Source organism: Jaculus jaculus, chromosome 5 (genome assembly GCF_020740685.1).
Source record: "Jaculus jaculus isolate mJacJac1 chromosome 5, mJacJac1.mat.Y.cur, whole genome shotgun sequence".
In the NCBI taxonomy this organism is placed as follows: Eukaryota; Metazoa; Chordata; class Mammalia; order Rodentia; family Dipodidae; genus Jaculus; species Jaculus jaculus.
Window position 1 is genome coordinate 60,595,520 of NC_059106.1, and position 267,449 is coordinate 60,862,968.

At 44.6% G+C, this 267,449-nt stretch overlaps 8 protein-coding genes, 1 non-coding gene and 1 pseudogene across 17 annotated transcripts in view; 6 read left to right on the top strand and 4 right to left on the bottom strand.

Moving 5' to 3' along the window:
* LOC123460811 (transmembrane protein 70, mitochondrial-like) overlaps positions 1 to 1,158 on the bottom strand; it is a 1,571-nt gene extending 413 nt beyond the window's left edge. Inside the window, exons 1-2 of the mRNA XM_045150364.1 lie at positions 935 to 1,158; positions 1 to 728 (exon numbers count right to left, since the gene is read on the bottom strand). The exon at positions 1 to 728 is cut by the window's left edge and continues 413 nt beyond it. Coding sequence (XP_045006299.1) covers positions 168 to 728; positions 935 to 1,084 — 711 coding nt within the window. The 5' untranslated portion in view covers positions 1,085 to 1,158 and the 3' untranslated portion in view covers positions 1 to 167. The remainder of the gene's footprint in view (positions 729 to 934) is intronic.
* Positions 1,159 to 11,996: 10,838 nt separating this feature from the next.
* On the top strand, positions 11,997 to 38,314 carry Themis2 (thymocyte selection associated family member 2). 3 transcript variants are annotated; one of them, XM_045150424.1, is made up of 6 exons: positions 11,997 to 12,099; positions 18,472 to 18,612; positions 20,665 to 21,075; positions 28,084 to 29,174; positions 35,646 to 35,796; positions 37,638 to 38,314. In XM_045150424.1, the coding sequence occupies exons 1-6, from the start codon at positions 12,006 to 12,008 to the stop codon at positions 37,775 to 37,777; spliced, it is 2,028 nt and encodes a 675-aa protein (XP_045006359.1). In that variant the 5' UTR covers positions 11,997 to 12,005; the 3' UTR covers positions 37,778 to 38,314. The 3 variants fall into 3 exon arrangements, with proteins under 3 accessions (XP_045006359.1, XP_045006360.1, XP_045006361.1); XM_045150425.1 differs by having other exon boundaries at positions 35,670 to 35,796; XM_045150426.1 differs by lacking the exon at positions 28,084 to 29,174.
* A 3,517-nt stretch (positions 38,315 to 41,831) lies between these two features.
* Positions 41,832 to 58,087, bottom strand: Rpa2 (replication protein A2). Of its 2 annotated transcripts, none has more exons than XM_004671244.3 (9): positions 57,939 to 58,087; positions 57,650 to 57,756; positions 54,130 to 54,231; positions 53,835 to 53,948; positions 49,169 to 49,243; positions 48,171 to 48,287; positions 43,346 to 43,450; positions 43,088 to 43,182; positions 41,832 to 42,129 (listed from the first exon to the last, which is right to left on the bottom strand). In XM_004671244.3, the coding sequence occupies exons 1-9, from the start codon at positions 57,946 to 57,948 to the stop codon at positions 42,045 to 42,047; spliced, it is 810 nt and encodes a 269-aa protein (XP_004671301.3). In that variant the 5' UTR covers positions 57,949 to 58,087; the 3' UTR covers positions 41,832 to 42,044. The 2 variants fall into 2 exon arrangements, with proteins under 2 accessions (XP_004671301.3, XP_045006122.1); XM_045150187.1 differs by having other exon boundaries at positions 57,972 to 58,059.
* Positions 58,088 to 67,369: 9,282 nt separating this feature from the next.
* Positions 67,370 to 103,918, top strand: Smpdl3b (sphingomyelin phosphodiesterase acid like 3B). The gene is made up of 8 exons (XM_004671271.2): positions 67,370 to 67,505; positions 81,094 to 81,307; positions 87,237 to 87,334; positions 98,000 to 98,143; positions 98,868 to 99,040; positions 100,866 to 101,046; positions 101,131 to 101,264; positions 103,523 to 103,918. The coding sequence occupies exons 1-8, from the start codon at positions 67,448 to 67,450 to the stop codon at positions 103,916 to 103,918; spliced, it is 1,398 nt and encodes a 465-aa protein (XP_004671328.2). The 5' UTR covers positions 67,370 to 67,447.
* Positions 95,539 to 96,088, bottom strand: LOC105944961 (annotated as a pseudogene).
* Positions 103,919 to 106,623: 2,705 nt separating the features above from the next.
* Positions 106,624 to 114,865, top strand: Xkr8 (XK related 8). Its single transcript, XM_004671272.2, has 3 exons — positions 106,624 to 106,916; positions 110,607 to 110,803; positions 113,494 to 114,865. Exons 1-3 carry the CDS (start codon positions 106,624 to 106,626, stop codon positions 114,201 to 114,203), a joined length of 1,200 nt encoding a protein of 399 aa, XP_004671329.1. The 3' UTR covers positions 114,204 to 114,865.
* Positions 114,866 to 121,782: 6,917 nt separating this feature from the next.
* Eya3 (EYA transcriptional coactivator and phosphatase 3) lies at positions 121,783 to 228,065 on the bottom strand. 6 transcript variants are annotated; one of them, XM_045150214.1, is made up of 18 exons: positions 227,949 to 228,065; positions 200,429 to 200,525; positions 190,954 to 190,997; positions 181,005 to 181,084; positions 170,634 to 170,700; positions 166,116 to 166,252; positions 158,542 to 158,679; positions 151,584 to 151,666; positions 149,931 to 150,114; positions 147,486 to 147,622; positions 143,362 to 143,445; positions 140,948 to 141,037; positions 136,317 to 136,375; positions 133,977 to 134,137; positions 130,804 to 130,918; positions 127,242 to 127,363; positions 124,983 to 125,083; positions 121,783 to 121,990 (listed from the first exon to the last, which is right to left on the bottom strand). In XM_045150214.1, exons 2-18 carry the CDS (start codon positions 200,459 to 200,461, stop codon positions 121,910 to 121,912), a joined length of 1,716 nt encoding a protein of 571 aa, XP_045006149.1. In that variant the 5' UTR covers positions 200,462 to 200,525; positions 227,949 to 228,065; the 3' UTR covers positions 121,783 to 121,909. The 6 variants fall into 6 exon arrangements, with proteins under 6 accessions (XP_045006149.1, XP_045006148.1, XP_004671303.1 ...); XM_045150213.1 differs by having other exon boundaries at positions 147,486 to 147,625; XM_004671246.2 differs by lacking the exon at positions 158,542 to 158,679.
* On the top strand, positions 171,667 to 171,773 carry LOC123461110. Its single transcript, XR_006637428.1, has one exon. It is a non-coding gene; the product is annotated as a U6 spliceosomal RNA (small nuclear RNA).
* LOC123460905 (non-histone chromosomal protein HMG-17-like) lies at positions 172,356 to 178,023 on the top strand. The gene is made up of 2 exons (XM_045151137.1): positions 172,356 to 172,376; positions 177,778 to 178,023. The coding sequence occupies exons 1-2, from the start codon at positions 172,356 to 172,358 to the stop codon at positions 178,021 to 178,023; spliced, it is 267 nt and encodes an 88-aa protein (XP_045007072.1).
* On the top strand, positions 192,931 to 194,162 carry LOC123460797 (heterogeneous nuclear ribonucleoprotein A3-like). The gene has a single exon (XM_045150218.1). It carries the CDS (start codon positions 192,931 to 192,933, stop codon positions 194,065 to 194,067), a length of 1,137 nt encoding a protein of 378 aa, XP_045006153.1. The 3' UTR covers positions 194,068 to 194,162.
* Positions 228,066 to 267,449: the final 39,384 nt, after the last annotated feature.

Consider the following 267,449-nt stretch of genomic DNA (forward strand, 5'->3'; position numbering starts at 1 on the left):
GGTAGGAGGATCTCTATGAGTTGGAGGCCACCCTGAGACTACATTGTGAGTTCCAAGTCAGCCTGGGCTAGTGTGAAACCTTACCTCGAAAACAAAAAAAGACCTAGTAAAAGCAATCTTCTTATATACTGAAATGTACATCACATTTAAGCACAAAGGTAAGAACATCACTTCTCCTCATGCTGCTTCTTTTCACTGTCTTCTTCTACATCAAAAGTGAACGGTTTGTCATAACCCATTAGATGGTCATAGTCTTCAGGATTTCGAAAGAGCACTGGATTAACCAACAGTGATTTTGTTTTAGCATAAAATGTGGTAAACATATGTGGGCCATCAGGAATCTTCACGTCGTTCTGGTGAAACACAGTACTGGTTTCTGAGAGCACAACATTGTAAGTAATGGCTTTGTACATGTCAGTTGTGGGCTCATGGTACAACCGAATAACGTATCCTTTTGTGAGAAAGTGAAGCAGTGTGGGGGTGATCACTGTGAAGCTTCCTAGGATGCCATAAAATAAAATTTGCAAAGGCAAGCTTCCAAATGAAACATTAGTTTGGGAAAAAACATATGGTAAAAAGGTAAGGCTGATCACACTTGTAGAATAAGAAAAGCATTTCACACCAAATACTGCCCGGGCCAGATTCCCAGTATAAATCAGCCTTCCATCTTCTGATTTGTCAAGTTGTGTATGTAAGCTTCGAACACATCCTTCCCAACAAATAGGTATCTCTAGACCTGGAACCGCCTGGGCTACGAGCCGCCCCGGCGACTTTCTCCCGTCCCAGGCTGTTAACTCCAGGCCGGGCTGCCGGTCCCCGAGGCCAGGCCTGCTACTCCCGCGAACCCGTTCCTCGAGCTGACAAGTAGGACCCGGGGGTCGCCGAGAGATACGCCCGCACCCATCACCCGGCCAGGGGCTCTCCGAGGGCCCACCTGCGCTCGCTCGGGACGCCGAAGGACGGCCGCAGCCCGCGAGCCCGCCGCCCGGGGAACCCGGAGCGCGGCGGCCGCCCACAGCCCGGTCCTCTTCCCTCCAGGACACAGTGCCGCCGTCCACGGGCGGCCTAAGGCCAGCAGCAGCATCTCAGCGGGAAGACGTGGCGACACATAGAGCGCAGCAGGGGTCAAGGGCGGCAAGACCCCGCTCGGCACCACCTCGGGCCCCAACTCATACATTTTTATGAGAGCTTGTAAACTTGGTTTTCCAGCAACCTGGCTGGAGGAGATGCCACTGTTGGTGGATCCTGGGGTCCAGACCTAAAGCGTCATTGGGGGTGGATATGATTTCCAGCCCAAAGTTATGCAGAGCAGTCTGAGCTCTGCCTGGGTCCTGCTGCCGACTGCCAGCTCCCCGATGTTTGCTGTTGGGTTCCTTTGTGCTTGCTTGTGGTGCTGGCGGTTTGACTGTGTCTCTCTGCTTGGGTCTGTGGGAGGGAGCCAGCTTCTTCCACCACTGCTGGATCTGTCAGCTTCAAATAAACTCTTCCTCCCCTAAACAGTGTCTGTTTAGAAGTTCAGCCCCGCAATGTGGAGCTGACTATGGCAAACATGTTTAATCAAACTTACCAAATAGCTAAGAAAAACAACTTAGAGGAGGAAATATTTATTCTAGCTCATGGTTTCAGAGGTGTTTGTCCATGGTTGACTGACTTCATTGTTTTGGCTCTGTGTTGAAGTTGAGCGTTATGATGGGGAAATTGGACTTCTGAGAAACAGTTTTGGATTTCTGATCTTGCTGAAAAGTATAAAGTGGTGCATGCATGTGGAGTTCTTCTGCAGTGGCTGGAAGCCCTGGCATGCCTTTCTCTCTTCCTCTCTTCTATCTCTCTCTAGTCCGCCTCAGCGCAGGTTACTGTTCCCTGAAAGCTTATCGCTGGGGAACCAAAGTTTCTTTCCTCAATTCAATTTAATTTGCAGATGTAACTCCAGGTCCGAAGAACCGAGCTCCATGAGTAGAAGTGGCAAGCTCTCCTCCAGTGCCAACCTAGGCGACACCCTCCGAGACGCAGGTCAGGGAGGCCCTTGGACAGGTCTTCCCGCCATCCTGCTTTGGGCCGGTGCACCGCCGCGGCGCGCGGGCTCGGGGCTCCGGGCTCGGCCCCTCCGAAAGGGAAATTTTGCTCCAGGCTGCACAGGTCTCAGCCGCTTTGTGGCCGTGGGACTTCCACACTCAGCTTACCTACTCCAGACAAGATTTTCTCACGGTTGTGGGGAACTAAATGTGTTGGGGGGTTCCCCTCTCCAGGACTTAAGCTTCTCACCATCTTCATGTGTGGGAAGATTCAAGCTGGTGTGGTGCCTAGGCCTAGAACAGTTAAGGCAGACCCAGCTGGAAGAGGCAGAAGACACTGGAGCAAACATGCTGCTAGAGTAAGACCCTACCTCGAAAAACCAAAAACAAACAAACAAAAAGTCAAAAAGAAGAAGGAGGAGGCCAGGCGTGGTGGCGCAGGCCTTTAATCCCAGCACTTGGGAGGCAGAGGTAGGAGGATGGCTGTGAGTTCGAGGCCACCCTGAGACTCCATAGTGAATTCCAGGTCAGCCTGGGCTAGAGTGAAACCCTACCTCGAAAAACCAAAAAAAAAAAAAAAAAAGAAGAAGAAGGAGGAGGAGGAGGAGTGTGGGGGTAGGGTGAGCTGGGGAAATGGCTCAGTGGTTAAATGCTCTTACTTCCAAATCTGCCTGTCCAGGTTCACTTTCCCAGTGTACTCACATAAAGCCAGATGCGCAAAGTGTAAGAAACCCCTGGCACACCCGTACACCCTCCTCCTACCCCTGTCTCTCCCTCCATCAAATCCCAAGTAGGCCATGGTGGTGGAGGCGGACATGCTACTGCAAAAGGGTACCCCTTTTTTGTTGGGGGTAGTGGTCAGGGAGCTCAGTTTGCTTGAATGTGTGATGCTGAGGATGAAAAGGTTTGCCTAGCAAGAGGTGGTGTGAATCCCAGCAGAGAAGGAAATGCATATGCAAATAAGCTGTGGCTAGAGAAGGGGCCTCCTTTGCCTTGTCGTTTTTTTAAAAAAAAATATTTAATTTATTTATTTGAGAGAGAGAAGAGACAGATAGAGGATGGCGGCACTAGGGTCTCTAGCCACTGCAAACAAACTCCATGGTGGCACACCTTGGTCATCTGGCTTTTGCCTGCCAAGCCAAGAGACCCAGGTTTGATTTCCCAGGACCCGTGTAAGCCATGTACACAAGGTGGCACATGTGTCTGGAGTTCCTTTGCAGTGGCTAGAGGTCCTGGTGCACCCATTCTCTCTCTCTCTCTGCCTCTTTCTATCTCAAATAAATAAACAAAAATTTAAAGAAATCTTTTCTTTTGGTTTTGTAATAGATTTATTTTTAAAGGGCAAAACATTTAGACAATTTAAATAGAAGTCCAGCTGGGCATAGTGGCACATGCCTTTAGTCCCAGCATTTGGGAGGCAGAGGTAGGAGGATCGCTATGAGTTCAAGGCCACCCTGAGACTACACAGTGAATTCTAGGTCAGCCTGGGCTAGAGTGAGACCCTACCTCGAAACCCCTCCCCCCAAAAAAAGAAAGATGCAGATAGAAAATGGGCCCACTAGGATCTGTAGCCACTGCAAACTCCAGATGCATATGCCACCTTGTGCATCTTGCTTTAAGTGAGTCCTGGGGAATTGAACCTGGGTGTTTTGGCTTTGCAGGCAAGCTCCTTAACCGCTAAGCCATTTCTCCAGCCCAAGAGGTATTATTTATTTATTTATTTACCAGAAAGGGTCCGCTGCTAAGGGAACAAGAGCACCAGCTGCCACCCTGAAACTCAGAAGTTTTTGTGGTATTAGAATAATTTCCCAGCCTTCTCCCAGAACTGGCCTCACTTCCAGCCTCTGCTCTCTGGCTCTAGCAGCCTGCAGGAGTTTGGTCTCCTCACCACAATGGGTAGAGTTGTGGCTTCCTTCAAGTCTAATTTAGGGAACTACAGGGTCAAGAAACCCTCCTGGGTGGTGGGGGGTGTAGCTCAGAGGCAGCCTACCATGGGCAAGGTCCAGGTCCTGGATTCCATCTAGAGACCACCAAAAGGGGAAGAAACAAATTCAGAAGTCCTTTGCTCTCATTTCTACTTCATTAGGCCCCAAGACACAGGTTTTACTTTGTGTTCCGGCTCTGCCACTCCCCAGTCCAGGCCTGTCCCCAGGCCACAGCAGTTCCTGCTGGGCTCTCCCAATCCTGGCTCCTGAGACCTAGGTTAGTACTGGTGATGATTGGTTTGTCAACTTCATAGGATCTAGACTTGCCTATGAGATAAGTCTCTGGCCACGTCTGTGAGGGAGTTTATAGATTTGCTTAACTGAGGTGGAAAGATTCCCCCCTAACTGCCCAAAGGAAGGACCATCTGACCTAACCATTTCATTTCTGGACCAGGACTGGGTACAAAATGACACATTTCATTTAGCGGCCATGTCTCTTTAGCCTTCTTTGGCACTATTTAATCCTTCTTTATCTCTCATTTCCTTGACTTTATTATTATTGTTTTTGTTTTTTCAAGGTACGGTCTTTCTCGAGCCCAGGCTGACATGGAATTGATTATGTAGTCTCAGAGTGGCCTGGAACTCACAGCGATCCTTCTACCTCTGCCTCCCAAGTGCTGGGATTAAAGGCGTGTGCTACCACACCCATCCCCGTTCCATTTCTGGGTAGACACCTACAAGACTTAAGAGTCTCAAGCCTTAACTATTAAACCTTCTCTCCAGCTCTTCTTATTTTTAAAAATATTACTGTTATTTTTTTTTCTTTTCCTTTTTTTCAGTTTTTGCTCTTATTTTTTAATGCTTTAATTTTTATTTATTTATTTGAGACAGAGAGAGAGGCAGATATAGAGAGAATGATCATACCAGGGCCTCCAGCTGCAAATGAACTCCAGACTCATGTACCACCTTGTGCATATGTCTTACGTGGGTCCTGGGGAATCAAACCTGGGTCCTTAGGCTTTTCAGGAAAGCTCCTTAACCATGAAACCATCTCCCCAGCTCTTTGTTCTTATTTTGAGCCCAGCTGTTTACATGGGTTTTGAACACTTGAACTTGGTTGGTAGCAGGCTCCCTCAGGTCCTCCTGCTTGTGCAGAAGTGCACTTACCACTGAGCTATCTCTCTACCCTTTTCACCTTTCTGAGCTTTCGACTCCTCATCTATAAAATGGGGACGTGGGACTGTGGTGATGGCTCAGTGGTTAAAGGTGCTTGTTTTCAAAGCCTAACGACCCCAGTGGAGAGATGGCTTACCAGTTAAGGCACTTGCCTGCAAAGCCTAACAACTCTAGTTTGATTCCCCAGTACACACGGAAAGCCAGATGAACAAAGTGGTCACACATCTGGAGTTTGTTTACATCAGCTAGAGGCCCTGGTGCAACCATTCTCTCCCTCTCTCTCTCTCTCTCTCTCTCTCCTGGGTGTGGTGGCACATACCTTTAATCCCAGCATTCTGGAGGCAGAGGGAGGAGGATTGCTGTGAGTTTGAGGCCACCCTGAGACTACATAGTGAATTCCAGGTCAGCCTAGGCTAGAGTGAGACCCTACCTTGAAAAAAAACATAAAAAAGGCGGGCATGGTGGCACATGACTAAGTCCCAGCACTCGGGAGGAAGAAGGAGGATCACTGTGAGTTCGAGGCTACCCTGAGAATACATAGTGAATTCCAGGTCAGCCTGGGCTAGAGCAAGACTGTACCTCAAAAAAAAAAAAATAAATAAATAAATAAATAAAAAAATAAAATAAGGAAGAAGGGAGGGAAGTAGGAAGAAAAATTCATTCCGGGGCTGGAGAAATGGCTTAGCAGTTAAGTGCTTGCCTATGAAGCCTAAGGACCGTGGTTCGAGGCTTGATTCCCCAGGACCCACATTAGCCATATGCACAAGGGGACGCATGCGTCTGGAGTTTGTTTGTAGTGTCTGGAGGCCCCAACAGACCCATTCTCTCTCTCTCTACCTGCCTCTTTCTCTCTCTGTCTGTTTGTTAAAAAAAAGAAATTCATTCTGAACATGTTATCTCACTTTATCTTGTAAGCATCTTCCCCCTGGATTAGGACATGCAGTTGTTCAGGCCCCGGTAGTGGATGTAGCAAAATTAGCAGATAAGCATACTGTACTGAGCGTATTGAAGCCTTTTTTTTTTTTTTTTTTTGCTATTACTTCTATATTTATCTGTAACTATTTGCTTTATACTTCCTTAGCAAGTAAGTGGCTCCAGGTAAGGTGACTAGGGTGCATCTACCTGTGCTCCCCGCATCCCTCACATATGGTCACAGCAAGATAAAGCAGCACTGATGAAGACTGGCTGATGGACAGATACACACCGCTTCCTTGGGATGCATTCCTGAAGTAGGATGTTTGTGTCACTTGCTTTTACAGCCCATAGGCATGATTGAATAGTCTGAGCAGAAGGATGGGTGGAAAAGGCATTTCTGTTTCTCCAATGCCAACAGATGTGATTCATAGAGCACTTGTGCTTAGATGACCTGAACAGATGTTCTCTCTCAGTCCTTTCTATACAGGGGAAGGGCATTTTAGTTGAACCTGGATCCTTAGGCTTTGCAGGCAAGTACATTAACTGCTAAGCCATCTCTCCAGCCCGGCTTCCATCCTTTTTGTTTTGTTTTGCTTTGCTTTTTCAAGGTAGGGTCTCACTGTAGCTCAGGCTGACCTGGAATTCACTATGTAGTCTCAGGATGGCCTCGAACTCATGGTGTTCCTCCTACCAAGTGCTAGGATTAAAGGGGTATGCCACCATGCCTGGCTTCCATTCTTTTTTGACAGGACCTCACATATCCCAGGTTGGCCTCAAACTCACTGTGTAACCAAGGATTATCTTAAATTACTGACTAGCACCACTCAGAAGGCTGAGGTAGAAAGATCACCATGAGTTCAAGTCCCACCTGTGTTACATAGTGAATCCCAGGTCAGCCTAGGCCAGAGTGATATCCTGCCTCAAAAAGCAAGACGGGGGCTGGAGAGGTGACTTAGCAGTTAAGACACTTGCCTGTTAAGCCTAAGAATTTGTGTTCAAATCTCCAGGTCCCATGTAAGCCAGACACAGTGATACAAGTAAGCAATGTCACACATGCACACAAGGGGGCACACATGTATGGAGTTCATTTGCCGTGGCTGAAGGCCCTGGCACACCCATTCTCTCTCTCTCGTGCTCTGCACCTTTCTTTCTCTGTAGCTCTCAAATAAATAAATTAAAATTAAAAAATAAATAAAAAGGGCTGAGCCAGGTGTGGTGGCACACACCTTTAATCCCAGCACTCAGGAGGCAGAGGTAGGAAGATTGCCATGAGTTTGAGGCCACCCTGAGACTACATAGTGAATTCCAAGTCAGTCTGGACTACAGTGAGACACTAACTCAAAAAAAAAAAAAAAAAAAAAAAGGTGGCACATGCATCTGGAGTTCATTTGCAGTGGCTAGAGGCCCTGGCACACCCATTTTTTTTTTCTCTCTCTCTCTCTCTGTATGTCTCAAATAAATAAATAAACTTTCCTTTAAAAAAAAAAAAAACTCAGTCCAGGTGTGGTGGCACATGCCTTTAATCCCAGCACTCAGGAGGCAAAGGTAGAAGGATCACCATAAATTCAAGGCCACCCTGAGACTACATAATGAATTCCAGGTCAGTGTGAGCTAGTGTGAAACCCTAGCTCGAAAAACAAAAAACAAAAAGCCAGGAGTGGTAGTCCACGCCTTTAATCCCAGCAGTCAGGAGGCATAGTCCAGCCTGAACTACATGGTAATCTAATAATAATAATAACAACATGGCGGGCTGGAGAGATGGCTTAGCGGTTAAGCACTTGCCTGTGAAGCCTAAGGACCTCGGTTCGAGGCTCGATTCTCCAGGACCCATGTTAGCCAGATGCACAAGGGGGCGCACGCATCTGGAGTTCATTTACAGTGGCTGGAAGCCCTGGCGTGCCCATTCTCATTCCCTCTCTCTCTGCCTCTTTCTCTCTGTCACTCTCAAATAAATAAATAAAAATGAACAAAAAATTATAAATAAAAATAATAACATGGGGCTGGAGAAATGGCTCAGCAGTAAAGGCAGTTTGTCTACAAAGCCTAGTGGATTTGATTCTTCAGTGCACACATAAAGCCAGATGCACAAATTTGCACATGCATCTGAAGTTTGTTTGCAGTAGCTAGAGGCAGTGAGACCATGCCCATTCTCTCTCTCTCTCTCTCTGCTTGCAGATAAATAAATAAATTTCATTTAAAATAAAAATAATAATGTGAATAAGTGAAATATGAGTACTTGAGTTTGGGTCCGCAGTATCTGTGTAAAATGGTAGGCACAGTGGTGCACACCTGTACTCCCAATGTTGCACATGTGCACAAGGGATTGTGTGTGCAGGAAGTGCGATTGCAATGCATGGAGGCCCTAGCACACCAATTCTCTCCCTCCCTCCCCTCACCTCTCTCTAGCATAAAAATATATACTAAAAAAAGCCAGGTGTGGTAGCACACACTTTTAATCCCAGCATTCGGGAGGCAGAGGTAGGAGGATCATCATGAGTTTAAGGCCACCCTGAGGCAACATAGTGAACTCCAGGTCAGCCTTGGCTAGAGTGAAACAAAACTCATATATATATATATATGTATGTATGTATGTATATATATATATGGTATACACACACACACACACACACACACGCATATATATATTTTTGGGGGGGGGGGTTGAGGTCTCACTGTCACTCAGGCTTACCTGGAATTAATTTTAAAGGGCTGGCTGGATGGCTTAGCAGTTAAAGTGTTTGCCTGCAAAACCAAAGGGCCCAGGTTAGATTCCCCAGAACCCACATAAGCCAGATGTACAAAGGTGAGGCAAGCTCAAGGTCACACATGCCCACTAGGTGGCACAAGCATCTGGAGTTTGATTATAGTGGCTGAGGACCTAGCACATCAATTCTCTCTTTCTCTCTCTTGCTCTCATTCTCTCTAAAATAATAATGACAAATTTAAAAAGAAAAGGGGGGGCTGGAGAGATGGCTTAGCGGTTAAGCGCTTGCCTGTGAAGCCTAAGGACCCCGGTTCGAGGCTCGGTTCCCCAGGTCCCACGTTAGCCAGATGCACAAGGGGGCGCACGCGTCTGGAGTTCGTTTGCAGAGGCTGGAGGCCCTGGCGCGCCCATTCTCTCTCTCTCCCTCTATCTGTCTTTCTCTCTGTGTCTGTCGCTCTCAAATAAATAAATTAATTTAAAAAAAATTAAAAAAAAGAAAAGGCTGATCTGGCTGGGTATGATGACACATGCCTTTAATTCCAGCCCTTGAGAGGCAGAGGTAGGACGATTGCCTTAAGTTCAAGGCCATCCTGAAACTACATCATGAATTACAGGTCAGCCTGAGCTAAAGTGATACTCTACCTTGAAAAACAACAACAACAACAAAAAAAAAGGCCAGTCTATTGGGCTTGACTCAAAAAAAAAAAACACAAAACAAAACAAAAACAAGTAAGGTGGGCTAGAGAGATGGCTTAGTGGTTAAGTCATTTGCTTGCGAAGTCTAAAGACCCAGGTTCAATTCCCCAACACCCATGTAAGCCAGATGCACAAGGGTGGCACATGTGCCTGGAGTTTGTTTGCAGTGGCTAGATGCCCTGGTGCATCCATTCCCTCTCTGTATCTGCCTCTTTCTCTCTCAAAATAAATGAATAAAATAAATAAATAAATCAAATATTAAACAAATTTCTTTAAAAAGTAAGGTGAATTGGGTGTGGTGGTACACACCTTTCGTCCCAGAATTTTGGGAGGCAGAAGTAAGAGGATTGCTGTGAGTTCAAGGCCAGCCTTGGACTTCAGAGTGAGTTCTGGGTCAGCCAGTGCTAGAGTGAGATCCTACCTAGGGGGGAAAAAAAAAAAAAGCCAAACTAACCTGGCCAGTGGCACACCTTTAATTCCAGCACCCAGGAGGCTAAGATAGGAGGATCACTGTGAGTATGAGGTCAGCCTGAGACTACATAGTGAATTCCAGGTTAGCTTGGATAGTGAGACCCTACCTTTAAATCCAAAAAATAGGGCAGGAGACATGGCTTAACACTTAAGCTGCTTGCCTGTAAAACCTAAGGACTTAGGTTTGATTCCTTTGGACCCACATAAGCCACATGCGCAAGGTGGTGCATGCCTATATAGTTCATTTGCAATTGCTGGAGGTCCTGGTGCGCCCATTCTTTCTCTTTCTTTCTCCCTTCCTTCCTTCCTTCCTTCCTTCCTTCCTTCCTTCCTTCCTTCCTTCCTTCCTTCCTTCTTTCTTTCTTTCTTTCTTTCTTCCTTTCTTTCTTTCTTTCTTCTTTATTCTTTTTAACCTAGGTAGTGTCTCCCTCTAGCCCAGGCTGACCTGGAATTCACTCTGGAGTCTCAGGGTGGCCTCGAACTCATGGAGATTCTCCTACTTCTGCCACCCCAGTTCTGGGATTAAAAGCATGTGCCACCATGCCCAGCCCTCTCTCTGCCTCGTTCTCTCTCTCTCCAATATAAGTTTAAAATTTTTTTTCCAAATTTTTATTAACAACTTCCATGATTATAAAAAATACTCCATGGTGGGCTGGAGAGATGACTTAGCGGTTAAGCGCTTGCCTGTGAAGCCTAAGGACCCCGGTTCGAGGCTCGGTTCCCCAGGTCCCACGTTAGCCAGATGCACAAGGGGGCGCACGCGTCTGGAGTTCGTTTGCAGAGGCTGGAAGCCCTGGCGCGCCCATTCTCTCTCTCTCCCTCTATCTGTCTTTCTCTCTGTGTCTGTCGCTCTCAAATAAATAAATGAATAAATAAATAATTTTAAAAAATACCCCATGGTAATGCCCTCCCCCCCCATTTACCCTTCGAAACTCCATTCTCCATCATATCTCCTCTCCATCTCAATCAGTCTCTCTTTTAATTTTGATGTCATGATCTTTTCCTCCTCTTATGATGGTCTTGTGCAGGTAGTGCCAGACACTGTGAGGACATGGATTTCCAGGAAAAAAAAAATATTTAAACATATTTACCATCTCAACTACTGCACTGTTTCGTCATGTTAAAAATACATGCACACTGTTGGGCAACAGCTACAGAACAGTTTCACATTGCAAAATCGAAACTCTTCTCCATCAAACAATTCTCCAGTCCCTTCTCCTTCTAGCCTCTTCTCATTTTTACTCCAGTTTTTGTCTTCAGACTTGGAGCAATCGAGGTTCGGCATATGAGTGGAATCATATGCAGCTATCCTTCCTGACAGCGTGCCGCTTCTAGATACCTCCGCATTGTAGCATGGATTGTTCTCTTTCGCCAACATTGTTTCCCCCGGATGTGCGCTCTACATCTTCTTCACCCTTTTCTCCACCCTTGAACTTCTCTTTCTTTTGGGTGTTGTGAACACTGTGTGAAAGTATTGCTTCCGATTCTATTTCCAATTCTATTTCTACTTAGATACAGACTTGCTGGGTTATATGGTCATTTGTTTTTCTTTTTGGGGGATAAAGCCTTACTATGTAACTCAAGATGACTTTGAATTTACAGTCCTGCCTCAGCCTCTGGAGTGCTGGGATTACAAGTATGTGATACCACCATATCTGGCTCAACAAGTTGCTTTTTTTTTTTTTAATTTTTCTTTTCGTTGAAGTAGGGTCTGACTCTAGCTCAGGTTGACATGGAATTCACTATGTCGTCTGAGGGTGGCCTCGAACTCATGGTAGTCCTCCTAGTGCGGGGATTAAGGGCGTGAGCCACCACATCCCGATCTAAATAACTTTTTTTTTAAACAACAGCAAAAATCTTACTGCTATTAAGTCCCGATCTGCTCTGAAAGTCGTATTACCAAGGTAAAGAAAGATACCGAGCGCTCATTTTAGCGACGAGGAAACAAACCAAGAAAAAGGGACGTTTCGGGTCTCGCCGGGGGCGGTGGGGGCGTGGCCGCGGGGGCGTGTCCCTCGGTGGGCGCGGCCTCGGGCTGCGGCGCGGCGGGGCTGCCCGGCTGACCCCCAGCGCCCGCGGACCCGCCGCCGGCTCCGAGCCGCCGCCATGGAGTCGGTGCCGCTGCAGGACTTCGCGAGAGCGCTGGACCCCGCCTCCCTCCCGCGCGTGCTGCGGGTCTGCTCCGGAGTCTACCAGGAGGGTGAGCGGCTGGGTTATCTGGGGGAGACTGAGGCAGGAGGATTGCCGTGAGCTCAAGGGCAGCCTGGACTGTATTAGTGAGGTCCAGGCCAGCCTGAGCTACAGAGTGGGTGAAGGAGGAAACGAGGAAGCTGCAAACGGGTTGGAATGACCCCTGGGTTTTTGCTTCCCTGGAAGTGGGGATCGCTTTTGCCCCGTGCCCGGTAATCAGAAATCAGTGAGTTCAGCACAGAAAGTCGGTGGAACTGAGCCAAGGCCAACCTGAACAAGACAGAGGAGACCCTGTCTTGATGATGATGATGATGATGAATGAAGAAGATGGAGTGTTGTCCACTGTTCTAGGGAGGTGGAATTAGAACATTCACCGTCCTTGTTCTTTTTCCTTTTCTTCCTTCTTCCTTTTTTTTTCAAGGTAGGGTCTCACTCTAGCTCAGGTTGACTTGGAATTCACTCTGTAGTCTCAGGGTGGCCTTGAACTCTCAGTGATCCTCCTACCTCTGCCTCCAGAGTGCTGGGATTAAAAGTGTGCGCCACCACTCCTGGCTTTCCTTTTTCTTTTCTTTTTCTTTTTCTTTTTTTTTTAAATTAATTTATTTATTTAAAATATTTTATTTTTCTTATTTATGGGAGAGAGAGAGATGAGGTAGAGAGAAAGAGGGAAGGAGAGGGAGAGAATGGGTGCACCAGAGCCTCCAACCGCTGCAAATTCCAGATATATTTACCATCTTCTGCATCTGACTTTACTTGGGTACTGGGGAATCAAACCCGGGTCATTAAGCTTTGCCCGCAAGTGTCTTAACCGCTGAGTCATCTCTCAAGACACTTTTTCTTTCTTTCTTTTTCTTCTTTTTCTTTTTCTTCCTGAGGCAGGGTGCTGCTCTAGCCTAGGTTGACCTCAAACTTTCCACAGTCTTCCTACCTCAGCCTCCTGAGTGCTATAGATGCCTGGCTGGATTCTTTTCCTCCCTCCCATTCTTCCTTCTTTCCTCCCCCTCCTTCCCTCTTCCTTCCTTTTCCCTTTCTTTCTTTCTTTCTTTCTTTCTTTCTTTCTTTCTTTCTTTTCTTTCTTTTTTTTGGTTTTCCAAGGTAGGGTCTCACTGTAGCTCACGCTGACCTGCAATTTGCTGTGTAGTCTCAGGGTGGTCTTGAATTTATGGTGATCCTCCTACCTCTGCCTCTCGAGTGGTGGGATTAAAGGTGTGCGCCACCATGACTTACTTACTTACTTCCTTCCTTACTTACTTCCTTCCTTCCTTCCTTCCTTCCTTCCTTTCTCTTTCTCTATCTCCCTCTCTCTCTCCTTCCTTACAGGATTTCATTATGTAGTCCTGGCTGACCTCTGTCCCCTGAGTGTTAGGGTTGCAGGAGGTTACTACCCTGCCTCGCTTGTTGTTTCTTCTTTTTCTTTTTCCTTAAAAAAAAAAAAGGCTGGAGGGATGACTTAGCGGTTAAAGTGTTTGGCTATAAAGCCAAAGGACCCAGGTTCGATTCTTCAGGACCCACGTTAGTCACATGCACAGGGGCGCATGTATCTGGAGTTGCTTTGCACTGGCTGGAGGCCCCGGGCGTGCCCGTTCTCTCTCTCTCTCTCTCTCTTTCTCTCTCCCTCCCTCTTTCTCTGCCAAATAAATAGAATAAAATACTTTTTTTTTCAAGGTGGAGTCTCACTCTAGCACAGGCTGATCGGGAACTCACTTTGTAGTTCCAGGCTAGCCTTGAATCACTTCAGTCCTCCAGCTACTTCTGCCTTCTAAGTGCTGGAATTAAAGGGGTGTGCCAGCATACCCAGCAAAAATAGTTATTCACTTATGAGAGAGAGAAAAAGTATGGCTACACCAGAGTCTGCTACTAGTGCAAGGAACTCCAGACACATGAAACACTTGTGCGTCTTGCCTTCGTGTGAGTACTGCAGACCAGCAGGCTTTGCAGGCAAGTGCCTTGAACCACTGAGCAATTGATCCACTGGTGGCCACGAAAGACTGTGACGTGGATGGAGAGGAGAGCCCTGACTTATCCTCCCTGGTTGTGGGTGACCGGCTGGAGGTGTTGGGACCTGACCAGGTATGTGGGACCCAGGAACAGGACATAGATGTCTTGATATGTCAGCGACTGAGTGAGCAGGCTGGGGAGGAAGAGGAGGATGCATATGAGTCGGTGGAGGACCAAAAACAGATTCTGTTGCCCTTCTACCCTTCTGGTGGTTTCGTGGAGGAGGTGAAGGATGGCCGGTGCTATAGTCTCTCAGATCTGATTGACCAGTTCTCACTGCCCTGTGAGGTCAAAGTGGTGGCTAAGGACACTCACTATCCTATGGACCCTCTGGTCTCCTTCCGGAGCCTGCGGCTGGAGGAGAAGATCACAGAACCCTTCCTGGTGGTGAGCCTGGACTCCCAGCCGGGGATGTGCTTTGAGATCCCTCCTCGGTGGCTGGACCTGACTGTGATGGAAGCTGAGGGGCAGCCAGGCCAACTGACTGGGCCTCTTCCCATGGTCACAGTGGAGGAGTTGTCAGATGCCTTCTATTATAGCCTTCGGAAGCTACCAGCCTTTGAGAGCCAAGCCTTCCCCTCCCCTCCCACTGGGGAATCATGTCAAGATCTTGATCTAGAGATAATGGTAGACCATTAAGCTAATAGAATCAGCCACACCATCCTGTCCCTGCCCTCCCACTGCTCCCTACACTGCCGTCCTTCCTTCTTCCCTCCTTGGCCCTCTGCTAGACAGTGAGTAGCATCTGGACTGATCACGGCTTCAGTTCTCAGATTCAATGCCTCTTCCTCCAGGAAGCTTTCCCTGATCTTTGCCTCTTGCCCACACCTGTATGTCTCCTCCTCCTGGTTCCCAGCAGAGATGTCACAGCAGGGACACAGTCATTGGTGACTGCCCAAAAGAGTAAGGGGCCAGGGACTGACAGGGAGAGCATTGGATGGGAGCTCAGGCTGCTCTGTGAGGAGAGAAGTGCTGTGGGTGCCCAATGAGAGAGGGAACCAAGATGCTAGCGAGCTGGGTACAGTCACCTCCCTAAGAGAGCACAATTTTCATGAGCACCCTGTCCCGTGCTGCTCCCTGGAGTGGGGAGCTGACTCTGACATAGCAGCTGTCCGCACAGTGTCCTGGGGGTTGACTGGATCCAAACCAAGGAGGACCACACAGGGGCCACCACCTCACAGCGGGTTTTTCCAGGTCAGTGTGGGAATTTGGTGGGTCTGAGTTCAAGTTATGACTACCTCTGGTGGCTTCCTGTAGGTAGGATCTTGGGATCTATTTACTCTTTCCATAGCCCAGGCCCAACCCCCTTTGACCCTCTCATTCTCCCTCGACTGACTGCCTGTGGCACAATATCTCTGTTTCCTCATTTTGCCTGACCTGATGGGTGAGACATGATAGAAATTGGGGTGATGTGGCTAGAGGACATGACAAGGTAAGGGTTTACAAGTAGGGTGGAGGACAGATGGCCACACCAATAGAGGCAGGTGAAGAGCAGGGTGCCCCAGAGTGTCTGACCCCATGGCTAGGAGTGCCAGTTTTAGAGGCACACACCCTGGACTTTTCCACCCCCTGATTGTTTTATTTTTTCAAGGTAGGGTCTCACTCTAGTCCAGGATGATCTGGAATTCACCATGTAGTCTCAGGGTGGCTTTTTGAACTAATGGTGCTCCTCCTACCTCTGCTGGGATGAAAGGTGTGCACCATCACAACTGGCTCCTGATTTTTTTTTCTCTCTCTTTTTTAGTTTTTCGAGGTAAGGCCTTACTCTGGCCCAGGCTGACCTGGAATTCATTATGTAGTCTCAGGGTGGCCTTGAACTCATGGTGATTCTCCTACCTCTGCCTCCCAAGTGTTGGAATTAAAGGCATGCGCCACCACTCCTAGCTCTGGCTCCTGATTTTTAAAATAATATTATTTATTTATTTGTGAGCAGAGAAAGACAGCATGGATGCACCAGGGCCTCTTGCTGCTGCAAATGAACTCCAGACACATACACCACTTTGTGCATCTGGCTTTTATATAAGTACTGGGGAATCAAACCCAAGATGGCAGACTTTGCAAGCAAGGGCCTTTAACCACTGAGCCATTTCCCCTCCTCTCCCCTCACACTCCTTTTTGTGTTTGGTTTTGTTTTTCGAGATAGGGTCTCACTGTAGCCCAGGCTGACCTGGAATTCACTATGTAGTCTCAGGGTGGCCTCAAACTCCTGGCGATCCTCCTACCTTTGTCTCCCCAGTGCTAGGATTGAAGGCGTGTGGCACCACACCCAGCCGCTCACTCCCCTTTTATGAGACAGGGTCTCACTGTAGCCCAGGCTGACCTGGACCTCACTCTGTAGCCCAAGTTGGCCTTGAACTCATGGTGGTCCTCCTGACTGCTGGGATTATAGTCATGAGTCACTATTACCTTCTGTTGAGGACGGAACCCAGAGCCTTGCCCATGCTAGGCAAGCACTCTACCACGGAGGCAACATTCCCCTGTCCTTTTTCACTTTATTTTGAGTCAGGATCTTGCTACACAGCCCAGGCTGGCCTAAAACTCAAGATCCTCCTGCCTCAGTCACCCGAATACATTACAAGTGGGTGCCTCCCTGAGGATGTATCATTTTTAGGAAATATAACCGGCAAAGCGGCATTATTTAGTATAGAGGAACTTCCCCCCACTGAAGGGGGGGGGGCAAATGTCTTCAGGGCAGCGAAGCATGAGTGACACTTAGCACAGGGCTGGGTATATATAACCCTACAGGTGAGACTTTCCCACGCACACTGACGCTATAGACACACCGTGTGCGTGTCCTGGGGGATTAGAGTGAGGCGGTCTTCAGTGTTTCAGGGTGGATGTGAGCATCTCCACTGGGGCTGTTCTGGGGAGGAGATAGTGTCAGGTAGCCTCAAGCCTCTGTCGCCTGCAGCCTCATAGCTTCTCCACCAGCTGGATGGAGAGCCTGTGCCTGCTGCCTTGAGATCTTTTTTTTTTTAGTTGACAACTTCTATACTTAACAGACAATAAACCATGATATTTCCCTCCCCTCCCTCGCTTTCCCCTTCACAATTCTATTCGCCATCATATCCCCCCCCTCTCAATTAGTCAGTCTTTTAATTTGATGTCATCATCTTTTACTCCTATTATGAGGGTCTTGCGAAGGTATTGCTAAGCACTGCGAGGTCGTGGATATGGAGGTTAATTTCTGTCTGGACAGTTGCATTGTAAGGAGTGGTGCCCTTCTTTGGCTCGTACATTCTTTCCATCACCTCTTCTGCAATGGACCCTGAGCTTTTTATTTTTTTAAGAGAAAGAGAGAGAGAAAGACGGAGAATGGGAGAGCCAGGGGCTTTCAGCCCCTGTGAATGAACTCCAGACGCATGCGTCCCCTTGTGGGCATGGGTGGTACTGCACGCTTGCATCACGGGTATGGCAATACTTGAGATCTGGAGGATTGGAACAGGAGTTCTTAGGCTTCGCAAGCAAGCACCTTCGCAGCTAAGCCGTCTCTCCAGCCTGGTTAGATCTTCCTTTAGCATCTTCCAGGTTCTCCCATGGCTGCAGCACTTTGAGCCAGATGAGTGGACCCCTGAGATTCAGGGTGGTGCCCTGGCAGCCTCCATGTCCTCCTTTAAAGCAAGTCATCTGGGGCTGGGAAAATAGCTAAATAGCGAAGGGGGTAAAGGCATTTGCTTACAAAGCCAGTTGGCCTGGGTTTAATTCCTCAGCCACCCACGTAAAGATGGATGGGCAATCACTGCAAGATACCCTGGCGTGCCTACACACCTACATCCACATATACACACATGCAAATAAATAAAACAATAACAAAAAAAATGCATCGCAAGGAGAAAGCTAGTATTAGGAGAGCTGAGTGCCTGCTAACTGTGTGATCTGCAGAGAGTTACTGACATGCTCTGAGCTGATTTCAGAGCTGTCAGGAAGGGAGTGGGGTTCACTGGATTATGTACTATGGGAACACCCCCTCAGAGCCTGGGCCCTGTGCCCGCTGTACATGGGCTGAAATGCACCAGCGCATGTGTGGGCTCAGTGTAGGAGGGGCACAGCGGGACAAGGGAAAGAGAAAGGCATCATGGGGGACATCTCCTGCTCAGAGGAAGCACAGACAGCTTGCACTGCCTGAGGATGGCAGAAGAGCCAGCTGCCTTCCAGTAAGGAAAGGCAGGGAAGAAGGCCGGAGATGCAGCTCAGAAGTAGAGGCCTTGCCTAGCATGCTTGAAGCCCTGGGTTCAATCTCCAGGACTGAGAAACACAGGCAAAGGAGCCTAGGCAGCGGGAAAAGCCAAGCAGAGCTTGTGAGAAACAGGTCATAGGCCACTTAGTGTTTGACCTTCCTGTTTAAAAAAAGAAAAGAAAAGAAACTTTGTCCATGTCTGCACAGGCTCCATCTATGAGCTCTCTGGGAAGGAATGCTGCCTCTCCACAGGAGACTTGATCAAGGTCACCCAGGTTCATCTCCTGAAGGTGGTCTGTGAGAACCCAAAGACAGGTCAGACCTTGGAGATCTCCCCCAACTTCCCAGGTAAGCTGTATGTCTCGGTGTGCTCTAGCACCCTCCAGCGTGTCCGTGGGTCGCTTGGGAGTGGGCTTGCCATCCCAAACATCACTCCTACCCCTCTGGCTTTGCACATGAGGGTGTCACAACTACCACAATGTGGCCTGAAGGCCAAGGGTGCCTTAAGTGTGGTCTAAGAATGCCCTGGGCTTGGTGTGGCCATGCTTTCTCCCTGCCACCTTCTAATCACATCTGCCTCCACTCCAGGTCTTTGCCCAGGGCCCAGTGTCTGTGCTGGCTCACACATCTGCCCATCAGACATCTCCTGACAGATCCATGTGTGCCAGGCTCTGTGGGGAGCTGGTCGTGTGGACTCGGGATGAGCCAGGGCCCTTCTGGAATGGCAGTGAGAGGATGGCGAGAGTCCAGAAGTAGGCATTTGGTTTAGAGAGGGCCCCAGGATTAGAGAGGTGCCTCGGCAGTGCAGGGGGGTTCATGCCCATGCTGGAGGTGTCAGAGGTTGATGTTGGGTGTCCTCCGTCACTCTCTACCTTGCTTTTGTTTCTCCCAGGTAGGGTCTTACTCTAGCCCAAGCTGACCTGAAACACATTCTGTAGTTCCAGACTGGCCTCCAAGTCACAGGGATCCTCTTACCTCCGCCTCTCTTTCCTTCCCCTCTCCTTCCCTCTTCCTTCCTTTTCTCTATCTATCTATCTATTTATCTTTCTTTCTTTCTTTTTTTTTTTTTTTTTTTTGGTTTTCCAAGGTAGCGTCTCACTGTAGCTCAAGCTGACCTGGAATTTATTATGTAGTCTCAGGGTGGTCTCCAACTCATGGCAATCCTCCTACCTCTGCCTCCCAAGTTGTGGGATTAAAGGCGTGCACCACCATACCCGGAAATATATTTTTTAAAATTTATTTGCAAGAAGAGAGAGTGAAAGAGAAAGATTGGGGCATGCCAGGGCCTGTAGCCACTGGAAAAGAACTCCAGAGGTGTGTACCACTTTGTGCATCTGGCTTTACATGTGTATTAGGGACTTGAACCCACTCTATGAAGCTTTCCAAGCAAGTGCTTTTAACCACTGAGCAATCTCTCCAGCCCCTAAAGATCTTTTTAAATTAATTAAGTATTTGCATATACACGTGTGCACATGTGTTGAGACCTCTTGGCACTGCAAACATAATGCCAGACACTTGTGCCACTTTCTGGGTCTGGCTTTACTTGGGTGGCTAGGGAATTGACCCCAGGTCAGCATAATTTGCAAGCAAGAGTCTTTAACAACTAAGCCATCTCCTCAGCCTCCAGGCTAGTCTTTTTTTTTTTTTTGTTTTGTTTTGTTTTGTTTTGTTTTTTGAGGTAGCATCTCACTCTAGCTCAGGCTGACCTGGAATTCACTATGTAGTCTCAGGGTGGCCTCGAACTCATGGTGATCCTCCTACCTCTGCCTCCTGAGTGCTGGGATTAAAGACGTGCGCCACCATGCCCGGCCAGACTAGTACTTTTGTAGCATGTCTCCCTCAGTCCAGGTTTTAAATATTTCCTTAATTAGATTTGGGCTGTGGATTTAGAGCAGGAAATCATTGCTTCTGGAAGTGGGCTGTTCGGGTCAGTTAGTGGCAGAAGGATGCCTGGGGCCTCAGGAGTGGCTGGAGAGTGGTTGGGCGGGGCTGGCAGACAAGATGAGGTGGTGGGTAGTCAGAGGGCACTCGAGCTTCTGGAGTTCTAGTTTGGAAGAGAGGGACAAAAGTGCTATCTCGGGATGGAGACCATAGATTTTGGATGTGTGGCATTGGAGTTGTGGAGAAGCATCTGGAAGGAAGGAGATACCCACAAAGTTTGAGGCAGATAGGCATCAGGAGGTAGGAAAACATGGGGAGTCATTTGTGTCCTTGCTGGATGATATGTCCTTATTCCATTCTCTGTGACTCCAATGATGACATCCTGTGTGCCACTCTTGTCAGTGACATTGTCCATTCACACAGTCATTTACACCTGTCCCAGAGGTGGGGATCCTGGCCGGCTTGATGGCAGGACCAGAGTAAAGATCTTATTCTTCCGTGCTTTGCTGAACCCCTAAGGTCTCTTCAGACCCTTCAGAAGCAACCAGAGCTACACGACCCTGGAGGACCTCATCGCCGGTGTAACCCAGAGCTCTGCACAGCTGCCCATTTGTTTCACGTCGGCCCACAGAATTGTCACAAAAGCCAGGGCGGTGCCTGAGGACCAGACCCTCATGCTTGAGGCTGTGGAAATGCACCTTGGGATCCCTTGTGCACGCTGTGTCCAGGGCTTGGGAACCCAGGAGGTCGTCTACTACGTGCCTCTGTCTCAGAAGGGGCTTTTCTGGAAACGGGAGTCTAGTCCTCCCCAAACCCTGCTCCAGGTCTTGAAGGACCCATCTGTAAAAGACCTTGTGTTCACCTGCCCCAGCCTTCCCTGGCACTTCGTCATCCTGCGGCCTCAGTATGAGATCCATGCCATCATGCACAGTGAGTCACCTGGGCAGGTGGGAGAGGGTTGCTGGAAACTTCCCTGATGAGTGACAGCCCCAGCTCTGTGGATAATCCAGGGCTCCAGGGGGCTTACCTAGCATATATGATGTCAGGTGCTCAATTAAGTGAGAGATGTGGTGTAAAGGAAGATAGAAAAATGAAATAAACATGCATGAGGTTCCTGGCACTTTATATGACTGGCAAAAATTGAGTTCCGAGATTGATAGCAGCTGGTACAAAGAGACATACTACTGAGACATAAAATCTTATTTTTAAATATTTTTCAAATTTATTTATTTATTTTTTTGAGAGAGATATAGAGAGAGACAGAGAGAGCTGGATGTGGTGGTGCATTTGGGAGGCAGAGGTAGGAGGATTCCTGTGAGTTCAAGGCTAGCCTGAGACAACATAGTGAATTCCAGGTTAGCCTGGGCTAGAGCGAGACCCTATCTCGAAAGAGAAAGAGAGAGAATGGGCATGCCAGGGCCTGTAGCCACTGCAAATGAACTATAGACATGCAACACCTTGAGCATCTGGCTATATGTGGATGCTGGAGAATCGAATCTGGGTCCTTAGGTTTTGCAGGCATGCACCTTAACCATTAAGCCATCTGTCCAGCCCAAGAGACATAAAACCTTGATTGGTAGTGCAATAGAACTTAGTTTTCCTGAAGGTCTCTCCTTGAGGGCTGGAGATGTCACTCAACAACAAGAAGTCTGCCTGAAGGCCTCTCTTTGGACGCCGTCCCCTTGCACCTCCAGCTGCGTCATGGGGGTGCTCCGTGGACAGGCCTGTGCCGGCATGGGCAGCTCGGTGTGATTAGCAGATGGAACCTGGCCAGACTCACCTACCAGAGGCCAAGTCTGGACGGAGGTAGAACAGTGGGAGCAGGTCTCTTCCCTGGAGCACAGGAATGCTGAGACCTAGTTTCTGTTCCTCGGTAGCTACCTGCAGAGCAGGTAGTCCGGGTTGCTGGCAGATTGTGGAGCCAAGTTCAAGTTTTTGAGGTAGGGACTTACTAAGTAGTCCAGGCTGGCCTTGAATTTGTAATCCTCCTGCCTCAGCCTCACTGCTAGAATTATAAGAACACAGCATCACATTCTGTTTATTTCCCCTTTTACTTTTTTTTTTTTTTTTTTTTTTTTTGAGGTAGAGTCTCACTAGTCCAAGCTGACCTGGAATTTACTATGTAGTCTCAGGGTGGCCTTGAACTCATGGTGATCCTCCTAACTATACCTCCCCAGTGGGATTAAAGGCATGCACTACCAAGCTTAGTTTACTCTCTCTCTCTTTTTTTTTTTTTTTTTAATTTTAGGGAAAGAGAGAGAGAGACAGAGAGAAGAGAGAAAGAAAATTGGCACAGGAGGGACTCAGCCACCGAAATCAAACTACAGGTGCTTGCGCCACCTAGTGGGCATGTGCTACCTTGCGCTTGCCTCACCTTTGTGCATCTGGTTAATATGGGCTTTAACCATTAAGCCATCTCTCCAGCCTTACTTTTTTTTTTTTTTTTTTAATTAAAGAAGGTAGTTAGCAAGGTGTGGTGGTGCGTGCTTTTAATCCTAGCACTTAGGAGGCTGAAATAGAAGGATTTCTGAGAGTAGCCATCCTGGGCTACAGAATGAGTTTCAGGTCAGCCTTGTTTAGAGTGAGACCTTGCCACACAAAAGAATATATATAAGGGCTGGAGAGATGGCTTAGTGGTGAAAGCACTTGTCTGCGAAGCTTAAGGACCCAGGTTCCACTCCCCAGAACCCATGTAAGCCAGACGCACTAGGTGCCACATGAGCACAAGGTTGCATGGGTGCACAAGGCGGTGCCTGTGACTGGAGCTCGACAGCAGTGGCTAAGGCCCTGGTGCACCAGTTCTCTCTCTCTTGTAAAAACAAAACAAAAAATAAATCAAACAACAAACCAAACAAAAGAAGGTAGTGGGACTAGGAAGGTGCTCAGTGGTTAAAGGTAATTACTTGCAAAGTGTGCCTGGCACAGGTTCAATTCCCAAGCCACCCATGTAAACTGGATGCAAAAAATTGCGTGGGGTGCGGTGGGGTGGGCTTGGGAGGCAGAGATGTAAGATCACTGTGAGTTTGAAGTCAGCCTGATACAACAAAGTGAATTCCAGGTCAGCCTGGGCTACAGTGAGACACTATCTCCAAAAACTTATAAAAAGGCATGTGTGTCTGCTTGGTTACAGCAGCAGGAAGCCCTGGTATGCACCTCCACCCATGTAGATAAATTGTGGGGAAAAAAAGAAGAAGAAGAAGCGGCTGGAGAGATGGCTTAGTAGTTAAAAGGTGTTTGCCTTTGCCTGTGAAGACTAAGGACCTTGGTTCAATTCCCCAGATCCCACATAAGCCAGATGCATATGATGGCACAGGTGTCTGGAGTTCATTTGCACTGTGTAGAGGCACTGGCATGCACTCTCTTTCCTTCTCTCTCTCTCTCTCAATCTCTCTCTCTGTATCTAATAAATAAATAAAAATCAATTTTTTTAAGAAAAGAAGTGCTAGGGTTTGAACTCAGAACCTTGTACATGCTAGGCAAATGCTTCAAAACTGTATGTCACCCCCAGTTTTTGTTTTTTTCCACTATACACACAGACAAGTGACTCCTTCACTTTACCACTTAACCACAGTGTTCACTTGGTAATTGAATTTTCTTGATTTTCTCATGAATTCTTTTCATTTATCCAAAGCAGGTCCCACACCAGGTTGACAGCATTACCACTGACCATATATCTTTCTTTCTTTCCTTTTCCTTTTTCTTTTTATTTTATTATATATATATATGATTTTCTAGGTAGGGTCTCACTCTAGCCCAGGCTGACCTGGAATTCACTGTCTAATATCAGGGCGGCCTCGAACTCACAGAGATCCTCCTACCTTTGCCTCCTGAGTCCTGGGATTAAAGGTGTGTGCCACCATGTCTGGCTTATTTTCCTTTTATTTCATCTATTTAATTATTTGGTTTTTCGAAGTAGGGTCATGCTCTAGCCCAGGCTGACCTGGGATTCACTGTATTCTCAAGGTGGCCTCAAACACACGGCAGTCCTCTTACCTCTGCCTTCCAAGTGCTGGGATTAAAGGCATACACCACCATGCCCAGCTTCCTTTTTTTTTTTTTTTTTTTGGTTTTTCGAGGTAGGGTCTCAGTCTACCTCAGACTGACCTGGAATTCACTATGGAGTCTCAGCATGGCCTCGAACTCACAGTAATCCTTCTACCTGTGCCTCCTGAGTGCTAGGATTAAAGGTGTGTGCCACCATGCCCAGCTCCAGTTTCCTTTTTATTTTATTTTTTTAAGAAGTTTTTTAATATTGCATTCATTTATTTGAGAAAGAGAGAAAGACAGAGACAGAGAGAATGGGCATGCCAGGGCCTCCAACCACTGCAAACGAACTCCAGATACATGTGCCACCTTGTATATCTGGCTTATGTAAGTCCTGGGGAATTGAACCTGAGCCCTTTGGCTTTGCAGCCAAGCACCTTAACCACTAAGCCATCTCTCCAGCCCTTATTATTATTTTGAAACAGGGTATCTCTCAGGTTGGCCTTGAAATCGAAATGTAGCTCAAGCAGGCCTTGAACTTACAATCTTTCTCTTTTAAATATGCACACCAAAGTCACCACTCATGGCATGATAGGATTGTTTTTTTGTGTTTGTGTAAGTGTGTGTTTTCTTATTTGAAGGAAGATCAATCTGCACTCTCCTCTTGAAAACAAAACCTTGCTGAGAGCCTTTAATCCCAGCACTCAGAGGGAGAGGTAGGAGAATCTATGTTAGCTCAAGGCCAGCCAGGGAATACAGAGTGAGTTCTAGGTAGGTCTGGACTACCGTGACACCCTACCTCGAAAAAGAAAAGAAAGAAAGAAAGGCCCCAGGGTTAGAGAGATGGCTCAGGGGTTAAGGCACTTGCCTTCAAAGCCTAGTGATCTGGGTTTGATTCCCTGGTATGTAAAGCTAGATACACAAAGTGGTGTATACATCTGTAGTTCATTTGTAGTGGCTGGAGGCCCTACTGAACCCATTTTCTCTCTCTCTCTCTCTTCTCTATGTCTCTCTCCCTCTCTGCCTACAAATAAATAATTTTTTAACTTCCTATTTAATTATTTGACAGAGAAAAAGGGAGAAAGTGTGAGAGAATGGATGCGGCAGGGCCCCCCCGCCTCTGCAAACAAACTCCAGACGCGCATGCTCCCTTGTGCATCTGGCTAACGTGGGTCCTGGGGAATCAAATCTGGGTCCTTTGGCTTTGCAGGCAAAGGCCTTAACCACTAAGCTGTCCCTCCAGCCCAATAAATGATTTGTTTTTAAAGGACCAGGTGTGGTAGTGCATACCTTTAATCCAGCATTTGGGAGGTAAGAGGATCATTATGAGTTTGAGGTCACTGAGAATACATAGTGAATTACAGGTTATGCAGGGCTAAAGTGAAACCCTACCTTGAAAAAGAAAAAAAGAAAAGGCAAACTTCTGGACAAGTGTTGTGTTTTTGCTTTTTTTTTTCTTTCTAAACACAGCACATACATATGCATTTTATCTACTGGGGTTCATACCATCTCTTACTCTCTTTGTGAGGTGGGGTCTCACTGTAGCCCAGGCTGACTTTTTTCATCCTTGCAGTTTAAATTTAAGCATCAGGGCTGCGGAAATGGCTTAGTGGTTAAGGTGTTTGCCTGTGAAGCCTAAGGACCACAGTTTGATTCCCCAGGACCCACATAAGCCAGATGCACAAGGGGGCGCGGCGCATGCGTCTGGTGTTAATTTGCAGTGGCTGGAGGCCCTGGCCCGCCGATTCTCTCTTTCTCTCAATCTACCTCTTTCTCTCTCTCTCTCAAATAAATAAATAAATATTTATAAATTTAAGCATCAGACCCTCAAGTTGACTACCCTGACCTTCCAGAGTGTACCCCTTACTCCGTCCTTGTGTAGTACGTGGCCCCTCCACCACTGCCTGTTCAGATAGCATGTTACTTGTATGTGTAATATGTCTTGTGAGTGTGTGCTCTTGTTTGTGAGACAGGGTCCCATATTACTCAGGCTAGCCTCAGACTTGCTATGTAGCTGAGGCCAGCCTTGAACGCACAGTTTTGGGATCACACACGGACACCACCCTACCCTGATTCAGTGATCCAATGGAGGAGAGTTGCTGAGGGAGGATGCAGATGAAAGCAGATAAGACCTGAGTTAGTATTGAATCTGGTGTGATGGGTTTATGAGGGTACACTACAATATTCAATTTTATGAATGTTTAAAAATAATTCTTAGTGGGCTGGAGAGATGCCTTAGCAGCTAAGGCCAAAGGTTAAAGCCAAAGGACCTAGGTTCAATTCCCAGGACCCATGTAATCCAGATACCCAAGGTAGCACATGCATCTGGAGTTCATTTGCAGCAGCTGGAGGCCTTGGCGTGCCCATTCTCTATCTTCCTCCACCTCTCTCTCTGTTTATTTCTCTCAGTCTCAAATAAATAAATAAAATAACAGCTGAAGAGATGGCTTAGCCATTAAGTCGCTTGCCTGCAAAGCCACAGGACCCAGGTTTGACTCCCCAGGACGTACATAAGCCAGATGCACAAGGGGGCACACGCACCTGGAGTTTGTTTGCAGTGGCTGGAGGCCTGGCACACCCATTCTTTCTCTCTACCTGCACATTTCTGTATCTCTCTCTCGAAGAAAGAAAGAAATAATAATAAATTCAATTTAAAAAATAAATAAGGGCTGGAGAGATGGCTTAGCGGTTAAGCGCTTGCCTGTGAAGCCTAAGGACCCCGGTTCGAGGCTCGGTTCCCCAGGTCCCACATTAGCCAGATGCACAAGGGGGCGCACGTGTCTGGAGTTCGTTTGCAGAGGCTGGAAGCCCTGGCGTGCCCATTCTCTCTCTCTCCTTCTATCTGTCTTTCTCTCTGTGTCTGTCGCTCTCAAATAAATAAATAAATAAAAATAAAAATAAATAAATAAATAAATAAAATATTTTTTTAACTATTGGAAAAAAATTATTGGGTCAGGTGTGGTGGCACATGCCTTTAATCCCAGAATTTGAGAGGCTGTCTCTCAAATTCTGGGATTAAAGGCATGTGCCACCACACCTGGTTAATAATTTATTAAAAAAAATTTTTTTTAGCCGGGTGTGGTGGCACATGCCTTTAATCACAGCACTGGGCTGGTGTGTGTGTGGGGGGGTAGAGGTAGGAGAATAGCCATGAGTTCAAGGCCACCCTGTGATTACATAGTGAATTCCAGGTCAGCCTGGGCTAGAGTGAGACCCTACCTCAAAAACACAGCAAAAACAAACAAAAAAAAAAGAACTCTGTAGTCCCGGGCTGGCCTCATACTCATGGGGATCCTCCTACCTCAGCCTCCCAAGTGTGGGGGTTAAAGATGTGTACCACCACATCCAGCTAAAGTTTTTTCATCTTTTCTGATATTTATTTTTATTTATTTATTTGAGTGAGAGAAATAGGTGGGGGAGAGAGAGAGAATGGGTGCGCCAGGACCTCCAGCCATTGGAAACAAACTCCAGATGCATGCACCCCCTTGTGCATATGGCTTACGTGGGTCCTGGGGAATTTAACTTGGGTCCTTTGGCTTTGCAGGCAGGTGCCTAAACCTCTAAGCCATCGCTCCAGCCCTAATTTTTTTTTAAATTTATCATTTATTTGCAAGGAGAGAGAGAGAGAATAGGAATGAGAATAGGTGTACCAGGGCGTCTTGCTTTTGCAAATGAACTCCAGCTGCATGCACCACTTTGTATATCTGGCTTTATGTGGGTACTGGGGAATCAACCCTGGCCCTCAGGCTTTCAAGCAAGTGCCTTTAACCACTGAGCCATCTCTCCAGCCCTGAAAATAATAATTTTTAAAAAAGAGGTTGAAAGAAAATTGGGCGAAGAATGTAGTACACTAGGAAACTGTTAGTAGAAAAGATGAAAATAGGAAGGAGGCCAGCATGTGCCAATCACTGCTCTGGTGTGTGCTGTGCCCCTGAGCTGACCTTCCCCCCACAGTGCGTAGGACCATCGTTAAGATCCCCTCTGCCCTGGAGGTTGATGTGGAGGATGTCACCGTCTCCTCTCAGCATGTCCACTTCATCAAACCGCTGCTGCTTAGTGATATCCTAGCCCAAGGAGGCCCCTTTCCCTTCTCCACGGAGATCCTGGAGGTTCCAGAGGGCCCACCCATCTTTCTCAGCCAGTGGGTGGCCTCCCTGCACAAAGGCCAGAGGCTCTGCATCTATGGCCTGGCCTCACCAACCTGGCGAGTCCTAGCCTCAAGCAAGGGCCAAAAGGTACCCAGACATTTCATGATCTCTGGGGCTTACCAGGGAAAGCTACGTCGGCGGCCGAGAGAGTTCTCCACTATCTATGACCTCCTGGGTGCTTTTCAGCCAGGCCAGCGCCTCCGAGTGGTGGCCACGAAAGACTGTGACGTGGATGGAGAGGAGAGCCCTGACTTATCCTCCCTGGTTGTGGGTGACCGGCTGGAGGTGTTGGGACCTGGCCAGGCATATGGGACCCAGGAACAGGACATAGATGTCTTGATATGTCAGCGACTGAGTGAGCAGGCTGGGGAGGAAGAGGAGGATGTATATGAGTCGGTGGAGGACCAAAAACAGATTCTGTTGCCCTTCTACCTTTCTGGTGGTTTCGTGGAGGAGGTGAAGGATGGCCGGTGCTATAGTCTCTCAGATCTGATTGACCAGTTCTCACTGCCCTGTGAGGTCAAAGTGGTGGCTAAGGACACTCACTATCCTATGGACCCTCTGGTCTCCTTCCGGAGCCTGCGGCTGGAGGAGAAGATCACAGAACCCTTCCTGGTGGTGAGCCTGGACTCCCAGCCGGGGATGTGCTTTGAGATCCCTCCTCGGTGGCTGGACCTGACTGTGATGGAAGCTGTGGGGCAGCCAGGCCAACTGACTGGGCCTCTTCCCATGGTCACAGTGGAGGAGTTGTCAGATGCCTTCTATTATAGCCTTCGGAAGCTACCAGCCTTTGAGAGCCAAGCCCCTCCGCCCAGGCCCCCAAAGAGCCAGCGTCTGAGCCAGCACCTCAGCGAGCAGAAGCAGAAAAGAAAGGACAGCCAGAAGGAAGGCATCAAGGTACTATTATAATCTAAGTGGGCAGAGAGGGGTTACCTGTTGGGTCTTTCTGTTATTTCTTTCTCTCTCTCTTTATTTCTTTCTTTTTTATTTTGTTTTTTTTTTTTGAGGTAGGGCCTCCCTCTAGCCCAGGCTGGTATGGAATTCACTTTGTAGTCTCAGGCTGTCTTCAAACTCATGGCGATCCTCCTACCTCTGCCTCCTAAGTGCTGGCATTAAAGGCATGCGCCACCATACCTGGTGGGTCCTTCAATTTCTATTTCTTCCTTCCTTCTCCTTCTCTTTCTTTTACTTTTCCTCCTCTTTCATTCCTGTTATCTTCCTCCTCTTCCTCCACCCTTCCTCCTTCTTCTATACATGGCATTGTGTGGCTCAGACTGGCCTTGAACTTGCTGTGTAGGCTGAGATTGACAGGGAGACAATGGTTAGTCCTAAAAGGTTGCGTATGTTAGGATTACAGCTGTGCCCCAGCATACCCGGTTTATGCAGTGCTGAGGATGGAAGCCAGCGCTTCACACATGCCAGGCAAGCACTGTGCCAACTGAACTATGTCTCTAGCTCTCCACCGTTTCTTTGCCTATCACGTTTCCCCTAATTTGTCTAGAACTTGCAGTTTATAAAGTCTCACCTTTTGCATCCATTACTCCATTCACCCCTCACAATTTGTGTGGATTATCCATATATTTAAAAAATATGTATTTACTTAATAGAGAAAGAGCTAGAGAAGGAGGGAGGGCATGCCAGAGCCTGTAGCCACCACAAACAAACTCCAGACACATGTGCCACCTTGTGTATCCGCCTTTACCTGGGTGCTAGGGAACTGAACCTGGCTCCATAGGCTTCATAGGCAAGCGCCTTAGCTGCTAAGCCATCTATCTCTCCAGCCCTGATTATCCATATTTTATACTTTGAGAAAATGAGGATGGAGACCCTGAGGTGCACCCGACATCCCAGGTCATGAGTGGGAGGCCTGGACTCCAGCATAAACCTTGGCTCCGGGTTCAGATGTGTTTCCTCTCTCTGTCACCCTGCCGTCATTCTCAAGTGGGGGAGCCTCATGAGTTCCTCAGTGAACCTCTTTTAGTGGCTTTTGCACCCTTCCTCGACAGCTGTCAAGATGGCTTCCCAGATCCTTCCCTGGTTACCTCTGGGCTCCATGTGCTGAAACCTTTCAGCGGCTCCACATGGCACCGGGGTCCTTCATGATTGGACTCCAGTCTGGCCCTCCTTGGACATCTCTGCTTACCCCTCTGTGATCCCTGATGCAGCCACAGAGGATGCCAGGGCTGCAGCTTGGCACTGCACAGACTGGGCCTCTTGCTAGTACTGTTCCTCCTCCAGGCTTGGGGGACAAGGTGACAGACCCCTGAGATTAAGTGGCCTTGTTCCCCTCTGTCATCTCACTGCTATGTCTATAGCCTGGGGGAATGTCACTTTCAGTTGATTGTACTGCATTCTCTGGCTAAAAAGAGTTGGGGGCTGGGGAGATGACTCAAAGGACAAAGTGCTTGCCACTCAAGCTGGAGCACCCGTGTCCCATCCCCGGAGCGCAGGCCATGGCGGGGCTGTGATCCCAGCATGCTGACAGTGAGGTGGCAGGGAGACATGATCATGAACACACAGAACAAAATAATAAGCAACACTAAAAATATAAACAATGAAGCCGGGCGTGGTGGCGCATGACTTTAATCTCAGCACTTGGGAGGCAGAGGTAGGAGGACTGCTGAGAGTTCGAGGACATCCTGAGACTACATAGTGAATTCCAGGTCAGCCTGAGCTAGAATGAGACCCTACCTCGACAAAAACAACAACCCAATAATAACAACAACAACACACGCACACGCGCGCGCGCGCACACACACACATAGAGCGAGAGAGAGAGAGAGAGAGAAAGGGAGAGAGAGAGTTGTGTGGGGGCAGGGACTCCACCTGCTGCAAGCCAAAGGGGATCACAGTTGTGGCGGGGACGCATTCAAACTGCTTTACCTTCCAGTTACCCTCAGTGATAGAAAGCTTGCCCAGCACGCACAAGGCCCTGGGTTCAATCGCCACTAATACAAAGAAAAGGAAAGAGGGTGGGTTCTAAGCCCAGATGAAAGTTTCTGGGAAGTAGAGGGCATGAGGTTGGTCAGGAGCATCTTAGAACTGGCCAGGGTGGGGTGGAGTGGCACATACATGTTGAGGGATGCGCCCGCAATGCCCGCCTGGTGTTCGCTGCTTCCTGTGGCCTCGCTACTCCATGGCTGGCCCCTTAAATCTGCACAGTCCTACTGTCCTGTTCTCACAACACACACTGAGGGGAGGCATCCTTATTCTTTTCAGTGTTTCTCTCTCTCTCTCTTTCTCTTTGAGGTAGGGTTTTGCTTTTTGAGGTAGGCTGACTTGGAATTCACTATGTAGTTTCAGGGTGGACTTGAGCTCATGGCGATCCACCTACCTCTGCCCCCCAAGTGCTGGTATTAAAGGCATGAGCCACCATGCCTTGCCTGTTCTCTTTTTATGTACTTATTGTTATTAATTTTTTTATTTTTGAGAGAGAGAGAGAAGTGGAGAGAGAGGGAGAGAATGGGCACACCAGGGTCTTCAGCCGCTACTAACAAACTCCAGGTGTGTGCGCCCCCTTGTGGCGCATGTGTGACATTATGTGCTTGCATCACTGCGTCTGGCTATAAGGGACCTGGAGATTTGAACATGAGTTCTTAGGCTTCACAGCCAAGGGCCTTAACAGCTAAGCCATTTCTCCAGTGCTCTATTTTCTTTTTCTTTATTTATTTGAGAGTTACAGACAGAGAATGAGGCAGTGAGAGAGAATGGGCGTGCAAGGGCTTGCGCCCCTTGTGCATCTGGCTAACGTGGGTCCTGGGGAATCGAGCCTCAAACCAGGGTCCTTAGGCTTCACAGGCAAGCGCTTAAGGGCTAAGCCATCTCTCCAGCCCTCTTTTTTCTTTTATTTTAGAGAGAGAGAGAGAGAGAGAGAGAGAGAGAGAGAGAATTGGCATACCAAGGCCTCAGCCACTGGTATCGAACTCCAGATGCTTGTGCCAACTATTGGGCATGTGAGACCTTGTACTTGCCTCACCTTTGTGTGTCTAGCTTACGTGGGATCTGGAGAATCAAGCATGGATCTGTAGGCTTTGCAGGCAAGCACCTTAACTGCTAAGCCATTTCTCCAGCCCAGCCATCTTTTTTTTTTGATTATTTTTTTATTTTGAGGTAGGGTCTCACTCTAGCTCAGGCTGACCTGGAATTAACTATGTAGTCTCAGTCTGGCCTTGAACTCAAGGCGATCCTCCTACCTCTGCCTCCTGAGTGCTGGGATTAAAGACATGCTCCACCACAGCCAGCCATCTTTTTTTTTTTAATTGTATGTATTTATTTGAGAGAGAAAGATAGAGATAATGGGTGCACCATACCTCCAGCCACTGCAAATGAACTCCAGGTGCATGCACCACCTTGTGCATCTGGCTTATGTGGGTACTGGGGAATCAAACCTGGGCCCTTAGGCTTCACAGGCAAGCTCCTTAACTGCTTAGCCATTTCTCAAGCCCTGTTATTCTCTTTTTGACTTAGAAGACAGACACAGAGAGCCAATTCACCTGAGCTCACAAAGCTAAGAGGTGACTAGGTTATTTGATAACAGATATAACAGGATAGCCTGTGTGCTTGACAGCTACCCAAACTGTTTGTTTTTTATTTTCCAAGGTAGCTCAGGCTGTTCTAGCCCAGGCTGACTTGGAATTCACTATGTAGTCTTGAGCTGGCCTTGAACTCAAAACAATCCTCCTATTTCTGCCTGTCAAATGCTGGGATTAAAGGCATGTACCACCATGTCTGGCCTAAACTATTTTCTAACAAGAATAATGTTTGGGGACCTCAGGAGGCTTATATGTAGTACTGTATGGGTAATTGTATGGCAACAGAGGTTAAAAAGATGAGTCCTGGGCTGGAGACATGGCTTAGCAATTAAGGTGCTTGCCTGCAAAGCCAGAGGACACAGGTTCAACTCCTCAGGAATGACATAAGTCAGATGCATAAGGTGGCACATGCATCTGGAGTTTGTTTGCAGAAGCTGGAGGCCCTAACATGTCCAATTCTCTCTCTATCTGCCTCTTTCTCTTTCTCCTTCTCTCAAATAAATAAAAAATATTTTTAAAAAGATGAGTCCTAAATGGTCTCAGCTTCACAGGGGACTCATGTTCATGACATAGGGGTGGTATAGTAATTTTCTAGCAGTCCAGGGCCCCTGTGACAGTGCTGAAAAGAACACAACACAAATAAATAAAATTTTAAGCCAGGTGTGGTGGCGCATGCCTTTAATCCCAGCACTCGGGAGGCAGAGGTAGGAGGATCGCTGACAGTTTGAGGCCACCCTGAGATTCCATGATGAATTCCACGATAGCCTGGGCTAGAGTGAGACCCTGCCTCAAAAAAAAAAAAAAAAAAGTTAAATGGGCTGCTGAGATGGTTTAGTGCCTGCAAAGCTAAAGGACCCATGTAAGCCAGATACATAAGATGGCACATGTGTCTGGAGGTTGTTTGCAATGGCTGGAGACCCTGGCATGCCCTTTCTTTCTCTTTTTCTCAAATAAATAAAAATAAGAACACAGCACAGAGAATTGAGAGTCCTGTCTCCCTCTTGGCTCCACATGGTGTGGTTGGGCTCAGTCCTTGTCCTGGCTCTCCAGCAGTGCCCTTTTCCTCTCTGGGCATCAGAGTCTGCACCACTGGCCAGGAGAGTGGTACCATGTGCTCTCTAAAGCACGGTGTGGGGGAGACGGCTGGTTTCAGAGATCACAGATATTGTTCTGGAGTCCAAATCTCGGTCTAGCAGTGAATGCCTGTTCCTGCCAGGGTGGTGACAAAGCTCTCTCTCTCTTTTCATTGGTAAAATGGGAATGGTTGGTGACCAGAGCAGCTCCCTAGAGGTCATCAGAGCAGACATCATGGCAGGTGGTGGGAGTTCAGCAAATCTGCTTCCTTCTGGGACCCCTCTCACCTGGAGCTCCATTCTGAGGCTTTGCCATTCCTTTCTTGACATGTCTCCCCTTTGGTCCCCCTGCCCCATCAGCAAAATTGAAACAACAATCACTGAGCCCAGACAGAGAACATACATGGTCACCCTGTCCCCAGTCCCCAGCCTTACCTTCATTTCCTACTGACCCTTTTCTCCCCTGACAAAGACTGTTCATGTGCTTGAATCAAAACCACATGCAGGGCCGGAGAGATGGCTTAGCAGTGAAGGCACTTGCCTGTGAAGCCTAAAGACTCATGTTCAATTCTCCAGGTCCCACGTAAGCCAGACGTACAAGGCGATGCAAGCGGGCAAGGTTATATAGGCGCACAAGTTGGCACAAGCGTCTGGAGTTCGATTACAGTGGCTGGAGGCCTTGGCATGCCAATTGTCTCTCTCTCCTCTCTATCTCTCGCACATTAAAAAAAGCCAGTCTGTTGGGCTTGCCTCAAAAACAAAACAAAACACATGGAGTGCCGGACATGGTGGCACATGCCTTTAATCCCAGCACTTGGGAGGCAGAGGTAGGAGGATTGCCATGAGTTCAAGGCCACCCTGAGACTACAGAGTGAATTCCAGGTCAGCCTGGGCTAGAGTGAGAGCCTACCTCAAAAATCAAAAACAAAACAAAACAAACAAAAAACCCCACATAGTTGGGGAAGCGGGGAAGATGGTTCAGTAGTTAAAGGCGTTTACTTGAAAATCTTTCAGGCCCTGGGTTCAATTCTTCAGCCATTCACAATAAACTGGAATGGGATTTTTTTTTTTTTTTTTTTTTTTTTTTAGCAGCAAGAGACCTTGATATATCCCTCTCCCACAAATAAATAGATAAAACTGAAGGAAAAAAAAAAAAAAAGCACCTGGGCTGGGGGGCCAGGACTTGCTAGGGAGATGGGTCAGAGGTTAAAGTTGTTTGCTTTCAAAGCCTGCAGCCTGGGTGTCAATTCCCAAGCACTCATGTAAAGCACACCTTCTCCTTTCATAAGCAAACTCACCTGGGGTCCCAAAAACCTCTCATTGAAAGGTAGAAAGAGAAGTGACTGTTGCAGTCAGGTTCGCATTGCTGTTAGAAATCACCCAACCAAGAGCAGCTTATGGGAAAAAGAGGTTTATTTTGGCTTACAGGCTCGAGGGGAAGCTCCACAATGGCAGGGAAAATGATGGCATGAGCAGAGGGTGGACATCACCCCCAGTCCACATAAGGTGGGTAACAGGAACAGGAGAGCGTGCCAAACACTGGCATGGGGACACTGGCTATAACACCCATAAGCCCGCCCCCAACAATACACTGTGTCCAGGAGACATTAATTCCCAAATCTGCTGGGAAGCCAGCATTCAACACCTAAATTTATGGGGGGCATCTGAATCAAACCACCACAGTGACATTGTAGGTGAATTGCGCGGCATGACGTCTATCGCTGTTTCTTGGGACAATGGCGTGTGCTTTTCCTCCCACTCAGTCATCTCAGTTCTTGGGATCACAGGATTCCCCACTACTGCCCAGACCCAAGGCAGAGACTTTGCCCGGCTTCTCCAAGGACAAATCAGATCTATACAGCAAGATTCCCACCCACAAGAGCCTCCAGTCCAGTCCTCAAACTCAGACTCCAGGTGAGTTCCTTCAGCCCATGCCCTGTGTTCTTCTCCCTTTCCACCTGCTCTTCTGTGGACCCCATCTCCACGCGGGCCCTGCCTGGGGGCCTGCTGTGCTCCCCAGTTGAGGGACAAGCCTGGTAAGGAGTAAGTCAGGTAAAAAGGTTCCTTGTTTCTTCTCACATGAGCTCCAAACCCCGCGAAGCCCTTCCCTACTCAGGTGAGGAAACTGAAAAGGGGAAGGAACTTGCCTAATGATATCCTGTTTTGTTTCTTTTTTCCCCCAAGGTAGCTCTATGTAGTCTCAGGGTGGCCTTGAACTCATGGTGATCCTCCTACCTCTGCCTCCCCAGTGCTGGGATTACAGGCATGCACTACCATGCCTGTTTTATGTGTGTGTGTGTGTGTGTGTGTGTGTTTTTTCTTTTAATTTTTAAGGTAGGGTCTCACTTTAGCCCAGGCTGACCTGGAATTCACTATGGAGTCTCAGGGTGGCCTCAAACTCATGGAAATCCTCCTACCTCTGCCTCCCGAGTGCTGAGATTAAGCCACCACGCCCGGCTAAAAAATATTTATTTTATTTTTAAAAAAATTAACTTCAGGACTGAGGAAATGACTTAGTGGTTAAGCATTTGCCTGAAAAACCTAAGGACCCTGGTTTGATTCCCCAGGACCCATGTAAGTCAGATGCACAAGGGTGGCATATGCATCTGGAGTTTGCTTGTAGTGGCTAGAGGACCTGGAGTGCCCATTTTTCTCTCTCTGCCTCTTTCTCTTTCTCCCTCTCTCAAATAATAAATAAATAAAATATTTAAAAATTTTTATTTCAGAGAGAGAGAAAGAGGGAGACAAAGAATTGGCCTGCCAAGGCCTCAGCCACTGCAATTGAACTATAGATGCTTGCGCCACCTAGTGGGCATGTGCAACCTTGCGCTTGCCTCACCTTTGTGCATCTGGCTAATGCAGCAGGATCTGGAGATGGGTCCTCAGGCTTCACAGGCAAGTGCCTTAACTGCTAAGCCATCTCTCCAGCCCTATTTTTATTTTTTTGAGGCAAGCCCAACAGACTGGCCTTTTTTTTTTTTTTTAATGCAAGTGAGGGAGAGAATTGATGCCTCAGGGCCTCCAGCCACTGCGATTGAACTCAAATGCGTGTGTGCATGTGCAACCTTGCACGCTTGCATCACTGTGTGTCTGGCTTATGTGGGACCTGGGAACTTGAACATGGGTCTTTAGGCTTCACAGGCAAGCACCTTAACCATGAAACCCTCTCTCCATCCCTGTTCTGTTTTTTGTTTGAGAAAGAGAGAGTATGGGAGCACCTGGGCCTCCTGCAACTGCAAACAAACTTGAGATTCATGTGCCACTTAGTGCATCTGGCTTTGTGTGGGTACTGAGAGATTACTGAGCCATCTCTCTGACAAATATTTTTCTTTTTTCAAGGTAGGGTCTCACTCTTGCCCAGGTAGGGTCTCGCTCTTGCCCAGGCTGACCTGGAATTCGCTATAGTCTCAGGGTGACCTTCAACTCATGGTGATCCACCTACCTCTGCCTTCCTGGTGCTGGATTAAAGGTGTGCGCCACCACACCTGGCTTATTTTTTTATTTTTATTTATTTATTTGAGAGAGGGGAAGAGGGAGAGAGAGGGAGAGAAAATGAGTGTGTCAGGGATCCAAGCCACTGCAAACGAACTTCACACACATGTACCACATTGTGCATCTGGCTTCTGTGGGTACTGGGGAATCTAATCCAGGCCCTTTGGCTTTGCAGGCAAGTGCCTTAACTGCTAAGCCATCTCTCCAACCCTCTGACAAAGATTCTTAATGACCTGGACTTTCTTTTCCCTCTTCAATGCTAGGGATGGAACTCAGGACATCAAGTGTGCTGGGCAAATGCTGTACCACTGAGCCGTACCTTCTGCCTGACCCAGATCCTTTTGCAGATATGGATGAACATGACTATGAACAAATAGTCGAGCACTTCCGGAATACCATCTAGGCGCTGAGGAACCGTGCTTCACAGCTGATGCTTGTTAGGGGCATGGGACTCCAGCCAACTCTCACAAGCCTCTGGAAGACCTAGGCCAGTCTCACAGAAAGGAGACTCAGATGGGGATGGGACTGAAATGGGATGGGTGCTTGTTACTCTCCTTGAGTTCTGGGTTCCTGCAACTGGGGGCTGGCTTGTTTGGGGCCAGCAGGTTCTAGGTGGCTCCCTTTGCCTGAGTCTTATTATCCAGAGAAGCCATCTGGGTTCTGAATCAGTTGTACCACTGATAAGTGTAGAGTCAAGAGGCTACCAACTTTAGTGTTGAGTGCCTCTTGGAAAAGGGGACTCAATCCATCCTGATCACACTCCAGGACGCCCTGTTTGCTACCCCTTTGCCCACCCTCCCACTCCTGCAGCCCATGGAGAGAAGACTGGATCCTTCTCATTTTGGTAGCTAAGTGCTTAGTTAAACAAATGAAGAGATAGCGGTTAAATGCTTGCCCGTGAAGCCCAAAGACCCCGTTTCAAGGCTCATATTCCCCAGGACCCGTGTACGCCAGATGCACAAGGTGGCATATGCACCTGGAGTCTGTTTGCAGTGGCTGGAGACCCTGGCAAACCCATTCTCTATCTGCCTCTTTCTCTGTTTGTCACTCTCAAATAAACAAAAAAAATTTAAAAAAAAATGAATGTGCCCATTTGGCTTCAAGCACAGAATCTTAGCTGGGCATGGTGGGTACTCCAAAGGCTGAGATAGGAAGATTGTTGTGAGTTAAAGGCCAGTCTGGGGCTACAGAGTAAGACCCTATATGGAAACAAACAAAAGGAACATAATTTTTAGGTAGGGTCTTGGCCATCAACTGCTACAGTGAACCAGGGAGAACTGATAGAGGACCCAGAACTGGCCAACTTCATCAGGTGGTGCTTAGTGTTTCAAAAGCTATGATTGTCCAAGCTTTTTTTTTTTTTTTTTTTTTTTTTTTTTTTTTTTTTGAGGTAGGGTCTCACTCTAGCCCAGGCTGACCTGGAATCCACAATGTAGTCTCAGGGTGGCCTCAAACTCTCAGTGATCCTCCTGCCTCTGCTTCCTGAGGGCTGGTCAGATGCAGAATAACACATGCTTTTGTAGTTTGGAGTTTGTTTGCACTGGGAAGAGGCCCTGGTGTACCCGTAGTTTCATTTTCTGTGTCTCAAATATTTTTTTTTCTTTTTTTAAGTTCTGGGTTAGGGAGATAGCTTAGGGGTTTAAAGGCATTTACCTGTAAAGCCTGCAAGCCCAGTTTCAATTCCCCAATGCCCATGTAAAGCAAAACACACAAAATGGTGCATGTTATATGTCTAGAGTCCATTTGCACTGAAAAGAAGAGCCCCTGGATTACCCAAACTCTCTCTCTCTGTCTCTCAAATAAGTAAAAAATATTAAGTTTGGGGGGCTGGAGAGATGCCTTTGTGGTTAGGTGCTTGCCTGCAAAGCCTGATTGGGTTAGAGTCCCCAGTACCCAGATAAAGTCACATGACAAAGTAGCATGTGTGTCAAGGTCATTTGCAGTGGCAGAAGATCCTGGCTTGTCCATACTCACTCGCTCTCTCAGGTAAGTTAATAAATATATTTAAAATATTTAAAAGAAAAAAAAAAGGCATGATGGCATAGCCTTTAATCCCAACAGTGGGGAAGATCATCGTGAGTTCCAGGCCAGCCTGAGACTACATTGTGAATTCCAGGTCAGCCTGGGCTAGAGCAAGAACCAGTCTCAGGAAGAAAAAAAAGGGGTGTGTGTGGCTAAAAAGATAGCTTAGTGGTTAAGGCAAGCTTGCCTGTGAAGCCCAAAGACCCATGTTCTACTCTCCAGGTCCACTGTAAGTCAGAGGCACAAGGTGATGCAAGTCCGCAAGGTTGGACATGCACATAAGATGGCAAATGCACCTGGAATTTGATTGCAGAGGCTGGAGGACCTGGTGTACCAACTCTCTTTTTAAAAAAAGAAAAAAAAGGAAAAAGGAAGAGTGAAGACTCCAAAGGCAAAGGCCTGGCGGGGTAGGATCCCAGCTTGGTACTTAACAGCTGTTCACAATAAGCAAGTCATCTTACCTAAGCTTGTTTTTCTTTGACTGACAGAGAAAGAGGGAGAGAGAATGAATGGGCACGTCAGGGCCTCCAGCCACTGCAAACTCCAGATGCGTGCGCCCCCTTCTGCATCTGGCTAACGTGGGTCCTGGGGAATCAAACCTGGACCCTTTGGCTTTGCAGGCAAAGGCCTTCGCCATTAAGCCATCCCTCCAACCTTGTTTTTGTTGCTCTTTTGAGGTAGAGCCACATTCTAGTTCAGGTGACCTGGAATTCACTATGTAGTCTCAGACTCTTGGCCATCCTCTTAACTTCTGCCTCCCAAGTGCTGGGATTAAAGGCATGCACCACCACACAAGGCTAGCTTGTTTCTTGACCCCTAAAATAAATGTATTTCCCATGATTAGGTGGTGAGATCTTTGTAAACCATATAATACCTGTGCCTGGAACACAGTTAAACATTCAAGAAATGCTACTATCACAGGCTGGAGAGATGGCTTAGCCATTAAGGCATTTGCCTGCAAAGCCAAAGGACCTTGGTTTTATTCCCCAGGACCCATGTAAGCCAGCTGCACAAGGTGGTGCATGCATCTGGAGTTTGTTTGCAGTGGTGGGAAGCCCTGGCATGCCCATTCTCTCTCAAATAAATGCTAATATCAGTTAGGCATGGTGGTCATACCTTTAATCCAGCACAAGATGAACATATCTTTTTTTCCCCCTCTACGTATGGTCTCACACTGGCCCAAGCTGGCCTGGAACTCATTCTGTAGTCCCAGGCTAGTCTTGAACTCAGTGATCCTACCCCAGCCTCCTGAAAGCTGGGATGCAAGGTGTATGCAACCATACCTCGCAGACAATGGCTGTACCAGGGCTTCCAGCCAGTGCAAACAAATTCCAGATCCATGTGCTGTGACTTGGCCTTACATGGATACAGGGAACTGAACTCTAGTTGTTAGGCTTTGCAGGCAAGCACCTTAACTGCTGAGCCATCTCTCCAGTCTCCACTTTTTTGTTGTTGTGGTTGTTTCATTTTTCGAGGTAGGGTCTCACTCTAGCTCAGGTTGATCTGGAAATCACTGTGTAGTCTCAGGGTGGCCTTGAACTCATGGTGATCCTTCTACATGTGCCTGAGTGCTGGGATTAAAGGCATGTACCACCAAGCCCAGCTTGCACTTCTTGTTTCTTTAAAAAAATATTTCATTTATTTATTTGCAAAGAGACTGGGCTTGTCAGAGCCTCCAACCACTGCAAACAAACTCCAGATCCATGTACTACCTTGTGCATCTGGATTTACGTGGTTACTGGGGAATTAAACCCCAACTGTTAGTCTTTGCAAGCAAGCACCGTAACTGCTGAGTTCTCTCTCCACCCTGCACTTACTCAGTCTTCATAACACTCATCAACGAGGATATGGGTGTTCTGAGTTGACACACCCTGATCAAGATCCAAACTGAAAAGTGTAGGACCAAATCCAGTGCTACAGTGCTTCAGCTTAGGGAAAAACGAGACCATTTCTAGAAGCTTCAGTAATAAGAGAACTGTTTTATTAAACATATGAACACATTTATTTACACAAGATGCTGTTACATTTCCTCTCCAATGACCCGAGGCCACCACTCCAGAACATCACTTTCACAGGAACCCGCTTTCAGCTTCAGGCAAGAAGGGGAAGGAAGTGTGATTTGGAAAGCTATGCCACACACCCAGAGTGGGAAGCAACAACAGCTGGTACTGTGCCCACACGCCCTAGTGGTCTTGTTCATCTTCTCAGCAGGAGCCCTTCCATGAGCAGACACTCCAAGCATAAGGTGGTACTGCCCTCGCTCAATGCTATCCACCCTGTACTAACTAACCTACTGGAACTCCTGGAAGAAATCCCACTCTGGTTTACAACCCCTTGTCAACTGCCCCCTTTCCTTTAGAACGTTTAAGCCACACACACACACACACGAGAGAGAGAGAGAGAGAGAGAGAGAGAGAGAGAGAGAGAGAGAGAGAGAGAGAGGGAGGAGGGAGGGAGGGAGGGAGGGAGGGAGGGAGAGGGAGGAGAGGGAGAGGAGAGGGAAGAGCAATAAGTTTCAAAAGGACATCAATTGTGATCTCCTATAGATGTAACCTTTCTAGAAGTCATGTGGCCAAACACATAGCCAGAGATAGCAGATTATGAAAACAGGTCCAGCTGAAGCATCTTGGGTAGCCAGTGAGATCCAATTACTCCGCATCTGTGGATTTAAAGTGATCATCATCCACAGTAGAATAAATGTGACCCTCGTTGCTCAGAAAATCCACTGCTTGCCTAGAAATTAAAAAAAAAAAAAAATCCAAATAAGTGCCCTTGAATATGGTTTGTTATACAAACATTACTAATTTTTGCACTTTAAAAAAAATATTTTTGGGCCTTTAATCCCAGCACTCAGGAGTCAGAGGTAGAAGGATCACCATGAGTTCATGGTCACCCTGAGACTACATAGCAAATTCCAGGTCAGCCTAGGCTAGAATGAGACCCTACCTCAAAAAATCAAAAAGAAGAAGAAAAAAAAAAGAAAAAAAAAAAAAAAAGAAAGAAAGAAAAATTGGGGCCCTGGCGTGCCCATTCTGTCTCTTGCTCTCAAATAAATAAATAAATAAATATTTTTAACATGTATTTATTTGAGAGAGAAAGTGGGCACTCCAGGACCTCCAAGTGCATGCACCACTTTGTATATCTGGCTTTACATGGCTAGTGGGGAATTCAACCTTGATCACCAGGCTCTGCAAGTGCCTTTGACTGCTGAGCCATCTCTAGTCCTTCCCCCCACCCCCCGCCCCAAGGTAGAGGCTCCCTCTAGGCCAGGCTGATCTGGAATTCATTGTGTAGTCTCAGGGTGGTCTCGAACCCACATTGATCCTCCTACCTCTGCCTCCCGAGTGCTGGGATGAAAAATGTGCACCACCACACCTGGCTTCCCCTAAAGATTTTTTTTTTTTAATGAGAGAGAGAATTGGAGTGCCAAGGCCTTAGCCACTGCTAACGAACTCCAGATGCATGCCCATCTTGTGCACCTGGCTTATGCAGGTTCTGGTAAGTCAAATCTGGGTCCTTAGGCTTGGCAGGCAAGCGCCTTAACCACTATGCCATCTCTTCAGCCCTTGGCAGAGGTTCTTACCTGGTGAGCCGGGGTTCTAACTCTCAGCCTTACGATTTTAGCATACTTTTAATTACCAGGAACCATGGACAGGTGAAATGGCTAGGCTGCAGAAAAGCAAACACTCACTTGATTGTAGCTATAGGCATGTGCTGGAGCTGGCTCCTGAGATCCTGAAAATTCAGTCCTTCGGGTCTTGGGCAAGCCTTTATCAAATTCAGCACCTGTCCATTCAAATTAGAAAGATCTCATCAACTGCCTTTGTAAACCTGCATTCTTTTTATAAGCAAGGGAGCTGGGCACCAGGGAAGCCTTAGATCATTGAGGAAGTCACAAAACATAGGACCGTCTTCATGACACATTTCTGGAGCCATTCAGTCAATTTACCTGGTTTTGGGTCACAGTAAGGCCATTTGCTGGTATGAAGTTATTCCCAAAGTTTCCTGTTTCATTCATTCCTGAGTTGCCGATAGATGCTCTGCTTGCTGAAGGCTGAATTAAGAAACAAGTTCACAGCATTAGAAAATTCACAAGTTAGACCTAGTCTCTGCTATTTCAAGTAACCTAATAAGCAGCTAACAGTTTAAGCAAAGGTTTCCTTGAAACAACTGCTGACATGGGAAGGGAAAGTTGTTACCTCATGAGACTTTCTGGGGAAGGCAAAATTACTAATTCTAGAGCACACAGTATCAAAGAAGGAAGATGGCCTGCCATTCTGTGTAGTGGGAAAGGATCCGCAGGTAAAGCAGTTCAAGAAAAATACCCAGAGACCTACTACAATGCTTTCCTTGAGACTCAATCACTCAAGCCTTCACTGAATGTCATCTGGGCATGAAGCACTATGAACAAAGGATGCAGCCCTGAGGGTAGCACACGGAAGGAGTGCTTGCCTTGAATGTGCAAGGTTCTAACCTCAATCACCAGCAATCAAAAAAGGAAAAAAGGGGGCTGGAGAGATGGCTTAGCAGTTAAGCGCTTGCCTGTGAAGCCTAAGGACCCTGGGTCGAGGCTCGGTTCCCCAGATCCCACGTTAGCCAGATGCACAAGGGGGCACACGCGTCTGGAGTTCGTTTGCAGAGGCTGGAAGCCCAGGCACGCCCATTCTCTCTCTCCCTCTATCTGTCTTTCTGTGTCTGTCGCTCTCAAATAAATAAATAAATAAATTTAAAAAAAAAAAAGGAAAAAAGGGAAGGAGGACAAGATTCTACCATCCTTTCAGTTACTCTTCTCTCTGTCCACCACCATTTGTATTCTCCCAAATACACCTCTTCAACTTTCTCTACCAAAATCACCAGTGATTACCCAAGTCTTCAGAATAATGGTTTTCTGAAAAGTTGTGAAAGTAATATGAAGGAATAGTTTCATTAGTTTAGCAAAAACAGCCTATTTAGCCGGGCATGGTGACACACGCCTTTAATACCAGCACTAGGGAGGCAGAGGTAGGAGAATCATGAGTTCAAGGCCACCCTGAGACTACATAGTGAATTCCAGGTCAGCCTGAACTACAGTGAGACCATACTTTGAAGAAAAAAAAAATTCACTTTCCACCCCACACCTGCTCGCTCTTTAATATTCCACCTCAACTAGCAAACCCACGTCATCTTTGAGTCTCTGTTCTTTCACCTTCCAAACTATTAATTCAAGGTCATCTGCTCATCAACTTGGTCCTCCCCTCTCCAGTCTCCCATCTGGTATCTTAGTCTCCATCCAATTGTCCAAACTCCAGTCAACCCTTTCCATTGCTACAAGTCATAAGCTCCTATGAGCATGTCAAGCAGCTCCCCCTGCCTGTGGAAACACAAAACAAGCAAACATTAGGAATCCAAGACTTGTTCTTTCACTGAACTACATCCTTAGCCTGTTATTGTTCGGTTTTACTAGAGGTCCCAGATGGCCTGTAAGTTGAGGTCCTCCTACCTCAGCCTCCTGAGTGCTGGGATCATAGACAAAAGTGTATGTGAAGTGTGGTACATCACCAATACTGAGTTGTTTGTTTGTTTGTTTTGAGGTAGTCTTGCTCTAGCCCAGGCTGACCTGAATTCACTATGTAGTCTCAGGGTGGCCTTGAACTCATGATTCTCCTACCTCTACCTTCCTAGTGCTGGGATTAAAGGCATGTGCCACCATGTCAGGCTATACTTTTTTTTTCCTGGTTTTTCTTTTATTTTTATTTTATTAATTAATTTATTTTTTAAGTTTTATTTATTTATTTGCAAGTGACAGAGAGAGAGAGAGAAAGAGGCAGTTAGACAGAGAGAGAATGGGCACACCAGGGCCTCCAGCCACTGCAAATGAACTCCACATGCATGCGCCCCCTTGTGCATCTGGCTAACATGGGTCCTGGGGAATTGAGCCTCAAACCGGGGTCCTTAGGCTTCACAGGCAAGCGCTTAAACGCTAAGCCATCTCTCCAGCTTGTTATTTTTATTTTTGGTTTTTTGAGGTAGGGTCTCACTCTAGTTGAGGCTGACCTGGAATTCACTATGTAGTCTCAGGGTGGCCTCGAACTCTCGGCGATCCTCCTACGTCTGCCTCCCTAGTGCTGGGATTAAAGGAGTGCGCCACCATGCCCAGCTTTTTCCTGGTTTTTCAAGGTAGTGTCTCATTCTAGCCCAGGCTGACCTGGAATCAGTATGTAGTCTCAGGCTGGCCTCCAACTCATGGAGATCCTCCTACCTCTGCCTCCCAAGTGCTGGGTTAACCCCAGCCTTTAACAGGCATGTGCCACCACACCTGGCTATACTTAGTTTTGATCACACCTTCTCAACATTTTACTCTCCAGCCACACTTGGCCATCCTGCCATCTTCAAACATGCCCCAGAATGGAACATGACAGGTCCTGTCTGGAATATTCTTCCCTTCACCTGCCTGGTAAACATTTTCCTCATCTTGCAAAGTCCAAAGTATTTGCCATGCTCTGTAAAGTCTACTTACGATGTTATCCATTAGTCCTTTTTCCCTTGGCTTCAGCCTTTGGCCCATTGTCAAATGTATGACGAACTGCAGTTTGCTACACTAGATCCTGCCTGGACATGCTTCCTATAGACATACTGACAGGTGAGGTCTTTGCTCAGGATTGTTAGTCTATGTACTCTGAGAAGAAAGCAAAAATCTATCCATCTTGGGATTCTTCGAACAATCCTGGAGCCAGACGTGGTGGCACACACCTTTAATCCCAGCACGTGGGAAGCAGAGATAGGAGAAGTACTGTGAGTTTGAGACCACCCTGAGACTGCACAGTAAAATTCCAGGTCAGCCTGGACTACAGTGAGAAGATAGCTTGAAAAAACAACAAACAAACAAACAAAAACAAAACAAACCAAAGCAACAATCCTGGAGCTTGTCCTAGGCTTCAGTTATCCAAGGTGAGAGGAACTCATAATTTTCAGAGAAATGTGTTTCTTCTCGAATAAAATAAAATGGCAGGGGCCAGATTGATGGCTTAGTGGTTAAGGCACTTGCCTGCAAAGCCTAAGGACCTAGGTTTGACTCTCCTTCCCCCAGAACCCACATAAGCAGCATGCACTCAGGTGGCACACATGTCTGGAGTTCGTTTGAGTGCTAAAGCCTTGGTGAGCAAATTCTCTCTCCTTAGTTAAAAAAAAAAAAAAAAAGAGTTAATAGGATGGTATTGTATATACATAAATAGAATAGATTAATGGGGGTGAAAAGGCCCAACGTGAGGTAAAGGGAAGAGATTGAGTAAAGGAAAGGTGGAGGGAAGGCTAATCAAAATCTAAAAGGATATAAATAAATCACATGGAAGCCTACTTTTTTGGACAATGGAACACTCAGGAGCCATAGATTGTTGCTAGAAAATTTTCAGTGCCAGGGATGGGATACCTTTCAGTAGGTTGTTGGCTAGGGAGGTCCCTGATGCCACCAAAACATTACAGGCCATTGCCGAGGCCCTTGGTTTCCCACCAGGAATAGATGCTAAGACCCTATTGCTGAAGACACTACATACTTGGGCTGTAAGGCCACTGAGAAACCCTGCTAGAACTGAGCTGATAACCTCCTCCATGTAGACCAGCTGACAGAAAGCTGGAAGAAGCCACTCTGGATGCAGTTCAATGAAAGAAAGAGAAATCACCAGTGAAGATATTCAACAGTGGACACTGCAAATCTTATATTTGGCCAGCCAGGCCAAATGAGCCAACAAGTGCAATAGTGGCATGTGTGTCATGGTGAAAACCAACTGCCATCTAATTGGACTGGAGGCCTGCTCCATGGGAGGGAATACATCCCTGATACTGAAAACTTAAAACAGGGGTAGTCATGAGCCTTAGAGGTGTAACATCTGCTGCTGTCTGGCTAAATGTATATACTATGCTTATCAAACTGTCCAGTAAGCACTTCTCTTAATGTTCATACCCTTATATTAATGCTACTCTCACTTTTGGTAGAGAATCTTCTCTTTTCACATGGCAGTGACCTGGGGATGACTCAGAAGGCATCATGGTGCTGGAAAGAAGTGACAGGAGTGCTCAGCACTGCAATATCTCTATCACACCTTCCAAGACTCAGGGTCTATTGTGGAAGAGGTGGCAGAAAGAATGTAAGAGCCAAAGGAAGGGCAGGACTCCTTACAACGTGCTCCCCCAGACACAAAATGGCCTGGATAGCCATGACCACACAGTGCCTGACACTACCTACACAAGACCATCATAAGAGGAGGAAAAGATGATGACATCAAAATAAAAGAGAGACTGACTGAGTGGGGAAGGGGATATGATGGAGAATGGGGTTTCAAACGCAAAGCAGGGGGAGGGAGGGCATTACCATGGGATTTAAAAAAATATTTTATTTTTATTTATTTGACAGAGAGAGAATGGGCATGCCAGGGCCTCTAGGCACTGCAAACAAACTCCAGATGTGTGCACCCTCTTGACCATCTAGCTAATGTGGGTCCTGGGGAGACGAAGCTGGGTCCTTTGGCTTTGTAGGCAAATGCCTTAACCGCTAAGCCATCCCTCCAGCCCTCCATGGGACATTTTTTATAATCATGGAAGTTGTTGGTGAAAAAAATTTGAAAAGAAAAAGAAAGGTAAAATACAATGGCAAAGCTCAAAGAGAAAATGTCTTGAGAACCTGAATGATGCTTTTCTTCTGGGTCAACATTCCAACTGCCAATGAAATCGGAGTGCAAGCACAAAAGCAGTCTATGCTTCTACGCTCTTCCACGGGGACAACATGGAGCGCTGCTGCTCACCTGGCTGTGGGATTTGCTCAGCATCATGTGTGCATTGACTACTTCCAGAATATGTGCGGTGAACTCATTCATGTCTTCCAGGGGAATAATCTTAAAGGCTACCAGGCTCTTTTTGTTCTAGTAAAGAAGCAAATATACATAAAGGATGAGAACATTTAAGTCAGTCTCAGGTCAAAGCACCATGGCTCTTTCCTTGGCTGTAATATAAGGAAAATGTCTATTACATACTTACATGTTTTGTTTGCACATATATGTGTGCCAGGGCCTATTGCTACTGCCAACACACACCAGATGCCTGTACTACATTTTGAGCGTTCCCCCGCCCCCGAGGTAGGGTCTTACTCTTTAGCCCAGGCTGACCTGGAATTCACTATGTAGTCTCAGGGTGGCCTTGAACTCACAGTGATTCACCTACCACTGCCTCCCAAGTGCTGAGATTGAGGGCATGCACCACCTCACTGGGCTTTTCAGTTGTTTTTGTTGGTTATACTACATTTTGAGTCTGGATTCTGTGGTGACTAGAGAATTGAACATGGGCCAGCAGGCTTTGCTAAACCATCTTCCCAGCCCCTTATTTTTGGGGTTAAAGTCGGAAGTAATCTAAATACAGCCAACAATGAAGAATAAACAAAACTATCTCAGATGTTCATGATTTGCCCAGTTTCAGAACCAAGCAGTCTAGTCTCTGACCAAGTCCATTGTTCTTCCTTCGACATCTACTTTATGCTGCAGCAGGTAACTACAGGCACTCTATTTTTTCTCTACATTCTGCTACTTTTTTTTTTATGTTATAAAATATTTAAGGGACAGTAGGAGAGAGAGGAAAAAAAAATCAGGAAAGCTCCCCACCTTCCTAGCTTGGGAGGGGTCCTGAGCAGTTCATCCTATCTTTACTCTTGGTGAAGACAACACAGGCTTACTTATCAAGGATAATTAATATGAATCTAGTGACTGCTTTGTAAAAACACAATGACGCTGCCTTTTCCTTTGGACTTTACCTGGAAAGACCGTAGGTGTCCAGCCACTTTCACATATGTTTCTGGAGGAACCACAGTGTTTTCTCCACTGGCGTCCTAACAGATAAAAATATAAGCACATCACTAAGGTATATTTTTCTTTTCTTTTTTTCTTTTTTTGAGACAGGTTCTATGTAACCTAGGATGGCCTTGAGCTCAGCACATAGATAAGGATGACCTTGAAATTCTTTTTTTTTTAAGTATTTTATTTTTATTTATTTATTTGACAGAGAAAGAGGGAGAGAGAGGGAGAGACTCAGTGCACCAGGGCCTCCAGCCACTGCAAATGAACTCCAGATGCATGCACCCCTTGTGCATCTGGCTAACATGGGTCCTGGGGAATCAAAGCCGGGTCCTTTGGCCTTGCAGGCAAATGCTTTAACCACTAAGCCATCCCTCCAGCCCTTTTATTATTTTTTTTGATGGGAAGGGGGGATGGACACAACAGGGCCTCCAGCCACTGCAAACAAACTCCAGACACATGCGCCCTTTGTGTATCTGGGTAACATAGGATGGGTCCTGGGGAATTGAATGTAGGTCCTTTGTCTTTGCAGGCAATTGCCTTAACCGTTAAGCCATTTTACCTGCCCAACCTTAAAATTCTGATCTTCCTGCTTCTACCTCCAAAACACTGAGATGATAGCCCTTCATTAGTTTTTTTTTTTTTTCAAGGTAGGATTTTACTCTTCACTTTATAGTCTCAGGGTGGCCTTGAACTCATGGCGATCTTCCTACCTCTGCCTCCCAGCTCCATCACTAGCTTTTTAATTTGTTAACTTATTTTAAAAAGGTTATGCTCTATTGTTTATAATCATGGAAGTTGTCTATTTAAAAAAAAGCTGACACTGAGCTGGGCATGGTGGCGCACGCCTTCAATCCCAGCACTAGGCAGGCAAGAGGTAGGAGGATCATGAGTTCAAAATCACCCTGAGACTACTTAGTGAATTCCAGGTCAGCCTGAACTAGAGTGAAACCCTACCTCAAAATATATATTAATAAATAAAAATACACTTCTTCCCACCCTATGGCTCTCTCAATCCGTTCCCCCTGGCCCCCGTAGTGTTTTTTAAACCTTGGTAGGTGTGTTTGAAGTCTGATTTAGTACTAAGTACTCTGTATCCTTTGGATTTCTGCTGTGATGAGTTCTGAGTGACCAATGTGTCAACATCTCCCTTGAGCTGGTTGTCAGGATAATTGCCACATTCTCTGCAATGTCTCCTGGGCTCTGGCCAGTGTGGCAGAGGTGATAAGTCTCGTGGTAGTCAGCTACGTTTTCTTGTCATATTGATGCATTTTGAATCTCCCAGCATCCTCTGTCACCTTCATTTTTGGGGGGAGAAGGGTGTACTATGCAGTATTTTGCCCCTCCCCCTACCAGTTCCTTTGCCATAGTTCCTATTCTACCATCTTAACAAGAAGTCCATCGTTAGGCTTTTTCTTTTCTTTTTTTTTTTTGGTGAACAGAGAGATAGTAGAGAAACAGAATAGGCACACCAGGGTCTACAGCCAATGCAAACAGACTCCAGATGCACGCACCACTTTGTGCATCTGCCTTTATTTAGGTACTGGGGAATTGAACTTGGGTTGTTAAGCACTGGAGACAAGCACCTTAACCACTGAGCAATCTTTCCAGCCCCCATCATTAGGTTTTAATGATGCTGGTGATAGATTCTCTAAATGATGTGCACCAAGACAAATTATTAAGTCAAGGAGCTAACATGTGGTGTTAACTAGTTTGTCCAGCCTATTAACCAGGTCAGCCTGAGCTAGAGTGAGACCCTGCCTCAAAAAAAAAAAAAAAATATATATATATATATGTGTGTGTGTGTGTGTGTGTATGTATGTGTATATATATACATATATATATATATATATTTATTTATTTAGGACTGGGCATTTGTACGTATATACATACATATACATATATATATATATATATATATATATATATATATATATATATATATATATATATATATATATGTATATGTATAGGACTGGGCATTGGTGGTGTACGCCTTTAATCCCAGCACTTGGGAGACAGAGATAGGAGAATCTCCATGAGTTCAAGGCTACCCTGAGACTACATACTGAATTTCAGGTTAGCCTGGACTAGAGTGAGACCCGACCTCGAAAAATGAAAAACAAAATCATATATTTATATTTATATTTATTTGGGGCTGGAGAGATGGCTTAAGGTACTTGCCTGTGAAGTCTAAGGACCCAGGCTCAATTTCCCAGTACTCAGATAAAGCCAGATGCACAAGGTGGTGCCATGCATCTGGTGTCTGACTGCAGTGGCTGGAGGTCCTGGCACACCCATTCTGTCTGTCTTTCTTCTATCACGCTCTGTGAACAAATATGATATGTTTGCTTGTTTTGTTTTTCAAGGTAGGTCTCACTCTAGTCCAGGCTGACCTGGAATTCACTATGGAGTCTCAGGGTGGCTTTGAACTCACAGTGATCTTCTTACCTCTGCCTCCTGAGTGCCGGGATTAAAGGTGTGTGCCACCATGCCCAAATAAAAATATTTTTAAAAAATTCTTTGTATGTCGAATGGCATATAAGCACCTAAATAAAAGTTCTATGTCACTAGTCATCAGGGAAATGCGGATTAAAACTACATTGAGATTCCATTTCACTCCTGTCAGATTGGCCACCATCATGAAAACAAATGTTCATAAATGTTGATGGGGATGTGGAAAAAGAGGAACCCTTCTACACTGCTGGTGGGAATGCAATCTGGTCCAGCCATTGTGGAAATCAGTGTGGAGGTTCCTAAAACAGCTAAAGATTGATCTACCATATGACCCAGCTATAGCACTCCTAGGCATATATCCTAAGGACTCATCTCATTTCCTTAGAAGTACGTGCTCAACCATGTTTATTGCTGCTCAATTTATAATAGCTGGGAAATGGAACCAGCCTAGATGTCCCTCAACTGATGAGTGGATAATGAAGATGTGGCATATTTATACAATGGAGTTCTACTCAGCAGTAAAGAAAAATGAAGTTATGAAATTTGCAGAAAAATGGATGGATCTGGAAAGGATAATACTAAGTGAGGTAACCCAGGCCCAGAAAGCCAAGTGCCACATGTTCTCCCTCATATGTGGATCCTAGCTACAGATGATTAGGCTTCTGCATGAGAAGGAAAATACTTAGTAGCAGAGGCCAGTAAGTTAAAAAGGAGATATAAAGGGAAGAGAAAGGAAGGGAGGAGGGTACTTAATAGGTTGGTATTGTATATATGTAAGTAGAATGATTGAGATGGGGAGGTAATATGATGGAGAATGGAATTTCAAAGGGGAAAGTGCAGGGGGGGTTATTACCATGGGATATTTTTTATAATCATGGAAAATGTTAATAAAAATTGTGAAAAGATAAAAAATTAAATTAAATTAAATTTAAAAAAAAAACAAAAAAAATTATTTGTATGTGTGTGCAAGTGTGCCAGGGTTTCTTGCTGCTGCAAACTAAATCCAGGCCCATGTACTACTTTGTGCATCTGGCTTTCTGTGGGTTCTGTGGAATCAAACCCAGGCTGACAGGTTTTGGAAGCAAACATCTTTAGCCACTAAGCCATCTCCCCAGCCCTTAAAAATCACTTCTTATAGGCCAGAGAGATGGCTCAGTGGTTAAGGTGCATGCATGCAAAGCCTGAAGACCAGAGTTCTATTCCCCAGTACCCACATGTATCTGTAGTTCACTTGCAGTGGCTGGAGGCCCTGGTGTGCCCATTCTCTCTCTCTGCTTCTTTCTCTCTTACACTGTCTCTCAAATGAATGAATAAATACTTTTGGGGGCTGGAGAGATGGCTTAGCAGTTAAGGCACCTGCCTGCATAGCCAAAGGACCCAGGTTCAATTCCCCAGGACCCACATAAGCTAGATGTATAAGGTGGCACATGTGTCTGGTGTTCGTTTGCAGTAGTTGAAGGCCCTAGCATGTCCTTCTCTCTCCTCTATCTGCCTCTTTCTCTCAAATAAATATATAGATTTTTTTTTAAATTTTTTTTTGTTGTTGTTCATTTTTATTTAAGAGTGACAGACAGAGAGAGAAAGAGGCAATGAGAGAGAAAGAATGGGCGCGCCAGGGCCTCTAGCCACTGCAAATGAACTCCAGATGCGTGCGCCCCCTTGTGCATCTGGCTAACGTGAGTCCTGGGGAATCGAGCCTCGAACCGGGGTCCTTAGGCTTCACAGGCAAGTGCTTAACCACTAAGCCATCTCTCCAGCCCAATATATAGATTTTTAAATTCACTTTTTGGCTGGGTTTGGTGGCACATGCCTTTAATCCCAGCACTTGGGAGGCACAGGTAGGAGGATTGCCATGAGTTTGAGGTCAACCTAGGCTACCGCAAGACCCTACCTCAGGAAAAAAAAAAAAAAAAAAAAAAAAAAAAAAAAAAAAAAAAAAAAACCACAAAAAACAAAACAAAAAAAGCCCCACTTTTTGTAAAATCAGAAAATTTAAAAAAAGAAGTATCTCATTTGTTTATTTATAAGGAGAGAGAAATTACCTGTTTAAGGGTTTTTGCCTTTTGGTATTTTTGTGGATTATTTTTATAGTAAGAAAAGTTAAAGCTAAAAGAGCTTAACATCCCCAAAGTTCCCTCATCTCACACTGATCCAAAAACTGTCACTTACATCTGTATCAACCCACTGGCGAACATCCATTGGTGCAGCTGTCATGTCATCTATTTTATAAACAATATTAGTAGGAGCCTTCTCAGCATGTCTGATTATTCCCACAATAATGACCTAGGTGAAGGAAAAGAGAAAAAAGTGAAGAGTGCATCTGTGCGCACGTGTGTGCATGTGTTATTGGCCTGGGCTAGAGACCCTACCATGAAAAACAAAGCAACAAACAAAAAAGAAAAAAAGCAAAGCAAGTCTTATTTCTTCTTATTATTAATTGGCTCCTCTCTGAAGCCTTACATACCTGTGAGATCTCAACATTTCCAATTTTGAACACTTCATCAACCAGAGTAGCAGAAAGCAGCTGAGATATGGTACAGGGTACGATGTGCTGGGCTCGGGCTCTCTGAAAAGGAAAAGTATGCATAAATTCAACTTACAGAGTGACTACCACTCATAAATGCTTTCAAGTTTTGTTTTTTTTCTTTTCGAGGTAGGGTCTCACTCGAGCCCAGGCTGACCTGTAATTCACTATGTAGTCAGTCTCACAGCAATCCTCCTACCTCTGCCACCCAAGTGCTAGGATTAAAGACGTGCACTACCACACCTGGCTGCTTTCAAGTTTTAAACAGTTTTATTTACTTATTTGAGACAGAGAGGCAGACAGAAAGCAAGCATAGGTGCACCTGCTGCTGTAAACAAACTCCAGATGTACATGCCACCTTGTGCATCTGGCTTTACATGGGTACTAGGGACTCAAACTCAGTCCATAGGCTTTGCAAGCAAGAGCCTTTAACTGCTCAGGCATCTCTCCAGCCCCTTACTTGCAAGGTTCCCCCAGCTCTGAGGTAGGGTCTCACTTTAGCCCAGGCTGGCCTTGAACACATCTTAATCCTCCTACTTCTAAAGGCATGTATCACCATGCCTGGCAACTTTCAAGTTTTAAACAAAAACCAATCTATGCATATGGAATATAGTCAATACACATCACTAGTCCTCTGATAAGTAGTCCATATGATTGAAGTAATGTGTATGGGTGTGCACACGCCACGGCACATTTGTGGTCAGTGAACACTCTCATACTGTCAGTCCTTGCCTTCTACCCTGGTTAAGGCAGGGCCTCTCTTGCTGTTTGCCACTGTGAACACCACAGTAGCTGGCTATGAGCTTTTGGTTTCCCTGACTTTGCTTCTCACAGCTGTACGTGCACTAAGATCACAGGTGGCACCATTCCACAAGTTCTATGGGTCCCGACTCTGGTGGTCAGGCTTGCACAGCAAAAGCTTCTAACCACGAAGCCACCTCCTTAGCTCATGAATGAGGTATTGTTTCAGCTGGGAGCAGTGGTTCACACTCGTAATCACAACATGTGGAAGAAGGCAGAGGCAGGCAGATTTCTGTGAGTCTGAGGCCAGTCTGGTAATGGCTTCAAAGTCATCTTAGCCCCCCCCCCATATATATATATATATATATATATATATATATTTATATTTATATTTTATGGGAGAGAGAGACATGTTGTGCCATGGTCTCTAGCCACTGCCATTAAACTCCAGATGCTTGCCCTACCTTGTGCACACCCGTCACCTTGTGCATCTGACTTATGTGGGTCCTTAGGCTTCGCAAGAAAGCACCTTAACCACTAAGCCATCTCTCCAGCCCTTCAATATATTTTTACTTGAGAGAGAGAGAGAGAGAGGGAGGGAGGAAGGGAGTGAGGGACTGACAGAGAGAGGGAGGGGAGAAGAGAATTGGCATTCCAGGCCTCCACTGCTACAAATGAATTTCAGACACATGTGCCATTTTATGCATGTGGTTTACAGGGGTAATGGGGAATCATCCTTTGGTTTCACAGCATGTATCTTAACCATTAAGCCATCTCTTTAGCTCAGTTTTTTTTTTTTTTTTTAGATTTTTAATTTATTTATTTGAGAGTGACAGACCGACAGAGAGAAAGAGGCTGACAGAGAGAGAATGGGCGTGCCAGGGCCTCCAGCCACTGCAAACGAATTCCAGACGTGTGCGCCCCCTTGTGCATCTGGCTTCACAGGCAAGCGCTTAACCGCTAAGCCATCTCTCCAGCCCCTCAGTTTTGTTTTTTGAGACAGTGTCTCATGTAGTCCAGAATAGCCTAAAACTCTCAATCGTCCTGTCTCTCCACCTCTTAAATGCTGGGATTAAAGGTATACTCTATGTGTGCACCAAGATATGTAGCTTGAAAAGTTGTCTTAATATATAGCCCAGACTTGGAATTCTGACATAAAAATTCTAATAACCAAAGCTAAGTGTGATGGTTCAGTTCTGTTCCTCTACAGAACCCTGACTAATACACCAGGGTGGTGACTTATGTCTTTAATCCCACCACTCACATGGCTGAGGTAAGAGGATTGCTGTTAATTCAAGGAGCCTGGGCTGTAGATTTAGTTCCACAACAGCCTGGGCTAGAGTGAAAGCCTACCTCTCAAAACAGCAACAATCACAAAAAATAATTCTAATAACTAGAATAGAGAGAGTTAAATTTGAAAAGATGAGAATTAGTAATCCATTTCTCATTCTCTTTCTTCTTCAAAAAACAAAATAAGAGGATTAAACTTCTTGAGGCACACTGGGGTAAACAAAACAAACAAAAAGAAACACCATGAAGGGCTAGAGAGATGGCTCAGCAGTTAAAGGCACTTGTTTGCAAAGCCTTATGGCTTGGATTCAATTCTCCAGTACCCACATAAAGCTAGATGCACAAAGTGGCACATGCATCTGGAGTTAATTTACAGGGGCAGGAGGCCCTGACATGTCCATACTCACTTACTGTCTACCTACCTCTCTCACATACATACATACATACATACATACATACATATATATATATATATATGTTTAAATCCATAAAACGAGGCCAGGCATGGCAGTGTATGCCTTTAATCACAGCACTCAGGAGTCAAAAGTTACGAGGAATGCCATGACTTCAAGGCCATCCTGAGACTTCAAAGTGAATTCCAGGTCAGCCTGGGCTAGAACTGAGACCCTACCTTGGAAAAAAAAAAACAAAAAAACACCCATAGAACAAAACTTACTGGAAAGGGTTTTGGACCTATTTTGGATCTCCTCAGCATCCCATGTACACTATCTGCTTCCATTTCCTTAAAAGCTATGAGCTCCTAAATATACACAAGTCCACAACACCTCTGTCTTCCAAGTGCTGGGATTACAGGTGTACGCCACCACACCTGGCTCACCCTCTATTTTGGAGACAGGGTCTCTCACTGGACTTAGAATTCATAAACCTGCTAGAACAGGCAGCCAGCAAGACCTAGGGAATCTGCTTGTCTCCACTTCCTTAGCGCTGGGATTACAAATGTGTGACACCATGCCCAACATTTTTGTGTGGGTACTGAGGGATCAGAACTCGTGTGCTCAGACTTGCATGGCAAACACACTGAGCCATCTCCTCAGCCTCCAGGAGAGATGACATTAAGGGGGGGGATGTTGGGGATGAGGATGTAGCTTGGTTCTTGGTTGTCCAGCATGGATTCCCAGCACCCCCTAAGCCTGATGTGGTGCTAGACTTGTAAAAGCAGAAGGAACAGTAGTTCAAGGCCAGCCTGTGTAATACATAAGATCCCGTCTAACCCCCCGCTCAAAAAAAAAAAAAAAGCGCAAGAAAAGAAAACTTCATTATATGAGACAAAGAAAATAACTTGACTTTTCTCATCAGTTCATATTTAAGATCCTTCCTTCCCTGCAGAAACGTTCTCTCTCATGGACGAGGCAAAAGCTTCAAGATGGGATGAATCGAGTCAAAGCAAAGCAACACTGGTTCAACCTACCGATTTCTTTTCGGCCTGAGAAGCGGTCGGCGATCCGAAGCCCCCTGGGGTCTGCGTGTAGCCGCCGGCTCCCCCAAAGCTGGAGGTGCTATAGCTTTCAAATCCGCCTGTTTGGAGCAAGGACGACACAGTCTTATAGAGCCTCTGGAAAAATCCACAGGCTCCTCGGGACGTCGTGCCCAGCACACACTGCCCGCAGCTCCCCAGGCTTGCCCACCACTTTCCCCGACCCGAGGGGCGCCCCCCGCCCCGGACCCTCCGTCTCCAACCCCCGCATCCCCATCATTACTATTCCACATCTTGGTGGCGGCTCGCCCCACACCTCACGACAGGTAGCCGCGCCAAGGTGGCGGCGGACTCCCTGCTTTTCTCTGGCGCCACAACCTCCTTCCCGCCAGTCAGCGCCCAGGACGCTTATCCCTCCAGCCAATCAGCGCTCACGAATCCTACGCTTTTTCCTGTCTCTCGGACCGTGCCTCTGCAAACGAGCGCCGCCCCAAGTGGGGACGGGAAGTCCCTGCGGCCATCTTTCCTGAGGGCAAAACACACCGCCGGAGTGGAGGAAAGGAAACGCGAAGTGCTGATTGGATAGTATTTCGAGAAAACAACCAATCAGAACGAGCAACACTTCCGAAGGCCGCGTGCTCCCACACGCCTCCCCCCACGGCAAGGAAGAGAATGCAACGTCACTTCCCTTGTTGGTAGTCCTCCGATTCCCGCCAAACTTGGGTATCTGTGAAGCGCTGCGGTAGAATTCCTGCCGGCGCCCCGTCGTCACGCGGGGTTTGCACACCCCAGGGACTCAGCACTACCTCGCAACATCGCGTACTTGTTTTCCCTAGGAATGAAAAAAAATCTTGTCGTTCCACCTGATTGTTGCCTTTAAAAACACCCAAAGAAGGGCTGGAGCGGTTAAGGCATTTGCCTGCAAAGCCAAAGGACTCAGGTTCGAGTCCCCAGGACCCATGTTAGCCAGATGAACAAGAGGCGCACTCATCTGGAGTTCGTTCGCAGCGGCCGGAAGCCCTAGCGCGCCCATTCGCTCTCTCCCCCTTCCCTCTTTCTCTGTCGAATAAATAAATAAAAATAAAATGTATATAGCCCAGCGTGGTGGCGCATACCTTTAATTCCAGCACTGGGAGGCAGAGGTAGGAGGATCGCTGTGAGTTCGAGGCCACCCTGAGACTCCATAGTGAATTCCAATCAGCCTGGGCTAGAGAGATACCCTACCTTGAAAAGCCAAAAAAATGAAAAAAAAATTTTTTTTTAAATCTTAAAAAATTCAGAATGTATTGTGACATTCCAGAGTATCTAATTTATTTTCCTTTTATTTTAATAAAGAAGAGATTTGTATCTTGTAAAAAAAAAAATCTTAAAAAAAAAAACACTCCAAGAAGCTGGGTGTGATGGTGCACGCCTTTAATCCCAGCACTCAGGAGGTAAGAGGATCACCATGAGTTCGAGGTCACCCTGAGACTACAGAGTGAATTCTAGGTCAGCCTAAGCTAGAGTGAGACCCTACCTTGAAAAAAAAAAAAAAAGAGAGAGAGAATGGTTGTATTAGGGCCTCTAGCCAAACACATCTGCTACTATATGCATCTGGCTTTACTTGGGTAGTGGGGAATCTAATCCAGGTCATTTGCAGATAAGCACCTTAACCATGAACCATCTCTCCAGTCCTAGATCCTCATCTCTCTCTCTCTCTCTCTCTCTCTCTCCTTTTTTTTTTTTTTTTTTTTTGAGGTAAAGTTTTACACTAGTCCAGGCTGACCTGGAATTCACTATGTAGTCATCTCAGGGTGGCCTTGAACTCACAGTGATTGAAGGAATGTGCTATCACATCTACCCTCTCATCTTTTTGTTTGTTTGTTTGTTTTTCAAGGTAGGCTTTGCTCTAGCCCAGGATGACCTAGCCTAGGTTAACCTGGAATTCACTCTGTAGTCTCATGGGGGCTCAAACTCACAGTGGTCCTCCTACCTCTGCCTCTCAAGTGCTGGGATTTAAGGCATGTGCCACCATGCCCAACATAAATATAAATATTTAAAGTAAGTGAACGGGGCTGGAGAGATGGCTCAGCGGTTAAGCGCTTGCCCGTGAAGCCTAAGTTCCAGGGTCAGTTCCCCAGAACCCATGTTAGCCAGATCCACAAGGGGGCTCATGCGTCTGGAGTTCGTTTGCAGTGGCTGGAGGCCCTGGCACGCCCATTCTCCCTCCCTCCCTCCCTCCCTCCCTCCCTCCCTCCCTCTCTCTCTCTCTCTCTCTCTCTCTCTCTCTCTCCCTCTCTCCCTCTTTCTCCCTGTCTGTTGCTCTCAAATAAATAAATAAAATTATAAAAAAAAAGAAAAAAATAAAGTGAACAAAAAAGTCTGCCAGGGGCTGGAGGGATAATTTAGCAGTTAAGACACTTGCCTACAAAGCCTAAGGACCCAGGCTCAATTCCCCAGTACCCACATAAGCTAGCTGCACAAGGTGACACATGCCTGGATCCATCCTCTTTCTTTCTATCTGCCTGTTTCTCTCTCTATCTTTCTCTCAAATAAATAAATGAAATATTTTAAAAAGGGAAAGCCAGGCATGGTGGAGCTTAACTGCTAAACCATCTCTCCAGCCCAGGATCTTTTTTATTTATTTATTTTAATTTTTATTAACATTTTCCATGATTATAAAAACATATCCCATGGTAATCCCCTCCCTCCCCCCCACACTTTCCCCTTTGAAATTCCATTCTCCATCATATTACCTCCCCATCTCAATCATTCTACTTACATATATACAATATCAACCTATTAAGTACTCTCCTCCCTTCCTTTCTCTTCCCTTTATATCTCCTTTTTAACTTATTGGCCTCTGCTACTAAGTATTTTCCTTCTCACGCAGAAGCCCAGTCATCTGTAGCTAGGATCCACATATGAGAGAGAACATGTGGCGCTTGGCTTTCTGGGCCTGGGTTACCTCACTTAGTATAATCCTTTCCAGATCCATTCATTTTTCTGCAAATTTCATAACTTCATTTTTCTTTACCGCTGAGTAGAACCCCATTGTATAAATGTGCCACATCTTCATTACAGGATCTTTTTTTTTCTAAAAAATATTTTATTTAGGCCAGGTGCACGCCTTTAATCCCAGCACTTGGAAGGCAGAGGTAGGAGGATCGCCATGAGTTCAAGGCCACCCTGGGACTACATAGTGAATTCCAGGTCAGCCTGAGCTAGAGCGAGACCCTACCTTGAGGGGGGGGAAAGGAGTGGTAGGTGGAGAAGTTTGTGCATGAGGCAAAAGAAGGGAAGGATGTAGGAACCCCCATGATTATCTACATCTCTACAGCCCTGCAGGAGGATCTTGAGTTTGATGCACAAGGTGGCGCAAGTGTCTGGAGTTCGCAGTGGCTAAAGGCTCTGGCACGACCATTTTTCTGCCTCTCTGCCTCTTCCTGTCTCTCTCTCAAACAAATGAGTAAATAAAATATTTTTTTTAAAAGTTCAAGGTCCTGCAGGATGTGGTGGTGCACGTCTTTAATCCCAGCACTTGGGAGGCAGAGGTAGGAGGATCCCTGTGAGTTTGAGGCCAGTATGGGTTTACAGAGTAAGTTCCAGGTCAGCCTGAGCTAGAGCAAGTCCTTACCTCAAAAACCCAAAAAAGAAGGCTGGAGGGATGGCTTAGCAGTTAAGGCGCAAGCCTGCAAAGCCAAAGAACCCAGGTTCAATTCCCCAGGACCCACGTAAGCCAGATGCAGAAGGTGGTGCATGCTTCTGGAGTTTGTTTGCAGTGGCTGGAGGTCCTGGGGCGGGCGCCCATGCTCTATCTCTACCACTTTCTCTCTCTAATAAATTAATTAATTAAATTAATTTTTAAAAAAGAGAAAGTACAAGGTCCTTAGAATGGCATCCAAACTGGGAACATCACAGTTACAACTTTACCTTTAGCTGTGTGAATCTACAGTCTATTCCTCTCACTAAGAAGTAAACTGACTTGCTCATCACTGTTACCCAGCACCTGGCAGTGTCTGGCCCACACAGGCTGTTTAATAAATATCTGTTAAATGGATGAGTGAGTGCAAAGGTCCTCTGCTTTAGTGCCCAGGCTACATATCAGCACCATAGATTCTATCTTGTGTGAAGGGTCAGAGGTCGGTGTGATGTTGGATAGCTTCTATACACACGCACACACACACACACACACACACACACACACACAATTTGAGAGCAGGTGGGCAGATACAGAGAGAGTGGGTGCCCCAGGGCCTCCAGACACTGCAGATGAACTCCGGATGCATGTGCCACCTTGTGGTATCTGGCTTATGTGGTCCTGGGTAATTGAACCTGGGTTCTTTGGCTTTGTAGGCAAGCACCTTAACCACTAATTGGCCGTGTTCTTGAATTATTTTCCACTTTATTTCGTATTTTATTTATTTAGTCTAGTTTTTAAAAATGTTTTTATATTTTTGGTTTTTTGAGGTAGGGTCTCACTCTAGCCCAGGCTGACCTAGAATTCACTAGGTAGTCTCAGGGTGGTCTTGAACTCATGGTGATCCTCCTACCTCTGCTTCATGAGTGCTGGGATTAAAGGTGTGTGCTACCATTCCTGGCTTGTTTTTTTTTTTATGAATTAATTAATTTATTTATTTATTTTTGGTTTTCTGAGATAAGATCTCTCTCTAGCTCAGGCTGACCTGGAATTCACTATATAGTCTCAGGGTGGTCTTGAACTCAAGGCAATCCTCCTACCTTTGCCTCCCAAGTGCTGGGATTAAAGGTGTGCATCACCACACCTGGTTTACCTTATTTTTTGAGACAAAAATCTCATAGAACCCGAAGCTCACGGGGTTCAATTATGGTATCTGCCAGCAAGTCCCAAGGATCCTCCATCTCCATATCCTGGTGCGGAGATTACAGGCTTGCTCCTGTGCCCAACATTTTACATGGGTGCTGGGGACTGGAACTCATGACTTCACGCATGTGTGGACAGCACTTTACCAACCGAACATTTTTCCAGTCCCATAAATCCTATGCTTTTGTTTTTGTTGTTGTTTGTTTGTTTTTTGAGGTAGGGTCGCGCTGTAGCCTAGGCTGACCTGGAATTCACTATGTAGTCTCAGGCTGGTCTCGAACTCATGGTCATCCTCCTATCTTGGCCTCCTGAGTGCTGGGATTAAAGGCGTGTGCCACCATGCCTGACACTAGATTCTATCTTTTCACTATTCTTCACCCTCTTAGTCTAGGTGCTCGGTGTAGCTGAACCCTACTTCTATCACAACTACAATCTGGCTTCCCAGAAGTTGCAAGGCCAGGAATGGACAAAGGTCACCGGCGCTTGAGGGCTGCCCCCACCCACTCCCACAAGGGCTTTGCCACCACGTGTTTCTTTCACATGTACTGCTGAGGTTGTAGAACAGAACGTGCTGTGAGGAAAGTGAGTGTTGAGAGTGCTTGCTTCTTACCAGCTGCGTTCCCCTGTAGGGTGTGTGTGCGCGTGCGCACGTGTCCCCGTGTATGGGATTTGTGCAGATGTGCATGCCCCATGCACACATGTGTGGAGATCAGTGATCATCCTGTCTCTGCCCCCTTCAGTGCTGGGGTTGCAGGAGGGCATGGTCACGCTTAGCTTTTGATGTGGATGCTGGGACTCAAACTCTGGTCCTAATGCTTGTGCAGCACAGCTCTTACCTGCTGAACCATCTCCCAGACAATTCTTGGTTTGTTTTTGTTTATTTTTTTAATATTTTATTCAGGTTGAGAGCAAGAGAACGTGGGGAGGGAGGATGGAGGATGGGACATTCCAGGGCCCCCAGCTGCTCCAAATAAACTCCAGATGCATGCGCCACCTTGCACATCTGGTTTATGTGGGTAGTGGGAAATTGAACCTGGGTCCTTTGCCTTTGCAGGCAAGCACCTTAAGTGCTAAACCATTTCTCCAGCCCTGCTTTTTTTTTTTTGCGGGGGGGGGGGTAGGGTCTCGCTCTAGCCTTGGCTGACCTGGAAGTCACCATGTAGTCTCAGGGTGGCCTCGAACTCACAGCTGTCCTTCTGTCTTTGCCTCCTGAGTGCTAGGATTAAACGTGTACTCCACCATGTCTGGCCTTATTTCTTTTTAACATTTTTTTTTTTTATTGGGCTGGAGAGATAGCTTAGTGGTGAAGGCACTTGCCTGCTAAGCCTAAGGACCCAGGTTCAGTTCCCCAGCACCCAGGTAAGCCAGCTGCATAAGGTGGCACATAGTATTAATTTAATATTTTATTTTTATTGTATTTATATATTTATTTATTTGACAGAGAGAGAGAGAGAATTGGCATGTCAGGGCCATCTTTCCAGCCCTATTTATTTATTTGATTATTTTTATTTATTTATTTGAAAGTGACAGAGAGAGAAAGAGGCAGAGAGAGAGAGAGAGAGAGAGAGAGAGAGAGAGAGGGGGGGGGGGAGAGAATGGGCGTACCAGGGCCTCCAGCCACTGCAAAGGAACTCCAGACGCATGCGCCCCCTTGTGCATCTGGCTAACGTGGGTCCTGGGGATTCGAGCCTCAAACCGGGGTCCTTGGGCTTCATAGGCAAGCGCTTAACCGCTAAGCCATCTCTCCAGCCCAACTATTTATTTATTTGAGAAAGAGGGAAAAAAGGAAGAGGCAGGGAGAGAGAGAGAGAATGGGCACACCAGGGCCACTAGCCACTGCAAGTGAACTCTAGCTATATGTACCACCTTGTGCATCTGACTTATGTGGATACTGGGGAATCCAATGTGGGTCCTTAGGCTTCCCAGGCAAGCACTTAACCTGTGAGCCATCTCTCCAGCCTCTGCCGCTAATTTTCTTCATGGCCCCTCACAGCTCTCAGCTCACACATCTGAACACAGCCTGGCTGCTTTCCCAGCCTTGGTTCTCCAGTCCAGTCAGGGCAGTTCTCTAGAACGCTGCAGCACTTCTAGGTCACCATGTCACTCCTTCTGCCTAGGCCACCGCTCCTTCTGCTTTCCTCTTCTGCTAACTCCTTGTTCATGCAGTTGGGGCTGGTTGGGGATAGGGGTGTCGCTTAGTGGTGTGGGGGTTGTCTAGCAGGGGTGAGGGCTTGGTTTCACCCCAGCACAAAACAGACAACAACAGCAAAAGAACCCTCACTCATACACACAAAGCCAACCATTAATAGGAAAAGCACTACAAAGTGTTACCTCCTCCAGGAAGCCTCTCATCTTCCTCAGTCTGAGTCAAGACCCTCCTTGGATTTCTTAAGTTACATGAAATGCTGAGTGGTGATCTGCTCCCGACTCTGAGGGAAGATGCTTGATCTCATTATCTCCCTGCTGTCTGGCTCCTGGAAGTTCCCAACACAATAAATAACTCTCTAGGCTTCGATTCTTTTTCTCTTTATCTATCTATCTTTTTTTTTTAACTTTCATTTTTTGAGACAAGTTCTTATGTAGCCCATAAGGAGTTGGCCTTCAACTCCCTATACAGCTAAGGATAACCTTGAACTCCTGATCCTCCTATTGAGTGTTGGGATTACAGGCTTGCTCCACCATGCCCAGTTTAAGTTTTGGTCTTTTTCCCCCCCTTCTAATTTATTTACTTGAGAGCGTGCGAGAAACAGGAAGAGATAGAAAAAATGGGCATGCCAGGGCCTTCAGCCACTGAAACAAACTCCAGACACATGTGCCACCTGTGCATCTGGTTTATCTGGCTTATGAGGGTCTTGGGGAATAGAACCAGGTCCTTTGGCTTTGCAGGCAATCCCACCCCCAACCTTTAAGCCATCTTTCCAGCCCTAAGATTTTTTTTAATTTAATTTTTTTTATTGACAACTTCCATAATTGTAGACAATAACCCACAGTAAGTCTCTCTTTTTTTGTTTTTTCAAGGTAGAGTCTCACTCTAGCCCAGGCTGACCTGGAATTCACTATGTAGTCTCAGGTTGGCCTCAAACTCATGGCGATCCTTCTACCTCTGCCTCCTGAGTGCCAGGATTAAAGGTATGTGCTACTATGCCCAGCTCCCTTTCTTGACTTTTATTTATTTCTTTATTAGAGAAAGAGAGAGAGAATGGGCATGCCAGGGCCTCCAACCACTGCAAATGAACTCCAGTTGTATGTGCCACAATGTGAATCTGGCCTACATATGACCTGGAGAATCAAACCTGGGTCCTTAGGCTTTGCAGGCAAGAGTGTCAACCACTAAGGCATCTCTCCAGCCCTAAATAAAATATTTTTTAAAAATTTAAAAAACAACTTCTTGGGCTGGAGAGAGGGCTTAGCAGTTAAGGTATTTGCCTGTGAAGCCAAAGGACCCAGGTTTGATTCCTCAGGACCCACATAAGTCAGATGCACAAGGTGGCGCATGTGTCTGGAGTTTGTTTATAGTGGCTGAAGGCCCTGGCCACTCTCACTCTCTATCTGCCTCTTTCTATCTCTCAAATAAATAAAATAAATAACTATTTTAAAATATTTTCTTTATTTATTCATTTGAGACAGAGTGTGATAAAGAAAGCAGAAGAGAGGGAGGGAGAGAGAATGGGTGTGCTAGGTCCTCTTGCCACTGAAAGAATACCAGACGGCTGGGCGTGGTGGCACATGCCTTTAATCCTGCCCCGGCCAGTGGGGAGTCAAACAAGGACCCAGGGGGAAGTTAACCTGAATGGGAGAAGGCAAACAGACACAAGAAGGAGACCAAGCTAGGTGTTTGTCAAGGCCTCGAGATTTTATTTTTACATGTAGGTTTATATAAGGTTGTAGGGGGAAGGGGACGTAATCAGGCCAAAGATCACAGAGTTATTGGTTAAGCCGCAATGCCTTTGTTTCTTCATCAGCTACTGGCAGCATGGGGGAGTATTCACCCAAGCGTACGATTTCTTTGTTTCTGGTAGTTGAATATTAGACGAGGAAGTAGAAACTTAACTTGCTATATGGCGGTTTCTGTTAACATGGCCGAGGTTTGGTTCATAGCTCCCAACAAATCCTGGCACTCGAGAGGCAGAGGTAGGAGGATCACCATGAGTTCAAGGCCACCCTGAGAATACATAGTGAATTCCAGGTCAGCCTGGGTTACAGTGAGACCTTACCTCGAAACAAAACCAAAGGGATAAAAAAAAATGCAGACGCATGTGCCACCTTGTGCATTTGGCTTTATGTGGGTACTGGGGAATCAAATTCAGGTCCTAAAGATTTGCAGACCCACCAGGCCTGGTGGCGCACACCTTTAATCCCAGCGCTTGGAAGGCAGAAGTAGGAGGATCACTGTGAGTTCGAGGCCACCCTGAGACTATATAGTGAATTCCAGGTCAGCTTGAGCTAGAGTGAGGCCCTACTTCAACTCCCTCAACCCCCCAAAATTTGTAGACCCATGTCTTAACCACTGAGCCATCACTCCAGCTCTTAAAAACTTTTTTTTTTATGCCCTTAAGAGCTTTTGATAGGCATTCATTGAGGCATTCATTCTGGGATGAAGCAATGGGGAGGCAGATGGAATTTGCCTAAGGTTTGGTGAGTTTCCTGGAGAATCTAGTTGGTTGGTTAGATTGAAATTTCTTCAATTTGGCTGGATTATTTGAAAGTAAATTGCAGATGGTATCATTCTGCCCATACTACTTGCTATACCTGTCTCTAAAAGATCAACACTCCAGCACACAGCCCCCGACACGACAGGTGAAGTTTCCAGGGAAGTTTGCCAACACCTCCCTCTCAGTCTAACTGGTGCATCTCCTTGGCCCAGCCCAGCTCACACCCTGCTGGGCAAAGAAGGAAAAGCCAGGAGCCAAGAGGTCTGGAAGACCTGAATCTCAGGTCAGCCCAGACAGGAAGTCAGCTGCGGTGCTGAGATGAGGCTGCTGCCGTGGCTGCTCCTGGCCCTGGGAGGAGTCGGGGAAGCTGAACCAGGTATGGCCCGGCAGAAATGCCTGTCACCTCTTTATTTTGAACTATGAACCGGGGCGGGGGAGGATCTGGGTGGCTGGAAGTTGCTCACAGAAAGATGAAATTGATGGAGGATTTTGGAGTTCAGAATTTATGAACCCCAAGTTTTAGTTACCTGTAATAGAGGACTTAAGAAGGATAAATTATGAATTATTAAGTCTAGTTGGGGGAAATCACAAATTATGGGGTTTATTTAACAGAGACTGGGGTTCAGGACGGGAGGCTAAACATTTGGATGGTAGGAAACACACTGTCATGTGGAAGCACTGTGTAGTTTATAAAGTTCGTTTAAGAGAAATTGAGGTCTTTAGAAAACGGCTGGAACAGAGTTGTAAGTACATGGAAAGTAGAACTTAGATGTGTATGTAGAGAGACTCAGAAACCACGTGCTTCCCTGAAGAGGGAAAGTATCAGAGAAATTCAGAGAGCACCCACGCGGTAGATTGAGATCAGAGAAAAATCATACATGTAATTAAAGTGAGAAGTTACCTCAAACTATAAAGCAGAGGAAAGTGCAGAAGTTTCCCCAGTTAAGAAACAGTGAGAGAGAAGCCACACTCACATGTGTCCTGATCAAAGAGGAGAGGGTCTCTCTCTGACACACACACACACACACACACACACACACACACACACACACACGCTGAGGGTCCTATCCAGAGAAGAGAGGGAGGGGCTGTAAGTCCTCAGCTTTGTAGCATCAGATTCAGGTATGTAAGGGGAAGACCTGATGGGCTGGTAAATTTGGAGGATGAACCTGAGGGTCAGCCCAGCTGGGTCAGCCCACCCAGGATGTGCGGTAGGCTGTGGGCAGTAGGGGGCACCGTGGATCAGTCTCAATGAGACATTTTGCCAAATGTTTCTAGTGCCAGGGTGAATAAGCTGACATCTCCTGGTTCTCCTTGAGCCTCAATCCCTGAGATTGCCTAAAAAAACTAGCTATTGGGCTGGAGAGATGGCTTAGCAGTTAGGTGTTTGCCTGCAAAACCAAAGGACCTTGGTTTGATTCCCCAGGACCAGATGCACAAGGGGGCACATGCGTCTGGAGTTTGTTTGGAGTGGCTGGAAATCCTGGTGACCCATTCTCTCTCTCCCTCTCTCTTACTCTTTCACACTCTCTCAAAGAGAAAAAAAAAAAAAATTTTTTTTTAAAAAAGCTAGCTTTCAGGCTGAAGAGATGGCTTAGCAATTAAGGCGTTTGCCTGCAAAGCCAAAGGCCCAGGTTCAACTCCCTAGGACTTATGTAAGCCAGATGCACATGTACATGACTGGAGTTCATTTGCAGCAGCTGCCTCTTTCTCTCTCTCTCCCTCTCTTTCTCAAAAAAAATAAAAATAAACATTGAAAAAGCTAGCTTTCTCTTATCCTCCTTCAAACATGTGATAAAACAGCAAGGCAGGGAGGTAAGTGTGGAGAGAGTTCACCAGGCAGCATCAATGGTACTGTCTGGAAATGTAGCCCAATTAGCTTTTTTTTCTTTTTAGGTAGGGTTTTACTGTAAGCCCAGGCTGACCTGGGATTCACTATGCAGTCTCAGGGTGGCCTCTAACTCACAGTGATCCACCTACCTCTGCCTAACCTCTGCTGGTATGAAACGTGTGCGCTACCAAGTCGGGCTCCATGTTTGTTTGTTTTTTTAAATTTATTTGCAAGGACAGAGAGAAAAAATGGGAGAGAATGAGCACACCAGGGCCTCTAGCCATTGCAAATGAACTCCAGATGTATGTGCCACTTAGTCCATCTGGCTTTCATGGGTACTGGGTCCTTAGAGTTTGTAGGCAAGCGCCTTGACCACTAAGCCATCTCTTCAGCTCTAACCTTTTCGTTTATTTGTTGCTGTTTTGTCTTCGAGCAGGATCTTTTTTAAAAAATATTTTTATTGCTGGATGTGGTGGCGCACGCCTTTAATCCCAGCACTTGGGAGGCAGAGATAGGAGGATTGCCGTGAGTTCAAGGCCACCCTGCGAATGCATTATGAATTCCAGGTCAGCCTGAGCTGGAGTGAGACCCTACCTTGAAAAACCAATATGTATATGTATATGTATATGTATATGTATATGTATATGTATATGTATATGTATATGTATATGTTTGCATGTCAGCCTGGCATTATAGATGCTTGCCACTAAGAGAGTCAGGTAGCTTTGTTAGTTATGGTGACGGGGCCCCTGAAAGTATCCTTGCAGTCTCCATTTTGCTAGAGATCAAGGTATGAGCTGACTTCTTATCTCTTCTCTAGAAGTGTTTTCTATAAACAACCTGGGCCCCTCCTGGAAGGGAGGTCTTCTTTCCTAGGGTTTAATCCTAACATTGTGGTTGGTCAAGTTCAGCCCCCAGAGCTTGTCCTCACGGCTAGCCTCTTCCTGAGACAGCCTCTAGCCCAGACCAATCAGCTGTTTCTTTGGCTCACCAGTAGCTTCTACCGCCATGAGTTTATAAATACCACGTAGACCTTGTAGGCAAGTGCCTTAACTACTGACCCATCTCTCCAGCATTTCAAGACAACAGAGCAAAGGTGAAAACAATTAAGTACTCATAAGTACTTATTATGTGCTAGGCAATGCTAACATACCTTCATAATGACCTGACTTATGAAGTATTTTCATGCACATTTTATACAAAGAAACCGAATTTTAGAGAAATAACTAGCCCATGGTCGCACAACAATTGGGTCTAGATGTGAGTCCAGGCTGTCCAATTGCACAGTTTATAGCATAAAGAAAATAGCAAGAATGATTAGGCTATTTTTGAGGTTTTATGTATTTATGAGAGAGAGGCAGAGAGAGACAGAGAGAGACAGAGAGAATGGTCTCACCAGGGCCTTCAACTGCTGCAAATGAACTCCAGATGTGTGCGCCCCCTTGTGCATATATGACACCTGTGTGCTTGTGTCATTGTGTGTCTAGCTAATTTGGGACCTGGAGATTTGAACATGAGTCTCTTAGGCTTTTCAGGCAAGCACCTTAACTGCTAGGCCATCTCTCCAGCCCTTTTTTTTTTTTTTTTAGGTAGCATCTTTCTATAGTCCAGGCTGACTTGGAATTCACTATGTAGTCTCAGGTTGGTCTTGAACTTGCAGTGATCCTCCTACCTCTGCCTCCCAAGTGCTGGGATTAAAGGCATGTGCCATCATGCCTGGCCTTTTTCTTTTCTTTTTAAAAGATTTTATTTTTATTTATTTGTTAGAAATAGAGAGAAGGAGAGAGATAGAGTGAGAATGAGTGTGCCAGGGCCTCTAGCCACTGCAAACACACTCCAGATGCATGTGCCACCATGTGCATCTGTCTTACATGGGACCTGGAGAATAGAACCTGGGTCCTTAGGCTTCACAGACATGAGCCTTAAATGCTAAGCCAACTCTCTAGCCCCCTTTTCTTTTTCTTTCTTTCTTTCTTTCTTTCTTTCTTTTTTTTTTTTTTAAAGATAAGACTGTCAGTTACTAGTTTAGGTTATTTATTTATTTATTTGCAAAGAGAAAAAGAGAGAGAATGAGAATGAATGGGTGTGCCAGGTTGTCTAGCCACTGTAAACAAGCTCCAGATGCATATACCACCTTGTGTATCTGGCTTTACATGGCTACTGGGGATTCAAACCCAGGTTGTTAGGCTTTGTAGGCAAGTGTCTTAATCCCAGAGCCATTTCTCCAGCCCACATCTGACTTCTTTTTCTTTTTAATTTAATTTTATTTAAAAAAATTTTTTTTGTTCATTTTTATTTATTTATTTGAGAGTGACAGAGAGAGAAAGAGGCAGATAGAGAGAGAGAGAGAGAGAGAGAGGGAGAATAGGCACGCCAGGGCCTCCAGCCACTGCAAATGAACTCCAGATGCGTGTGCCCCCTTGTGCATCTGGCTAACGTAGGTCCTGGGGAATTGAGCCTTGAACCGGGGTCCTTGGGCATCACAGGCAAGTGCTTAACCGCTAAGCCTTCTCTCCAGCCCCACATCTGACTTTTTTTTTTTAATATATATTTTTTTTTGTTCGTTTTTTATTTAGTTATTTGAGAGTGACAGACATAGAGAGAAAGACAGATAGAGGGAGAGAGAGAATGGGCGCACCAGGGATTCCAGCCTCTGTAAACGAACTCCAGATGCGTGCGCCCCCTTGTGCATCTGGCTAACGTGGGACCTGGGGAACCAAGCCTCGAACCGGGGTCCTTAGGCTTCACAGGCAAGCGCTTAACCGCTAAGCCATCTCTCCAGCCCCCACATCTGACTTTTTATGTGGGTTCTAGGGAGCCAAATTTCAGTATTAATGCTTATATGGAAAGCATTTGATCCACAGATCCGTCTCCATAGACCCTCCCCCCTTTTTAAATTTTTTTGTTCATTTTTATTTATTTGGGAGTGACAGAGAGAGAGAGAGAAAGAGGCAGAGAGAGAGAGCGAGAATGGGCACGCCAGGGCTTCCAGCCACTGCAAACGAACTCCAGATGCATGCGCCCCTTTGTGCATCTGGCTAACGTGGGTCCTGGGAAATGGAGCCTCGAACCGGGGTCCTTACGCTTCACAGGCAAGTGCTTAACTGCTAAGCCATCTCTCCAGGCCCCTCCCCCATTTTTAAAAAGTATTTTTAAATTGGATGTGGTGGTGCACGCCTTTAATCCCAGCACTCAGGAGGCAGAGGTAGGAGGATAGCCATGAGTTCGAGGCCACCCTGAGACTACTATATAGTCAGCCTGAGTTAGGGTGAGACCTTACCTCAAAAAACAAAAACAGACAAACAAACAAACAAAAAAAATATATTTATTTGATAGAAAGAAAGGCAGAGAGGGAGAGAATGGGCACAGCAGGGCCTCCAGCTACTGCAAACGAACTCCAGATGCATGTGCCCCCTTGTGCATCTGGAGAATTGAACGGGGATCCTTTGGCTTTGCAGGCAACCTCCTTAACTACTAAGCCATCTCTCCAGCCCCTCACCACCTTTTTTTTTTTTTTTGAGGTAGGGTCTCACTCTAGCTCAGGCTGACCTGGAATTCACTCTGTATTCTCAGGGTGGCCTTGAACTCACAGCGATCCTCCTACCTCTGCCTCCCGAGTGCTGGGATTAAAGGCGTGAGGCATGTGCCACCACACCCGCCCCCCCCTTTTTTTTTATAAACACAGAATATTGCAATGTTTCCCAGTCTTGCTTTGAACTCCTGTGCTCAAGTGATCTTCCTGCCCAGCCTCCTGAGTAGTTGGGACTGTTGGCATGTGCCACCATACCTGGCTTTATTTGATTTTGGTAGCCTTAGCAGCATGGGTACTGTTACTATCATTTTCATTCTACAGATAAGAAAAATGACACTCCTGAGGAACGCAACACCTGTCCAAGGTCCCACAGCTAGGGAGCATTGCAGGACAAAGTCTGTGCTCAGCTTCCGTAAGCTTTAGACCGTCCCATGTTTCCTCCTGAAATGGTGCTTTTCTTAATTGGGGGAGGGATATCTTTTGTGTCCAAACGATCTACAATGTATAATTTAAAAAATTATTTATAAGCAAAGAGAAAGAGAGAGAATGGGCACACCAGAGTCTTAAGCCACTGCAAACAAACTCCAGATACATGTGCCACTTTGTGCATCTGGCTTTATGTGGGTACTGGGGAATCGAACCCAGGTTGTAAGGCTTTGCAGGCAAGTGTCTTAACCACTGAACTTTCATATATTTTTGAAATGCATTATTAATTTACATGGCTTAGTTTCTTTCTTACACTTTTGAAGTCAATGCACTTATTTTTTTCTAGGTCCCAGACATTTTCTTGGGCTCTGCAAAGCTGCTAGACTTTGTGTGTGTCATCACTAATAGATGTTCACTAATGGGGATCCCTAAGGACCAAGAGATTCTTTTGTCTTTCCTGGGGATATGATCAGAGCTGTGCTCTCCAGATAAACACTAGAGAGCTTGCTGTGCCCACAGGCCCAACCAGGGTAGGACCCAATCAGCCTTCACTTTGTTCTGTTTAAAATGTCCTGCTGGTCCTATGTCGCTGTCTGCAGAGGACAGCAGCTGAGGAGACATGGTATTGGTCAGGGCAAGATGCAGCCCCTTCTCCCACCTACTTCTCTGCAATGAGAGAAGGACCGATAGGCCTGGCCATTTTGAAGACCAAATATGGCCAGGTGTTGTCGGGTACTTATTTAATCCCAACATTCAGGAGGCAGAGGTAGGAGGATTACCCTGAGTTCGAGACCAGCCTGGGACTACATAGTGAATTCTAGGTCAGCCTAGGCTAGAGTGAGACCCTAACTTGCAAAGCCAAAAAAAAAAAAAAAAAAAGACCAAACATGGAGTAACTGTTGCTTGCTGCTTCCCACTTGCTGTGCACTGATGCTGTGTTATCTCACATTATCACATGTGCTCCTCTCAAGGGCCCTGTGAGATCTGGAGAGGAAAGTTCCCCTTGTCTACACAGCCTCTGAGTGGTAGAGCTGGAAAACCCACCCACACCCGGGCCCTGTAGTGGACCCTGAGTTTATTTATGCCCTCAATGATTAATTAATAATGATTCATGAATCAATAGCTAGGAGAGGCTTATTTTGTGCGTGCACAAGTGAGTGAACGTGCAGGTGTGCATGTCTTGGCACCAGTGTGGAGGTCAGAGGACAACTTTGAGTGGTGGTCTTTGCCTTCTCTCTTGTTTGGGGTAGGGTCTTGTCTTGTTTACTGCTGCATCGGCTAGGCTGGCTGGCCCACAGGCTTCCAGGAGTTCTCCTGTCTCCCCCTCCCTTCTTGCCATAGGGGACTGGATGGAGGGATGTTTGCACCACAGCGTCTGACTACGCAGGTTCTGAGGGTTCAAACTCAGGTCCTCAGGCTTGCACTGCAGGCTCTTTACCCACAGAGCCATCTCTCCAGTCCTCCCATTTTTTATTATTTATTTTATATTTTATTTATTATGTTAGAGAGAAAGAGAGAAGTGGGTGTGCCAGGGCCTCTAGCCACTGCAAACAAACTCTAGACACATGTGCCACCATTTGCATCTGCCTTACATAAAATCTGGGGAATCAAACCTGGGTCCTTAGCCTTCACAGGCAAGCGCCTTAACTGCTAAGCCATCTCTCCAGCCTCGCTTGAATTTTTTGTATTTCATTATTTCATTTTTGTTTTTTTGAGGTAGGGTCTCACTCTAGCTCAGGCTGATCTGGAATTCCATATGTAGTCTCAGATGGCCTCAAACTCACAGCAATCCTCCTACCTCTGACTCCCAAGTACTGGGATTAAAGGCGTGTGCCATCATGCCTGGCTTAAAAAAATTTTTTTTTTTTTTTTTTTTTGAGGTAGTTACTCACTCTAGCCCAGGCTGACCTGGAACTCACTCTGTAGCCCCAGACTGGCCTCAAAATCATAGTGATTCTCCCACCTCAGCCCCCTGAGTGCTGGGACTAAAGGCATGCACTACCAAGCCCAGCTTTTAAGAATATTTTCGGGCTGGAGAGATGGCTTAGTGGTTATATGCTTACTGTGGTGCCTAAGGACCCCAGTTTGAGGCTCAATTCCCCCGGTCCCACGTAAGCCAGATGCACAAGGGGGTTCATGCATTTGGAGTTCGTTTGCAATGGCTAGAGGCCCAGGCATGCCCATTCTCTATCTATCTGCCTCTTTCTCTCTCTGTCTATTGCTCTCAAATAAATAAATAAACAAAAAGAAAACTTAAAAATATTTTCACTTGTTTATGAAAGACAGAGACAGCGAGAATGGGCATATCAGGACCTCTTGCTCTTACAAGCTCCAGGCACGTGTGCCACTTTATGTATGTGGTTTTACATGGGTACTGGAGAATCTGGGTCAGCAGGCTTTTTTTTTTTTTTTTTTTTCCCTAGGTCGGGTCTCACTCTGGTCCAGGCTGACCTGGAATTAACTTTGTCATCTCAGGGTGGCCTTGAACTCATGGCAATCCTCCTACCTCTGCCTCCTGAGTGCTGGGATTAAAGGCGTGCACCACCACATCTGGCTATCAGCAGGCTTTTAACCATGGCACTATCTCCCCAGCCCTTTCTTTCATTTCCTAAGACAAGTTCTCATGTAGCCCAAGCTGGCCTTGAACTCCTGATCCCCTTCCTCCACTTTCCAAGCACTGGGAATACAGGCATGTACCAGTCTTTTTTTTTTTTTTTTTTTTTTTTTTTTTTTTTGAAGCAGTGTCTCATGTAGTTCAGGCTGGCTTCAAATTTGCTGTGTTGCCAAGGATGCCAGGACTATAGGCAAGTATACCAGGCCTGGCTATCCTATTCTCTTGTGAATAACATATGAATATCATAATAGCCCTTTCCTGGGATTCAAATGAACTGTCTTAATAACATGGTTTCTGTGGTTCAGAGCCAGAGATGTCTGGCTTTGTACCTCAGGGTCCTCATCTGTCAAGCGAGCCTAAAATCCTCATTTCAGCCGGCTGTGGCACACCTGTGGCTCCAGCTACTTGAGAGGCTCAGGTGGGAGGATTTTTTGAACCTAAGAGTATAAAACTAGTCTGGATGCCATAATAAGGCTTAGAAAAAGGCCGTCGTGGGAGGGCTAGTAGTGGCAAATCACTTGCTTAGCATGTATAGGACCTTGGGTTCAGTCTCCAGCGCCACACACAGAAAAGGGCACTGGGGCTGGAGAGAGGATTCAGTGGTTAAGGTACTTACCTGCAAAGCCTAACAACCCATGTTCATTTCCTCACTGCCCATGTAAGGCCAGAAGTACAAAGTGGTGCATGTGTCTAGAGTTTGTTTGTAGCAGCTAGAGGCCCTGGCATGCCATTCTCTGTCTGTTTCTCTCTGCTTGCAAATAAACAAACAAATAAATAAAAAGAGATAAGCCAGCTGTGGTGGCACACACCTTTAATGTTAGCACTCAGGAGGCAGAGGTAGGAGGATTGCTATAAGTTTGAGGCTACCCTGAGACTACATTGTAAATTCAAGGTCAGCATGGGCTAGAGGGAGACCCTGCCTCTAAAAACAAGACAAAACAACAAACAAACAAACAAACAAGCTTGGATTGGAGAGATGGCTCAGAGGTTCAAGTGTTTGCCTGCAAAGCCTAAGGACACAGGTTCAATTCCCTAGTACGTAAAACCAGATGCATAAAGAGGTGCATGGGTCTGGAGTTCATTTGCAGAGGCTAGCATCACTGGCATGCCCATGCTCTGTCTCTGCTTGCAAATAAATAAATGTATATAAATTTTATATATATATATATTTTATATATATATATAAAATGAGAGAGAGAGAGAGACCCTACCTCAAAAAACCACAAGAAGAAAAGAAGCTGAGTGGTGGTGTATGTCTTTTTTTTTCCCCCTGAGGTAAGGTTTCACTCTAGTCCAGGCTTACCTGGAGTTCACTATGTAGTCTCAAGGTGGTCTCAAACTGACAATGATCCTCTTACCTCTGCCTCCCAAGTGCCGGGATTAAGAGGCATGCACCACCATGCTGGGCGGTACATGCCTTTTAATCCCAGCATTTGGGAGGCTGAGGTAGGAAGATTGCTGTGAGTTAGAGTCCAGCCTGGAACTAGAAAGTGAGTTCCAAGTTAGCCTGGGCTAGAGTGAAACCCTATCTCAAAAAAAAAAAAAAAAAAAAAACCAGGCTGGAGAGATGGCTTAGCAGTTAACGCACTTGCCTGTGAAGCCTAAGGAACCAGGTTTAATTCCCCAGATCCCATGTAAACCAGATGCACAAGGGGGCACAAGTGTCTGGAGTTCATTTACAGCAGCTAAAGGTCCTGGCATGCCCATTCTCTCTTTCACTATCTACCTATTCCTCTCTCTCTCAAATAAAATAAAATAAAATAAAACAGAATAAAAAATATTTAAAACAAACAGGAGCCAGGCATGGTGGCACATGCCTTTAATCCCAGCACTCGGGAGGATTGGTAGGAGGATCATTGTGAGTTCGAGGCCACCCTGAGATTACATAGTGAATTCCAGGTCAGCCTGAGCTAGAGTGAGAACCTACCTCAAAAAACAAAACAAAACAAAACACCCAACAACAAAACAGTACTCACAAAACAGCAGCAAGGATGAAATGAAATGAGTATGAAGGGCCAGGAGCCTTGATTCTATGAGTCCTTCCTATTGTTTTCACTTTTTTAATTGACAACTTCCATAATTATAGACAATAAATCATGATAATTCTCTCCCCCACCCACTTTCTCCTTCACAACTCCACTATCCATCATATCCTTTCACCCCTTAATTAGTCTCTCTTTTATTTTGATGTCATCATCAACTCGGCTCCAGCAAGATTTCTCAGGGTCCTTGCAGCCCATCAGCAAGAGGCTGGTACCATCTATTTCTGGTGGGAAACCAAGAGCCTTGGCAATATCCTATAATGATTTTTTTCTGTTGTTTTGTTTTCCTTTTTATAAGTTTATTTATTTGAGAGTGAGAGAGAGAGGGAGAGAGAGGGGCATGCCAAGGCCCCCAGCCACTGCAAACGAACTCCAGACACATGTTCCCCCTTTGTGCATTTGGCTTTATATGGAATTGAATCTGGGTCCTTGGGCTTCACAGGCAAGTGCCTTAACCACTGAGCCATGTCTCCAGCCCCCATTACTTTTTTCTTTCGGATTTTCAAGGTAGGGTTTCACTGTAGCTCAGGCTGACCTGGAATTCACTATGCAGTCTCAGGGTGACCTTGAACTCACCATGATCCTCCTGCCTCTGCCTGTCAAGTGCTGGGATTAAGGTATGCGCCACCACGCCCGGCTGAGTCCTTCTTATTCTAATTGCCCTCCCTATGCTGGATTTATATTTGTATGTTTCCCCATTCCAGCATGAGACAGGTGCCTAGAACACACGGAGGATCCCGGTAGGCTGGTGTCGCACACTGGGAAGAGAGTTGAGGCGCAGGCAGCAAGAGCATTCCCGTGCGGATGTGCCTAAGCTAAGCCCACGAAACGCCAAGGAGGCAGTAGCAAGGGAAGCAGGTGGCCTTTGGGTTGAGGGCTGGGTGAGGAGGAGAGAGCAGCCATGTGAAGGCCTGGGAAGCTTGGGCGAGGCCATGGGGCAAACCAGGAAGAGGTCCTGGGAGGAGAATGAACTTATCAGGCTGAGTGGCAAGGCAAGTCACTGAGACTCACACCACCTCCATAAAGAGACTGGCACCGAAGGAGAGAGTGTCCCCTGCTTGGACATAGGTTCCTCTCTTAGGTTCTTTCCATAATCTAGGCCTTCAGGAACACACACACACACACACACACATACCCAGAAGTAGTTTCAGTTTTACTAGACACCCACATGAGCCTCATCACCAGCCAGGACTTTCTGGAGTGGAGCAATGCTTTCTGTGTTTGATGCCACAGCAGCCAAGCTCCTGGTGCCTGGGGTTAGCTGAGAAAGAGCCTTCAGAGGAAGCGAGGGGATTGCACCAAACAGAAGATCCCCATCCTGCGTCACCCTGGCCAGCCTGGCCTGAGGCTTGGACACAGGTGTGGCTCACCCACTGCAGATGCTCAGGACCTCAGAGAGCCCACCAGCCCCGTCCACCTGCTGATTAGAATAGGGCATACAGTCCCTTTACTCTAGACTTTTTTTTTTTTTTCTGAGGTAGGGTCTTGCTCTAGCTCAGGCTGACCTGGAATTCACTATGTAGTCTCAGGGTGGCCTCGAATATATACTGATCCTTCTACCTCTGCCTCCCGAGTGCAGGGATTAAAGATGTGCACCACCATACCCTGTGGAATAATTTCAATATATTGGGGTTTGCAATCTATGAAAAAAGTTAAGCACCTCTCCCATTATAAACAAAGATTCAATTTGGTGGAAAAAAAAAAAAAGCAATGTATAACTTTCAACTAAAAGACACATTTAAGGCTTGGAGGGATGACTTAGAGGCTAAGGTGCTTGCCGGTAAAGCCAAAGGACCCAGGTTCAATTCCCTACTACCCATGAAAAGCTAGATGCACAAGGTGGCACATGTGTCTGGAGTTCATTTGCAGTGGTGAGAAACCCTGGCATGCCCATTCTCTCTCTCTCTCTTTTTGGTTGTTTGAGGTAGGGTCTCACTCTAGTCCAGGCTGACCTGAAATTCACTATGGAGTCTCAGGGTGTCATCGAACTCACAGTGATCCTCCTACCTCTGCCTCCCGAGTGCTGGGATTAAAGGTATGCATCACTACGTCTGGCTCTTTCTCTCAAATAAATAAAATAAAAATCATGCTGGGCATGTTGGTGCACCCTTTTAATCCCAGCACTCGGGAGGCAGAGGTAGTTGGATCACTGTGAGTTTGAGGCCACCCTGATAGTGAATTCCAGGTCAGCCTGGGCTAGACAGCGAGACCGTACCTCGAAAAACAAAAATTATAAAAGACCCATCTAAAACAACAAGGTACTGTTGGGCTTATTCTCTTAGTACTTACACCTTCCATCAGATGATTTGAGCCCTAGGATCCCTGCCAGTAGCCACTTGACCTCTGAACGTTATTTTCCTCATTTCTAAATTAGGCATAAGAATCCAAAAGTACCAGGGCTGTGGGGAGGATGACTACCGTGCGCATGGGAGGGGTAATAATCTGCTTATCGTCATTTACGTCTTCGTGTAAGCAAGCTTCAGATTCTCTCCTGAGACCAGGTTTAGGTTAGGAGAGTTGGGCCAGTGCTCAAGTGCTTCTGGGAGAAAAAAAAAAAAAAATCCAGGATTGAGAATCAAGGGCTGATCCAGAGCTGCATCCACGTCCCAGGCTCAGCCTCCTGTGGGGGAAGGATGTTGACTGTTGACTCTAAGACCCAGAAACAGGAGGGGGAGTGACAACCGTGGTACAGGATGAAGCAATCCCATCCTCATGCTCTCTTACTCAGAAACACAGGATTTAGGGTTGAGGCAATAAGCGGTTGTTGAGAGCCAGGTGTTGTGGTTCCAGCATTCCGGAGGTTGAGGCCAGAGGATCTTGAGGTCAAAGCCAGCCTGGCATACATAACAAGATTCTGTCCCCCCAAAAGAGAAACTGCTCGTGCCAGGCTCTGTGCTGGGCACATGCGATGAACCCGGTCCACCTCGCCTGCTTCTCCGGCTTCCTCTTTCTGTTTCGCTGGCTTCCCGTGGCTTGGGGCTGAGTCCAGGTTCTCGTCAACCGTTCTAGCACAAGCTGCTCCCCAAACCCAGGGTCACTGGCAAGCACACGGCAAGAGAAACTTGACCCAATCTGAAATTGTGTTCCTGGCCTGGAGAGATGGCTTGGCAGTTAAAGGCACTTGCTTGCAAAGTCTGACAGCCTGGGTTTGATTCCCCAGTGCCCCTATAAAGCCAGATGCACAAAGTGGTGCGCATGTCTGGAGTTGGTTTGCAGTGGCTCCAGAGCCTGGGTACGTAACCACTTCTCACCTTTGTTGGCAATGCCCTGTTCAGCACCTTGAGGGCCATGTTGCCCCATTCTTTGTGTTGCTGCTGTGGATGCTGGGGTGGGCGGTGGCCGTATCACAAGGTCTCAGCTTGAGGGCGGAGCAAGTCTCTGCTCTGCTCAGTGCCCTCCAGAGGAAAGCCAGGCCATGGCATGGCTTGAACCCCAGTACCCACAGGAGTCTTGAGTTCACCTGGACAGCCCCCTCCCTGTCCATCGCTCACCATGAGGAGAAGGTCTCTTTTCCTGCAGGAAAGTTCTGGCACATCTCTGACCTGCACCTTGACCCCAACTACACGGTATCCAAAGACCCCCTCCAGGTGTGCCCATCAGCTGGCTCCCAGCTGGTGCCCAATGCAGGCCGGTGGGGTGACTACCTCTGCGATTCTCCTTGGGCTCTCATCAACTCCTCCATCCATGCCATGAAGGAGATCGAGCCGAAGCCAGACTTCATTCTCTGGACAGGGTAAGAGCATTCATGTGCCACATGCCCATAGAGTCCTTTATTTATGTCATCTCCTGTAATCCTCATTTCAGCCTGATATCCAGGATTTACAACTTACCCAGGTGACTCTGACTGATTCTCAGACTGCCCTCAACTTTTTGTCTCCCAACCTTGGTACAATGAGGCTTGATATGTGCACGAGGCATGGCTGGACACCCAGAAAACTCCCAGGCTGAAGTTGGGGATGTACACCGGGCCACTCCCCGTAGGGTTTAGAGATCCAGACACAGAGAGGTGAGATGAGACCAGAACTAAAATGGTCCTGCTGTTGGCCACCACCAGCTGTCCGGTGACCCTGGAGAATGCTCACTGGTCAGTGTGCAGGATTGGGGAGGACTCCCAATAGGAAATGATGAACCAGGGAGCTGGTGAGGAAGACAGGAAGGCGCATGATAGAGATTGGGAGCAAGATAGCTTTTTTTTTTTTTTTTTGTCTGGAAGGTAGCCAGTTAGGGACTGGCCCACGGAAACAAGGATGCCACCTTGCCTGCTCTGGCGAGAGTAGGACCTGCATCTGATCCAGTCTTACATGAGATGGTTACAAGCCTCAACTCCAGTTTTTCCTTAACTTTTCCGCGAATTAGCCCCTGTGGGCTGGTCCTTCCTGAGTCAGCCTCCTGAGCCCACCGGCCAATCATGTCTCTTGCTTATACACCTGAGCCTGGTGATGAGTCGCATCCTAATTGGATGTTTGAGTCATAGGAATGAGCCTGAGCCGCGGGTTAGAACTATTGGCTCCTTGGTTTTTCGAGTAGGGTCTCACTCTAGCCCAGGCTGACCTGGAATTCGCTATGTAATCTCAGGGTGGCCTCGAATTTACGGTGACCCACGTACCTCTGCCTCCCAAGTGCTGGGATTAAAGGCGTGCGCCACCACGCCCGGCTTTCTCCTGCTCTTTTAAATCCTATGAGAGGGAGATTCTGTGTGTGTGTGTATGTGTGTTTGTGTATGTGTGTGTGACCCTTTCCCAGAGGCTTCTTTCCCAGAGAGAATCCTTCCTATGTGAGGGAGATGCTCTTCATCGTCCCTCCTCTTCCCATCCAGGCTGGAAAGGGGGAGAACTTCTTTGGGCTTGGGCTTTCCTGCTTTGCTTTCCCTCTTAACTCTCCCTAAAATAAATCTCATAATTCATAATTTTCCTTTCTGAGTCCCTGTTTTCAATTCTTTGATACTTTAGACAAGGACCCAAAGTTGGGGTTCACAGGTCTGGGGTTCTCCTTTTCATGGGGATCTAATCCCTCCTAGGACTCCTCCTGGCATTGCTCCCTCTGACAGTCCGAGTAGATACTTCTAGAAGACAGGATGAAAACCACAGTGCTCCTTGCTGTCCCTCACTATGATGTGAGAGTGGCTCTTGGACAGACTGTGTGGTTGGCAAGAGGGAGGGGGAGACACACGCACACACGCACACACGCACACACACACACACACGCACACGCACAGAGAGGGTGGATGTACCAGGCCTCTTACCACATGTATCACTGGGCCTTCAGGCTTTGCAAGCCAGCGCTTTTAACTGCTGAGCTATCTCTCTAGCTATAAATATGCTTTCTATCAGACAGAATTAGATGCTCTGGAAGAACATAGGAAGAAAGAAAGATAGATAGATAGATGTTCCTGTGCTATCCTCAGGAAGTCAAGGCCAAATAGCACCTCTTGGTACTCTAATGAGGGTGTCAGAGATATGGTAGGATGTAATGGATTGAGCATTGGCTCCAGGGCAAGGCTGACTACATTTTTTTTTTTTTTGAGGTAGGGTCTCACTCTATCCCAGGCTGACCTGGAATTCATTATGGAGTCTCAGGGTAACCTCGAACTCACAAAGATCCTCCTACCTCTGCCTCCCGAGTGCTGGGATTAAAGGCGTGTGCCACCATGCCCGGCATTCTTCTTTCTTTTTTCAAGGTAAAGTCTTCCTTTAGCTCAGGCTGACCTGGAATTCACTCTGTAGTTCCAGGCTGGCCTCAAACTCATGGCAATCCTCCTACCTCTGCCTCCCAAATGCTGGGATTAAAGGCATGCGCCACTACACCCAGCATGCCTTCAAAAAAAATTTATTTATTTATTTATTTGAGAGAGAGAGACAGAGGAAGAGGCAGAGAGAAAGGGAGAATGGGTGTGCCAGGGTCTCCAGCCACTGCAAATGAACTCCAAATGCATGAACCCCCTTGTGCATCTGGTTTACATGGGTCCTGGGGAATTGAACTAGGGTCCTTAGTCTTCGCAGGCAAACACCTTAACCACTAAGCCCAGCCCCCCCTTTTTTTTTTTCATGGTAGAGTCTTGCTCTAGCTCAGGCTGACCTGGAATTCACTATGTAGTCTCATGGTGGCCTCAAACTCACAGCGATCCTCCTGCCCCTGCCTCCCGAGAGCTGTGATTAAAGGCATAAGCCACCACCCCTGCCCAGCTGTATCTTGGTTTCTTTATCTGTCAAATGTGCCTAACAATAGAGCCTATGTTTGTAGTATTATGAGGAAGAAGCTAGCTAATCTGTCTATTATATTAGCTTAGTTTTGTTGCTACAACAAAATACCTGAGGTAGAGTACTTCGTAGACAAAAGTTTATTTTATTTAGTTCACGGTTCTGGAGTTTCAAGAGAATGGTGCTAGGACTGGAGAGATGGCTTAGCAGTTAAGGTGCTTGCCAGCAAAGCCTAAAGTCTCATGCTTGACTCTAGGTCCCGTGTAAGCCAGACGCAGTGACACAAGCGTGCAAGGTCACACCTGTGCACAAGGGGGCACACTCGTCAGGAGTTTGATTGCAATGGCTGGAGACCCTAGCTTGCCAATTCTCTCTCTCTCACTCACATTAAAAAATAAATAAATAAAATAAAAGGCCAGCTGGGTGTGGTGGTTCATGCCTTTAATCCCAGCACTTGGGAGGCAGAGGTAGGAGGATCACTGTGAGTGCGAGGCCACCCTGCGATGACATAGTGAGTTCCAGGTCAGTGTGAACAAAGAGCATGGTGCTAGCATTTGCTTAGCTCCAGTGCGGGTCTTCTGGTTACATCATGACATGGCAGATGACATGGGCAAGTGTTGGCAAGGGGTAAGAGAGCAGTCACATGGCAAGACTCAAAGGGCCAAGGTCATTCTCTCTTTTTTTTTTTTTTAAATTTATTTATTTATTTATTTATTTGAGAGCGACAGACACACAGAGAAAGACAGATAGAGGGAGAGAGAGAGAATGGGCGCGCCAGGGCTTCCAGCCTCTGCAAACGAACTCCAGACGCGTGCGCCCCCTTGTGGTGCATCTGGCTAACGTGGGACCTGGGGAACCGAGCCTCGAACCGGGGTCCTTAGGCTTCACAGGCAATCGCTTAACCGCTAAGCCATCTCTCCAGCCCTCATTCTCTTTTTTGTTGTTGTTATTTATTTTGGTTTTTTGAGGGAGGGTCTCACTTATCTCAGGCTGACTTGAAATTTACTATGTAGTCTCAGGATGGCCTCGAACTCACAGCGATCCTCCTACCTCTGCCTCCCAAGTGCTGGGATTAAAGGCATGTGTGCTCCACCACATCCAGCTATTAATAATCACTATTAAGCTGATTATCTCAGTGGTTAAAGGCACTGTCTTACAAAGCCTGGCAGCCTGGGTTTGAGTTCCCCAGTACCCATGTAAAGCCAGATGCACAAAGTGGCTCATGGGTGTGGAGTTCATTTGCAGCACCAAAAGGCCCTGGCATGCCCATTATCTGTCTTGTAAAAATAAATAGCCAGGCATTGTGGAGCACGCCTTTAATCCCAGCATTCAGGAGGCAGAGGTAGGAGGATTGGTGTGAGTTCGAGGCCACCCTGAGACTCCATAGTGAATTCCAAGTCAGCCTGGGCTAGAGTGAAACCCTACCTCGAAAAACAAAACAAAAAAAATGAAATAAATATTTAATAAATAAATATTTTAATATTTATTTATTTAAGAGAAGAGAGAGAAGGAGACAGAGTTTTAGATAGAATGGGTATTCCAGGGCTTCTAGCCACTGCAAATGAACTCCAGATGCATGTGCCTCTTTGTGCATCTGGCTTATGTGGAATTGATCCTGGGTCCTTAGGCTTTGAAGGTAAGCACTTTATCCACTAAGCCATCTCTCCAGCACAATAAATATTTTAAGCTGGTTAACTTCCTGAGGCAGCAGATTTCTCCCTCAGTCTGGTCTAGCAGAAGCCTTAGTATTTTTTTGTTTGTTTGCTTTTTCGAGGTAGGTTCTCACTCTAGCCCAGGCTGACCTGGGATTCAAGGGTGGCCTTGAACTCAAGGCAATCTTCCTACCTCTGCCTCCTGAGAGCTGAGATTAAAGGCATGTGTCACCACATCCGGGCTAGGCCTCAGTATTTTGATGGCCTTGGACTCTATCCATCCCCCAAGCCCTACCTAGTACCCTTCTCCTTCCCGTGTTCCCTTACATTGCTGAGACTTTCAGGTGAGCCCAAGAATTTAGTTTAGTGGAAGACAAAGTGGCCCTGTGGCAGGCCCTGGGTGTGACCTAGAGATGATCCAGTCTCCTTAGAACCATCAAGGAAAGAAAGTGAGTGGAATTCAGAAGTGGCCTCTCAACCCTCAACTCCCTGGAGAGTTACAGATGGGACTGGCACTCTAGAGCTTCCTTCCCTGAATAATATCCACACAAGCTGCTGCCATGATGTGATTCAGTCAAGAGGGCCCCCACCAGAGCCCACACCGTGCTACTTGGACTTCCAGCCTCCAAAACTATGAGCTAAATACAATTTGCGAAGTAAATAAATTACTAAAATTAAAAAAAGCTGGGCCTGATGGAATAAGTCTGTTAGCCCAGCACTTGGGAGGTGGAGGCAGAAGGATGATAAATTCAAGATTATCCTCTGCTACATAATGAATTTGAGGTCAGCCTGGACTACATGAGACCCTGTCTCAAAAAAATCAAAACAATAACAAAATAATAATGACAATCTAATAACTGCTATTATTATGTTTTATATACGTATACTTTTTTCTCCTTTATTAAAATCTCACAAATACTCTATGAGTAGGTAACTGTTATTCCGTATTTTATTTTATGTTTTTTGGTTTTGGTTTTTTTTTTAATTTTTTATTTATTTTATTTGAGAGCGAGAGACACAGAGAGAAAGACAGATAGAGGGAGAGAGAGAGAATGGGCGCGCCAGGGCTTCCAGCCTCTGCAAACAAACTCCAGATGTGAGCGCCCCCTTGTGCATCTGGTTAACATGTGACCTGGGGAACCGAGCCTCGAACCGGGGTCCTTAGGCTTCACAGGCAAGCGCTTAACCGCTAAGCCATCTCTCCAGCCCAGTTTTTTTGTTTTTTGAAGTAGGGTCCTACTCTAGCTCAGGCTGACCTGGAATTCACTATGTAGTCTAAGGGTGGCCTTAAACTCACAGTGATCCTTCTACTGCTGCATCCCGAGTGCTGGGATAAAGGCATGTGCCACCACGCCTGGCTCTTATTACATATTTTAATATTTTAATATTTTATTTTTATTTATTTATTTATTAAAGAGAGAGAGGCAGAGAGAGAGAGACAATGGGCATGCCAGGGCCTCTAGCCACTGTAAAGGAACTCCAGATACATGCACTACCTTGTGGATCTGGCTTACATGTGTTCTGGGGAATTGCACTTAGGTCCTTAGTTTTTTCAGGCAAGTGCCTTAACTGCTAGGCCATCTCTCCAACCCTATTCCATCTAGATGAGCTAGTGGAAGCTCAGAGAGGCTAGTAACCAGCCCAGGCTCCACAGCAGGCACGTGGTAAAGCCTGGGTCTGAATGGTGTCCTGTCTGCATTGTAGCCTGTCTGTCATGTGAAGCTTTCAGCTTCTCACTGCAGAGCTGTCCCTTCCTCTTCTCATGGCCCTTCTTGGGGTTGCCTGCCCTAACTGGCTCCCTGGTGTTTTACAGTGATGACACACCCCACGTGCCCAACGAGAGGCTTGGGGAAGCAGCCGTGCTGGAAATTGTGGAACGCCTGACCAACCTCATCAGAGAGGTCTTTCCAGGTAAGATCCTCCATGGGATTCCCAGGGTGTTCTCTGAGCAGCAGCAGCGGTAGGAGTAGCAATAAGTACTGGCATCAAGACCTTCGTCCATCCACAACAGTGGCTGCCACCGAGATTCAGGGTGCTTTCAAGCAACTCTTTTTTTTTTTTTTTTTTTTTAACTTCATTTTTCTTTACCGCTGAGTAGAACTCCATTGTATAAATGTGCCACATCTTCATTATCCACTCATCAGTTGAGGGACTGATGTCTTCTTTTTATTTATTTATTTATTTATTTATTTATTTATTTATTTAAGAGCGACAGACACAGAGAGAAAGACAGATAGAGGGAGAGAGAGAGAATGGGCGCGCCAGGGCTTCCAGCCTCTGCAAACGAACTCCAGATGCGTGCGCCCCCTTGTGCATCTGGCTAACGTGGGACCTGGGGAACCGAGCCTCGAACCGTGGTCCTTAGGCTTCACAGGCAAGCGCTTAACCGCTAAGCCATCTCTCCAGCCCTTCAAGCAACTCTTTCTTAAAATTATTTACTTGTTTTTATTTATTTATTTATTTAATTTATGAATGAGAGAATTGGCATGCCAGGGCCTCTAGCCACTGCAATTGAACACCGGAGGGTTGCATGACCTTGTGCTTATGTGGGTTCTGGGGAGCCGAACCTGGGTCCTTAGGCTTCGCAGGCAAGTACCTTAACCACTAAACCATCTCTCCAGTCCTCAGCAATTCTTTCTTAGTTTCCTGACCACCTTCCAGAGATAGGCCAGGTCACTGGCCTGTGGGTACACAGGTGACCACTAATGGAAATGCCTGCCATTCCTTGTGTCTCCTTCTCTCCGTCTAACAGCAGACTCACAACTTTCCAAGGTGTCTTCAGGTATACACTCCTGTCCCTGAGTAAGCCCTACGTGGTCTCATGCCTGGCCCTTGTTCCATGCCTTGGCTCTGGAATTGGCATCTGCTGTCTTCAAACTATCTTGCTGCCAGGGCCCCAGGGAGATGCTGTTTCCCAGCCAAGGTATTACCTTCTTTTTTTTCTTTTTGGTTTTTTAAGGTAAGGTACCACTCTAGCCCAGGCTGACTATCTATTCTCAGGATCAGGATGGCCTCGAACTCTCAGCGATCCTCCTACCTCTGCCTCCCGAGTGCTGGGATTAAAGGCGTGCGCTGCCACCACCAGGCCTGCTTTTTTTCTTTTTTTTAATAAACTATTACTTATTTATATATTTAAGAGAGAAAGAGGCGGATAGCGAGTGAGAATGGGCATGCCAGGGCCTCTCTGCTACAAAGGAACTCCAGACACATACACCCCCTTGTCATCTGGCTTTATGTGGGTACTGGGGAATTGAACCTCGGTCCTTAGGCTTCACAGGAAAGTGCCTTAACCATTAAGCCATCTCTCCAGCCTGGTACTGCTTTTTGGTATTTCCAAGGCCTTTGGAGCCTGGTAGAGTGGGCAGGGACAAGGAGTGAATAAGGAACAGCCCCCAAGAGACACAACAAGGAGAAGAGGGTTTGTGTGCCTCAGCCGGTGGCTGTTAACCTTGTTTTCATCGGGCCGTGCCAAATGCAGGGTCTTGGGGGGCTTCATCAAGCCCGCAGGCTGTCAGTTGGGCTGAGAAAGTTGCTCAGCGACTACCAGTGCCCACAGAGCCTCTTCTTCAGTTCGGGAACAGCTGAAGGTCATAGTCATGGTTCCCAAGGACCCAGTTGTAGAACAGACATTAAAAAAAAAAAAAAGAATCATGATAATGAGAATAAGTTACAGTAGCAATAACTGTACAGTAATAACTGAGTTCCAGCCAGGCCCGGCTCTATGACTTGTTCACGCTCTGCGCATTCATTGTCATAACAATGGCAGAGTGACAAGCTGTCACCAGCTCAGCTGTCCTCATGAGGACTGTGGGTCTTGGTGTCCAGTCAGCCGGTCAAGGCCACATGGCAAGTGTGGGACCCGTGTCTTGGTCTGAGTTCTGCTCTTAGTCACACTCCTGCCGCCTCTTCCCCTCAGCATGAACCACCTTATGCCAAGAGATGCCTGGTGCCTACACCTACCTAACTCAGCCCATGCTTCCCACCCAGGAAGGATGGTGTTTCTCTGTCTCCCAGCAGACGTCACTCCTTCAGGTCAAGCTGGGTCATTTTCACCACACCCAGCAATAGGCATTGTCACCACTCCCAATGTACACTGCCGGCTCCACACCTGTCACTTCCTGGGGAAGGATTCAGACAGAGCCCAGCCTAAGTCTTTCTTCCTCCTCTGCTTCCCATGGGGCTTCTGGAACAAAAGTGAAATAATGGATGAGAAAATGCTCTATTCACTAAGATTTAAAAGGTATGTAGAGCCAGGCGTAGTGGCACATGCCTTTAATTCCAGCACTTAGGAGGCAGAGATAGGAGGATCACTGTGAGTTCGAGGCCACCCTGAGACTATATAGTGAATTCCAGGTCAGCCTGGGCTAGAGTGAGACACTAGCTTGGAAAACCAAAAAAAAAAAAAAAAAAAAAGTATGTGGAAAATTAATTTTTTTTTTCGAGGTAGGGTCTCACACTAGCTCAGGCTGACGTGGAATTCACTATGCAGTCTCAGGGTGGCCTCAAACTCACAACAATCCTCTACCTCTGCTTCCCAAGTGCTGGGATTAAAGGCATGCACCATCACACCCAGCTTGTTTTTGATTTTTTTTGAGGTAGGGTCTTGTTCTAGCCCAGGCTGCCCTGGAATTCACTATGTAGTCTCAGGCTGGCCTCGAACTCACAGAAAGCCTCCTACCTCTGTCTCCTGAATGCTGAGATTAAAGTGTGTGCCATCATGCCCAGCCCTCTTTACTTTTTTTTTTTAAATATTTTTTTTGTTCATTTTTTATTTATTTATTTGAGAGCGACAGACACAGGGAGAAAGACAGATAGAGGGAGAGAGATAGAATGGGCGCGCCAGGGCTTCCAGCCTCTGCAAACGAACTCCAGACGCGTGCGCCCCCTTGTGCATCTGGCTAACATGGGATCTGGGGAACCGAGCCTCGAACCAGGGTCCTTAGGCTTCATAGGCAAGCGCTTAACCGCTAAGCCATCTCTCCAGCCCCCTCTTTACTTTTTATCTTGAGATAGAGTCTCAAGGTTGGCCCAGGTTGGCCTTGAACTCATTTTGTAGTCCAGGCAGACCTTGAACTTGCAATCCTTCTGCTTCAATCTCAGAATAGCTGGAATTATAGGCCTCTAGCACCAGGCTTCTTAATGGCTGCTGGCATTGGCTTTAGGGAGGAGACTTTCTTCCCTCCAGGCAGTTACAGGAAAGTATGGGCGATCTCCTACTTTGGGATCTTGTAGGTTTTATAGGACAAAGGGTTTCTTTCCCAACTGAGAAGCAGAGGCTGCAATGTACTACACTGGCTCAAGGCCATGCTGTTGCATTAAGCAGGTTCATAAATAGTGAGGTCCTGCTCTGAACACAAAATGACTTCCTTTTCCCTTCTTGCTTAAAAAGAAAAAAAAAAAAAAAAATGAGAGCTGGGTGTGGTGGCCCATGCCTTTATCCCAGTAGTGGAGAGGCAGAGGTAGGGGAATCCCTGTGAGTTCCAGGCCACCTTCAGACTACATACTAAATTCCAGGTTATCCTTGGCTAGAGTGAGACCCTACTTAATTTTTTTTTTTTTTTTAAAGGTTTGGGCTGGAGAGATGGCTTAGCTGTTAAGGTGCTTGCCTGAGAAACCTAAGGACCCAGGGTTGATTCTCCAGTGCCCATGTAAGCCAGATGCACAAGGTGACACATGTATCTGGAGTTCATTTGCAATGGCTACAGGCCCTAACATGCCTATTCTCTCTCTCTCAAAGAAACAATTAAAAAATTAAAAAAATAAAAAATTTAAAAATTTAAAAAAAGATTTATTTGCACATGTATGTGTGTGCATGCACACATGTGTGCCAGGGTCTCCCACCACTGCAAATGAGTGCCAGATGCCAGGGCCACTTTGTGCATCTGGCTTTATAAGGGGACCCAGCTGGCAGAACTTGTAAGCAAGCACCTTCAAACACTTTTCTTTTATTAGACAAAGTCTGTGTAGCCCAGACTGTTCTCAAACTTATGTAGCTGAGGATGACTTTGAACTTCTGATCCTCTTGCCTCCACCTCCAGTGTTCTGGGATTATAAGCATTAGCCACTATCAATTGTTTATGTGGTTCTGGGGATCAAACCCAGGGCTTCGTGTAGTCTAGGCAAAGAACTCAACGAACTGAGCTAAGTCCCTAGCCCTCTTTTCAGTTTTCTTTTTAATTTTTTTATTTATTTGAGAGCGACAGACACAGAGAAAGACAGATAGAGGGAGAGAGAGAATGGGCGCGCCAGGGCTTCCAGCCTCTGCAAACGAACTCCAGACGCGTGCGCCCCCTTGTGCATCTGGCTAACGTGGGACCTGGGGAACCGAGCCTCGAACTGGGGTCCTTAGGCTTCACAGGCAAGCGCTTAACCGCTAAGCCATCTCTCCAGCCCTCAGTTTTCTTTTCTCATCCCTCCCTTCTTTCTTCTCTCCCCCTCTGCCCTCTCCTCATCACTCTTTTTTCTTTCTCCCTGTCTTTTCTTCCCTCCCTCCCTTGCTCTCTTCTTCCTTCCCTCTTTCCCTCCCTCCTCCCTCTTTCTTTTCTTTCCTTCCTCTCTTCTTCCCTCCTCAACTCTTTCTTTGTTTCCTTGTTACTGTGTGGTAAGGGGGTGAGGGCCTTCCCAGAACAGAGAAAACAGCTGAGTGTCTGATGAATGGGAACAGCCTTGAAACCTGGTGTGAGGTGATAAAGGGGAACAAGAGAAAAGGGAAGGGTGTTAGCAGCAGCTGGTCAGTGTCCTCCTTCCCCTGCCTCTTCTGCTGACCTTCCTGCCCAGAGATAACCAACCACATGCTCATCATTTCTTTTTTTTAAAATTTTTTATTTATTTATTTGAGAGCGACAGACACAGAGAGAAAGACAGATAGAGGGAGAGAGTGAATGGGCGCGCCAGGGCCTCCAGCCTCTGCAAACGAACTCCAGACGCGTGCGCCCCCTTGTGCATCTAGCTAACGTGGGACCTGGGGAACCGAGCCTCGAACCGGGGTCCTTAGGCTTCACAGGCAAGCGCTTAACCGCTAAGCCATCTCTCCAGCCCATGCTCATCATTTCTGTGTGAGACCCTACTTTGAAAAACAAAACAAAACAACAACAAAAAAGTGGTTTTTTTTCTTTTTTTTTTTTTTGTGGTAGGGTCTCCCTGGAATTCACTATGTAGTCTCAGGGTGGCCTCAAACTCACAGTGATCCTCCTACGTCTGCCTCCCGAGTGCTGGGATTAAAGGCGTGCACCACCACACCCGACTTGTCTTTCTTTCTACAAGATGGGCTTTTGTTCATTGTTAAATAGTTATTTATTTATTGAATGACACTGGAGAATCCAGATGTTTTATTAAATGCATAAAAGTAGTCTTCATGGGCTGGAGAGATGGCTTAGTGGTTAAGCACTTGCCTGTGAAGCCTAAGGACCCCGGTTCGAGGCTCGGTTCCCCAGGTCCCATGTTAGCCAGATGCACAAGGGGGCGCACGTGTCTGGAGTTCGTTTGCAGAGGCTGGAAGCCCTGGTGCGCCCATTCTCTCTCTCTCCCTCTATCTGTCTTTCTCTCTCAAATTAAAAAAAAAAAAAAAATTATAAAAAAAAAGTAGTCTTCATTTGGTAAGGTCAAAATCAAAGATATGTGAATATATAATCCATACACTTACAAGGTATATCTGCCCCAAAACTGTGATGTAGATTGTATCTACAATCTACATCACATTCAGTGTCTGTACATTAGCATATTACTCACTGCAAAGTAAACAAAAATATGCTTTTATTATTTCAGTGACGTACATATATAATATAGATTCAAAACAAAGGCAACATTTTTTATTTATTTATTTTTTTAGTTTTTCAAGGTAGGGTCTCATCTAGCTCAGGCTGACCTGGAATTCATTATGTAGTCTCAGGGTATCCTTGAACTCACAGCAATCCTCCTACCTACCTCTGCCTCCCAAGTGCTGGGATTAAAGGCGTGTGCTACCACACCCAGCTTTACATTTATATTCTTTTTTTTGTTTGTTTGTTTTCTGAGGTAGAGTCTCACTCTAGCCCAGGCTGACCTGAAATTCACTATGTAGTCTCAGGGTGGCCTCGAACTCATGGCGATCCTCCTACCTCTGCCTCCCAAGTGCTGGGATTAAAGGCGTGCGCCACCACGCCCGGTTATATTCTTTATTTTTTTTAAAGATGACAGAATTGGTCACCTTTTTAAAAAATATTTTATTATTTATTTATTTTATTTACTTGAGAGAAAGACAGAGAGACAGAGAGAGAAAGAGAGAGAGAGAGAGAGAGAGAGAGAATGAGTGTGCCAGGGCCTCCAGCCACTGCAAATGAACTCCAGACACATGCACCACCTTATGCATCTGGCTTGCGTGGGTCCTGGGGAATTGAACCGAGGTCCTTTGGCTTTGCAGGCAAATTCCTTAAGCAATCTCTCCAGCCCTACATTTATATTCTTAAACATAGGGTCAAAATCAAGTGACTTGTGCAAACATAATTGATTTATAAAAGAAGGAAAGACTCTTTCAAGGAAAGTATTTAAACCTTTAAACAAGCCAGTTCTTAGCACTCAACTTAAAGCTTTCTCTACCATTAGCCTGATATGTAATCAGAGGTAGTAATTCCAGCTTACTGAAAATGTAACATGGATTATAAAAGACATACATTCCAGTCATGCCCCTTTATAAGTTCTGTACTGTTCACCCATAATAGGGATTGGAGACCAGTCAGACATTAAATACTGAAATAGGAGAGCATACTAATATATATGACTTGAAACAATGAAATCTCTATTTCCCTCATAGGATAAGCTTCTGCATATAGTATCAGGGGAAAATTCTAGAAAGCTAATAGTATGCTGCCTCTTTTGTGAAATTACTTACTAACTTTTCACCAATCTCTATCATTACCTATGAAGTGGATAGTGGTACATTTTAAAAAATATATTTTTTAATCCCAGCACTCGGGAGGCAGAGGTAGGAGGATCGCTGAGAGTTCGAGCCCACCCTGAGACTACAGAGTGAATTTCAGGTCAGCCTGAGCCAGAGTGAGACCCTACCTTGAAAAACCAAAAAAAAAAAAAAAAAAAAAAAAAAAAAAATATATATATATATATATATATATATATATATATATATTTATTTATTTGAGAGAGAGAAAGAAGGATTGAGAGAGAGAGAGAATAGGTGTTCCAGGGCCTCCAGCCACTGCAAACGAACTCCAGACACATGCACCTTCCCCCCTTGTACATCTGGCTTACGTGGGTCCTGGAGAATCGAACTGGGATCCTTTGGCTTTGCAGGCAAATGCCTTAACCACAAAGCCATCTCTCCAGCCCGATAGTGGTACATTTTATTCTACTTTAAAAGAACAGAAACTGCATCTCACTGTGTGGTAATTAAGCATAAACACAGAAGCACCTTCAAGTGTGTGACATCTCCACTACCTCTGCCAAACATTAGGAAAGGATGGAATCCCACCTTGAACCCAGAATCTACATAAGCACCAACACCAGAAAGCAGCGAGTCATGTCTGGAACAATCTATCTGCTCCCCTGGCATGTTAGGCACTCGTGTTTTCTGCTTATATCCTTTCCCACTACGTTCTTCAACAGGCTCATCCTCTCTCTTCCTGTGAGATCTATGATGAGAAGACCAGCAGTTTCTTTTAAGCAGGGAGAAGGCAATTAACAAAAACCAGTGTTGCACTGCAGAAAAGCCATGTCAGAGTACATGGTGAGAAACTGAAACTGTGAAATCTGCACTCAAGAAGCTAAAACATTCATATTAATTTTGAACTAGAGATGAAAATATATAAAAACCACACAAGAGCTGGGATGTGGTGGCGCACGCCTTTAATCTCAGCACTTGGGAGGCAGAGGTAGGAGGATCACTGAGAGTTTGAGGCCGCCCTGAGACTACATAGTGAATTCTAGGTTAGTCTGAGCTAGAGTGAGACCCTACCTCGAAAAAAAAAAAACAAAAAAACAAGTGACAATGTGATGTTTCCACTACTTAGAAAGACAAATTTCTTGGGTAACTGAAACGAAGATAGAGAGACACAGCAACCCTGGAATGAGGAGCTCAGGCCACGCGCAGTGGCATAAGGCACTCTCTCAACCTCACCGTCCACTTACATAACTAAACCCAGAGAGTGGGACAGGGAAAGAAGACACGCAAATACAATTTCTCGTGTCCTTTTGGCTGGTTTAACTGTCAACCGCTTTATTCCTCCTCTTGCTGCTGCTCCCTTCCCAGCTCTTCTTTTTGCCTTTCTGCTGCAGTTTGAATGCACTAGTTTTCAACTTCGAATTCTTCTCACGAGGCATCCGAAGCTCCTTTCTTATGTCCGCCAGCTTGGCGTGACAGTGCTCAGCTTCCGAGAACGAAGCACTGATGCCCAACGTAGAATGGCATTCTTTCAATGTGGAAATCTCTTGCTCCCGTGTTATCTAGTAACATAACTTGGTCCTGTGTAAATTCCCGCAGGGCTTGTTTGTGCAGATCTGGCAAGTAGTGGGAAGGCAGGCCCTCTGCCAGCCGCTCCGCAGCTCCGCCCCTGCAGCCGGGTCCTCTTCACCTGGAGAAGCGTCACTCAAACCCGTCCTCGGCTCACCGGCCTTCAGGCTGCCTGGTGGCCCTGTCGGGACCCCTTCGAGGGGCAGTGGTACTAGAACACTCATGTCCCCTGCACTGGGCATGGCAGCAGTTGTTCGGACCTGTTAAATATTCAGTAAGCCCTTACTACATGCCAGATACAGCCTAAAATGGTAGCAGAAATAAACTGGAAGTGTTGGAGCGCGTCTGTAATCCCAGCACTCTGGTGGAGGAAGGAGGACATGGAGTTCAAGGTTAACCTGGGCTACATAGTGAGACCCTGTCTGAAAAGAACAAACCAGGTGCTAAAGAGATGGCTCAGGGGTTAGAGGCACTTGCTAGCCAAGTCTGAGAGCCTGGGTTTGATTCCCCAGTATAGATGTCAAGCCACATGTACAAAATGGTTCATGTGTCTGGAGTTCATTTGCAATGACAAGAGGTCCTGGCATTCCTATTCACTCCCTCTTTGCTTGAAAATTCTTTTTTTTCTTTTTTTGTTTTTTTGAGGTAGGGTTTCACTGTAGCCCAGGATGATCTGGAATTCACTATGTAGTCATAGGGTGGCCTTAAGCTCATGGCAATCCTGCCTCTTCCTCCCAAGTACTAGGATTAAAGGTATGCACCACCATGCCCAGCAGAAAATAAAAATATTGGGTTGGAGAGATGGCTTAGGGGTTGAGACACTTGCCTACAAAGCCAAGAACCAAGGTTTGATTCCCCAGGAACCATGTAAGCCAGATGCATAAGATGCCATATGTGTCTGGAGTTCATTTGCAGTAGCTGGAAGCCTTGGTGTGCCCATTCTCTCTCTCCTTCTGTTTATTTCTCTCTCAACTTAATAAAATAAAATTATTTTATTTTATTTATTTATTAGAGAGAGAGAGAGAATGGGCATGCCAGGGCCTCTAGCCACTGCAAATGAACTCCAGACACATGTGCCACCTTGTGCATCTGGCTTATGTGGGTCCTGGAGAATCAAACCTGGATCCTTAGGCTTTGCAGACAAATGCCTTAAACACTAAGCCATCTCTCCAGCCCAAAATAAAATAAAAAAACTTTTTTTTTTTTGGTTTTTCGAGGTAGGGTCTCACTCTGGTCCAGGCTGACCTGGAATTAACTCTGTAGTCTCAGGATGGCCTTGAACTCATGGCGATCCTCCTACCTCTGCCTCCCAAGTGCTGGGATTAAAGGTGTGCGCCACCATGCCTGGCAATAAAAATATTTTTAAATGAATAAATAAAAATGCCAGAGATCTGGGCATGGTGGCTCACACCTTTAATTCTAGCACTTAGGAGGCAGAAAGAGGTAGAAGGATCGCCAAGAGTTCAAGGCCACCCTGAGGCTACATAGTAAATTGTGAATTCCAGGACAGTCCTTGCTAGAGTGAGACCCTACCTTGAAAAACCAAAACCAAAAACAAAAACAAAAAAAGAAAAAAGAAAAAGAAAAAAGAGAGAGAGAAGAGAGAAATCACAGATTAAAAGAAAAGATCATGTGTTTTGATCGTGTGTTGGTCCGTAGGTGGTGGCAGTTTGGGAAAGTTGTGAGGCCTTGCTGGAGGACTCGTGTTGATGGGAGAGGCCTTTTAGGTAATACAGCCCAGCTCCAAGCCCAGTACCCTCAGACTCCTTCCTTCTTGCTGCTGTGGAGCTGTGACCCAGGCCTTCTGCTCAGGCCTGTCCTGCTTTTCCTTCCATGATGAATCTTCCCCTTGAGACTGTAAGCTGGAATAAATCTTTTCTCCCATAAGCTGTGTCTGGTGGGGTGTTTTGTCCTAGCACAGGGAAGGTTAGTGCTGCTACACCAGCCCTGAGGAAAGTTCAGTAAGATTCTATCAGCTGTGGCTTTCTGCCTATCTTTATATTTCCTCATCTGCATTATCACTCTTTCCTATTAGCTCTGATGGCCAGTGGCTGAGTGACAATGACCAGTTCCACCAAGTGTTTTTTTTTTTAAAAAAAATTTTTTTTGTATTTTTTTTTTTCTTTTCCTCCCAGACACTAAAGTCTATGCTGCTTTGGGAAACCATGACTTTCATCCTAAAAACCAGTTCCCAGCAGGAAGCAACCATATCTACAAGCAGGTAGCAGGGCTGTGGAGACCCTGGCTGAGTGACGAGTCTTTCGCTCTCTTCAAAGAAGGTATTTGTGCCACTTGCGACTATAAGGAACATTTACACTGTGCCAGGCAGGGTCTGATCTAATTTGTTTTCTGAGGTAGGGTCTCACTCTAGTCCAGGCTGACCTGGAATTCACTATGTAGTCTCAAGGTGGCCTCAAACTCATAGCAATCCTCCTACCTTGGCCTCCTGAGTGCTGTGATTAAAGGCATGTGCCACCAACCATGCCTGCCTGGCAGTCCTTTTTTTTTTTTTTTTTTTTTTTTAGGCATAGACTCATTGTAGCCCAGGATGACCTGGAACTCACAGAGATCCTCTTACCTCAGTGTCCTGAGTGTTGGGATTAAAGGTGTGTGCCCACCATGCTCTGCCTAAATTCTGATTTTCACCTCCATTTTACAGATCAGGAGACAGGCTAAGGTCACACATCTTGACAAAGACAGATTTGAGATCCGCATGTAGGACAGACTCCAGATCCTGTGTACTCAGCACCAGCGCACTACTGATGAGGACACATTAGTATTTAGTGAGCATTTGCTGTGTGCCAGGCACGTCCTTGGCACAGTCCTAAAATCTAGACACCCCAGGAAGGAGCAGAGAACTTCAGATCAAGCTGGCTTGGGCCTGGGCACTACCAGCAGCATGGGCTGCAGGGTTCCTTCTTCTGGAGGGTTATCCTGTGTGTCGCAGGTGGTTTAGCAATGTCTCTGACCCCCTTCAGTCTGTTCCTGGCTGTGACGTCCTAGGTGCCTTCTATTCTGAGAAGCTGCCGGGCTCGAGCAGGGCGGGGCGAGTTGTGGTCCTCAACACCAACCTGTACTACAGCAGCAATGAGCAGACGGCTGGCATGGCTGACCCTGGCCAGCAGTTCCAGTGGCTGGAAGATGTGCTGAGCAATGCCTCCCGAGCTGGGGAGATGGTAAGGGCTCCTCTACTTCCTGAAATGTCCCTTACGGGGCACAGACTTCACCCACCCACCCACCCACCAGATGCTCGTGTTCATTGAGAGCGTCCTTCAGCAGCCCGCCATAAAGAGGGGCTTTTTGGGCTATGGAAATGACTTGGGGTATAAAGCGTTTGTCACTTGAGCCTGAGTACCAGAGCTCAGCTTCCCAGATCCCATGTAGAAAGTTGGAAGTTGAGCTGGGTGTGATGGTGTACAACTTTACGCCCAGCAATGGGGAGGCAGAGGTAGGAGAATCACTGTGAGTTCAAGACCAGCCCTGAGACTACATAGTGAATTCCAAATCAGCCTGGGCTAGAGTAAGACTCTATCTAAAAAAAAAAAAAAAAAAAGGTGTGGGGAGTGCTGGAGAGATGGCTTAGTGATTAAAGCACTTGCCTGCAAAGCCTAATGACCTGGGTTTGATTCCCTAGTACCCATGTAAAACCAGATGTAGAAAGTGGCACATGCATCTGAACTTCATTTGCAGTGGCTGGAGACCCTGGTGTGCCCATTCTCTCTCTCTCTCTCGCTCTGTGCTTGTATATAGATAGATAGATAGATAGATAGATAGATAGATAGATAGATAGATAGATAGATAGAGATATAGATGAAAGCTGTAATAGGCTTTAACTTTTTTTTTGCTTATTTATTTATTTTTTATTTTATTTGAGAGTGACAGACAGAGAGAGAAAAAGGCAGATAGCAAGAGAGAGAATGGGCACACCAGGGCCTCCAGCCACTGCAGATGAACTCCAGATGCATGTACCCCCTTGTGCATCTGGCTAACATGGGTCCTGGGAAATCAAGCCTCGAACTGGGGTCATTAGGCTTCACAGGCAAGCGCTTAGCCGCTGAGCCATCTCTCCAGCCCTGTAACAGGCTTTTATATTTCCAGCATGCTGACTCCAAGTTGGGATGCAGAGAGAAAATTTCCTGGACGCTTGTGCAAAACCCAGCAGAGAACAACTGGAGATTTGAGACTCCAGGAACACTGTCTCAAATGAGGTGGAAAGATTGTCCTCTGACCTTCACACATGTGCCATGGCTCCCACACACCCACACTCACACTCACATGTGAACATGTAGATGAACACCCACATACCACAAAGGGCTTCTTCCAGTCACAACAGCGCTGTGAGCTGAGGTCCTGGGGCCCATTGCGTGTGAGAACCACAAGCAGCTGTGATGGTTCTGTCATCCAAGAAGTGATGGCGAGTGGGGAGTGGTCAGCCTGGAACTACTGAGTGAGTTCTAGGTCAGCCTGAGCTAGAGTGAGACTCTACCTTGAAAGAATAAATAAATAAGACATTAAAAACAGTGTTCAAAGCCAGGTGTGGTGGCACACACCTTTAATACCAGTACCAGGGAGGCAGAGGTAGGAGGATCACTGTGAGTTTGAGGCCACCCTGAGTCCACATAGTGAATTCTAGGTCAGCTTGGACTAAAGTGAACCAACCCCCCCCCCCCAAAAAAAATAATAGTGTTCAGGTACTGTTAGACATGTGACATGGAGAACACAGGCATGAACACACACAACCACCCAACATATGCCACACAGCCATGCTGGAAAGCCTCATGACCACCTAGCTTCTTACACACCTGTGCAGGAATGGCCCAAGCTCTCTGAGAACAGAGGACCACGCTGTGGCTTCATGGAGGAGGAGCTATGAAGCACAGTCCGGAGGAAGGAGATGCACTTAAACCTGTCTGCCTGCCCTTGAGGACACAGGCAGCTTTTGAGAGGTGGGAATGAGGGCTGGAGGGGATGTCTCTGAGCCCCAACACTGCTTTCTTGCAGGTGTATGTTATTGGCCACGTGCCCCCAGGGTTCTTTGAGAAGGCGCGGAACAAGGCGTGGTTCCGAGAGGGCTTCAACCAGGAGTACCTGAAAGTGGTTCAGAAGCATCACGGAGTCATAGCTGGGCAGTTCTTTGGGCACCACCACACGGACAGCTTCCGGATGTTCTATGATGATGCAGGTAATTAACCGGGAGGGCAACTGGCAGCCCACCAGCCTCCTCCTCTCCGTCACCCCTTTCAGTCTACTGTCTCTCTCCCAAAAGGTGCTCCCATAAGCGTCATGTTCCTCACACCTGGAGTCACCCCCTGGAAGACCACATTACCAGAGGTGGTCAATGGGGCCAACAATCCGGGCATCCGGGTATTTGAATACGACCAAGCCACGCTGAGCCTGCAGGTCAGGAGCCTGGATCTGCTGGGGTTGGGGAGAGGGGACCTTCCATAGTCTTCAGCTGACATGCAACTTCTGACCACTGAGCCTTAATAAGGTCAAGTTCAGAACCCCAGAGTTACCTGCCACCAAGTCAGGTCAATTATTTTTCCCCAGTCTCACTTTATTTAAAAAAAAGATACTTTAGCTAGGCATAGTGATGCATGCCTTTAATCCCAGTACTTGGGAGGCTGAGGTAGGAGGATTGCCACAAGTTCTAGGCCACCCTAAGACTACATAGTGAATTCCAGGTGAGCCTGAGCTAGAATGAAACCCTAGCTCAAAAAACCAAAAAAAAAAAAAAAAAAAAAAAAAAAAAAAAAAAGACACACACACACACACACACACACGTATGAGAAAGAGAAAGAGAAAGAGGCAGATAGAGAATGGGCACGCCAGGGCTCCACTCACTGCAGATGAACTCCAGATGAATAGATGAATGTACCACCTTGTGCATCTGGCTTTACATGATTACTTAGCTTTGCAGGCAAGGGCCTTAACTTCTGAGCCATCTCTCCAGCCTTCTAGTCTCCCTTTGCCTTGGATCATTGCTACCACCTCCTACCTGGTCTCCCTTCCTCCAGCCTTGCTCCTACTATACCCATCAGCTGCACACTCAGAAGGAATTAATCTTTCTTTATTTTTTTAAATTGTGAATTATTAAGTTTTATTTAGGGGAAAATCACGAATTGTGGAGTTTATTTAAGGGAGGCCTTACAAGTGAGCTTAGGGTAAAGCTTCAAGTTTGTGGAAAGCTCATTAAGAGAAACTGTGGGGCTTTTAAAGAGAGACTAAGCTGGGTGAGCTGGCACACACCTTTAATCCCAGCACCTGGGAGGCAGAGGTGGGAGGATCTCTGTGAGTTCAGGTAGCCTGAGACTACAGAGTGAGTTCCAGGTCAGCCTGGGCTATAGTGCTTGGAAACAACATCAACAAAACACAAATAAAGGGGCTGGAGAGATGGCTTCATAGTTAAGATGGTTGCCTACACAGCCAAAGGATCCTGGTTCAATTCTCTAGGACCCAGGAAAGCCAGATGCACAAGGGGGCTCATGCATCTGGTGTTCGTCTGCAGTGGCTAGAGGCCCTGGTACGCCCATTCTCTCTCTCTCTCACTTTCTACCTCTTCCTTTCATAAATAAATAAATAAAATATATTTCAAAACACAAGTAAAGAGAGACTAGAGAAAAGCTGCAAGCACATGGAGGATAGAATTTAGGAGTGTGTAAAAAGATTTAGAAGGAACACACATGGCATCTGCCGTCTGCTTTCCTGTGGAGGGATGTTAAGAGGGCATACAGTGAGGCTCAAGGAGGAATAAGAGGGAAACTATCAAAGCAGAGACCAAGAAATTCAAAGAATAAATGAGTAATGAAGAGAGTTATACTCATGGCTACCCTGAGTTTAAAGAAATTACACAGGGAGCAGACCTAGAGTTAGTGAGAGCACCCCAGTGGTAGATCTGGGGTGTAAGAAAAATACACACATAGTAGATTCAGAGACCAGAGGAAAATCATGCATGTAATCGAAGTGAGAAGTTACCCCAAAACTGTAAAGCAGAGGCAAGCAGAAAAGTTCTCCCAGACCAAGAAACTGTATTATGCTCTTTCTCCCTCCCCACCCCAACCCAGCCCTGGGTGAGGGGGAAGCCTAGTATCCTAGTGGCCCGATTGAGGAGAGAGAAGAATAAATTTTTCTAATACACTGCTTTAATCTTGTCTCCCTAGTGCTAACAGACCTTCAAGGTCTCCCCAGAGCCCTCACCTCACATATCAACTGAGTGACCAACTCCTCACCTCCTAGGATGTGCTGTGCTTGCTGAAATGACAAAGAAATACTCATTCATTTGCTATGTCGTGTGCCAGGCCCTATTTTAAACTTGGGAGATAGGTAAGGGAAGGAAACCAGCTCACTGTTGCCCTGGACCTAGTTCATGGCACTCCTCCTACCTATGCCTCACAAGTGCTGGTATTAAAGGTGGATGCCACCACGCCCAGTCCCACTTTAAAAAAAAATTATTTATATTTGTTTTTCGAGGTAGCGTCTTGCTCTAGCCCAGGCTGATCTGGAATTCACTCTGTAGTTCAGGGTGGCCTTGGACTTCCTGCCATCCTACCTCTGCCTCAACAAGTGCTGGGATTAAAAACATGCAAGGTGCAGGACTCTGTGAGTGGACTTAAGACATCTTGCTCATGGCTCGCCCACCTGTGTGTCCCCCGTTCCAGGACATGGTGACCTATTTCTTGAACCTGAGCCAGGCCAATGCTCAGGACAGCCCACACTGGAGGCTGGAGTACCGCCTGACCGAGGCCTACCAGGTGCGGGATGCGGGCGCCGGCTCCATGCACACGGCCCTGAGCCGCATCGCCAGCGACCGGGACACACTTCAGCGCTATTACATCTACAACTCGGCGGGCTACGACGACAGAGCCTGCGACGAGAGCTGCCGCGCGGAGCACGTGTGCGCCATGCGGCGGGTGGCCTTCGAGGCGTACGCGGCCTGCCTGCGGGGCCGGGGCACCGCGCTGGCGCCGCCGCCGCTCCCGCTGCTGCTCCCGCTGCTGCTGCTGCTGCTGCTGCTGGCCGCCGCGCTGAGCTCGCTGGCCGCGGTGGCGCCCTGACTCTGGGCTCCCGCTTCTCTCCTGGGGAGCTTCGCCACCGCCTCCACCCATCCAAGGACAGCGCACGGCGGTGGGACACGGGGGTCAGCTAACAGAGCCCCGGAAGCGCCTGTCTCACGAGTTTCATGCTCGACCTGCAGAAACAAGGCCCGTGCTCCACCTTACCCCAAGCCGTGATTCTCTTCATTTAATACCTAAGCCTGACTCACTGGTGCTTGGGTCACCGTGGTGAAATGCGCCGCCGGGGAAGACGGCCCCTTTGGTTTGGGGTAGTAAGTATGTGTGCATGCGTGCGTGCGTGCGTGCGAGCGTGCGTGAGTGTGCCAGCGCGCATGCGCTATGTGTCTGTTTATTTGAGGGCAGGGTCTGACCAGGAACTCATGGCTTTGAATTCACAGCAAACCTCCTGCTTTAGCCTCTTGAATGCTGGGATTCAAGCCACTATGCCTGGCTAAAATGCCCCCCCCACACTTCTTTTCATTTTTAAAAAATTTACTTATTTTTATTAACAACATCTATAATTGCAGACAATATCCCATGGTAATTCCCTCCCTCCCCCCAATATCCCCTTTGAAACTCCACTCTCCATCGTATCCCCTCCCCCTCTCAATCAGTCTCTTTTTTATTTTGATGTCATCATCTTTCCCTCCTCTTATGATGGTCTTGTGTAGGTAGTGTCAGACACTGTGAGGTCGTGGATATCCAGGCCATTTTGTGTCTGGAAGAGCATGTTGTAAGGAGTCCTACCCTTCCTTTGGTTCTTACATTCTTTCCACCATCTCTTCCGCAATGGACCCTGAGCCTTGGAAGGTGTGATTGAGATATTTCAGTGCTGAATACTCCTCTGTCACTTTTTAGCACCATGGTGCCTTCTGAGTCATACCAAGGTCACTGCCATCTGAAAAGAGAAGGTTCTCTACCAAAAGTGAGAGTAGCATTAATATATGGGTATGAACATTAAGAGAAGTGCATACTGTGCAGTTTGGTGAGCATAGTATATACATTTAGCCAGACACCAGCAGAAGTTACACCCCTAGGGCTCATGATTGCCCCTGTTGTAGGTTTTCAGTATCAGGGATGCATTCCCTCCCATAGAGTGGGCCTATATTCTAATTAGAGAGAGGTTGTTTTCCCCCATAACAGACATGTTACTATTGCACCCTAAAATGTGCCCTTTTGTATAAGAGAGAGAGAGAGAATTGGCCCACCGGGGCCTCAGCCACTGTAATTGAACTCCAGATGCCTGTGCTATCTTGCATGCATGTGGGACCTTGTGTTTGACTCATCTTTGTGCATCTGGCTCATGTGGGACCTGGAGAGTTGAACATGAGTCCTTAGACTTCGCAGACAAGTACCTTAATCGCTAAGCCATCTCTTCAGTCCTAAAATGGGTCTTTTTGATTCTGTGCTCTTGGTCAGTTCTCTTTTTAATTTTTATATTTATTTATTTATTTATTTTTGGCTTTTCAAGGTATGGTCTCACTCTAGCCCCAGCTGACCTGGAATTCACTATGGAGTCTCAGGCTGACTTTCAACATCACAGCAATCCTCCTCCCTCTGCCTCCCAAGTGCTGTGATTTAAAGGTGTGTGCCACCACCCCTGGCTCTTTTTAAAAAAATATTTTAAAAATTTTTATTTACTTATTTGAGAGAGTGAGAGAGAAAGAGGCAAACAGAGAGAGAGAGAATGGGCGCGCCAGGTCTTCCAGCCACTGCCAATGAACTCCGGACGCATGTGCCACCTTGTGCATCTGGCTTATGTGGGTCCTGGGGAATCTAACAGAGGTCCTTTGGCTTTGTAGGCAAACACCTTAACCACTAATTCATCTCTCCAGCTCTAAAAATATTTTTTTAATGCTTGGTGTGGTAGTCACACCTTTACTCCTAGCACTCAGGAGGCAGAGGTAGGAGGGTTATGATGAGTATATGGCCAGTTTGAGACTACATGGTGAATTCAAGGTCAGCCTGGGCTAGAGCAAAGCCACAATTGTTTTTTTTTTTTTTCTGTTTTGTTTATGAGGAGAGAGAAAGTATGGCTGCACCAGGGCCTCCTGCTGCAAACAAACTCCAGACCCATGCGCCACTTTGTACAACTGGCTTTCCATGGGTACTGGGGAATCAAACCCAAGTCGCCAGGCTTTGTAAGCAAGCCCCTTTAACTGCTGAGCCATCGTCTCCCTGCCCCTTGCTTGGTTTTCTAACCACGCATCTGCGCAGGATCCCAGTGGCGGCCTAGGCTCCAGTCTTTGGGCCATCCTCGCCTCTCTGAGCCCCCGGGGGCTTCAAATGCTAAACTGCGTAACTAAGCCGAGAGATTGCCTAAGGGAAGGGCATCCATCAGTCTTTGGGCAGGGGCTGGGGATGCCGAGACCAAGGTCCAGGGGCGGGGTGGGGGGAGGCAGCTGGGGATGCCAAGGCCAGGGTTCAGGGGCTGGGGATACCCCGACCCGGTGCCAGGGCCCAGTGACCAAGGGAGCGGGCTGGGGCAGGGCCCACGGCGGGGGCTGGGGGAACGGTGTGTGCGCGAACCTCGCTCCTCCCCCGACGGGGCAGGAGGGGGAAGTCCCGCCCAGCCGACGGGGGCCGGTCCCGAGGACAGCTCCCGCCTTCTTCCTGCCGGGGCGACCCCGGGCTCGAGGGCGGGTCGCGGGCGCCGAGGGGACGGAGGCGGGCAGGCGGGCGCTCGGCGGGCAGGCGGGCGGGTCATGCCCGGGTCGCTCCGCGCCGTTCTCCTGCGGGACCTGATCCTGGGAGCGTTGGGCACGGCGGTCTTCCTGGTGGACCTGGGCGCCGACCTGTGGGCCGCCGGCCAGTACGCGCTGGGCGGCCGCTCCGAGTGGGCCGCGCTGGTGCTGGCACTGCTGGGCCTGGCCTCGGCCGCGCTGCAGGGCTTCAGCTGGCTGTGGCTGCGCGCCGACCCCGAGGGCCTGCACCGCTCGCTGCCCTCGGGCCGCTGCCTGGCGCTGCTGCACCTGCTGCAGCTGGGCTACCTGTACAGGTGAGCGTCCCGCCCTGGGGTATGGCTTCTGGCGGCTGGCACCCACTCAGAGGGTGTGGGCTCCCCTGGGAAAGAAGACTTAGCCCCGGGCACACCTTACCCACAGGTGAGTGCCCAGCCTTTTGAGGAAAGAGAATCCTGGCTGACAACCCTCGCCTTGGGCACAGGTGAAAACATAGAGGCCCAGGGAACAAAGACAGAATAGGGGCATTGTGGGCACTGGAGTCAGACTTCTCCCAGATCCGAGTCTGGTTTAGCCACCTGTGGCCACCTTTCTGTGTCTCCCTGATTCTGTTTGCTCTTGTGTAAAAAAGGGGCAGTCGTGTAGAGAGAGGCCTAGAGTGAGTGACAGTAAGAAAGTGCCTGGCATAGTGCTGGCCACTAGATTGTTCAACATGGGCCCTGGGCAAGTGACTGAGCTGTCTGGGTCTCAGTTTACTCATCATCGAAATTAGTGGCTCCTCGTGTTCTGTTAAGAGAATTGTAAATTGTCCTGACACAATAAACCAAGCATTCAGTAACTGTCAGCTGGTTTCATGACTACCTGGGCCACCCGCCGGTGCCCGTGGCTCTTACCCCCAGCACAGTCGGTGCTTATCTTCTCACTCAGTTCTGTTCTTCTGCTTACCTTTGCTTCTGATCCTTAGACTAAGCAAGAGGGCAGAGATAGGGTCTGACTCATCCATGTCCTTGGAGCCAGCTCGGGCTGGGTCTTGGAAAATATGTGTGCCCTTTTTTTCTGAACTGGCGTGGTCTTGTAGAGATGAGGAACACTGAAACCAAGGGGTCAGGGTCACACAATGAAGCCTGTCGTATTATTGTGTCGTCTAGTTGGGATAGGGTGGCTGAAGCCAGAAGAGCTCTTCCCAGATCGTGCCTTGACAAAGCTTCCTAAGGGTCTAGCCGTGCGGAGGGGCTCTGAATGATGCTGTTTTGCCTGAGGGCCTGTAGGGACATCAGTAAAAGCCAGATGGGGTGTGAAGGGCACAGTTACTACAGGCATGCCTCCCTGGGCCCTTCCTTTATGTTTCTGCTGAAGCTTGGGTTTGAAAACAGGGTCCTTATTCCTTCCTGTGACAAGAGCTGAGGCAGAGGTCCCTGATGGGACATTGCAGGACCAGAGGCAGAAGTTTCTGTGTGCCAGAGTGTCCCAACAGGATGCTGCCTATCTATTCCTTAGTGGGTTACCAGTGCCACCCAGGGTAGTGGCAGTCAACATCTGTTGAATGAATGTGAGATCAGCACTGGGTGGGAAAATGCCCCCCACACCAACCAGTCCTGCTCGTGGGTCTCTGTGTCTGTTTTGCCGGTTCCAGAAGCTGCGCTATTGCCCCTCTGTCTGGACCAAGCCCACTCCTTTTCTCCCTGAACTTTTTTTTTTTTTTCCCCTGAGGTAGGGTCTCACTCTGGCCCAGGCTAACCTGGAATTCACTATGGAGTCCCAGGGTGGCCTTGAACTCATGGCGATCCTCCTACCTCTGTCTCCCAAATGCTGGGATTAAAGACATGTGTCATCACGCCCTGCCTGTTTTTTTTTTTTAATGTTTTAATTTTATTTATTTGAGAGAGGAAGTGGCAGATAGGGAAAATGGGCACACCAGGGAGACCCCTGTTTTTGCCCTTAACCCTCTGACCTTTCCTCCTATCCATGGCCAGCTTGCTCTTCCCAGAGCATAGTCTGATTTTGGCTTGAAGAAGGCTGATGTAGTAAGTGGTAGAGTGATTGCCTAGTGTGTGGAAGGCCCTGGCTTCAGTCCCCAGCACCACAAAATGAAATAAAATGCACATGGCCTTGACTTTTCTGTTCAGAGTTCTCTCTCTTTTTTTTTGTCCCTAGGATCTTAGCAGATCTTTTTTTTTTTTTTCTTTGAGGCAAGCCCAACAGACTGGCCTTTTGCTTTATGTAAGAGAGCAAGAGTGTGTGTGTGAGAGAGAATTGGTGTGCCAGGGCCTCCAGCCACTGAAATCAAACTCCAGACACGTGCATCACCTTGTGCACATGTGTGAACTTGCATGCTTGCATCACTTGGCGCATCTGCCTTCCATGGGACCTAGAGAGTCGAATATGAGTCCTTAGGTTTCATAGGCCAGTGCCTTAACTACTAAGCCAGCTCTCCAGCCCTCTTTTAAAAAATATTTTAGCCGGGCATGGTGGCGCATGCCTTTAATCCCAGCACTCGGGAGGCAGAGGTAGGAGGATCACTGTGAGTTCTAGGCCACCCTGAGATTCCATAGCGAATTCCAGGTCAGCCTGGGGCTAGAGTGAGATCCTACCTCGAAAAACAAAAAAACAACAACAACAAAAAAATTTTATTTATTTGATGTGTGTGTATGTGTGTGTGTAGAGGCAGATATATATAGAGAGGTGTGCCAGGGCCTCTAGCCACTGCAATGAATTCCAAATGCATGTGCCACTTTGTGTAGCTGGCTTAAGTGGCATTTAAGGGTCATGCTATAATTGGAGCCTGGCCAGGTATGGTGATTGCATGTCTTTAATACCAGAACTCACTCAGGAGACAGAATTTTGAGTAGTGACTGCCAGGTCAGCCTGGGCTTGAGTGAGATGCTACCTCTAAAAAACAACAATAACAAGCTGGGCATGGCGGTACACGCCTTTAATCCCAGCACTTGGGAGGCAGAGGTAGGAGGATCACCATGAGTTCGAGGCCACCCTGAGACAACATAGTGAATCCAAGGTCAGCCTGAGCTAGAGTGAGACCTTACTTTGAAAAAAGAAAAAAAAGTTAGAATTATGGCAGTGATGAGCAGGCGGTGACCTCAATGGTTAGCTCCTGGGGCTGAGCCATTCCTGCTTCTGCCTAGCTTCCTGCCTCTTGGCCTGGGGTTGCAGAGGAGACACAGTAATTTATTTTAATTTTGTTTAAATTTCATTTAATTTTTATTTATTTATTGAGAGAGAAGGCAGAAAAGAGAGAATGGGCATGCCATGGCCTCCAGCTACTGCAAATGAACTCCAGGTGCATGTGCCACCGTGTGCACTGGCTTACATGGTTTCTGGGGAATTGAACCTGGGTCCTTAGGCTTCACCTCAGTTGCTAAGCAATCTCTCCAGCTCTGTTTTTTCAAAAATATTTTATTTATCTATTTGAGAAAGAGGGAGAGAGTGAGAATGAGAGAATGGGTGCACCAGAGCCTCCGGCCACTGCAAACAAACTCCAGATGCGTGAGCCTCCATGTGCATCTGGCTTACATAGTTTCTGGAGAATAGAAACAGGATCCTTTGGCTTTGTAGGCAAACGCCTTAACCGCTAAGCCATCTCTCCAACCTTCCAGCCCTATTTTAATTTTTAAAATGTTACCAGTAAAAGTTAATTTACACATTTAATAAAATAAAAAGTTATGGGCTGGAGAGATAGATGGCTTAGCGGTTAAGGTGCTTGCTTGCGAAGCCTAAGGATTCATGTTCAACTCTCCAGGTCCCACATAAGCATGATGCACAGCAAGGTCACACATGCGCACAAGGGGGTGCAGGTGTCTGGAGTTGATTGCAGTGGCTGGAGGCTGTGGTGTGCCAGTTCTCTCTCTCACACACACACTCACACACACACACACACACACACACATGAAAGTTAGCATTTGAGCCTGTGTTCCTGTACCCAGTGGGTAGGAGATGCGGGAATTCATAGAACACTGACCTGGCCTAAATGGGTGCTGGTGTGTACTACCCAGGTGCCTGCAAGGGCTGCAGCAGGGGCTATCAGTATGGAAGCAAGAGGTGCCGTCAGAGTTCGACCTGGCCTATGCCAGTTTCCTCTCCCTGGACATCAGCATGCTGCGGCTCTTCGAGACCTTCTTGGAGACGACGCCGCAGCTCACACTGGTGCTGGCCATCGCACTGCAGAGTGGCCGGGCTGAGTATTACCAATGTGAGTGCTGGGCCCGTGGCCGCTCCTTATGCTGCTTAGCAAAGCTTCCCTGCAATGTCAGCAGTGCTTTACTCTTTCATAAAGGCTGCTGAGAAGACAGAAGAGTGAGTTTTAGGCCGTGGGATCTGCATTCAAACTTAAAGTCATTCTTACACTGTTCAAATTTAGAAAAGTAACTTAGCCTGAATATCAGTTTGTTCTCATCTGAAAAAATATTTTTTTGTTTTTAAGATTAATTTTGTTTTGAAAGAGAGAAAGAGCGAGAGTGAGCGAGAGAGAGAGAGGCAGGGAGGGAGGGAGAGGAAGAGGATGGGTGTGCCAGGGCCTCCAGTTGCTGCAGAAGAATTCCATATGTATGCAGCACCTTGTGCATCTGGTTTATGTGGGTCCTGAGGAATTGAATCTGGGTCCTAGGCTTTGCAGGCAAGCACCTTAACTGCTAAGCCATCTCTTCAGCCTTGGTTTGTGTGTGTTTTTTCAAGGTAGGGTCTTGCTGTAGCTCAGGCTGATATGGAATTCACTAAAGTCACAGGGTGGCCTGAAACTCACAGCAATTCACCTGCCTGGGTTACCTCACTAATTATAATCCTTTCCAGATCCATCCATTTTCCTAACATTTCATAATTGCATTTTTCTTTACCGTAGAGTAGAACTCCATTATATAAAGGTGCCCCATCTTCATTATCCACTCATCAGTTGAGGGACACGTGGGCTGGTTCCATTTTCTAGCTATTGTGAATAGAGCGGCAGGTGTGGTGGCGCACGCCTTTAATCCCAGCACTCGGGAGGCAGAGGTAGGAGGATTGCCGTGAGTTCAAGGCCACCCAGAGAATACATAGCAAACATTTTTTATGTCCCTGGTACTGAGCTGCCAGGGAACCCCAAGTGAACAGAATCTTTCTACCCTTCAGGAGCTCAGAGATCAGGAAATGGGCAATCACTGTGATAATGAGGTGGGTTGCCCCAGCCAGTGGGGAGTCGAACAAAGAAGCGAGGTGAAAATTAACCTGGATGAAACAAGGCAAACAGACACAAGAAGGAGACCATGCTAGATGTTTGCCACGGCCTTGAGAGTTTATTCTTACATGTAGGCTTATATAGAGTTGTAGGGGGAAGGGGACGTGGCCAGGGCAAGGAGTTGTCAGGAAGCCTGGAGGGGATGTAATTAGGTGTTCATCTAATCTTGCCTCACTGGCTTAACATCCTGACTGCACCAGGCTTCACATCCCGACCATAAACTGGCCTTTAGCAAAAAATAAGATTCTGTAAGCAGCCTGCTGACCGGTTCTAGAAGTACCTAACAGAAAGCTGGATGGACCAGCTTTCTGAGTAATGAGTCAGTTTATGAGCAGGCCCAGGCCAAATAGAGAGGCTTTTGCTCTATGGCTTCCAACAGTGGGTGGGGTTTTACATTGGACATTGACTCACCAGAGAGGTCAGATGGGTGGCTCAGGGGATAGTCAAGGGGAGTAGGCCTGAGATGAGAGGGCAGTGGCCACAGATCTGATGCCAGGCTGATAGTGGGCTCTTGGCACACAGTAGGGTTGGTTCCCAGTAACAATTGTTGAAGGAATGAGGTGGAAGAGGCAGGGGCAGTTTAGAGGCATTCCCATGCCACCTCCATCCTGCCTTGGAGGTTCTGCTGTTCGCAGTCCAGACCTGGCAGTGTGGAGTAGGATAGGACCTCCATCATGAGCTTCAGGACCTTGGAAAGTTAGGACCTTGGGCCAGACTGCACAGGAAGGAGAGTGAGGAGGCCTTCTGCCTACATGGCATCCTTCCCAATCCTGAGGGCAGCTGTAGCTGGAGGGCTGCTGCCACTTTGTCAGAGATCCTGCCCTCTTTCTGACACAGGAGCTCATTTTCAAATGAGCTTGGGCTTTTCTGGGGAAGGAGGATTATAGGGCCCTAAAAGATGCTAAGGCCCTGGGGTACCAAATGTTGAGTGACTATAAGTTACACACCATCTTATCCTTGAAAGACGTCACAAGATAGATAGCACTTGAAAGTAAAGCATTGTGGGAACTGAAAGATGGCTCAGAGTTTAAAGTGCTTGCTTGCAAAGCCTGACTGCCTGGGCTTATTCCCCAGTAAAACCCAGGTCACAAAGTGGCACATGTGTCTGGAGTTTGTTCGCAGTGGCAAGCGGCAGGTGGCCAGAGGCCCTGGTGTCCATTTTTTTTTTTTTTTTGGTTTTCCAAGGTAGGGTCTCACGCTAGCTCAGGCTGACTGAATTCACTATGTACTCTCTGGGTGGCCTTGAATTCATGGCGATCCTTCTACCTCTGCCTCCTGAGTGCTGGGATTAAAGACGTGTGCCACCACACCTGGCACATGTCCATTCTTTCTGTTTACACACGTCTGGAGTTCCTTTGCAGTGTGTCTGGAGGCCCTGGTGTGTCCATTCGCTCCCTCTCTCTGCCTCTTTCTCTCTTTCAAATAAATAAATATATGTATTTTTTAAAAAGTATAGCTTTGTGGTAAAGGGCAGACTTCATATTTGCACCCAAGCTCCGTGTATGGGCCTATGAATGAAGTGAATGTTCTCTCCTTTCACTTTTCTTTGGACAAATAGTGGGGGGTTTTCAAAGACCTACCTCACCTCAGGGTTATTAGGAGGGTTCCTTGTGGCTTAGGGGGGTTCCAGGCAGGCTGCCTACAAGGCTCACTGTTGTTCTTGCTCTTGCTAGGGGTTGGCATCTGTACCTCCTTCGTGGGCATCTCATGGGCGCTATTGGACTACCACCGGGCCTTGCGCTCCTGCCTTCCCTCCAAGCCCATCCTGGGCCCCGGCTCCTCCGCCATCTACTTCCTGTGGAACCTGCTGCTGCTGTGGCCCCGAGTCCTGGCTGTGGCCCTGTTCTCGGCCCTCTTCCCCCACTACGTGGCCCTGCACTTCTTTGGCTTGTGGCTGGTGCTGCTACTCTGGGTCTGGCTTCAGGGCACAGACTTCATGCCAGACCCCTGCTCCGAGTGGCTGTACCGGGTGACAGTGGCCACCATCCTCTATTTCTCCTGGTTCAATGTGTCTGAAGGCCACACCCGGGGTCGGGCCATCATCCACGTAGCGTTTCTTCTGAGTGACAGTGTTCTGCTGGTGACCACCTGGGTGATGTATGGTACCTGGCTGCCCTGTGGGACTGCACTGCCCATGTGGCTGGCCGCAGGAGGCATCTGCTTCTTCCTGGGTGTGGCTTTGCGGCTCATCTACTACCGCTGGCTGCACCCTAGCTGCAGCTGGGAGCCTGACCGCGTGGACGGGGTCCAGAGTCTTCTTCCGTCAGAACACTCTCAGCTGCCTCACAACAGGCGCATGACTCAGTTGGCTCGGAATTTTTTCCCTATGACCAAAGGGAAAGCTGCTTTGGCCGAGAAAGGGGATGTGAACGGGGTGTTTTGATGCAGGGTCATCACAGTAAGGAAGAGAAGATGGATCCTGGACAGTCATGGGACAATTATGGGACAAAATATTTTGGGAGGAAGGAAGAGAATTCCTTTTCATTCCCTAGCTAGTAGAGCTGCTGGCCTTAAAATTTCTCATTGTTGGTATTGTCGCCTCTAGTCACCTTCTGGCTTCCCAGTTCTGATCTAGAAGACCTGATGTGTGTGTGTGTGTGGGGGGGGTGTTGTCTTCTAGAATTGTTTTTCCAACCTGTTTATTCAACAAATGTTACTGAGCACTTTATGTACCAAGAACATTGTTCTAACGGTGGAAGCAGCTTGCCACACTGGCTTCTTCCCAGTCATTTCAATCAGTCTCGGGCAGTATCTCAAAGCCTGGGGCTTAGGGCTGCCCAACTCTAGGCAGGCTTTGCCAGTCTCTCCATTGTCTTGGCTCAGCCTCTGCAGAGTCTTCCAGGTCATCTCTAAACCAAGTGTCTTGTGGTCCTGGGCCACATACAGCCCGTTGAGTATTTCTCATTCTAGCCAGTGTACTTCCTACCTCAGAGTCTATGTGAGAGAAGCAAAATGTATGCCTATGTCAATGCAAGTGAAGACACGTGGTGCTTTTGTTTAACAGTATTATTTAGATTATTATTAAAACTTTGTGAAATCTTCCAACCTAGTCTCTGTCATTAAAAGAATCTACTAATCCTTTCTAGAGAGGAAGCAAGGACATGAATTCCCCTGAAATTGGTAAAGGCCCCTGGGACAGAGATGTAGGCTGACTTAGGTGCAACTTGGAGTATGTGCTGTGTGCATGTTCATATGGAGTATGTGCTGTGTGCATGTTACATGTGTGAATGCTTATGTGTAATCCAGAGGTTGATGTCAGTTACTCATACTTGCATGGCAAGCACTTTACACCCAGAACCATCTCCCCAATGCTAGATGTGACTTTTTTTTGATAAGTTTTTTTTTTTTTTTTTTTTTGAAGTAGGGTCTCACGCTAGCCCAGGCTGACTTGGAATTCACTATGTAATCTCAGACTGGCCTCAAACTCAGAGATCCTCCTACCTCTGCTCTCAAGTGCCGAGATTAAAAGTGTATTACCACACCTGGCTTTTTGTAAAGGTTTTAATTTAATTACTAGTACAGAGAACGAGAGAAAGAATGGGCTGCAAACTTCAGATGCATGTGCCACTTTGTGCATCTGGCTTTACATGGTTACTGGGGACTTGAACCTGGGGCAGCAGGCCTTGCAAGCAAGTGCCTTTAACCACTGAGCCATCTTTCTAACCCTGGCTGACCTGGAATTCACTATGTAGTCTCAGGCTGGCTCCCGAGTGCTGGGATTAAAAGTGTGCACCACCACACCTGGCCTGACCTCTTGTTTTCCATGGTCCTGGAGCTGGAGAGCCAGTTGATAATTGAATGGGGCTGCTCATTCAGCTGGCAGTAGAACACACATCTGGGCAGACCAGTGCATTCTTGGGCTGAACAGATGATTTAGTGGTTAAGGTATCTACCTGCAAGGCCTAATGACCCATGTTCAGTTCTCCAGTATCCACATAAAGCCAGATGCACAAAGTAGTGCATGCATCTGGACTTTGTTTGCAATGTGGCTGGAGGCCCTGGAGTACCCATTTTGCCTCTCCTCTCTATCTCACTGCTAGCAAATGAATAAACTTAAAAAATAAAAAAAAAAAAAGCTAGTGAGGCTGGGTGTGGTGACACATGCCTTTAATTTCTGCACTTGGGAGGCAGAGGTAGAATTGCCATGAGTTCAAGGTCACCCGGAGACTACATAGTGAATTCCAGGTCAGCCTGGGCTAGAGAGTGAGACCCTACCTGGAAAAACAAAAACAAAAACAAAACCCAAGAAAGCTAGTGTATCCTCTTGCCCCCAGATCTGCTGCTGGGCCTGCAGAGAACAGCTACAAGCATCTTTAGGACTAGGAATTAAGTAGGATAGGCCAGGTGTTGGCATTCTGCTGGGAGTTCTTTGTGGGTAAGTGGTGAGGTGACTCCTGGGATGATCGGTCTGTGGTTTGATGAAAGAAACTAAAAACTAAAAACAACAACAACAAAAGAAATACGGATCGTCTTAGTCATGTTAGGGTGAGATGGAGATGTTTACTCTTGGTTTGGAGATCAACATCTCAAACCTATACTTGTGACTAAGGAAACAGCCAACTAACCAGCATGCTTCAGCTGCACTGTGTGTGGCTCAAAATCTACACCTAACACCAAAAAGACCCAACAGGGCTAGAGGCTAAGGTGCCTGCCTGAGAAGCCTAAAGACCTATGTTCTGCTTTCCAGATCCCACATAAGCAGATGCCAAAGGCCGCGCACTAGGTGGCACAGCCGTCTGGAGTTCATTGTAGTGGCTGGAGGCCCTGGTGTGTCAATACTCTCTTATTTAAAATAAAAAAAAAGTGGCCTGGCGGGATGGCTTCGCGGTTAAGGCACTTGCCTGCAAAGCCAAGTGACCCAGGTTCGATTCCCCAGGACCCACATAAGCCAGACGCACAAGGTGGTACATGCATCTGGAGTTCCTTTGCAGTGGCTGGAGGCCCTGGACCAACCATTGTCTGTCTGTCTCTCTCTCTCTTCTCAAATAAATAAATAAAAATATAAAAAAAAAAAGTACAGGGGCTGGACAGATGGCTTCGTGGTTAAGGTGCTTGCCTGCAAAGCCTAAGCACTCAGGTGTGGTTCTCCAGGTCTCATGTAAGATGCACAAGGTGGCACATGCATCTAGAGTTTGTTTGCAGTGGCTAGAGGCTCTGACACACTCATTGTCTTCTGTCTCTTAAGAAAAAAAAAAAAAAAAAGACCCAATTACTAGAATACTAGAATACAAGGCAGCCTTCTATTTTCTAGCGGAAACGTACATCTTATGACACTTGCAAACTAGACTCAATTCTAATTTCCTTCTTTGGAATAAGTGAGGGGCTGGAGTGATGGCTTAGCGGTTAAGGCACTTGCTTTGCTTGCAAAGTCTGAAGACCCATGACTCTCCAGGTTGCCCACCTAAGCTAGATGCACACGGTGATGCGAGTACGCAAGGTCGCACATGCGTACAAGGTGGTGCACGCAGCTTGTGTTCCATTACAATGGCTGGAGGCCCTCACATGCCAATTCTCTCCCACTCCCTCCCTCTCATCACACACACACACACACACACACACACACACACACACACACACACACACAGCCAGTCTGTTGGGCTTGCCTCAAAAAAAAAAAGGATTCTTTACTGTTTCCCAGACTAGTAGTGGGTGGGGGTGGGGTGTGGGAGACCAACCCTGGTCTGGAGATGAATACTTGATGTAACATTACACCAAGAGAAATACAAGGGCTCCAAAGTGGTGTGTTAGTTCACACTCAGCACAGTTAGGTGCTTGCTTCTCTCACCAAATCACTTTACACCTAGAAAACATTATTTTTGTAATATTCTTATTTTTGGAAGCTCTTGATGCACCAAAATGGGTGCAGCAGGGTCTCTAGCCATTGCAAATGAAATCCTAACACATGAGCCACATTGTGCATCTAGCTGTATGTGGGCACTCGGGACCTGAGCCTGGGCTGGCAGGCTTTTCAAGCAAGTGCCTTTAGCCACTGGACTGTCTTCCCAGCCTCTAAAATACATTTTAGAAACAATTCATGGGTTAATGCTTCTTTGCAAATTATATGAAACTATTTCCCATGTATATTTACTTATACAAAATGGTCTTCATTTTTAAAACATTTTGAGAGAAAGAGGCAGATAGAGAATGGGTGTGCCAGGGCATCCAGCCACTGCAAACAAACTCCAGACATATATACCACCTTATGCATCTGACTTATATGGGTCCTGGGGAATCGAACCTGGGCCCCTGTGCTTCACAGGCAAGTGCCTTATCACTAAGCCGTCACTCCAGGCTGTTTTGTTTTTTGTTAAAATAATGATGCACTTTAGCTGAGCAACTGGGTTAACCCTATTCAGAAGACAAAGGATCATGGTATATTGTCTGTATTTGGAAGATGTATATATATATATTTTTTTGGTAGAGTCTCATTCTAGCCTAGGCTGATCTGGAATTAACTATGTAGTCTCAGGGTGGCCTCGAACTCACGGTGATCCTCCTACCTCTGCCTCCCAAGTGCTAGGATTGAAGGCGTGTGCCACCACGCCCAGCTAATAAAAAAGTTTTTAAAAAACAAGACACAGGCGGGCTGGAGAGATGGCTTAGTTTGTGTTGCTTGCAAAGCCTAAGGGCCCATGTAAGCCAGATGCACATCTGAAATTCGTTTGCAATGCCTGGAGGCCCTGGCACGCCCATTCTCTCCCTCTCTGTTTCTCCCCTTGCAAATAAATAAAATATTAAAGACACAGGAGAACTCTGTATAGAAAATAAAAACTTTATTTTTTTTCAAGTTTATAAGAGAGTTCCCATTACATATAACATTATGGTCAAGGATTCTACAGCCACGAATGCCCGCAGTCACATAAATATATACCTAACCCAGCTAATGACTTTTCTTGCTAAGGAGGCATTTGGAATCCAGAGGGGGAGTAGTGTTCCAAGAAGAAGTCGTTCATAGCAGAATGGCTCACATTGGAGTCAGAGCACTAGGAGCCCACCAGGGAGCTGGGCTTGTCAGAGCTGACTCAGAGTGCAGGAAGGGCAAGAGGTCCTTGGCTGGGTTGGGACACAAGTAGATTTAGAATTTTTTTTACCTCTTCTTTGAGGACCTCAGAATTCTAATTTGCTTCTACAGTATGTGAGGAGTTCTAGGTTCTTGATGAAGGAATCCAAGGTAGTAATGAGAAGCCTGCTTATGAGGGGCAGGAGGGAGGCCTCAAGCACCTACTCTGCACTCTTCCAGGATGGAGCCAGGAGCATCTGCAAGCTCCACATGCTTGCCTGTAGCTGGAGTTTGGCAATCACATTCTACTTGGAGCCAAGGTGAGTTTGTGCCAACTATGAACAAACTTGGCAAGCCTCTGGGGACACTAGCTTTGACCTCCCCAATTTGCAGATAAGACAGAAACACCTCCAAATCAAACAAAAGCCTAAACAGGCATCTAAATCTGGAGCAGGTGTCCTCTCTCCTGGACACCACCAGCTGCCCTGGGGCACTGGACAGGGTGATGCTAAGGCACGGTCAGTTTTACATTCGAAAGTCAATCACCTCCTACCCTAAGACATTCTTCCCGTTCCAGAGCCACCCCTAGGCCCTGCTAACATGTCTAGACACCCTGTAGAACAGAGGGTCCAGCAGGGAAAGGACTCCATCTGGCTAATTTCAATGGCACTCTTTCCAGCAAGGATAGCCTCTCAAATTTCCTTTTGCCCCAGCTTTCAACAGCCCTTGACACTGTTGACTCATTTCCAGGCTGTTGTGGGAGGGGAGAGAAGACAACCCAAAAAGCAGTGTTCCCTGGGCAACTCCTGAAAGAGACAACGGCCTGCCTGCTTCCTATCTGCCTTCTCAAAGGAGCACAGGCTGTTCTGCTCAGTATGGCCTCATCTCTCTTGGCCAAGTCAAAGTTCCTTTTGCAAAGAGCCAAACTGGACACTCAGTGCAAGAGGAAAAAGGCCATGGAAAGGGGAATCCAAGTTATATTTTAGAATAAAGAGCCTCCCTCAAAGGGTTTGTGTGTGTGTGCACAGAGAGGCATGTGTCACCACATCATAAGCCTGAAGCACAATACCAATGGGAGATCTTTGTCCATGGCAAGAAACCAATAGCTATATGGGCAACAGGGGCAGGATTGGAGGCATGAAAGTACAAGCCAGCACAGATGAGGAAGGTCTAACCCAGACTCTACTACCCTTCTCCCACCTGCACCTGGGAGGAAACAAGGCCAAAGATGCACACCAACCTCAGTTTCTCTGCAAACCCTTCCTCCACTGCATGTCATGAATTTCTGAAAGACTGTGCCTGCCCCTCTGCTGCTACCCAGGTGGTCTGGCACTGGAAGGAATCTTGCCTTTGTGTGCTGCATCATCTGGGGACAAGTGGTTACACCTGGGATTGACCAAGGACCTCCTACTCAGGACCCAAGGCTGCACTTCATCTGCTCTAGAGAAGTTCAACCTACTTAATCAGGTGCCCAGGGTGGTTGGTCCTGGAGGGATGGGGTACCCAACTAGGCTAGAAGGCTGGGATGTGGGCCCGGGTATCCACTGACCTCCCCAGGAAGCAGGCTGGGAAGTACTCCTGCATTTAGCTTGGGATGAGATGTTCAGGCACCAGAGTCAGGAAAGTCTTTCTGATTTTCCACTTCAGCATGGAATGAAAAAGTGGGGAGTTCCATGGAGATCTGGATTCTAAGTACAGCTACCTGCTCCTCATTTACAGACTGAGGCAGAGGCCTGGGTAAATATGTTGGGACACCATGTGGCTCAAGGGCCTCCACAAAGGAATCTGTTATAAACCTGCTCTTGGACTTTCTGACTTTTGAGTCCAGTGGGCAGCCAGGGTTGCATTAAGATGGGTGTGTATAGAGGGCAGGAAGGGCCAGAGCCCACCATCTGATGGCTAAGTAGGAAGAGGCCACAGTGTGAGCATCTGGTGGGCATGGGTGCTTCTCTGTAAGAGCAGGTAGTATCTTCTTACCTCAAATGCCAAAGCAGCTGAAAGTTCTCAGAAGCCCAAGTCCCTTCTCTCCAGTTTGGAGACTAGCCCTCCTAGGACAGAGGCTCTGAATTCGAGTCAAGTTAAAGGCTTAGCTTTACTGCCTACGGGAAGCATTTTCCGGTTTGTGCCATTTGGTTACAGGGGAAGTGGGACTGGCAAGGGGACTGAGGCTTCCAACATGGGAGATGCCAGTCTAAAGCTGAATGGTGTCCAGGGACCCACAGATAGACAGGACATCCTCAGGAGAGACCACCGAAGCAGCTAGAGACGCTACTGTCACAGAGAGGTATTTTAGATATTTCAATTACTATTTCCACGGAAACTTTATACACCCTTTTCTTCATAGAAAAAGGAGAGGGAAACTTGCTTCAGAGACCAGATCCTTACCTATAAAAATAACACCCATTCACTGGAAAGAGGTTCTACAGCTAAGATGGAAGAGCTGTTCTCAGGAGAGAGACTGCTGTACTTCCCCTGACATGAGTTCAAACAGTTCTCAGTCTGGGCATGGGCCAAGACTGCATCTGTGCCCAAGACCTTCCTTTCCTTCTTCACTTTGGGAACAAAACATGAAGAAAGAAAGCACTGCAGCTCAGTGTCTGCTGTTCTCGCCAGCGCCGCCACGGCCTGCATCTGCACAGCAGTGCACACGGGCTGCGGCTCTCTTGGCAACACTTGCAGTTGTCAGTTCTGATTGTATTCTCGCCAGCAGTCCATAGGGGAAGAGAGACAGGAGAGACCAAGAGAGAGAGGGAGAGAGAGGAAGGGAGGGGGAGAGAGAAAGAGAGAGAGAAACACAGAAGAAAAAACCCAGAGACAAACGAGAGAGAGAGAGAGAGAGAGAGAGAGAGAGAGAGAGAGAGAGAGAGAGAGAAGAAGAAGAAGAAGAAGAAGAAGAAGAAGAAGAAGGAGGAGGAGGAGGAGGAGGAGGAGGAGGAGGAGGAGGAGGAGGGGGGGGGGGAGGGAGGGAGGGAGGGAGGGAGAGGGAGAGAGGGAGGGAGGGAGAGGGAGAGGGAGAGAGGGAGAGAGTGTTCTGTTGGTTCTGGCCTCTGGCTCCTTGAGTTCACAAGGAAGGCTCCACTTTCCAGTTTTTAGAGAAAGTCCAGCTCCAAGGCCTGGTGAAGGGACACAAGGTCTCCGTGGTTTGTGATCCTCCAGAAGGGCATGTTGTGCTGAAAGAGAAGGACGACAGCTGGTTAGCCTAGCTTGGGGGAAGTTTATGTCTACTCTCACCTCTTCCTCCACAGGTGTCTTCCTGAGGCACTTGGCAACTGTCTCCCCCTGTCCACTAACTGAGCTGTCAAAAGGATGAAGGAAGTAGTATGCACAAGGACTCTGTACAACACAGATTAAGAGATGTACTGGTTCCAGCTATTATTCAAGATCTCCAAGATGAAATAAAATAGTCCATATAAGATATTACTATTGCTAAGCATTGTAGTACATGCCTGTAATCCTAGTACTTGCAAGGGTGAGGCTGTGGCAAGAGGATTACGAATTTGAGGTCTGCTTGGGCAACATAGCAAGACCATGTCACAAACAAACAAAACAGCAAGAAAAAAACCAAACTAGTATTAATATGATTATACTGTCTTTTAGATGGTAAATTTCCCATAAACTTTAGAGCTACCAGTCCCAAATCTTGCCAGTGTACAAAATGTACAGATCTGGGAAATAAAAACTCTTGTTATATTATATAGTCAGAATCATGCCAAGAATTCCATGTGCTGTTCTGAAGGTACAATGTGGAGGGTTAATGAAGTCAAGTACTGGAAACCATGTTCTATGATGCAGAAGACAACTAGCTTCACTTCAGACTGCTTATAACTTACTCAGAGTGATGAGGTTCTAGAATCAAAGTTCTGGTGATTAACACCAATGAAAAAAAGTAAAAGGTCCCTGAACTGCCATATTAAGTGGCAAATGAAACAGTAATGAGATAATCATGCCAATCAATTGCCAAGCTCATAGCTCATTAGTAGGTGCTAAGGTTTCTATGAACTGGGTGAAGAAAATAAGGGTAGCCCTGGTTGACAATCATCACCTCTACATTGAAGAGGAGGAGGAGAAAAAGAAGTGGAGAATTTCCGAAGATATACTTAGGAAATGAGAAAATTGAAAAAGATTAAGTAACTTGTCACACACCTAATAATGTCTCTGAACTGACTGTACCATTTTTGTTTAGTTTTTATTTTTTCGAGGTAGGGTCTCAGTCTAGCTGAGGATGACTTGGAATTCACTATGTAATCTCAGATGGGCCTTGAACTCACGGTGATCCTGCTACTGTACCTCCTGAGTGCTAGGATTAAAGGTGTGTTCTATCATGCCTGCCCTGTATCTTGTGTGTGTTTAAATATTTTTTTTATTTTTATTTATTTGAGTGATATATAGAGAGAAAGAGACAGAGAGACAGAGAGAGAGAGAGAGAGAGAGAGAGAGAGAGAGAGAGCGGGAGAGAGAGAGAGGAGGGGGCAGGGAGGGAGAGAGAGAAATGATTTGGGCATGCCAGGGCCTCCAGCCACTGCAAATGAACTCCAGACACATGCACAACCATGTGCATCTGGCTTACATGGGTACTGGGGAACCAAATCTGGGTCTTTAGGCTTTGCAGGTAAATTCCTTAACCACTAAACCATCTCTCCAGCCCTGTATCTTGTTTAAGAGACAGTCTTTATATATTGCTCAGGCTAGTCCCAAGTAATCTCTTTTCAATCTCCTACCCAGGTCTTTGGTGTACGCTACTATACCTGGTTGAACCTGCCTGCTTTCAGATTCCACAACCCGAACTCTTTCATCTATTGATTCCTATATTAAGAAAGGAAGACCTGGAGTTGGGATCTGGATGGCATTACTGTTAGAATAAACTTTCCATGGCTCAAAAGCAAAATGTGTGCATTTTAATTTAATTTATTTTGTTGTTAAATTTGAAGCTTGAAAATTAGAATGATTGACCTTCTTTTTGTAGTCAAATCTGATGAAGACAGGGACCATCTCAGGTTTAATGAGGGTGGGGAAGGACATCCCTATAACAGAGCTAGAAACTTGCAAGATATTTTCAGTGACAGGAAGGAGGGAAAATGACTCTCTTTCCATAAAGAAAAATGGGAAAGGACTGGAGAGATAGCTTAGAGGCTAAGGCGTTTGCCTGCAAAGCCAAAGGATCCTGGTTCGATTTCCCAGGACCCATATAAGCCAGATGCACAAGGTGGTGCATGCATCTGGAGTTTGTTTGCAGTGGCTGGAGGCCCTGGTGAGCCCATTCTCTCCTTCTTCCCCTCTCTCGCTCTTTCTCTGTCTCAAATAAATAAATGGATAAAATATATTTTTAAAAAATGGGGAAGGAAAAGAAGCACTACTAATGCACAAAAGGTTGTAAAGAGGGGGCTAAAGAGGTGGCTCAGTGGTTAAAGGTGCTTCCTTGCAAAGTCTGATGTTCTGGGTTCATTTCCCTAGCACCCATGTAAAGCCAGACAAAAAACTTGCAGTAACAAGAGAACCTGACATGTGCACGTGAATAAATAAAATTTTTAAAAAGATTGCAGGGCTGGAGAGATGGCTTAGCAGTTAAGGCACTTGCCTGTGAAGCCTAAGGACCCAAGTTCAATTCCCCAGTACCCATCTAAGCCATCTAAGATGCATAAGGTGGTACATGTGTTTGCAGTTTATTTACAGTGGCTGGAGGCTGTGGTGCACTCATTCTCTCTCTGCCTCTTTCTCAATAAATTTTTTAAAAAACCGTAGAGCTAGGCATGGTGGCACATGCCTTTAATCCTAGCACTTGGGAGGCAGAGGTGGGAGGATCACCATGAGTTCAAGACCACCCTGAGATTACATAGTGAATTCTAAGTCAGCCTGGGCTAGAGCAAGACCCTACCTTGAAAAACAACAAAAACAAAACAAACAACAACAAAAAGATTCTATAGATTTTTCAGTTTCCCTTTTATTTCCTGTCCATTCATCTCTCTTTCCCGTTCCTTTTTCAGGATCTTATGGATCTCAGGCTGACCTTGAATTCACTATGTTGAATAGAATCTTTGCTATGTAGTTAAAGCTGGCCCTGAACTCAAGCTCCTCCTTCCTCAGGGTGTGCACCTTTACTCTGGCTCTGTCACCATTTTTCTAACACTTGACACATAAACTGATGTCTTTTCTTTCCACAGTTACCTGTTTGGCTGCAATTTCTTCATCTCGTCCATCTCCAATCACTACATATGTGACTTTCTTTCCAAACCTGGACACTATTCTTTCAAAGCAGCTCTCCTTACCTGCAGAAAGAAAAGGACTTCCTGTTAGGACACTCGTCTCACCTTTTTTTTCCCAATACCAAAGATGGGGGCTGCTGGTCAATTCATTAGTTGGATGAGCTTATGATGCCAGGGCTCAGTACAATGATTAGCACAGAAAAGCTAACTCAGACGTGTGAGGCTCACCATGGGTGTTCTGGGGTCTTATGTGCAAGTACAGCAGAAGTTGCTAAGTCTGCGTCATCTACTACCCGACATCTTGCATATAAAACAGTTAACCTATGAAAAATGATTATGGGGAGAGGGGCATGGTGGTGCACGCCTTTAATCCCAGCACTCAGGAGGCAGAGGTAGGAGGATCATTGTGAATTCAAGGACACCTGGGACCACAGAGAAAGTTCCAGGTCAGCCTAGGTTAGAGTGAGAACCTACCTTAAAAAAATAAAAAAGTGGGCTGGAGAGATGGCTTAGCAGTTAAGCGCTTGCCTGTGAAGCCTAAGGACCCCAGTTCAAGGCTCGGTTCCCCAGGTCCCACGTTAGCCAGATGCACAAGGGGGCGCACGCATCTGGAGTTCGTTTGCAGTGGCTGGAAGCCCTGGCGCGCCCATTCTATCTCTCTCCCTCTATCTGTCTTTCTCCCTGTGTCTGTTGCTCTCAAATAAATAAATAAAAAATGAACAAAAAAAAATATTTAAAAAATAAAATAAAATAATAAAAAAGTAAAAAAAGAGAGAGAACTAAAAAACAGTAAGTTAATTAAAAAATATTAAACTTCAGACTCAGCTGTCAAATCTTAACATTTCATAGCTGCTTTAGATAAAAAGACAGTAAAGGGCCGGAGAGATTGCTTAGTGGTTAAGGCACTTCTCTGCAAAACCAAAGGACCCAAGTTCAATTCCCCAGATGTACAAGGTGATGCAAACATCTGGAGTTCATTTACGGTGTCTAGAAGCCCTGGCATGCCCATCCTCTCTCTCTCTCTCTCAAAAAAAAAACACCTAAAAAAAACCAAACAAACAGATTTACTTGAAATTTCCTGTATATCGTAAAAATGTGAAGATTTTAACTATATATTACATTTTCTATGTTTAACACTTTTCATAGAAATGCATCATTTTGCCTCCGTTTTTCTTTTCTTTCTTTTTAAAAAATATTTGCGTGGAAAGAGAAAATGGGTACAACAGGGCTACTGGCAATATGTGAGTACTGGGGAATTGAACCTGGGTTATTAGGCTTCGCAGGTAAGCACCTTAACCACTGAGCAATCTCTCTAGCCCATAGATTTTTATTTTCTTTCTTTTTTTGGGGAGAGCTGGGGAAAAAGAGTGAGAATGGGCGCGCCAGGGCCTCCAGCCACTGCAAACGAACTCCAGACACGTGCGCCCCCTTGTGCATCTGGCTAACATGGGTCCTGGGGAATCGAGCCTCAAACTGGGGTCCGTAAGCTTCACAGGCCAGCACTTAACTGCTAAGCCATCTCTCCAGCCCTAAGTGCCATATTTTAAAAAAATATTTTATTCAGGCTGGATAGGTGTAAAGAATTTTAACAATTTAAGGCTGGAGAGATGGCTTAGTGGTTAAGGAGTGTGCCTGTAATGCCTAAGGACCCAGGTTTCATTCTCCAGGACCTATGTAAGTCAGATGCACAAGGGGCACATGCACCTGGAGTTCGTTTGCAGGGGTTATAGGCTGTGGTATGCCCATTCTCTTTCTCTTTCTCTTTCTCTTCTCTCTTTGCTTGCAAATAAATAAATAAATAAATAAAAATAAATTATAAAAGATATTTTAACAATTTTATTATTTTATCAATATTAGTATATTATGTAATAAAATTATTAGTTCTATAATACAGGTTTTAGCTCTTGACTTTTTTCAAGTGTTTTTTGTCTCACACTATATATTCTGTGAAAAAGAAACTGGAAATCAAGCAAAAAGATTTTAAGGGGTTTGGAGAGATGGCATAGTGGTTAAGGTGCTTGCCTGCAAAACCTAACAACCTGAGTTCAAGTCCACAATACCCACATAAAGCTAGATGCACAATTAATCACATGCCTCATCAGAACACTGTTGGCTGGCTGGATAATACATATAAATCATCCAAAAGAACCGGCAAATAATATTATTTTTGAGTAGAAAGTTTTACTGTAAGGAAAGTGAGGAGAAAGAGTAGACACCATACCAATTTTGGTAGCACTATAGATGTTTTCAATAGGAAATATTTCTCCTAGTCCATACAGGAGAACCTTGGCCAGAGCCGGAACCAGTTGGGTGGTAGTAATTAGAACATTCACACAGTTCTTCCTAGAAAAGAAAAGAAAAATGTGAACTAAAGGAACCTGGGTGCAATAATTCAAATGGGTCAACTCTTTAAAACTTAACTTCTAAGAGCATGGTGATCCTGTTCAATGCCAATGCTCAATTATTGCTCTTAATACTTTAGGATTTATTTTCTATATTATATTATATTATATTATATTATATTATATTATATTATATTATATTATATTATATTACATTACATTACATTACATTACATTACATTATATTAATTATTTTTGTGTGTGTGTGCTGTGCAGTGGACACAGAGCAGTAACTTATTTTGCGCTTTTTTCCCCTTCTGAACATTGTAGCTTTCTGCGACTTGTTGGAAAATACCTCTAACTCATGAAATCACTGAGCCCACATTTCAGAAAATAAGTAACAGACAGCCCTTGGTCAGTGTTCTATTTAATAAAAATGCAATTCAGCCCATAAATGAGACATGATTTAAATTCTTGCTTTTCTTCACACAACAGCTACCCAAATTAAAGAATACACATTAGGGGCTAGAGGGATGACTTAGTGGTTAATATGCTTGCCTGCAAAGCCAAAGGACCCAGGTTTGATTTTCCAGAACCCATATAAGACAGATGCACAAGGTGGCACATGAGTCTGGAGTTTGTTGCTAACCAATTCTTTTACTGTCTTTCCACCCTCAGGGCCAGAAGGTACTTGGAAGTCTGGCTTTAAGCAAAAGGGTACTAGACATCTATGCGGCATTTATTTCCCAGTTTAGGCTTTAAGCCAAACCTTTTCATCTCTTTAATCTATCTTCCCTCCCACTCCTTCCTGGCCCCCTTCCCCTTTTCTTCCCGAGGTAAAGTTTCACAGTAGCCCAGGCTGACCTGGAACTCACTATGTACTCTCAGGGTGGGCTTGAACTCATGGCAATCCTCCTACCTCAGTCTCCTGAGTGCTGGAATTAAAGGCATGCACCACCACGCCTGGGCCCCTCCTCCTTTCTGTTATGTAGCTTAAGTCTGGCTTTGGACTTCTCCTCCTACCTCCACAAAGTGCTAGGATTAAAGGCATGTACTATCATTCTGGTTCTACACACTTTTTCTTTTCTTTTAATGTGTGTGTACGATATGGGATATGTGTTCATGTAAGTGAGTGCAGGCACATACAACGCACCACTGTGCATGTGAAGGTCAGAGGACAACTTGCACATGTCAGTCCATCCCTTGCACCTTTGATTGAAGGAGGGTCTGTCATTCAATACTCTATTTACCAGGCTACCTGATCCACTAGCCTTTGGTAGATTCTTTTGTCTTTGTTTCCCTTCTCATTGTAGGTGCTCTGGGATTAGATACCTGCCAGGGTCCAGCTTTTACATGGCTTCTTGGCATGTGAACTTAGGTACACACACATGTTTACGAGGCAAGTATCTCATCGACTGAACCATCTTCCAAGTACCTCATTCCCTTTCCTTTAAAAAAAATTATTTTGTTTTTTCAAGGTAGGGCTTCACTCTAGCCCAGGCTGATCACTATGATTCACTATGTAGTCTCAAGGTGGCCTCAAACTCATGACAATCCTCCTACCTCTGCCTTCCCAGTGCTGGGATTAAAGGCATGGCTTATTTATTTATTTGAGAGAAAGAGAGTGAGAGAAAGAGGCAGACAGAAAAGAGAAAATGGGCATGCCAAGGCCTCTAGCCACTGCCAACTAACTCCAGATGTGTGTAATACCTTGTACATCTGGCTTTATGTGGGTACTAAGGAAATGAACTTGGGTCTTTAGGTTTTGCAGGCAAGCACCTGAAATTCTGAGCCATCTCTCCAGTAGCCTATCCTTTTTCTTTTCTTTTTCTTGTTTTTGTGGTAGGATCTCACAAGCCTAGGCTGACCTGGAATTCACTATGTAGTTCCAGGCTGACCTTGACCTCACCCTTGGGAGTGCTGGGATTAAGGTGTATGTCACCATGCCTGCCCCCCTTTCCTTTTATGAATGTGTCTTGGATCTTTGTATACTTAAGACTATCTGTGATACATCTCCTACTTGTATTCTTTTTCTATCTCCTAGGCTGGAAATAATGGGTTATAATTTTAGTTTGTGAGCAGAAAATAAGGGGAATGAAAAAGCATTATACATATTTGTTTTTTTTTTTTTTTCCGTTTTTTTGAGGTAGGGTCTCACTCTGGTCCAGGCTGACCTGGAATTAACTCTGTCATCTCAGGGTGGCCTTGAACTCATGGCAATCCTCCTACCTCTGCCTCTGGAGTGCTGGGATTAAAGGTGTGTGCCACCACGCCCAGCTAAAAACAATTTATTTTTATTTATTTGAGAGACAGAGGCAGAAGGCATGCCAGGGCCTCCAGCCACTGCAAACGAACTCCACACACATGCACCCTCTTGTGCATCTGGTTTACGTGGGTCCTGGGGATTTGAACCTGGGTCCTTTGGCTTTGCAGGCAAACGCCTTAACTGCTAAGCCATCTCTCCAGCCCTTGTTTGTTTTTCGAGGCAGGGTTTCACTCTAGTCCAGGCTGACGTGGAATTCACTCTTCACTCTGATTGTCAGGGTGGACTCAAACTCACAGCAATCCTCCTACCTCTCTTTTCCTCCCAAGTGCTCGGATTAAAGGCATATACCACCACACACGCAGCTTCATATATAAAACTCTTAAGATGGGGCTGGAGGGATGGCTTAGCACTTAAGGTGCTTGCCTGCAAAGCCAAAGGGCCCAGGTTCGGTTCCCCAGTACCCACGTAAGCCAGATGCACAAAGGGGCAAATGCGTCTGGAGTTCGTTTGTAGTGGCTGGAGGCCCTGGTGCACCCATTCTCTCCCTCTCTCTCTCTTTCTCTCTGTCAAATAAATAAATCAATAAGATGTTCTTTAAAACAACAACTATGGGGCTGGAGGGATGGCTTGGTGGTTAACGTGTTTGCCTGCAAAGCCTAAGGACCCAGGTTCGATTCTCCAGGTCCCGTGTAAGCTAGATGCACAAGGGGGCACATGTGTCTGGAGTTTGTTTGAAGTGGCTGAAGGCTCTGGCGTACCCATTCTCTCTCTCAGTCTCTTTCTCTCTCTCAAATAAATAAATAAAATATAAATTAAAAAAAAACTCTGAAGATGTATTGTTAATAAAAGATGATTTTTTTTGTTATTTTTTTTGAGGTAGGGTCTCACTCTGGCCCAGGCTGACCTGGAACTCACTATATAGTCTCAGGGTAGCCTTGAACTCACAGCGATTCTCCTACCTCTGCCTACTGAGTGCTGAGATTAAAGGCATGTGCCACCATGCCTGGTATAAAAGATGATTTTTATCTCCCACTTACCCTAAATACTTCTCTGAATCATTTCAACACCTTTTAGCCCTATTACCAAACCCTGTTTTAGGACATGGCCTAGCTTAGACTACAATAGGAAATTGTGTGTCTATGGCAGGGTGAGATGTAAAAGAATCATTTCCATACCTGGACTGGATGAGAAGCAAGGATTTTAATGCAGTTCCTAACCAGGAATCTGTTAAAACTTCAATTTCTGCTCTTAATCTCTGCAGCGCTTCCTTTCTCTGGGGACTGAGGAGGCCTGTGGAAATGGAAGCAGGCACATTTATTATTTGACAATATGTACTAGCTGATACTGAGAAAGCGACTTACCAATTCAGTTTAGAAATAAATCCCCAAGAACTACTGTTCACCAACAGACAACATTTGAATAGCACTGTTTCAAAATATGATATTAAAAACTGAACAGAAAGAAATGGCATAGCCGGGCGTGGTGGCGCACACCTTTAATCCCAGCACTCGGGAGGCAGAGGTAGGAGGATCGCCGTGAGTTCGAGGCCACCCTGAGACTACATAGTGAATTCCAGGTCAGCCTGAGCCAGAGTGAGACCCTACCTCGAAAAACAAAAAAAAAAAAACAAAACAAAACAAAAAAAAGAAATGGCATAGATGGAAGAATTCTTTTTTTTTCTTTTCCAAGGTAAGGTCTCACTCTAGCTCAGGCTGTCCTAGAATTCACTATGTAGTCTCAGGGTGGCCTTGAACTCTCGGAGATCCTCCTACCTCTACCACCCAAGAATTCTTTTTTCACCCCCAGTTTTATTTGAGGTAGGGTCTTGCTGTAGTCCAGGCTGACCTGGAATTCATTATGTAGTCTTAGGGTGGACTCGAACTCACAGTGATCCTCTTACCTCTGCTTACTAAGAGCTGGGATTAAAGGCATGTGCCACCATGCCCGGCCCAAGAATTAAAAAAAATTTTTTTAATTGATTTTACTTATTGGAGAGAGAAAGAGAGAGTGAGAGAGAAAGAGAGAGAATATATGGGCATGCCAGAGCCTCTAGCCACTGCAATAAACTCCAGACCCACGCACTACCATATGCAGCTGGCTTACATGGGTAGAGGGGGATTGAACCTGGGTCCTTTGGCTTTGCAGGCAAGCACTTTAACTGCTAAACCATCCCTTCAGCTCAACAGCTGGGAGAATTCTTAGTATTAACCTCATTTTAAAGAAAAGAGTAAAGGGACTTGTCTCAGATCACATAGCTGGGCTACATGGCAAGACTGTCTCTCAATAATGAACCAACAGTCCATTCCATACATGGAACATGTAATGGTTTGAGTCTTAAATGTTCCCCCAGAGCTGTTGTAGATGAAGGCTTGATCCTCAGTTGATAGTACTGTTGGTAGAAACAAATAGATTGGTCATCAGGGGTGTGTATTGAGAAGAGATATTGGGAATCAATCCTAGCTTCCTCCCTTTCTCTCTCCCTCCCTCCTCAATCTTTTCTCCTCCACTGCAATGAGGGGAGCTGCTTTGTCACACCAGGCACATCCTGCCAAGTTGTTCTGCCTCACCACACGCCCAAAGTGACAGGGTGAAGCAACCACAGGCTGAAACCTCCAAACCTCATGAGCCAAAATATACCTTGTAAATTACTTAAGGTATTTATTACAGTAATGGAAGATGACGAACAGCACACATTCTCCTTAAATATATACTTGTCATAAGGTAAGACAATTAAGCCGGGCGTGGTGGCGCATGCCTTTAATCCCAGCACCTGGGAGGCAGAGAGAGGAGGATCTCCATGAGTTCCAGGCCAGCCTGAGCCTACAGAGTGAATTCCAAGTCAGCATGGACTACAGTGAGACCCTACCTCAAAAAAATAAAATAAAATAAAATAAAATAGTCTTTTTTTTTTTCCTTCCCCTATCTCTGCCTCCCAGGTGCTGGGATTAAAGGCATGCACCACCACGCCCAGCCTAAAAGAGACAATTTTCAAAAGTACTGCTAAGAACAATTAGGAATGCAGAATTCCCAATATCATTTTATAAATTCTAATTATCATCAAAAGCATAGAGCATGCAGTTTGGAAAGATGGCTTAGTGGCTAAGGTGCTTACCTACAAAGCCTAAAAGGACCCAGCTTCTATTCCCAGGGACCCACATAAAGCCAGATACACAATGTGGTGCATGGATCTGGAGTTTGTTTGCAGTGGCTAGAGGCCCTAGCATACCCATTCCCCCCTCCCTCCCTCTCTCTCTCTCTCATAATAATTATTATTTGGTGTGTGTGATTTTTCGAGGTAGGGTCTTGCTGACCTGGAATTCACCATGTAGTCTCAGGGTGGCCTTGAACTCACAGCGATCCTCCTACCTATGCCTCCCAAGTGCTGGAATTAAAGGCATGCACCACTACGCCCGGCAATAAATATATAGGACTCAGGAAGCCATAATAAGTCTCAGAATCATCAACAGGCTTAAGTTTCTGCTTCAAGGCAAGATAAGTTTCCTGATAAGGGGGTATAGACTGTCTGTACCAGGCATTCCTGTGGTCACAGATAAGTTTGCTTAAAGTTCCTCAAATACACATAGCCAATCACAATAAAAGTTGCCTAATATGCTTGGAATCCCACTAACCCCTGTCTACCAGCTTTGCCCACCAGCATCTTAAGCCTATCAGAAAAATACAAGTGCAGTTACTGATTAAATCAACCAATCATGTAACCATTCCCATACTTCTCCCTACTTTTTTGTTCAAATCCCTATAAAAAACCTGCCCCCTGCTGCTCAGGGATCTTGTACGGATCCACTGCGTTGGTGAAGTCAAGAGTCTGAGCTTAAGCCTGAAATAAAGCTCGTTGCTGTTGCATAAGTGTCTGACTCTCGGTGGTCTTTGGGGACTCCATGATCTGGGCAAAACATATATATATATTTTTTAAAAATGTAGCTCTCGGGCTGGAGAGATGGCTTAGCGGTTAAGCGCTTGCCTGTGAAGCCTAAGGACCCTGGTTCAAGGCTCGGTTCCCCAGGTCCCACGTTAGCCAGATGCACAAGGGGGTGCACACGTCTGGAGTTCGTTTGCAGAGGCTGGAAGCCCTGGTGCGCCCATTCTCTCCCTCTCCCTCTGTTTTTCTCTGTGTGTCTGTTGCTCTCAAATAAATAAATAATTAAAAAAAAAATGTAGCTCTCCTTCTCCAAAGGGTGTCAGTCAGAATTCCTGTATTTTTTATATATAGTTAACTTGCTACTGTGGCATAAATTCACAAGCAGTTGCCAGGGAATCAAAGGCATTCCTGGAAGGAATGCAGGAGTTTATGAAGAAACAGAGAATTAGATTGGCTGTATGCCACACTTACCACCCACGTTACTTTTATGCTTATCATAGATTTCTCTCACTTTTCGGTAGCGGAAAGCCAGCTTCCTCATCCAGTCCACACCACCCTGGACACCCACAGATGAACCATGGCCGCCACTGCCACCTGAGCCACTGAAACCATCTGTTGAGAAACTATAGTTGCTGTAAAGAGAGAGAATAAAAATTACAATCTAGAGATAGTGTAGTAGCACATGCCTTTAATCCCAGCACTTGGGAGGCAGAGGTAGAATTGTCTTGAGGTTGAGGTCACCCTGAGACTACATAGTGAAGTCCAGGTCAGCCTGGGCTAGAATGAAACCCTACCTTGGAAAAAAAATTATTCATTGGGCTGGAGAAATGGCTCAGCGGTTAAGGCACCCAGCCTGCAATGCCTAATAACCAACATTAGATTCCCTAGTACCCACATAAAGCCAGATGCACAAAGTGGCACATTCATCTGGAGTGACTAGAGGTCCTGGCTTGCTCATTCTCTCTCTCTCTCCTTGGAAAATAAATTATTTTTTAAAATATTTACTGATTTGTAAGATGGGCGTTGTGGTGCACACCTTCAATCCCAGCACTCGGGAGGCAGAGGTAGGAGGATCATTGTGAATTCAAGGCCAGCCTGAGACTACAAAGTTAATTCCAGGTCAGCCTGGACCAGAGTGAGACCCTACCCTGAAAAAAACCAAAAACCAAAAGTATTTATTTATTTGAGAGAGAAGTGAGAGAAAGGCAGACACATCAGAGAGAGAATGGGCACACCAGGGACTTCTGCTGATGTACATGAATGCTAGACAAATGTGCCACTTTGTGTATCTGGCTTTATGTGGGGTACTGGGGAATTGAACCAAGGCCATCAGGCTTTGCAAACAAGTGCCTTTAACTGCTAAGCCATCTGTCCAGCCACAGAGGCATATTTTATCCTGACTGAGAAAAACCTGTCCAAGAGTGCTAGATACAATAGTTCAAAACTGTAATCCCAGCACTTGGGAGGCTGAAGTAAGAGGATGGCCCTGACTTCAAGGCCAGCCTGAGCTATAAAGTGAATTTGAGGTCAGCGTGGGATAGAGTAAGACCTTGTCTCAAAAAATCTCAAAACAAACAAAACAACAGAAGTCTAAGGAAAGTGTGTGTGTGTATGTTATTTTTATTTACTTATGTGAGAGAGAGAATGGGTGTGTGTCAAATGCATGTACCACCACATACATCTGTCTTACACAGGTTCTGTGGAATCGAACCTGGATCCTTAGGCTTCACAGGCGAGTTCCTTAACTGCTAAGCCATCTTTCCAGCCCTAGTATATTCTTTATTTGGAATGCTGTTTCCTCATCTCATCACTGTCATCCATTTTTGAGGTCTTGCTCAAATATTAGTCCTAGTCTGGTGTGGTGGCACACGCTTTTAATCCCAGCACTTGGGAGGTACAGTTAGGAGGATTGCTGTGAGTTGGAGGCCATCCTGAGACTACCTACTGAATTCCAAGCCTGAGCTAGAGTGAGACCCTACGTTGAAAAAACAAATTATTCCATTGATAAGGTCACTTAAATGTTAGCACAACCAATTCCCTTGACCCATCAAAATTACTTCTCTGCTCTCTATCAGCTTTTCTATTATCACATTCTCATTCTGTATGTCATGATCAGGTGTATTTATTTTTCTCTTCTAATAGAGATTGTGAGCTTTTGTGTGTCTGTGAGGTATATTCGTATGTCATAGGTGTGGGTGCATGTGTGGATAACTTTGGGTGTTGTTTCTCAGGATCTGTTCACCATGTTTTTGAGACTCTCACCTGGAACTCTTGTTCTGGAACTCACTAAGTACACCCCAGGAACCTCAGGGATCCATCTATTTCTGCCTCTCCAGAACTGTAACTGCAATTATACACTACCATACTTCACTTTTTTTTTTTTGAGAGAGAGAGAGAGAGAGAGATAGATAGATAGAGAGAGAGAGAGAGAGAGAGAGGGAGAAAGGGAGGGAGAGAGTGAGAGGAAGAGAATGGGTGCCTCTAGCCACTGTAAATGAATTCCAGATGCGTGTGCCCCATTGTGAATCTGGCTTATGTGTGGGTCCTGGAGAATTGAGCCTCAAACCGGGGTCCTTAGGCTTCACAGGCAAGTACTTAACCACTAAGCCATCTCTTCAGCCCCCTACACTTTGCTTTTTTTTTTTTTACATGGGTTCTGGTGATGAAATTCAGGTCCTTAGGCATATACCAACTGAGACATTGTCCCAGCTCCAGGTTGTGAGCTTTTGAATCTGTTTTACTCTGAAGGCAAATAGCATCTTGCACATAACAAAGGTACTGATGTTCAAGCCATCACTGTGCTTATCACACCTCAAGTCTTGGCCGTTGTCATCAGAAGCCACATCTTCCACATGTACCTGGTCACATTCCTGTTAAAAAACAAAAAACATAATGCTCCAGTCCAGGTTACAGAGGTGCTATCACCACCATGACATACTTATAAAATGCACTCAAATGATGGCAGGATGATGAAATGCCTTACAGTCTCTTGTGTCTGGAGGATCACACATTCTCACTCCCCCTGTTGACCAACTGCTTATGGCCTGATACACATCCCGCTACCTTTGTGAAACCTTCACTATTCTAGCCCTCAATTCTGCTCGTACGGCAACAGTTCATTTCTCCAGCTTCTGGGGATGCCACAACCTTTTACACTGTCAGGTGCCTCTATGTCCTACACTAAATTGTAAATCCTACTATACAGTAAGTATCTTGGGATAGGACCCACATCTTACACCTCTATATCTTTTTATTCTAGTACAGTGTCCTAGTTGATTGTACTATGTACTCATTTTTTTTTTTTTTTTTTTGGATGAGACAGATGCTGGGTAAAGTATGGTATCAAAGCAGAATAATTAAAACAATGTGTAACTTTAATGTCAGCCTATGGACATGTTCTAAAAGGAGGTGAAATGATTAAGTATCATACAACTACTGAGTGGGATAAAGACTAGAAAGAACATAGGTCTTCTTTCTGTGTCAGATCCAGCTTTCCTTCTATCAAGTCCATGCTCCTACAGACATCACAAGCTACCCACTGGCTAACTGGCTGCTGCACTCCTCTGACACCATTAGGGCACCTGCACCAGAATCCTCTGGGGAAGGTTTTTAAAAATGCACATTCCTGGGTCCATGACAGACCTATTTGAATCAAGACTTCTAGGAATGAAGTCCTAGAATCTCCATTTTTAAGAAGCTCCCCAGGTGATTCTTATGCCCTCTAAAGTTGAGAACCACTGACCTGGGGGGGCAGGAACACATTCAGGTCAAATTCTTCACAGAACTTTCAGTCCTGAGTGAGGACTATGTCTAGAAAATCATTACAAATACAATTTGGGCATAATTATTCGTACATAGCAGGTTTTTAATAAATGCTTGCTGAATTAAAAACTATGTTGTCCTAATTTGTCAACAAATGAAGTTGAGGAGAGATTAAAGCGTTAAGGAGTTTAAAGTAGTGGAATTTAAAACTGTATTAACCTAATTTGCTGGAGAATTGTGTTGAGGAAAACTAGATTTTATTTAAAGAGAAATACTGAGCTGGAGAGATGACTTAGCAGCTAAGGTGTTAGCCTGCGAAGTCAAAGGACCCACGTTCTACTCCCCAGATCCCATATAAGCCAAATGCACAAGGTCGTGGCATGCACACAAGGTGATACACATGCCTGGAGTTCAAATGTAATGGCTAGAGGTCCTATCCTGGCAATTTTCTCTTTCTTTTATTAAAAAACATAAGGAAAAATACTTATCACTATATAGTCTCAGGCTGGCCTTGAATTCAGTGATCATCCTATCTCAGCCTCCTGAGTAAACCTCCACCATTAAAAAAAAAATTTAATGCAAAAGGGGGAGCACGCGTCGAGTTCGTTTGCAGTGGCTAGAGGCCCTGGTGCGCCCACTCTCTCTCTAACAAATAACAACAACAACAAAAGCTAGGTAAAATATATGTAGCACACAGTTAAGAATTCAAAGGCATGAGGTGTCAAGTTGGCTTCCTCCCACCTCCCAGCAACCCATTCACTTCTCTAGCCAGAGCAACCATTCATAGTTTCTTGAATGGGATGGCTGCTCAACTAAGCCCAGGATGGGTTTCCCAACTTGAGACGTGCACTTTGAGTTTCTGACTATAGTCCTGTATTCTTCCACTATTCCATGTTCATGTCAAAGAAGAACTTAAATGTCAAAGGCAAGAATTTTTACAATGAAGCTATTAGTATTTCCTGGCACCCAACTATCAAATGTTCTTGTATATTAAACTGGGCTTATATAGAGAACAAGCATGTATAAAAATACAGTAAGAGTCAGACATAGTATGGTATGCTTGTAATACCAGCACTTAGGAGGCTGAGGCAGGATTGTGAGTCTTAGGTCATCCTAGGTTATATAGCAGGACCTTGTTTTAAAAAACCTCAAAACCAAAAAGGTACCTAGTAACAATGAGTCAACAATCACTTATAGATTGGGTAGATCAGGGAATGACCGTTAAGAAGGTAAAGTAGAGGGGCTTGGGAAATGGCTCAAGAGGTTATGGGTGCTTACTTGCAAAATCTGATGGCTCAATTCAAAATGCTCAGCACCCATGTAAAGCCAGATGAAAAAGTGACACACGAATCTAGTTCATTTGCAGCTGTAAGAGGCCCTGATATGCCCATAATCTCTTTTCTATTCCCTTCCCTCCTTCCTTCCCTCCCTTCCTCTCCTTCTCATAAATAAATACATAAAAACTATTAAAACAAGAAGAGCTATACATGGTGGTAAAAACCTTTAATCCTAGATCTTGGGAGGCTGAAGGAGGAAGGAGCATTGGGATTTCCAGGGTAGGGATACAGAGTTCCAGGTCAGAGAGAGACCCTACATAAATAAGTATCTAAGTAAGTAAATAAATATATCAATAATAAAACCCTTTATTAAGTACTGATTGTTATACTAGAATATTGATTCATATAAAACTGTTTTTTGTTTGTTTTTTTACAAGGTAGGGTCTCACTCTAGCCCAGGCTGACCTGGAATTCACTATGTAGTCTCAGAACTGTTGGCAATCCTGATCCTCCTACGTCTGTCACCAGAGTAATGGGATTAAAGGCATGTGCAACCACACCTGGCTCATATATAATTGTTTTATGTCCTAATGCCATAGTCATTCCAAGCAAGCTAATAAAACCAAGAATCTTTTTTTTTTTTTTTTTTTTCTTTTCCAAGGTAGGATCTCACTCTAGCCCTGGCTGATTCAGTCTGTAATCTCAGGGTGGCCACAAACTTATAGTGATCCTCCTACCTCTGCCTCCCAAGTGCTGGGTTTAAAGGCATGTACTACCACACCTGGCCTCTTCTTTATTTTTCTTCACTCCACAACATTCTGCCATTGCATACAAACTCCAGATGCATGTATAACTTAGCACATCTGGCTTTATGTGGGAACTTGGGAATTGAGCCCAGGCCATCAGGATTTGCAAGCAAGCACTTTAACCACTGAGCTATCTATCCACCCCTCCCCCCCTTTTTTGAAGTAAGGCCTTGAACTCACTATCCTCCCACCTCAGCTTCCCAAGAGAATATAATTATATGTGCCACCATGTTTGGCTCAAACATAATTTTTAAAAAAACATTTTATTTATTTATTTGATACACAGAGAGGGAGACAAGAGTGAGAATGGGCACACCAGGGCCTCCAGCCACTGTAAACAAACTCCAGACACATAAACCACCTTGGGCATCTGGCTTACATGGGAACTGGAGAATCAAACCTGGGTCCTTTGGCTTCACAGGCACATGCCTTAACCACTAAGCCATCTCTTCAGCCCATCACACAAAATTTTTGACCCAATAAAACTAAAGGGGGTAATTCTCTCTTTAAGAAACCAAACACACATACTCTCAGATGTTTTTCTTTCTTCCTGAGTGCCTCTTTAATATCAGACACTTGCACCCATTTTTTGCATACAGCTTATGTAGGTGGCTTGGGAAGTGGACCTGGGCTGGCAGTCCTTTTTTCCCCCTCAATTTTTATTAACATCTTCCATGATTATAAAAAATATCCCACAGTACTACCTCCCCCCCCCACTTTACCCTTTGAAATTCCATTCTCCATCATATCCCCTCCCCATCTCAATCCGTCTCTTTATTTTGATGTCATGATCTTTTCCTCTTATTATGATGGTCTTGTGTAGGTAGGGGCTGGCAGTCTTTGCAAACAAGCACCTTAAACCACCAACTCATTTTCCTGGGCTCCTAAATGCCTCCTTCAAATCTTATGCTTAAGATGTATGTTAAAGGCTGGAGGGATGGCTTAGCAGTTAAGGTGTTTGCCTACAAAGCCAAAGGACCTCAGCTCGATTCCCCAGGACCCACATTAGCTAGATGCACAGGGGGATGCATGCATCTGGAGTTCATTTGCAGTAGCTGGAGGCCCTGGCACACCCATTCTCTCTCCCACTTTCTCGGACAAATAAATAATTATATATATTTTAAAAAAGATGTATGTTAAAAATGTCTTTTAGAGCCAGTTATGGTGGTGCATGCTTTTAACCCCAGAACCTGGGAGGCAGACATAGAAGGATTGCCATGAGTTGGAGGACACCCTGAGACTAGTGAATTCCAGGTCAGTCTGAATGACACTCTACCACAAAAAGCTAAAATAAAATAAAATAAAAAATAAAATAAAATAAATTGTGTTTTAATTAACTCCAATTCTCCGTCAAAACCCCAACCAAAACAAACAAAATAATTTAAGCTAGGAACAAGATAGTGGTAATCTAAATGTGATGCTATTCCTCTATGGTTAGACATGCTTATCTATGGCCATCAGCATGTCCATCTTCATCCTGTTTAACCTAACCACACCATCCCTACCCTATCCAAGCACGTATCTTCTAAATACAAGCCCAGACAGTTATTGAACGTAACATCTTTCAGGAATATAGAAACAAATAAAACTTTCTTACCTCTAAGTCATTGAAAAACAGATGTGTATCAGCCACTTCAAAAATCATTTCTTCCATTGTTAAACCTGAGCCAATCACTACTGTTGGATCCTGGAATAGAAAGGTTTTAATTTTCAAATACTTCAAAATTAATTTGAGGGCTGGAGAGATGGCTTAGTGGTGAATGTGCTTGCCTGCAGAGCCAAAGGACCTGGGTTCAATCCCTCAGGCCCCACGTAAGCTAGATTCAAGAGGTGGTACATGCATCTGGAGTTCATTTGCAGAGGCTGAAGGCCCTGGTATGGCCTATCTCTCTCTCACTCAAATAAATAAAATTTAAAAAACATTACTTTGAGTCCAGGTCAACACACTACCAGCTTACAATGGTGCTTCAAATATTACTGATATCATTTCACTCACATGTATAAAAATCTACAACTATATGATAGACATGACATGGACTTAAAAATGTCAAGAATTTTAAGTTTCTAGAAATTAGTATTTTTCATCAAAGTAAAGGACATTCTAATTATTGCTGAAATATTGCTATTATAATGTGTACCAGGAAGATGGCAGATGAGTCAAAATATCTGCTGCAAGTTAGGTGTGCAGCTTCTTTATTCCCAGCACTCAGGAGGCAGAGGTAGAGATAGGAGGATAACCATGAGTTCTGGGCCAGCCTGGGACTACAGAGTGAGTGCCAGGTCACTAGCATGTAATCCTTCCTCAACAAACAAACAAAAAAACCCAAAAATAAAGTAAAAATATCTGCAAGGCCAGATGTGGTGCTTTAATTCCAATACTTGGGAAGTGAGGCAGAGGTAGAAAGATCACCATGAGTTTGAGGCCACCCTGTGACCATACTGAATTATAGGTCAGCCTACGCTAGAGAGAGACCCTACCTAAGAAACCCCTCCCCCAAAAATGCAAATTGTGGGAGAGATGGCTTAGCGGTCACTTGCCTGCAAAGCATAAGGGCCTGGGTTCAATTTTCCAGGATCCACATAAGCCAGATGCACAAGGGCACATGCATCTGAAGCTCATTTGCAGTGGCTAGAGGTCCTGGCATACCTATTCTCTCTCCCCCAACCCAACTTGCAAATAAAATAAAATAAAAGAGTTAAGGGCTGGAAAGATGGCTTAGTAGTTAAGGCACTTGCCTGCAAAGCCACAGGACCCAGATAAACCAGATGCACAAGATGGCACATGTGTCTGGACTTTGTTTCCAGCAGCCAGAGGTCTAGTGCACCCATTCTCATATTCTCTCTCTCCTATCTCTCTGCCTCCTTCAAATGAATAAATTAAAAAAAAAATTTTTTTTTCAGTTAAGAAGGGGGCTGGAGAGATGGCTTAGTGGTTAAGTGCTTGCCTCTAAAGCCTAAGGACCCCGGTTTGAGGCTCGATTCCCCAGTACCCATGTAAACCAGATGCACAAAGATAGGGTCTCACTCTAGCCCCGGCTGACCTGGAATTCACTATGGAGTCTCAAGATGGCCTCGAATTCACGGTGATCCTCCTACCTCTGCCTCCCGGGTGCTGGGATTAAAGGTGTGCGCCACCATGCCCAGCTCACAAGTTAAAAAATGTTTAATGTGTGTGTATGGACAAGTACATGCAATGGCACCCATGTAGAAGTCTGAGGACCTCTGGGTGTCTGTCCTCTCCCTCCCCCTGCCTAAGACAGAGTCACCTTATGATTTTGTTTTTGCTGCTTTGTTTTGCATGAATCAAGTCTAACTGGCCCATAAGCTTTGGGATCTTCTTGGCTCCATCAATGCCCTAAGCATGTTGGGATCGCCAACACATGTTGGCTTTATGGGGTTGCTTGAGGAGCTGAACTTGGGCTAACAGGGTTGCAAGTAAGTGCCTTTTTTTTTTTTTAGAGGTAGAGTCTCAAACTCTAACTGAGGCTGATCTGGAATTAACAGCGATCCTCCTACTTCTGCTGGGATTAAAGGTGTGCACCACCATGCCCAGCTGCAAGTAAGTACCTTTAACTGTGACCATCTCCCCAGCCTTATAAGTTAAATATTATTTTTATATTATAATGATTATTTTATAATATTATTATTAAGACATTTTATCTATTATATGCTTAATTTACTATACCTAGCTAGTAGCTAGCTAAACGAAATGCTCAGCTGTATATATTTTAGTCATTTAAGGTTCAATGAGTCAGAGACTCCATTGTTTATAGTCTCACTCTTCCAGTCATTTCAGAGTTTATAAAATGCTACCCTTGAACAACTTCAGCCTTCTATACTGGCTCTTGATCAAGTCTTTAGCTTTACCATCAACTCTACTTGATTATTTAGTCTGGCACAAGCTACCAGGTAAAATGATTTTTCTGCCCCAATAGTCAGGGGAGTTATAATATACAGTTAGCTGTTAATCTTGACAGAGGAGAGACAGTTCTAACAAAAGATTCACATTACCTTTCCATACTTCTGGGCATAGGATCCAGTAAGAAGGGAATGGAATATGATGATGGTTTCATCCAAGTCCCACAAAAATACCCTCTGCAGACAAAAAATATTTAAAACAATGAGTATCTTTCAATCACAGCAGAATAAAATGGGAAGACAATACAGAAGGAAAACTAGAAATTTCTCAAATATGTAGGAGTTAACACAATTTTAAACAACCAATGTGCCGGGTGTGGTGGCACACACCTTTAATGCCAGCACTCAGGAGGCAGAGGTAGGCGGATCGCTGAGAGTTGGAGGCCACCCTGAGACTACAGAGTGAATTCCAGGTCAGCCTGAGCCAGAGTAAGACCCTACCTCGAAAAACCAAAATAAATAAATAAATAAATAAATAAAATAAACAACCAATGTGCCAAATAAGAAACCATTACTTGGTGGGGAGGCAGAGGTAGGAGGATCGCCATGAGTTTAAGGCCACCCTGAGACTACATAGTGAATTCCAGGTCAGCCTGGACCAGAGTGAGACCCTACCTCGGAAAACAAAAATCAAAACAAAACAAAAATCACATGTAAATATGTTGAGATGAATGAAAACACAAATACAATATTCTAAAACTTAAGAGATATAGTGTCTAACTGACTGACTTACTAAACGACAAACTAAAAAAATTAAATTAAATTAAAAAAACCTGGGATTAGTAGTGAATCCCTTTAATTGCAGTGCCTAGGAAGCAGAAACGTGAGATTCTGAGTTGGGGGACACCCCAGGCTACACAGTCAAACCCTTTAACAAACAAATGATAAAGAATGAGAAGAGGAGGGAAAAAGGCGCAGCAGCAGCAGCAGCTGTCCTCAGGGCAAAGCTCATGTTTTGTTTGAAGAAGACCCTGGGATCAATCTCAGATGTACAGCTACATCACACACCTAAGGAACTAGACAAACAGGTACACAGTAGCCTAAAGCTAGCAAAGGCTAAAGAAGTAATAAATGTTAAACATAACTCAAAGAACAGAAAAATAACAGTGAAAAATCCAATAAAACTAAGAGTTAATTCTTTGCAAATATCTATACAACTGACAACTTTTTTCTACTGGAAAAAAGAGAAGATTCAAGTTATTATATCATAAATGTAAATAGAGACAATGCTATCAATTGTATAGAAATGAGAAGAAATTGCCGAGAAGCTGACAACCATATGAAGTGGAAAAATATACAACACAAAGTAGCTAACTTGGCTCAAGAACAAGCAGAAATTCTGGTCAGACCTGGGACTAGTGAGGAGATTGAATCAGGATTGTAAAACATCCTCCCCAAAACAAAAGGTCAAGACCCACTGGCTTCGGTGGTGAATCATAGTAAACATGTAGATGAGCATCAGCAACAACCTTCCAGAACATTCTAATTCAAACAATGAGGCCAGCATTACTCTGATACCAGACTACAAACATAAGAAAACTATACGAACTTGGAAAACTATATTCCTTAAGAAACCCTGGAGCTACAGAGTGAGTTCCAAGTCAGCTGGGCTAAAGTAAAAACTCTATTCTGGGAGTGAGGTGGGGGAGAGCCAGGCACGGTGGTGTATGTGTTTAGTCCCAGCACTGGGGAGGAAGCAGAAGGATTGCTGTGAGTTTAAGATCAGTCCGAGACTAGTGAATTCCAGGTTAGCCTGGGCTAGAGTGAGACCCTACCTCAAAACAAACAAACAAAAAAGTAATAACCTAGAATACATTAACTCAATAAAAACAACAAAAAAACCTAATTCAAAAATGGGGGGCTGGAGAGATGGCTCAGTGGTTAAGGTGCTAGCCTTCAAAGCCTAATGACCCAAATTCGATTCCCTAGTACCTATATATATATATAAAATATATAAAGCCAGATACACAAATTGCAACAGCCTGGCATACCCACGTTTTCTCTCTCTTCTTGCAAAAAATTAAAAAAAAATTTTTTAATGGGTAAAGATTTAGATAAGTATTTTTTCTAAACATATATACAAAACACAAATGGGCTGGGCATGGGGGTGCACACCTTTAATCCCAGCACTTGGGAGGCAGAGGTAGGAGGACTTTGATGAGTTGGAGATTACAGAGTGAATTCCAGGTCAGTCTGGGTAGAGTTAGACCTACCTTGAAAAACCAAAAAAAAAAAATAAAAAAACACAAATGGAAGAAAAGTCTCTGGAAGTACATAGTGGTGATAATTACACAACTACTGTGAATATATTAATGAAATCAAATCTTGATAAAACAGAACTAGACTTTTTTTTTTTTTTTTTTTTGGCTTTTTTCAAGGTAGAGTCTCATTAGCTTAGGCTGACCTGGAATTCACTATGGAGTCTCAGGGTGGCCTTGAACTTACCGTGATCCTCCTACCTCTGCCTCCTGAGTGCTGGGATTAAAGGCGTGTGCCACTACGCCTAGCTTTCTTTTCTTCTCTTATTTTTATATTCTCAACGTTTCTTTTAAAGGAGGGTCTCACGCTAGACCCCAGGCTGGTAGCAAACTCACAACAATCTTCCTACCTCAACCTGATGAGTGCTGAGAGTAAAGGAATGTGCTACTACACCTGGCTTTACTATTTTTTGAGGCAGGGCCTTGTGTAACTTAAGCAGGCCTTGAACTATGTATAGCCGATGGTGACTTTGAACTCCTGATTCTTCTGCCTCTATCTCCTGAAGTTCTGGAATTACATGCATATGCCACCATACCCAGTGAAAATGGTAAAGCTTTATGTAATGCAAATTTTATTATAATTTTTTTTTTCAAAGAAGGGTCTTACTCTAGCCCAGGTTGACCTGGAATTCACTCTGTAGTCTCAGGGTGGCCTTGAACTCACAGCGATCTTCCTACCTCTGCCTCCCAAGTGCTGGGATTAAAGGCGTGTGCGATCACACCTGGCTTATTATAATTTTTAAAAACGAGGAAAGTGTTCATTTTTCCTTAGAAAGATATAAGAAGTTAACTTTTTCTTCTTCCTTAGTTTGTATCCCAGCAATGAAGACAGACTCTAAACCCAACTTCAATTGACCTACATGGCTCAGAACATATTTAAATACTTTTCCCTTTAATACTTTATCACACTTTAGAAAGCTCAAAAACAAGCTGGGAGTAGTGGCACACGCCTTTAATCCCAGAAGCTCTTGGGAGGCAGAGGTAGGAGAATCACCATGAGTTTGAGGCCACCCTGAGAGCTACATATTGAATTCTAGGTCAGCCTGGGCTAGAGTGAGACCCTATCTTGGGAAAAAAATAAAAATAAAAACAACAGGGCTGGAGAGATGGCTTAGCGGTTAAGCGCTTGTCTGTGAAGCCTAATGACTCCGGTTCGAGGCTCGGTTCCCCAGGTCCCACGTTAGCCAGATGCACAAGGGGGCGCACGCGTCTGGAGTTCGTTTGCAGAGGCTGGAAGCCCTGGCGCGCCCATTCTCTCTCTCTCCCTCTATCTGTCTTTCTCTCTGTGTCTGTCGCTCTCAAATAAATAAATAAATAAATAAACAAATAAACAAACAAATAAATAAATAAATACTAAAAATAAAAACAACAAAATACTGCTATTTCAAAGGGAAAATGTTAATAAAAATTGAGAAGAAAAAATTTTTGTATCTCTTTAGTCTTTCAATTGATGAACTGGAGTACACAATGAATTTCCACAGTGCTTACAGCACACAATGTATCAGTGTCAATCTCTTAACAGTTACCAGATCTGTGAGTCTCACAGAAACCTGGGCTTAAAGTGCTCTAAGGTCTGCATTTTTCTTTTCCCTTTCTAAGTGGAGAACAGCATGACATCATGTGTGGATGACTCAGCTTTCTGAACAAGATGCACTGTGCTCTTTTTGTTCACCTCTGGGATATAGAGAATAGCTTGTTCTGTCAGAAAAATAACTGGCTACTTAAATGTAGCAAAGCTTTTCCAATGCCTGGGTAAAAATATCTGAAAGGAATATATGGTAAGTTACAGACATGGAGAGATTTTCTTTATCTTGGTCAGTTAAGTTAACCTTTGCTTAGAAATTAATAAGGACACACCATAAAATCACATTATCCCTCCATCAAAGTTTCTGATACATGATTAATAAACTGAAGTGAGGAAAAACAAAGTAGGCAACTCAAATGAGTCTCTTCCCATACTTCTAATTCACTGTCCTGGGAGGAGCTGGCGTCAGCTTTCCTCTTGCCCCGGTTCTTGCCAGTCATGTTTTTCCTGGACTGGTCATCAGTGTCTTTACTTGGTGTTGTCTGGGACAAAGATGGGCTTGTAGAAGGGTCTGCTAAAAGAAAAACGAGACATGCACTATCAGCAGTCACAGACTATGAGAAATAGACAGGAAAATAGTTAGCATGGGGCAGGATAGAGCCAGGAGACATACGGGACAGAAGCCCTTTATTCCACAAAATGGCTGGAAATTTGAAACTTTAACAAAATGGATAAATCAAAATTATCTCCAGAAAGTGTACCTGTTTGAAAAATAACTTCTTCCTGAAAGTAAAATGGTACCACCTATAAACTTATCAAAGTAGATTGGGCACATCTGGTGAATGGGTGAATTTAAACTGTCCGATAGGCTAGAGAGATGGCTTAGCAGTCAAGAGACTTGCCTGCAAAGCCAAAGGACCCAGGTTTGATTCCCCAGGACCCACGTAAGCCAGATGCACAAGGTGGCACATGCATCTAGAGTTCGTTTGCAGTGGCCAGAGGCCTTGGAGTGCCCATTCTTTCTCTATCTGTCTCTCTCTCTCAAATAATAAATAATTTTTTAAAAATGAAAGAGACAGGAGTGGTGGTTCATGCCTTTAATACCAGCACTCAGGATGCTCAGCACTCAGGATGCAGTGGCATGAGGATAGCTGTGAGAGTGAGGCCACCCTGAGACTACATAGTGAATTCTAGGTCAGTCTGGGCTAGAGTGAGTCCCTACCTTGAAAAAACAAAACCCAAACCAAACCAAACAAAAACACCTTCAGTGCCAGCACTTGAGAGGCAGAGGTAGGAGGATCACTGTGAATTCAAGACTACTCTGAGACTACACGGTGAATTCCAGGTTAGCCTGGGCTAGAGCAAGACTCTACCTGGAAAAGCTAAAAGCAAACAAACAAACAACAACAACAACAAAAAAAAAAAAAAAAAAAAAAAAAAACAGGAAAAACTAGGCCCCAATAACTTATTAAACATACCAGGCCAAGGCAAGGTTTAACACCCTCACCTAGACCCCAAAAAAGAAATACATCTAACACTGCTGATGACAGCCCTATCAACCCGTTACATGACCATTTAATGTGTGTATCAAAGGACTGCCAGGCAAAGAACTTTCAGTTCTCCCCAGGGTTTTAGCTCATCACAGTCCATGGCTCCAATCCATTCAGATCTGTTCCAGATTCAGCTCAGCTCAGGGACATTTAGCAGCTCTCCAACTGGGTTTCTTAACATCTAACCTAGTCATCTGCAAGGACTCTACATTTAGACCAGCTTTAGCCTCTGCTTCTTAGGAAGACCTTTCTGAGCTTTGTGGTTACTTTAACCCTTCTATACTGATTCTATAACCAATCCCACACCTTCCCACATGCATACATAATGGCCATGTAAAGTATAATGTGTGATCTGAGAGTTAACATTAATAATCAGGATTTGGATAGAAGAACCTGTGCTTGCCAAAGGCTATCAAGATAGGGAGTATTTACTTGGTAACCAATGAAAACAATGTAGCTTGTGAATTTGTTATTCAATAAATTGACACTGTGAAAGGACACAAGTGTGTTAATTCACTTATATATTTATCAGATTTGTATATAAAAAGTCTGTATCAAGGTTTTTTATTTTTTTTAATGTATTTATTTTATTTATGAGAGAGAAAGAGAGAGAGGGACGGAGGGAGGGAGTTAGGCAGGCAGATAGAGAGAATGAACGCATTAGGGCTTCCAGCCACTGCAAATAAACTACAAGCACATGCGCCACCTGTACATCTGGCTTACATGGGTCCTGGGGAATTGAACCTGGGTCCTTAGGCTTCACAGGCAAGCATCCTAACTGCTAAGTCATCTCCCCAACCTCCTCAAGGGTTTTTTTATTCTGGATATAATTCACTAAGGCATCCCAGAGCTGTGAGCCTTTTGAAATTATAGGTTCAATTCATGTATTTTCTTTGGGGTGAAGGAGGACCTCAGTTGTCCTCAGAAACTTAAGAGGTAGAACGATCACTGTGACATCGAGGCTAGTCTAGGACTACAGAGTGAGTTCCAGGTCAGTCTGGGCTAGAGTGAGGTACTATGTAAAAACAAACAAACAAAAAGAGTCAAAACACACCTGGATAAAATTGGGGCCCCCCAACTTTCAAAAAATCTGCCCAAATTAAGAAGTTCCTTGTGAAGTGTGTTATAGCTATACAGAGGGCAGAGTAGGAATCAGATATATAACTTTCATTGTTTTCAGGATCAAGCAGTGCCAGCAGTGACTCATCACTGACTTTCCAAAATTTAAACTGAAGGAAAAGCCAGCAGCATGGTGAACACAACACATCAATTATCTTCACTATAAATGGCTGTGGGATGAATGCCTCTCACCCTGTTTTATATCCTTACCAGAGGAAAGTCTCTGAGCTGCTGGAGCAGGTGTCATGGCACCAGGCTTCTCTGCTTGGTATGTAGTAGCTGCTAGCGTGGTACTCTCAGCATCACTGTTATTCTGGCCTGTGACTCCAAAGCTGGAACTGGGATAGCAGGCCTGGTACTGATTCTGTCCAAGAATAGTGTAGGTGGGATAGTCCTGTAGGCCAAAGAGAAGAATTTCAATACAAGAGGCTTTCTTGTCCTCCTTATTCAGTTACTTTTCTAAACCAGAAGGAAATATTAAAGCAAAGTCAAGTCACACTAAACCATGTGCAGTAGTACATGCCTTTAATCCCAGCACTTGGGAGGTAGAGGAAGGAGGATCACCGTGAGTTCAAGGCCACCCTGAGACTACATAGAGAATTCCAGGTCAGCCTGAGCTAGAGTGAGACCCTACCTCAAGAAACAAAACAAAAAACAAAATAATAAATAAATAAATGAAATAAAAAGAAAGAAAAGTCTCACTAACAGAACTCAAGTTTACCAGAAAAGACAAAACAATCCCAACAAATTAGCAATAAATGAAATACAACCAGGTGTGGTAACACACATCTTTAATCCCAGCCCTTGGGAAACAGAGGTAGGATGATCACTTTGAGTTTAAGGTCAGCCTGGAACCACAGAGTAAGTTCCAGGTCCACCTGGGCTCGAGTGAACCCTATCTCAAAAAAACCTAAATAAATAAATAAATAAATAAAAAAAGAAGGGATATGAAAGGGAAAGAGTTCTTGTAAGAATGCTAGGTATACAGGAATTCAATAAAGTATCAGTGGGCCAGGCAAAGTAGCACATGCTTTCAAGTTCAAGGCCAGTTTAGTCTACACAGAAAGTTCCAGGCCAGCCAGGGCTACACAGAGAGATGCTGTCATAAAACAAAAACAAAAGAAAAGAGAAGCAAAAGAAGAGGCATCGGATTTAGCTCAGTGGAAGAGCACTTGCAAATAGCAAGTGCAAGGCCCTTGGTTCAGTCCTTAGTACTGGGGGTGGGAGATGGGGAGAAGAGGATGTATTTGTGGACTAAACGAAAGAACAAATCCAAGAGTGAAGCACAGAAAATGAACCAGAATAATGTTAATTATGACTAGAAAAAAAATGGTCCGGCCAGCATGGTGGGGCACACCTTAATCCCAGCACTTGGGAGGCAGAGGTAGAAGGATTGTCATGAGTTCAAGGCCACCCTGAGCTAGAAAAAAAATTTATATATATATATGAATGAGATATGTATGTATGTGTATATATGTGCATCATATATATATATATATATGTATGTGTGTGTATATATATATATGTATATATATGTATGTATGTATGTATGTATGTATCCTTGCCCTTCGTGGAGTGTCCATTCTGTTGGAGATGGGGTAGCAAGTGGAGATAAACAAGGTAGACAAATGCAGCAGACAACCATACTCTAGAGAGGTTAGGCAGGGAGCAAGAGAAACTGGATGGCAGTTGGGAAGCCACCCAGAGTCCCAGTTCTGAGGGCATACTGCAGAAGGCTCACATGAAAGCCCACACTATTCTCTGCTATTTCATGTATGGGCAAGGTAACCATGGAAATAAGGGAAGAGGTGAAGGCCAGGTGACCCATATCAAGCAGGACAAAAGATGGAAGTAACACCGTACCTGGTTTGAGATGCTGGCCACTGCTGCTGCTGGAATATTGGCCATTGCAGAAGTGGATATCAGGCTGGCATTTGTGCTTGAAGCTATAGAATTGAGAATATTAAGACATATTAAAGATTTTGTGTAAAAGACTTAAAAAGGCTTAAAATAGTCTGTTTTATTATTTATTTGACAGAGAGAAAGAGAGAATGAGAATGAATAGGCATGCCAGGGCCTCCTGCCTCAGCAAATGAGCTACAAACACATGTCACTTTGTGCATGTGGCTTTGCATGGGTCTTGGGGAATCAATCCAGGCCTTCAGGCTTTGTAAGCAAGTGCCTTTAACTGCAGGTCATCCCTCCAGCCCCATAAAATAAATTCCATTAAGAAATTGTATCTAGGGCTGGAGGGATGGCTTAGTGGTTAAGCGCTTGCCTGTGAAGCCTAAGGGCCCCAGTTCGAGGCTCGATTCCCCAGGATCCATGTTAGCCAGATGCACAGGGGGCACTCATGTCTGGGGTTCGTTTGCAGTGGCTGGAAGCCCTGGCGTGTCCATTCTCTCTCTCTCTCTCTCTCTGCCTCTTTCTCTGTCTGTCACTCTTAAATAAATAAACAAGAAAAAATTTTTTAAAAAAAAGAAGAAACAAAGGCTTGGGTTGCTCTGCTACCACGTAAGTTAGACTTGATTAGAACCCAAAAACTTCCAATATTTTTCTGTTTCCAATAACACCAGTGAAGTCAGAAGTAAACCAAACTACGATTCCATCTTATCTAGAAGTGGAAAATTTATTCACCTGCAATATGACCTATTGACAATCAATAGAGCTCTGGTAAATCCTACCTTGTAGTATAGTATGGTTTACTATCATCTGTGCCTTTCCTGATGCGACATAATTCTGTGATAAAAGCAGCTGGTTTTCCAAATTCTAAAGTGCTTATACACACACACACCACCCCCTCTCTCTCTGAAATAAAGGGCTATTTATTAGTGGGCCAAGAAACACTATGATTTGGCATTTAGATACTTTATCAGTGAACATGCAAAAACTTGGGGAAAAAAATATATATATTTGAACTCCAGACATGTGTGCCCCCTTGTGCATCTGGCTAATGTGGGTCCTGGGGGATAGAATCTGGGTCCTTTGGCTTTGCAGGCAAACGCCTTAACCACTAAGCCATCCCTCCAGCCCTTCAGTGTATTTTAATCAGGTAAAAATATACTTTATAAACTATTTGGAAGTCTGTCTTAAGGAACATGCATTAAGTTTTACAACTTTATTTATTTATTTGTTGGTTTTTAAAATTTTTATTTAGTTATGTATTTGAGAGTGACACAGAGAAAAAGAGGCAGAGAGAGAGAGACAGGGAGAGAGAGAGAATGGGCGCACCAGGGCTTCCAGCCACTGCAAACAAACTCCAGACGCATGCGCCCCCTTGTGCATCTGGCTAACGTGGATACTGGGGAATCAAGCCTCGAACTGGGGTCCTTAGGCTTCACAGTCAAGCGCTTAACCACTAAGCCATCTCTCCAGTCCTATTTATTGTTTTTTTGAGGCAGAATCTCACTCTAGCTTAGGCTGACCTGGAATTCACTATGCAGTCTTAGGGTGGCTTCGAACTCATGGTGATCCTCCTACCTCTGCCTCCCAAGTGCTGGGATTAAAGGTGTGTGCTACCACACCTAGCTAATTTATTTTTTAAATTTAATTTATTTAAATGAGAGAGTCAGAGAGAGAGAGAGAGAGAGAGAGAGAGAGAGAGAGAGAGAGAATGGGTGCGCCAGGGTCTCTAGTCACTGCAAACGAATTCCAGATGCATAAGTCACCTTGTGTATCTGGCTCATGAGGGTCCTGGGGAATCGAACCTGAGTCCTTTGGCTTTGCAGGCAAACCCTTTAACCACTAAGCCATCCCTCCAACCCTCATTTTGAAAATTTTATTTATTTAATTTTCTTTCTTTTTTTGGTTTTTCAAGGTAGGGTCTCATTCTAGCTCAGGCTGACCTGGAATTTACTGTGTTGTCTCAGGGTGGCCTTGAACTCATAGCAATCCTCCTACCTCTGCCTCCCAAGTGCTGGGATTAAAGGCATGCACCATCACACCTGGCCTATTTTTATTTTTTGGTTTTTCAAGGTAAGGTCTTGCTCTAGACCAGGCTGATCTGGAATATACAGTGATCCTCCTACCTCTGCCCCCTGAGTGCTAGGGTTAAAGGCATGTACCACCATGCTTGGCTGGGTGCACAATTAAAAAAAAATGTGGGCTGGAGAGATGGTTTAGTGGTTAAGGCATTTGCCTGCAAAGCCAAAGGACTCAGGTTCAATTCCCTAAGACGCACGTAAGCCAGATGCACAAGGTGGGTCATGAGTCTGGAGTTCGTTTGCATTGGCTGGATGCCGTGGTGTGCCTATGCTCTCTCTCTGCCTCTCTCTCTCTTTACTTCTTTCTCTCTCAAATAAATAAATAAAAATATTTTTAAAAATTGTTTATTTGTGAGGAGAAAGGGAGGGAGGGAGGGAGAGAGAATGAATAAATATGGGTATGCCAAGACCTCTGGCCACTGCAAACAAACTCCAGACACATAAGCCACTTTGTGCATCTGGCTTTATGTAGGTACTTGAGAATTAATCTCTAGCTGGCAGGCTTCGCAAGCAAGTACCTTTAGTTGCTGAGCCATCTCCTCAACCCTGAGCATATGATTTCAATAATAAAAAACATACATTTGGGGCTGGAGAGATTTGCTTAGTGGTTAAGGTATTTGTCTGCAAAGGCTAAGGACCCTAGTTCAACTCCCCAGTACCCACATAATGCCAGGTGTACAAGGTGGTGCATGCATCTGGAGCTCATTTGCAGTGGCTAGAGGTCCTGGTGTAACCATTAAAAAAAAGAGAGAGAGAAAGAAACAAATTTCACACTCATACTCTGCAGCTAACATGTCCAACTTAAATCTTGATTCAATTACTTCTTTGGTAACTTTAAAAAAATTCAAGTTTAGCCAGGCGTGGTGGTGCACGCCTTTAATCCCAGCACTCGGGAGGCAGAGGTAGGAGGATCAATGTGAGTTCGAGGCCACCCTGAGACTACATAGTGAATTTTAGTTCAGCCTGGGCTAGAGCGAGACCTTCCCTCGAAAACCAAAAAACAAAAAAATTAATAAATAAAATTTATTTGCAAGCATAGACAAGAGACACAGACAGAAAGAATAGGTGTGCCAGGACCTCCAGCCACTGAAAACAGGCTCCAGATGCATGTACCACTTTGTGCATCTAGCTTTATGTGGGTACTGGCAAATCGAACCCAGGTCATTACACTTTGTAGGCAAGCACCTTAACCACTAAGCCATCTCTCCAGCCCCATTCTTGGGTGACTTCGAATAAGTTATTTAACTGTGCCTCAGATAACCCATCTACAAAATGAGAATTATAGTACTTCCTGGGCTGGAGAGATGGCTCAGCAGTTAAAGTGTTTACTTGCAAAGCCTAATGACCTGGGTTTGATTTTCCAGTGCCCACATAAAGCCAGATGACAGTGCATGCATTTGGAGTTGGTTTGCAGCAGCTGAAGGCCCTAGCACACCCATTCTCACTGTCTTTTTTCTCTTTGCTTGCAAGTAAATAAATAAAATATTTAAATATATATATATATATATAGTCCTTTCTTATTGGGTTGTCATGAAGATTACCTAGCCATTGCTTAGAACAGTGCTGAGACCATAGTAAATACTTTTAAGTGACAGCAGTTATAATTAAGAGCAAAATTAAAAAAAAAACAGATTACCTGATCCACAGGGGGAAACATACATGAATAAATGAGAAGTACAGTGGTTAGTAAAAGATATTTTCAAGACCCCTTTAAAGTAATGTGTCCTATCCCCAGAGAAATGATTCCTATCAGGTTTCTTAAATTGAAGATACAACTATAGAAAAGGAGGGGTTTTATGTCTTACTTATAGAATCCTTACTATTCTCCTATTACTTATGTGTATCCCCTAAAGAGGAATGTATCTGCTCAGTCCCAACTGGACTCAGTATGGTGAAACAGTGAGAAAATAGAGAAGTAGTAGAGGAGAATAGCTCAAATACATATTCTTTTTTTGTTTGTTTGTTTTTTCGAGGGAGGGTCTTGTTCTAGTCCCAGGCTGACCTGGAATTTACTATGTAGTCTCAGGCTGGTTTCAAACTCACGGCAATCCTCCTGCCTCTGCCTACGATTGCTAGGATTAAAGGCGTGCATCACCATGCTCAGCTGAAATTCATATTCTTAGTTATTCCTCCTGGTTTAGGTAGCTGACACCTATATCTTTTTTTCTTTTTCTTTTTTTCAAGGTAGGGTTTCATTCTAGCCCAGGCTGCCTAGCCCAGGGTGACCTGGAATTCACTATGTAGTCTCAGGACGGCCTCAAACTCACAGCAATCTTCCTACCTCTGCCTCCTAAGTGCTGGGATTAAAGGTGTGTGCCACCACGTCTGGCTAGAACATTCTAAAAAATGATTTATTTATTTATCTGAGAGAGACAGAGACAGAATGGGTGTGCCAGGGCCTCTAGGCACTGCTAACAAACTCCAGATGCAAGCACCATCTTCTATAGCTGATTTTACATGGGCACTGGGGAATCCAACCTGGGTACTTAAGGCTTTGCAGGTAAGCGCCTTAACTGCTGAACCCTCTCTCCAGCCCTCATACCTAAATCTTAAGAATGAAGCAATCAGTACTGTTTCCACAGGGTCAAACGCTAAATCCCACCCAATTAACTAAAAAGTCAGAACTGAAAGTCAAAATCCTCTGTTTTACACCAAAAACTTTAAACAAAAATTTATTTGCAAGTGGGGGGGGGGGAGGAAGGGAGAATGGGCACACCAAGGGACTCCAGCCATTGCAAATGAACTCCAGATGCAGTGCATCTGGCTTTACGTGGGTACTGGGGAATCAAAACCAGTTCCTTAGGGTTTGCAGGCAAGCACCTCAACTGCTGAACCATCTCTCCAGCCCACCAAAAACTTTTCATCAGCAAGGTTCAAATCTCTTTTTATTGTATATGTGTAGCATGAGCACAAATGTGGAGGGAGGAAAGAAGTATATGGCAGGTGTTTCCTCACTTGGTCTCCACCTGATTGTTTGAGATAGGGTCTTGCTCTCTAGCCCAGGCTGACCTGGAATTTACTATTATATAGTCTCAAGATGGCCTCGAAATCAGGATGATCCACCTACCTCTGCCCAGTTCCACCTCACTGAACTTAAAGATCACCAATTTTACTAGATAAACTAGCCAGTAAGGCTCAGGGTTCCTCTTGTCTTTGTCTCCCCAGCATTTGGATTACTGATGTATGCCACGACATCAGGCTTTTACATGGATTTTGGGGATCCAAACTCATGTCTTCATGCTTGTGTGGCAAGCATTTTATTCACTGAGCCATCTCCCCAGACCAAGGTTCATATCTGAAGAGTGCCTTACAGAAGTTTTGGGTGTCTATACTGTTCATTTCATATGGAATGCATCTGAAAAGTGAGAAGAAATCAGAAGAAAAAGGAGGCCAGTGAAAAGCCAGGTACATGGACACTACTTTCCAGTCCCAACCCCAGTAACAAGTTATTTCCATTGGATTTTGTGGGGCAGACAATTAATTTCAGATTGCTTTATGAGTTTTCCCTTTCTTCTTAGTAGTCCTGACATAAAATTCTAATTATTTATTTATTTGGTTTTCTAAGGTAGTCTTGCTCCAGCCCAGGCTAACCTGGAATTCACTATATAGTCTCAAATTGGCCTTGAACTCATTCATGGTAATCCTCCTATCCCAGCCTCCCAAGTGCTGAGATTAGAGGTGTGCACTACCATGCCCAGCCAAAATTCTAACTTTTTATTTCTTTTCTTTTTAGAATATTTTTATTTATTTGATAGAGTGTGTGTGACAATGGGCCTACCAGGGCCTCTAGCCACTGCAAATAGAGTCCAGACGCGTGTGCCACCTTGTGCATCTGGCTAACATAGGTACTGGAAAATCGAAACTGGGTCCTTAACTGCTTAACTGCTAAGCCACCCCTCCAGCCCCATTTCTTTTCTTTCTTTTTTTAAGGCATGGTCTCTCTCTAACCCAGGCTGACTTGAAACTCACTGTGTATAGCCCAGGCTGCACTCAAACTCACCATACTTCCTCTGCCTCAGCCTTCCAAGTGCTGGTATTAAAGGCATACAACACCATGCCCAGCTAAAATTCTAACTTTAAAACTTGGGAAGGTAAAGTTGTTTAGAGATTGATACTGTGCATTTTACCTTGGAATAGAAACAACGAATTTTCTTTTTCTTCTTCTTCTTTTTTTTTCCCCCCAAGGTAGGGTCTCACTCTAGGCAGGGCTGACCTAGAATTCACTCTGTAGTCTCAGTGTGGCCTTAAACTCATGGTGATCCTCCTACCTCTGCCTCCCAAGGGCTGGGGTTAAAGGCGTGCACAACCACGCCTGGCTCGAATTTTCTTTTTAATTTGTCAGTACTGGCAAGCACTCTGCCAGTGACCTATACCCTTAGCCCAATAATAACTTTCTGAGCAAGAGAGATGCTCTTACCAAGTAGTAAATGGGGTAGGTATCACCAAGCCACAGCAGAAAAGCAGTCCACATTACACATACACCACTCTGGCAATTCACATCAAGTCGCCAAATTCTCACTCAAGGAGTCTTTTGCAGATTTACATGCCAAAATGCCACTGAGGAGAGTAGAACAAGACCAGAGAGGCTTTCTGGACCACAACATGCAAAAGGGAAGGTTTCAATTCTATTATGTAGCTCACATTCAAAGCCTAAGCCACTTACAAACCACACTCATTGGCTGCAGTTTGCCTAACACAAAAAGCATGCACAAATGCAAATGTCATTCCTCTACTTTACAAGACAGCTCCTGTATCAACTTGTTTGGAGATACAGGTAGATTAAAAATAAAATACAATGATAAATATTAAATCACACATACATGACCATGCCTATTTACCTTGAATGGGATAAGAATAATGTGCTGGGCTTGGCTGGCTTGTGGTTAACCCTGTAGTGCAGGTAAGAACACTGTGTTGACTTGGAGATGGAGTCTGAATTAAACCACTTTCGGGTTTCATACCTGGCCACAATGCACCTGAATCAGATAAATTGGACCAATTATACACAATATCCTGGGACTGAGGAGTTTGATTATACGTTCAAGTATCTCCAGTAGCTTTAAAATCAAAATCTTAAAACAAAAATAAATTTGCTTTCAAAGAGAAAATTGTTGATTCTCCCACTTGTAAATACATCACAAGCAAAGACACTTTTAGAGAATTAAGAGGATAGGGCCATAGGAATAAAGTCCCCAATATGACATGCATTTATGTATGTAGTAAGTTCATCTCAGTGGTTGGGGTAATTGACAAGGATTTAGAAATAAAAGGCTTTACTTTTGTGAAGATTTTTTTTTTTTAAGCAGGCTCTAACTTACGTTGACCCAGAACTCACTCTATAGCTTAAGCTGGCCATGAACTTATATGCTAATCCTCCTACCTTAGCCTTCAAAATGCTGGGATCAAAGGTGTATGTCACCATGCCTGACTTCCAAAGAGTTATTAACACCAAACTGGAGTATTTTTCATCATGATTGTATGATTATTCATGGATAGTAATAAGTCATTCATCCAAATTATCAGAGTGGGAGGTATTCTACACAGGTTCAAAATTCACTTTCCCAATAAATGAGTGAGTTTTCTAAAGCTCTATTTTTCTTAAGCTGGTTATTTTGTAACCTTTGTTTCTTCTGATTAGGAAAGAATACCTGCTTTTAAAAAAAAATTAAAGCTATTACATAGCTCTAAGGATGTAGTTCAGTTGGAAGTGCTCACATAGCATGCACAAAGACTTGGGTTCCCTCCTCAACAGAACATAAACCTGTTCTGGTGATGTACATCTGTAAACCTGACACTGAGGAGGTAGAGGCAGAGGTAGAAGGATCAGAAATTCAAGATCATCCTCAGATACACAGTGACTTTGAGAACAACCTGGGATACATGAGACCCTATCTCAAAATAAAGTATAGAAATATATAATTTAGCTAGGTATGGTTTTGCATTTCTTTCTGAGACAGGAGGATCATGAGTGCAAAGCCAGCCCAGGCTACGTACCAAGACCTTGTCTCAAAACAAACAAAAAATATGGGATCATATTATTCACACTTTCATAATTTTCATTTCCACACAATACCTGAGAAAGACATCTCAGCTGTTCACTCTATTGTATCATAATGTTCCTAAATGAAACCTTCCTAAACTGCATTTGCATTCTTGCCTTACTTCTTAGCAGGGAGAGAAAACTTAATATATCTTTAGATTTTATCGAAATTATTGCTGTAGTGATATTTACTTAATATTAAATAGAATTTAATTATAGTTCTATTGTTTGTTTGTTTCTTTTTTTTCATGGTAGAGTCTTAATTTAGCCCAGGCTGATCTGGAATTCACTATGTAGTATCAGGGTGGCCTTGAACTCACAGTGGTCCTCCTACCTCTGCCTCTTGAGTAGTGGGATTTTAAAGGAGTACACTGCCCTGTCTGGCCAGTTCTATAATTTCTAAGTTCTTAGATCACTCTGTATCCCAGGCTGGCTTGGATAAGTTTAACATTAACTCATTTCACCACAATTACCATAAGCAGTAAAAACCATAATGCTTTGATAATGAGGACCTCTATTTTACCAGGGCACTAAGATACCTTAGAGCAATTCAGATTTGTCCAATCAAGTATATCTTAGTAGAGAAAGGAAAATGTAAAAATTTTGGATTGCTCATGGGACATGGTGATTCGCTTGCCAAAAATAATTATTCAGGGAGGTAGGAGCATGCTGCCATCTTGAGCATGAATCAACAGGGTCATTCCTTAGGCTCAGTTTGATTTTTTTTTTCTTTCTTTCTCTCTCTCTCTCTCTCTCTTTTTTTTCTTTTCTTTCTTTTGGTTTTTCAAGGTAGGGTTTCACTCTAGTCTACGCTGACCTGGAATTCACTATGTGGTTTCAGGGTGGTCTCAAACTCACAGTGATCTTCCTACCTCTGCCTCCCAAGTGCTGGGATTAAAGGTGTGTGCCAACACACTTGGCATCAGTTTGATTTTTTTAGTATCTTATTTATTTATTTAGGAGAGAGAAGCAGATATGTGCACGCGTGCGTGTATGTATGCCAGGGCTTCTTAGCCTCTGGAAATGAACTCCAGATGTATGAGCCACCTAGTATATATGGCTCTACGTGGGTACTGAGAAATCAAACCTAGATCCTTTGGCTTTGCTGGCAAGCACTTTAACCACTATGCCAGCTCTCCAGCTCAATAAAATACTTAAGTGTTACAAGAACTTCTACATTTATTTATGTATTTTTGGTTTTTTGAGGTAGGGTCTCGCTCTAGCCCAGGCTGACCTGGAGTTTACTATGTAGTCTCAGGCTGGCCTCAAACTCACAAGATCCTCCATCTCTGCCTCCCAAGTGTGCCACCACAACTGGCCCCATATATATTGTAAGCAATGTGACTATTTGTTCCAAAATAGGCTTTGGACTCTCAGGCATTACCTTTTAGGAACAACACACTATGTGAGAATTCTTCATTATTTTAATGAATGAAGCAGGGCTTTGCCAGTGGCCCAGCCTGCTAATGAACTCACAATCCTCTTCCTGCAGTCTCCTGAGTGCTAGAATGGCAGGTGTGTTATCACCATGCCTGGCCAGTATTTACTTTTTAAAAGTTTCAAACTATACAATGTCTTTAAGTTGGTCCACTGTCGGGCACTGCCAGGCACAGGCTAAAGCCTTCAAGAGAGGGGCCTGAGCTACCAGGCAGGGCTAAGGTCCTCCAGGCTTTAGGAGGCCACCCCTCTCCAAGCCCAGCACACCTGAACTTAGGCTCTGCCCATAGCCCTGTGACTTTTGGCCAGTTGCCTAGGAAACTCCTTATCAGCCTTCACACAGCCCATCTTCCTGAGACCCTAGATCACCTGACCACCCCCCTACCATTGCCTACCTGCTAGAATGAATGTCCCCATATGCTAATTAGGCATCAGAAATGAACTTGGTATGTCCAATGGCCTTAGAACTCTTCCCCCACCTTCACATGATTATAAACCCATTTCACTGACAATAAACTGAGAGAGCTATTCAACTTTCTCCTGGGAGTGTTTCTCTTGTCAGGCGCTCCAAATGTCCAAACTAAATAGAATAGGTAGTTTTGAATGTATCCGGCCAGAAGGACAAATAGACATTTAATATATAATTATTTTACAAGGAACAGCAGAATAAAAGAAAACATGAACACTACCTCCAGCACTGCAGCCTTGCCTTTAGACATATATATACCTTCCAGATAATAGGAAGCACCCCTGCCCATAGTAGACAAGGAAATCAAACCTGGGATCCTAATTTAGTGCCCTGCTCTATGACTACAAGTAAATGCTTCTCAGGCACCCTCCCTCCCTCCCCTCTCCCTTCACCATATAGTCTCAGGCTGGCCTCAAACTCATGGTGATCCTCCTACCTCTGCTTCCCAAGTCCTGGGATTAAAAGAGTACACCACCACGCCCGGTTCATCTATTTTTTTAAGGTTTAGAGAGACTTTATTAGATTAAGAGAAGGAAAGAGCTGGGTGTGGTGGTGCATGCCTTTAATCCCAGCGTCCAGGAGGCAGAAGTAGGAGGATCATTGTGAATTCGAGGCCACCCTGAGACTACATAGCGAATTCTAGGTCAGCCTGAGCCAAAGTGAGACCCTACCTGAAAACACACACACACACACACAAAATAGAGAAGGAAAGAGGAGGGAGTACAATATATTGAGCTTCTGTTGAGGAGGGTAAAATCCCCCACTTTTAAATCTAGGTTCTACATGTAAGAAAAAACATGCATTTGTCTTCTTGAATCTGGATTTGCTTAATATAATGATCTTATTTCCATTATTTTCCTGAAAATGTCATGATTTTATTTTTTTATGGCTGCATAAAATTCTATTGTGTAAGTTATAACACATTCATCTGTCTGCCTGTTTATTTTATTTATTTATTTATTTTAACGAGGTAGGGTCTCATTTTAGCTCAGGCTGACCTGGAATTCACTATGTAGTCTCAGGGTGGCCTCGAACCCACAGTAATCCTCCTACCTCTGCCTCCCAGGTGCTGGCATTAAAGGCATGTGCCACCATACCCTGCTTGTTTGTGTTTTGAAAACAGGGTCTTGCGTAACCCATGCTAATCTCAGACTCTCCTGCTTCTTCCTTCTGAGTGCTGGAATTACAAGTGTACACCACCTTACCTGGAGCCCTTCATATACCATCTAATTGATAACTAGTTTACTCTAGTTCCCTTACCCAGATGATTGCTTATTTGGCACTTTGGTTGGTACTATAGTATCAAAAATTGAGCTGAGGGCTGAAGAGATGACTTAGCAGTTATCTTTTCTTTTCTTTTTTAAATTTATTTACTTATTTATTTGAAGAGAGGAAGAATAGACTCACCAGGGTCTCCTTGTAAGTGGGTTCTGGAGAACTGAATCTGGGTCCTTAGGCTTTGCAGGCAAGCACCTTGACCGTTAAGCCTTTAGCCCAGTGCAGATTGTTTTGTTGTTGTTGCTGTTACTGTTTATGTTTTTTTGAGGTAGGGTCTCCCTCTAGCCCAGGCTGATCTGGAATTCACTATGTAGTCTCAGGGTGGCCTTGAACTCATGGTAATTCTCCAATTCTGCCTCCAGAGTGCTGGGATTACAGGCATGCGCCACCAAGCGCAACTAAAGGTGCTTGCTTACAAAGCCTGAGTGCCTGGGTTTAACTCTTCAGTACTCATATAAAGCCAGATGCACACAGTGACACATGCATCTGGAACTCAGGCATGCCCACACTATATGCCTCTTTCTCTGTCTCTATTAAACTGATGTAGCTGGGCATGGTGATGCATGCCTTTAATCCAGCACTCAGGAGGCAGAAGTAGGAGGATCAGTATGAGTTTTAGGCTAGCCTGGGGAAACACAGTGAGTTCCAGGTCAGTTTGGGCTAGAGAACAACCCTACCTTGGGGTAGGGGAGGTTTCTGGGCTGTGACAAATACATGCCTATAATATGAAGGCTGAGGCAGAAGGACTGAGAGTTGTCTCAAAAAACAAAAAAAAAAAAAAAAACACCTTGTTCTAGAGCTGTGTTTGGTGGCAAAGTGCTTACATAGCACATATGAGGGCCTGGGCTGGATCCCAGCATAAACAAAACCCCTCGATGCTTGTTTTTAGCATTTGACAGGAACTAAAGAATGCTAAGCAGCCTAAAAGTAAGAAAGCTGTCACTAATAAGGACTAGCCTAGTGAAGCAAGAAAGTAGGAATGGAGAAATCAAAAGGAGGCCACCCTAACACATCCAGAATCTATGTGATGAATTCTATGGAGTTTGTTGGTTCCTAGTTTGTTTAAATGATGTCTCTTATTTTAAAACAATACAGGTTTCTGACACCAGTTGTAATGAACACAGAAGGGACAACAGAGCACACTGCACACATTTATCAGTTTAAACACACAGAAAAATCAGCATAGATACTAAATATTCAAATAATCTCAAACCAGCTTCTCATAAATCACTGCTTTGTAATTTATGTTCAAGACACCTAAAATTAACAAAAATAACTCTCTCTGCATATGGTAAGATTTTGGAAAATTGGGGATTTCCTCCATTCTAAGATAATATTTTGTTCAGCAGAACATCTGTTCAGTTTTTGGGAAAAATGGGTAAAGGGAGAGAAACTGATCAAAACAACCCCCCACAAAGTAGAATAAACTACATTGTATATGAATATGCCTCAATTTTAGACTACTTGGTTTTACAGAAATTAGGTACTTCAAATACAAAATACCCTCAAAACATTATAGGCTATTGCCAAGGCTCTTGGTTTCCCACCAGGAAAAGATGGTAAGACCCCACTGCTGAAGACTCCAGATGCCTGGACTGCAAGGAAACCAAGAAATCAAACTGGGGCTAAGCTGAAAACCTTCTCCTGGTAGACCAGCTGACAGAAAGCTGCAAAAAGCTGCACTGCATGCAGCCTTATGGAAGACAGAAGGCATCAGTGGCAAAAACAGTGGACACTGCAAGCCTCAAGTTTGGCCAGCCAGGCCAAAAGAGCCAACAGGTGCAATAGTGGCATGTCTTTTATGGGAGAAACCAACCACTCTCTAATTAGACTGGAGACCCTCCCATAGAGAGAATACATGCCTGGTACTGAAAACCTAACCAAAAGCCTATGGTGGGAGAGGTCATGAGCCTTAGGAGTATAATGCCTGCTCTTGTCTGGCTAAATGCATATAGCCCTGTAAGCACTTTACTTAATGTACATATTAATGCTACTCTCACTTTTGGTTAGAGAAGCTTTTCTTTTCAGATGGCAGTGACCACTGAGATGACCCAAAAGGCAGGATAGAGTTAAAAAGACGTGACAGAGGAATGTTCAGCACTAAAACATTGCTATCACAACTTCCAAGGCTCATGGTCCTTTGTGGAAGAGGTGGTAGGATGAATGTAAGAGTCAAAGGAAGGGTAGGACTGCTTACAATGCAATCAATCAGATAGAAATTGGCCTTGATATTCACGACCTCACAGTGCCTAGCACTATCTTCACAAGACCCTCATAAGAGGAAAAGATGATGACATCAAAACAAAAGCAAGACTAATAGAGAGAGGGAGGGGAAATGGAGTGTGGATTTGTGAAGGGGAAAGTGGGGGAGGGGAGGGAATTATCATGGTTTATTGTAAGTATGGAAGCTGTCAATAAAAAAGGAAAAGAGGAGACTGGGGAAATGGCTTAGCAGTTATGACATTTGCCTGTGAAGCCTAAGGACCCAGGTTCAATTCCCCAGGACCCATGTAAGCCAGATGCACAAGGGGGCACATGTGTCTGGAGTTCTTATGCAGTAGCTAGAGGCCCTGGTGTGCCCATTCTCTCTCTCTATCTGCCTCTTTATCTCTCACAAATAAATAAATATTTTTTAAAAGGAAAAAGAAATAAAAATATATTTATTATGTTTACCTCACAATGATGCTTTTCTATATACAATGTAAGTCAAATCAATAGTAATTTCTAAAAGGCACATCTAAACAAGATTCTAACCTTCTTGCTGGGTGTTATGGCACACAACTATAATCCCAGTACTTGGTACAGAGGCAGGAGGATTCAGGGTTCAAGGCCAGCCTAATGTACCATAGTGGGACCCTGCTTCAATAAATCACTCAAGGGTTGGAAATGTAACTCAGTACCAGAGAAAGTATCTAGCACGCAGAGATATCCTGAGTTCAATTCTCACCACTGGCAAGGAAGGGTGTTTCCAAGTTTCCCAGCTTTGTAAACAGCTAAATTTTGGAGGATAATCAAATGATTATGAAAAGTTGTAAACACAACTTCACCACACATGTAATTGAGTAAGTACTCCTTAAAGGATGACACAACTTCTCTCTTCCAGATGGGTCACACTTTCTTTCTGAGGAAGGCAGAGTTTCTGAAGGATAAAAACATTTTTAGATACTGCTTATAATAGGGTACCTTACCAAAAGGAGGTAGTCCATATGTTTGGGTTGCCTGAGGGTAGACGGCATAAGGTTGAGACTGCTGTAGTGTCTGGTACTGAGTCTGTCCAGGGTAAGCAGTTTCCGAAACAGGAACTGAGAGGATATGTGTGTAAGGTCTAGAAAAAAATCAAGAAAACCAAAACTTGTATGAGTGATACATTTTAGAAATGAAGAATAGGTATTGTCACTAAAAGCAAAGAATAAGAAGTGAGATTAATATTTCACATAAAATAACTTACTATGGTTAGAAAGTACCTTCTTGTCCTTTTCAGGTTCCACTAGCAATCCACCAAGAATTTTTTTTTTTTTTTGAGGGGAGGCGTGTGTTTCAAGGTAGGGTCTCACTCTAGCCCAGGCTGATCTGAATTCAGTATGTAGTCCTAGGGTGGTCTTGAACTCATGATGGTACTCCTACCTCTGTCTTCAGAGTGCTGGGATTAAAGGTGTGCGTCACCATGCCTGGCTCGTCTGGAAGTTTTAATCCTTCTTGTGGGAATTAGACCAGCTTCCATCCAAGGAATAATTTTATAGAAAATATTTTCCTAAATTCTAGTTACTACCCTACAAACATACATGATTTACTACAGGCAGATACTAGGATTAGACTTATTTATTTATTCTCTTTGATGTCTACACAAAGAATACAATCCAGCTGGGCAGTGGCACACGCCTTTAATACCAGCATTTAGGGGGTAGGGGTAATGAGTTTGAGGCCAGCCTGAGGCTACATAGTGAATTCCAGGTCAGCCTGGGCTAGAGCGAGACCCTACCTCGAAAACCCACAACAACAAAGAATAAAATCTAGGCTAAGAGCTGGCGATATGACTTAGCGGTTAAGCGCTTGCCTGTGAAACCTAAGGACCCTGGTTCAAGGCTCGATTCTCCAGGACCCACGTTAGCCAGATGCACAAGGGGGCGCATGCGTCTGGAGTTCGTTTGCAGTGGCTGGAAGCCCTGGCACGCCCATTCTCTCTCTCTGTCTCTCTCTCTCTCTCTCTCTGCCACTCTCAAATAAATAAATAAATAATAAAAATCTAGGCTAAGAACATAGCTCAGTTGGTAGAGTACTTGCCTAGCATACAAGAAGCTCTAGGTACTATCTCCAGCATGGACAGAGTCACTTCCAACTACATGTGAGTTTGAGGCCAGCCTGAGCTATAAGACCCTCTTTAAAAAAATAAATAAATAAAAAGGATTGACCAGATCTCATTCTCCACCCAGATCACTGGACCAAAGTGAAGATCAGAGATAGGAAACTGGGATATGGAAAAACGAAGTGAGGTTAGTGGAGAAAGGGCAAGTGCACACATCAGAGAACAGAAGTATGTTCCCATAGCCTCAAAGTCAGTCTATAGCACACAAGCCAAACTAATAGACTCAATCCTCCCACTGATATTTAAGTTTGAGCATATTACTGCTTGGTGATGTCAACCCTATCAGCAATAGTTAGGGAATTGAATTCAGTATTGAAACCCCTGGAGCTTTACCATGGCGAACTGACTTGGTCATTTTATCCATTCTACTGCACTGAATATTTATATACCATTTATTGCTTTTGGTGGGAGGGAGAGTTGGGGGTTTTGAAACAGGCCTCAAATTCACATTGACCTTCCTACCTCAGCCTCCTGAGTGCTTGGGATTACAGGCGTGTACCATCACAGCCAGTTCTAAGTATCACTTGTTTTGTTTGGTATATTATGCTGTATTTACAAGACAAAAGCGCTCTATGCACCGTAAAAATCTTAACAATAAAATACAGGCGTAAATATATTTTAATACGGTAGAAGATCCTGCCCCTACCACCCATACAGCACTGAGAGAAGAGGACAATGAAGGAAGACCAAAAGGAAGTAGTAGGTGAGCCAGGCAGGTAAGCTGTGCATCAATGGGATAAATGGTATTCTAGGAAAGCAGCACAGAGAAAGGAAAGAAAGGGCTTTGGTTATCCAAGGAGAAAACATACTAAGGGAAGGATATTAACAAAGGAGAAGTAGCAAGCAAAAGGTAGAAGATAGCAAAGCCTTTGAATGCCAGGCTATAAGAATTCAGAAAGTCTGAAACAACTGGGAGGCACTGAAATTGTTAAGCAAATAGTGACAAGATCCTATTAGTTCTTTAATAAAGGAGGTCTAAATTTAGAAAGCATACCTAATAAGGCATCTTGAATGTACCAGGTATGCAAATACCTTATGGATAAATTTGGTTGTGCAACCTAAGTCATACCTCAATAGTTTCTCAAAAGACTGTATTAGCCAGAAGTCAAGGAAATAGCTTGGGTAATTTGTTAGGGCTGGAGAGATGGCTCGGTGGTTAAAGGTGCTTGCTTGCAAAGCCTGATGCCTGGGTTCAAATCCCAGTAACTATGAAAAGCCAAATGCTCAGAGTGACATATCCACCTGAAATTCATCTGCAGTGGCAGGAAGCCTTGGCGCACTCATACTTTTCCTCTCAGATAAAAAAAAAAAAAAAATAGTAGTTTTTGGCTTAGTGGTAAGGTGCTTGCCTGAGAAGCCTAAGGACCCTGGTTCAATTCCCCAGGACCAAAGTAAGCCAGATGCACAAGGTGGCACATGCATCTGGAGTTTGTCTACAGTGGCTAGAGGCTCTGGCGTGCCCATTCTCTATCTGCCTCTCTCTCTCTCTCTCTCTCTCTCAAATAAATAAATAATATAATATAATATAATAATATAAATAATATAAATAATAAATAAATAATTGTAGGGCTGGAGAGATGGCTTAGTGACTGAGGAGCTTACCTGCAAAGTGAAAGGACCCAGGTTCAACTCCCTGGGACCTATGTAAGCCAGATGCATAAGGTAACACATGCTTCTGTAGATTATTTGCAGAGGCTGAAGGCCCTGGTGTACCCATTCTCTCTCAAGCAAATAAAAATTAAAAAATAAAATTAAAAAAAGCCAGGTATGGCAGCACATACCTTTAATCTCAGCACTTGGGAGGCAGAGGTAGGAGGATCACCATGAGGTTGAAGCCTCCCTGAGACTACAGAGTGAATTCCAGGTCATTCTAGGCTAGAGTGAGACCCTACCTCAAAAACCAATAAAATAAAATAAAAAGGACTGGAGAAGCCAGGTGTGGTGGTGCATGCCTTTTGTTCCAGCACTTGGGAGGCAGAGGTAGGAGGATCGCTGTGAGTTCGAGGCCACCCTGAGACTATATAGTGAATTCCAGGTCAGCCTGGGCCAAAGTGGGACCCTACCTTGAAAAACAAAAAAACAACAACAAAAAAAGAAATATAGCACAGCTTGGGTAGCAGAAAGGTCATAGAGCTGATAATGTGTTTCATATTTACTATCTAGTATCTCCATAATGATCCCAGAGGATAGAGTTAGTCACTTTTCAGAAAACCATATAATGACTGGTCCAAAGAGACATGAATGCTAGTACCAGAATGTGGAAAACTCATTGAGCTGACTTTTTAGGTTTTTTTTTTGGTTGGTTGGTTGGTTTTTTTCAAGGTAGGGTTTCACTGTAGCTCAGGCTGACCTGGAATTCACTATGTAGATTCAGGGCAGCCTCAATCCTCCTACCTCTGCCTCCCAAGTGCTAGGATTAAAGGCGTGCACTACCATTCCTGGCTTAGTTTTTTAATTAATTCAAACTTTAAAAGGGTATAAATGGGGGCTGGAGGGGTGGCTTAGCACTTAAGGCATTTGCCTGCAAAGCCAAAGGACCCAGGTTCGATTCCCCAGGACCCATGTTAGCCAGATGCACAAGAGGGCACACACATCTGGAGTTCATTTGCAGTGTGTGTGTGTGTGTGTGTGTGTGTGTGTGTGTGTGTGTGTTTTAAGGGGTATAAATGGGTACAACAAGGAAAAAAATGCCAGTTTCCTTTTCATAATAGCTTCAGAGGCATTTCTCACCTCTGTTACCAATTTCTTCATGTTATCTTACACTTTTAAGCATATAAAAATATACCCTACGTTAGTAAGTGAAATTGTTCATGTCTGCAAGGATAGGACCACTCTTTCTGAACACACGACTCAACTGTTCTCCTCCTTACCTATCTTACGGTGATTAACCTGGGTGGTCTTACAGACCTTACTCTGTGGAAAACTAAAATGTACCTCTCTGTGACTTCAACCGACTAAATCTAACTTCCAGCCCAACTCTATTCTATGGGCATTTCTAATGAAACTGGACATAGTTGGATGAGAAATCACAGTCCAGGGCCTGTTGGGCTGCTTTAGTTGATATAAATAGAGGAAAGAGGATGATGAAACTTCGATCAGATCTTCGCTTTGATCTATGTGACATCTTCAGTGCCTCCTACTGTAGGCTAAGCTCCTACATAGCAGCCATCTGTACCAGGCAAGCACCCAATTTTAAAAAGGATGATATAGAGACTATAATCTGGTGGTACTAACAGAGAAACCAAGGAAGGGAGAAAGGTGAAAATAAGTTAAGATATGAAATTAAATTTTGAAATTAGCCTACAGAAAAAGTATATATTTTGGAAATAATTATTCCACTTACTTTGCAGAATACATTTGTGAGGTATAATCATTGGATGAGCGAGGGATGTAATCGGTGCATGTCATAACTGAAAGAAAGATATTACCAGGTAAAAAGGTTAGAACATTTCAAAAATGAAATGGGAAATTGTATATCTCACTGTATAGTCTTTCAAACTAAGGAACACAATGCAGATTGGTACTGGCAAGTTTGAAAGACTATGTAGCAGAAAATACCTCACTTCTGTGTTTACTGGCCTATACATAGAACTTAAGAATCAGTAAAAGAAGCAAGACCGGAGGGAACACATAAAAGATCTGAAAGTTGATGCCAACTAATATCTACCTTGTTCTGTCACTGATTTACACCAAAAGAAAGCAAACCCCCTATACCCTCAGCCACGATCACTGGCCAACTCAAGAAAGCAAGATAGATGGTGCCTAGAAAACAACAGTATGCTCGCTCAGCTCCCTGACACTCTAGGTGTTTTTTCCTAGTGAGAAGCTCCCCAAAAAACTTGAAAGAGAGCTGTGGTAGAAGATTAAGTGTTATGTGAAACTCACTCCAGCTTAGCCAAATCCACAGCAGAGCAGCAAGGATGCTTTGTAACTATCTTTTCTACTTTCAGCTTGATAAAGCAGTCCTGAAGAACTGATGTGCTGTTCTGATAGACCATCAAGTAAAGTGACTTTTTCACCTAGTGTCTCCCTGACCCCCATGACTTTATGTGGAGACATCTGCTGCAAGAAAGTGCCTCTCATGATTATAACTGGGATAAATGTTATAAATACTTGGCTCAAGTTTGACAGATAGCTAAAACCCATTTATTAGGCACATTTCTGTTCAGTTTTATAGATAGCTGAATCATAAAGTGCTTTAACTTAACTACTAAACTGCTAAAGGACTTTGTCCAACTGCTCTACTTGAAGCAGCAGCTACTGCTACTCTATTATGAATAAGGACTAAAGGTGAACCAACTAGCTTGCTATCTATCTATGCTCCCTGAACGATTGCCTCACCCAAAAAGGGAAACCTTGACCAAGAAAAGATGAGAATGCTGGCTTTGGCAGCACATATACTAAAATTGGAACAATACAGAGAAGATTAGCATGGCCCCTGTGCAAGGATGACACACAAATTTGTGAAGCATTCCATATTAAAAAAAAAAAAAAAAAAAGATGAGAGGCGCCAGGCGTGGTGGCATACGCCTTAAATCCTAGCACTTGGGAGGCAGAGACAGGACTGATGTGAATTCAAGGCCACCCTGAGACTACAACATAGTGTGTTCCAGGTCAGTCTGGGCTAGAGCAAAACCCTACCTCAAAAAAAAAAAGTAAGACAAATCAACATTGTGAGTTTATTATAGAAGATTTTGTTCAATGCCACTGTTCAGAGTCAAAAATTATTAGAAACTTGAAGATCTAGGTTCAGACTGACAGAAGTGAAGATGTTTTCGATTAGATTTGAAGTTCTTATTATCATTCTCAGAATGCAAGGTAGGTTCATTCAGTTTCTGCATGAGGGTTCCTTCTCCACTGACAGGTACTTTAGAGCGCAGTCCCTGAGATGGGGAGGGGATATGATGGAGAATGGAATTTCAAAAGGGAAAGTGGAGGTGGGGGGAAGAGTATTACCATGGGATACTTTTTATAATCATGGAAAATGTTAATAAAAATTGAGAGAAAAAAAGAGCTCAATCCCCTCCTCCAACTAAGGAACAAGCCTGGATTTTATTTGGAAACCATGACAGGATTACAGAATCAGGTTAGAATCTGTTATTGTACAACTGGAGGATCAAGAAAGTAGTATGTTTGGGCTGGAGAAATGGCTTAGTGGTTAAGGTGTTTGCCTATGAAGCCAAAGGACCCAGGTTCGATTCCCCAGAACCCATGCAAGCCAGCTACACAAGGGGCCGCATGTATCTGCAGTTCGTTTGCAGTGGCTGGAAGCCCTGATGTGCCCATTCTCTCTCTCTTCTATTCTCTATCTCTCTGCTTGCAAATAAATAAATAAAACTAGTATGTTAGCATATACCAGAGCAAAGGGGAGAAACACAGGTTATGCAATATACTCTGATGGTACAGCTAACATTCTGATTACTTAGGGTGCAGAGAATGAAGAAAATAGGACGTGAGCCCTAGGGGTGTAATGTCTGCTGCTGTTTGGCTAAATGTATATACTATGCTCATCAAACTGCCCAGTAAGTACTTATCTTAATGTTCATACCCTTATATCAATGCTACTCTCACTTTTGGTAGAGAATCTTCTCTTTTCAGGTGACAGGGACCTTGGGATGACTGAGAAGGTATCATGGTGCTAAAAAGAAGTGACAGGAGTACTCAGTACTACAATATCTCTTACCACACTTTCCAAGGCTCAGGGTCTACTGCGGAAGAGGTGGTGGAAAGAATGGAAGAACGAAAGGAAGGGTAGGACTCCTTACAACGTGCTACCCTCAGATACAAAATGGCCTGGATATCCATGACCTCACAGTGCCTGACACTACCTACACAAGACCATCATATTAGGAGAAAAAGATCCTGACATCAAGATAAAAGAGACACTGATTGAGATGGGGAGGGGATATGATGGAGAATGGAGTTTCAAAAGGGAAAGTGTGTGTGGGGAGTATTACCTTGGGATATTTTTTATAATCATGGAAGTTGTTGATAAAAATTTGAAAAGAAAATAAGAAAATGTACTATGGTTTCTAATTTATTTATTTATAAGCACAGAGGGAAAGAGGTAGGGAGGGAGATAATGTGAATGGGCATGCAAAGGCTTAGTGCCACTGCAAACAAACTTTAGACACATGCCCCACTTTGTGCATCTTGCTTTATGTGGGTGCAGAGAATTGAAACCAGGCTGTCAAATTTGCAACACAAGCACCTTTAACCACTGAGCCATCTCTCCAGCCTGGCTTCTAAGTTTATTTTATTTTTATTTGAGAGCGACAGAGAGAGAAAGAGACAGGGAGAGAGAGAGAGAGAGAGAGAGAGAGAGAGAGAGAGAGACAGACAGACAGACAGACAGACAGAGACAGAGAATGGGAGCGCCAGGGCTTCCAGTCACTGCAAACGAACTCCAGATGTATGTGCCCCATTGTACATCTGGCTAATGTGGGTCCTAGGAAATTGAGCCTTGACCCACGGTCCTTAGGCTTCACAGGCAAGTGCTTAACCACTAAGCCATCTCTCTGGCCCCCTGGTTTCTAAGTTTTAATTTTTAACAGTTGGAAAGTGTTCCTAAAATTGCCAATATGGAAGTAAAGATTAGATAGGAGCAAAAGGAATTAAAAGTTCTTTCTTTTTTTTTTCAAGGTAGGGTCTCCCTTTAGCCCAGGCTGACCTGGAATTTACTCTTTAGTCTCAGGGTGGCCTTGAACTCATGGTGATCCTCCTACCTCTGCCTCCCTCCTATCTCAGCTTCCTCAAGTACTAGGATTAAAGACATGAGCCACCATGCCCAGCCTAAATAGAGATTATAAAAAAGAAGCTGAGCACACAAATGAAATCAGATGACAAGTCAGATTGAAAATATAAAGTTGGGATTCATTAACAACATGTAAGACATTTAAAATATATGTGTGTACATATATGTATATTATTATTATTTTGTTGTTTGTTTGTTTTTCAAGGTAGCGTATTGCTGTAGGCCAGGCTGACCTGTACTCACTCTGTTGTCCCAGGCTGGCCTCAAACTCACAACAATCCTATCTTTGACTCCCAAGTGCTGGGATTAAAGATGTACACAACCATGCCCGGCTCAAAACATTTGAAGTAATGTCATAAACAACATGACAGAACTGATGACCTGACAAAAGCAGATGCATGGCAGAAGAACAGAGGCCAAGCATGGAAGGGCTCAAGAATTAATGGGAGATGAGAAAGTAAGTGAAGGCAACTCTTCAGAGTTCAGATACGACAGGAAACAGAGAAAGTCTATAGCTGTGGAGCCAAAGAGGGCTCTTCTTTTTTGTTTTTCAAGGTAGAGTCTCATTCTAGCTCAGGCTGACCTGGAATTCACTATGTAGTCTCAGGGTGGCCCTGAATTCATGTCAACCCTCCTACCTCCGCCTCCTGACCAAGTAATGGGATTAAAGGCTAAAAGCATGCACCACCATGCCCAGCTTTGTATTTTTGGTTTTTAAAGATGGCAGAAACAGTGTGTGATAGGCAGAGGTATGAGGATCACTGTGAGTTCGAGGCCACCCTGAGACTACATAGTGAATTCCAGATCAGCCTGGACTAGAGTGAGACCTTACTTGGGGTGGGGGGAGATGCTGAAGAGGGGTTGGAAAGATTTCTCAGTGGTTACTGGTGCTTGCAAAGACTGACTGGCCAGGATTTTATTCTCCAGTATCAGTGTTACATGTGTCTGATGTTTGCTTGTAGTGGCTAGAGGTCCTGGCACACCCATTCTCTCCCATTCTCTCTCTCTCTCCCCCCTTGCAAATAACAAAAATATTAAAAGAAAAAAAAAAGACTCAGTGTGGTGGTGCATGCCTTAAATCCCAGCACTTGGGAGGTAGAGGTAGGAACATTTCTATGAGTTTGAGGCCACCCCAAGACTACATAGTAAATTCCAGACCAGCCTGCGCTAGAGTGAGAGCCTTGAAAAACTAAGGGGAAAAAAAAATAAAGAAAGAAACTTTGGGGCTAGATAGATGGTTCAATGCTAAGGCACTTACCTTCAAAGCCTAAGGACCGGGGTCCAATTCCCTAGTACCCACATATAACCAAACGCACAATGTGGTACATTCATCTGGTGTATGTTTGCAGTGGCTAGAGGCCCAGGCACACCCATTCTCTCTATCTGCCTCTTTCAAATAAAGATATTATTAAAAAAAAAAAAAAGGGGGCAGGGGAGAGGGAGGGAATTACCATGGGTTATTTTTTTATAATCATGGAAAATGCTAATAAAATTAAAAAAAAAATTAGAAAAAAAAAAGCTAAAGGCATGTACCACCATGCCTGGTTAATTTAGCTATTGTGGAAAAAAAAAAAAAAAAAGTGGCAGATGCCAGGTCATGTGTCTTTACTTGAAGAAGGATTAGTAGAAAAAGATATGATGACACAGGCATGGTGTTAAGATAACCATAGTACCAAGGTCCATAAGGAAAGTGAGGGAGGATATAGGATGGAAATAAAAGGAATAAAATATGGCAAGAGAGCCGGGCGTGGTGGCGCACGCCTTTAATCCCAGCACTTGGGAGGCAGAGGTAGGAGGATCGCTGTGAGTTCAAGGCCACCCTGAGACTCCATAGTGAATTCCAGGTCAGCCTGGGCTAGAGTGAGACCCTACCTCAAAAAAACCAAAAAAAAAAAAAAAAAAAAATGGCAAGAGCAAGAATGCTGGGCTGCAGGGATGGCTTAGCTGTTAAGGCACTTGCCTGCAAAGCCAAAGGATCCTGGTTCCTTTCCCCAAGACCCATGTAAGCCGGCAGATGCACAAGGTGGCGCATGCGTCTGCAGTTCCTTTGCAGCGGCTGGAGGCCCTAATGCACTCATTCCCTTTCTCTTTCTGTCAAATAAATAAATAAATAATTTAAAAAAAGAATGCTATTTCCAGCTAGGCATAGTGGTGCACCTTGTTAATCCTGGCACCAGGAAGTCTGAGGCAAGAGCATCAAACCATAAGTTCGAGGCCTATCTGGACTCCAGAGTGACTTTCTGGTCAGCCTGGACTAGAGTGAGACCTCTGCTTTAAGGAAGGAAGGAAGAAGGGAGGAAGAGAGGAAGGGAGGGAGAAAGGGAGGGAGGGGAAAGAAGGAAGGAAGGAAGGAAGGAAGGAAGGAAGGAAGGAAGGAAGGAAGGAAGGAAGGAAGGAAAGAAAGAGAAAGAAAGAAAGGCAGGCAGAAAGAAAGAAAGAAAGAAAGAAAGAAAGAAAGAAAGAAAGAAAGAAAGAAAGAAAGAAAGAAAGAAAGAAAGGCAGAAAGAAAGGAAGGAAGGAAGGAAGGAAGGAAGGAAGGAAGGAAGGAAGGAAGGAAGGAAGGAAGGAAGGAAGGGAGAAAATGCTGGGCTAGAGAGATGGCTTAATGATTAAGGCACTTGCCTGCTAAGCCATCTCTCCAGTTCTGGATAGATTTTTTTTTTTGAGGTAGGGTCTCACCCTAGCCCAGGCTGACCTGAGTTCAGTCTCCTACCTCTGCCTCCCAAGTGCTGGGATAAAAGGTGTGTGCCACCATATCTGCCTATTATTTATTTATTTATTGCTTATTTATTTATTTATTTATTTGGTTTTCCAGGGTAGGGTCTTGCTCTAACCCAGGCTGACCCTGAACCCATGGTAATCCTTCTACCATTGCCTCCTGAATGCTGGGATTAAAGGCATGTACCACCATGCCTGGCTATAACTCTTTTTTTTTTTTTTTTGGTTTTCAATGTAGGGATTCGCTCTAGCTCAGGCTGACCTGGGATTCACTATGTAGTATCAAGGTGGCCTCGAACTCACAGTGATTCTCCTACCTCTGCCTAAGTACTGGGATTAAAGGTGTGTACCATGATACCCAGCTCTATAGTTTCTTTTAAAAGTCATTCCAGTTTTTTTCAATACATGGTAAGTACATTAGGTTAAGGATACTTGTCTTGAGAGAAGAAATAGTTCCACAAGTGCCTTTAAAAATATGCATATATTTGGGCTGGGTGTGGTGGCAATTGCCTTTAATCCCAGCATGCAGAGGTAGGAGAATCTCCATGAGTTGGAGACCACCCTGAGTCTACATAGTGAATTCCAGGTCAGCCTGAGCTAGAGTGAAACCCTACCTAAAAAAAATATATAAGCCAGGTGTGGTAACGCACACCTTTAATCCCAGCAATTGAGAGGCAGTGGTAGGAGGATCACAGTGAGTTCAATGCCACCCTGAGACTACATAGTGAATTCCAGGTCAGCCTGGGCTAGAGTGAGACCCTATCGCAAAAAACAAACAAACAAAAAACAAAAACAACAAACATAAATAAATACACTCACAGAGACATATTTCTGGGGAATTACCATGGTTTGTTGTCTATAATTATGGAAGTTGTCAATAAAAAAATAAATATAGGATCAGTGTGAAGAAGTGAGGATGACTCCCAGACCGACCAAAACTACACGTTGCAAGACCCCAAGTTGCTGCATCCCCACTTTCAGCGTCGACATCGGCACCCCCGATCACACCTAAAAGAAAGGCGGGGACTCTAAAGGAGACAAATCTGAACTACAAAGAAGACCCACAAGGTTGTCTGCTAAACTTGTTCCTCTAAAGCCAGAGCCCAAGCCTAAAAAGACCCCAGCAAAGAAGGGAGAGAAGGTACCCAAAGGGAAAAAGGGAAAAGCTGATGCTGGCAAGGAGGGGAATAACCCTGCAGGAAACAGAGATGCCAAAACAAACCAGGCACAGAAAGCCAGAGGTGCTGGAGATCCCAAGTGAAGTGTGTGTTTTTGATAACTGTGTACTTCTGGTGACTGTACAGTTTGCAATACTATTTTCTATCAAGGTTTGTAAAAATGCAGAATTTTGTTTTTGTTTTTTTCCAAGCTCTGTTGTTAGCACACAGAACACTTCATTGTTTTGGGGGGAGTGGGAGGAACAAGTGTCACTAACAGGGCTCCCAAGTTGGAGTGATGGGAAAACACCTTCTCCCTGCTAGTTTTGAAAGATTCCCCTTGCCTCTGGGGAGGAGGGATTCCCTTATGTTGACACAGTAGCCAACCTTGGCACAGATGCCTCGTGGCATGAGAAAACTCAAAGTCCATTTTTATGTTCTGCCCTCCACCATCAGCATAGACTTAACTCTCTTAAAACCAGAGACCTGTGGGACCTGACCCTTCACACTGGTTCTGCCAGTGTGTCAGATGACCTGGACTTTGCATTGACATCACTCAGATGACGGTGTTCCTCTCAAGAGCTGTGGTACCTTTTCTAAAAGACTGTGGATTTTTCAGATTAATAATCCTTCCATTTTCATTTCATTTCCTGAAAGTCAGGGTTGGCTTGTAAAAAGTTGTTAAACAGCATGCTCAATGTGAAATGTCAACCCTCACTCTAAACTCCCCTGTTCCGAACACCACGTGAAGACTTCAATGGATTTTATAGTGGCTTTTTGATTTTGGGTAGTCCATACAAGAAGGGAGTTTGAAAGTTCTTGTATACTGTTACTGAGTGTCTGCCCATGTCCTGCCTGAAATACCATGATTGCTTATGAAAAGTATTTTTAATAAAGCTGGATACAGTTTGGCTTGGGAAAAAATATAAAATATTTATTTACTTATTTATTTATAAAAGAGATGGGGGAAGAAGAGAGAATGAGAATGGACACACCAGGGCCTCCAGCTGCTCCAAAAGAACTCCAGATGCATGTGCCACTTTGTGCATCTGGCTTTACATGGGTACTGGGGAATTGAACCCCAATCCTTAGGCCTTGAAGGCAAGCACCTTTGTTGAAGACAGTGTTTTACACAGATTTATTCTTTGAAAGTATATGATAAAATGTGAGAAAGGCATAGGCATGTAATTTCAGAAAGGACTATTTATCCTGTGGAGTAAGTAGACATACTAGACAAAGCCTATGTCACTACATGAAAAAAAAAAAAAAAAAAAATTAGGGGCTAGAGGACTGGCTTAGTGGTTAAGGCACTTGCCTGCAAATCCTAAGGAACCAGGTTCAATTCCCCAGTATCCACATATGACAGATGCACAAGGTGGCACATGAGTCTGGAGTTCATTTTCAGTGGCTGGAGACCCTGTTGTATACATTCTCGATCTCTCTCTGCTTCTTCCTCAAATAAATGAATAAGTAATTTAAAAAAAAAAAAGAGAGAGAAAAAAGGGCTGAACAGTCAAGGTGCTTGCCTGTGAAGACAGGTTCATTTCTCCAGGTCCCACATAAGCCAGATGCACATGATGGTGCATGCATATGGAATTCACTGCAGTCCATTCTTTGTCTCTCTCTCTCTCTCTTCTCTCTCTCTCTAATAAATAAATTTTAAAAATTAAAAAATTAAAATTAATAGTTGGATCTCCCTCAGGGACCAGTAGAAATCTTTCTTTTAAACATTTTTTTCTGATTTATTTTTATTTATTTGAGACAGAGAGAGAGAGAATGGACACGCCAGGGTCTCTAGCCACTGCAAATAAACTTCAGACACATGCGCCACCATGTGCATCTGGCTTACATGGGATCTGCAGAGCCGAACCTGGGTCCTTAGGCTTCGTAGGCAAACACCTTAACCGCCAAGCCATCTCTCCAGCTCCCCTCCCCCAGTGGAAATCTTGGGCTCAGGAGATAGCTCTTTTCTATCTTAAATACATAAGTAAAAAATAAAGCTGGAGAGATGGCTTAAAGGTTAAATGCTTGCCTGTCAAGCCTAAGGACCCTGGCTTGAGGCTCGATTCCCCAGGACCCACGTTAGCCAGATGCACAAGGGGGCCCACACGTCTGGAGTTCATATGCAGTGACTTGAGGCCCTGGAGTACCCATTCTCTTTCTGTCTCTTTTTCTGTCTGTCACTCTCAAATAAATAAATAAACTATATGTGTATATATACATATGTATATATGTACACACACACACACACACACACACACACACACACACACACACACACACACGTACATTATTTATTTGAGAAGACAGAGAAAGAGAGAATGAGAATGGGTGTACCAGAGCCCCTAGCCACTGGAAATGAACTCCAGACACATGTGCCTCCATGTGTAACTACCTTATGTGGGAGCTGGGGAATCAAACCTGGGTCCTTTTAGCCTTTGCAGGCATGCACTTTAACCACAAAGCCATCTCTCCAGCCCTTAAAAATATTTTTATTTTATTTACTTATTTGAGAGAGGGGGGACTGCGAGAAAGAAAGAATGAGCAGGGACTTCAGCCACTGCAAATGTACTCCAGACGCATGCACCACCTTGTCTATCTGGCTTACGTAGGTCCTGAGGAATTGAACCTGGGTCCTTTGGCTTTGCAGGCAAACACCTTAACTTCTAAGCCATCTCTGCAGCCCAGGTGGTTGCTTTTCTTTCTTGGCCAAGACTGATAAGAGTACTTGGTTTTATTGGGGGGTGGGAGGGTGACACCAAACAACTAAAAAAAAATGAAGTCCTACAGTGGAGCAGTCAGGTGCTGACTTAAAAACTTTTCTGTAAGGTACTATTACTTTTAAAACTTCCAACTCCCAAACAAAAATAAAATCGCTGAGTATGACTCCTTGAGTAAGCAGATATCATGAGACTGTTCCTCAGTCGATCAGCTTATTAGAGAATGTAACTATGAACAAGGAGAGAGAAGAACCTTTTGGATATTCTGGAGTAACCCAGGCTTATCAGGGAAGTCCAGTTATTTAAGAACAGCATCAGCTGGGTATAGGGTATCACTTCCATCATGCATAAAATATGGTACTTACTTTCCTCTGACATACTAAGGTTTGAAGCAAGGTTTGATGTTTCAGGTTTCTGGTCAATGACATCCGGGTTGCCTGTTTGACTAGAAGAACCAAAATGAATACATCAGCCCCTGACTGAATCATTGCAATGCTAAAAATGATGAGATCAAACTATATTTCCTCTAGGCTGTATCAGTAAGAAGTAAATCCTGATGATTTGCTTATTCTTGGATTTTAGCAACTGGATTGAAATAGGGAGGGCCAGGGCTAACATCTTCAATGTTCTACTGTTCTTTCTTAACTCCTTACCCCCCTTAAGTTTTAAATCATGCAGAATCTCTAGCTAAGTCATTAGCAAGTCAAAATTTTCTCTAAGACCATATATAAAGAAAAATTCCAAACATCTAAAACAGTGCTGTCAATCATTATGTATGTATGAAGCATAATGTAATGTTATGGGAGGTTTCCATTGTAAATCATTATAAATCAAGCTAATTAAAAAATTTGTCACCCCATATACTTATTTTTCACTTAAGTTTTTAAATTTTTTTTTAAAACCACAGAGAGAGAAATGGTGCACCAGGTTCTCCAGCCACTGTAATCAAACTCCAGCCGCATGTGCTATCTTGGGCGCAGGTGCAACCTTGTGCTCTGTGTCACCTTGTGTGTCTGGCTTATGTGCAACCTGGTGAGTTGAACATGAGTCTTTAGGTTGTGCAGGCAAGTGCCTTAACCGCTAATCCATATCCCCAGCCCTTATATTTTTAAAACAATATTTTATTTTTATTTATTTAATAGAGGGAGGGATGGATGGAGGAGGGAGAGAATGGGCACACCCAGCATCTAGTCACTGCAAATGAACTCCAGTCACATGTACCACATTGCACATCTGGCTTACGTGGGTTCTGGAGAGTTGTACATGGTTCATGAGGCTTTGCAGACAAGCACCTTAACCACCAAGCCATCTCTCCAACCCTGTATACTTAACGTTTTTAAAAAGTGTTTTACTTTTAATTTTTATTTTGAGAGAGGCAGAGAGAATTGGTGTGCCAGGAACTCCCTCAGCCACTATAATCAAACTCTAGACACTTGCACCACCTAGTGGCATGTGAGATTTTGTACTTGCCTCACCTTTGTGTGTCTGTCTTACATGGGAGCTGGAGAGTTGAACATGAATCCTTAGGCTTTACAGGTAAGTACCTTAACCGGTAAGCCATCTCTCAAACAAAACTTATTCTTTTTGACAAAAATATTTAAAATGTATTGTTTTAGTACTTTTAAAGTATACACTACCTATCTTTTTGTGTGCTGGGTGCCACTTCGGTTAAAAGTATGAGAGGAGCTGGAGAGATGGCTTAGCAGTTAAGGCACTTGCCTGTGAAGCCTGAGGATCCAACTTTGATTGCACAGGTCCCACATAAGCCAGATGCACAAGGTGGCACATGTGTATGGAGTTCATTTGTAGTGGCTAGAATCCCCGGTGAGCCCATTCTCTTTCTCTGTCTCAAATAAAAATAAACCAATTAATTAAAAAAAAATGAATAAAAGTGTGAGAAGATAGATAGATGCCTAGTTCTTTAAAGCCCACAAGTTTTTATTTTATGTATTTATTTATTCGTTTGTGTGTGTATGGGTGTGCCAGAATCTCTTGCCACTGTAACTGAATGCCCATCCAGCTTTCTTCTTTTTTTTTTTTTTAATTATTTTTTAATTATTTATTTATTTGAAAGAAAAAGAGGGAGAGAGAATGGGTGGATGTGCCAGGGCCTCCATCCACTGCAAACGAACTCCAGACAAGTGCGTACCCTCATGCACTTCTGGCTAACATGGGTCCTGGGGAATCGAACTTGGATCCTTTGGCTTTGCAGGCAAATGCCTTAACCACTAAGCCATTCCTCCAGCCCCCATCCAGCTTCTTAAAAAATTTTTTCTCTTGTTTTTTGAGGTAGGGTCTTACTCTATCCCAGGCTGACCTGGAATTCACAATGTAGTCTCAGGGTGGCCTCAAACTCATGATGATCCTCCTACCTCTGCCTCCCAAGTGCTGGGATTAAAAGCATATGCCACCATGCCCAGCTCCATTCAGCTTTTTGTGGATGACTAGGGGAAGTGAACCTGGGCAGACAGACTTTGAGAGCAAGCACCTTTAAACAATAAGCCATCTTCCCAGCCCCTCAGCTGCAAGTCTTAGTCACTTGAGAAGTTTTAAAAAATTATATAGGGGCTGCAAGCCCACTGAAAAATCCTGCTGGAACTAAGCTGATAACCTCCTACATGTAGACCAGCTGACAGAAAGCTGGAAGAAGCCATTGTGCATGCAGTTCAATAGGAGAAAGAGACACCACCAGTGAAGATACTCAACAATGGACACTGCAAGCCTTATAATTGGCCAGCCAGGCCAAATGAGCCAACGGGTGTAACAGTGGCACATCTGTCATGGTGGAAACAAACTGCCCTCCAATTGGACTGGAGGCCCGCTCCATGGGAGGGGGGAATACATCCTTGATACTGAAAACTTTAAAAAAGGGTAGTCATGAGCCCTAGGGGCGTAACATCTGCTGATGTCTGGATAAGTGTATATACTATGCTTATAAAACTGCCCAATAAGTACTTTTCTTAATATTTATACCCTTATATTATAATGCTACTCTCACTTTGGGTAGACAATCTTCTCTTTTCAGAAGGCAGTGACCTTGGGATGACTCAGAAGGTATCATAGTGCTGGAAAGAAGTGGCTGGAGTACTGAGTATCATCTCCATCACACCTTCCAGGGCTCAAGGTCTAATTCAGAAGAGGTGGCAGAAAGAATGTAAGAGCCAAAGAAAGGGCAGGACTCCTTACAACATGCTCCTCCAGACACAAAATGGCCTGCATATCCATGACCTCACCATGCCTGACACTACCTGCACAAGACCATCGTAAGAGGAGGAAAGATCATGACATCAAAATAAGAGACTGAATGAGATGGGGAGGGGATATGATGGAGAAAGGAATTTCAAAGGGGAAAGTGGGGGGGAGGGAGAGTATTACCATGGGATATTTTTTATAATCATGAAAAATGTTAACAAACATTGAGAAAAAAAAATTATATAGGCCTTCAGTGCCACGGGTGAGATATCTTCCAGTGAGTTGTTGGCCAGGGGAGGTCTCTAATGCCCTCAAAACATTACAGATTATCGTCAATGCTCTTGGTTGCCCACCATAACTAGATGGTATAACCCTATTGCTGAAGACTTCACATGCTTGGACTGCAGGTCACTGAGAAATCAAGTTGGAGCTTAGCTTGAAGTCTCTTCCCTGTTGACTAAGCTGTCAGAATGTTGGAAAGTTATCCTTCATGCAGCCTTTTGGGACAGTGAAGTCATCAACAGTGTTAAACAGCAGTGAACGCCACAAGCCTTATGGCTGGCCAACCAGGCCAAATGTGCCAACTGGTCCTATAGTGGCATTTCTATTATGGGGGAGACAAACTGCTTTCTGAATGGACTAGAGGCCTGCTTTATTGGAAAGATGACATGTTTGGTACTGAAAACCTAGTCAAAAGCCTACTGCTATAGGGAGGTCATAAGCCCTAGAGGAGTAGTAACTACTGGTGTCTAGCTAAATGCACATATTATGCTCACCAAACTGCCCTCTAGACACTTATCTTTATGCCTATATATATTTTATTTTTAAAATACCAAATTTTATTCAGATTTTACAAAGGCGTGTAAAGGGGGAAGGCTGAGAGATAAGGAAAAACAAAGTGGGGAAAGGAGCAGTATACCACGTGCAGTCCAAAAACCCATGTGGGCCACATGTACCTCAGGAGTCCATGTGACCAGATAGGGATATGGGGGGAAAAAAGTGTGCAAAGAAAAAAGAAAGTTCTAGATGCTCCTGCGACATAGGGAGTTGGAGGAGATAAAGAACCCATGTGGAGAGTAAGGGCTAGGGGGGCCCTCCCAACTGGGTCTGGGCTAGGGCCTAGGCTAAGCCCCTACTAGCCTAGGGAAAAACTCACCCACAACTGGAAGTTACTAAGTGATCACAGAGCCAGAGAGCCTGCCCTCCCCTAGCAAGGGTAGTGGGCCATCTTTTGGTTAAGACTAGGGACTGTCCCAGGAAGAGATTAGCTCTGGGGACTGAACTTGATCAACCACAGTGTTTAAATCCTATGAAAGACCTCCCTCCCAGGAGGGGTCCTGACTGTGGAAAAACAGTTCTTTGGAACTAGGCAAGAGATAAGAAAACTTTCCTGGCCTTTTTATATCTTCAGAAGTCCAGTCACCCTAACTCTACCCTCCCCCCACCCCTTCATTTACCCCTCTCATGAGAAAATACTCTAACTGCTGTTAGAGGACAAGGGATGATGATGTCAGATTGTTAACTATTTCCTGCTGAATAGGGCATGAAGTTGTGGCAGCTATTAGAGAGCCTCTCCCAGAAAAGGAAACTATTCTTTTTTTTTTCGAGGTAGGGTCTCACTCTAGTCCAGGCTGACCTGGAACTCACTATGTAGTCTTAGGGTGGCCTCAAACTCATGGTGATCCTACTAACTCTGCCTTCCGAGTGCTGGGATTAAAGGTGTGCGCCACCATGCCCCCAACTCGAGAGGAAAACTATTCTAAAGGACCCCAGAAGTGTGTTGATGGAGTGCAGGAAGATAGTCTTGGAAGAGAATGTTGAGGAGAAATTAAAGAGCTAATGAGAAATGAGCACACAGCAAACTGGTCCCCTTTAGGGCTTTCCTTTTTATGCATTTGTAGGCCTTAGGGAGCATTCAAGGGAACTCAGGTAGACAGTGTTGTATTGTCTCAGGACTGTCCAAGCATGAGCTGTATGCTGACATATTAAAGCTCACTTCTGGTTAGACAAGCTTCTTTTTCAGAAGGCAGTGACACCTGGGGTGACTCAAAACACACCATAGTGCTGAAAAGTGACAATGGACTATCAGAACTAAGCGAGTCATCTCTATCACACACTCCAAGGTTCAGGGACCATGGTGGAAGAGATGGAAAAAAAATGTAGAAGCCAAAGGAAGAGAAGGACTGCTCACAATGCTGTCATCCAGACAAAAAGTGGCCTTGATATTCATGTCTCACAGTGGCTGACACTATCTACACAAGACCTGCATAATAGGGGGAAGAAAAGGGGGGGGGAATGATGGCATCAAAATAGGAGAGATGGGCTGGAGGAATGGCTAAGCAGTTAAGGCATTTGCCAGCAAAGCCCAGGATTCCCCAGGACACATATTAGCCAGGGGGTGCACACATCTGGAGTTCGTTTGCAGTGGCTGGAGGCCCTGGCATGCCCATTTTCCCTCCTTCCCTCTCTATCCCCCCTTTCTCTGTCAAATAAATAAATAAATAAAAACAGAATAGAAGAGAGAATAATTGGAAAGAAGAAAGGATTCAGTGAAAGAGGGATTCCAAGGGGGAAATGGAAGGGTGGTAAGAGGGGATTATGATCATGGTATATTGTTTATAGTCATGGAAGTTGTCAATAGTTAAAAAACAAAACAAAACAAGAGAGATGGCTTAGCAGTTAAGGCGCATGCCTGTGAAGCCTAAGGATCCAGGTTCAATTCTCCAAGTCCCATGTAAGCCAGACGCACATGGTGGTGCCTGCATCTGTGGAGTTGGTTTGCAGTGGCTGGAAGTCCTGGTGCTCCCATTTCTCACTACCCTTCTCTCTCTAATAAAAAATAAATCTTTAAAAGAAAAAGGCTGGGCGCAATGGTGCACAACCTTAATCCCAACACTCAGGAGAGGCACAGGTAGAAGGATTGCAGTGTGTTCAAGGCCAGCCTGAGACTACAGAGTGCATTTGAATTCCAGGTCTGCCTTGGCTAGTACAAGACTCTACCTCAAAAAACTAAAATAAATAAATAAAATTATATAGGCTTACAAATGTTCCAAGTAGTGATTGGAACCTTTAAAATGGGTCAATTCAGGCTGGAGAGATGGCTTAACGGCTAAGGGGCTTGTCTGCAAAGCCAAAGGACCTCGGTTCAATTCCCCAGGACCCATGCAAGCCAGATGCAGAAGGTGGTGGTGCCTGTGTCTGGAGTTCATTTGCAGTGGCTTGAGGCCCTGGCCTACCCATTCATTCTCATTCTCTCTCTCTCTTTCCCCCTCCCTCCCTCTCCCCCTCCCTTCCTCCCTCTTTCTCTCTCAAATAAATAAATAAAAATATATTGAAAATTTTTAAATTGGTCAATTTACTGTATTTTTCTCTACCCCCCATGATGATGACGATTTGGTTGGGCATGATGGTATACTCCTGCAATCATAACACTTGAGAGGCAAGGGGATCAGAAGTTCAAGGTCTGCCTCAGCTATAGTGAGTTTGAGGCAAGCCTGGTCTAAAAGAGATCTTGCTACCAAAACAAAACAAACAAAAAAACCCAGCAGGGTATGGTGGCTCATACCTTTAATCCCAGCACTTGGAAGGCAGAGATAGAAAAATTGCCGAGAGTTTGAGACCAACCTGAGACTATAGAGTTCTAAAAAAAAAAAATAAAATAAAAAATAAATTTTTTTTTTTTTTTTTTGAGATAAGGTCTCACTCTAGCCCAGGCTGACCTGGAATTCACTATTGCAGGATGGCCTCGAACTCACAGTGCTCCTACCTCTGCCTCCAGAGTGCTGGGATTAAATATGTGCACCATCATACCCGGTTTAAATAATTTGTTTCTACTTCTGGACAAGATGGCAACCACCTAGCTGAGCTGGAAATCCCAGGGAAAGAAAGATATGGATCCTAAGGAGAGAGCCACCCCATCATACCTCAAAAGGGCCCCGGCTGAAACTAAGAAAAATTGGCAAAACAAGCAAGGGTGCTGATTTCCTGGTGAACTGGATAACAGCACAAGGGGGAAGGAGATCAACACACAGAAAAATCAACTCCTACCAAATCAGAGAGCCAGAGACCCAGAGGCCCCCAACACCTCATCACTGAAGCAGACCAAAAATGAACCCAACTTGGCTCAGGGAAATTTTGTGGAAGAGGGGGCGGAAAGAATGCCAGAGCCACATGTTGGGTCATGATATCCAGAGACATTTATCTTAACCATAACTGTAGGCTAACTCCACAATGCACGACCCATATACCTCAACAAGGAGGGGCCAAGTGGAGGGGATAGGTCACGGAGGAGCCCAATAATGGTATCAAACTGACTGTATTTGCTGAATACAAAACTAATTAATTAAAAACAATAAAATTCAAATAAAAAAATTAAATTTAATTTAATTTAAAAAGAGGGAGAGGGGCAGAGGGAGAACGTGTGAATGGGCAAACCATGCCCTGCTCTGAACATTAAAATTTTTGGAATTTAGATCCACAGATCACCGCTGCTCTCAGCCTTGATCAGAGTAACTCCTTTTGACAATGGGTGGTTAATGTCTATGCATAGCTGGTCAAAGTGCCAAGGCTCAGCTTAACATAGTATCCATATCACCCCCTCCAAGGCCCAGGGAGCTTCAAGGAAGAGGATGAATTGAAGAGCCAGAGGACGGGGAGGAGTGTTTTTTTTGTAGCCACTGCAAACAAACTCATGAATTCCAGATGCATAGACACTTTGTTGAATTTTTAAATTACTTTCAATTGATTCAAAATAAAGACACAGAAAAAAATATTAACAACTGGCAAATCTAGGAAAATATTATATAAGCATGCATGCAGAGTGAGGCCAGATATAGTGGCGAACACCTTTAATCCCAGCACTTGAGAGGCAGAGATAGGAGGATCCCTGTGGGTTTGAGGACAGCCTGGGACTACAGAGTGAGTTCCAGGTCACCCTGGGATAGAGTGAGACCCTACCTCAAATAAACTAAAAACTAAAGATAAAAAAAAAAAAAGAGCATGAAGTGCACTGTTTACTTTTCTGTTGGTTCAAAGTTCTCAAAATAAAAGTTTATAGAAAAAAAAACAATTTGTTTCTGTTATTTTTGTTTGTTTTTGTTACTGTATCTAGGTTTAGACAATATTTTTTTTATTTCTATTTTGAGAGAGAGAGGGAGGCAGAGAATAGGCACACCAGGATGTTCAGACTGCTGTGAATGAACTCCAGATGTGTACTCCCTTATGTGCATGTGTGACACTGCATGCTTGCGTTACTGCATCTGGCTACATGGGACCTGCAGATTTAAACTTGAGTTCTCAGGCTTTGGAGGCAAGCACCTTAACCGCTAAACCATCTCTCCAGCCCTGTTTGTTTTTTATTTGTAATGTTAGTTAATGATCCCAAGTCTTCACATGTGTTAGGCAAGCACTCCAGCTTAAAAATAAACAGAGCCGGGTGTGGTGGCGCACACCTTTAATCCCAGCACTTGGGAGGCAGAGGTAGAAGGATTGCCATGAGTTCAAGGCCACCCTGAGATGACAGAGTTAATTCCAGGTCAGCCTGGACCAGAGTGAGACCCTACCTCGAAAAACCAAAAAAATAAAATAAAATAAATAAACAAACAGGAGGCTGAAGGGTTAAGCAGCTTGCTTGCAAAGCCTAACAACCTGGGTTTGATTCCCCAGTACTCACATAAAGCCAGATCACATAGTGGTGCATACATCTAGAATTCATTTGCAATGGTGAAAGGCCCTGGCACACCCATTCTCTCTTCTCTTCTCTCCTCTGCTTTCAAATAAATAGATAAAAATATTTTTAAAAAAACAGGAAAATTGGGCTGGAGAGATGGCTTAGCGGTTAAGCGCTTGCCTGTGAAGCCTAAAGACCCCGGTTCGAGGCTTGGTTCCCCAGGTCCCACATTAGCCAGATGCACAAGGGGGCACACATGTCTGGAGTTCGTTTGCAGTGGCTGGAAGCCCTGGCGTGCCCATTCTCTCTCTCTCCCTCTATCTGTCTTTCTCTCTGTGTCTGTCGCTCTCAAATAAATAAATAAATAAATAAATAATGGACCAAAAAAAAAAAAAAAGGGAAAATTCTAAAAAGCAGGTCAAGTAAACAGAGAGGGAAAGTCATTATGTTAAGAAACTATAATGTTGGGAGTATGCCACTGAAATTCTGGAATGGAAATCACTCCAACTTGAGTCTCCTATTTTTCTTTAACTCCCATTCTCTAGTTATCATTATTCTAACAGAATAGCACACTGGTTAAGTGAACAGATACTAGTTGCATATGGTGGCTCACTCTAATTCTAGAATGTGGGATGCTGAGACAGGGGAATTAGCATGTGTTCAAGGGCAGTCTGCACTACAGAGTAAGAGTCTACCCCCAAAAAGCAGCTACCTAATCCAAGAAAAAATCATGTCGATTCTACAGCTAGATAGCCAAACTCACATTCCATCCCCCCAGTGACTACATTTATGACTTGGACAAGTCACTGAATTCCCTATGCCTCAGTGGGATAAGAACAAAATTTACCAACAGTATAATGGAGACAAAAGTAAAAACTAAATAGAGCCGGGCAGTGGTGGTGCACACCTTTAATCCCAGCACTTGGGAGTGCATAGGACCGCAGAGAGTTCAAGGACACAGAAACCTGACATAAAATGAGCTCAGAACATTTTGTTGAGTATTTAATTTTGGACAGGGTTTTGGATTGGGGGAGTTATTTATTTATTTGTTGGTTTTTGGAGGTAAGGTCTCACTCTAGCTCAGGCTGACCTAGACTCACTATGTAGTCTTAGGGTGGCCTCAAATTCATGGCGATCCCCCTACCTTTGCCTCCCGATTGTGGGATTAAAGGCGTGTGCCACCACACCGGGCTTGGTTTGGCTTTCTGAGACAGGGTCATGGCTGAGTTATTGTTTTTAAAGAGAGTCTTTCTATATTCCCCATAATGAACTTAAGTTATAGGCTTAAGCAATCTTATTTTGAAGAGAAATCTTAAACTAAATAATTTTAAAATATCTAAGGGTGAAAACCAAAAAGAATGCAGTCAACCCAAAGCATGCCTATTCACTAATCAGCAAGTGGGGGAGGGGGGGAACTAAGGCAGGTCATTACAAAGAAATTCAACTTTACACACCTTAAAGTTTGCTCTCCTGGTTCCTGCATCTTGGCTTTTTTCACCTGCAAACAAAACATAGAAAGGCACCAATGCAGTGATTAAAAAATATATATATATATATTTATTTGCAAGTCGAGAAAGGAGTGAGAGAGAGAGAATGGGGCCCCCCAGGGCATCCAGCCACTTTAAACAAGCTCAGACACATACACCACTTTGTGCCTCTGGCTTTATATGGGTACTGGGGAATCAAACCCAGGTCGTTGGGCTTTGCAGGCAACTGCCTTAACAGCTGAACCATATCTCCAGCCCACCAATGCAGTGATCTGAGTCTGAAATCCTAGCTACACAAATACAGGTGTACCTCAGGATATGTGGGAGACCAATTTCAGGAACACTCACTAATAAAAAAAAATCTGTGAGTGCTCAAGCCTTTTATATAATTTACACACAAGTCTCATGTACTTTAAGTCATTTTACATTACTTATGCTACCTAATAGAAATAGTATATAAATAGTTGCTACATTATTGAGGGAATAACAAGAAAATATTCAATAAAAGATATTCAAGATGTGCTTGGTGGCACACACCTTTAATCCCAGCACTCGGGAGGCAGAGGTAGGAGGATCGCCATGAGTTCGAGGCCACCCTGAGACTACATAGTGAATTTCAGGTCAGCCTGAGCTAGAGGGAGACCCTACCTCGGAAGAAAAAAAAAAAGATATTCAAGAAAGAGAATTTTTTGGTCCAGCATCTTTACCTGAAGTTGGCTGAATTCAATGATGTGGCCCATAGATACACAGAAGGTTGGCTAAATTAAGCAATATGCTAGAGAAAAATGGTTTCCTTTTGTTTTAATTAAATTTAATTAATTCCTATAGTATTTTAGATAGACCTTTATTTGAATTCTTTTCAACTGCAAAAATATTCATAAAACTCAAAAAAATGTTTAAAGTATTCAAAGTTAGATACAAAGGAGATAGTTTTACATTGTAATAGACATACTTCAACAGTAAACATGGCAACCTGGGTATCATTTACTCATTTATTTCCCACAAATCTTTATATTTTAATTTTCTTTTTTGGGGGGGAAGATTCGAGGTAGGGTCTCACTCTCTACCCAGGCTGACCTGGAATTCACTAAGTAGTCTCAAGGTGGCCTCCAACTCACAGTGAACCTCCTACCTCTGCCTCCCATGCCTGGTTCATATTTAGATTTCTTTTTTTTTTTTTTTTTTTTTTTTTTTTGGTTTTTCGAGGTAGGGTCTCACTCTGGTCCAGACTGACCTGGAATTAACTCTGTAATCTCAGGGTGGCCTTGAACTCATGGCAATCCTCCTACCTCTGCCTCCCGAGTGCTGGGATTAAAGGCGTGCGCCACCACGCCCGGCTTCATATTTAGATTTCTTAAATGACAAAAATTAAGATAAATTATTACTAGGTTATCAGTAATTTAAAAAATATTCTTCACACTGCTCTGTTTTCTCCACAGTTCACATTTCTACTTCTGAGGTAAAAGTATTTTTGCTGATAGTTTAAGAGTCCACAAATTGGGCTAGAGAGATGGCTTGCAGTTAAGACACTTGCCTGCAAAGCCAAAAGACCTAGGTTCAATTCTCCAGGACCCACATAAACCAGATGCACAAGGTGGCGCATGTGTCTGGAGTATCTTTGCAGTGGTTGGAGGCTCGGTACACTCATATTCTATTTCTCTCTTCTTTTCCTTTAAAAAATTATTTTTAAATATTTAATTTATTTGCTTATTTGAGAGAGGGAGAGAATGGGTACACCAGGGCCTCTAGCCACTGCAAACAAACCCCAGACACATGCACTACATTCTGCATTTGGCTTATGCGGGTTCTGGAGAACTGAATCTGCCTTGGTCCTTATGCTTCACAGGCAAGTGCCTTAACCATTAAGCGATCTCTCCAGCCCTCTCTCTGCCACTTACTCACTCAAATAAATAAACAAAAACAAAATAATATTTTAAACTCAAAATGGAGGTAAAACCGCTGCCTGGTCGCCCCCAGCCTGACTCTGGCCGTCGCCGCTGCTGCTGGGGGGGGTGGGGGTATGATCCAAAAGAACCAGAGCAGTTGAGAAAGCTATTTATTGGTGGACTGAGCTTTGAAACTACAGATGACAGTTTGAGAGAACATGTTGAGAAATGGGGCACACTCACAGATTGTGTGGTCATGAGAGACCCCCAAAGCAAGCGTTCCAGAGGCTTTGGCTTTGTGACTTACTCATGTGTTGAAGAGGTGGATGCGGCAATGTGTGCTCGGCCACACAAGGTTGATGGGCGTGTAGTGGAACCAAAGAGAGCTGTTTCTAGAGAGGATTCTGTAAAACCTGGTGCCGATTTGACAGTGAAGAAAATTTTTGTTGGTGGTATTAAAGAAGATACAGAAGAGTATAATCTGAGAGACTACTTTGAAAAGTATGGCAAAATTGAAACCACAGAAGTGATGGAAGACAGGCAGAGTGGAAAAAAGAGAGGATTTGCTTTTGTAACTTTTGATGATCATGATACAGTTGATAAAATTGTTGTTCAGAAATATCACACTATTATTGGGCATAATAGTGAAGTGAAAAAGGCCCTTTCTAAGCAAGAGATGCAGTCGGCTGGGTCACAGAGAGGTCGTGGAGGTGGATCTGGCAACTTTATGGGTCGTGGTGGAAACTTTGGAGGTGGTGGAGGTAATTTTGGTCTTGGTGGAAACTTTGGTGGAGGTGGCTATGGTGGTGGAGGTGGTGGCAGCAGAGGGAGGTATGGTGGTGGTGATGGTGGTTATGATGGATTTGGAGGTGATGGTGGCAACTATGGTGGTGGTCCTGGTTATAGTAGTAGAGGAGGCTATGGTGGTGGTGGACCAGGATATGGAAACCAAGGTGGTGGATATGGTGGAGGAGGAGGAGGATACAATGATTACAATGAAGGAGGAAATTTTGGTGGTGGTAACTATGGTGGAGGTGGGAACGACAATGATTTCGAAAATTATAGTGGACAACAGCAGTCAAATTATGGACCCATGAAGGGGGGCAGTTTTGGTGGAAGAAGGTCTGGCAGTCCCTATGGTGGTGGCTATGGATCTGGTGGTGGAAGTGGTGGATATGGTAGCAGAAGGTTTTAAAAACAGCAGAAAAGGGCTACAGTTCTTAGCAGGAGAGAGAGCGAGGAGTTGTCAGGAAAGCTGCAGGTTACTTTGAGATAGTCGTCCCAAATGCATTAGAGGAACTGTAATCTGCCACAGAAGGAGCGATGATTTATAGTCAAAAAAGTTACTGCAACTTAAACAGGAAACCCTTCTTGTTCAGGACTGTCATAGCCACAGTTTGCAAAAAGTGCAGCTATTGATAAAATGCAATGTAGTGTCAATTAGATGTACATTCCTGAGGTCTTTCATCTGTTGTAGCTTTGTCTTTCTTTTTCTTTCATTATATCATGTTTATTGCCCTGCAAATTGTGGTAGTGGTACCAGGAATAAAAAATTAAGAAATTTTTAACTTTTCAAAAAATAAATAATAATAATATTTTAAAGAGTCCACAAATGGAGGGCAGCGCTGGGAAGATGGCTCAGCAATAGAGGCACTTGCTTGTAAAGTCTGCTGCTGGCCAGAGTTCAATCCCCCAGTACCCATATAAAGTACAAAGTGGCACATACATCTGGAGTTTGTCTGCAGTGTCAAGATGTCCTGGCATGCCCACTTTCTCTCTAAAATATATATAATCATATATATACATGTACACACACACATACACACACATACTCCACAAAAGGAACAACAGCTAAAATTACTAATGGGGCTGGAGAGATGGCTTAGCAGTTAAATGCTTGCCTGTGAAGCCGAAGGACCCTGGTTCAAGGCTCGATTCCCCAGGACCCATGTTAGCCAGATGCACAAGGGGGCGCACACATCTGGAGTTAATTTGCAGTAGCTGGAGGCCCTGGTGCACCCACTTTCTCTCTCTCTCTGCCTTTCTCTTTCTGTCTGTCGCTCTCAAATAAAAATAAACAAAAAAAAATTACTACCGGGTTTCCCACTTTCATACTGTAAGGAATTTAATTTTGAGCTCTTGGGTAAGAATAAAAACATGTCTAGGCTGGGCATGGTGGTACATGTCTAGCATTCAGGAGGCAGAGGTAGTAGGATTGCCGTCAGTTTGAGGACAGACTAAGACTACACAGTGAATTCCAGGTCAGCCTGGGCTAGAGTTAGGCCCTTCCTTGGGGGCAAAAAAAAGCCAAAAATAAAATCATTCCTAATATATATGCCTAGCCATTCAAGTTGTGAATATCAGCATGTATTTCAAGCTAGCTATAGAGGCTCATGCCTGTAGTTGTAGGTGGTAGCTCAAGCTAGTACTTTGGTGGTAGAGGCAGGAATACTGCTTTGAGTTTGAGGCCAGGCTAGAATACAAAATGAGTTTCAGGTCAGCAAGGTTATAGAGTGAGGAGGAGTAAAAGCATTTCAAAATAAATAAATAAATAAATGAGCTGGGTGTAGTGTGCTCACCTGTAATCCCAGCACCTGGGAGGCAGAGGCAGAAGCATTACCACGAGTTCCAGGGGGGGTCTGAGACTACACAGTGAATTCTAGGTCAGCCTGGGCTAGAGAGAAACCCTACCTCAAGGAAAAAAAAAAGAAAAAATGGCTTAGTGGATAAGGTGCTTGCCTACAAAGCCTGATGACCCAGGTTTGATTCCCCAGTAGCCACATAAAGACAGATGCACAAAGTTGTGCATGTGTCTAGAGTTGCTTTGCAGTAGCTAGGGGCCCTAATATACACATTTTTCTGTCTCTCTGCTTGCAAATAAAATTATTAAAAAAGAAGAAGAAGAACAAGAACAAATGGGGGATTGGGGATGTAGCTCAGCACTCAGGAAGCAGACACAAGAAGACTTCAAAGTCAACTTCAGATACATAATGAATTTGAGTTCAGCCTGGGCTACAAGAGACCTATGTCACAAAAAAGGTGGGGGGGAGGGCTGGGAGAGGATCAATGAGTAAAGCATGTTGCACAAGCCTGCCAACCAAAGTTCAGATTCCCCAGAACTCATACCTAGGCAAGAAGGGAGGCAGATACAGGAGAATCCTAAAGCTGGGGAGTAGGCAGAGGACAGCTACATTAGTGTACACAGCAGTGAGTAGAAAACCCTGCCTCAAAACATGATGGACAAACAAGGACTTATACTCACATGTACACCATGCATGCCTCATTCACACACAGGAATACATACACGCACAGATAAATAAAAAAATTAAGGCTGGGCTTGGTGGTGCATACCTTTAGTCCAAGCACTTGGGAGGCAGAGGGTAGGAGGAGTGCTGTGAGTTTGAGGCCAGCCTGAGACGATACAGTGAAGACCAGGTCAGCGTGGGCTAGAGTGAGACCCTACCTCAAAACAAACAAATAAGTAATTAATTAAAAAGCAAACAAGGGCTGGAGAGATGTTTAAGCAGTTAAGGCACTAGCCTGTGAAGCCTAAGGACTCATGTTTGACTCTTCAGGTCTCACATGAGCCAGATGCAGTGACACAAGCATACAAGGTTACACATGCACACAAGGGGGCACATGCATCTGGAGTTCAACTGCATTGGATGGAGGCCCTGGCACACCAATTCTCATTCCCTCCCCCGCACCCCCCTCTTTCTCTCTCTCTCTCTCTCTCTCTGTGTGTGTGTGTGTGTGTGTGTGTCTGTCTGTCTGTCTGTCTGTCTGTTTCACTCTTGCTCTCTTGCATTTAAAAAAAAAGGTCAGTCTGTTGGGCTTGCCTCAAAAAGAAGTTAAAAAATAAATAACACTAAACAAATAAAAAAAAAATTTTTAAGGGATGTGTGATGGCTTAGCAGTTAAGGTGTTTGCCTGCAAAGCCAAAGGATCCCAGGTTCAATTCTCCAGGACCAACAGAAGCCAGATGCACAAGGGGGCACATGCATATGGAGTTTGTTTGGTTTGGTTTTTCGAGGCAGGGTCTCACTCTAGCCCAGGCTGACCTGGAATTCACTCTATATTCTCAGAGTGGCCTTGAACTCATGGTGATCCTCCTACTTCTGCCTCCCAAGTGCTGGGATTAAAAAAATATATTTTTTTAATGTGAAAAAAAAAAAGTACTACATGCTAACTAAAGAAGGAAGCTGCTGCTAGTTAGATAATTTGAAGTTAATACTCCGGGTAGAAGTATAACTACTAAATTACACATTTCAAACAAGGTAAACAATAAATACAAGGCCCCCAAAATTTCTCATCAACATTTATTCTTAAGTAGGATAACAACAAAATAAACAAAATTTCTCAGTTTTGTCTTACTGTCTGCTTATACTACATTCAATGCTACCTCAATTTTCTTAAGTACCAAAACAATAAAAGCTTTAAAGAAACAAGTGGAAAAGTACTTGTGAACTTGAAAATTCAAAGAACATAAGCATTTGAAACAAAAATACAAAAAAAAAAACCTTGAGGCAGGCAAATCCTTATTAAGGATGGTATTAAATACAAAAGCCAGGAAGGACAAAACATGTTATTACACAAAATGTAAAACTTTTAATGATAGTAGATACTATAAGCCAACTAGAAGGTCAAAGTACTGCAAACAAACAGATAAAAAGAAATAAAGAAAACTCACTGCAATTTACATAGTGAGTAACCTGCAGAAGTAACTTTAATATTTACTTATTACAGAGAATTTTTTTGTTTTTCGGATCATGTCTAAAAACTTTAAACCATCAATAGTACTAATGAATGCTGTATCCTTTTGTAAATATCCACAAAGGTGTGCTCAATAATCTGCTCTACAATGCTGTTAATAGGCAATATTAAACTGGTACTACTCTACAGGGTGTTTTTTGGTTTTTTTTTTTTTTTTTCGAGGTAGGGTCTCACTCTAGCTCAGGCTGACCTGGAATTCACTATGGAATCTCAGGGCGGCCTTAAACTCACGGCAATCCTCCTACTTCTGCCTCCCGAGTGCTGGGATTAAAGGTGTGCACCACCACACCCGGCTTATTTTTTACTGATAAAGTAATCATCCATATACAATTTTAACATACAGAATAGAAAAAAATATGAAAAGCTTTACTATGTAGCAGGAAGCTGGTTCTGTCCTTTTGTGATGCACAGAATAACAGCTAGCTGAACACTATGGTAGGCAACTGTAACCCTGGCAGTCAGGGAGGCTGAGGAAATAGGATTTTGAGTTTCAGGACAGTATGTACTACATGAGGAGAGACTTTTTCTCAAAAAGAACAAAACAAAATATACAGAAGATAGCATCTAGAACATATACACAAAAAATCATATCCTGTTCTCATAATTAAATTTTTAGGTTATATTTTCATTAAAATGAGTAAACATGTACCACTCTGTATTCTCTCTTAATATGAAATCCAAAGGTCCATTTTGGACTCAGTATAGAAACTTAATCATTATTTATTTAACATCAGAAAAACAAACAAGACTTTAAAAGAGAGCCTTTAACATAAACATCATCTTAAAAGAATGACACTACAGGGCTAGGAATATAGCTCAGTGGTAGATTGTTTCTCTAACATGAGTGAAACCCTAGTTTTGATTCCCAGCAACACACATATACAAATACACACTACTAATGCATTCATTTTTAAATGTTAAGGGTCAAAAAAAGGTAAATAGATAAAAAGGCAACATGGCAGGCTTATGGTGCATGCTTTTAATCTAAGCACTGGGGAGGCAGAGGATTGCTGTGAGTTCAAGGCAAGCCTGAGACTATATACTGAATTCCAGGTCAACCTGGGATACAGCAAACCACTACTTCAAAAAAAAAATAAAGTTGTTTTTTTTTTTTTTAAAGAAATAAACTGGGTATGGTGGTGCATGCCTTTAATCCCAGCACATGGGAGGCAGAGGTAAGAGGACCATCAAGAGTTTCAGGCCACCTTAAGACTACATAGTAGAATCCAAGTCAGCCAGGGCTAGAGCAAGACCCCATCTCAAAAACCAAAAAGAAATAAAGAATGCAGTCTTGTCTCTCTCTCTCTCTCTCTCTCTCTCCCTCTGTGTGTGTGTGTGTGTGTTGATGGGGAATGAACCTAGTACCTCTTACAACCTAGACAATACTCTATCATTGACCAATAAATATATTTTTTTCCTTTTTGCTTATTTTTTCAAGGTAGGTTCTTGCTCCAGCCCAGGTTGTCCTGGAATTCACTATGTAGTCTCAGGTTGGCCTCAAGCTTACAGGACTCCTCCTACCTCTGTCTCCTAAATGCTGGGATTAAAGGAATGAGCTACCATACCTGGCCCTCTTTTTATTCTTTATACCCCACCAATATTTTTTTAGAAATTAAGTCAACTGGGGATGTTTCGATTAAAAAAAAAAAAGCCAAGCATGGTAATACACACCTTTAATCCCAGCACTTCAGAGGAAGAGTAGAAGGATCGCTATGAGTTTGAGGCCAACCTGAGACTACAGAGTGAGAACCAGGTCAGCCTGGGCTAAAGTGAGACCCTCCCTACCTTGGGAAAAAAAATGAAAAGACAGGGCTGGAGAGATGACTCAACGGAACTTGCCTGCAAAGTCTAAGGATCCAAGTTCCATTCTCTAGTACCCATGTAACATCAGATGTACAAGGTGGCACATGTGTCTGCAGTATGTTTTCAGTGGCTGGAGGCTCTAGTGCGTCCATCCTCTCTCTTTCTATCTGTCCCTACCTTTCTCAAACATTTATATATACACACACACAGGGCTGGAGAGCTGGCTATGCACTTAAGGCATTTGCCTGCAAAGCCAAAGGGCTCAGGTTCGATTCTCCAGGACCTACCTAAACCAGATGCACAAGGTAGAGCATGCATCTGGAGTTCATTTGCAAAAGCTAGAAGACCTTCGTTTCATCCATTCTTTTCATCCATTTTTTTTTCTCTCTCTCTGCCTCTTTCTATCTCTCAAATAAATAAAAATTAAAAAAAAAATTTCTAGTAGAAATTATGGTATTCTGGTAAACAGATTATCTTATTTTCTCAAACCTACAATGCTAGGCTTTGATTTTTTTAAATGGCATTTCCAAATATAATATTCACTTGTAATGCTGAATTTTCTAAACAAAGTTCCTAGCATTAAGTTAGTTAAATATGAGTTTAAAACATGCAACATGCCAGGGAAGGTAGCACATATCTATAAACCCAGAGGTAGTAAGACCAAGGCAGGAGGATCACAAGTTTCAAGTCTGAACCTGATCTTAAAAACAAAATGAAGCAGCTGGACCTGGTGGTACACACCTGTAATGAGTTCCAGGTCAGCCTGGGCTAGAGCAAGACCTATAAGGAAGGAGGCAGGGGCAACAAAAAAAGCAATGCAGAACAAGCAAGCAAGCATGGTATGGTTTTCTTAGAGGGAAATTACTGAGTCAGATCCTTATTTTCATTTCTAATTTGGATTCCATAACTGAATAATAATAGAAATCTCTTCAGGTTAGCTTTTCTACAATTAACCTTAAGTTTCTGAAGGAAATACTTACTGGTTGCTCTGGCAAATCTTGCTCTTCTTCCATGAGGACCAATATTTCTTTATTAAACGTATGTGACTGGATTGCAGGTCTCTGCAGTCTTCACAATCTGTTTTAAGAAGAGGGGGATTCAAAGCCTTATATACTCAGAAAGCATTATCATTGAGGCCATCAGAGAATAACTTTTTTAATATTTCGCTACCTCAAGCTTTCTACGTTAGCTCCAATCTAAAAATCTCAAACCCGCACGTGGCTTTTCAAAACCAACATGCTGCCCCAAGTCAAGAGAGGTGTACACAATGACCTTTGAAATACCTTGCTAAAGCCAACACATGGGACCACTTCTGCTGGTTACTATAGCGCCTAATGCATTCAACATCTTACAATGACAGCCATGTGCAGATAATAAAACAATTTTTTTAAGGATTAGAGTTACATTTAAAATGACAGAGACTAGCCTAGCAGGTCAGTAAGTTATGATAACATCTAACCTGCTTTAATGTGGAACATTTACATAACTGTTAACACAGACACAGAATCACTTTAAATAGGACAAACTGGAATATCGATTAAATACATTCACAACCAATTGTCTGTCTATATATAATTAATTCAAATGAAAATTTCATTCTCCTGGATCTTAATAATGAAAATAAGTAAAGTACTAGATTAAGGAAAACTGTTGTGTAAAGCTAATACAATTCTGAAATAATTTGCTTCCACAAAATATACTGCTAGACAATTATTTAAGCGATTTGCCTTTTCAGACCCTCTCCTCCTATTGAGAAAAATATGCTTCTAAGTTCATTTACTGGTAAAACCACCTTTGTATGGTCTATGCTAACAAGAGAAAGAAATTTTAAGCCAGACATGTGGTGCGTGCCCTTAATCTCAGCACTTGGGAGGCAGAGGTAGGAGGATCGCTGTGAGTTTAAGGCCATTTTGAGATTGCATAGTGAATTCCAGGTCATCCTGGGCTAGAAGAGGACCGCACTTTGAAATTAAAAAAAAAAAAAAAAAAGAGGAGAAAGACAGAAGCTTTAAATTATAAAAATGAAATATTCCATTTCTACTTGAGACTGGCTCTTCTACCAGGTATGACTATTATGCTCTTAAAATCATACCAGTTTAATTTCTTCTATTAACCACTGTGCTCAACTTAACAGAGAAAGGTAAAGTTCAGAATCTTACTGCAGAAATAATGAAAATATATGACTAACACAAAGCTTCCATTCTGCTGGTACCACCACTCTGACAATTAGATGGCACAGCTTTACTCTCTGCCCTGGTCGAAAATGTCAAATAAAAAAAGTTAAAAGGTTAAGAGGAAATGATGCCTAGTGCACTCACGTGTAGCTCACACCCACTGCCTCAAAGACTAAGGTCTCTCACTGCATGACGCAGACGACTTGCGCTGTAGCATGACAGCACGTAGAAATGAAAGCTCCCCACAGCGCTCTTCCCTGGGCTTGTTTTGCTCAACTCAGAACAGCCTAATCTATGGGACTATGATACGGATTCATAATTGTGGAAAATGAAACATTGTTTGTCCTTTCAGTTTATGTCCCTCCCTTCATGTCTTAAATTAAAATGTCTTGATGGGATTACAGTAGTCTGCAAATGTGCATTATGTACATATGGTTTCATCCATAACAAACAGCAAAACAGGATCAGTTTATTCAAGAAATATAATGCCTTTGCTCTTTCATCTGCGGAAGAAATCTCGAGTTACCAATTTGTCTACCCTAAAAGTGGCTGGAGAGATGGCTTAGCGGTTAAGCACTTGCCTGTGAAGCCTAAGGACCCTGGTTTGAGGCTCAATTCCTCAGGACCCACATTAGCCAGATGCACAAGGGGGCGCACGCATCTGGAGTGCATTTGCAGCAGCTGGAGGCCCTGGCACACCCATTCTCATTCTCTCTCTCTCTCTCTCTCTCTCTCTCTCTCTCAAATAAATAAATAAATAAACAAAAAAGTGATAATACTTCATATTATCCTCAACCAAAGGACATGAACTAATGAAAACACTGAAATCTCTAATTAGTCTATTCCTAGTAAGGAAAGGGGAGGGGATATTTCCTCCTCTAGAAGGTTCTAAAATCTATGTCTGGAGATTAGGAGAGTAAGAGAATGAGAGAAAGGAATATAAATGTCCTTTCATTTTAAACACAAGAGAAATTTGAAAAAAATTTGAGTATAAAAGGAGAGCACAAGACTTTTTACTAATCAAAAGGGGTGCTGATTTAAAAGAAACACTGGAGGCCTTGACACACCCATTCTCTATCTTCCTCATCTTTTTCTCTCAAATAGAAAAAATAAATAACATTTAAAAAATTATTAGGAAGCTGGGTGTGTTGGTGCATGCCTTTAATCCCGGCATCAGGAGGCAGAGGCAGAAGAAAGATCACCATTGGATTTGAGGCCATTCTGAGACTACATAGTGAGTTACAGGTCAACCTGAGCTAGAGTGAGACCCTACCTCCAAAAAAAAAAAAAAAAAAATTAGGGAGCTGGTGTGATGATGGCACATGCGTTTAATCCTAGCACTCGGGAGGCAGAGGTAGGAAGATTGTCTTGAGTTTGAGGCCACCCTTAAGACTACATAATGAATTCCAGGTCAGCTTGGACTAAAGTGAGACTCTACCTCAAAAAGCACAAAATCAATCAATCTATCTGTCTGTCTGTCTGTCTGTCTGTCTGTCTGTCTGTCTGTCTATCTATCTATCTGAGAAAGAGAGAGAGGGAGAGAGAGGGAGGAAGGGAGAGAGGACGCACAAGTGAGAGAGCCGGGTATGGTGGTGCACGCCTTTAATCCCAGCACTCAGGAGGAAGAGGTAGGAGGATCACCATGAGTTCAAGGCCACCCTGAGACTACATAGTGAATACCAAGTCACCCTGAGCTTTAAAAAAAAAAAAAAAAGAGGGGGGGCTGGGGAGAGATGGCTTAGCAGCTAAGACATTTGCCTGCAAAGCCTACGGACCCAGGTTCAATTCCTCAGAACCCACATAAGCCAGACGCACAAGGTGGTGCCTGCATCTCGAGTTTGTTTTCAGTGGCTGGAGGCCCCAGTGTGTCCATTCTCTCTCTCTCTGCCTCTCTCTCAAATAAATAAATGAAATATTGAAAAAGAGAGAGAGAGAGCACAAATGGGTACCAGGGCCTCTTGCTACTGCTAACGAACTCTAGACACATGCACCCACCACTTTGTGTATATGACTATGTGATTACTGGAGAACTGAATGAACCCAAGCCAAAAGGCTTTTCAAGTCAGTGCCTTTAATCACTAAGCCATCTCCTCAGGTCCTAACTGATCTTTTTTTTTTATTTTATTTGAAAGTGAGAGAGAGAGAGAGAGAGAGACAGAGAGAGAGAGAATATGGGTGCGCCAGGGCCTCCAGCTACTGCAACAATTAAATTCCAGGTCTCTCCAATAAATAAATAAATAAATAAGCTATTTAAAAAAAAAAAAACAGGGCTGGAGAGAGGGCTTAGCGGTTAAGCGCTTGCCTGTGAAGCCTAAGGACCACGGTTCGAGGCTCGTTTCCCCAGGTCCCACGTTAGCCAGATGCACAAGGGGGCGCACACATCTGGAGTTCGTTTGCAGAGGCTGGAAGCCCTGGCGCGCCCATTCTCTCTCTCTCCCTCTCTATCTTTCTCTCTGTGTCTGTCGCTCTCAAATAAATAAATTTAAAAAAAAAAAAAAAACAGGGCTGGAGAGACGGCTTAGCGGTTAAGGTGCTTGCTAGCAAAAATAAAGACCTTGGTTCGACCCCCCAGAATCTACATAAACCAGATGCGCATGATGGCACGTGCAACTGAAATTTGTTTGCAGTGGCTAGAGGCCCTAGAGTACCCATTCTCTCTCATAAATAAATATTTTTTTTAAATCATTACTTTTTAAAATCTTTTTTTCTTTAATTGCTATTACTCAGGCATGGTAGCACATACCTATGATCCCAACTACTTGGGAGGCTTTGGCAGGAGGATCTCAAGGCAAAGACCAGCCTTGGCTACACAGGAAAACATCTTAAACCAACAAACCCAGATTGTGCTATTAAAAGAGAGTTCGGGGATACAGGAATGTCTTAGTGGCGAAGGCACATGCCTGCAAAACCAAAGGACCCAAGTTCGATTCCCCAGGACCCATGTAAACCACATGCACAAAGTGGTGCATGCATCTAAAATTCATTTGCAGCAGCTGAAGGCCCTGGAGCACCCATTCTCTCTCTCTCTCTCTCTCTCTCTCTCTATATATATATATATATATATATATATATATCAAATAAATAAATAAAAATTTAAAAATATATATAAAAAAAGAGAGTTCACAGTTGGGCATGGTGGCTCACGCCTTTAATCCCAGCACTCAGGAGCAGAGGTAAGAGAATGGCAGTGAGTTCAAGGCCACCCTGAGAATACATAGTGAGTACATAGTGGGTTCCAGGTCAGCCTGAGCTAGTGTGAGACACTACCTTGAAAAACCAAAAAAAAAAAAGGGGGGGGGGAGTTCATGCCCAGCGTGGTGGCTCATGCCTTTAATCCCAGCACTCAGGAGACAGAAGTAAAAGGATTACGCTGTGACTACAAAGTAATTCCAGGTCAGCCTAGGCTAGAGTAAAACCCTACCTCAAAAAAACAAAAAAAATAAATAAATAAAAGACAGTTCACATTTTATTTCACCAATCTAGACAGAAATCATTCTTTCTTGCTGACACTAGAAAATCCTTAACAGCCAGGCGTGGTGGCGCACACCTTTAATCCCAGCACTTGGAGGCAGAGGCAGGAGGATCACCGTGAGTTCTTGGCCACCCTGAGACTACAGAGTGAATTCCAGGTCAGCCTGGGCCAGAGTGAGAGCCTACCTCGAAAAACAAAAAACAACAGCAGCAAAAACAAAAACAAAAAAAAACACGTAACATAAGATGCTATTACAATTTTTAGAGGTCACCATTATTTTAGAGTTAAAATTATAACAAGAGGTAAAGGTATGGCCTCATGAACTATAAGCAGCAAAATCAGTGGTAGAACATGACTCTGAACCCCCTTGTCTGAAGCTTTTATTTCCCTTCACAGAAAGAATTGAACAAACAAGCCTCCCCTTTAGAACCACATTCTTAATACTATAAGCTACTGGTTCATTTTCTTTCATTAAATCTCTATTCTAAGTGCTGGAGAGATGGCTCAGTAGTTCAGAGCACTTCCCTGCAAGCATGAGGGACTTGATTCCCCAATACACATATAAACAGCTGGACATGGCTATGCACATATGTGACCTCGGTCCTGGGAAAGGAGATCCAAGAATCACTGGGGCTCATGAAAATGCCCAAGCTCTCAGAAGCTGGAGAGATGGCTCAGTGGTTAAGGCGTTTGCTTGTAAAGCCTAAAGACCTGGTTCAATTCCCCAGTACCCACGTAAAAGCAGGTGCACAGTGATGCACACATTTGTAGTTCATTTGCAGTAGCTGCAGGCTGTGGCGCACCCATTTTCTCTCTCTTCTTTCTGCTTACAAGAAAATAAAGAATTTTTTAAAAAGAGGAAATGGGGCTGGAGGCATGGCTTAGCAGTTAAGGTGTTTGCCTACAAAGCGAAAAGATTCAGGTTTGATTCCCCAGAGGTTAAGGTGCTTGCCTGCAAAGCCAAAAGACTCAGGTTCGATTCCCCAGAGCCCCTGGAAGCCAGATGCACAAGGTAGCACATGCATCTGGAGTTCATTTGTAGTGGATGAAGGCTCTAGTGTACCCAGTCTCCTCCTGCTCTTTCTTTCAAATAAATAAATAAAAACAAACAAGCCGGCTGTGGTGGCGCATACCTTTAATCCCAGCACATGGGAGGCAGAAGGAGGAAAACCATCATGAGTTCAAGGCCATCCTGAAACTACATAGTGAATTCCAGTTCAGCCAGTGCTAGAGTGAGACCCTACCTCAGAAAACTTTTTGACCATCTTCTGGCCACTGGATGACATAATAGCTAAAAATAAAGATGGGAAATTTTAAAAAAAAGGGCATAGAAATAATAGAACAGGACTATAGTACAAGTGAAAAAAATGCAATCTAAGCATTAAAAAAATAAGGTGAACATAAAACTCAAAAACTCCACATAATTGGAAAATTTGTCTAATACAACTGTCAGGTAACTCCAAAGCATTCTGTTAAACTGAGTAAAACTCAAATTTATATAGAAGAAACACTCAGAATACACAATAGTACTGGCAGTTTCCAGGTTACTTTATGGATCTTGAAAAGTCTTACAATACTTTCCCATGCCTTGAGAATTTTAAGAGCTCAAATACCAGGATTTAAGCTCTTAAAATCAATTACCGGGTCTGGGGAGATGGCTTAGCGGTTAAGCGCTTGCCTGAGAAGCCTAAGGACCCCGGTTCGAGGCTCAATTCCCCAGGACCCATGTTAGCCAGATGCATAAGGAGGCATACGTGTCTGGAGTTCGTTTGCAGTGGCTGGAGGCCCTGGCACACCCATTCTCTCTGTCTCTCTCTCTCTGTCACTCTCAAATAAATAAATAAAAATAAACAAAAAAAATAAAATCAATTACCTGTATAACATGCTTTGCTTGCAAAAATAATTACTACTAGAGATGATTTTATATGCACATAAAGGACCCTAAAGACTCTACCAGCAAATTGTTAGAGCTAATAATAAACACTTTTAGCAATGTAGCAAGATACAAAATAAACAGAGAGAAATCAGTAGCCTTCCTATATACTAACAACAAACATGCTGTCAGGATGTAATCAGGGAATCACTCCCGTTCACAATTGCCTCAAAAAATAAATAAATAAATAAAAGTATCTTGGGATAAACTTAATCAAGGAAGTAAAGGATCTCTACAATGAGAACTTTGAAATGCTCAAGACAGAAATTGCATAAGTCATTAGGAAATGGAAAAACATCTCATATTCTTGGATTAGAAAAAGCAATATTGCAGGCTAGAGAAATGGCTTAGTGGTTAAGGCAGTTGCCTGCGAAACCTAAGAACCTAGGTTTGAGTCCCCAGTATCCACATAAGCACAAGGCGGTGCATGCATGTGGAGGCCCTGGCACGCCCATTCTATCTGTCCCTCTCTCTCAAATAAGTAAATAATTTTTTTAAAAAAAGCACTATTGTGAAACCATCAATCTTACCAAAAACAATCTATATATTTAATGCAATCCCCATCAAAATTTCAATGGCATTCTTCACAGAAATAGAAAAAATAGTCCTAAAATTCATTTTAGAAGCATAAAAAACCTCAAGTAGCCAAAACAATTTTGAGCAACAAAAATAAGGTTAGTGATATTACCATACCTGATTTTAAGCTACATTACAGAGCAACAGTAACAAAAACAGCATGGGCCAGGCATGGTGGTACATGCCCTTAATCCCAGCACTTGGGAGGCAGAGGTAGGAGGATTGCCATGAGTTTACGACCACCCTGAGTAGTAGTGAATTCCAGGTCAGCCTGACCTAGAGAAAGAGCCTGCCTTGAAAAAACAAACAAATAAACAAAAAACAGCAAGGTACTGGCACAAAAACAGAAACACAGATCAATGGAACAAAACAGAGGACCTAGATGTAATTCTGGGCAACCACAGCCATCTGATTTTTTACAAAAATGCCAAGCATTTTCATTGGAGAAAAGACAGCCTCAGGCTGGAGAGATGGCTTAGCGGTTAAGCGCTTGCCTGTGAAGCCTAAGGACCCCAGTTCGAGGCTCGGTTCCCCAGGTCCCACGTTAGCCAGATGCACAAGGGGGCGCACGCGTCTGGAGTTCGTTTGCAGTGGCTGGAAGCCCTGGCACGCCCATTCTCTCTCTCTCCCTCTATCTGTCTTTCTCTCTATGTCTGTCGCTCTCAAATAACTAAATAAAAAATGAACAAAAATAAATAAATAAATAAATAAAAGACAGCCTCTTTAACAAATGGCGCTGGGAAAACTGATTATCTATCTGTAGAAGGATACACAAAGCTGGGCATGCTGGCCCATGCCTAGCACTCAGGAGGCAGAGGTAGTAGGACTGCTGAGAGTGTAAGGCCGGCCTAAGACTACATAGTAAATTCCAGGATAACAGGGCAAGAGTGAGACCCTACCTCAAAAAACCAAAAAGAGCCTATGGAAGCCATTTCAGATTTAAAGATAATATTCATGTGTGTGTGTGCACATGACACATGTGTGTAGGTGCATGTTTGTGTGCATGTGTTCACATATGTGTGTGGAGGCCAAAGGACAGCTTCAGGTGTTGCTCTTCAGGTGCCAAGAAGGCTAGATTGGCTGTCCAGAGAGCCTGAGGGATCCACCTGTCTCCACTTCCCCAGCACCACCGCACTCAGTTTATATGGTACTGGGGATTAAACCCAGGGTTATGCACAAGCTAGGGAAGCACTCTAACAAATAAACTACATTCCAGCTCAAAGGTAAACATAGTCTTATCATAATACATCCATGCAATGGGATACTGCACAACAGTCTATGGAAAATTTTGGCTACAATATGCTAAGAAGCCTGCCTTCTATTTTTATGGCATTTTTAAAAAGTATTTTATTTGAGAGAGAGAATGGGCACTCCAGGGCCTCCAGCCACTGCTAACAAACTCCAGATGTATGTGCCACCTTGTGCATCTGGCTTGTGTGGGTCCTAGAGAATAGAACCTGGATTCTTTGGCTTTGCAGGCAAGGACCTTAGCAAAAAAAAAAAAAAAAAAAAAAAAGACCAATGGTGGCAGGCAGGTGTTGTAGAAAGCTTCACGTTGCTGGGATGAACATCCGAACCAGGCAAGTTTAGAGGACGAAGTAATTTCATTCAGCTTACAGATCCAAGGGGAAGTGCTATCGATGGTGGAAGAAGCTGCTTACTTTCACAGATCCAAGAAGAGAGAAAAACCTCTACCAGCCAGCAAACACCAAAACAAAAAAAAAAAAAAAGCAGCAAGCATCAACCCTGAACCTGCAGCAAGCACCTATCTACACACTTGTGGATTGAAATCCAGATCCACCCCAAAATACAACTTTGGGCTGCATTCACCTCCAGTGACATACCTACTGTGTAGCTGGAGTCCACCTGCTGGTGGCTGAAGCTACAAACTCAATTTTAATAAAACACCTGAATCTATCAGGCCATAAATTCAAATTATCATAGTGGGCATCAGTGACAGCAAAACAAGTTGGCTACAAGGGTCACAAAGAACTTTTTGGATAGTATAAATATTTTATTTTTTTTATTTGGGTGTAAGCATCTACAAAACTCACTGACTGTACACCTAAAAGGAAGGATGTAATGTACGCAAGATATCCTTCAAAATTGCTATAGAAGCCAGGCATGGTGGTGTGCACCTTTAATCCCAGCACTCAGGAGGCCAAGGTAGGAGGATAACTGGATAAATTCAAGGCCAGTTTGAGACTACATAGTTAATTCCAGGTCAACTGGGCTAGAGTAAGACCCTACCTTGAAAAACCAAGTAAATATACATAAAGAAAGCTATAGGGTATTGAGCTTTTTTAGAAAAAAGAAATCAGAGCTGGAGAGAGGGCTCAGCTGTTAAAGGCACTTACTTGCAAAGCCTGATGGCTCAGGTTCAAATCCCCAGTATCCATGTAAAGCCAGACACGCAAAGTGCAGCATACTTCTGGAGATTGTTTGAAGTTGCAGAATGCCCATTCTCTCTCTCTTTCTCTGCCTTTCTGTCTGTCTCTCAAACAAATTAGTTCCAGGCTGGCTTCAAACTCACAACAATCTTCTCACCTCTGCCTCCCTAGTTCTGGTGTGCACCACCATGTCCCACCTCAAAAAGTTCTTTTTGTAATATTTTATTTATTTATTTTTATAATAAAATACAGATATAGAAGGACAGAGGGAAAAAGAGAGAGAATGGGCATGCCAGGACTTCTAGCCAGTGCAAACAAACTTCAGATGCATGCCCCATGATGTGCATCTGACTAACGTGGGACCTGGAGAATTGAACCTGGGTCCTTAGGCTTTGCTGGCAAGCGCCTTAACCACTAAGCCATCCATCTCTCCAGCCCTTATTTACTTATTTATTGGAAAGAGAGAGAGAGTGAGTGAGTCTGGAGTTAGTTTGCACTGGCTAGAGGCCCTGGCAGGTACATTCTATACCTGACCCCCCCACCTCTCAAATAAATATTTTTTTAATTTTTTGTTTATTTTTATTTATTTGAAAGTGACAGAGAAAGAGGCAGAGAGAGAGAAAGAGAGAGAATAGGCGTGCCAGGGCCTTCAGCCACTGCAAATGAACTCCAGACACGTGTGCTCCCTTGTGCATCTGGCTAGTGTGGGTCCTGGGGTATCAAGCCTTGAATCTGGGTCCTTAGGCTTCACAGGCAAGTGCTTAGCCGCTAAGCCATCTCTCTAGCCAAAAAATAAATATCTTTTTAAAAGGGCTAGATATGGCTTAGCTGTGAAGGCACTTGCCTGTGAAGCCTAAGAAATACACAGTGACTGACTGAGGCCTTATGACCCCACAGGGATTACCATAATCCCACTGAGGAGGGCCCCCAGGGAAGTGGGAGCAGGGGTAGGGGGAGAAAAGAGTACAATCAGTTGGAAGAGATGGCTTAGCTGTTAAGGCGCTTGCCTATGAAGTCTAAGGACTCAGGTTAATTTCCCTAGAACCCACATAAGCCAGATACACAAGGTGGTGCATGTGTCTGGAGTTCGTTTGCAGTGGCTAGAGACCATGGTGTGCCCATTCTCTATCCCCCATCTGCCTCTGTCTCTCAAGTGAATAAATATTTTTTAAAAAGAGAGTATAACCTGTTATAATACATATAAATTAAAGGGGGGGCTGGAGAGATGGCTAAGTGGTTAAGGCACTTGCCTGCAAAGCCTAATGACCCATGTTAGACTCCCCAGATCCCACATAAGCCAGACGAGCAAGGTGAAGCATGTGCAAGGTTGCACATGTGCATGAGATGGTGCACATGTCTGAAGTTCGATTACAGTGGCTAGAGGTCCTAGCACAACAATTCTCTCTCTGTCTCATTAAAAACAAAAAGAGTGCACACCTGTAATCCCAGCACTTGGGAGGCAGAGGTAAGAGGATCACTGTGAGTTCAAGGCCACCCTGAGACTACAGAGTGAATTCCAGGTCAGCCTGGGCTAGAGTGAGACCCTACCTCAAAAAAAAAAAAAAGAAAAGAAAAGAAAGTGGGCTAGAGAGATGGCTCAGCAGGTAAGGAGCTTGCCTGCACAGCCTAACAACATAGACTTAATCCCCCAGTGCTCACAAAAAGCCAGATTAACAGTGGTGCATGCAAATGGAGTTTGCAGCACCTGGAGGCCCTGGCATGGCCATTCTCTCTTTTTGTGCTTGCAAGTAAAAAAAAAAAAATACTTTTTTTTTTTTTTTTTTTTTGAAGAGGGCCAGGCATGGTGGCACAGGCCTTTAATCCCAGCCAAAGTGGAAGAATCACTGTTTGAGGCCAGCCTGAGACTACATATTAAATTCCAGGTCATTAACATCAGACCGGAAACTTTGAAACTGCTAGAGGAAAAAGTAGGGGAAACCCTTCAACATATTGGTCTTGGCAAAGACTTTCTGAATACAACCCCAATTGCTCAGGCAATAAAACCACAGATTAACCACTGGGACCTAATGAAATTACAAAGATTTTGCACTGCAAAGGACACAGTGAAAAAAGCAAAGAGGCAACCTACAGAATGGGAAAAAATCTTCGCCAGCTATATATCTGATAGAGGATTAATATCTAGGATATACAAAGAACTCAAAAAGTTAAATAATAAGGAATTAAACAAGCCAATCAAAAAATGGGCTATGGAGCTAAATAGAGAGTTCTCAAAGGAAGAAATACGAATGGCATATAAGCATCTAAAAAAATGTTCTACGTCACTAGTCATCAGGGAAATGCAGATTAAAACTACACTGAGATTCCATCTCACTCCTGTCAGATTGGCCACTATCATGAAAACAAATGATCATAAATGTTGGCGGGGATGTGGAAAAAAAGGAACCCTTCTGCACTGCTGGTGGGAATGCAATCTGGTCCAGCCATTGTGGAAATCAGTGTGGAGGTTCCTAAAACAGCTAGAGATTGATCTACCATATGACCCAGCTATAGCACTCCTAGGCATATATCCAAAGGACTCATCTCATTTCCTTAGAAGTACATGCTCAACCATGTTTATTGCTGCTCAATTTATAATAGCTGGGAAATGGAACCAGCCTAGATGTCCCTCAACAGATGAGTGGATAATGAAGATGTGGCACATTTATACAATGGAGTTCTACTCAGCGGTAAAGAAAACTGAAGTTATGAAATTTGCAGAAAAATGGATGGACCTGGAAAGTATTATACTAAGTGAGGTAACGCAGGCCCAGAAAGCCAAGCGCCACATGTTCTCTCTCATATGTGGATCCTAGCTACAGATGACTGGGCTTCTGCGTGAGAATGAAAATACTTAGTAGCAGAGGCCAGTAAGTTGAAAAGGAGACATAAAGGGTGGAGAAAGGAAGGGAGGAGGATACTTAATAGGTTGATATTGTATATATGTAATTACAATGATTGTAATGGGGAGGTAATATGATGGAGAACGGAATTTCAAATGGGAAAGTGTGGGGGTGGGGAGGGAGGGAATTACCATGGGATATATTTTATAATCATGGAAAATGTTAATAAAAATTAAAAACAAATAAATAAATAAATAAAAATTCCAGGTCAGCCTGGGCTACAGCCAGACCCTACCTAGAAAAACTAGCTAAATAAATAAATAGAAAAAACAAAACAAAACATGAAGTTAAATGAAATTCCATGACTGCAATACAAATAAATAAACTATAACATCAGCTAAGTACAATGACATAGGCGTGTGATCCCAGAACTTGGGGAAGGGGGAGGCCAGAATACCACAGGTTCAAGACAGCCTAGGCTAAACAGTCAGACCCTATTTGAAAGTAGTAATATAAAAATTTAAAATTTCTCTCTTTGTGTGTAAACATGGTTGGACAAAGAGTTCATGAGTACAGAGACTTGAAATTATAAACATAGTTGGATCAATGAGCATTTATAAACAGAGATATGAAATACTGGCTAATAAAATGACACAGTTCAACAGTTTATTTATGAGTACAGAGATTTGAAATGTAGGCTATATTATCTGATAGCATCATAACATAAGCATTGTCCATTAGACAGATGACTTAAATAAGGCCAAATTTGATAAATTCTTTATTTTAAATATGACTGTCATCTAACAGATAAGTTTTCTTATCCAAATTGGCAGAATTCTACTCCTATATTAAACTACTAAAGGCAGACTAAACAACATACAATCATTCAGAAACAATTACACCTAAAACAACTTTACATTTGCTTACAAAAAGAAAATACACTTGGGAGGCCAAGGTAGGAGGATCGCTGTGAGTTGAAGGTGACCCTGAGACTACAGCGTGAATTGCAGGTCAGTGAGACCCTACCTCGAAAAACCAAAAAGAAAGACAGAAAGACAGACAGAAAGAAAGATCAATTGATCCAGCTGGGCATGGCGACATACAACTTTAATCCTAGCACCTGGCTGGCAGAGGTAAGAGGACCATGCTAAATTCAAAGTCAGCCTGGGCTAGAGTAAGACCTATCTGGAAACACACACACACACACACACACACACACACACACACACACACACACACACAAAGGAAGGAAGGAAGGAAGGAGAAAGGAAGGAAAAAGGAAGGAGAAGAAGAAAAATCCAGCAGGGACTGGAGAGATGGCTTAGTGGTTAAGTGCTTGCCTGTGAAGCCTAAGGACCCCAGTTCGAGGCTTGGTTCCCCAGGTCCCACGTTAGCCAGATGCACAAGGGGGCGCACGCATGTGGAGTTCGCTTGCAGGGGCTGGAAGCCCTGGCACGCCCATTTTCTCTCTCTCCCTCTATCTGTCTTTCTCTCTGTGTCTGTTGCTCTCAAATAAATAAATAAATAATGGACAAAAAAATATTTAAAAAAAAAAGAAAAATCCAGCAAGGTGTGGTGGCACACATACTGTTGCCTTTGATCTAAGCAATAGGGAGGCAGAGGTAAGGGAATGGAGGTTGGTGGCTAGCCTGGGACTACAGAATGAGTTCCAGTTCAACCTGGGCTGGAGTGACACCCTACCTTAAAAAAAAAAAAAAAAAAAATCCTTAGACTTTCAGCCTCCAAATTGGGGTAAAATAAATTTACTTAAGCTACCCACTCTATAGAGCTCTATTATTGCAAACAGAAATAACGGACCTGCAATCTTCCTTTAGTTCATTAATGCTTTTTTTTTGTTTGTTGGTTTTTTTTGAGGTAGGGTCTTGCTCTATCCCATTCTGACCTGGAATTCACTATGTAGTCTCAGGTTGGCCTTGAACTCACAGAGATCCTTCTACCTCTGCCTCCTGAGTGCTGGAATAAAAACCTAAAGGTGTGTGCCACTATGAGCAGCTTCCTTAAAAAAAAAAAAAAAAAAAAAACCTTATATATCTATTTGTGACAAGAGAGTATATGAACCAGCACACCAGGGCCTCTTGCAACTGCAAACAAATTGTGCATCTGGCTTTATGTGGGTACTGGAGAATCAAGCCCAGGCTGTCAGACTTTGCAAACAAGTGCTTTTACAGAACCATTTTCCCAGCCTGCCCCTTTTGTTCTTTAGACATGGTTTCCTTGAGCTCTTTGAGCATAATTAAGACAGCTGTTAAGTTTTTGTCCAGTAAGTGCAATGTCCAGGCTTCCTCAGAGACACTTTCTATTTTACTGTTTCCTTTTCTGTATATAGGCCATACTTTATTGCTTCTTTGTGGATCTTCTAAAATGCTGGAAATTAGACATTATCTACTATTTGTTGTTATTACAGTTTACTATTATTTCTTTTAGTAACTTGTTGAAACTATGTAAAGTTTGGGTTCTTTTTTGATTTTTAACTGAGGGAGAGAGAGAGAATGGGTGCACCAGGGCCTCTAGGCATATCAAATAAACTCCAGACACATGCACCACCATGTGCACCTGGCCAGTGAGTACTGGGGAATTGAACCTGGGTCCATAGGCCTCACAGACAAGTACCTTAACTGCTATGCATCCCTCTAGCCCTAAAGTTTGGATTTTTAAATATATTTTATTTATGTATTTGAGAGAGAGAGAAAATAAGCACACCACGTCCAGCCAGTCTTTTATTTTAATGTCATAAGAGAGACTAGCTGGGTGTGGTGGGGTACACCGGTAATCCCAAAGTGAGACCCTACCTCAAAAAAAAAAACTGAGATGGGGAGAGGATGTGATGGAGAATGGAATTTCAAAGGGGAAAAGGGGGGGAGGAAGGGTATTACCATGGGATATTTTTATAATCATGGAAAATGTTTTAAAAAATTGAGAAAAAATTAAATTAAATTTAAAAAAAAGAGAGAGAGACTGATTGAGAGGGGGAGGGAATATGCTGGAGAGTGGAGTTTCAAAGAGGAAAGTGGAGGGGAGTGAGGGAATTACCATAGGTTATTGTCTACAATTATGGAAGTTGTCAATTAAAAAAAAAAAAAAAAGAAAGAATAGCATTGCAGGCAAGTGCCTTAAGTGCTAAGTCATCTCTCCAGCCCCAGTTTTGGCCTTTTTTTTTTTTTTTTTTTTTTAAGACAGTGTCTCATGTAGCCTGGGTTAATCTGGAACTCAATATAAATAATAAATAAAGGTCTTTAACTTCTTAAAAAAAAAAAAGAAAGAGAAGAAAAAAGAGCTAGGGCTGGAGAGATGGCTTAACAGATGTAAGGTGCTTTCCTGTAAAGCCTAAGGACCCAGGTTTGATTCTCCAGGTCCCACGTAAGCCAGATGCATGAGGGGTACATGCGTCTAGAGTTCATTTGTAGTAGCTAGAGGTCCTGGCACGCCCATTCTCTCCCCTCCTCCCTCCCTCCCTTCTCTCTCTCTCTCTCTCTCTCTCTCTCTCTCTCTCTCTCTCTCTCTCTCTCTCCTTCCTTCCTTCCCTCCCTCCCTCCCTCCCTTACTGTCTCAAATAAAAGTAAATATATTTTTTAAAAATTAAATAAAAAAAAAGAATAGCCAGATAGGGAAAACACTGACAATTCTCTGTGAATGGAACTTTGAAGACGCTCAAACTCATTCTATTTACTTCTAGTATCTACTTTTTAACCCTAACTAATGGATGTTGTCTTACAAGATCACCGTGGAGCTAAAGATGGGAAATCAGTGGAGCAATTTCTCAAAAAGCTAAAAATAGGTGGATGTGGTAGTGCCCACCTTTAATCCCAGCAGAGGTAGGATGATCACTGTAACTTCAAGACCAGTCTGAGACTACAAAGTGAATTTCAGGTGAGCCTGAGCTACAGCAAGACCCTACCTTGAAAGGAAAAAAAGGCTATCATCCTTGGGCTAGAGAGATGGCTTATCAATTAAGGTGCTTGCGTGCAAAGTCAAAGGACCCAAGTTCAATTCCCCGATACCCATGAAAGCCAGATGCACTGATGGCACATGCATCTGGAGTTTACTCCACAGGTGCTGCAGTGCCCATTCTCTCTCTCAATTTGCTTTTCTTTGTTGTTGTCGTTGTTTTTAATTTTAATTTTTATTTATTTATTTTAGAGCGACAGAGAAAGAAAGCCGCAAAGAGAAAATGGGCAAGCCAGGGCCTCCAGCCACTGCAAACGAACTCCAGATGTATGCACCTCCTTGTGCATCTGGCTAACGTGGGTCCCAGGGAATCGAGCCTTGAACCGGAGTTCTTAGGCTTCACAGGCAAGTGCATAAACACTCCACCATCTCTCCAGCCCTCTATTTGCTTTTCTTTCTCTCTCAAATCACATGCCTTTAATTCCAGCACTTGGAAGGCAATAGTAGGTGGACTGCCATGAGTTCAAGGCCACCCTGAGACTACATAGTGAATTCCAGGTCAGCCTGAGCTAGAATGAGAAACTACCTCAAAAATACAAACAAACAAAAATAAGATAAGAAAATATGGTACACTTCAACGGAATTCTATTATGAAATTTGTGGGAAGGAACTGAAAAAAACTTGTATTAAATGAGATAACCAGGGCTGAAGGGATGGCTTAGCAGTTAAGGCATTTGTCTGCAAAGCCAAAGGACCCGGGTTGTATACCCCAGGACCCATAATAGCCAGATGCACAAGGGGGAGCACGCATTTGCAGTGGCTGGAGGCCCTAGTGCGCTCATTCTCTCTCTCTCTCTGTCAAATAAATAAATAAAATGAGATAGCCCTAAAAGGAGCTTAAGTTCTTGAAACTTGAACAACAGCACAAATCACATTTCATTTCCACCCACCCCCAAATGGAACCACTTATACATCTATCCCAGTATATGTATATGTGTGTGTGTGTGTGTGTGTGTGTGTGTGTGTATACACATATATGGTCGGTCGGTTAGTTAGTTAGTTAGTTTTTGGCAGACAAACAAAATCCATCTCCATGCTGGTTAACTCATTCTATAAATAAATAGCTCAAGCCAACTGACGGGTAAAGTTGGTGAATTCTTCTGGCTACTTGGAAGGTATGACTGATGCATCAGGTTCAGTGTGAGACACTGTCTTGGAAACTAAGGTGGAGAGTGATTGAGGAAGACACTATATATTGACCTCTGCCCACACACATATAAACACACACAAATAATACACACCACATACACATGCAAAAAAGAAAGAAGGGGGCTGGAGAGATGGTCAGTGGTTAAGGTGCTTGCCTACAAAGCCTAATGACCTGGGATCAATCCCCAGTACCCATGTAAATGTCAGATGCACAAAGTGGCACATGCATCAGGAGTTCTTTTGAGGTAGCTGGAGGCCCTAGAGCACCCACTCTCTCTGTCTCTCTCTCTCCCCTTGCAAATAATATATCTAAAAAAAGAAAAAAAGAAAAGAAAGAAGCCAGGTATGGTGGTGCACGAATTTAATCCCAGCACTTGGGAGGCAAGGTAAGAAGATCACTGTGAGTTCAAGGCCACCCTGAGACTACAAAGTGATTTCCAGGTAAACCTGGACTACAGTGAGACCCTACCTCGAAAAACCAAACCAAAACAAAACAAACAAAAAGAAACAAACTAACTAAGGAAGGAAGGAAAGAAGGAAGGAAGAAGCTGGGCATGGTGGTGCACACCTTTAATCCTAGCACTCAGGAGGCAGACATAGGAGGATTGCCCTGAGTTTGAGGACACCTTGAGACTACATAGTGAATTCCAGGTCAGCCTGGGCTACAGCAAGACCCTGCCTGGAAAAATATATATATATTATATAAAATCATGAAAGTTGTTAATAAAAACAAATTTTAAAAAAAGAGCCGGGCGTGGTGGCGCACGCCTTTAATTCCAGCACTTGGGAGGCAGAGGTAGGAGGATTGCCATGAGTTCCAGGCCACCCTGAGATTCCATAGTGAATTCCAAGACAGCCTGGGCTAGAGTGAGACCCTACCTTGGAAAAAAAAAGAAAGAAAGAAAGAAAGAAAGAAAGAAAGAAAGAAAGAAAGAAAGAAAGAAAGAAAGAGAGAAAGAAAGAAAAAGAGGGGCTGGTGATATGACTCAGTAGTTAATAGTGCTTGCTTGCAAAGCCTGATGAGCTGATTCAGTACCTCAGTGATCATGATGCAAAAAATAGCATGAGTGTCTGGAGTTCATCTGCAGTGGCAGGAGGCCCTGTGGTGCCCATTCTCTCTGACCCCCCTCAAATAAGTAAATATTGTCAGGTGTGGTGGCACACGCCTTTAATCACAACACTTGGGAGGCAGAAACAGAAGGATTGATTTGAGTTTGAGGTCAGCCTGGGCTAGAAAGAAACCTTACCTCAAAAAAACAAAACAAAACAAACAAACAAAAAACAACAACAACAAGGGAGGGGATGGGAGGGGAGGGAAGGGAAGAAAGGAGAAGAGAAGACAAGAGAAAAAAGAAAACAAAACAAAAGAGGAGAAAAGAAAAGAAACTTTAAGGTCATCCTTAGCTACATAGTGAACTCAAGGGCAGCCTAAACTACTGTCTCAAAAACAATAACAACAACAAAAAAAACTGTAATTTTTGGACCCAGACCTAATAAACTTTGTCACTTGGCTTTGATTCCAAAATTCCACACAAGAACTTTTCATACAATTCTTCAAGAAAAGATACTTTCAAAGTTTGTGAGCAATATAGCATCGTTACATACGAATCAGATACTGTTATCCAGCAAATATATAAAACTCAGCATATTCACAAATATTCCCAGGAGATCTGAATGTGAGCTGACACTATGAATAGCTAATATATGCAAGGTTCTAAATACCTTTAATATATACTGCTTTAATTTTTTCATTGTGTCTATAAGATAGTTACTATTTAGGCTGGAGAGATGGCTTAGCGGTTAAGTGCTTGCCTGTGAAGCCTAAGGACTCCGGTTCGAGGCTCAGTTCCCCAGGTCCCACGTTAGCCAGATGCACAAAGGGGCGCACGCGTCTGGAGTTCGTTTGCAGAGGCTGGAAGCCCTGGCGCGCCCATTCTCTCTCTCTCTCTCCCTCTATCTGTCTTTCTCTCTGTGTCTGTTGCTCTCAAATAAATAAATTAATTAAAAAAATTAAAAAAAAAAGATAGTTACTATTTATTATCATCATTTTCCACATGAGAAAACACAGAGAAGTAACTTGTTCCAGGTTGCACACCTAGAAAGTCACTGATCTGGAATTCAAGTTCAAGCAAGTTTAGTTATCTTCAAAGCCTGAGGTCTCAAACCATAGTGACATGCCTCATACTGGAACAATAGACAATACCAAAGATTTTAAAAGCTGAATAAACTGGTGCAGTAGCTTACACCTTTAATCCCAGCGCTCGGGAGGCACAGAATTAACATGACCAGGAAGCCTACATGGAACTACATAGTGAATTCCAGGTCAGCTGAACAAGGTATAAAAATGTACCACATGGGCTGGAGAGATGGCTTAGTGGTTAAGCGCTTGCCTGTGAAGCCTAAGGACCCCAGTTAAAGGCTCGATTCCCCAGGACCCATGTTAGCCAGATGCACAAGGGGGTGCATGCATCTAGAGTTCGTTTGCAGTGGCTGGAGGCCCTGGCGCACCCATTCTCTCTCTCTCTCTACCTGCCTCTTTCTCATGCCACATACCACAAGGTGATCATTAAGGACCAGAATTCATCAGTCAAGAGAAGACATAGAAAATAAGCACATTTTCTCCTTTATCCTTTCTCAATCATTCTCTCAGTTCTCCAAAATGAGTGAGCTAACACAACTGAAGAGCTTTTAGTAACACCCAACATACAGTAAGTACCCATTAAGCATTAAGAAGTGATTAAATGGGAATGGAGGGATGGCTTAGCAGTTAAGGCATTTGCCTGCAAAGCCAAAGGACCCAGGTTCGATTCCCCAGGACCCACATTAGCCAGATGCACAAGGGGGCACAAGCATCTGCAGTTTGTTTGCAGTGGCTGGAAGCCCTGGTGCACCCATTCTCTCTCTCCCTCTCTCTCTGTCAAATAAATAAATAACAAAATAAAAAAAAAAAAGAAGTGATTAAATGGGGGGTGGAGAGATGGCTTAGCAGTTAAGGCACTTGCCTGGGAAGCCTAAGGACCCAGGTTCAATTCTCCAGGTCCTATGTAAGCCATATGCACAAGGTGGAGCATGCGCCTGGAATTCATTTGTAGTGGCTAGAGGCCCTGGTGTACCTGTTCCCCAACATTACCACCATCCTGTCTCTAATAAATAAATAATAAATAAAGTGATTAAGTGGCTGTAATCCCAGCACTTACCACTCAGGAGGATTGCTTCAAGTTGTAGGGCTGCTAGAATGAGATCCTGTCTCAAAAAAACCTGTAATATGGGCTGGAAATAAAGCTTAGCAGTTAGGACACTTGCCTTCAAAGCCTAAAGAACCCGGTTCAATTCCCCAGGACCCACTTAAGCCAGATGCACAATGTGGTGTATGCGTCTGGAGTTCATCTGCAGTGGCTGGAGGCCCTAATGTACCCTTCTCTCTCTTTCTCTCTCTCTCTCTTAAATAAAATAAAAAATATAGAAAGTAAAATGTTTTTAAGAACTATACAATTAAGGGGTGATAACTAGTAAAAATACTAAGACTATGTCTGCTGACCTTGTGTCTGGTTAGGATAAGCTAGAATTATTACTATCAATATCACCCTCCCACTCTGTAATTTCAATAAAGGAACTGGGACAATAAATGCAGTCCACCATCACAAACCCTAATAGCTCCTCCTCAACCGATTACTTTCACCTGACTACACATACCATAGCAAATTGTTTCATTCCTCAGTCCTGTTTTCTTGGTCTACAAAGCCTGGAGAGGGAACACAAGTAGAATAAGGCAGCTTTGTGATCTTTAGACTAAGTGCCAACAATAGAAGCAATGTTTATGAAAAGCAACTGAATAAATCTAAACTTTGTTAAATGGACACTAAGAAAGGGTTCTAATTAAGCCAATCCCAGCACTCAGGAGGCAGAGGTAGGAAGATCACCTCACTTGTGAGGAAAAGGGGGTAAGGTTCCAGTTGACAGCAATTCTCTAAAGGACCACACTTTTTCATAACTTCACATATCCATTATAACTGCAGATTTAGGTTTTTGTTGTATAATTTTATGATATCTTTATTTATTTGCAGAGAGAGACAGCGAATGGGAGAATAGGCATGTCAGGGCCTCTGGCCCCTGAAAACCAACTCCAGATGCATACAATACCTTGTGCCTTACAGGGATACTGGGAAATCAGGCCTTGCAAGCAAGCATCCCAACCACTGAGCCATCTCTCTAACCCTGCTTTTTGCTCTTGTGTGTGTGGTATATGCATATGTATGTGTGCATGTGGAATCCCATACACTTGCCTCCAGTGGGGTGTGTTCATCTGTGGTGGCCAGAGTGGAATGCTGGGTATCTCATTCCAACCACTCTTCCCGTTGTTTTTTTGTTTGTTTGTTTTGTTTTTTTGAGCTCTGGGAACTCTCAGGTCTCTGCTCCTCCAGAGGACTGAAGTTAACAACAGATGTAACCATGCTCAGCTGTTTGTTTTATGTGTGTTTGGGGACTGAACTCAAGTTCTCTCAGGTCTCCTCAAGCCCTCATGCTTGTACAAGTGCCCTGAACAGCTGAGCCATCTCTCCAGCCCTTTTGTCTTTTGAGACAGGGCCTCATGTGGCTCAAGATGGCATTGAACTCAATATAGCTGAGGATAACGTTGAACTTTGCATCTTCCTGCCTCAACCTTCCAAGTGTTAAACTTATGCATGCTACTGGCTTACTGAAATTTTTAAAACCATATGCTTGGGCACAGTGACTAACTGGGCAATAGGGGCTCCTCTTAATTGCTCTGCACCATTATTTAGGCTTTATAAAATCAAGGTTCATTTCTGAGGTAATAAAAAATGCCTAGGATGGACTTGAGAGATGGCTTAGCAGTTAAGGTACTTGCCTGTAAGCCTAAGGACCGGAGTTTGACTCCCCAGTACCCAAGTAAAGCCAGATGGACAAGGTGGCATATGCATCATGAGTTCGTTTGCAATGGCTAGAGGCCCTGGCACACTCATTCTCTCCTCTGTCTGTGTGTGTCATAAATACATAAATAAATAAATAAAATACAATTTAAAAAGGCCCAGGAAATCCAAACATTCTTCAATCCCCAAAAGACAATACTGTAAAAAGGAGGGGAAAAAAAGATTAAAGTTTTTTTTTTTTTTTTTTTTTGAGGTAGGGTCTTACTCTAGCCCAGGCTGACCTAGAATTCAGAATGTCCCCAAACTCAGTGATCCTCCTACCTTGCCCTCCCTAGTGCTGGGATTAAATATGTGCACCACCACACCTGACCACAGATGGCTTTTTTTTTTTTTTTTTGAGGTAGGGTCACGCTCCAGCCCAGGCCGACCTAGAAATCAACTCTGTAGTTCCAGCCTGGCCTCAAACCTACCACATCTGGCCACCAATAGATTTCCAACTGCATTTGAGGCCTGTTCCAGAGGAGTGTATTCATTTCATATCAGGGTTGGTTTTTTTTTCCCCTAAAAGCACTGTATTACAAAGATTATTGTTATTTTATTAGGAGGGGAAAAAATAGAAACAAACCTAGCCGGTACAAATATTAACCAACCTAATAACTTAATGTGCATCCACCAGAATGTGTAGTAAGATATTTTAAAAATATTTTATTTTTATTTATTTATTTGAGAGTGGGAAAGAGGGAGGGAGAGAGAGAGAGAATAGGTGCGCTAGGGCTTCCAGCCACCGCAAACGAATTCCAGATGCATGTGCCTTCTTCTGCATCTGGTTTAGTAAGATATTTTAGATACGAAATGCTAACTGTATAAGGCTGACTGGCTAACTTATTTTAAAAAGTCAGGTGGCCTGGCATGGTATTGTATGCCTTTAATCCCAGCATTCGGGAGGCAGAGGTAAGAGGATTGCTGTGAGTTCGAGGCCATCCTGAGAGACTACACAGTGAATTCCAGGTCAGCCTGGGCTAGAGTAAGACCCTACCTTGAGAAACCAAAAATAAATTAATTAATCTAAATTAAGTCAGGGCTGAAGAGATGGCTTAGCAGTGAAGGTGTTTTACCTGCAAAGCCAAAGGATCCCAGCTCAACTCTCCAAGACCCCATAAGCCAGATGCACAAGGGGGAGCAGCATCTGGAGTTTGCAGTGGCTAGAGGCCCTGCAGCGCCCATTCTCTCTCTCTCTCTCTCTCTCTCTCTGCTTCTTTCTCATATAAATAAATAAATATTAAAATAAAGTATAATTAAATAAAGTTAGTATTAGCCCAGTGTGGTGGGAAATGTCTACAATCCAGCACTAGGAGACAAATGTAGAGGGATCAGAAGTCATCCTTATCTAGGTAGAAACTTGGAAGCCAGCCTGAGCTACATGACAACCTGTCTACCAAAAACAAAATAAAAAAAGCCAGGGGCTTGAGAGATGGCTTAGTGGTTAAGGCAATTGTCCGCAAAGCCTAAGGATCCATGTACAACTCCCTAGATCCCACATAAGCCAGACTCACAAGGTGGCATACACACAAGATCACACATTCACACAAGGTGGCACGTGTCTGGAGTTTGATTACAGTGGCTGAAGGCCCTGGCATGCCAATTTTCTCTTGCTCTCTCTCATTAAAAAAAAAAAAAAAAAAAGCTGGGCATAGTGGTGCACATCTTTAATCCCAGCACTCGGGAGGCAGAGGTAGGAGGACTGCCATGAGTTCGAGGCCACCCTGTGACTACATAGTGAATTCCAGGTCAGCCTGGGCTAGAGTGGGAACCTACCTTGAAAAACCAAAAATAAAAATAAAAATAAAAAGCCAATCTGTGGGGCTTGCCTCAAAAAAAAAAAAAAAAAAGCCAGATATGGTGGTATACACCTTTAATCCCAGCATTTGAGAGGCAGTGGCAGGAGGATCTCTGTGAATTTGAGGCCAGCTTGGGAATACACAGTGAATTTCAGGGCAGCTTGGCTACAGCAACAACCTGCCTTGAAAACCAAACAAACAAAAAAAAAAAACAAACAAAAAACCCCTGCTTTTAAAGTATTTTTATTTATTTGCAAGCTGATGGATATAGAGAGAGAGACAAATGGGCACAGAGTGAGTGAGGGAGTGAGTATGGGCATGCAAGATCCTCTAGCCATTATAAACAAACTCCAGATGCATGTACCAACTTTATGCCTCTGGTTTTACCTGAGTACTAGAGAATCAAAGCCAGGTCATGAGGCTTAACAGGCAAGCACCATAACTGCTAAGCCATCTCTCCAGCCCTAAAACTTTTTTTTTTTTAAGAGAGAGGGAGGGAAAATTGGCATGCTAGGGCCTCAATCTCTGAACTCAAACTTCAGACGCTTGTGCCACCTAGTAGGCATGTGCAACCTTGTGGGTTTTTTTACGTCTGGCTTACGTGGGATCTGATGTTGAACATGAGTCCTTAGGCTTCACAGGAAAGTGCCTTAACCGCTTAGCCATCTCTCTGAAACTGAATATTTTTGGGGGAAGGGGGTTTCGAGGTAGGCTCTCACTCTAGCCCAGGCTGACTGTAACTCACTACATAGTCTTAGGGTAGCCTTGAACTCAGTGATCCTCCTACCTCTGCCTCCCGAGTACTGGGATTAAAGGTGTGCACCACCACACCTGGCTTCAAGACTGAATTTTTAAAAATATTTTTATTTATTTGAGAGGGAGAAAGAGGCAGATAGAGAGAGAGAATGGGCATGCCAGGACCTCAGCCACTGTAAATGAACTCCAGATGCATGCACCACCTTATCTGGTTTTATGTGGGTTCTGGGGAATTGAACCTATGTCCTTTTGCTTTGCTAGCAAGTGCCTTAATCACTAAGCCATTTCTCCAGCCCACAAAACTGGATTTTTGTTATTTGAGAGAGAGGAAGAGAGAGATAGGAACAAAGGCAGATAGAAAACGGATATGCCAAAGCCTCTAGCCACAGCAAACAAACTTCAGACACAGGCACCACTGTACATTTGGCTTTATGTAGTTACTGAGAAATTGAACCCATGTTGTTAGGTTTTGCAGGGCTTACTTTAATGGTTCAGCCACCTCTAGCCCCAAAACTGGAATTTTTGTTGTTGTTGTTTTGTTTATTTTGTTTTTCGAAGTAGGGTCTTGCTCTAGCTCAGGCTGACCTGGAATTCACTGTGTAGTCTCATGATGGCCTTGAACTCACAGTGATCCTCTGCCTCCCAAATTCTTGGATGAAAGGCATGCGCCATCACGCCCAGCCAAAACTAGAATTTTTAAGGCTGGGAAATAATGAGGTCAGATTGAACAAAAGCTACTGTTCCAGTTAGATGTTGGAGAAGAGGAACAGATAAACTTCCAAAGGGGTTTTCCTCAGCAATTAAGTCCTGAAAGCCAACCAAAGGGTCTTTCTCTGTGGCATCTACAACTGACATGACTACGTTCCAAAGTCCTGCGCTAAAAATAGATGAAGGGAACAGCCAAATTTTAGAGTAAGCCAAAATCTATGCTATACTCTCATACAGAGAAATCACATAATGTGAGAGACCTCAGCCAAAGAGAAGACAACACTAAAAGCTTTATTCGTTCTGTTTATATTTACTGCATTTTAGATCACAACTCATAGAAACTAACCACACTTACAATCAAATGCTACTCAAACATCAAAAACCGTAGAGGTAAAAAATTACCCAACCCTGTTCCTCAAGATATAACCTGGATCACAAAATGTGGGAAGTGGAGCCAGGTATGGTGGCACATGCCTGTAATCCCAGCACTCGGGAGGCAGAGGGAGGATCACCGTGGGTTCAAGTCTACCCTGAGACGACATAACGAATTCCAAAGTAAGCATGAGCGAGAGTGAGACTCTACCTCGAAAAACCAAATAATAATAATTAATTTTTAAAAGGTGGTTAATGGGCTACAATTACTGAATCCAATCCCATTTCATTATAGATGATTTCAAACCCTTAGAGAAACTTAAGATGCCTTGAACCTCAAACTGAAAAAAAGATGGCTACAAGATACCAACAGTAAAGAAAAACGAGTTAAAAGAATATTCCCAGCCGGGCATGGTGGCGTACACCTTTAATCCCAGCACTTGGGAGGCGGAAGTAGGAGGATCACCGTGAGTTCGAGGCCACCCTGAGACTACATAGTGAATTCCAGATCAGCCTGGGTTAGAGTGAAACCCTACCTCGAAACAAACAAAATCTAAAGCTAATAATGTCCCAAGAAATTCAGTGGCCCGTCACAGCAATTGTCCTCTAGTAAAATCCGTGCAGAAAACAGCTGACCGTACCAGAGCATCCGCGTTTCTGCCTCGGCTGTGCACATCCACTCTCATGGGACAGACGTAAGTGACAGCCCATCCCCGACCTGTCAATAAACAAGATCCCACAAGCCCGACCGCCAGCGGGGCCGCGTTGTGTGCCTGGCCACCTGTTCGCAGCTCTTGAGAAACCCAAAAACACTGAGCTCCTCGGGCGAGGAACCCGGGAATGCCTTTGTTGTCCTCAATCTACGGGAAGCTACCGGAGCTCAGGGCACTCCCGCGCCTCGGAGCAGAACCGCACCCCCTTCTCCCCAGCTCCCCGCACCCAGGCGGCAGGGTCCGGCCCAGACGGAGACTTGGGCAGGAGAAGTCCAGGCGAAGCATTCAAGTCATCTACGGGTTCCTGGAAGGGTCAAAAAGCGCGCGATCCCAGGGGGACCTTCAGCCAAGCTCGGTGTGGCAGTGGGCCAGGATGAGCACAATGAAGGGGTGGGCCGGGGCGCTGGGGGAACAGAACCGTGAGCCCCCAACTCCGGAGAGAGGTCGGAACACCAGAGGCCAGCGACCAAGGCGACAGGCACGGAACCCGGGTTGGAAAGGGACAATTGGGGCCGAAGGAAAGAAAGGTCACGCGGAGACGAGAGCAGCGAGGCCGGCGTGACCGGCGGGGCTGAGGGAAGAGCTGCGGGGACAAGGGACCGGCGAAGAGACTCCCCCCACCCACCCACACACCCACCGCCGCCCACTGGGACTGAGACGGGACTCTTAAGCCGTCGCCCCACAGGCTCAACTCCAGCGGCCCCCGTCGGCGGAGGGGACTCACCGAAAGACTGCAGACGCCCCACAGCAGGACATGGGGACCGGCACAGAGCCGCTGTGCTACCAACACGGTAGAGGAAACCGCGGCGTTAGCGCGACCCGGATGCGCATCCCTAGGAAGCGGAAGTAAGCGTCCAGGGTCACCTCACGTTCCGCCAGGACCTCTGCGCGCATGCGTTAGGCCCGCGAGGGGCGGGGAAATGCCTTGACTCCGCCCTCTCCGGGTGGCTCCGAGACCTCCGGCTGGCCGGGTGACTTTGGGTGTGCGCCCTAGGTGGAAGCTGCGGCAGCCCGGGTATACAGCGCTTGCGTCCTCTGTAAAAAACATTTTTTGCCACCCGAAGCTCATAGTGAAGTGTCACCGCACCGTACATCAAGATAATGTATGCAGGGTCTGGAGGGATGGCTTAGCGGGTAAGGAGCTTGCCTGCAAAGCCAAAGGAACTGGGTTTGATTCCCCAGGACCCACGTAAGCCAGACGCACAAGGCGGCGCACGGGTCTGGAGTTCGTGTGCAACTGCTGGAGGCCCTGGTGCGCCCCTCCCGCCCTCTCTCCTCTCCTCTCCCTCTTTTTCTCTCTCTCTCTCTCCCCTCCCCGTCCCTCTCCCCCTACCCCTTCTCTCTGTCAAATAAAATAAATAAAAGATAATGGGCAGTGGGGGAGGAGGCAGGTAGGAGGATCGCCCTGAGTTTGATGCCACTGTGAGACTACAAAGTGAATTCCAGGTCAGCCTAGATTAGAGTAAAACCAAGCTCTACTTCAAAAGAAACTGACAGTTTTTGTGTCTGGCTTTAAGTGGGTGCTGGGGAATTGAATCAGGACTGGCAAGTTTTGGGAGCTAACACCTTTAACCACTTGACCCATCTCCCTAACTTAGCTGTCATGTTTCAAAGAGGTCTTTAAAAAGGGTGTAGTTACTGCCTCCCAAAAGGGAAGGTGAAGTAAAATACTGGATGTAGTTGGTAAATTTAGAAAATCTGGAAGAGGAAGAATGAGTGAGAAGTTGTTTTGAAATATAGGGACTTACGGACTGGCTCTGGCTCTTCCCCCCCCCCCCCTTCAAGGTAGGGTCTCCCTCTAGCCCAGGCTGACCTGGAATTCACAGTGTAGTCTCAGGGTGGCCCTGAACTCATGGCGATCCTCCTACCTCTGCCTCCCAAGTGCTGGAATTAAAGGTATGTGCCATCACACCTGACCCACTCATCTTTTATATCCAAAACTTAAGTTTATTCCTTATGTTAGGTTTATATGGGATTTACAGTTAACTTCACTTTATACATCTTGTTTTCAGAAATTAAAACTTTGCTTTTTTTTTTTCGTTTTTATTTAATTGCAAGCAGAGAGAGATACAAGAGAGAGAAAGAGTGGGCTCTCCAGGGCCTCCTGCCACTGCAAAAAGTCTTCAGACACATGCACCACTTTGTGCATTTGGTTTTACGTGGGCACTGGGGAATTGAACTCCAGTCGATAGGCTTTGCAGGAAAGTGCCTTAATCCTGAGCCATCTCTCTAGCCTTTAAATGTTTTTTGTTTGTTTTCTGAAGTAGGGTCTTGCTCTACTCCTGATTGACCTGGAATTAGTCAAAGGATGGCCTAGAATTCATAGCAATCCTACATGCATCAGCCTCCCAAAGTGCTGGAATTTTTGTTTTTGTTTTGTTTTGTGAGATAGAGTCTCACTGTAGTCCAAGCTGACCTGGAATTCACTATGTAGTCTCAGACTGGCTTCAAATTCACCATACCCTGATAAATGTTTTTGATTTTTGAAATACTTTATTGATTTATTTGAGAGAGAGGCAGAGAGAAAGTGAGCATGCCAGGGCCTCTAGCCAACTCTAGATTCATGTGTCACCTTGTACATCTGGCTTGTGTGGGTACTGGGGTATTGAACTGGGGTATTGCAGGCAAGCACCTTAACTACTAATCCATCTCTCCAGCCCCTGTTTTTCTTAATTTTAAATCACAACCCAAGTACAGGCAAAGACAAGATTGAAATCTGTGTATGCCTGAAGTTTATTCAATTTGGGAGGAGGGGAGTCCTCAACAAAATAAAATCAAGAAACAGAATCCAGGGTCTGCAGAGATTGAATAGTGGTTAAGGCGCTTGCCTGCAAAGCCTAAGGAGCCAGGTTCAATTCTCCAGGTCCCATGTAAGCCAGATGCACAAGGTGGCACATGCATCTGGAGTTCCTTTGCAGTAGCTAGAGGCTTTGGTGTGCCCATTCTCACTCTCTCTTTCTCTCCCTCTCAGTCTCTAATAAATAAAAACAAATCTTTTTTTTTTTTTTTTTTTTTTTTTGGTTTTCTGAGATAGGGCCTCACTCTAGCCCAGGCTGACCTGGAATTCACTATGGAGTCTCCGGCTAGCCTCGAATTCACAGTGATCCTCCTCCCACTGCCTCCCGAGTGCTGGGATTAAAGGCGTGTGCCACCATGTCCGGCTCAAAACAAATCTTTTTTTTTTTTTTTTTTAAAGCCAGGCATGGTGGCAAACACCTTTAATTTTTATTTATTTATTTATTTTATTTTTTGAGGTAGGGTCTCACTGGCTGGCACACACCTTTAATCCCAGCACACAGGATGCAGAGTTCCAGGCTACCCTGAGACTCCATAGTGAATTTCAAATCAGCCTGGGCTAGAGTGAGACCCTATCTCAAAACAACAGCAACAAAAATCTAAACTGGGGGCTGGAGAGATGGCTTAGTGGTTAAGCGATTGCCTGTGAAGCCTAAGGACCCTGGTTCAAGGCTCGGTTACCCAGGTCCCACGTTAGCCAGATGCATAAGGGGGCGCACGCGTCTGGAGTTCGTTTGCAGAGGCTGGAAGCCCTGGCGCGCCCATTCTCCCTCTCTCCCTCTATCTGTCTTTCTCTCTGTGTCTGTCGCTCTCAAATAACTAAATAAAAAATTAAAAAAAAAATCTAAACTGGTGTGATGATGCACACCTTTAATCCTAGCACTGCAGAGGCAGAGGTAGGAGGATCACCATGAGTTCTAGGCCAACCTGAGACTACATAGTGAATTCCAGGTCAGCCTGGGCTAGAGTGAGACCCTACCCTGAAAAAAAAAATTCCTGAATCTGACCATTCACCACGCCTCTTGGTATAATCAGTCAATCTGTGACTCCGTGGGCCCCATCTCTACCCTTGCCATCCCTCAGTCTATTAACACAGTAGCAGTGGGCTCCTGTTAACACATTAATCAGGTCATGTACCTCCTCCAAAGAAGGACTATGGCAGAGTGAAAACCAAAATCCTTCTATTTATTGACTGGACTGCTAAAAGTTTGACTCTCCTTAATACAGCTCTAACCTCCTCTCAGCCTCCCTCTGTTATCTCTTCCTCAATCCTGCGGTTAGACTCATGGCCTATGTGCTTGCTGATCCCTCTGCCTGAAATACTTTTCCTTCAGACACCAGTATCATTCAGGCACACATGCACGCACACACACACGCACATGCCTGCCCACCTTTATGTGGGTGGCTGGGAAATTAAACCCAAGGTGTCAAGCTTTGCAAGCAAGCACCTTTAAACCACTGAGCCATCTCCCCAGCCCTGTTACCCACTTACCCATTATGGTGGTACATGCCTATAATCCCAGCACTCAGGTCTGTGAGCTCAAGGTCAGCCTGTGCTACAGCATGAGCTTGGGCTACAGTAAGTGTCTGTACCCCCCAAAAAATCACTTTCTCAGTGAGACCTACCCAACTTCCCTTATACTATATTTAGAATTTGAACATTTCTTTTTATTTAGAGGTAGGGTCTCACTCTAACCCAGGCTGACCTGAAATTCACTATGTAGTCTCAGGGTGGCCTAGAACTCATGGCAATCCTCCTACCGTCTCTCAGGTGCTGGGATTAAAGGCATGTCCACCACACCTGACTGGCCTAAAATTGGAACACTATTGTTCTCCTTGTATTTTCTATGCAAATAATTTTTCTCTAATAACATTTATCTTGTTCAGCAAGCTGCTTATAAATTGCCTTAGTGTCTTCTCTGCCCCACCACCAGAACATAACTTCCATGAGGACTTGAATGCTTAGTTTTTTGTTGACAGTCTTTTTGTTTGCTTGCTCATTTGTTTTCAAGGCAGGGTCTCACTCCAGCCCAGGCTGACCTGGAACTCACTCTAGCTCCAGGCTGGCCTCAAACTCACAGTGACCCTCCTACCTCAGCCTCCCAAGAGCTGGGATTGAAGGCGTGCACCACCACAACCAGCCTTTAACTGTTAAGATAAGGTCTAGGCGAGTCCTGCTACTCACTGTGTAGCCCAGACTGGCCTTGAACTCCTGATATTCCTGTCTCTACCTCCTAAGTACTGGTATTACAGGTGTGCACCATCACTCCTACCTTGGATGTTTGTCATGTTCGTGTCCCCTCCCCACCAGGTAGGGTCTCACTCTGACCCAGGCTGACCTGGAATTCACTCTGTAGTCTCAGGGTGGCATCGAACTCATGACAAGTCTCCTCCCAAGTGCTGAGATTAAAGACATATGCCTCTATACATGGCTGTGTGTATATTTTGTCATCAGAATAAATTATGACACCTAGTAAATAACCACTGAATTTTTGGTGAATGAAAGGATACCTTTTTTTTTTTAGTTTTTTCAAGATAGGGTGTCATTCTAGCCCAGGCTAACCTGTAAGTCACTATATAGTCTTAGGGTTGCCTTGAACTCAGGGTGATCCTCCTACCTCTGCCTCCCTAGTGCTGGGATTAAAGGCGTGTGCCACCACGCCCAGAAAGAAATTGTACTTTGGCTTTGTGAGAGGAAACCATGGAGGCTAAGACACTGTCTCCACCAGAGGGAGCCCTCGAACAAACAATGTATTATCCCCAGAAAAGTCATTCATAAAGTATATACTGCACACAACATATCATTCCTGTACCTTATTAACAATTTGAAAAAAAAAACCCGCCAGTTTGTTTACAGTTTTTTTTAGGGGAGGGAAGTCAACATAGGGTCTCACTCTAACCAAGGCTGACCTAGAACTCACTCTGTAGTTGCAGGCTGACCTCAAACTCATGGACATACTCCTACTTTTGCATTCCAAGTGCTGGGATTAAAGGTGTGAGCCACCATGCTCAGCTTTTTTTTTTTTTTTAATGGTTTTTAGAGGTAGGTTCTCACTCTAGCCCAGGCTGACCTGGAATCCACTATACAGACTCAGGCTAGCTTTGAACTCACAGTGATCTTCCTACCTTAACCTCCTGAGTACTGGGAGTAAAAGATATGTGCCACCAGACCTGGTCTTTAAATAATAATTTAAAAAAGTTATTTTAGCCAGGTGTGGTGGCACATGCCTTTATTCCCAGCACTCGGGACTTGGGAGCCAGAGGTAGGATGATCGTCATGAGTTCAAGGCCACCCTGAGACTACATAGTGAATTCTAAGTCAGCCTGAGCTAGAGTGAAACCCTACTTCAGGGAAGAATAAAAAGAGAGAGAATGGGCAAACTAACAGCACACACACATGCACCTTATGCTGGGGAGGTGAGCCCTACCCAATCAGCAGATTTTGCAAGCAAGCGCCTTCAACTGCTGAGCCATCTCCCCTGCCTCTAGCCATATAAGTTATAAATAAATGGTAATGCATCAAGGTATGAGTTAGGTTTAGATGTACTATGGTATGAATATTACTGAAAGTCCATATGTTTTAAGCTTTTCTGTTATATATGAAGTGATGTTGATGTCAGCATTGTGTGTAAAACTATATTGTTAAAGTATGTACAATCAGAAAAAAAATGACACAGGCATGTCTTAACCCATTAGTTGCAGTTTTCACTTATTCTCTCAAGAGGGTGAAGGAGCTTTCCAAAGACAATGTGACAATGTTCTTTCCTTTTTAAAAATACCTATGTTGGGCTGAAGGGATGGCTTAGCAGTTAAGGCATTTGCCTGAAAAGCCAAAGGACCCAGGTTCAATTCCCCAAGACCCACGTTAGCCAGATGCACAAGGGCCCCCCCCCCCCATCTGGAGTTAATTTGCAGTGGATGGAGGCCCTGGCGCACCCATTCTTTCTCTCCCTCTTTCTCTGTCAAATAAATAAATAAAAATTATATATATGAAAGAATGTAAGAGTCAAAGTTGATGCTACCTATACAAGCCCTGCATAATAGGAGGAAAAAAATAAAAATACCTATGTTGATGCTTATGTATTAATGCATTTCTCACTTTTGGTTAGAGAAGTTTCTCTTTTCAGATACTGATGATGCTGGGCATGATGGCGTATGTCTTTAATCCCAGCACTCTGGAGGCAAAGGTAGAGGATCGCTGTGAGTTACAGGCCACCTCGAGACTACATAGTGAATTCCAGGTCAACCTGGACTAGAGCAAGACTCTACCTTGAAAAATAAAACAAGCCTGGCGTTGTGGCACATGCCTTGAATTCCAGCACTTGGAAGGCAGAGTTAGGAGGATCGCTGTGAGTTTGAGGCTATCCTGAGGCTACATAGTAAATTCCAGGTCAGACTAGCTAGAGCGAAACTCCACCTTGAAAAACAAATAAATAAAACAAAACAAAAGAATATATTGATATATTGTGCCCAACCAATTGCTCTCTCAGGGCTGGAGAGATTGCTTAGTGGTTAAGGCGTTTGCTTGAAAAGCCAAAGGACCCACATTTGATTCCCCAGGACCCACGTGAGACAGATGCACAAGGTGATGCATGCATCTGGAGTTTGTTCGCAGTGGCTATTATATTATATTAATGCTACTCTCATCTTTGATCAAAGAAGCTTCTTTTTGGAGATGGTGGTGACTACCAGGGTGACTCAAAATTCATCAAAGTACTAAGAATAAGTGACTGTTGAGTATCAGGCCAGATCAAAGGGCCTGTGAGCTTTGGGATTCTCCTGGTTCCAGTTGGAGTCCAACTTTATGTGGGTGGTGGGAATCAAACTTTAGCTGCTGAGTCATCTCTCTAGTCCCCCCACCCTTTTTTTTTGTTTTGTGAGGTAGGGTCTCACTCTAGCTCAGGCTGACCTGGAATTCACTATGTAGTCACAGGGTGGCCTTGAACTTATGGCAATCCTCTTACCTCTTCCTCCTGAGTGCCAGGATTAAAGGCATGTGCCACTACACCCAGCCCTAGTCCCTATTTTTCGATTTTTTCTTTTTCCTTTTTTGTTTTAAAGATTTAAAAATATTTATTTATTTAAAAGATATTTTAAATTTAAAAATATATTACTTATTTAGATACATGCACCACCTTGTGCATCTGGCTTACATGGGTAGTGAGGAATCGAACCTGGGTTCTTAGGCTTCACAAGAAAGTGCCCTAGGGCTGGAGAGATGGCTTAGTGGTTAAGCGCTTGCCTGTGATGCCTAAGGACCCTGATTCGAGGCTCAGTTCCCCAGGCCCCACGTTAGCCAGATGCACAAGGGGGCGCACGCGTCTGGAGTTCGTTTGCAGAGGCTGGAAGCCCTGGCGCGCCCATTCTCTCTCTCTCCCTCTATCTGTCTTTCTCTCTGTCTATCGCTCTCAAATAAATAAATAAATTTTAAAAATTTAAAAAAAAAAAGAAAGTGCCCTAACTGTTGAGCCATCACTCCAGCCCCGCCCCCTTTTATGAGGTAGGGTTTTTTCTGTAGCCCAGGCTGGCCTGGAATTCCCTATGTAGTCTCAGGGTGGACTCAGGAAACTCTTAGTGACCCTCCTACTTCTGCCTCACAAGTGCTGGGATTAAAGGTGTGCACTAACATGCTCAGTTGATTATTATTATTATTATTTTGTTGTTTTTTTTTTTTTGAGGTAGGGTCTTGTTCTACCGAGGCTGACCTGGAATTCACTATATAAACTCAAGCTGACCTCGAACTCACAGTGATCCTCCTAACTCTGCCTTCTGAATGCTGGGATTAAAGGCATGCACCACCATACCTGGCTTTTGTTTTTTTCTGAGGTAAGAGTTCACTCTAACCCAGGATGACCTAGAATTCACTATGTAGTCTCAGGGTAGACCTAAACTCACTGTGATTCTCCTACTTCTGGCTCCCAAGTGCTGGGATTAAAGGTGTGTGTCATCAGACCTGGCTTTTAAATATTCTTTGCAAAATGGACTACGGGCTGGAAAGATGACTTAGTGATTAAGGCACTTGTCTGTGAAGCCTAAGGACTCACATTTGACTCTTCAGATCCCATGTAAACCACATGCACAAAGTGATGCAATCGTACAAGGTCGCACATGTGCACAAGGGGGCACACACATTTGGAGTTCAATTGCAGTGGCACTGGTGCACCAATTCTCTCTCTCTCTCACACACACACACACACACAAATAAAGGCCAGTGTCTTGGATTTGCCTTAAGGAAAAAAAGGAGCCAGGTGGTGTCTCATACCTTTAATCGCAGCACTCAGGAGGTAGAGGTAGGAGGATCACTGAGAGTTCCAGGCCACTCTGAGACTACATAGTGAATTCCGGGTCAGCCTGGGCTAGAGTGAAACCTTACCTTGAAAAACCACCTAATTGTGAGGGCAGGGCTCAGATGTGGGTAATCCTCAGTCCTAGGCAGTGGAAGTTGAGCATGAGGTTTGGGTGGGCAGCTATCCTTTGACAAGGAGAGCCCAAGAAGAATCAAAAATATAAAGGAGCTAGAGGAAGACTACCTAGTATTTACTGAACTACTTGCTCAGTGCAATTCCCAAGAAACTTTGTAAGTATCAACTCAACTTCATGATGTAGTTCTTGTATCCCTGTTTAACAGCCAAGGAAATAGAATTACAGAGCAATTGCCAGTGACAGAGCCAAGTTGCTAAGAGTCTCTACCTCAGGGGGCTAGGAATGTAGCTCAGTGCATGTCTAGTATGCAGGAAGCTCTGAGTTCAATCCTCAGGACTACATCAAAAGGACATAGTTCCAGCACTCTGGAAGAAGAGTCAGAAAGATCAGAAGTTCAAAGTCAGCCTCAGCCACAAAGGGAGTTCCAGAGCAGCCTGAGTTACATGTAAACCAGTCTCAAAATAAAATAAAATAAAATAAAATAAAATAAAATAAAATAAAATAAAATAAAATAAAATAGGGCTGGAGTGATGGCTCAGTGGTTAAGACACTTGCCTACAAAGTTGAAGGACCCAGGTTCGATTCTCCAGTACCCATGTAAAGCCAGATGCACAAGGCAGTGCATGTGTCTGGAGTTTGTTTGCAGTGGCTAGAGGTCCTGGTGTGCCTATTCTCCCCCCGCCTTGTCTCAAACAAACAAATATTTTTTAAAAATAAAAGTCCTAAGGCTGGGCATGGTGACACATGCCTTTATCCTAGTACTTGGGAGAAAAAGGTAGGATTGTCATGAGTTCAAGGCCACCCTGAAATTGCACAGTGAATTCTAGGTCAGCCTGGGCAAGAGCAAGCCCCTACGTCAAAACAAAACAAAACGGAAAAAATCCTAGCCAGGTGTGGTGGCGCATGCCTTTAATCCCAGCATTCAGGAGGCAGAGGTAGGAGGATCACCATGAATTCAAGGCCACCCTGAGACTACATAGTGAATTCCAGGTTAGCCTGGGCTAGAGTGAGAACTTGAAAAGCCAAAAATGAATAAATTAAGTAAATAAAAGTCCAGCCTTAGAGTACACCTGTCCATTAACCACCTAAACTAAACTACCTTACAAAATAAGAACTTTAGCTCCCCTCTTACTAGAAATAAATGTGCCATGTGGCTGCAAAGCGGCACAGCCTTGATTGCAACACCCTGTAGCCATTAGGACACTTCCTTCATTACTTAACTCGCTACAGTTTTAGTTTTGTTTTTTTTTTTTCCCAGCGCTGAGAATCTGACCTCATACATACTAGGCAGTGCTCTAGCATTAAACTATACCCCAGCCCAGGAGCAATAATTTTAGAAAATAGAGATTCATATGTAACTTGTACAAGTGACCCACTGGAAGCATAGGGTTTGGTGGTGTCTAGTACTCTCACAGAATGCCCAGCCATCCCATCACCCACCATCATTTTACAACTCATTCTACTCTCCAGAGGGGAAGTGATGATAGTCATGGAGAGAGTGCTGCCTGAGCCCAGGCCACTGTCCCAATCACTGTGACAGTGCTCCTCAAAATCCCCATGTGAATGACCATCAGAAGACTTGTGTTGTGGGGTAGATCTGGGAGGAGGAAGGAGTGGGGGAGGATGAGAAAGTCCCCAGCCCATGGAAACTGTGACAGTCCAAAAGTGAAATTCTGGCTTTCCCTGTTTACTCAACTAAATCTCCCTCTGGCTTTCTCCTTTACCCAATTGCTAATTTCTACAGTCCTTTAGGGCTCAATTAAAACATCATATCCACCTGGGCTAGAGCAAGACCCCACCTCAAAAAAGCAACAACAACAGGGCATGTGATGCTCACCTTTAATTATTTTTTTTTTTTTTTTTTGCTTGTTTGTTTTTTTGTTTTTCAAGGTAGGGTCTCACTCTAGCTCAGGCTGACCTGGAATTCACTATGGTGTCTCAGGGTGGCCTTGAACTCATGGTGATCCTCCTCCTCGGCCTCTCAAGTACTGGGATTAAAGGCATGCACCACCACACCTGGCTGCCTTTAATTCTTTAATGCCAGCACTTGGGAGGCAGAAGTAGGAGGATTGCTGTGAGTTTAAGGCCACCTTGGAAATACAGAGTGAACCCAAGTTGAGCCTGAGTTAGAGTGAGACCCTACCTAGAAAAAACAAAAACAAAATTCAACAAAATAACAATTAACAACAGGAAGAACCCATCACCTCCTTCAGAAAGGCTTTCCGAAGTTATACCCAGCTAAGTGTTCCTTCATGGTGGCTCCCAGACCCTCTTGTTGTCGTAGTCTTTCTTCCCTTGATCAGTCCCCTTAATGCTGACTATGTAGACTGTAGAACTCGAACTGAATAAATCTAAGTTCAAGTTCTGCCACTTTTTCTTTTTATTTATTTATTTATTTGACAGAGAAAGAGGGAGGGAGGGAGAAAGAGAGAGAGAGAATGGGCACGCCAGGGCCTCCAGCCACTGCAAACGAACTCCAGATGCGTGCGCCCCTTGTGCATCTGGCTGATGTGGGTCCTGAGGAATTGAACCAGGGTCCTTTGGCTTTGCAGGCAAATGCCTTAACCGCTAAGCCATCCCTCCAGCCCAAGTTCCGCTACTTTTGCACTCTTCAACCTTTGCAGAGTAAACAGTTTACCCTCCAGAAGTTCAAATTCCTTTCATTGTCTTCCTTCCAGTTTCTATTGATTATTTTATTTATTTATTTACTTGCAAGTGTGTGTGTGTGTGTGTGTGTGTGTGTGTGTGTGTGTGTGTGTGTACACACCAGGGTTTCTTGCCACGGCAAATGAAGGCCAGATGCTTCTGGCTTTACGTAGGTAATGGAGAATCAAGCCTGGGTTTTCTGAGGCTTTTAAAGCCAGCAACTTTTTTTTTTCCTCCTTTTATTTATTTCTTTAGTTAGTTAGTTTTCAAATTTTTATTGACAACTTCCATGATTATAAAAAATATCACATGTAGAAGCCAGGCATAGTGGTGCATGCCTTTAATCCCAGCCCTCGGGAGGCAGAGGTAGGAGGACTGCCATGAGCTCGAGGCCACCCTGAGACTCTATAGTGAATTTCAGGTCAGCCTGGGCTAGAGTGAGACCCTACCTTGAAAAACAAACAAACAAAAAAATATATCACATGTAATACCCTCTCTCCCCCAACTTTCCCCTTTGAAACTCCATTCTCCTTCATATCCCCTCCCCATCTCAATCAGTCTCTCTTTTATTTTGATGTCATGATCTTTTCCTTCTCTTATGATGGTCTTGTGTAGGTAGTGTCAGGCACTATGAGGTCATGGATATCCAGACCATTTTGTGACTGGGGAGAGCACGTTGTAAGGAGTCCTACCCTTCCTCTGGTTCTTACACTCTTACTGCCACCTCTTCTGCATTAGACCCTGAGCCTTGAAAGGTATGATAGAGATATTGCGGTACTGAGCACTCCAGTCACTTCTTTCCAGCACCATGATGCCTTCTGAGTCATCCCAAGGTCACTGCCATCTGAAAAGAGAAGATTCTCTACCAAAAGTGAGAGTAGCATTAATATAAGGGTATGAACTTTAAGAGAAGTACTTACTGGGCAATTTGATAAGTGTAGTATATACATTTAGCCAGACAGCAGCAGACGTTACACCCCTAGGGCTCATGACTATCCCTGTTTTAAGTTTTCAGTATCAGGGATGTATTCCCTCCCACAGAGCAGGCCTCCAGTCCAATTAGAGGGCAGTTGGTTTCCACCATGACAGACGTGCCACTATTGTACTTGTTGGCTCATTTGGCCTGGCTGGCCAAATATAAGGCTTGCAATGTCCACTGTTGAGTATCTTCACTAGTGAATTCTCTTTCTCCCATTGAACTGCATACCGAATAGCGTCTTCCAGCTTTCCGTCAGCTGGTCTACACAGAGGAGATTATCAGCTCAGTTCCAGCAGGATTTCTCAGTGGCCTTGCAGCCCAGTATGTGGAGTCTTTAGCAGTAGGGTCTTATGATTTATTCCTGGTGGGAAACCAAGGGCCTTGGCAATGGCCTATAATGTTTTGGAGCCATCAGGGACCTCCCTGGCCAACAACTCACTGGAAGGTATCCCATTCCTGGCACCGAAATTTTTCTAGCAACAATCTATGGCTCCTGAGTGTTCCATTGTCCAAAAAAGTAGATTCCATATGATTTATTTATATCCTCTTAGATTTTGATTAGCCCTCCCTCCACCTTTTCTTTACTCAGTCTCTTCCCCTGACCTCACTTTGGGCCTTTTCACCCCTATTAATCTATTCTACTTATATATATACAATACCATCTTATGAAGTACCCTCTCCCTTCCTTTCTCTCCCCTTTATATCTCTTTTCTAACTTATTGGCCTTTGCTACTGAGTTTTCTTCCTACTCACACAGAAGCCCAATCATCTATAGCTAGGATCCACATATGAGAGAGAACATGTGGCGCTTGGCTTTCTGGGCCTGGGTTACCTCACTTAGTATAATCCTTTCCAGATCCATCCATTTTCCTGCAAATTTCATAACTTCATTGGTTTTTTTTTTTCAAGGTAGGATCTCACTCTGGCCCAGGCTGATCTAGAATTCTCTACATAGTCTCAGGGTGGCCTTGAACTCATGGCGATCCTCCTATTACGGTGATCCTCCTACCTCTGCCTCCCAAGTGCTGGGATTAAAGGAGTGCACCACCACACCCAGCAAGAGCCAGCAACTTTAACCACTGATCCCTTTCCCCAGCCCTCCTTCTGGTTTCTTGGAAAGTTACTTTATGCATCACATCCCATTGTGACCTTAGTATACAGTCATCTGTCGTGTTGAAGATTCTTGCTGTCTTCCTCCTTCTCCAAATGAAGCCCAGTCCCTAAGGTTGGGTTGGTCCTGATGCCAAATCCCAGTGGTAGAAAAAAGACCCAAGACTGGCTAATCCAAGCTCTGTATTCCTTTGGCTTCAGCAGCTGGACCAGAGATGGGTCTATGAGTCCCTTCACGATACTTATTATAAGGACATTAGGAGTAACAAGTTTAGTTGCTCTCCGCCCCCCCTCTTTCACTCTCTCTCCCTCCCTCTCTCTCTCTCTCTCTCTCTCTCTCTCTCTCTCTCTCTCTCTCTCCCCTATTCCCTTTCTCCATGAAATACACAGCAGTACAGCTTGGGAAGTGTCAGTGGCCATCCTGCTGCTTGTCATGAATGAAATCAAAATCAAATAACCCTAAAGATAAAAGGGCAGAGAGTTCTACAGTCTCTAGTATCTTAACTGCTAAGCCATCTCTCCAGCCCATCTCTAGTATCTTGACATGCCTGAAATCCCTTTCCTTAAGCTGGTCTAGGTTAGACAGATTTCTGATACTTAGCATTGTATTAGTTACTTTTTTTTTGAGGCAACCCCAAAAGACAGGCCTTATTTTTTATGCGAGAGAGCAAGAAAGAGAGAATTGGTACACCAGGGCCTCTAGCCACTGAAATCCAACCCCAAATGCATGTGCTGCCTTGTGCATATGTGCAACCTTGCCTGCTTGCATCACCTTGTGTGTCTGGCTTACATGGGACCTGGAGAGTTGAACACAAGTCCTTGGGCTTCACAGGCAAGTGCCTTAACTACTAAGCCATCTCTCTCATCTCTCTGGCGCCTTTTTTGTGTGTATGTGTATGTATGTGTTTTTTTTTTAAATTTTTTCTCTTCATTTTTTATTTATTTATTTGAGAGAGACAGACACAGGGAGAAAGACAGATAGAGGGAGAGAGAGAGAATGGGCGCGCCAGGGCTTCCAGCCTCTGCAAACGAACTCCAGACGCATGCGCCCCCTTGTGCATCTGGCTAATGTGGGACCTGGGGAACCGAGCATCGAACCGGGGTCCTTAGGCTTCACAGGCAAGCGCTTAACCGCTAAGCCATTTCTCCAGCCCTGTATGTGTGTTTTGTTTTGTTTATTTTTATTTATTTATTTGACAGAGAAGAGGGAGAGAGAGAGATTGGGTCCAGCAGGGCCTTGAGCCACTGCAAACGAATTCCAGATGCATGTGCCCCCTTGTACATCTGGCTAATGTGGGTCCTGGGGAATCGAACCAGGGTCCTTTGCCTTTGCGGGCAAATGCCTTAACCACTAAGCCATCCCTCCAGCCCTTGTTGTTTTTTTGAGATACTATCTCACTCTAGTCCAAGCTGGCCTGGAATTCACTATGTAATCTCAGGCTGACCTCAAACTCATGGTAATCCTCCTACCTCTGCCTCCCTAATGATGGGATTAAGGCATGGAGCCACCATGCCCTACTTAAAAATGCTTTTGTTTATTTACTTGTTTTATATATTAGAGAGAGGAAAGAGAGGCAGATAGAAAGAATGGGTATGCCACGCCAAACGAACTGCAGATGCATGTATCACTTTGTGCATCCTGCTTATGTGGGTCCTGGCAAATTGAACCTGGGTTCTTTGGCTTTGCAGGCAAGTGCCTTAACTGCTAAGCCATCTCTCCAGCCCTTGTTTTTTCTTTCTTTCTCTTTCTTTCTTTCTTTCTTTCTTTCTTTCTTTCTTTCTTTCTTTCTTTCTTTCTTTCTTTTTAAAGATCACCCTGGGATAGAGAGATTTCTCAGTGGTTAAGGTGCTTGCTTACAAAGCCTGGTGGCCTGTGTTCAGTTCTCCAGTAACCACATAAAGCCAGATGCACAAAGTGGCACATGTATCTGGAGTTCCGCTGTAGTGGCAGGAGGACCTGGAACACCTATATTCTTTATTCCTTTCAAATAAATAAATATAAAAAAAAAGAAGAAAAAATCTCACCTGGCCACAGTTGATGTGTGGATGGTCAGGGTAGGGTGGGGTGGATAAGGGGAGAAAACCGGTAAGTGTTGTCCCAGTCCAGACCAGCAGTGGTAGTCAGGGCCAGGGTGGTAATGGAAAGAACGGTGAGGAGGAGGAGGAGTGAGAATCTGTTTTAACAATTCTAGTTCCCGGTTCTGCTTCCTTAAGTAGCCTGTCTTCTTGCCCCTGAGTTCATCTAAAGTCTCCCTTTTATTCTCTCCCACACTCATTTCCTTCTTGCTTAAGTAAGCTCCTATGTAAAGATTCTGTTATTTGCTCCTGAACCATCCCAACAAGACATGCTGGCTCACCAGGCTGATGTAATTCACCACTGCCTGGTTGCATTTTCTAAGCATTAAGCAATGAATTTTCTCTTGTGAGTATCAAGAATAACCAATTACTCGAGGGAAACTTGCTTCCAGGGCACTTTTGAAGGAAAAAGTGAAAGATGGGGTGTTTTAGTCCACAAACCTAGAGGTGGGAATGTAAGCCAATGGGGTTTGATCTCCAGTATTACAAAAATAAAAATATCTGAGACTAGGGGTGTGAGGAGATGGTAGGAGCCCTTGTGCAAGCATGGGGGTCTGAATTCAATCCCCAGGAGCCACACACACCTCTAGTCCCTGTGCTAAGGGATTCAAAGACAGGAGCATCGCTGGGGCTCCCTGCTCAGGAGTTCCCAGTTCAGTGAGAGACTATGTCAGGGAAATAAAGTGCAAGAGTCATAGGGGGGACACCCAACATCTTTCTCTTGCCTCCGCAGCAGGTGTATGGGACATATGCATCTGTACACATTCACGCAGACACCTCACACCATACTACACACACACTAAAAAAAAAAAGTGTCAGAGACAGGCCAGGCATGGTGCCCCACACCTTTAATCCCAGTACTTGGGAGTCAGAAGTTGGAGGATCACTGTGAGTTCAAGGCCAGCCTGGGACTACAGAATGAGTTCCAGGTCAGCTTGGGCTACAGTGAAACCCTACCTGGAAAAAAAGAAAAAATATATATTTAAATATATACTTAAATATATATTTTAAAAAAGAAGAAAAACCAGGGCTGGGAGATGGCTTAGTGGTTAAGGCACTTGCCTGTGAAGCCAAAGGACCTAGGTTCGATTCCCCAGGACCCATGTAAGCCAGTTGCACAAGTGGCACATGTGTCTGGAGTTTGTTTGCAGCACCTGGAATCCCTGGCATGCCCGTTCTTCCTCTCTCTCTCTCTCTCTCAAATAAATAAAAATAAAATTAAGATGTTTTTAAAAAGAGGGTCAGAGAGATAGCTTAGCGGTTAAGGCACTTGCCTGCGAAGCCTAAGGATCCAAGTTCAATTCTTCAGGTACCACATAAGCCAGATGCACAAGGTGGTACATTCATGTGAAGTTCATTTGCAGTGGCTATTTATTCTCTAATAAATAAATAAAAATAAAGTATTTTAAAAAAAGAAAAAGATAAACCAGCTCTTGGGCTGGTGGAAGAATAGCTCAGCAATTAAAGATGGTGGTTTACAAAGCATTCTGGCCTGGGGTTCAATTCCCTAGTACCCATATGTGGTAATATGAATCCATGTTCCCCAATGGACTCAGTGTTAAAGCTGTAACTTTGATTTCTAGCCATCTGGCTGGAAGAGATGTCACTCTGAGTGGATTCTGAGATCCAGCCCTAAGGTGTTACTGGGAACAGATCTGATTCCAGCCTGAGGTATGCAGAGTGCTTGAGTTCTGCCTGGGGTCCCCAGAGTGTGCTTTGGTGGTACTAGTGGTAATTGCTTTTCTGCGTGCTTGGATCTGTATAAAGGGGGCCAGCTTCTTCTGCAAATATACAACTTCCCCTGGATCCGTAAGCTTCAAATAAATCTTGTTCCTCCCATATACCCTATCTGGTTTGGAGGTTTATCCCAGCAGTGTGAAACTGACTACAATAACACATAAAGCCAGATGCACAAAGTAGCACATGCATCTGGAGTTTATTTCCAGTGGCAAGAGGCCCTGGTGCACTCATGCTCTCTCTCTCCTCACAGATAAATAAAATTCCAGGTGTAGTGGCACTTGACTTTAATCCCAGCATTTAGGAGACTGAAGTAGGAGGATCAAGATCGCTGTGAGTTCAAGGCCAGTCTGAGACTACATAGTGAATTCCAAGCCAGGGCTAGAGTGAGACCCGACCTCAAAAACCAACAAATAAATAAATAAAATATTCTTTTTTAAAAGAAAGAGGGACTAGAGATATGGCTTAGCATTTAAAGATGCTTGTCTGCAAAACCTGACAGCCTGGGTTCAATTCTCCAATACCCACATAAAGTAAGATGCACAAAGATAGCCCATACATCTGGAGTTCGTTTGCAGTGGTAAAAAGCTCTGGCATACCCATTTTCTCCCCTCTCACCTCTGTCTCTCCTTTCTCTGTGTGTGTGTTCTTCTCTCTGCTTGAAAATAAATTTAAAAAATATTTAAAATATTTAAAAAATATTTAAAATATTAAATTTAAAAATATTTTAAATATTAAAAAAAAAGAAAGAGAGAGCTGGCTGTGGTGGCGCACACCTTTAATCCCAGCATTCAGGAGGCAGAGGTAAGAGGAATGCTGTGAGTTTGAAGCCACCCTGAGACTACATAATGAATTCCAAGTCAGCCTAAGCTAGAGTGAGACCCTACATTGAAAAAAAAAAAAAAGAAAAGAAAAGAAAAAGAGGACTGGAGAGATTGCTCAGTGGTTAAGGCTGCAAAGCCTAACAACCACAGGAGAACTGACCCTGTTCCATAAGTCAGCATCACTCTATTCACGAGAGTGAGGTCTCCAAGAGCAAGGTTTCACCACCTCAACACCAGCCATCTGGTGCACCAGGCTATCACCACATAAGCCTATGTGGAAACAAACTACACCCAAACATTATGTGGGAGGAGGACCCAGTTAGAAAAAGCTGGGTACAGCTGGGAGTGGTGGTGCACGTCTTTAATCTCAGTACTCAGGAGGCAGAGGTAGGATTGTCATGAATTCGAGGCCACCCTGAGACTATATTCCAGGTCAACCTGAGCTAGAGGGAGACCCTACTTAAAAAAAAAGAAAAGAAAGCATTGAGTACATCTCAGGAAGTGGGAATAATTAAGAAATGGATATGGATATCAGAAATCCACAGCAAGGAAAGCCAAAGAAATGGTCAGAAGGCAGAATTTCTGCTTAGTGCCTTGTTTTTCTTCATTTTTTTCTCCATTCCCTCCTCCTGCAGGTGTTCCTTCCCTTGAAGATATACAGCTTTCTTTTTTTTTGGGGGGGGTATTTTGAGGTAGGATCTCCCTATAGCCCAGGCTGACCTGGAATTCACTATGTAGTCTTAGAGTGGCCTCGAACTCACAGCAGTCCTCCTACCACTGCATCCCAAGTGCTAAGATTAAAGGTGTGTGCCACCACACCCGGCTTTTTTTTTTTAAATATTTATTTGTTTGCAAGTAGATAGAGACAGATCGACACAGAGAGAAAATGGGCATGCCAGAGCCTCTAGCCACTGCTAACAAACTCCAGATGCATGTGCCACTTAATGCATCTGGCTTTATATAAAAGTACTGGGCAATCAAACCCAGGTCATTGGGCTCTGCAGGCAAGTGCCTTAACCACTAAGCCTTCTCTCCAGTCTCATGAGACTTTCTGAGGAGGACACTTAAGATTGTCCTCTGGCCTCCGCATGTACATACACCTGCACATTCTTGTGCCTACATACATGCACACACACACAACTAACTACACATGCAAACAAAACAAAAATCAAATCTGCTAATACTTTAACCCATTCCAAAACAAATTCAACAAAAGGCCAAAGGCCATGGGCTAAGAAGATGGTTCAGCGATTAAAGACACTTGCAAAGCCTACCAGTCTGGGTTTGATTCTCCAGGACCAACATAAAGCCAGCTGCACAAAGTGACACATGTGTCTGGAGTTTGTTTGCAGTGGTTGGAGGTCCTGGCTTTCTTGCAAATATATATATATACACACATACATACATATATGTCGGTTCATTATTATTATTATTATCATTTTAATTTTTCAAAGTAGGGTCTCACTCTAGCTCAGGCTGACCTGCAAGTCACTATGTAGTTTCAGAGTGGCCTTGAACTCTCGGAGATCCTCCTACCTCTGCCTCCCAAGTGCCGGGATTAAAGGCATGCACCATGATACCTGGCTTTAAATACATAGATAGATAGATAGATAGATAGACAGACAGACAGACAGACAGACAGACAGATAGATAGATAGATATAGAGAGAGGGAGCGAGCGGGGGAGCAAGCCCAACAGACTGGGCTTTTTTTTTTTTTTTTATGAGAGAGGGTGGGGGAAGGGAGAGAATTGGCAAGCCAGGGCCTCCAGCTACTGCAATCAAACTCCAGATGTATGTGCCACTTTGTGCTTATGTGAGACCTTGCACACTTGCATTTCTTTGTGCATCTGGCTTACATGGGACCTGGAGAGTCAAACACAGGTAAGTACCTTATCTACTAAGCCATCTTTCCAGCCCTAAAATATATTTTTTAAAAAAGGCCAAAGGATTGCCAGGTGTGGTGGTGCAAACCACTAATTCCAGCACTCAGGAGGCAGAGGTAGGAGTATCCCAGTGAATTCCAGGCCAGCCTGGGACTACAGGGTGATTGCTGGACCGGCCTGGACTAGAGTGAAATCCCTATGTTGAAAAAAAAAAAAAAAACAAAAACAAAAATCAACCAAACAAAAAGGCCAAAGACCAATGGACTAGAGATATTCATGGCTGCTCTCCTTGACCCTGAACCTTCTAGCCAACCATATATTACAGGCTATAGTCAAAAACAAAACAACCTTTAATCCCAGCACTCAGGAGGTGATGCAGAGGTAAGAAGAATCACTGTATGTTTGAGGTCACCCTGAGACTTCAGAGTGAATTCCAGGTCAGCCTGGGCTAGAGTGAGACCCTTCCTTGAAAACAAAACAAATAAAAGGAAAAGCAGAGGGGTCACATTTCCAGGACATCACTTTACTTAGCTCAAACCTCATTTTCTTTTTTCAAGATAGGATCTTCCTCTAGCTAAAGCTGACCTGGAATTCACTGTGTAGTCTCAGGATGGGCTTGAACTCATGATGAGCCTCCTACCTCTGAATGCTGGAATTAAAGCATGCACCACCACACATGGCTTCAACCTCTTTTTTTTCCACTAAACTCTATAGCTGACCTGACCCTGACCCCCTTACTCTACTGTTTTCTACCCATGTGGGGGTACAAACTTGAGAACTTTGACTCAGACTGCATCCTGTGGTTCCTCTTCTTCCTGCCCACTTCAGCGGGAACACCCATCTAAGTTTGGGTCATGGGGACATGTGTCTTGGTCAGCAATTCCCTTTTTTTTTTTTTTAGGTTTAGAGAGACTTTTTTGTTAGATTAAGAGAAAGGCTAGGCACGGTGGGGCACACCTTTGATTCTAGCAATTGGGAAGCAGAGGTAGGAGGATTGCTGTGAGTTTGAGGCCAGCCTGGGACTAGAGTGAATTGTGAATTCCAGGTCAGCCTGAGCTAGAGTGAGACCCTACCTCAAAAAAAAAAAAAAAAAAAAAGAGGGCTGGAGAGATGGGTTAGTGGTTAAGGCACTTAGACCTGCAAAGCCAAAGGACCTAGGTTTGATTCCCCATTATACATGTTCTGGAGTTCCTTTGTAGTGGCTAAAAGCCCTGGCTCAGCCATTCTCTATCTGTCTCTTTCTCTCTCAAATAAAAAAATAAAATAAAATATTAAAGCCGGAGCTGGGCGTGGTGGTGCACACCTTTAATCCCAGCACTCGGGAAGCAGAGGTTGGAGGATCGCTGTGAGTGTGAGGCCAGCCTGAGACCACAGAGTGAATTCCAGGTCAGCCTGGACTTGAGTGAGACCCTACCTCGAACCCCCCCAATCCCTACCACCCACCCACCCACCCACCCACACCCCCCCACACACAAAGAGATTGAGAGAGAGAGAGAGAAAACCGGGTTTGGTGGTACAGGCCTTTAGCCCTAGTACTTGGGAAGCATAGGTAGGAGGATTGCCTTGACTTCTAGGACACCCTGACAGTACAAAGTGAATTCCAGTATATCAGGCACTTTGACATCATCTTGAATTTGTTATACTATTGGTGGGTTACAAGTTTCTAAGGTTACATGATTTGGGGGCACAAACAGAAAATTTCTTAGGAACAAATCAGTGACAAGAAAGTACAAATGTGGAGCCTGGCGTGGTGGCACACACCTTTAATCCCAGCACTCGGGAAGCACAGATAGGAGGATTGTCATGAGTTCGAAGCCATCCTGATACTACCTAGTGAATATCAGGTCAGCTTGAGCTAGAGTGAGACCCTACCTCAACAAAACAAACAAACAAAAAGGGCTGGAGAGATGGCTTAGGGGTTAAGCACTTGCCTGTGAAGCCTAAGGACCCTGGTTCAAGGTTCAATTCCCCAGGACCCACATTAGCCAGATGCACAAGGGGGCGCACGTGTCTGGAGTTCCTTTGCAGTGGCTGGAAGCCCTGGCGTGCCCATTCTCTCTCTCTCCCTCCCTCCCTCCCTCCCTCCCTCCCTTCCTCCTTCTCTCTCTCTCTCACTCTCAAGTAAATAAATAAAAATAAACAAAAAATAATAATTACATTAAAAAAGTGTGTACCACCACAAGGCTTTTCTTTTCTTTTTAAAAATTTTTATTTGGTCTGGAGAGATGGCTTAGTGGTTAAGCGCTTGCCTGTGAAGCCTAAGAACCCCGGTTCGAGGCTCGATTCCCCAGGACCCATGTTAGCCAGATGCATAAGGGGTCGCACACGTCTGGAGTTTGAATTTGCAATGGTTGGAGGCCCTGGTGTGCCCATTCTCTCTCTCTTACTCCCTCTTCCTCTCTCTGTCTGTTGCTCTCAAATAAATAAATAAAAATAAGCAAAAAACTAAAGAAAAATTATTTATTTATTAGAGACAGAGAGAGAGAGAAATGGAGAATGGGTGTGACACAGCCTCCAGCCACTGCAAACAAACTCCAGACACATGCACCACCATGTGCATCTGGAGAATCGAACCTTAGGTCCTTAGGCTTCACAGGCATGCGCCTTAACCACTAAGCCATCACTCCAGCCCTTCTTTTTCTTTTTCATTTATTTATTTATTTATTTATTTATTTATTTATTTATTTATTTATTTATTTTTGAGGTAGTTTCACTCTAGCCCAGGCTGACCTGGAATCCACTATGTAGTGTTAGGGTGGCCTTGAACTCATGGTGATCTTCCTACCTCTGCCTCCCAAGTGCTGGGATTAAAGGCATGCGCCACTATGCCTGGATCTTCTTTTATCTTTATTGTTTATTTTATTTGTCAGGAGTGGTGACACATGCCACATGCTACTCTCACTTCAGTTAGAGAAGCTTCTCTTTTCAGATGGCACTAACTTCTGGGATAACTCAAAAGACACCATAGTTCTAAGAAGTGACAGAGGAGTGAACATCTCTATCACACCCTCCAAGGCTCAGGTTCATTGTAGAAGAGGTGGCAGAAAGAATCTAAGAGCCAAAGGAAGGGTAGAACTGCTTACAATGCACTCTTCCAGACACAAAATGGCCTGGATATTCATTACTTGCAGTGCCTGGTACTACCTACACAAGACCCTCATAACAGGAGAAAAAGATGATGACATCAAAATAAAACAGAAACTAATTGAGGGGGGAGGCAATATGATGGAGAATGGATTTGTGAAGGAGAAAGTGGGGAAGGGGAGAGAAGTATCATGATCTATTGTCTATAATTATGGAAGCTATTAATTAAAAATATCCAGGCTGGAGAGATTGCTTAGCCATTAAGGCATATGCCTATGAAGCCTAAAGACCCAGGTTCAATTCTCCAGGTCCCATGTAAGCCACATGTACATGGTGGTACATGTGTCTGGATTTCGTTTGCAGTGGCTAAAGGACCTGGTGCACCCATTCTCCCTCTCCCTCCCTCTCTCTGTCTCAAATAAATAATGTTAATAAAATTTAAAAAAAAGAAAAGAAAAGAAAATCTTCTCTGTCCTGGGTATGGTGGTGCACATCTTTAATCCCAGACTCAGGAGGCAGAGGTAGGAGGATCACCATGAGTTCAAGGCCATCCAGGGAATACAGTGGATTCCAGGTCAGCCTGGGCTACCTGGAAAATAAAAATCCTCTCCTCTGAATTGTATAGTCATGATCCAGTTTATGTTGAAAGGGACTTAAGTGAGTGATCTGTGGTTTCATCTAGGCTGTTTTTTTGTTGTTGTTCTTGTTTATTTGTTTGTTTGTTGTTTTGGTTTTTCAAGATAGGGTCTTGCCCCTATTGCTGAAGACTCCACATACTTGGGCTGCAAGGCCACTGAAAAATCCTGCTGGAACTGAGCTGATAACCTCCTCCATGTAGACCAGCTGACAGAAAGCTGGAAGACGCCATTCAGTATGGAGTTCAATGGGAGAAAGAGAAATCACTAGTGAAGATACTCAACAGTGGACACTGCAAACCTTATATTTGGCCAGCCAGGCCAAATGAGCCAACAAGTGCAATAGTGGCACGTCTGTCATGGTGGAAACCAACTGCCCTCTAATTGGACTGGAGGCCCGCTTCATGGGAGGGAATACATCCCTGATACTGAAAACTTAAAACAGGGGTAATCATGAGCCCTAGGGGTATAACGTCTGCTGCTGTCTGGCTAAATGTAGATACTACACTTATCAAACTGCCCAGTAAGCACTTCTCTTGATGTTCATACCCTTATATTAATGCTACTCTCACTTTTGGTAGAGAATCTTCTCTTTTCAGAAGGCAGTGACCTTGGGACGACTCAGAAGGTATCATAGTGCTGGAAAGAAGTGACTGGAGTGCTCAGTACTGTAATATCTCTATCATACCTTCCAAGGCTCAGGGTCTAAAGCAGAAGTGGCAGAAAGAATGTAAGAGCCAAAGGAAGGGTAGGACTCCTTACAACGTGCTCTCCCCAGACACAAAATGGCCTGGATATCCATGACCTCACAGTGGCTGACACTACCTACACAAGACCATCATAAGAGGAGGAAAAGATCATGACATGAAAATACTCTTGATGATAAAATAGGGAATTTCAGGAATGTCAGTAACTCATCTCAATTCACAGTATAATATACATGTAGTTGAGAACTCTTTGACCATAAAGGATAAAGAAGTTTCCTATTTTAAAATGTTCATAAGACACCTGCAAATTCACACAACTCTTACAATCTTGTCAACTTGAAAAGAGTTAGAATCACTAAGGGAACAAATTTCTGTTTATGTTTGATAAAGATTTGATAGGAAATTTTCGTGATACCTTTAAAATCTTCTACATAGTTCAAGTAATCTATAATGTCTATGTCATTCCTTCTGTTACTAACTATGCAAAATTCATATACCTGTTACATCCAGATTTCATCATAGATGATGGTGATGGTAATGATCACTAAACTTAAAAGGGAATACATTGTGAAGATGAGGGGTTTCTTTGAAGGGACAGCGGAATGTGTACAAAAAATTTTTGTTGGGGTGGTTTTATGATACAAAACTATTTACATCTGTGCTAGTTCGAATATAAAATGTCCCTCATTGCCTTATGTGTTTTTAATTATGCCTCATATTTAATCCTCAGCTACTGGAGCATTACCACTGGAGGTATTTTGTTGAGGGAGGTCCTTGACCTTTTTAATCTTGTCTTTTGGGTTTTCTCCAGTCAGCCTACACTTGCTGCTGTTTCCTAACTGATGTGAAAAGATGTGATGTTCAGTTTCTGATCTACCATGTGTCTTCCACCACGGTGAAACTGCCCCTTGTCCTGTTAAAGCCATTCACATATCAGCATCACATTACTTATCCAGGTTAGAATATGTTTACAGAATTGTGTTGGCACTGCTGATATGTTTCTTAAATGCCTTTTGTAACTAGCATATATTCAGGTGGTGTTATCTGCCATTTTAAGTTTTATATCCTCAGAGATCTATTATAAATTCAAGTAATTATTTCTGGCAGCATGTAAATCTTGTTGTTCACTGGCAATTTGTGATCATTTCTTTCAGTGAAATGAAGTTTCATAATTTATATCTGGGCCACAGTCTTGAACAGTAGTCACTAATGTCTGTAAACTCATTTTACCCAATGATATACTGATGTTCATGTCTGTCCCCCCCCACCTTAATATTCTTGATACTTGAATTAGAAGCATTTGTTACCAACAGTTTATGAGCATTTTTAGTAAAATGTTTGAATTTTTAAACCAAAATTTGTGCAAAAACATGCTTATTTGTGTGTATTCTAAACTTTCAAATGGAATTGTTCAATATGATATTCTCAGTGAAGCTATTTAACGATATGTCAATAAATTCACTTGATATTCCTACTCAAAAAAAATTAAAAAAAAATAAAAAAGAGACTGATTGTGAGGGGGTGGGGATATTATGGAGATTGGAGTTTCAAAGGGGAAATTGGGGGGGGGGTGAGAGGGTATTACCATGGGATGGAGATGTGTGTGTGTGTGTGTGTGTGTGTGTGCGTGTGGTCATTGAAGTTGTTAATAAAAATTTTTTTTTTAAATAGGGTCTTGCTCTAGCCCAGGCTGACCTGGAATTCACTATGTAGTCTCAGGGTGGCCTCGAACTCATGGCGATCCTCCTACCTCTGCCTCCTGAGTGCTGGGGTTAAAGACTGTTAAATTGCCATCACTTGGGGTTACTTCCACATTCCAGATTTACATGTGTCAAAGCCAGGGGAACTAGGAGACATGTAGCTATGGATGCCTCAGAAAAGAGAAGTAGAAGCAGTTGGCTAGAACAACATCCTCAATTTTCAAGTTAATTTTAAAGTGTATGTTTGTTTTTCTAAGTTTCCTCTTCAAAGAAATTTCCCCTTCTCAGTTCCAACAAACTTAATGGTACACTCTGTCCACCTTTGCTGGTATGGGAAAAAAAAACTTAGTAACCTATAAAATATTTTTATTTATTTGTTTGGGAGAGAGAGGGAGAGAGGCAGATATAGAGAGAGAAGGGGTGCTCCAGAGCCTCTAGCCATTGCAAAGGAACTCCAGATGCAGAGAGAGAGAAAATGGGTGAGCCAGGGCCTCCAGCCACTGCAAACAAACTCCAGACGCATGAGCCCCCTTGTGCATCTGTCTAACGTGGGTCCTGGGGAATCGAGCCTCAAACCGGGGTCCTTAGGCTTCACAGGCAAGCTCTTAACCACTAAGCCATCTCTCCAGCCCTCAGTAGATGTCTTTAATCTTAAACTCAGAGAGTAGAAGCAGGAGGATCAGGAGTTCAAGGTCAGCAGGTGTACTAGTCAGCTTCGCACTGCTGGCACAAAGCACCCGACCACAGCAGCTTGTGGGCGGAAAGGGTTTATTTTGGCTTATAGACTCGAGGGAAAGCTCCATGATGGCAGCGATGAAAATATGGCATGAGCAGAGGGTGGACATAATGTCCTGGCCAACATCAGGTGAAGAACAGCAGCAGGAGAGGGTGCCAAACACTGGCAAGGGGAAGCTGGCTGTAACACCCATAAGCCTGCTCCCAACAAACCACCTCCAACAAGGTTCCAATTCCCAAGCATCCAGAACACATAAGTTTATGGGGGGTAGCCGGGTGTGGTGGCACACGCCTTTAATCCCAGCTCTCGGGAGGCAGAGGTAGGAGGATCGCCGTGAGTTCGAGGCCACCCTGAGACTCCATAGTGAATTCCAGGTCAGCCTGGGCTACAGTGAGACCCTACCTCAGAAAACCAAAAAAAAAAAAAAAATTTATGGGGTGGGAGGAAACACCTGAATCAAATCACCACAGCTGGTTTGAAGACTGCCTGATCTACATGAAACCTTTTATCAAAAAAAAAAAAAAAAAAGTCAGGTGTGGTGGTGCACACCTTTAATCCCAGCACTCAGGAGGCAGAGGTAGGAGGATCACCATGCATTCAAGGCCACCCTGAGACTCCATAGTGAATTCCAGGCCAGCCTGGGCTAGAGTGAGACCCTACCTCAAAAAAAAAAAAAAAAAATGAGCTAGAGAGATTTCTCAGCAGTTAAAGGTGCTTTGTTTGCAAAGCCTGTCACCTGGGTCCAGTTCACCAAGACCTATATAAACCTGTAAGCAAAAAGGATAGATGTCGGGCTGGAGAGATGGTTCAGTGGTTAAGACACTAGCCTGCAAAGCCTAATGACCCAAGTTTGATTCTTCAGTACCCTCATAAAGCCAAATGCATGAAGTTGCACATGCATCTGGAGTTCATTTGCAGTGGCTGGAGGTATTGGCATGTCAATTCTCTCTATCACTCTCTGCTTATGAGTATTTTTTTTTTTTTTTTGGCCGGGTGTGGTGGTACACGCCTTTAATCCCAGCACTTGGGAAGCAGAGGTAGGAGGATCACCGTGAGTGAATCCCAGGTCAGCCTGGGCCAGAGTAAGACTCTACCTTGAAAAACAAAAAAAAAAAAAAAATTGTTTTGTTTATTTTTATTTATGTATTTGAGAGCAACAGACAGAGAGAAAGAGGCAGAAAACCACCAGCACTGCAAACGAACTCCAGACACACGCGCCCCCTTATGCATCTGGCTAACATGGGTCCTGGGGAATGGAGCCACGAACCTGTGTCCTTAGGCTTCACAGGCAAGCGCCAAACTGCTAAGCCATCTCTCCAGCCCAATAAAAGTATTTTTTAACCAAGAGCTCTTAATGCTGTGACCAAAGACTGATGTTCTCCACAGGATGACATAGTTACTCAGTAGTGCTGTGTTTTTCTGAGGAGATATATTTTCCCAAATCACCCAAATTTAGGTTCCAAAGCTAAATCTTTCTGTTCTCCCCTTCAGGACTGAGCTTCAGCAGGACTAAGGTGACTACAATGGACAATGAAGGAAGCACATGAATGGGAAATCTCTTAAAAGTTTATTGGCTTTCCAAATTAAAAAAAAAAAAAGTATTTTTTAAAGGATGGCTATGACTGGCGTTCCTTGCAATAGTTGCCTCTGAAGTCAGGTGCTCCATAACTGGGCCTCGCCTGGTCTGCCTCTGACATCACTGACTGTTGTTCCTGGTCCCAGGCCTGATACTAATGGAGATACCAAGTCCTTTCCTCTGCAGTGGTATAAAAAGAAGCATTGTGCTGGGCACCACAGATAGTTATCTCCAGCTGGTGCTCAGAGAGGGGAAGCGGTCAGCTCAAAGTCACACGAGTACGTGATCAGTCTCAGAATCTAAGCCCAACGGGTCTGACTCCAGAGCCACACTCCACCCCAGGATGTCTGTTTTCCTTTTATTCCTTCTTTTTTTTTTTTGAGGGGAATTGAGGTAGGGTCTCACTGTAGCCCAGGCTGACCTGGCGTTCACTGTGTAGTTTCAGGTTGGCATCGAACTCACAGTGATGCTATCTTGGCCTCCTGAGTGCTGGCATTAAAGGCTTGCACCACCATGCCTGGCCAAGGCTGGCTCTTCGACAGACTCAGAACATGGTAATTAAAGTTCACTCAGCAGTGGAGAACATTTGCCTAGGAGACACTGACCCAGCTTGAAGCCCTTCTGGGACAAGAAACGACTGTCCCAGATTTGGGATCCCAGGAGTGGTGTGGCCGTCACAGAGGCTTAACTGATTTAAGGTCTGAAGTTATGTTTAGACGCAGCTGGGGAATTAGGGAAGGGGGCTGATTCAGAATCCCAGTCAAGGCTCAGGCCAACGTGGCGGAAGGAGAAGACTATAGCGCCATGACTTACAGGGTTCCAGAGCCACATTACAACTTTATAGGACCTTGTCTGTGTCCACAACCACTTTCCCGACGGGGTGGGGGGGTGTCAAGGACAATGACAACATCTGATTCTTCTCCGGTAGTTGCCGCTCCGCTCGCCAGCCAGGGGCAAATGGATACAGGAGACAGGGTTAGTTGTGGAGGGCGGGGTGTGTAGCTCAGTGGTTCAGTGGTTCTCTGATGTACACAAGGCCCTAGGTTTGTCAGGACTGAAAGAAAGAAAAAACAAGTCTCAAGTTTCATTTAACCACACCACCTGCTCCGGCTATGCCTGGCCCAGGGACTGGTCTGCATGGGCCAACTGGAGGTCCCCCAAAGGGAGGGGCTTGGAAGGCTGAGGAAATGGCTCAAGGAGCAAAATGTCCCCATGATGGGCTGGTTATCTACCCTGGGATATATCACAGGAAGCTACTGTCCCTATCTCCAAGCCTCTTTGTGTCCCCCATCCTCTTAAGCCAGTGGCAGACTTTTCTCCTTTCTGTACAGTTCCAAGAAGATCAGGAAAGGGATTGTACCATCAGGAGACAATGAGGATTCAGGGGCTGCTATGCACCCAGCATGGAGAAACTCTAAAGTGAGTCACGGACGATATCTTCTTGGGCAAGAAACCTCAGGATGGATGAGTCACTCCCCTACGTGCAAAATGAGGTGTCAAGGCGTGTTCTCTAAACTTGTCAAGCTGATCAGACTCACCTTTGGAAGAGGCTGGGTGGGATCACCTACACAGGAAGGACCACCTCACACCCTCAGGCCCAACTCAGCCAAGACAGCCAGGGTGTGTGCTAGGCAGGAAGGGTGCCTGCAAATACTGAGCACCTGCCAGGCGTGGTGGCACATGCCTTTAATCCCAGCACTTTGGAGGCCGTAAGTTCGAGGCCACCCTGAAACTACCGAGTGAATTCCAGATCAATCTGAGCTACAGTGAGACCCTACCTCGAAAAACAAAAACAAACAAAAAAAAAAAATACTGAGCTTCTGCAGGGTACCAGGAGTCTCGCTCATTTCACTGAATCCTCACTGCCTGCATGAACTAACAATTCTTAACTTTTGCCATGTCACAATTCATTGAACTGTCCCCCAAAAATGGGGAGTGAAGGGAAACTAAATTTTGTGGTTTTACTTTTTTAACTTTATTTTTATTTATTTATTTGAGAAAGAAAGAAAGAGGCAGAGAAAGGGAGAGAGAGAATGGGCGTACAAGGGCCTCTTTGTGCATCTGGCTTACATGGGTCTTGGGGAATCGAACTGAGGTCCTTTGGCTTTGCAAGCAAATGCCTTAACTGATAATCCATCTCTCCAGCCCTTATTTTGCTTTTTATTTATTTATTTTTTCAAGATATGGTCTTGCTCTAGCCCAGGCTCTCTCTCTTTCTCTCTCTCTCTCTCTCTCTCTCACACACACACACACACACACATATACATATTTGATTTTTTTTTTTTGAGGTAGGGTCTCACTCTAGCTCAGGCTGACCTGGAATTCACTGTGTAGTCTCAGGGTGGCCTCAAACTCACCAAGATCCTCCTACCTCTGCCTCCTAAGTGCTGGGATTAAAGGCGTGCACCACCACACCTGGCATATATATATTTGAAAAAGAGACAGATAGAGAGAGAATAGACATGCCAAGGCCTCTAGCCACATGAACTCCATATGCCTATGCTACCTTGTGCATCTGGTTTATGTAGGTACTGGGGAATCAAACCTCAATCCTTTGGCTTTGCAGGCAAGTGCCTTAACTTCTAGGCCATCACTCCAGCCCTCCTTTTGTTTTTGTTTTTGTTTTTGTTTTTCGAGGTAGGGTTTTGCTCTAGCCCAGGCTGACCTGGAATTCAATATGTAGTCTCAGAGTAGCCTTGAATTCATGGCAATCTTCCGACCTCTGCCTCCCAAGTGCTGGGATTAAAGGCGTGTGCCACCATGCCTGGCTCTTTGGTTTTTTTAACCAAGGTTTTGCTATGTAGCCCAGACCAGTCTGTAACTCCTGATCTTCCTGCCCCAGCCTCCCAGGTGCTAGGCTGTGTGTACCACAATACCATACAATGACCTGTTCATTTGTTTTGTGACAGGGTCTCATTTAGCCCAGGCTGGCCTTGAATCAACGACCTTAAATACCTGATCCTGTGCCTCCACCTCCCAACGCTAGTATTACAGGTGTATTCCATCATACCTGGCTAACCTTGCTCTTTATAAGTTAATTTCCATAATATTCTTTTTTGTTGCTTTTGGTTTTTGGGGTTTTTTTTCAAGGTAGGGTCTCACTCTAGTTCAGGCTGACCTGGCATTCACTATGTAGTCTTCGGGTGGCCTCGAATTCACAGAAATCCTCCTATCTCTGCCTCCCGAGTGCTGGGACTAAAGGTGTGTGCCGCCACACCTGGCTAATTTCCATGATATTCTACTACAGTGATGAAAGCTAGTATACCATGACCCCCCAAAAAAAGAAAAGCATGTACGGTGGCTGGTAGAGTGCTTGCCTGGTGTATATAAAGCCCTGGACTCCAGCCCCAGCACCACTTGAACTCCGTGTGTTAGTACAAGTCTGTAATCCCAGCACTCCAGAGGTGGAAGTGGGAAGATCAGAAGTTTATCATCCTTGGCTACATAGCAAGAAGCCTGGGATTAAACAGACCAATCCCTGTCTCAAAAAAAAGGGGGGGGGCCTGGAGAGATGGCTTAGTGGCTAAGGTGCTTGCCTGCAAAGCCAGAGGACTTTGGTTCAATTCCCCAGTACCTAATAAGCCAGATGCATAAGGTGGCACATGCATCTGGAGGTCATTTGCAGTGGCTGGAAGCCCTGGCATGCCTATTCTCTCTCTTCCATTCTTTCCCTCTTTCAAATAAATAAATAAAAATATTTTTTTAATTTTTTTTGTTCATTTTTTATTTATTTATTTGAGAGTGACAGACATAGAGAGAAAGACAGATAGAGGGAGAGAGAGAGAATGGGCGCGCCAGGGCTTCCATCCACTGCAAACGAACTCCAGACGTGTGCGCCCCCTTGTGCATCTGGCTAACGTGGGACCTGGGGAACCAAGCCTCGAACCAGGGTCCTTAGGCTTCACAGGCAAGCGTTTAACAGCTAAGCCATCTCTCCAGCCCTAAATAAAAATATTTTTAAAAAATAGGGGATGGATGGGCAGGAGAGATGGCTTTGTAGGCAAGTGCCTTAACTGCTAAGTTGAATGCTTGCCTGTGAAGCCTAAAGACTCTGGTTCAAGGTTTGATTCCCCAGGACCCATGTAAGCCAGATGCACAAGGGGGCACACACATCTGGAGTTCGTTTGCAGTGGCTGGAAGCCCTGGCGCGCCCATTCTCTCTCTCTCTCTCTCTCTCTCTCTCTCTCTCTCTGCCTCTTTCTCTCTCTGTCTGTGGCTCTCAAATAAATAAATAATGAATAAAAAATAGGGGTTGGAGATATGGCTAAGTAGTTAAGGACACTTGGTTTATAGAGCCTGACAGCCCCGTTTCAATCTCCCAGTACCCACATAAAACCAGATGCACAGAGTGGCACATGCTTTTGGAGTGTGGTTGAAGTGGCAGGAGACCCTGTTGTGCCCATTTTCCTCTCTCTTGTTTTCTCTTTCTCTTTCTGCTTGAAAATAATAATTTTTGAAAAAAAGATGTGGGGCTGGAGAAATGGCTCAGCGGCTAACGTGGTTTGCCTGCAAAGCTTAACAGCCTGGGTTTGGTTCCCCTGTACCCACGTAAAACCAGATGTACAAAGTGGCACATACATCTGGAGTTCATTCACAGCAGCTAGAGGTCCTGATATGCCCATTCTTTCTGTCTCTTTTCTCTATCTCTCTCTGCTTACAAATAGATAAATAAAAATATTTTGTAAAAAACAAAACAATGTCAGGCTGATAGAATGGCTTACCAGTTAAGGCATTTGCCTGCAAAATGAAAGGATCTAGGTTTGATTCCCCAGGACCCACATTAGCCAGATGCACAAGGGGGCGCACACATCTGGAATTTGCAGGGGCTGAAAGCCCTGGAGTGTCCATTCTCTCTCTCTCTCTCTCCCTCCCTCTTTCTCTGTTAAGTAAATAAATAAAATGGCTGTTTCATTAAAAACAAAAAACAAAGCCTCCATGTCAGCCTGTGCTAGTGAGATCCTACCTCGAAAAACAACAACAACAACAAAATGATGTCTACAGTCCGCTCCTAGGCCTTCCAGCTCTCCTTTGATTCTTTTTCTATATTTTCTTCTCCAGCTATGCACAAATTCTTTGAGTCCCACCTACAAGCTTCCAGTAGATTCTCCCTTGCTGAAAATAAGAAGAGATAATGCATAGAGATATGGACATTATTTAAGGAATATCTTTGTAAAAACTGGTAATACAAGGTAATATAAGGCTGAGGTACAAGAACAACTAAGATATTTTAGGAACAGTATGTCTTTTTTTTTTTTTTTTTTTTTGGAGGTAGGGTCTCACTCTAGCCCAGGCTGACCTGGAATTCACTCTTTTACTCTGTATTCTCAGGGTGGCCTTGAACTCATGATGATCCTCTTACCTCTGCCTCCTGAGTGCTGGGATTAAAGGCGTGCACCACCACACCAGGCTCTGTATGTCTTTTTTAAACAATATATTTACAGGGATGGAGAAACATGGTGTTTCTGACTATTCCCACCCACTGTGAGGCTCTTATGACCTTTCCACCCCCTCTTCCATGATACTCCCTGAGCCATGTTTTCTCCATCACTGCAGAGACTGACGGAGGCCCCTTTGTCCTCACAGTGAAAACCAATAACCCCACTGAAGACCCTCAGCAGCACTGGGGCAGGGAAGGAGGGGTCTATGTGTGCAGTCTTTTTTTTTTTTTTTTTTTTTTTGGTTTTTCGAGGTAGGGTCTCACTCTGGTCCAGGCTGACCTGGAATTAACTCTGTAGTCTCAGGGTGGCCTTGAACTCATGGCAATCCTCCTACCTCTGCCTCCCGAGTGCTGGGATTAAAGGCGTGCGCCACCATGCCCTTTTTTTTTTTTTTAAATAAAAACATCAACTAAAAAAAAATAGATATTTACAAGAGAGACTATGGGCACACTAGGGTCTCTTGCTGCTGCCAAATGAATTCCAGACACACCCACTACTTTGTGTCTTTGGCTTTACATGGGTATGGAGGAAATTGAATCTAGGCCAGCAGACTTTGCAAGCAAGCACCTTTAACCACTGAGCCACCTCCTCAGCCCAAATAGTAAGTCTTGCAAACAGCACCCTATGGTGAGAACGGAGCTGCTCCCCAAGTGAGAGTAATTATGCCATAACAGTCAAGACTGTCCTTTCCAAGCAGGAGCAAACATCTCATAATAGGAACCAAATTGCCCAAGACCCAGCAGGACCTCTCAGAACCAGACTGGAGTTATGATCAACCAGGTCACAGTTTGACCAAGACTACTTGACCAGCATGCAATGCCCCTTGCTTTCAGTGTTCCCTATATAATCCTGAAACTGTGGGCAGTATCCTGAAGGCAGGGCTTAAGAAGCCAGCTGCCTATTTCTTCCCAGTGTGGCCATACTGAATAAATGCCTTTTTTTGCTTCACTATCCTTCATCTCTCTGACTGGACTCTCAAGGTGGCAAATCTCATCTGTCAGGGTCCCCTCTCCTCCACCTTAGCTGGCATAGGAATTGGGTGCCAATTTCTTCTATGTAAAAGTGAAGTAGGCCTGTCAATAAAATTGTTTTGCTAGTGGGGTGTGGTGGTGCAGGTCTTTAATCCCAGCAATCGGGAGGCAGAGGGTAGGAGGACCACCATGAGTTTGAGGCCACCCTGAGGCTACAGAGCAAATTCCAGGTCCGCCTGGACTAGAGTGAAGCTCTATCTCGAAAAACAAAAACAAAGAAATTAAAAAGAAAAGAAGAAAGAGAGAGTGAGAGAAGGAAAAGAAGAAAATAAAAGAAATATAATCCAGACTGGGGATATGGTTCAGCAATTAAAGGCACTGGCTTGCAAAGTCTGCTGGCCTGGTTTAATTCCCCAGTACTCACATAAAGCCAGATGCACAAAGTGGATCTGGAGCTCGTTGGCAGTGGCTAGAGAACCTGGTGCACCTGTGCTCTCTAGTCTCTTTATATATTTCTCTCAAATAAAGAAATAAAAATATTTTTTTTAATTTTTTTTTATTTATTTATTTGAGAGCAACAGACACAGAGAGAAAGAGAGAGGGAGAGAGAGAGAATGGGCGCGCTGGGGCTTCCAGCCTCTGCAAACGAACTCCAGACGCGTGCGCCCCCTTGTGCATCTGGCTAACGTGGGACCTGGGGAACCAAGCCTTGAACCGGGGTCCTTAGGCTTCACAGGCAAGTGCTTTACCGCTAAGCCATCTCTCCAGCCCAAGAAATAAAAATATTTTTAAAAAGATAAAAGCGAGACGTGGTGGCACACACCTTTAGTCCCAGCACTCGGGAGGCAGAGGTAGGAGGATCACTGTGAGTTCTAGGCCACCCTGAGACTACAGAGTGAATTCCAAGTCAGCCTGAGCTAGAGTGAGACTCTACCTCGAAAAAAAAAAAAAAAAAAAGTAATCTTTTGACACTAGGTGCCTTACTTCCTAAAATAGTTCTTCCAGGATGAGAGTATAGTTATTAGTCAACCAGTCTTGCTTATAGTTAATTGCTCACATTGGATAATAAGTGTAATGTTCCTTGGCAGAATACAAAATTATTTTCTGGGACTTCCTAAAATACCCACGCAGTATCATTATCTCCTTTTTTTTTTTTTTTTTCCCTGAGGTAGGGTTTTTTCACTATAGCTCAGGCTGACCTGGAATTCACTATGGAGTCTCAGGCTGGCCTGGAACTCACAGTGATCATCCTACCTCTGCCTCCTGAGTGCTGGATTAAAGGCATGCGCCACCACACCTGGTAGAGAGATAACCAGTGCACCAAGGCCTCCAGCCATTCCAAACAAACTCTAAATGCACGTGCAACTTTATGTATCTTCCTCTACGTGAATACTGGGGAACCAAACTTGGGTTGTCTTTATATGCAAGTGCCTTACCTGCTGAGCCTTGATCCACCGTTTGTGTCTAGTGCATCTGGCTTACATGGGTACTAGGAAATTAAACCTGGGTCCTTAGGCTTCACAAGCAAGTGCTTTAACCACTAAGCCATCTCTCTAGCCAACCTTATGTCTTTTTAAAAATATGTTTATTTATTTGCAAGCAGAGAGAGATAAAAGAGATACAGAACAGGTGCGCCAAGGCCTTTAGCCACTGCAAATGAACTCCAGATGCATGTGCCACTTTGTGCATCTTGCTTTATGTGGATACTGGGAAATCAAACTCAGGTCATTAAATTTTGAAGGCAAGTCACTATGTAGTCTCAGGTTGGCCTTGAACTTACAGCAATCCTCCTACCTTTACCAACACTGAACGCTTCTAAATCTCATTTTCCCTCTTTGTAAAATGAGCATGAAAATTCCTAGTCTGCAGCCAGGTGTGGTAGCGCACGCCTTTAATCCCAGCACTTGGGAGACAGAGGTAGAAGGATTGCTGTGAGTTCAAGGCCACCCTGAGACTACACAGTGAATTCCAGGTCAGCCTGGGCCAGAGTGAAATCCTATCTCAAAAAACCAAACAAATAAAAAATAAATAATAATAATAATAATAGCCGGGTGTGGTGGCGCACACCTTTAATCCCAGCACTCGGGAGGCGGAGGTAGGAGGATCCCCGTGAGTTTGAGGCCACCCTGAGACTCCATGGTGAATTCCAGGTCAGCCTGGGCTGGAGTAAGACCCTACCTCAAAAAAAAAAAATAATAATAATAATAAATAAATAAATAAATAAAGGAAAATACCTAGACTGTAAAGTGGCTGTGAGATAGCAATTCAGAAAAATATGTGGGAGTGACACGCCAGTCACTGGGGCACAACACCAAGCTGGGTATAGTCTTGTGTGCCTGTATTTCCAGCAGGCCAGAGACAAGAGGATTGTCACACGTTTGAGGCCAGTCTGCTAGTAGTTTGAGGGGCATGGTACACAGAAATAGAAGTCCTCACAGAGCTCAGGTGCCTTGCACTAGGGTTGTATTAGATCCCTGTGCTCTCAGGTCCTGAACACAGATGTGACACACAGCAGTAAAAATACGTTTAAACATGTTCACTCAGTTCTAGTCAATTGTGACGTACACATACCATTCTAGTGTCTGTGACTCATCTCAATGAGGCAGCGTTAGCCTGAGTCAACAATTCTGCCACTGAGGTCATGGTAATTCCCTGGGGTGAAAGATGAGACAGATGAGATGGGGAAAATGCAGGGTGAGGCCTTGGGAATCCAAATCAGTGACTTTTCATGAAAAGAATTACAACTCAGCTTTCCCGCCATCCCGGACACTGTGGTAAGAACAGAGATCTAGGGCTGGAGAAATAGCAGTTAAACCAGAAGGAAAAGGTATTTCATGTGTCTGGAGTTCACTTGCAGTAGCTGGAGGCCCTGGTGCACCCATTCTATCTCCCACTCTCAAATAAATAAAAATTAAATTAAATTAAAAAAAAATCCCCAGAACCCACATAAGCTAGATGCCCAAGGTAACCCATATATCTGGAGTTTGTCTGCAGTGGCTGGAGGCCCTGGCACACCCATTCTCTCTCTTTCTCTCTACCTGCCTGTTTCCCTCCCTCTCTCTCTCTAATAAATAAATAAAAATAAAATATATTAAAAGAAAAATAACTGGATTTCTGGGGCTGGGATGATGGTTCAGACAGTATAGTGCCTGCTGTAAAAATGTGAGGACCCAAGTTTGATCTCTAGGAAACATAAAAAATGATGGGTGTGGAACTGGAGCCATGGCTTAGTGATTAAGGAGCTTTCTGGCAAGACCAAAGGACCCACATTCGATTCCCCAGTACCCACAGAAAGCTAGATACACAAGGTGGTACATGCATCTGGAGTTTGTTTGCAGTGGCTGGTGGCCCTGGTATACTCATTCTCTCTCTATCTCTGCCCCTTGCTCTCTCCCTCTTTTAAATAAATTAAAAAAAAAATTTTTTTTAAACTTCTTTTGGGGGCTGGAGAGATGGCTTAGCGGTTAAGCGCTTGCCTGTGAAGCCTAAGGACCCCGGTTCGAGGCTCGGTTCCCCAGGTCCCACGTTAGCCAGATGCACAAGGGGGCGCACGCGTCTGGAGTTCGTTTGCAGAGGCTGGAAGCCCTGGCGCGCCCATTCTCTCTCTCTCCCTCTATCTGTCTTTCTCTCTGTGTCTGTCGCTCTCAAATAAATAAATAAAAATTAAAAAAAAAAAAAAACTTCTTTTGGGCTGGAGGGATGGCCTAGCAGTTAAGACGTTTGCCTACAAAGCCAAAGGACTCAGGTTCGATTCCCCAGGATCCACATTAGCCAGATGCACAAAGGAGTTCGTTTGCAGTGGCTGGAGGCCCTGGCATGCCCATTCTCTCTCCCTCTTTCTCTGTCAAATAAATAAATAAATAAATATATATATATACCTATTTTAAAAAATTCTCTTAAGGGTTGTCGAGATGGCTTAGCCATTAAAGCACCTGCCTGTAAAGCCAAAGGACCCAGGTTCAATTCCCCAGGACCCACATAAGCCAGATTCACAAGATGGCACATGTGTCTGAAGTTCACTTGCAGAGGCTGGAGGCCCTGGTGAACCCGTTCTCTCCCTCTGCCAAGTGTGGTGGTGCATGCCTTTAATCCAGCACTCAAGAGGCAGAGGTAGGAGGATCACTGTGAGTTCCAGGCCAGCCTGAGAGTACAGAGTAAATTCCAGGTAAAAAAAAAAAAAGAAAAAAAAGAATGGTAGGTCTTATATAATGGCTTGAGATTATCCTCTTGCTTCTCCCAAATTACTATTCTAACATATAGGTCTGGCTCTTATGCCCACCCCAGGGTGTGGAAGAAATATTCAGTTGGTCCTCTCCATCTACTAGTTTCATATTGGACTAAATATTGTAAGTCATCCAGAGATGATTTAAAGAAACCTGGGAAGGGTGGTGCATATCTTTCAACCCAGAATTTGGGAGGCTGAAGTAGTAGGATCACTGTGAGTTCAAGAAAAGCTACAGAGTGAGTTTCAGGTCAGCGTGGGCTAGAGTGAGCCCCTACTTTGGGGGGGGGGAACTCACTCTGTAGCTCTAGGCTGGCCTTGAACTTATGGCAATCCTCCTACCTCAGCCTCCAAAGTGTTGAGATTAAAGGCATGTGCCACCATGTCGGCCTATTATTTATTAATTTATTTTTACTTATTTATTTTCGAGGTAGGGTTTCACTCGAGTCCCATTCATTACGTAGTCTCAGAGTGGCCTGGAACTCACAGTGATCCTCGTACCTCTGCCTCCCAAGTGCTGGGATTAAAGGCATATTTATTTATTTATTTATTTTGGTTTTGTGAGGAAGGGTCTCACTCTGGCTTAGGCTGACTTGGAATTCACTATGTAGTTCAGGGTAGCCTTCAACTCACAGCAGTCCTCCTACCTCTGCGCCCCAAGTGCTGGGATTAAAAGTGTGC

Coding starts and splice junctions, on each gene's coding strand:
- Themis2 (XM_045150424.1), top strand. CDS start 12,006: ATGGAGTCGGTGCCGCTGCAGGACTTCGCGAGAGCGCTGGACCCCGCC. Junction 18,613..20,664: donor GATCTCCCCCAACTTCCCAG/GTAAGCTGTATG, acceptor TGAACCCCTAAG/GTCTCTTCAGACCCTTCAGA. Junction 21,076..28,083: donor GATCCATGCCATCATGCACA/GTGAGTCACCTG, acceptor TTCCCCCCACAG/TGCGTAGGACCATCGTTAAG.
- Rpa2 (XM_004671244.3), bottom strand. Junction 49,244..53,834: donor GCCAGTGGGTTGATACAGAT/GTAAGTGACAGT, acceptor TTTATCTGTTAG/GACGCCAGTGGAGAAAACAC. Junction 42,130..43,087: donor ATGCCTATAGCTACAATCAA/GTGAGTGTTTGC, acceptor TTTAATTTCTAG/GCAAGCAGTGGATTTTCTGA.
- Smpdl3b (XM_004671271.2), top strand. CDS start 67,448: ATGAGGCTGCTGCCGTGGCTGCTCCTGGCCCTGGGAGGAGTCGGGGAA. Junction 81,308..87,236: donor GACTTCATTCTCTGGACAGG/GTAAGAGCATTC, acceptor GGTGTTTTACAG/TGATGACACACCCCACGTGC. Junction 101,265..103,522: donor AAGCCACGCTGAGCCTGCAG/GTCAGGAGCCTG, acceptor CCCCCGTTCCAG/GACATGGTGACCTATTTCTT.
- Xkr8 (XM_004671272.2), top strand. CDS start 106,624: ATGCCCGGGTCGCTCCGCGCCGTTCTCCTGCGGGACCTGATCCTGGGA. Junction 106,917..110,606: donor CAGCTGGGCTACCTGTACAG/GTGAGCGTCCCG, acceptor TGTACTACCCAG/GTGCCTGCAAGGGCTGCAGC. Junction 110,804..113,493: donor CCGGGCTGAGTATTACCAAT/GTGAGTGCTGGG, acceptor TGCTCTTGCTAG/GGGTTGGCATCTGTACCTCC.
- LOC123460905 (XM_045151137.1), top strand. CDS start 172,356: ATGACAGGATTACAGAATCAG. Junction 172,377..177,777: donor TGACAGGATTACAGAATCAG/GTTAGAATCTGT, acceptor CACACCTAAAAG/AAAGGCGGGGACTCTAAAGG.
- LOC123460797 (XM_045150218.1), top strand. CDS start 192,931: ATGGAGGTAAAACCGCTGCCTGGTCGCCCCCAGCCTGACTCTGGCCGT.
- Eya3 (XM_045150213.1), bottom strand. CDS start 200,461: ATGGAAGAAGAGCAAGATTTGCCAGAGCAACCA. Junction 147,626..149,930: donor AGCTCAGAGACTTTCCTCTG/GTAAGGATATAA, acceptor TTTTTCTTTTAG/CAGACCCTTCTACAAGCCCA. Junction 136,376..140,947: donor TGTTTTTCAATGACTTAGAG/GTAAGAAAGTTT, acceptor GTTTTTTAACAG/GAATGTGACCAGGTACATGT.